The sequence below is a fragment of the Balaenoptera borealis genome (assembly GCF_965194805.1).
Source record: "Balaenoptera borealis genome assembly, chromosome: 1".
Taxonomy (NCBI): domain Eukaryota; kingdom Metazoa; phylum Chordata; class Mammalia; order Artiodactyla; family Balaenopteridae; genus Balaenoptera; species Balaenoptera borealis.
The window spans coordinates 104,535,035-104,823,392 of NC_138860.1; the positions used below are offsets into that span (position 1 = coordinate 104,535,035).

General features: G+C 35.8%; 1 protein-coding gene across 2 annotated transcripts; it reads left to right on the forward strand.

Moving 5' to 3' along the window:
• Positions 1 to 11,373: 11,373 nt before the first annotated feature.
• OLFM3 (olfactomedin 3) lies at positions 11,374 to 232,560 on the forward strand. 2 transcript variants are annotated; one of them, XM_082385714.1, is made up of 6 exons: positions 11,374 to 14,073; positions 164,445 to 164,591; positions 170,698 to 170,853; positions 175,992 to 176,211; positions 206,528 to 206,634; positions 207,757 to 232,560. In XM_082385714.1, exons 1-6 carry the CDS (start codon positions 14,005 to 14,007, stop codon positions 208,432 to 208,434), a joined length of 1,377 nt encoding a protein of 458 aa, XP_082241840.1. In that variant the 5' UTR covers positions 11,374 to 14,004; the 3' UTR covers positions 208,435 to 232,560. The 2 variants fall into 2 exon arrangements, with proteins under 2 accessions (XP_082241840.1, XP_082241841.1); XM_082385715.1 differs by lacking the exon at positions 11,374 to 14,073 and adding an exon at positions 141,131 to 154,957.
• Positions 232,561 to 288,358: the final 55,798 nt, after the last annotated feature.

The window sequence follows — 288,358 nt, forward strand, 5'->3', positions numbered from 1 at the left end:
TTGCTTCTCAAGAGAAAATTTGAACTTAATTTAAATTTTCATTGAGTGTGGTAAAGTACTAAGGAATAACATTTTGTCATGTAAGATTGAGCTTTGGAGGGCCAAAATATATTGTAATATCTAAATTATTTTCTTTCCCACAAAGCCAAGTTTTACCCCCTTGTGGGCAATATCACCTCCACTGAGAATGCATGCTATATATGTTTTTCAAGGTTGCTGGAAGTTGTAATTTCAGGAAATGACTTAAACTTTTTAAAAAAGTGGAGCGTTTATGGGGACACAAACCTTTATCATATGACTGAAATTTGACACATTATTATGCTAACAAAGCCCTCTCCTTTTATGTTATTTCTCAAAGACCCTCACCCCAATTTGATAGAGGTGAGGGTGAGGGAGAAAGCAGGTAAAGAGGAAAAAGTATTGTCCTTTAACACTGTCATTGTTATTATCTCACTATACATTTTAAACATTTATGTATTTAAACATTTCTAAATGAGTTATTTATTTATGAAGTTCCATTCTCAAGGAGCATGCATAGTACAGATAGTCCTATCTTTGCATGGTTCTATGTGCACAAATGTCAATTATCACGGTTTAGTTTAAAAAACATCAGTCACCCAAAAACATGGTTCTAATTTCATTTACCATACTGTACTAGCTCTAATTACATAAACTGCAATTTGATTCTGTCTCTTCAGACCACAAATCACTATGTAAATAATAGATGTACATCATGATTAGTGATCAGTCACATCACTTCTTTCAAAGTCTATCAATGACTGGTCACTGTGCATCTGTTATTTAGTTCACAGCAAAAGTGTAGCTGTGTTGCCTCCTTTTTCCCAGTGATAAACTCACAAGACATTTTACAAAATGATTAATCAAAAGAGAGCACTGGTCAGTAAAGATGAAAGAACAACAAAGAAATGAAAAGTGATAATGCTGGAAGTGAAACTGAGATCCAAAGTAAATGGAGTGACAGAAGAAACATCTGACTGCAGTATTGCTGACACCATCACAGTTCAAGAGATTCTAGAAAAGCAGCCAGGGAAACTTAGTGAAGGTGAACTTATGGGCATAATGGAAGAAAATGATTGTGACGAAAGGAAAGGACTTTGAGAGGAAGTGAGGTCAAAAAACTTCACATGAATGCAACTCAAAGAGATATTTCAGGACACTGAATGTGCAAAGCCTCCCAAAATTTTGGAAGTTGTTTCAAACTTAGAATGGAGTACGACAATCCTCCAAGGCAAAGAAAAAATACTCTATCATGTTATATCAGGAGAAGAAGCAAACACTGTTCAAAGTACTCTTGATAATTTTTTATAAACATAAAATCCTTTCTCATTTAAAAAAAAATTACAGTGCACTAAATACATACTAGTTTTACTATATTTTTTTTCCCCTATACATTTACAGCCAGCAGTAAGAAAGTTTTAATGTTTTGACAGGAATATTTAGAAGTTATAGAATAATGGTATTTTCCCCTATTAATTATTAGGATTTTTTAGCACAGATTTAGCTTTCATGTCATTTTCACCTTTATACACTACCCAAGAAAGCAAGACCTGCCAATTCTCAAACTTGACACCATTCATTCACCAAGTTCCAATGTCTGATCCCATAACTTATTTATATTATTTAATGTAAATAAGTCTCATTGATTGCACATGTTAGTGGATGCCAGATATTTTTTAAGCCATTGGTTAGGTACCATCATGCTGATCTCTGAACAGAGATGGAGTTACTAGAGGTGTTTTCTGAATTTTTGTTCCCAGTTACTTCCTTTGCATATGATTGGGCACTAAAATGTGGCTGGTAGCCACCTACAGTGGTAGGGGAATTTTTTTCTTTCCTTCTTTCTCTTGACCTACTAGTTGATAGTTGTTATGATTTCCCCCTCTCAAGACATCTCACCCCTTTTCCTGTACTGAGGCTGATCTGGGTGATAAGAACTTTTACAAGCAAAAATAGCTGCAAGTAAAGAAACAAAAGAGAGAGAGGTACTAGAAATGCCTAATAAGAATTGAATTTCAAAGTATCTCCTGTTCCATTAGCTCTTTTCCAAGTAAAGCTTCTGACCTATTCCTCACTTCAGCATTTGTCATAAAATATTTGGCATAATGTGGGGTTTTGTTTCTAAAGTATAGATGACTTTCACATATGGCTTTTGTGTAAAAAGGCAACCGATTAAAACGTACATGCATTTTTTTCTTTCCCTGCAGGATCAAACAGAAGGAGGAGAAATCTCTTAGTAGGAGTAAGAAATATTTTAGCTCTCAGTCTGTGTCCCCTTGGATAATATATAGTAAAATGACTTAAAAGACTTCAAAAGAACTTTGTGCCTATGTACCTGCACACATGGGGCTTATAAAAATGAAGATGACATCAGTTGCCTGAATTCAATTTCGTGATAGCACTATTCTGTTTAATTATACTTAAGCATAATCATTCTTCAAAATATTAATAATATGCATTAGGATTATTATAGTATCTTCATTAGCTATATTGGAATCTTTAATCAGAATTCAATTAAATGTTTTTCAGTTGTTAGTATGGATGAGAATATGTGGGGAATTTGCTAAAAACTAGAGATTCCACGTCAGAAGGACTTGAGTGGAACTGAGGAATCTGCCATTTAAAAAAATGTCTTGAATAATTCTGTTGCTGGTACACTGAGGACTAAACTTTAAGAAATATGGAAAAATAGACCTGCCATTATTCTACTGCAATGTGAATCAAAGACAGTCTCATGGGTGCTTCGCTGGTGGCACAGTGGTTAAGAATCCACCTGCCAATGCAGGGGACACAGGTTCGAGCCCTTGTCCGGGAAGATCCCACATGCCGCGGAGCAACTAAGCCCATGCACCACAACTACTGAGCCTGCGCTCTAGAGCCAGCGAGCCACAACTACTGAGCTCGCACACTTAGAGCCCGAGCTCCGCAACAAGAGAAGCCACCGCAGTGAGAAGCCCACACACCACAACGAAGAGTAGCCCCGCTCACCACAACTAGAGAAATCCCACGCACAGCAACAAAGACCCAACGCAGACAAAAAGAAATAAATAAGTTTTCAAGGACAGTCTAATGAAGGTGGAAATGTATAGTTTATGGAGTTATATTGCTTGACGTCAACATTAACTCCTTCACTTATTAAACGTGTGATCTTGGTTAAGCCATAAACTTTCTCTGTCCCAGATCCCTCACCTGTAAAATGGAAACTAGAACAGAACAAGTTTTGCAAGGATGATGTGAAATAATCCTTCTAAGGGTTTAACACAGTGACCAGCAAGTAGGAAGGGCTTAAAAACAGTTGATTCATATTGGTTTTCTTTTCTTTTCTCCACAGGTTCTACAGATCACCTTGTTGTCCCCTGAAATTCTAATTCCATGTGAGAATGCATTGTAAGATGTCCTTGTGTCATGGTTGTTAGAGATGATTTCAAATAATTTTCAATCTCTTTTATATTTAATCCATTTGAATTTTAAGAGTCAGAGACCTGGACTTTCTTCTAACACACCCTTTTAAACAGATATCCCTTATTGACTACTATATGTAGGAAAGTTGCCCTTATCTAATGGAATATCTGTGCATCTCCTTGTGGCTCTCACTGCTCCTTCTGTTCTGCCAATGATGTGGCTATGGGGTAGACTCTCAGTGGAGTCAGTGCTAAAAGTGTTTTCTCCATTAAACTAAGTCAACACTATTAAATGGTTCCATTACTGCAAAAAACTGCAATTATACTGGCACACTCTATCGGCAGATATATAGACTGCATATTGTTCCTCAATTGATCTTTTTGGTGCTTAAGTCTATATGTCAGGCATATCTCAAAGAAAAGGAGAGGAAAGGGTTTAAATGATTATGACCAGTGACATCTCCCAAATTCAGTAATCAGATACTTCACCCCTCCTCCCACAGAAATAAGTGAATAAGGGGAGGCAGAACGAGCAGACATGGTTCTCTGGCAAAGCCCTTCCTCATGGAAATGCAAGGAGATGGGAGTGAACAGGACTAATCAATATTCATCTTGGTAATGTGCAGCAAGTACACTGGCAAGGCCCATCAGGTGCTGAAATATTGACATAAAATGCAAATTTGAATGTAATGTATCTGGTCCTTTGCACACACACACACACACACACACACACACACACACACACACCCCACTACAGCAGGCTATACCTGCTACTTTCTAAACCTGGAATGATACAAACCTGCACCTTTGGCAATTGAAATTTTGGAGACTTTGTTGCAATATGGCTGGGTTTTCTATACTTTCCTACCAATTGGTCAATAGCTGACCAAGTGGTAGTATACAGTATATAAGGCATAATAATGGGGTAAGTAAAGTAATTAGTATTTAATAATGTAAATACTATGTATACAAAGCCAAAAGTAATCATTGTATATAATGCCAAAAATATCTGGATTTTCCTACAGCCACTCTACACATGGGGCTGCCTCAGTACCTTCACTTGGATCTCTGCCCTTCCCTCCAACCCCCAGGATATCTGCAACCAACAGGAATTAAATGTTCAGCAGGTGTGCACCATACATTTGCTACATATTTTGAATATTCCCTTTGAAAATCAGGGTTTTTTTCCTAATCAGTACCACTGAAAGGTGAACTCTTAACTAGATTCAAGAGTTCATTATAGTGAAATGCCACAAGCCAAATTCAAGGAGCTCACCAAAGAAACAGAAGTGATGACTGGGAAAATAACTAATGAACAATACATATCAAAAGAAGGGATCACTGCCATATTTTCTGCCACTTCAGTCTACTAGACCTCTAGCCCTTTTCCCTTCCTACCATTCCAACTAGTCCTTTGCCTAAAGGAGTCAACTGGTCCTAGATAAAGGAGCCACTTCCTAATACTTAAAGCTCATGGCTGAGGTGAAAAGTAGACGCAGCCCCTTTCACACTGCAGCATGAAAACAGGTCTTCAGAGCACAAAAAAATTTTTAAATGCCCTTTCCCTAAGGTATGCATTTGCATATGGTGGCTTATGATGTTATTACCACTGTACTGTCCTTCAGCAACCTTGGATGATCTGAGATTCTAACACAAAAAAATATTTCTAAATGGAAAACTGACATGTATGATGTTTGGAGATTCTAGTTATACGAAAGTTAGATGATTGTTATATATTTTTCCCATCGGTGGTTACAAAATTTTACAAAATTATTATTTAATAAGATGATGCACTGAGATTCTTGACACTTACCTTGACTTAATACATAAAAATTTAATTCTGTCTTATTCACACATTAATTTTGAAAATGTTAAAAAATACACAGAGAAGTCCATGTTAATGTATTATAATTGTTTATGGTTTGCATATATGTATAACATATCTAAAAGAAATCAATCATTACTAATCATGTTGAAATTTTTATTACTTCCCTCTATTCTCAGGTGTACCTACAATGATAAATATAGTTTGTTATTTTCCAAAACACATATTTTTCATAATTATTACTGTCTACAAACAATAGTAATATTATTTTGCATGTTTTATTCATATAAATTACATCATACTTGAGCTGTATTTTCAACTTTATCTTCATCCTCTTATTATGCTGATGTATTTAAATCAAGTTTATTTATTTTAGAAATGGATAACAATATTTCATTTCTTCTTTTCCTACTGAGAAACATTTAGACACTTTTTCTGATTTCCCTATTACTAGCAATTATGCAAAAGGTTCTTTTTATGCACGTATGTGACACATTCTCTAATGTAACTACAGAGTATGAGTTTTGTATCACAGGCTATGTACATTTTCAACTTTATTACTTAATTATTTTCCCATTGATTTTTTTCCCAGATTGCATTCCCATTAGCACTATATGAGTACCACATTTTCCCACATCCTAGTTAACATTTAATATTTTCAGACTTTTACATTTTTTCCAAATTTAGAAATATGAAATTGCATCTCATTTTTTAATTTTCATTTTCCTGTTTACTAGTGAAGTTGAACATTTTTTCATATATTTTCAATTTTTATTGTTTTGGCAGAGTATATAATCAAATGAAATGTTTCTGTTGTTCCATTTATTAAAAAGAAAAAAAGCTGTCTAATTGGAATTAAGTACTTTAGGGAAGAGATTTTAAATAACATAAATAGAAAACTATAATAAGAAGGTGAGATACTTTAAGCTGTATAATTTGGCTGTTATAAATCATGGACTACAGAATTTCTCTCTACATATATGTAACCCATAATTTTTTCCACGCTTAATTGTTACATTTTGAATTATAATGTAGATTTTTCTGATTCTATGTCCTTTCATTAACTCAAATTCAACTTAATTAAAACCAACAAATATTTCTCCCACTTTCCCCAAAAGAAGCACAACATATTTTCTTTATGATTTTTTTGTTACCGATACCTCTCTGAATGCCCAATATTAAAATTTCAATTATCCTATAATTATCCACTGACCAATCAGGCACAAAATTCTGCCAAGTCATTCTTAAAATAATTATACACAAAACTAAATATTTAGGTTTAGAATGAGAACCAAAAAAGATTATGTTTGTCAGGGATCTATTGTTATGAGTAATCCCATATCATCTTAATACAGTGTTAGAGATAGTGATGATCAGAAGCTATGCATAAAAGTATTCATGAAGACTTTTATTTGAGGTTGCCCCTTACTTATAGGTGTGTTAGTACTTAAATATCTCAACCCAAAATAAGGATAGGACAGGAGGAAGGGGAAAAAGGAGGGACTGCAGGGTGGTACCTTGGTGATAGAATCTGGAATTCCAGTTTGAGTTACCTTAGCCCTGTGAGGCTGTTAGAAGGTCTGCTAAGTTTCTCAGCCTCCACGTAGACTCTTCTGAAGGTGGCAGATGCTCTTAATGAAAATGTAGCCCTAAGTGCTAGGTATTCTTCTATTTCTTCACTCTTCCAGATCTTGGTCTCATACTTTGTCATTGTCATTATAATGCTCCAATGCCTTTAAGCAGTCGTATTTATATATCTCTGGCTCTTCCAGTCCCTCTCAGTGAAAGAGTTGGTCTAAATTATCTAGTCTTGCATTATTAGAAACAGAAGTCTTCTGTAATATTAGTGTTTATAAATATGAAATTCCTTCTTACTGGAATTTTTTCTTCACCCCTGCTAAATTATATCCAAATCAAAATCCATCTTCAAAAAAAAATGCTCAACATCACTAATTATTAGAGAAACGCAAATCAAAACTACAATGGGATATCACCTCACACCGGTCAGAATGGCCATCATAACAAAATCTACAAACAATAAATGCTGGAGAGAGTATGGAGAAAAGGGAACCCTCTTGCACTGTTGGTGGGAATGTAAACAGATAGAGCCACTATGGAGAACAGTATGGAGGTTCCTTAAAAAACTAAAAATAGAACTACCATGTGACCCAGCAATCCCACTACTGGACATATACCCAGAGAAAACCATAATTCAAAAAGACATATGCACCCCGATATTCATTGCAGCACTATTAACAATAGCCAGGACATGGAAATAACCTAAATGTCCATCAACAGAGGAATGGATAAAGAAGATGTGGTATGTATACAGAATATTATGCAGTCATAAAAAGGAAAGAAACTGGGTCATTTGTACAGATGTGGATGGACCTAGAGACTGTCATACAGAGTGAAGTAAGTCAGAAAGAGAAAAACAAGTATCATATATTAACACATATATGTGGAATCTGAAAAAATTGATATAGACAATCTTACTTACAAAGTAGAAACAGAGACACAGACGTAGAGAACAAACGAACAAACATATGGATACCAAGGGGGAAAGAAGGGGGAGGGATGAATTGGGAGATTGGGATTGACATATATACACGATTGATACTATGTATAAAATACATAACTAATGAGGACCTACTGAATAGTACAGGGAACTCTACTCAATGCTCTGTGGTGACCTAAATGGGAAGGAAATCCAAGAAAGAGGGGATATATGTATACGTATAACTGATTCTCTTTGCTGTACAGTAGAAGCTAACACAACATTGTAAAGCAACTGTACTCCAATACAAATTTTTTAAAAATCCTAGCTCAGATAGATTCGTGATTGGTAGGGGTACCATGAGAATTTTAAATGAGTGTGCAAAATGATCCCTTTTTGAATATATTTTCAAATACAGCATCTATGAATTTCTTCCCTCCCTGTATGCATATATTGTACTTTTACATTAAGAGCTGGAGCCTAGTTTACTTCCCTTTAAATCTGGGTTGGCTTTAGCTGCTTAAGCAAAAGATGTTGCAAATGTGACTGTTGTGCTTCTGAGTCTAGGTCACAAGAATCTTTGCAGTTCATGCCTAGGTCTTCAAGAATACTAGCTCTTGGGATGCTCCCTCAGAATTTAGCTACCATGCTGTAAGAAATGTAAGCCACATAAAGTGAAGACATGGAGGTGATCTAGTCAACAACCCCACCTGAGTAACCAGCTGACAGCCAGCATCAACTGCAACCATGTGAGTGAGCAATTTTGAATATCTAGCCAAGACTAGCTGTGATATGACCCTAGCCTCCATCTGACTGACACTGCACAAGAAACCTCAAGTGAGAATTATCATAGCACCATGAGAGTTAATGATATTTTTTGAACCACTAAATTTCAGAAGAGTTAGTTATACAGCAATTGATAACCTAAACATCCTTAGGAGCTTTACAATCAAGTGAAGAAGACACAAAAGTAGATTCTAATAATCAAGTGTAGTAAATACAATGACAAAAGTGTTCACACCAGATGTTACGGAAAAAAAAACTGAAAAGAGAAACCCTGAGAGAGGGTACTGCGGACCCAGGAAAAGATTTCTAGATGAGATAATATTCTTAAAGAAACTCAGAAGAAAAATAAGAGTGGTTCAAGCAAAAGAAATGTCACTAAAGATGTTTAATGTTCTTCTCTATCCTCTTTAAGAGAGAACAATGTTAAGGGAACTACAAGCATTAAAATTTTACCGGATTCAAATTATTGGGAGACAATGGGTAGAAAAGACTGGAGAAAAAGGCAAGAGACCATATTATGCAGGGCCCTGGATTAGTCATTTTAAGGAATCCTCACTTGATTGTCTAGAAGATAGGGAGACATTGAAGGCCTTTAATCTAAGAAACAACGAGGCAAAATTAGTCTTTAAATCAACCATCTCAAGTGCTGTGTGGATAATAAATTGCAGATTGAAAGTAGAAGAGACATAATGCCTGAGGCAGAGTTGAGTCCTTACAACAGGGATCATTTTGCAGATACAAGAAGATGCTCATCTGTGAACCAGGAAGGGGGTCCTCACCAGACACCAAATCTGCCAGCACGTTAATCCTGGACTTCCAACCTCCAGAACTAATTACAGAATGCCCAGTCTTTATTTGATTCATGGCTGCCCAGAAGGAAGATTAAAAATCCAGACTTCTTCAGAGCTAGATATGGCCAAGTGGCTAAATTCTGGCCAGTGGGACGAGAGAAGAAATGATGTGCCTTAAAAGAGAAAGGCTTGCCCCATCCTTTTCCTCTTCCACACAGGTACAGGTGACAAACTAAGGTCACAGAGCCACCAGGAGAAGGAGACTTGATTCCTAATGTGCAGAGGTGCTGGAAGAGAGAGAAATCAACCCTCTCAACCACAGCTGAATGGCAAAGGAAGGAAGGAAAAAAGGAAGGAAGGAAGGAAGGAAGGAAAGAAGGAAGGAAGGAAGGAATTAGAAGAGAAAGAAATACTGGTGGTAAGAAAGGGAAAGAAATCACTCTAATAATTCATATCATATAAAATAAGGTCCTGACCTAGGCATACATGGAGGAGTAGGAAGGATTTAGAGATATTATGCAGAAAATTTAACAGAATTTTTGATGGATTGAATGCAGGGATAAAGATGAGAGAGAAATCAAGTGTGATTTCCATGTTTCTTGCTTTGCAATGGAGAGAAAATTGTGCTACAAACTAATATGATTGAAGGAAAATATTGGTTTGATATACTGAGTTTGAAGTTCCTGTAAGAAATTAAATTAGTGACATCTAGCAAATCTTGGGTATATAAATATCATGCACGGAGGTACTAGGGTTAGAAATTCACTCATTCACTCATTCATTAAATGATTACTGATTAAGTGACTACCAGGTGCCAGGCACTACTCTAGGTGATTAAATTAGAGCAGAACAAACAATGACCCTTCCTTCTGAAGAATATATTCTAATAAAAGAGACAGTAAATAATAAAAATAATAATAAATAAATAATAAATAGAGAATGATTAAGGTACTATTTTGACAGACTAGTTAGGGGAGGTAGGGGATCTAGATAGAAATGACTTAAAAACAAGGGAAAAAGTCACCTCAAAAGAGAACAAAAGAGAAGAGAGCAAAAAATGAAAGTGTGGCAGTACTCTGACAGGTCAAGGACCTTAGGAAACGTTTCAAAGACTATTTTCATTTATATAATGAAAGGGGAAATTTTTCTCAAGCGTTTATATAACCTACTGGATAATCCTTTTTAAAAACGTTTATCTAAAATAACTAAGTTCATCAATATTAAATGATAGATAAAAATCAAAATAGGTAACAGCATTTTTTAACATAATGGAACATCTCTGGAATGCTGAAGCAGTATAACATATATGAAAGAAGTATATCATATAAGTTTTTTATCAAAAGAAGACTAACATACATAAACAGTTAACAATATAATCCATTATATACTATTAAGAACTTACTTTTGTAATATTGGGCATAAATGTTTAAAAAGTTTCATTCTTTGTTCTACGTGTTGTATATGTACAATTTCACATAAACTTATTTTTATGTATGCCTCTGTAGATAGTACTGGCTAAATATTTTTGTAGTACTTTATAAATTTCAAAGCTATTTTATACCCATTGTAGATACAGAAGATCAACTTTAATTAGATACATAAATATCAAATATTTTTCTCATGCATGTATTGAAAAATGCAATATTTCTAAACCTATGCTATGCATCACACTTTATCATTTTGTTCTAAGTTCCAGTTACCAATTTAAGTTACAGTAACCAATCTGAAGTGACTGAAAACAAACGTAGTTATACCATTTCCTCTCTATAATAAAATTATTTTGAATATCTAATGTAGGACACAAGATACAAAGAGTTTCATGGACTTTCTAAAAAGGAGGAATTGCTATGTACAGATAAGATATGATATGGCCTACAATACTGTCAAATTGATTGTATGGAAATGTATTATAAGAAAGTTTTACTACAAAACAAATTACTAATTAGAAACAATAGAATTATGTTTAAGAAAAACTATGCAGTTTTATTTTATTTTTTAAAGAGAGATAGAAGAAGTAGTAGGGTATGGTTGAATTTATGTATAGCTACAGCTTCTGCTTTTCAGTGGTATGGTCAATAGTTTTTGGTTTATTACTAAACTTGAGTGTTCTCTACAAATGAATAAGTTTCTCTTACAGCAAGTATGTTTTCTGTATGCTAAAATCATCTGTTTTCATCTGTAACATATTACCATCCACTGCTTACTTGATCTTTAAGTATTATCATCTGGTATCACATTTTCATAGAATTTGTCTTCTTATTAACTGCTTGTTACAAATGATCTCCAGTACCATGAAATATAGGGAAATGGAGAGTTACAGGGGAAAAAATGTGCTTATGTAGGAGTTTTGGTCCAATCATTAATATTGGACCATACATGTATGAGATCAGAATAATTTTTATTTCCAGAAAAAATATTCATATCGTTAAAAGAATAGCAGTTGACCTTGAGGCTTCATATGATTATGTTTTCATATTTTGTGTGTCTGTTAAATACAGCTTCCTGTACTCAAATAAGTATGTTGCCCTGCCTGCTGAGAGGTGGAGATGGAAAAAGATTGTAGAAGACATTCTGAGAAGAGTGAAAAGCATAAGTAAAAACAAATAATCAAACAATCATGTTGTATTAAGTATTAATGCACTATTATAACCACCCAGCTACTGTACCTCTATAAACTCATTTTCAAATTGTGCAATGATTTGAAAGGTTTGAAAATGGGTGCAGAATAAAATTCCCAACAATTTTTATGTATGGATCATTGAAAAATACTCTATGCTGATTTACCCTTGATGATAGATAGATAGATAGATAGATAGATAGATAGGGAAACAAATGTAAAAAGAGAAAGACAGAGTTAGCCTCAAACATGCTCTAGAAAGTTATCCCAAAGAGTGTCAGACATAACTCTGTAGTTTTATCTATTACCTCAATAGAAAAGTTCTGTTTTCTGTTTCTGCTAGGAGATAATGGAAATTTCAAACTGTGGTTATGATTGCTAGGGTTATCATTAAACTAAAAACCCTCAAATAATTCCACCTTCTTTCTGCTATTCTGCAATCTCTTTTTTATGCGTGATCCATCTCTTCAAAAGAAATTTTCAAATTTATTTTTCTTCTTGTTATTGATGTTTTATGGGAAAAAAAGCCTCAAGTAATCATACACACATGCACTCATATTCATCATATCAGGATAAAAACAGATGCAATATGATGCAAATCCTTGGGGATTATAACTTTCAAAAGTATTTGAATCCTAATTGAGATTTCTTGAATTTAAAATATACATTATATATACATGAAGAGTTTTCAGTAAAAGATTGTAGAGATTTATACACAGTATGTGTCTGATATCTCAAACAATTTATCCTCTTCTTAATGCAGAAGAAATGCCCATATCTCTAGTTCAGATACTGTAGTCCTTAAGAAATATAACTTCTAGAAAAATCAACAGAAGACAAAACTCAAGTTGTATTAGAGGTGTAATTGTATGAGAGGGTGGTTGACAACTCTTCCCCATCTTTTTATCTTATGGAAAACACATTTTCCAGCTACAAAAAAAAAAAAAAAAAAAGTTTCTTGAGTATAGTTAGGTGATGCAGGGTGTATGAGAAAGTTAATTTGTCATTTACTTTCTTTGCTCTTGTGAGGCAGCTACCTCTTTTCTTGAGCTCTAGAAAACAAGTATTTGGAAGCTTAGAAATAATGCTTTTCCCATCCCACTGTCCACCCATCACTGAATTCTACCTCAGGTTGACAGGGAAACTACATTTCTGGGTATGGCTGTGTGTGAGGAGGAGAGATTTCAGCTGTGTGGGGTCACTAGTGGAATATCCCATTTACAAGAAAAAAAAAAAAGAAAAGAAAGCCTCTTCATTTATTTATGCGTAGTATTTTAGGTGACCAAAAGCCCTAGATAGATAAAAACACATGAATATTTAACCAAATAGATTATTTCAATAGGCTAGTTATAAATGACAGTGCATATATGCATATATAATAGCTATAGACTGTGTACCTTGAACAGAAAATACACATTGATAGTCTGCATTGCAAACTTTCTTTAAAGCACTAAATACAATAACAAGTCCTCTGTCAATGACAGCAGACGATTCCAGGCACTATTTGTTTCGTAATCCTGTATCTAGCTGACTTTAATTCTCTGAAGATCAAGATACCAGCGAATGCTGAACTGGAGCAGGAGAGTCAATCCTTGTTTGGATAACAAATTTCCCACAAAATATCTCCCCAAGCCCCAAGGAGCTGTAGTGATGTCATATCCGTTGTCCAGGTCTCCACACCTCTCTCAGCTGTTACTCCCTTTATCTTTTTCTTGGGTGAAAACTTTTGAGGTAGTCTGGCTATATAGCCGCAGGAGAGAGAAGGTAAATTGGGGCGCGCGGTTTGGAGGAGCTTCAGCACCTCGGTCAGCGACCACTGCAGCTCTATCCACTTCTAGAGCTCGCGGACTCCCAGCCCTGAGAATGCCTGCGGAATGATCGCCCCCCAGGGCGGCTGCCGCTACTGCCGCTACTGCTATCGCTGCTGCTGCTACTACTGCCGCCGCCTCTGTCTCCACTCAGCTCTGACTGGCAGGCAGAAAGTGCAACTGACGAAGGGAAAGGTCTCCGCAGTGAGAGTGGAGTGGCTACATAAAAGAGAGTAAACAGGGGCAAAAACCCAGATCAGAATGCAGGCGGCATCCAACCTACTCAATCTCCTGCTGCTGTCTTTGCTTGCTGGATTAGACCCTTCCAAGGTATGGGCAATATTTTAACTCTTGTTTGAAATAAATGTGCAATATGTAACAGACCGACCAAAAATGCATTTAATTGTGCAAAAAAAAAAAAAAAAAAAAGCAGCATGAAAGACAGCTCTTCCAGCTACCTTGTGGTGTCTGGCGTATCCCCACTGCTTGGAAGATAACAAGGTGAACTACCCGAGGAATAGCTCCACAAGGTAGAGTCCCGGAGAGAGGGGGGAGGGACCAGGAGCGAATATAATGTGTATGGGCAGCGGGCAATGCGGCTCTTGGGAGAATTTAGCTTATTTGGTATCCAAGTGTTTACTGTTCTCTTCTGAAGTCGGACGGGTAATGCAAAGGACTTTGCAGTTAAAATAATGCAATTTGTAATCATGTATTAGGAGATGGTGAACCGTTTCTTTGTTGAAAGCAGAGAAGCGTTTTCCAGCTGATCCTGGTCAATAATCCTCCCATCGCAGACGTGCTGCGGTTTGTGTCCAAAACATTTGGGATGCTGCTTGTAACACACAGGGCAGAGCAGCAGAGCTCTACTCTCTGCCGTGGTTGAGAGGCATTGGTGAAAGGGGCTTGTGTTTGTTTCTCTCTTTTCATTAAGGAAATTACGGAGCACTGAGGAAGTTCTGATTACCAGTGTTAAGAAACAGGAAGTGAGAATCCTTTCAAACTAAGGAGGGCAATAGGAAGGATGAGTTGTCTCATATCTGCTGAACTCTGAAAATTATCCAGTACTGGCAATTAAAGTGAATGCTAACCTCTTCTGATAAAAAAATCAGAAAATATGGAGAAATATTTTCAGCAGTGTATGAGAAAAGTCTTGAGCATAAAGTGAGATAATTTGAGAGCTTCAGCATTCTAAGAAAATCATAACTATCTGGAATCAGATATAATGCATCTAGTAAAAAGAGTAAGGGAATACAATTTCAAAAATTATTTTACTTCTTTAACTGGTCAAGAGCAATTTGACACAATAGGAGAAATGATGTCATGTTCTAAAACCATTTAAAGTTGTATTTTGGAATATTGTAAAGTTATTTTAAAATAACTGTGTAGAGAAATTGTTTCTTTTCATACTTGAACTAAGATGTAACCAAGCATAGCCTAATACTGTGGTTGACTGAATATTTCTAGGCCTAATATAGTATATAGTGAAAATTTAGAATCATATCATCTATGCTTATAATTATTTCTGTGTACTTTTCATATTTAGAGAGACCTGATAAGAATAAGATCATTTCCTTTTAAAGCTATGGTTGTGATATTAAGACAAAATAATAATTTGGGGATCCTTAATGGGATATTTCATACACTAAGGTGTATCTTTAAAGCATTTTACATCTAGGTACAAAGTGTTGATTCTGCTTTCGTATTTTTCAATCTTTTTATTTCATTTTTTTCTCTGGATCTATAGTAACATATTCCATTGCCACTCTCAGTATATTATGTTCGTTACAACTTTGAACACATTCTACTATGTATCTCATTTGAAATATTCTTGGTTAAACATTTTTAAAAAGCAAAGCTAATTACTGAGTTACTGAATAGAAAGTCACTTGACTTAAAATGAGTTTTATCATTCTTTAAAATGAATTCAGAAATGCAGAGCTTTACTAACAACTGCATGTTTCATTTGATTGTTCTGATATCTTTAAATGCACAAATATCTTCACTTCTTGTATCCCATTCTTTCCCAAATAAAAAATATATCAACAAAGAGCTTCTGATAAATATTGAGATAAATTCTCCAAATAAATGACCTATTTTTAGTCGTGATCTTTTTCTAGTATTAATAAGTTTATTTCCATGTATTCAACAACAGAAAACTTTTCTCAGACTTAATTTTGGCTGTTTGGTACAACTGAGCTGAGAAATCCAGGAAAGGAAAGGCATACATTAACTTTTCAAACTGTCCTTTTCAGTTTCTAGATATTGCAATACAGTATGCAAAGAACAGCAGATGGTATTTGTTATATACTACATATGACAATACAGAGAATATTAAAATGTTCATAGCAAGTGATTTTAATGTTGTAAAAAGGTCTTTGGACTAGTAGACAAATTTTGCTTTAAAAAAGTGAATAAAACTACTTTTGTTATGTTTTATCAAACTATCGGGAATCACAAAACTATATCATCTCCCCTCCCCCAAATCACAAATGGCACCACTGAATTCTCTAAATGATTGTCAATTAGGTTATGAAATAGAAATTTTCTCAAATTTTATTTTTTTACTAACTACTTAAAGGTTTAGATAATAAAATTAACATCCATGATGCAAATTACATTTGGCAAAATTGAAATTAAATTCCAATAATACAGTAGCACAAAAGACCACAGTTTGTGGACAAATAATTATTAAGTGATGAAACTTAAATATACAAAAATTCTAAACAGCTAACAAGAAAATTTTTTATAACATGTTAGGACTGATATATTTCAAAATCATACTTTTAAATAAATTCATTTAAGTATTCTTCTGTGTTATTACATTTTATATTTATACTACACATAAATCATGCATGGATACACACAAACTGGCAATATAGTAGAGCTATTAAAATTGAATAGACTTTTTTAGGTATAGGATTGTCACATATATCAAATATTGGAAATCTAAATTTTAGAGCATGCTTATTATATATTAATTTATCTGAAACAAAAAGGCTTCTAACAACAGTACCAATTCCATTTCATGGAAGATTATATAATATTTATGTTTATGATCATTCTTCCTGAGACTGAAACTTACAGATCATATATGACGTTTTATAAAGTGCTTAGGTATCACCATCTTACGGCAGGATAAATGACTTGAAAGTCAATTTTATTTTTAAATTAAAAAAAAATGCCCAAACATTTATATTCACAGGATGAACTTACTTTCAGCATCCACTTACTTTCTTTTCTCTCATTTAATATACCAGAATATTGGTAAGATTAGTACTTTCTTTCAGTAAAGGAAGGCAATTCAATACTAATCAATTATTTATATTTTTATATAGACAGATTATCAATTTTCCTCTCAAGAAAATCATGAGAATTATGTTTTCTTAATTAAAATCGTATTAACAAATTTCCAGTTCCATTTACAAAAACTCATAGGTATATCACTTTGCCCTTTTTAAGAGATATTAATTTCATTTGTAATGGAGTATCTGAACTACAGGCAATATGCCAAATCATCATTCATCCAATAAGTAAATTAAGAAAAACCAAAAGCTTGTAAGAATTCAATTATTGCTCGGTTTTATAGAGAAAGGACTCTTTCTGTGTAGGAAATTCCTGAGGGCGGCTGCTAGATGGCATCTCTGTGCTTTTAAACAGAAGGCACAGAGTTTAGTAATGACCTTGATAGTAGGAGAGTGAACCTCTTTTTCTTTTACAAGAAGATTTTTAGCAGACCATTATTTGAACATTATAACAAAACAGTAATCCCTTGAACCAGAACTGTGAAGATCTCTGCTCTGCAATGCTGAATTATAAAGAAAGGAGGTATAAATGTGACTGTGCAGATTTCAAATAGAACATTTACACTGGAGTCAGACACTTGGGGAACAGTTAAAAAGAGATGACATGGGCATAGCCACACATTGCAGTGACTGTTATACTTTTAAGCAGTCATACTTGTGTAATAAATATATTGCAAAATGCCCTAGCCTGCTTAGATTGAAAAAGCATTCACTATCTCCTTACTTAGAAATATATTAAAGAACTTATCACCATGGTACTTGCTGACACTACAGACATAAAGTGAAACAATGATTCAGCAATAATCTTCAACACCAAACTGTTTTTTCTATCTAAAACAACTCAGCCAATTAGAACTCTTGCCTTAAATAAGACAGTTGCTTTAAGCCATATAAACACAATGGGAAGTAAGGGAATTTCAGTAATTATATTGTTATATGCTTCATAACATAATATACCATGTATAACTGCCTTTGTGTTTTGGTATTGCTAAAAACAAAATCATCAAAGACCTAAATTGGCTAGAGGTGGCTTTAGTACATAAATCTAGTCAAAGTTTATTTTCGTATAACTTTAAAATGAAATTGATAAAAGCAAAAACAGCAATAGAAATAAACTAAGATCAGTATGAACTTGCTTTAAAATTCATCTTAAAAATCTATCTTCTCGTGTATCTCCTGTATGCCAGAGACATCCTCTGTATAACAGGATGAACTCAAATTAGAACAGGAAATATGGATCGATGGCATCTGGCAAGGATCTGTAATTACATACCAATAAACCCGGATATGGTAAAAAATGAAAAGTTCAACACAGCCCACCTATGTTTTGAAAGTGCAAATGACTTTGCTACTCTCCTTTCATCCCATCCTTCTTAATCCAATTAAATATTTAGTTTGGAATGTAAATATTCTTTCTTAACTCTTTCTCTTGGCAACCTGAAAAGGTTAAAATGGTACTGCGCTCCTTTATTTTTTTAAAAAAATTCTTATTCCTTGTAATTTTGCAACAATTCTCTTTAGAAAATGACTATTGTGATGATCCATTCTCTGTTGGGAGGGAAAGCAGCACAAGAGTGAGAAACAAAAGGGTCAGGATTCAGACAAAAAATCCCTCATTTTTCATCCCTAATTTGCCACTGATATGTATATATGTGTGGTTTTATTATATATATATTATATAATAATTACTTGTGTATATTTATTATATATTATATTATATAACAAATACACACACATATATAACTTTGGGAAAGCTATGATCTCAGTGCTCTCACCTGTAAAATGAGGAACCTACATGCTCTTTTTTAAATTTTATATTGGAGCATAGTTGATTTACAATGTTGTGTTTCTGTTTTGTAAATAAGTTCATTTGTATAATTTTTTTAGATTCCACATATAAGTGATATCATATGATATTTGTCTCTGTCTGACTTACTTCACTCAGTATGACAATCTCTAGGTCCAACCATGTTGCTGCAAATGGCACTATTTCCTTTTTTTAATGGCTGAGTAATATTCCATTGTATTTATGTACCACATCTTCTTATCCATTCCCCTCTCGATGGATATTTAGGTTGTTTCCATATCTTGGCAATTGTAAATGGTGCTGCAATGAACACTGGGGTGCATGTATATTTTCAAATTACAGTTTTCTCTGGATATATGCCCAGGAGTGGGATTGCTGGATCATGTGGTAGTTCTGTTTTCAGTCTTTTAAGGAACCTCCATATTGTTCTCCATAGTAGCTGTACCAATTTACATTGCTGCCAACAGTGTAGGAGGGTTCCCTTTTCTCCACACCCTCTCCAGCATTTATTGTTTGTAGACTTTTTGATGATGGCCATTCTGAAGTTTGTTTTGTTGTTTTTTTTTTTTTTAAACTTTGGGTTTATTTATTTATTTATTTATTTATGGCTGTGTTGGGTCTTTGTTTCTGTGCGAGGGCTTTCTCTAGTTGCGGCAAGTGGGGGCCACTCTTCATCATGGTGCGCGGGCCTCTGTCGCGGCCTCTTTTGTTGCGGAGCACAGACTCCAGACGCGCAGGCTCAGTAATTGTGGCTCACGGGCCTAGTTGCTCCGTGGCATGTGGAATCTTCCCAGACCAGGGCTCGAACCCGTGTCCCCTGCATTGGCAGGCAGATTCTCAACCACTGCGCCACCAGGGAAGCCCCTCATTGTAGTTTTGATTTGCATTTCTCTAATACTTAGCAATTCTGAGCATCTTTTCATGTGCTTCTTGGCCATCTGTATGTATTCTTTGGAGAAATGTCTATTTAGATCTTCTGCCCATTTCTTTTGATTGGGTCGTTTATTTTTTGATATTAAGCTGCATGAGCTGTTTGCGTAGTTTGGAGCTTAATCCCTTGTTGGTCGCTTCGTTTGCAAATATTTTCTCCTATTCTGTATGTTGTCTTTTTGTTTTGTTTATGGTTTCCTTTGTTGTGCAAAAGCTCTTAAGTTTAATTAGACCCATTTGTTTATTTTTGTTTTTATTTTCATTACCCTAGGAGGTGGATCCATAAAGATATCACTGCATTTTATGTCAAAGAGTGTTCTGCCTATGTTTTCCTCTAAGAGTTTTATAGTATCCGGTCTCATATTTAGGTCTCAACCCATTTTGAGTTTATTTTTGTGTATGGTGTTACAGAATGTTCTAATTTCATTCTTTTACATGTAGCTGTCCAGTTTTCTCAGCACCACTTATTGAAGAGACTGTCTTTTCTCCACTGTATATCCTGCCTCCATTGTCATAGATTAATTGATCATAGGTGCGTGAGTTTATTTCTGGCTTTCTATCTTGTTCCATTAATCTGTAAGTCCATCTTTGTGCCAGTACCATACTTTTTTGATTACTGTAGCTTTATAGTATAGTCTGAAGTCAGGGAGCCTGCTTCCTCCAGCTCCATTTGTCTTTCTCAAGACTGCTTTGGCTATTTGATGTCTTTTGTGTTTCCATAGAAATATGATATTATACACAGAAAATACTAAAGATGCTACCAGAAAACTATCAGAGCTCAACAATGAATTCAGTAAAGTTGCAGGATACAAAATTAATACACAGAACTCTCTTGCATTTCTATATACTAACAATGAAAGATTAGAAGGAGAAATTAAGGAAACAATCCCATTTACCATCACATCAAAAAGAATAAAATACCTAGGAATAAACCTACCTAAGGAGGCAAAAGACTTGTACTCCGAAAACTATGAGATGCTGATGAAAGAAACTGAAGATGACACAAATGGAAAGATACACCATGTTCTTAGATTGGAAGAATCAGTACTGTCAAAATGACTATACTAACCAAGGCAATCTACAGATTCAATGCAATCCCTATCAAATTATCAATGGCATTTTTTGCAGAACCAGAACAAAAAATCTACATGTTCTTAAAACTTCTTTGTTAAACTCTAGGATGACTCTATGCTATAGTCAGTATGTGTGTGCCCCCTCCCCTTCCCACAAGTCATATGTTGAAACCTAATCCCAATGTGATGATATTAAGATATGGTGCCTTTGGGACGTGACTGAGTTTTGTGAATGGAGCCCTCATGAATGAGATTAGTGCTCTTATATAAGACCACAGAGAGACAGCTCACTCTTTTCACCATGTGAGAATATAAAGAGAAGTCTACAACCTGGAAGAAGGAGCTCACCTGACCATGCTGGTACCTTGACCTTGAACTTCCAGCCTTCAGAATTGTGAGAAATAAGTAACTGTTTATAAGCTGCCCAGTCTGGGGTATTTTGTTATACTAGTCCAAACAGACTAAGATATTCTGTTTAATACTATTTGATCATTCATTAAAAGTTAGCAGATTCTTTTGTAGAGTATAGCTTATAAGATCATAAATTTGTGAGACCTGAGGGCTTCACTCTCATGACATAATCACCTCCCAAAGGTCCCACCTCCTTATACCATCACCTTGGGCATCAGGATATCAACATATGAATTTGGGGGGAGACAAACGTTCAGACCATAGCAGTAATAGAGAAATGACCATTTCTATGAAAACAATTTCTTTGCTCTTTTCTCTTGGATTGCTTTTTCAGTCACTCTGTTTATACTGGTTTCCCTGCTTTTCTCAATAGAAACTTCTATAAAATCCTTGAAAAGACCTGACCCTTAATTAGACACAATAGCATTTCTCCTGATGCTGCTCATCCAAATGCAAGTCCACCTGAGTAACTCAAGAATTGATTCTCTCATACGAAGGGCAAAAATAGATGAGAGCAATTGTATAATATCTAGGATAGACCCTACCCATGAACAACTAATATTTAAGAAGAAATACACTATTTCAAGAATACCTGCACACCATACCTTAGTGAAGTTTAACTTTTAACTCACTTGTTACTTACTCAAGAGGTTGCAAACCATTTTGGGGAAAGAGGGGTCCAAGACACAAAAACAAAATAAGACCAACTCTATCAATAGTGCCAGTAATTTAAACGGTGCTAATAAAAATACTCAAAAATATTGTCAAAACAATAAATTTTTCTAAAAATACATCTTTTGTGCTTTAAAAACAGGTGTTGTAAAGCATAATCACAAAGCTATGACTTCTGTTATTCTCATACCAAGCCTTCAGCAGAATAAAAATAAATTCAGAGAAAAGGATCACAGATGCTGCTATGTTCATGCTTTTGCCTCTCCCTGGAAAGCTCTATCCTTCTTCTCCATATGTCAAGAACTTACCTATATTTTAAGATGCAACTCAAATATCATTTCTTCCATAAATCCTTTCCTGACATGCCCTGCACCCCAGGAGGAGATAATCCTAATAAACTAAGAACTCCTATAAGAAAAGAATGATGTTTTATTTATCTTTACATCTACAGCCACTGGCACTGTGTCTGACACAGAATAGGTGTTCAATGAACACAGACTGAATTGTATTTCTTCCCCTCCAAGATTTATAAAACACTCTATTTCCAATCACTCTTACTATACTTACCACTTTCTTTTTTTAAAAAACTGGGTATTTATTATACTGTGTCTCCCCTACTAAATTATAATGTAGTTGAGGGCAGGCTCTGTGTCTTGATCATGATCTTATCATTTCCTATCTATCAACTAGCACAGTGCCTATTCAGATATAATATTTATCAACATTTGTTGAATGAACAAATGAATAGATGAAGAAAAAACGTTAAAATCCTAGGCTAAATGACTTATGGATATAATCTGTGTTTTTGGCCCATGCTCTCATCAGACAATATATTAGGGGTAGGGAAGTAAGACTAATTTTAAGAACCTTGTTTTTAAGGGCTTGGAATTCATATCAGGTTATTTATCTTGAAGAATGCTGCAAGATGATGTCTTTTTAAATTTTTGATTAATTTCCTGTCTTACCTCACCAACCTTAGTGCTATTTTTGACTTTTGGTAACTCTCTGGGATGCTACAAATTCAATACTCTTGTGAATTACTTGCTGTGTTTCATGATGCTTGCTGGCAAAGTTAGCATATCCTCTTATTCCTTGGTGTATGTATAAGTGTCCATTTTATTTGCATAAGTTTATGAGTCTAAACATTTTATTAATGTGTGCTTATTGTTTTGACTATCTTTATTTTATGTAATGTCTTACCTTATTGGATAAATTAGTATATTACCTATATTTCTCCACCTCTTTTAGGGACTGAGTTATTTTTTTAAGGATCTAAAATATTCCTTTGAAATTATTATCTTACTATATATTCTTATAATATCACAATAGAAAGAGAAGTAGTATTGGCTCCATATTTGTACTGCATTACTAAATGAGCACAACACTCCCAAAGAGAATAAAGTTAAATGATTAAAAGCAAATAGAAGTAGAGTTAGATTTTTCTGAATTAAATATAATCAGAAATTCAAATTTTTATAATTAACTTTGTAAGTTAAAATGCTCTGAAAAGAAATATCAGTAATAAAATTGTTTCAACAGCACAAATAAACAGCTATCTAGATAACTCCATAGGAAGGGCATAAATTGAATAGAAGATCCTTTTCATTTTTCCAGCTAAATTGAATGTGATTAAGAAGCATTATCCCCTGATGATTTAAATAGCATTACTAGAGGGACCAGTTCCAAAAGGCAGGATTTCTTCAAATAGAGATCAGTACTGGATATGTTGATTCACTGGCACCAAAATGTCACTGATGAAATGTTGCCTTACAAAAGACGCCGTTGCTTCTGGGAATGATCTATGTCTATGGCTGCTTATGGAACTGTTTATCTGGTGAGTATTTTCACACCTACATGTGTTTTGGGGTATGATTACTACATCTTAGTGCATATTATTGTAGTACTAAACAAACTGAAATATTATCCAGCTCAAGACACACTAAAGACTTTTTACTATACTTGTTGTTTACTATTTATATTTTGCTAAAGATGTATTCTTCTTTAAAATAAGCTGAATGCTAGACCAAGTCAGGGAATAAAATGACTCTAGTTTGACTGCCATATACCTTAAAAGATTCCAGGGATAAGTAGGAGGAAATGTACAGAGTGCTATGAAGCTCATGCCAAAGAGGTAGTTAGTTATTGTAACATACAGTGACTCAAAACAGGGCATATGGGCTTCCCTGGTGGTGCAGTGGTTGAGAATCTGCCTGTCAATGCAGGGGACACGGGTTCGAGCCCCGGTCTGGGAGGATCCCACATGCCGCGAAGCAACTAGGCCCGTGAGCCACAACTACTGAGCCTGCGCGTCTGGAGCCTGTGCTCCGCAACAAGAGAGGCCGCAGTAGTGAGAGGTCCGCGCACCGCGATGAAGAGTGGCCCCCGCTTGCTGCAACTAGAGAAAGCCCTCGCACAGAAACGAAGACCCAACACAGCCAAAAAAAAAAAAAAATAAGTAAAATAAATAAATAAATGTAAAATTATTAAAAAAAAAAAACCAGGGCATATGATACTTGAGAGTAAGGAATCAAGTGGGTTGAAGGAGTCAATATTTACTAGTAGTGCCCCCATTGGTGCCAAAGCATGATGACTTCCCTGTCAGGCAAAGCAAGAAAAGACTCCAAATCTAAATATCTGTCCTAAAATAAAAATGGATATTAAGAAGTGATGAAATTATAAATGAGCTTACATGCAGCAGGAAGGTGAACACATTCAAATATAGTTAAAAGAAAAAGAAAAATTGAGGGGAGGTAAGCATTTATTTACACATCAAGATGCAGCTTTTATAGATGATGTATACAACACATCTGCCAATGCTTATTTAAGCATTTCAAGTGACGTTTATTGCCCCCTGCCAACACCACACACACACACACACACACATACACACACACACACACACACACACACAAACTCCTACACAATGACTGCATTCATTAATCTGAGACCTGGATGCCCTTCTATTACTAACTGTTTAAAATAGGGTCTCTAATTTAGTTCAACTGATCTTTAATATCTCTTGGTAAGAAGAAATAGAAGGAAGAAAAAGGCATGAAAGCGTTCTTAAATACCTTTTCCTTTCTTTATTTGCATCTAAACACGGCACATAGAAATAAAATAGAAACATACTTCATTTTGTCCATTTGTACATGGTCATTGCTTTTGGAAAAGATACCTCTCAAGGGACTCAACCTAATTAATATTAATTTAACATGTAAAATGAAGACAAAGGAAGAGAGAAACCATATCAAATTCCAAGCAAATTATATAATAATTAGGAAACTAGAAAGTTCATAGTGGAGTGAACAGAGTACTAAATTAGGAGTTAGAAAATCTGAGGCCTAATATCAGCTCTGCAACTATCTAGTTGTATAGCTTTGGGCAACTCACTAAACTTTTTTGGTTTCCATTTCCTCATGTAAAAATTAAGGATGCTGAACAAAATGCTCTTTTGTATTGGAAGGTCATCCTAAAATGGGGCACATTCATCTCTTCTAAATGTAGTTCATCACCCTTTCATCCTCCTTCCTTCTGCTCACAGACTCTCAGATTGTTAAAATTAAGGATACAATCTAGGCTTCTTCTACTTTACTGCTGAAAATCAAAGTTATGTCATTGAGCAGACTATAACCATTCAGTTGTACACATGTAGTAACACAAAAAAATACATGTCAAAACGTATAAGGTCATTCCATATCCCAAGCATTACAGCATATTTTACATTTATTTTGTATCATTCCCTTTCATTAGCTTTAGAAGATTTAATGAAAAATAAATGAGTGAACGACATTGTGTATCTACTGTCTTTATCTGACAATAGTTAAACTAAAGAGACTCTTAGAGTTACAGGAAATATAAAGGCCATCTATTTTAATTCTGCATAAAGGCAAAAATCTCCTCTATAACATAACTGATGGATGGTTAGCTAGCTTATGTCTATGTGTTTCTAATATTGGGGAGTAGGATAGTATTCAAGTAATTAGACTATTTTTAATCAAAAATAATTATTAGAAAGTTTTTTTATTGAGTTATGACTTCCAATGATATCTTCTAATACTGAGTTACAATTCTTTATGTGGCTAAATATAGAAAGAAAAAAAAGTATATGGACTGTAGTAGACAGAATAATGTCCTCCCAAAGATGTTCATATCCTAATCCACAGAATTTATGAATATGTTACCTTATATAGCCAAAGGCAATTTGTAGATTTGACTAAATTAAGAAACTTGAGATGGGAAGATTATCCTGGATTTTCTGATGGGATCATGTAATCAAAAAGGCCCTTTTTTGTACAGCAAAGGAAACCATAAACAAAATGAAAAGACAAGCTATAGAATGGGAGAAAATATTTGCAAATGAAGGCAACCAAGAGATTATCTCCAAAACTTACAAATAGCTCATGCAGCTCAATATCAAAAAACAAACAACCCAATCAAAAAATGGGCAGAAGACCTAAACAGACATTTCTCCAAAGAAGACATACAGATGGCCAAGAGGCACTTGAAGAGATGCTCAACACTGCTAAGTATTACAGAAATGCAAATCAAATCTACAATGAGATAGACCTCACACCAATCAGAATGGTGATCATTAAAAAGTCTACAAACAATAAACGCTGAAGAGGGTGTGGAGAAAAGGGAACCCTCCTACACTGTTGGTGGAAATGTAAATTGGTACAGCTACTACAGAGAACAGTATGGAGGTTCCCTAAAAAACATAAATAGAGCCCCATATAATCCAGCAATCCCATTCCTGGGCATATATCTGGAGAAAACATGGTTCGAAAGGATACATGGATCCCAATGTTCATTGCAGTGCTGCTTACAATAGCCAAGACATGGAAGCAACCTAAATGTCCATCAAGAGAGGAATGGATAAAGAAAATGTGTTACATATATACAGTGCAATATTACTCAGCCATTAAAAGGAATGAAATAAAGCCATTTGCAGCAACATGGATGGACCTGGATATTATCATACTAAGTGAAGTAAGTCAGACAGAGAAAGACAAATATCATATGATATCGCTTATATGAGGAATCAAAAATATGACACAAATGAACTTATTTACAAAACAGAAACAGACTCACAGACTTAGAAAAAAAAACTTATGGTTACCGAAGGGGAAAGGTAGGGGAGAAGGATAAATTGGGAGTTTGGGACTGACCTATATACACTACTATATTTAAAATAGGTAACCAACAAGGACCTACTCTTTAGCACAGGCAACTCTGGTCAATATTCTGTAATAACCTAAATGAGAAAATAATTTGAAAAAGAATAGATATATGTATATGTATAACTGAATCACTTTGCTGTATACCTGAACTAACACAACATTGTTAAACAGCTATACTCCAATATAAATCAAAAAATTTTTTTAAAACATACTTTTTTTTTTTTTTTTTTTTTACAAAAAACAGTCCTTATAAGAGGAAGGATTGATGCTCAGAGTCAGAAAAAGAAGAGAAGATGACAGAAGCAGAGATGAGAAAGAAGCACTTTAAAGATGCAGGAAGGGGCCAAAAGCCAAGCAATGCAAGCCACCTCTAGAAACTGAAAGGCCAAGAAAATGGATTTTTCTGTAGAGTTTCCATAAAGGAATACAGCCTTGCTGACATTTTGATTTTAACCTCATAATATTTATTTCAGACTTCTGCCCTCCAGAACCATAGGATACTAAATTTGTGTGTTTAAAATCACTAAGTTTATGGTAATTTGTTATAGCAGCAACAGGAAATTAATACATTAGTCTAGATGATAATAATTAATATGTAAATACAAAATGTAAGTAAGCCAAATAATGCTAGTCTGTACTGGTGAATATTAAGATTAGAAAGACCACAGATATGAAATTACAGTGAGGTCTAAAAATTATAAAGGTAGTATAGAAAGTAAAAATCGCTTACTAAAGAAGACTTACTAGATTACACATAACCCTAACTGAATTACATGATAGGTTACTGTGTCCCCTAGTTGATATTTATAAGACACAAAGTGATGTTGTTGTTGTTAGGTAAAATCTGCCTATAGAATCTCACCCTCAACCTAAGAATTGAGTGGATTTCATTTCATGTCTTTGCCAGCATAGGACTTTTTAAAAGCATTTGATTCCAGATTCTTTGTCCTGGATTTATAATCTATGGTGAAAATACTAACTCTCTACCAATAAATGATTCAGTAAAATGATGATGACAGCTCCTTCTTTTTCATCAGTAAAATTTGATTTACTAAAGACATTGGCATGTCTTCAGTGCTGATTTTGAAAGCAATTTTGTTTAGAGAACCAATGCATGTTACACAAATAAAGGCACAGTCAAACATGATGATTGCTTAGTAACATTCCACATACTATAAGCAGGATCCACCCTTTTTACATGCAGTCAAGAAAACGTTGTTGAATTTGCTAATTTAATTTTAAATAATTGAGATTTGTTTTTAGCTTTAAGAAAATTTGTAATATGAGAAAATAATTAGTCCAGAAATGAATGATTATCAATGATCTTAAATATCACACATGATAAAGTAGTTCATTGGCATTCATACTGTAATAATTTTTTCAACAAATACTCATACCTGACACTGTTCTAGGAGTTGGAGATAAAAGCAATTTTAAAAAGGCACGGTTACTATTCTCAAAAAGATCTTAATATTTTCTACTGGAGAACTCATATAGGTATACTAATAATTGTAGTACTGTAATATGTCCTATAACAGTGACTTGTATAGGATGCAAGTAGGGCATAGAGAATTGACATCTTCAGTAGACTGGGACATAAAAGAAAATTTCCTGAGGGAGGTGATGCTTAAAGGAAGATCAGCTGGGCAATGAAAGGAAAAAGATGGGTATTCCGTTAAAAGGCAACAGCCTGTATGAAGTCACAGAGATGTAAAAGAGCATGTGAGCACTAAAGAACGTTTTTATGTGACTTAGCTCTTTTGCTGCTAATCATATGGGAAGTAAGAGAAGCTGATGCAGATGAAAAACAAAGAGAACTATTGGTGGCATTAAATTCTTAGAAAAATGACTACCTAAAGGGTCTAAGACTTAACCTGAACAGATTTTTAAATATTTCTGGACTTTAATTACCTTAACCCAAAACAAAAAACAAAACAAAATGTAGTTACATTAGAGTCCTCCAGAGAAACAAAACCAATAGGATGTATGTGTGTGTATACACAAACATATTTATATAAAAAATATATGTGTACATAATACAGCATACATCATATGTAAAAATATTTATTTTAAGGAATTGATTTATGTGATTATGGAGGCTGATAATTCCCAAGAGCTGTAGTCAAGAAGCTGGAGACTCAGGGGAGCTAATGGTGTAGCTCCAGTCAAAAAGACTACAGACTCAAGACATAGAAGGAGCCAATGTTTTAGTATGAGTCCAAAGGCAGGAAAAAAAATTGATGTCCCAGCTCAAAGGCAGTTAGGCAGAAGGAATTTTCTCTTACTCAGCCATTTTGTTCTATTTAAGACTTCAACTGATTGGACAAGGCCCACATACATCAGGGAGAGCAATCTGCTTTACTCAGTCTACCAATTCAATTGTTAGTGCCATCCAGAAACACCCTCACAGGCACAAACAAAGTAATGTTTGGTGAAATATAGGTGCACCCCATGGCCTAGTCAAGTTGATACTTAAAATTAGTCATCACAGTAATAAAATTTAAAACAATCTTTATAGCTATATATCCAAGTGTCTCTGTATTATATCTATCTATCTAATCCCATCTCTATCTACCAGGCTAGTTCTGTAACCATCTACCTATCTTAATTATCAAAACAGAAATTACTGAGAATCCCAACACATACCTTACCCCAAGATCTCTACAATTTTATTTTGATTATCTGTCCCTGCCTTGTCCATTTCACGCTGATTGGGCTCCCATGAAAGTCGTGACTGAAGATTCTTTGAATCATGGATTGCATCACCACCACCATGCGTGAAAATTATTATTACTCAATTATTAAAATTATTGTAAATCCTTTGGTCACAAGTCTTGTCAGGATAGTTTCCCCTAAGTAAATGATGTATTATATTTTCATCTGGTTACTAGATGATTTTGGCTTAGTTAAACCAGTCTGCGATTTAGCATCACCTTAAATTTTTAGTCAAGTTGCACATTGATTTCAAATTCTATTGACCAAGGACTTCCCTGGTAGCACAGTGGTTAAGAATCCACCTGCCAATGCAGGGGACTTGGGTCCGAGCCCTGGTCCGGGAAGATCCCACATGCCACGGAACAACTAAGCCTGTGCGCCACAACTACTGAGGCTGCACTCTAGAGCCCACGAACCACAACTACTGAGCCCGAGTTCCACAATTACTGAAGTCCGCACACCTAGAGCCTGTGCTCCACAGTAAGAGAAGCCACCACAAGGAGAAGCACGCACACTGCAACAAAGAGTAGCCCCCGCTTGCCTCAACTAGAGAAAGCCCGTGCGCAGTAATGAAGACCCAACACAGCTAAAAATAAATAAATAAATAAATAGATTTATTTAAAAAAAAAAAAACCTCTTCATTAAAAAAAAAAATTCTATTGACCAGTTTTTTTTTTCATGATTCAAAGCTTATTCATCTTGGACTAAGAGGAATTTCTTTCTTCTGTCTTTCTTGTTTTTCCTTTTCCCCCTCCTTTCTTCCTTCCTTCCTTTTTCACTTAATTTCTTTCTTCTTTTCGTCTATTCATTCCCAAAATACAATAAAACCCCATCATAATGTTAAAATTGAAGCCCCAAAGTTCAAAACATGTAAAATGGGTTGCCATGTTGCAACAAAGGCAACAAAATGACTAAGGTAAGCCTGTTATAGAGGTTTGGAGCCAGTCACTGATTGCATGACATGTGCATCACTAGGGACTTGTGAAAGATTTTCAATGTAGTTTTAGAATGTCTGCCATGTACCTAGAACTATCTGGAATCTAAAGATATAGCAGTGATCAACAAGACAAAATCTCTGCCCTCATAACACCACAGACTAATAAAAAATAATAAACAAATAAATAAGCAAATATATGTCACAAAGTAATACATTATGTGGAAGAAAAACAAAACAAAGAAGAGTGAGAAGCAGTGGCATGTTGCGGGGTAGCGACAAATAGGTTCCACAGTAAATGTGCTACTTGAGCAAAAACATGAAGAAGGTGAGGGAGTGAACTACACAGATATCTGGGAGAAGAGAATTCCAAGCAGAGAAAATTTTAAGTACATATTTAGAAAAGCAAGAGCATACATGGCAATTTTAGGAAAGGGCAAGGAGACTAGGAACAAGGAAATTGAGCAAGGAGAAGACTAACAGAAAATGAGGCCTGATCACGTGGATCCCTGTAAGTGGTTTGTTGGATTCTGAGTGGGATGGGAAGATTTTAGTGGGTTTTAAGCATAGATGGGCATGAAATACATTTGTCTTTATAGGACCACTTTGGCTGCTGTGTGAAGAATTTACTTCTAGTGTTAAGGGAAAAAGTAGAGAGACCAGGTGGTATAAAAAACTAAGTTAATGTTGATGGTGGCCAATAGAATGTGTGAATGCACTAGAAATTGGTTATGAAAGGTTGTTGACTTAAGCCACTGGAAAGAAATATGCTTCCTGAGAGGCAAAAAAAAAACACTGGGAGAGGAGATCAGGAATTTGATTTTGGACATGATAAGTTTGATATGTCTATTAGACATCCAAGTAGAGTTGCTGAGTAGGCAGTTGGTATTTGGAGTCCAGTAGAGAGGTCTGGACTGAATAGATCATTTTGGGAATCATCAATATCTAGACAGTATTTGAGTCGGTGAAACTGGAGGGGATCACCAAGAGAAGTAGCCGGACCACTAAGCCTCAAATATTTAGAGCTAAAAAACTGAGGGACAACCAGTAATATAGACTGAGAAGTAGTTCATGAGACAGGAAGAAAACTAGAAGAAGATATTGTCCTGAAAACAATGTGAAGAAAATGTCTCAAGGAGAAAGATTTATTAAATTACTAAATTATCATATGCTTCGTATGGGCTAAGTAATATGAAAATTGAAAATTATTCATAGTCTTTAGAAATGGAAATCATTGATGACATTGATAAGTGGTTTCAGTAGACAGATGGTGGCAAAATCCTCATCCTAATGGACTCAATAAAGTATGGAAGAAGAGCAATTTGAGACAACAGATATAAACAAGACTTCCTAGGAGTTTTGCTATGAAGAGAAGAGAAATTGGGTATACCTAGAGGAGGATATGGCATCAGACATGTTTGTTTTTGCTGATATCTAAAATTAGATATAGCACCATGTTATAATGCTGATTGGAATAATCTATGAGAGGTTAGTTTTAAATAGGAACACAGAGAATTCTATGGAAACAAGTAGAAAGACAAAGTATATGTGTACAAATGCTGTTGGTAGTTTAGATAAGGAAGTGCAAGAACGTGGAAGCTCTCTTGTAATTGCTTTTCTCTTCTCAAGGAAGAAGAAAGCATGGGCATCAGCTGAAAGTGAGAATGAGTTATTGGTAGACAAAAAGAATGTCCTGAAAATTAGGAGCAACGAGGGCTTTTCCACTGCCAGACTTAGTGGTAGAGGAGTGTGGCAAAGGGCTTGAGATTACTTTAGAAGCAGCTGCGTACTCAGAGGAAAACCTGAGATTTCAATAAAAGTGAAAAGGTGAAAGAAATTTTCAGGGAAGTGAGTAGACATGAGGGAATGTCACTGTTGATTGATTGTGAGTTTCTCATATGTTGCTGTCTGCAGTAAATCAATAATGACTCTTTCATGTACACTGAAAGACAAGTCTGAGTTTTCCCCAGGAACTAGTTATTTTTTCACTGACTTTATGAAAAGGTTTATCAAGTTCAAATATCTCCAGATGTGGAAAATGTGCAAAGCCATAAACTAGTTGGAGGGCATTCAACAAAGATTATAGTAGAAAGTAGAAAGATGTGTCACTCCCTTCCCCCTCACTCTGGGCCAGATTTATCTTAGATGTCACATCGTACTTGAGGGAAGACTCATCCACTGAGCCTTAGAAGTTGATATGGTACAACCAGGAAAGAATGGCAAAGCTAACAGCAAACAGGGTTAAATATTTTAACTGTAATGGGTCAAAACTCTATCCTGAAAATTACCTTGGAATATTTTTAAAGCGCTACAAGAAAGTTGTCTCACTGACTGATATGGGGGCTATCAGTTCTAAAGGGCAATTTTCCAGTGTCCAAGTGACATGTTATTTCAGCCTCAAACACATAGGAAATCTGGGTTCACTTTTGTTTTTTCCATAAATCCTGAAACCAAAATAAAGTCTTATTTCAGTGTACTACATTAATGGAAAGAAATTTGTAGTTTGTTATATTTAGCAATTTACTTCTGCTCTAGCATATGCTTATAAAGACGCAGCTCACATATGGCTCTTAATCAATTATACGATGTCTTTCTAATTATCCAACAAACATAAAAGAAGAAAAATGTTAAGTTTAGTTTTATGTGACTAAAGCAAAACAAAAACCAAAAACCAAAAAAAAAAACCTCTGTGACATTCTTCTCATTTCCCTTGCTATTGGATGACAGTACAATAGAGTAAAAAGAATGTGTAAGGTAATGTAATGATGTTGAACTAAGAAATGGGAAATGGAAAATGAAAGCATGTGCCTGTGTATGTGTGCATGTGTATTTGTGTATGAAAAAGGAAAAGCTTCATCTGGTAACTACTAGAGTAAAACCTCAACAATTGAAACTAATTACACCAACTATGGAAGTAAGTGAACAGCATGAATTACAAAATATTTATAAATGCAGTTTATTTCCAAATCACATAATAATCTAAGTTAGTCCTACAAATTTTACTTGAATCTTGCCTAAGAAAGCTCTTTAGAATCTATTACAAAAATAGATGAAATGACTTTCAAATTATCCTATCAATTGAATAAACAGGAGTGATTTAAATTTCCCATCAAAATTCCGTTTACATTAAAAAAAAAGCTTGTTTCCTGCCTTCCTTACTCCTCTTCTTCCTTTTATCATCTTTAAAATGATAAAATGTCATCTTTAACCTGTCACAATTATTACATGGTCCAAATGACAGGGAATTGCAAAAAATAATGTTTATTGATTGAAATTGTAATAAATTACTTGTCTGGCTTGAAGCATGTTACTTCTCTCTAGATCATACATTTCTCAGTAATACAGTGGGGAAAATAATACCACCCTCATGGGACTAAGTGAAGGTTAAATAAGATAATCTTTTGAAGCACCAAGTCCAAGGCCTGGCATTTAGTAAGTGCTAAATAAATAGCTGCTTATTTTTCAGTAAATCAGTGTTCAAAAAATATTGCTTGTGCTATATGTCCTACTTCTTAATTAAATGTGCTAAATTTGTTACCTGACATTACTCATCCAGTTTCTCTTACCCAATTTTACATTATTCCCAGTATATCTTAGGAAAACAGAAAATACATATTCCTTTCAGAAACTCTCTTCCTGCCCCTGCCCTCATCCTCATAAAGTTTAGATTATTTTTTGAAACAGTCGTGTGGAAGTGTTTATATTTAGGGGACCAAAAGAGAAAAGAGAAAGTAACATTCTTCAAAACAGAAAAGGCTATGCCTTTAGGAATAAATCAAGAGCACAGTTATTTTAAAAACTAACAACCAATGATTTGCCATAAGGGTTGACAAAAGAGGGGTGGAAGGAGGGGATTTTATATGTTCTATCTTTACTCACTTACAGATCGTCTCTGATCTCTTGAACACTGCTTGTTGGTATTAAAAATCATTTGCATAAAGTAGGATAGAATTGGATTAACAAATGGCCCCTAAAGTCCCTTCCAATTCTGAGATGTATTTCAATTCAACAAATCTTTGCTAAGCACACGTTCAGTTCATGCCCCCTAGATGCTGTGATTTTAGTTTGTTCCAATCTTCTATGCACTTTTTGTACTCATGGATTTATCCAGAATCATAGTAAGTGCTCAAGGAAAAGAAAAATACAAACGGATCTAAATTTCAGTTGATTGTGGTTCAGCTCTTTAGCAAAATCGAATATATCAAAGAACTCAAAGATTAATTAGATGCCAAATAAAGTATCAGTTATTTAACCAAAAAAAATAAAATAAAATAAAGACGCCAGAATAGAATAAAATTGGTTAGGTTACTAATTATGCAAGCCTTCTCCAATTGTGCTTTTTTACAAGGTGGAAACGGTGTGGGTGCAGCTAGAAATCAGCAATAATCTGTCCAGTCATGGGCATCCATCCAGTGATCAGATGGTCACTACAATCCACCTGGATACATATGATTCTCCTACATATAATATCAGGTCACAGTTCCCTAAGTGGAATTTAACCACAAAACAGAGTAATTTGAAATTATCTAATTATATATTAGGTAAATTTATTTTAAAAGCCTAATGAAAAAGTTAAAAAAAACCCCACAAACTGCTAATTACATATTGACTGCATTGTGTCCTAGCATTTTGCGGACTCTATCTCTTAATCTTGTATTCTTTTCTGTCCTCCCCTTATTAATTTTTCAAAGAACTTAAAATGTCCCTTTGGAACTTAATAATGTCCACTAGACTACAACTATGACTATGCTTTTGGTAACTTGTAGCAAATCCTTAAATCCTGCTTCCCATTCCTCCTGTACTTTCCTTCCTTCATTTCCTTTTTTTTTTTAGCTCTTTCTGTCATTTTTATATATTATTTTTACCCTCCTTTTTCAACTCTCTGTATATGTATATTCCAATGCTCCTGGTGTTCTCCTAAATATTTTTTTCTGAAAGACTATACCTTCTATGCAATAACATTCTGCTGCCTTCCTCTTCCTTTTGCTGTCTCTTTTTATTAACTTCCATCTGTATGGAAAAAGCAATCTCTTATGAAATCATTGTGTTACTTGTTGTGTTGCAAGCATTAATAAGTGGTTTATGTTTTCTGTGGTAATGGTCACTTGCAGTTCCAAATGACATTTCTGTTGGCTGAAATGAGACTATTTTTGTCCTCAAGAAACCTTGATATTCTGGCAAAAAAGACTGGCTGTAAGTCAGAAAGCCACCAGAAAAATGGTTACTTTAGGAAACAAAGCAAATTATTTCAGATATTTTGTGAATCCCTCTACCTACAGGAAAAGAATGACATATTTCAAAAACACAAAACCTTTCAAAAATGTTTTACTATTAATTCTTTAATGTCCAAAGGATATTGCTTATGGTTCCTTACAGGTAAAAGCATCAGTGCATAGATAATAAGTTTAAATTCATTTTAAAAACTAAAAGCATGTGTGTGATTTAGCTGATAATTACTTTCTAGCCATGGGACTATGTAGGTATGTTGCTGTGCCACTTTAAATGTTAATCTAAATGTTATCCGACAATATCCACACCACTGTCCCCAAATAACAACTATCTGCCTGGGAGAAACCTGGATATGTTGTTAATTTAGATAACTGAAATAATTTGCTTTCTGTTGAGCAGGGATGCTTTACTTTCATCTGTAAAGCACAACCCTCCATGGAGCATATAATGATAACCTCATACTGGCTTCTCATTGGTTGAGGTAAAGTCACAATCAACTCACTAGACAAGTTCCATGGTAAGGGGGATTGAGCCAGAGCTTTTCTCATGTCATCAACAGTGGCATCAACCACATGAACAACAACAAAAACACGATGTTCTATTATTGAATTTCCTCCTTTGTGAAAGTGAGAATGAGGGACCTGAAGAACAAATAGAGTTGTTTCTCATTCCCTATTTATCCTACATCTTATTCCAGGGAACATGCTTCAAGAGCATGTTAGGACAGTCCCTGTTTCATGGGGCTTACAATCTAGTTGTGGACAGAGACTGAATCAAAAAGTAGATAAATAAATAGCACGACAATGTAGCATTTGCAAATTGTCAAGAGACTAACTCAGGGCACAAGCATGAGGAGATGGTAGGGTTATGTAGCATTAGTGGACACAGGATTAGATTAATCCTGCACCTTGCATCAAAAATCCCAACAGAAACATAATAATAAATTGACAGGATGTTATAGGTCCTTATCACCTAAATAAAAGGAAATTTAAAACATCTCCACAGTGGCATAAAGGTAAAATTATGAAAGGAGAACCACTGTTGCAACATCCAAAACTAAAGAAAGTGAGGGTACCACTGGTGCAACTGAAGCGTCTGAACCCTGAGGCGCTACCTCTGTAATTCTGAAATTACAGAGCTGGGAGATGATACCAAAATATTTAGAGCTCCTAAAAATAGTTAGTTATGAGCAAGCTGATTTTAAACAATGTATTTGTATGGAAATATTCAAAACCCTAGAAGACCTATTTATCCACTTATTAAATCATGCATTTGTGCACAAATTTATTTCACAAAACCATTAACGAGTACAATAGTAAAATGCTAGTCATTGGAAAAGCAGCATGAAACACTGACACTGCAACGAGTAAAAATAATCTGAGCAACAACTTCTAATTTTGACATATACTTTCCGAGCAACTATCATGTGCCAGGTACTAAATTATTTGTTAGTGGTATAGAACCTTTACAAGTTATAGAAATGAGAAGAGCTGACTCTCAGAGGGTCAAGAAAAACATCGAATACATGCAACATAAACTGGGTCTTGAATCTGAGTAGAAGAGGATTTGGCAAGTGAACAAAAAATCTGGGACTGTAGTGATCTTTTGTAAACGTGGGTAGTTTAGGCTGTATGATTTCAAAAACCCTGGGAAAACATTTAAATCAAAGCAAGTTGATTTTTCATCTGCTTTTCTTATCAAAACCTTCAATAATCCCCAATTTTCTTCAGAATAAAATGTAGCATTCCATGTAAAATTCTTCACACTGTCACCTCATTTCTCCTTCTAGTCCCTGGACACTCTTTGCCAAAGCCCTACCAAAAATGTGCTATTTCAAAAACATCTATGCCTTTTGGAGTCTCTACTCCTTTGCTTCACAATATTTATTTTCCTTAGAAGACCAATATTTCTACTCTTTAACTCTCAAGACCTACTGATCTTTCATGGTCTCACTCTGCCCAGACAGAATTAGCTTTTTCTTCCATGGGCCTATAGCACTGTTTTTAATTTTTGCCATAACATTTAGACAACCTATTCTTTTGGAGTCATTTGTATTTGTGTCAGATTCCCTCATGAACAGTTCAAAACCAGAAACTCAATCTTCTTTATTTTTACAACTGCCCCAGAGGAGGCACACAGTAGCTTCTCAGTAAGTGGCTGCTGAAGGAACTGAGACTGATAGATCTGTAAACTCACTTTTGTGGTACACATAGTAAATTCAGTAAACCATGCAGCTTGCTCTCCAAGCCTAGAAATCACTTTAGCAAATAATTAAGTTCATAAAACAGAATGTAGACCTTCCAATTTCCAACAGTTGTAGATGTTTTATATCAACGATCCAACCTGGCAAAAGTACTGGATTGTGCTCCAGAGTACTGAAGTTCTAGCTCTGGGTCAACAATGTTGTCTAAGAAATAATGCCTCACTGAGCACTCTGGACCCCAATGATTTCATCTGAATGTCAAGAGGTTGAACTCAGTCATCTCTACAATGTTTTCTAGACCAACATCCTAAAGTCTAATCTCAAAAATTAGACAATGAATGATAATAAACATTTCAACCAGAAGAGATAATCCATTGGAAAATATCATTAAGTAGCAAAAGGAATGCATTTTTAAGGTCAATATCAATGCACTAATTTTCCATTTTTGTCACTAAAATGCATGAAGAATAGCAGAGCCTACAGCATTATCATAAAGATATTTGGTATTCAAAAAGGCACAATTTCCAACATAAACTAATGTTTTAAATAGCCTCTTGGAAATACCACAGGACTGTCCTCTAATGAGACAGAAACACTTGATCTGCCCAAGGAACAGTAGGTGCCATATAACCATTACCTTCTCAGAGGAAAAGAACAGTAGTAAAGTTAAATGTCAGGGACGTGAAACAAACTGAACAATAACTTAAAAAAATACTAGTTATGCCACACTATTATAGATCTGCAAAGAGAGAAAAGTCCAGTTAAAAAAAAATACCTGTGGGCTTCCCTGGTGGCGCAATGGTTGAGAATCTGCTTGCCAATGCAGGGGACATGGGTTCGAGCCCTGGTCTGGGAAGATCTCACATGCCGTGGAGCAACTAGGCCCGTGAGCCACAACTACTGAGCCTGCGCTTCTGGAGCCTGTGCTCCGCAACAAGAGAGGCCGCGATAGTGAGAGGCCCGCGCACCGTGATGAAGAGTGGCCCCCACTTGCCACAACTAGAGAAAGCCCTCACACGGAAACGAAGACCCAACACAGCCATAAATAAATAAATTAAAAAAAAAAAAATACTTGCTAAACCATAAACTCAAAAGTTGACTTTTAAAAAATTATCTTAAAATCAAATTTAGGAATACACACACACACAGGCATGCACGCACCCACACACAAACTCTGAAATCCTTAAAGCAAAACTAAATTAGATTATCAATCCTCTGTCATTAAACTACATAAAAGAAAGATATTCCTTTATTTCTTCTTTGGAATATTCTTCATACTCCTAACAACATGCTTTATAATAAGTGAAAAAATATAAATAAAAAATGATTTGACCAAATTGAGATTTTCTGTCAGCTCTAGTTCTTGAACTGTACTACCACCTTGGACAGCTCCAGGTCACACTAAAGGCTGGTCTGCTTGGGCCTCAAATATAACTTTAATATTGAAAACAATATCATACACTTCCCGTGAATTACTTATTCAATTCAACTTAATAAGCATTTAAATTGAATGCAGAAGTTTTGCTTAACTTCAACCAAGTTTTCAAAACTTCACTTCAGAATATGTGTGTCTTTGTGAACTATTAAGAATGCAGTCTGATCATAAAAGTTCTGTTGACAGGTGTGGCTGTTCTCCAATTAACAATAAGGAAATGGTTTTACCAAAAGCAGACAACAAAAGACTGGAATATGGGGTTCCAGCATTCTGAAGTCTTTGCAACTGCTTTCTTTATAAATTGCCTCTTCACAGTTGGCAGAAAACAGCTGAAAAAAAGCCTATGCCATCCTAAATCCTAATGGAGGGGTTATCCCAAATCCCCTCTCTATTTAATTCCACATTCAAGTGATTACCAATCCCTGTGATATCTGAACCCTTACTCTGACTTAAAATCTGCCCTTCCACTCTAATTCTTATGTGACTGCAATTACTCAGGACCTCAATTTTCTCTCACCTGGACCAGAACGAGGGATGCCTACTTGTCTCCCATACTCTATTTTCATAGTACATCCTCAACACTGCTTTAGGCATAAACTTTTCAATAATAGCTGAAGGGGGCACCTTCAAGAGGGCGGAAGAGTAAGATGTGGAGATCACCTTCCTCCCCACAAATACATCAAAACTACACCTACATGTGGAACAACTCCTACAGAACACCTATTGAACACTGGCAGAAGACCTCAGATTCCCAAAAGCCTCAGAAGCAGAGGATTAAATCTCCACAATCAACTTGATACACCCTGTATCTGCAGAATACCTAAATAGACAATGAATCATCCCAAAATTGAGGCAGTGGACTTGGGGAGCAATTGTAGACTTGGGGTTTGCTTTCTGCATCTAATTTGTTTCTGGTTTTATGTTTATCTTAGTTTAGTATTTAGAGCTTATTATCATTGGTAGATTTGTTTATTGATTTGCTTGCTCTCTTCTTTTTAAAATTTTTATATATATATATTTTTTCATTTTCCTCTTTTTCTGAGTGTGTATGTGTAGGCTTCCTTGTGTGATTTTGTCTGTATAGTTTGCTTTTCCCATTTGTCCTAGGGTTCTCACTGTCCATTTTGTTTTTTTCTTTGTTCTTTGTTTTTTAGTATAGTTTTTAGCACTTGTATTCATTGGTGGACTTGTTTTTTGGTTTGGTTGCTCTCTTCTTTCTTTCTCTCCTTTTTTACTTTTTCATTTTTTTTAAAAAAAAATTTTTCTATGTTAATAACTTTATTTTATTTATTTCTTTTTTCTTTCTTTCTCTCCCTTTTCTTCTGAGCTGTGTGGCTGACAGGGTCTTGGTGCTCTGGCTGGGTATCAGGCCTGAGCCTCTGAAATGGGAGAGCCGAGTTCAAGATGTTGGTCCACCAGAGACCTCCCAGCCCCATGTAATATCAAATGGCGAAAACTCTCCCAGAGATCTCCATCTCAACTCTAAGACCCAGCTCCACTCAACAACCAGCAAGCTACAGTGCTGGACACCCTATGCCAAACAACTAGCAAGACAGGAACACAACCCCACCCATTAGCAGACAGGCTGCCTAAAATCATAATAAGATCACAGACACCCCAAAACACACCACCAGACATGGTCCTGCCTCAAGAAACAAGAAACGACTCAAATAAACAACCTAACCTTACAACTAAAGCAACTAGAGAAAGAAGAAAAAAGAAAACCCAAAGTTAGCAAAAGCAAAGATATCATAAAGAACAGATCAGATATAGATGAAAAAGAAATGAAGGAAACAATAGCAAAGATCAATAAAACTAAAAGCTGGTTCTTTGAGAAGATAAACAAAATTGATAAACCATTAGCCAGACTCATCAAGAAAAAAAGGGAGAAGACTCAAATCAATAGAATTAGAAATGAAAAAGAAGGAACAACTGACACTGCAGAAATACAAAGGATCATGAGAGATTACTATAAGCAACTATATGACAATAAAATGGACAACCTGGGAGAAATGGACAAATTCTTAGAAAAGCACAACCTTCCGAGACTGAACCAGGAAGAAACAGAAAATATAAACAGACCAATCACAAGCACTGAAATTGAAACAGTGATTAAAAATCTTCCAACAAACAAAGGCCCAGGACCAGATGGCTTCACAGGGGAATTCTATCAAACATTTACAGAAGAGCTAACACCTATCCTTCTCAAACTCTTCCAAAATATAGCAGAGGGAGGAACACTCCCAAACTCATTCTACGAGGCCACCATCACCCTGATACCAAAACCAGACAAAGATGTCACAAAGAAAGAAAACTACAGGCCAGTAACACTGATGAACATATGTGCAAAAATCCTCAACAAAATACTAGCAAACAGAATCCAACAGCACATTAAAAGGATCATACACCATGATCAAGTGGGGTTTATCCCAGGAATGCAAGGATTCTTCAATATATGCAAATCAATCAATGTGATACACCATACTAACAAATTGAAGAAGAAAAACCATATGATCATCTCAATACATGCAGAAAAAGCTTCTGACAAAATTCAACACTGATTTATGATAAAAATCCTCCAGAAAGTAGGCACAGAGGGAACTTACCTCAACATAATAAAGGCCATATAGGACAAACCCACAGCCAACATCATTCTCAATGGTGAGAAACTGAAACCATTTCCACTAAGATCAGGAACAAGACAAGGTTGCCCACACTCACCACTATTATTCAACACAGTTTTGGAAGTTTTAGCCACAGCAATCAGAGAAGAAAAAGGAATAAAAGGAATCCAAATCGGAAAAGACGTAGTAAAACTGTCGCTGTTTGCAGATGACATGATACTATACATAGAGAATCTTAAAGATGCTACCACAAAACTACTAGAGCTAATCAATGAATTTGGTAAAGTAGCAGGATACAAAATTAATGCACAGAATTCTCTTGCATTCCTATACACTAATGATGAAAATTCTGAAAGAGAAATTAAGGAAACACTCCCATTTACTACTGCAACAAAAAGAATAAAATAGCTAGGAATAAACCTACCTAAGGAGACAAACGACCTGTATGCAGAAAATTATAAGACACTGATGAAAGAAATTAAAGATGATACAAACAGATGGAGAGATGTACCATGTTCTTGCATTGGAAGAATCAACATTGTGAAAATGACTATACTACCCAAAGCAATCTACAGATTCAGTGCAATCTCTATCAAACTACCAATGGCATTTTTCACAGAACTAGAACAAAAAATTTCACAATTTGTATGGAAACACAAAAGACTCCAAATAGCCAAAGCAACTTGAGAAAGAAAAATGGAGCTGGAGGAATCGGGCTCCCGGACTTCAGACTTTACTGCAAAGCTACAGTAATCAAGACAGTATGGTACTGGCACAAAAACAGAAATATAGATCAATGGAACAGGATAGAAAACCCAGATATAAACCACTCACATATGGCCACCTTATATTTGATAAAGGAGGCAAGAATATACAATGAAGAAAAGACAGCCTCTACAATAAGTGGTGCTGGGAAAACTGGACAGCTACATGTAAAAGAATGAAATTAGAACACTCCCTAACACCATACACAAAAATAAACTCAAAATGGATTAAAGACCTAAATGTAAGGTCAGACACTATCAAACTCTTAGAGGAAAACATAGGCAGATCACTCTATCACATAAATCACAGCAAGATCCTTTTTGACCCACCTCCTAGAGAAATAGAAATAAAAACAAAAATAAACAAATGGGACCTAATGAAACCTAAAAGTTTTTGCACTTCAAAGGAAACCATAAACAGGACGAAAAGACAGACCCTCAGAATGGGAGAAAATATTTGTAAACGAAGCAACTGACAAATGATTAATCTCCAAAATATACAAGCAGTTCATGCAGCTCAATAGCAAAAAAACAAACAGCCCAATCCAAAAATGGGAAGAAGACCTAAACAGACATTTCTCCAAAGAAGATATGCAGATTGCCAACAAACACATGAAAGAATGCTCAACATCACTAATCATTAGAGAAATGCAAATCAAAACTACAATGAGGTATCACCTCACACCAGTCGGAATGGCCATCATCAAAAAATCTACAAAAAATAAATGCTGGTGAGGGTGTGGAGAAAAGGGAACCCTCTTGCACTGTTGGTGGGAATGTAAATTGTTACAGCCACTATGGAGAACAGTATGGAGGTTCCTTAAAAAACTAAAAATAGAACTACCATACGACCCAGCAATCCCACTACTGGGCATATACCCTGAGAAAACCATAATTCAAAAAGAGACATGTACCACAATGTTCATTGCAGCTCTATTTACAATAGCCAGGACATGGAAGCAACCTAAGTGTCCATCAACAGATGAATGGCTAAAGAAGATGTGCACTTCCTTATTTTAAGCAAGAATTTCTTTTTTTTTCTAAAACTGAAGGTCAGAAAATTATAACTCCTTGATAATGGTGAAGCTCCATTCAAAGCTGTACAAATGTAACCAGGAGAAACACAAATCTTTGATTTGATGATGAGTGTTTCAAAATATACTGTACTTGAAATTACTGAATTTTCTTCTTTAAGTCCTTCATTTATAAACTGATGAAAACATATTTTACTCCCAATTAACATGTTTTCCACTTATAATCTTTCAAAAGCCCCCCATTATCCTAAAGATAAATGCAAACTCTTCAATGTGGCATATAAAACCCCCACAGTGTTGTCCGATCTGACCCCCTGCTTTCTCATTCTGCCACACACTCCAGCACTATCCAAGGGCCCCAACGTGTTCTTCCCCATGTTTTGGCACTTGCTGATCTCTTGGCCTGAAATGCACACCATGCTTCTTCCAAACCTGCTTCCACATATATTTACCACCACCACCCACAATCTGCTTCAAGACTAACTTAGGAATCCCTTCTATAAAGCCTTGCTCAGAGTTAGCTGAACTGAGAAGAAAAAACAATCACTGATCAGACCATATCAAAGTGAAAGCCATGAAATGTGGGCAGAAATTTTGTTTTTACTATTATTTTTGAATATTCATACATTCCAGGCACTGTACTAGCTACTGGCAATATAACCGTGAGTAATAAGAACGCATGTCCTCTAGAACATGGTCATCCTTGGTTGAATCAACTCATTTGTAAATCAATATTTACAACAACACATTTAATAACTGCTATGCTTGCAGTGTTAAAAAATACCAGAATGAATCTCTTCCTTTCCTCAGTTTCAACAGAGAAACCAGTAAGAGAGATGACAAGGTATACCTCCAACCCCATATGAGAAATTAACAGAAGGGGTGAATTAAAATCTCTTCCCATCTCTTGGTCCCCTCATCAAAACCAAGGATATTAAAAAGACATGAAAAACTGATGAACTGGATGAAAAGAAAGTTGCTTACATCTCTTGGATCCTTCATTATGCTCAAGGGTGTAAAAGGTATCTGAGAGAGGAAATGAAAAAACAACAACAAAACCTAAAACTAGTGGACAGATTTCTTCTGAGTTATGTCTCCCTCTCCAGATACATATGATGCAACCTTCTAACACAAATCCTGGTAAAGGGGGCTTCAAAAGGACCACCTACAGAGCTGAGATAAATTTTCTGCAATTAGACACATAAAACTGGCATCAGACCCTTTCGAGGCTGATTGTGGACTGGGGTTGGCCTACCTGAAAAGAATCTAGAGGACAAGAGAAAAGCTAACTACCTGCTTTGGAAGCAGGCCAAGGAGATTGATAATGGGATTTGATTGTACTCCTAGAGTTTGTCGGGAAAAGGGATATACGGAAATTTTCCACATACTGTTTGGCAATGGGGAAAACATGCATTATGAGTCTTCTGGGTTCTGCGCAATGGGGTGGCCCAGAAATATGAGGAGACTTCAACAGGAAGGGTATGAAGTTGTACTGCCAGCTGTCCAGGACAGAGAAAGGAACTCCACTCTGCACATGGTGCATTCACTAACGTCAACTAAATTGCAAGAAAAAGAGCCCACCAGGGAACTTGTAAAAATCCCAAGTCACACAATGAGACATTCAGCTTTAATCACTTGCATCCCCACAGAGTGGTACCAAATTTAACTAGCAGTCCAATGAGCACAAAGACACCTAGCTAAGAAAAAAACTGGCTACTCCTGCTCCCTCTCTATGCACCACCCTCAAACTTCGACTTTGGGAAAGAGTTAACCATTTCTGAAGGGTGGAGACAAACAAATTGGAAGGATAAAGAAGAGCTACTAACCATGTTATCTATAGACTTCCTGTTTGAAGCCAGTGGAGAAGCAGGAGGGAAGAATATTTAACACAGAGAAGCTTCAGTTCTTTGATCATTACAAAGTTCATGCTAATTTCTGAATCAGGATTGTGTTACTGAAGCAATTTTAGAGCTGTATGTTATTTTTGTCAAAACGTAAAAACTCTAGGACCTACTGAAACTTTTCATTCTGGGACAGAGAAGTTCACCCTCATTGAAAAAAAGGATTGAGGATCAATAAAAATTCAAGAAGAAATTGCATTTTGATGATAATTTACAAGTCATTTATGTTCAACAAACCAGTTAGAGAATGAAGTATAATTTATTCTCCAAAAATCATTATAGGCATTTTTTTTCATTTATTTGGTATTTCTGTATTTTAAAAAAGGAAAGAAAACAACACAGCTGACTTTACCAATCATCACTTACAATAATTAATTATTTGTCAAAGTCCCTACTAGAAGAAAAGTGTTTTGCTAGGTACTGCAGATCAAAAAAATGTGAGGGGACAGTTGTATAATATCTAGTCAAAATTCCGTATGTGTTTATGGCATTGAATTGTGAATCTCTGCAAACTTTGCAATCCCTGTAGTTCTAACCATCACCCCTTCCCCTTCCAACACTGACCCCTCAAAAATAAGAATATGCTGGTAACGATGAGAAGTGACTAACATTAAACTTTTAATTTAACTTTAGAAAATACTTCTATACTTCTAGAAGGTGCTAAAAAAAAAGTGAGTAATTTGACAATCTGGAGAATAAATGAAAAAGTCGACAGGGGTATTAACAGATAAAAGTGAGCTTATTATGAGTGTTAGAAAAGAAGCCAAGAAGAGGTGGAAGGAAGCTAAGCAGTTGAATCTTGAGGTCTTCACAGAACTTCCCACATTCCTCAATGTGTATATTGCTATATAGTTTTCTTTCTTTTAGAATTTTTTAACATATTAGCTCTAAAGCCAAACTCTTGTGTGAAGGTTTATGCCCAGTTGCCTGCATCACTTTATAAGTTATATCTTTCAGTCATGAAAATATATTGGTTATTTAGCTTCCAACCCATGATGGGAATTTGCTTTTTACTAAGGCATGGTCTCCCCTCACTGTCTGCAGTAAATCTTTATCTACTCTTCTGTGAAACACTGCAAGATTATAAATCACAACAACAATATTAATGGCTTTTTATTACATAGTCCATTTGTCAGGGACCAGGGTCATTAGGAAAATTACTTCTGTAGGTGTTTTCTTCTATCTCTAACTTTATTTTATTTACTAGACTCAAATATTTTAAAATGATTTCTTTTTCAGTAAAAATATTTTCTAACATTAAAAATTATTACTTACGGCTCTGCTCTTTTTGACTAACAAAGAAGACTTGACACATGGTATTTAAGAGGGTCAAGGAATCAAGTTATTGAAAGCAAAGTTAAATATTGGTTTGGCCAAAACGTTCATCCAGGTTTTTCCATAACATCTTACGTAAAGTAGATTACAAAATACAGTATCCATCTTAAATATGTTACTATAATTTACAAAAGACTTAAATCATAAGGTTTAGTCAACTTAAATTTCTCTATGTACAAATTAGATGTAAAATTACATCTAATAAAAATTAGCTTATTTTTAAGATTCTTCATAAAACAATTACCACTAACTGCTTGACAAGTTTACAAGTCATTAATTTTGTAAAAATACACTTCAGTGAAATTTTCATTGCCCCCATCATCCTCCTTCACCAGTTCTGTAGATGAGCCTTCCTTATGATAAACTGACATATCCAAAAAGATGTCTCCGAGGGCCACTGACCATTCTACATATAATATCCAAATAAATCTCATCACAGTATCTCAATATTTAGAATCAGAAATTTCTTTCTATTCAATTTATTCTTAAGCTAAAGACTCATTTAAATATATTATGTCTTCTCCAAACACTCAAAAGTTTAGAAATGTCATGAGCATATGTGGTTTTTATAAGTAGATGAAAGGATAGACCATTTAAGGTCTCCATCCCTATAAGAGTTCAAGCAAAGACTGGTTAACATGGGCTATGGATGTTGTGATAGGATTTTCTCAGTGGGACTGGCAGAGTTCTAGGGTTCTAGGTAACTTCATTTCTCTTCCATCTAAAGAGGGTGACAATGAGGTACACGGATACGCATTAAGATACTACATAGCTTAAGAACGTATCAATTAAAATGAAGAACTGGCCAGTAGTCAGGTATAAATATAAAAGGAGAATCACTGAGGCAATTTAATATACCCAACCCAAGAACTTCCCAGGGGGAAGGGTACAAACACAGGCAGACCATCCTGCTACGACACATCCTCTATAACACCAAGCAGCTCTTATGTGAGTGGCAAATACAGGAATAATGTTAACGTAACAGAAATGTGATGTTTTACAAATGCTTTTTTTCTAGGCATGTGGAGCTGGAATTATGAGACTAGAATGATAATGAGCCCCTGTACCCAGGTCACCTTGCCCAGTAAAATGTACCGCCACCCTTGGTCTAGGCTTGTGGCAGGTTGTACTCCCCGTTGTGGCAAACATAGTGACTCTGAGTTATGCTTCCATCTGCATTGTCCCAGGCCCATAAGTCACAATTTACACTCAGTTGCTCCTGGCATTTATAGTATCTCATGGTGCAAACTGAAGCTATTGTGAGCTGCCTTCCCAAGTTATCCAAGTAATCTCTCAAGGTACCAATTATTGTTTTTGTTAGTGTTCTGGATACACAATTACATAGGTTTTGGGTGATCTGTCCCAACCCCATTTTGCCCATAATACTATAATTTTTAGTACACAGTTTTTCAGGATACAGAGTTTTTCCAGAATCCAAGTATCATTTTACAACAGAAACATGTGTATATGTTACCGTCTGTAGAGAGACTTAAGGGTATCCGACACTGGTATTATTTGAATTATATGACTAAGTCATCTTATTTTGATTTCCTTTGCTTGAAGCAACTTCTGATGATTACTGGTCACTCCAATGCAAATATCCAATCCCCCTGTCATATTTCACATGGGAAATTATAAATTTGCATTTTTATTACATATGTCAATCTCTTGTCAATTTGGTTAACATGTATCAGCAGACAACTGCTCAGTCAAGTCTAAGCACTAACAAAACTGAGTTTTTGACCTTAAAAAGCTGAAGACCAGACTGAACTCCTAGGAACTAACAGAGATTAATGCTACCCTCTAAGGTCTTGACTCAGTAGCCATCTACCCTCATCCAAGATTGATCTGTCATTCTATCTTGCTGTGCAACCTTTTAAAATGTCTAATTTCTGTACTGCAACACAATGGATACTGACCTTGATTCAAACACCCAACTCTGAATAAATCAGTTAGCCTCACTAAGCCTAATTCTCTACATTAAGAAATGATGATATTTATATACCCATTGAATAGGGTTGCTGTGAATGTTTCACAAGTATAGCACAGTGCTTGAAATGTAGAAGTAGTTCTTAAAGTATATCTATTATTATTATAGTTCCTGGTGAGCAGTACATCCCATTTGTGCCAGTCCTTTTCCATCATTATGTCTCTAAATTTAACAAACCTTTAAAAAGTAAAAGGGGAAAAAAAGCATGGGCGGAGGAAAAGAAGAATGCATTGAGAAGTTAGAAATATGTGGTTTTGAGAACTGAGACCTATCTAGTTCAGCTTTATACTTCTAACCACTGGCATATTTAACAGTAAGGAAAATTTATTTCTGTAGTACTTCTGAAAAGGAAAGTAGTATAAATTATGTCTATAATATACTGTAGCCTCAGATAGATGCAGTTCTTAGAGGGTCCAGAGCACCTCCTGGGGCCATATTATTGATAGAAAGCTCTACAGCTATCTTACCCAAAATTGCATTCTCAAGTCAGTTAAAAGACTAGGCGTGTTCTATTTGAGGAAAAAATAATGTTACTCAAGAATCCACTCTCATGCTCACACAGTTTAGCCAGGAAATTCTTCCTATGTCTTCTCCAAATCCAATATTCATTGCCTGCTCAGAGAGAGCAAATATGGCCACATTCTAAAATTCTGATGAAAAAAAACCTTACATGTCCTGAAGAAAACTTAAAATGCATCTAATTTTTATGCTCTTCTGACTCCAAAATCTATAATGCAGTCCTGTAAAAAGGACTCTGAATTAGTGAATAATCTTGACTTTTACTAATAAATTGTCTGAGATAGGAAAACCATTAGACCTACCTGAGCCTATTTCTTCTGAGGGGATCAATAATGTCAGTCATGCCTACCACTTCACAGTGTAGTAAAAACCACTATAAAAAATTTAATCCATTACAGTGGGCTACATAAATGAAAGAGTATATCACCATAGTAAACTTGCAAAGATTTTAAAATATGGAATTCAATAAAAAATTCCAAGCTAGTAAAAACAGTAGATACAATTAACATGTATTTCAAATTGTCAGTGTTAAGTAAAGCATAAAGTCTGTTTTTCCCAACATACTTTTAAAAGTTTCAGTGTTTTAACGGAATTGGGTTGGCTAATACAGGCACAAAAACTAGAGAGAGTACAAGTCACCTAAACCATTCACCCACCTATGCCATCTCCTGAATGCTATAGCACCTCTAAGGTTCATTCATTTAGCTACATAAATCATTGCTTAATCTCAACAGTTGCTGCATCCCTTTCTGCTGTGCATTTACATTTTTCTCTGGTTGTAAGTTAAATTCAAGCATTTTGTTACCATCTTTTTTCTCCCCTGGTATATTTCCTGAATTAAACACACTTAAGAGGAAAGTGTTGTCTGAAGTTTTTCTAATTTCCACTCTCACTTCCTTACCATTCCTTGATGTATGATGCTTGGAACTGGTGATATGTCAATTTTAATAGTCTTTAGCCTTTTAAGAGCCCACAATGTTATCCTTTCACTTCCTAATTATTCAGCTTCTTCCCAGAGAGATCTCATTTATGTAACATCTAGTCTTTATAATTTTCTTAAATTTCAAAGGCAGAAAGAGAAAGTACATCTAACTTAAGCATTAACTATTATTTAATCTCTGTACCATTCTTTGGTGCAATAGCTAATTATACATTTTATTATTTCATCCATATTTGGCAATAAAATTAGTAACAATTAGATGTTTAGGTTATGCTTTAACAAAGATTCAGTTGGATTTTTAAATTTTTAATATATGAATTCCTCTGTGTAGTTTACTGTGAAGGTGAAGATTTTCATTTGTATTCACCAGAGTTTCCTATGTGGCTTTCATACTGTCCCTTTGGTGTTTCTTAATCTACTTGCCTTCTGATCTTCATTGTCTCTGGCACTCTGATGGAATACATTACATGAGCATTCAGTCTAAGTGTTCTTTAAACATATCTCATTTTCAACAATCAAAACACCAAGGTTGAATCTCCAAGTCTGACACAACAGCTGTAAAATTACCTTGTTCTTATTGGGCAGTAATTATTTCTGGAACTGTCCTTTGAATGCACACCTATATTTTTTTATTATCAGGAGTACATGATTCTCCTACTGGAAATCATGCACTGTGATAACAAGCCTCCTGAAGCACTACATGGGCATTTTATATCAGATACTGCCTAAAACTACAGAATATTTACACAGACATAGTGCAGGCACAAGAGGAAAGAATTGAGTATAGATGTTTATTAACCTAATTTTGTTGAAATGAAAGAATTGGTTGAATTACAAAATGTAAGATTATCAGAAAGAGAAAAATTGATGAGTAGTGCTTTCAATGGTTCCTCTTTGCAGCAATTAGAGATGCAGGAAAAGTATATCTCTCCTGATTATATCCTTCCCAGAAGGACTGTTTGCTGGTCCTCAAGTATGCCACGAGCTTAATGCCTCTGAGAATGTACTATTGAGGCAGTTAAGAAGGACACTGTTCAATGTTCTATCAAGACCCAGCTAAAATTTCATGATTTCTATTACATTTTCTCATCTTTATACTCCAGACTCACCACTCAGCAGAATTATTTGCTTCCTTCTATATGGCCTCATGATGTTTGGTTTATTCCTCTATTACAATACTTATGGTATGGCTAAGTAACTACTTGTATATTTTGCACATATATGCCTGTCTCTCTGAAGATTGTGAGCTCTTACCAATAATGGTAAGGTCTCAAAAATTATCAATATCAACCATTTATCAATAAATTAATTCAAATGCCATAATGTTATTTTTAATTAACTAGCTAGCTAGCTAATTAATTACTTACATTTACTGACCCTACTCTGAGCTCTATGCCAACATTTACAACAGCTATTTGACATCTCCTTGCAGGTATGTCAGAAGTACCTCAAATTTAATATATCCAAAAATAAATTCATGGACTTCCAGTCCCTAACATGAACTTGGCTTAATATCTTCTGCCCCAGTGAGTATTACCATCCACCCAGTTGTGTGAGCTGGGAACCTAGAAGTCACTCTTGACACTGCCTCCTTTATCACCTCCATTTTTCTTGATTTTGTCTGCTAAATATTGATATCTTTGAGTCATTCCAGTTTTTGCCATTTCCACCACCCCACCCTAATCCAAACAACAGCACCACAAGTGGGTTTAGGAGAGGTAAGCTAAAGATAATAATTTAAAAGTAACATATGAATAGAGTTATAGGGTTTGCTGATGAAAAATGAATTTTAAAAAAATACAGGATGTTAATCACAGAATACCCACCCATTATGATTAATCAATAAAGATAAGAGATTGGCCTCCAAAAGTGCATCCCTCATGACAGCCCCTCCCAAAGAATGTCTTTAGAAGGATAGCTGTGCAATTGGCTTTATTTGGCCTATTAACACTGAATTCCAATTGTGGGATGGACTATTGTTTAGAGGGAGAGAGGGAATCCTATACGCCTCATAACAGGAGAGGTTTTGTGAGAAGAAAAGAAAGATTGAGACTTTAGCATTCCTGTGTTTTTCCTCTAATGAGTCTTCTTTAAGATTATCGAATTCTCTTACCTGCAGTTTGAACTGTAGCCACATTTTCCTTTGTTAGCCAGAGGTCCCAGGATGAGGAATAATCTGTCTTGCAGGAGCTCACCATCCAATGGGGAAGAGAGATGTATAAAGCATTTGCTGTAATAGGATATGATAAGATTACGTATAGGCAATGGCTTAAGATAGTCAAAGACCAAAAGGATGCAAACTATGCCTTCTCTTTTCCCTTTATTTCATATAAACTATATTAACTGTGTTTGAATAAATCTGTCCACTTTCAATTACATGCTCTTTTCACTAAATGACCAAAATAGACATTCGAAGAACTACAAATGGCCATTCAAAATATCAGAGCCTTTCACTGATATTAGTTGTTCTAGGTTAAATAAATAAGCTACCACCTGCAGACTCAAACTTTCCAAACCTAATTTATATTTAATGTTGAATGGCTTCACTAGCTAAAGAAGACAGAGCCCTGGCAGGGGTTCCAAAGGGAAAAAAAGAATATTTGAATATTGAAAGGCAAATAGATGTTTCCCAAGAATGGAAGGCAAGGGTGAAGTATTACCAGTAGGAGAATAGTTCTATGAATTGGAGTGATAAGTGATGAGATGGACTAATTCTGTAGGTCGAGACCAAATTGTATAGCTTTATATGACACATTAGAGAGTTTTAATTTCATCTTATAATCAAAGAGCTAAAAGGGGATTTAAAAAAGATTTTTGTTTTAGTAAGATACCATGGTAGCACTGTGAAGTTTAGACTGGAATGGAAAAAGGATGATAACAAAAAATTCCAAGAAAAATCCTGAAAAGGTTTTATGTAAAACTGGGATTGTGCTGAATCGAGAGATGGCAGATTAAAGAAAGAACCATGAAGTAAAATGGACAGAATTTGGTGAGTGGTATGAGAAATATAGAAGTTTAATAACTGTGATTTATAGCTTGATGGTAGACAGTGATACCCTTAACTGAGATAAAGAGTACAAGAACAGGAACAGACTTTGGAGGTGGTGGTAATGAGAAATCATGAGTTCAATTTGGTACCTGTAGCATTTGAGGAAACTGAGGTATATTCAAGAAGCAATTAGATGTTAAGTATACAAAGATTTCAAGACTGAAGACAGATTTGCGAGACATCAATACATGGAAGATAGTTAAGAGCACTGGGTAAAATGAGGTTCTCCTGATATATATATATATATATATATATATAAATGACCAAAACGTTTGGAACGCCAATGGGTAAGAAGCCTCCAGCAAGATGAACAGAGCACTAATGGTTAGACATCTAGGAAAAAAAGTCAGCAGGGGGAACTGTCTTAGAAACCAAGAGTGAAAAAAATTTTAATACACAGGGAATGGGTAATAGCAGTAAAAAGTGTACATGGAAGTCAAGTAGTGCTGAAGACAAGTTATCAAAGATGGTAATCATGAGTTTATTAAAAACTTTAGTGTTTCCATAAAGCAGCTTATTTAGGCAGGTTAAATAAAAAAAACAGATGTCAAGTAGGTGTAACAATTCAACAGAATCTTACTTGTACAAGGAATAAGAGATATAGGGTCATAACTTGATAAGAAATAACCCAGGGTAATAGTGTTTTGGATGAGAGATTATTTTTTATAAATTGGGTTAATCTCCATTTCCTAATTCCAGAATAGCTGAGGTGGTATCATGATAATATTCAGCAAACCTATCGATGTGTGAATTCTGCCTTGATCTAACCATTTCTTTTTCCCTTTGAATTCCCAATGGAGATATAGGGACCACAGCAGCAAAAGAATTTAACATTCTTCTTATAAACTAAGATTTCAATCTTAGATTCTTAGAATTTTAGCATGCCAAAATGACCCATATGGAAAATTTATTTTATATATTATTTGGTCTAAATGAAACAGCCTCATAATGAAGCAGACTAAATGGTCAGCTCATTCTTCCTTACCTCTCCCCCATCTCCAGCAATCAAACTGAGTTTGGTATGCAGTAAGGTCACACATCCCCACAACACAGTGCATTCTGATCCAAAACGTAACCGGGAGACGGCAACTTCCATAAAGGAACAACCTTGAAAATAGTCACACTTAGCTATCTTACATCATCTGAAAATAACACTTATTAGCATGGTACCCAATAAAATGTTTTAAATTTTGACTAATCTATATTATGCACTCTTCCTCCTTTAGGGTGGAATAAAGAGGGTGGGCTCACTCTTCGAGAAGGAGTCAATTGTTATCTATTAACTAAACTTCAGAAACATTGTTATTTACCTTTTATTTAGTTTACCTTTATGTTAGGACACATTTAGTTTGAAATATTTAAAGTAGAGTTGTTGCTTTTAGGTAAAAGTCATTATTGACCCTCAAGGTAAGAACTCATCTTAGGAAAGCTATAAAATTATTAAGGGAAGTTTTAAACCTAAATTAAAACATTTTAGTGTGCGTGTTCTTTACAAGGAAGGAAAATTATTACATGTCTTTAGAAATGGAATGAAATTCACTTTGATTTCACAATAATCATATATACCCATCTATACTATCAAATTTTACACATTTACCGATGTTACTTCTAAAATAAAAACCATACCAGGATATTATACATTCCTACATCTAAATTTGAAGTAAATCTTTTTACAATGAAAGTGGACAGGTTTATTTAATTCTGTCATATTCGATAGAAAAGCAATTTGCTTTTTGGCTACAATTCTATTCAAATGGGTAGGCAATTTGGTCAGTTTTTTTTTTTTTTAACATCTTTATTGGAGTATAATTGCTTTACAATGGTGTGTTAGTTTCTGCTTTAAAACAAAGTGAATCTTCTTAATTACAAAAGAAATAGTGTTATAATTAAAATAATTTTAAATGGAAACCCAAAGTCATTTTTAAATTTTATGCTAGAATATATATTTTAATAGTTATACTTAAATATGAATGTATCCTAGGAATAAACCTCATTTTAAAGAAAAGAACACTGTAATTCATGAAGATCAAAGTAGGAAGAAGCCAGAAAGCTGAACAATTTCCCCTACTTTCTTAAGTCTCAACTAATCCTTCATCTGCTCCAAAAGGCTGCTCTTAAAGACTCTCCCTAGAACCTAGAATCTGAACTGGTTGTTTCCTACTATCTGTATATGCATTTGTCACTCTCTTACTTACCTTTCTTACCCAGGGACTAAAATAGGGCTAAATGTGTTGGACACACAGATCACAGTGCCTGCTGGGCCCAGCATCCTCTCTGCCTGCTCACAGATGTCTGTGAAGGGTAAAAATATTAGGCTGTGTTTTTGCCCAGGGTTAGCCACATAATGGATTGAAATGAGTATCTGATCTATAGGTTGGATGAAACAGCCTGGCCAAAAATGCTCTGACCACATAGGATAAATTGAAATTTGATAAACAAAATTTTTGTTTTCTTCCAGAATTTAGACTAGAGATTACAAAGGAGTTTGACTAATTCATAGCAGGAAGAGGCAGAAGGGACACACAGGGAGAAGCAGAGATATCATGGAAGAGCAGTCTTCTAGAACAGAGATCTGCAATTTTTTTTTTTGTATAGGGACAGATAGTAAATATTTTAGGCATTGCAGGACATATGGTATCTGTTGCAACTAGTCAACTCTGCCATTGCAGCAAGAATGCAGACATGAACAAATATGTAAGCAAATGAATGTGGCTGTGTTCCAATAAAAATTTATTTACAAAAACAGGTGATGCACCAAATTTGGCCAACAAGCCATAGTTTGCCAATTCCTGTCCTAGACTACTGTTGTCCAGTAGAAATATCATATGAGCCATGTATCTTACTTGACATTTTCTATTAGCCACATTAAAAAGTTAACATAGGTGAAATTAATTTTATTAATATATTTTATTTAACCTAATGTGTCCAAAATGCTGCCATTTTAACATGTCATTAATTTTAAAAATTATTGAGGCATTTTTCATGTTTTAATACTAAGTCTTGGAAACCCAGTATGCATTTTACCCTTAAAGCACCTCTCAGTTTAGACTAGGCATTTCAACTAAACATAACTTTTCAATTTAGACTCGACATGTTTCAAGTGCTGAAAAGCCACCACTTACTAGTGGCTATCATATTGAACTATGTAGCTGTAGACCATAAAAGAGATTGTGAGAGTAGCCAGTCTCCTGTGAAGCCCAGAGTCCTTATGGATTTCAGTTGCAGCATTCTTAAAAAATATTGTCTGGGGGGCTTCCCTGGTGGCGCAGTGGTTGAGAATCTGCCCGCCAATGCAGGGGACACGGGTTCGAGCCCTGGTCTGGGAAGATCCCACATGCCACGGGGCAACTGGGCCCGTGAGCCACAACTACTGAGCCTGCGCGTCTGGAGCCTGTGCTCCGCAACAAGAGAGGCCGCGATAGTGAGAGGCCCGCGCACCGCGATGAAGAGTGGTCCCCGCTCGTCGCAACTAGAGAAAGCCCTCGCACAGAAACGAAGACCCAACACAGCCAAAAATAAATAAATAAAATAAATAAAAAAATATATTGTCTGGGAAGATCTTATACTTGGCAGCCCAAAGAGCCTCACCTAAAGTGTGAATAGATAAATGAATGAACGAGCAATGGGACAAATGCTGTTAAGTGCATAGATCATCCCAACCTATATATATTTTATGCAACTTAGTGCTTTCATTATTTTTTAAAGTGAAAATTTTGTGAGAAAGGGGGTTTTGTCCTGCATATGTTTGTGATTCAGTAGCTCTCCTATACTCTTTTTCTTATTTCATTCCATGGAGATGTTCAATAACTGTTTTTTGAATAAGCATTGAATGTTATAGTCATTATATTTATCATCTACTCACAAAAATGTGTGTTGCTTTAAAATAAATTATTGAGCCATAATACAGAACTGTATTAAATAGTAGGTAACTAAAACAAGAAAAATGAAATAACTCAAGTATTCGATAAATTAGCCAAGAAGTACCTATATGTAAACAAGTCAGTCCAGTATAGGAGCAAGGAAGGAATCAGAGAGGCAGTCTTTCTTGAGCTGTCCTAAAAGCTAGGTAGGTGTTTCTTAGGCAGATTAGCTGTTTATGGTGGTAAATAATGCAGCCCAGGTACTGTTTAAGCAACGCTTTATAATCAAGGGAACCAGGGAGAAAGTTAATTTTTTTTTTTAAAAAGACAGATATCTATTAATTAGATAAATGTTGGGTATTTTTTTAAAGACCCACCAATCATTTATTTAACAAATATTTACTAGGTGCCTGTTTTTTTTTTTAATTAATTTTTATTGGAGTATAGTTGCTTTACAATGTTGTGTTAGTTTCTACTGTACAGCAAAATGAATCAACCATACATATATGGATATCCCCTCCCTTTTGGACTTCCTTCCCATTCAGGTCACTGCAGTGAATTAAGTAGAGCTCCTGTGCTATACATAGTTATTGATATATAGTATCAATAGTGTATGTATGTCAATCCCAATGTCCCAATTCCTCCTACCCCCCGCCCTTTTCCCCTTGGTATCCCTACATTTGTTCTCTATGTCTGTGTCTCTATTTCTGCTTTGCAAATAGGATCATCTAAACCATTTTTCTAGACTCCACATATATGAGTAAAATATTTTTGTGATTTGAAGAAATTTAATATCTACATATTTTAGCTTTACTTCAAAGAAACAATTATTCCAATTAATACCCCTAATTTTAACTTCTATACAAGGATAGAAAAATGGAAAACTATTGTCCCCATAAAACTTAGATATCTGTTTCAGCAAAGAATCCTTTCACTATTTGGGACAAAGAAAGTTGACTTTGAATGGTTTTGCTGACACAAGCTCAAAACATACCCTTATTTTAAAGATTGGAAAATCTCATAATTTATCATTCGGAATGAACCCTTTATAGATGCAGAATATTTCAAATTCTATCAAGAAGAGAGCATGTTTGCTAAGGAAATGGCACCTTTGAAGTCTTGAATCTGGCTGACCTTTCCTTCTTTTGGATTATTCAAGATAAATGGCTTCAGAGAATGACTAACTGTGGAGAAAAGAAAAGCAGCAGCAGCAGCAGCTAAGAACCTCCAGAATTCTGAGGCACTTGTGAACAGCAGACCATTTCCTTTCACTACAGGAACCCCTGCCAACATCTGATCGTTCTGATGATTATTCAAACTAATCATGAATGATGCATTAAGTCACTCTCTAGCTTATTATGAGGTCTAAGCTGCATGTACCTGGAATATTGAGAAAGAAACCATTGTATTTCATTTAAAATAATATTTTCCCCAAAAATGTAGACTAATACTTCAGTTTTCCTTGAATATTCTACTGCATAGAAAACAAACTTAAGTTAAAAATAAGTTATAAATTCTCAATAGAGCATTTACAATTGCTAATTCAAAATTTATTCACTTGTCTCATTTGCTCTTCCAAAATATATGTTTGTGGTGGTTGTTATTGATTTTTATTAGAGGAAATTGACTGAAGCAATTTAGAATAGGAAAATTAAGTTGCTAAAAAGCTATGCTTCCAAACAGTTTCTGGCCAAACTGTCAATGTAATATAATCCATTTATTAAGGCTTACTATATGTTAAAGTATCCCCATAGCACATACTGTCATTTAGCCTAAGACTCTGCAGATTAGATTTTCTAGCTTCTTGCTGGGTAAATTAAGAAGCTAGAACATAGAGCTTTTACATAACATTCCTGAGTTGCAGTAACTGGCATATCTGGAATTCATTTATGTATTCAATCAATAAATATTTATTGAGTTCCTTTTCTGAGTTTGGCTCTATTCTAAGGGATATAGCAACGAACAAACCAGAGAAAGCCCCTTGTTCTTAGAGGACACTCTGGTAGACAGAAGTTGTCAATTAAAAAGAAATACAATGAAATATCATCACTAGCAATAGGGGTTGGTAAGGTGAGAAATCTATCCAGGTGGAGATAATGGTAAAAATCATAAATGGTTTGTGATTTTTATACACTGAGGTTATGTTGTGCCTCTCTGTTAAAATGATGTTTGAGCAGACATGTGAAGCAAGCAAGAGAGTACATGTACCAAGACAAAGAAAGCAAGGTGCTTAGTGGTGAATCTTGTTGGCGTATTCAAGGAACACCAAAAGGACAAGTCTGCTTGAAGAGGACAGGAGAGTAATCAGAGGTGATATTAGAAAGGTCATTGGAACAAGATCCCAAATAGTCTTAAACACAGTAAGCAGATTTTAGATCAAATCCTCAGTAAAACTGCAGCCATCAAAGGCTTTTAACAGAGTGACTGGATCTAAACTATTATTCTAAAAAGATTGCTCTTTATACTTTGTAGAGAATAGAGTATAACGGGAAATGTAGGGGTCAAGAAAATAGAAATCTGTGTTAATATGAATTTGTCTAGAGGGATGGCAGTCAAAGTACGAGAAAGGTTCTGATTTTGAAAATATTTTGAAAATATGGCCAACATCATAACTAAGAATACATAATTAATTGAATCGTTATTGCCACTTATAATCTTTGTAACTTTGCCTTTCAAATGAGAGCTACTCTAAAAATATAAAAGTTGAATGAATCAAGTAATTTCTAAAGAATTTTTTTATTTATTTACTTATTTGCTTACTGGCTTGACTGACTGTTTATTTAAAGGTATGAAACCAAATGAAGTCCTAACATTACTGACTTGCTTGACACCCTTGCAAACTGCCTCTGTTGTGCAAGTTACATCCCTTTGTCTCAGGATTTTCATTAAAAAAAATGTATCTCCCTACCTCCCTTACATTCATCACATTCACCAAATTCCCTCTCTGTAACACAAATTTATTTCAAGAAGGAAACACATCCTCTCATCCTATTTTTCTTTTTATTTTTCTGCTTTTTTCTTTTTTTTTTTTTTTTAGGAAGTCTGTTGGCTGCTCAAAATAACAATACCAAATTAATTAACTTGTATGCACCAGAAAACAAAAACTTGGTAATTAAGAACAATGAATATGATTGGGATTGACATATATACACTAGTATGTATAAAATAGAGAACTAATAAGAACCTGTTGTATAAAAAAATAAATAAAATAAAATTCAAAAAGAAAACCAAAAGAACAATGAATATGGATGTGGAATGCCTAAATTCAATTCCCAGCCCTTACTGGCTTTGAGACCATGAAACAAGTTACCATATCTTTTCTACCCCTCAGTTTCCTCATCTGGAAAATTGAGATGACATTAGTAGTGTTTATCTCAAAAGAGTGTTGTGAGAATCAAATAACTTAATATATGTTAAGCAGTTAAAATTGTGTCCAACACAATAGTATTGTTTGTGTCATGGTCATCTTCACAGTTGCAGAGGGAATTAATTCATTGCTTTTCAAATGATAGGCATTTGATAAATATCAGATCAAATTGGATTCTTGTTGACACTGCTTCATTGCTTTTCACTGCAATACTTGGGTGGTTTGTAAGGTTTGAGAATGATGCTGACCAAGTTACTAAATTGAGACCAGATGATAGTACCAAGAATACACAGCAGGCATTTTCTGAAAGAAGAAGAGTATCAGAAGTGTCACTCCTACAATACTAAATTTTTGGAAGATTCCATTTTTAATAATTCCAGACTCTTGCCTTGTCCCTGACTCAAGACTATCAACAGGAAGCACATTGCATTACAATCCATTCCATTATAACCGCAATCTTCCTTTATGCTAGTATTTTTGTTTTTTTAAATTTTCTTTGTTGCTGTTGTATTTGTTTTTGTTTTTAAAATCATTTTATTGGGATAAAATCAATATACAATAATACATATTTTAAGTGTACAGTTTTATAAGTTGTATAAGTTTTGACATGTGTATTCCCTGATAAAACTATCACCACAATCAAGATAAAGAATACATCTATCACCTTGCAAAATTTCCTCAGACCCCTTGGTAATCCCTTTTTCCTATCCCTTCCAGACCTTCCCCTGAGAAACCACTGACCTGCTTCCTATAACTATAGATTACTTTGTATTTTCAAGAATTGTATATAAATAGAATCATATATAAATATGATTTATATATATATAAATAGAATATATATATAAATAGAATACATAAATAGAATCATATCGTATATACTCTTTTGTCTGGCTTTTTTCACTCAGCATTATTATTTTTAGATTCATTCACAGTGTTGTGTTTATCAACAGTTAATTCCTTCTTTTTCTAAGTAGTACACCATTGCAAGGAAGTACTATAATTTATCCATTCACCTCTTGATGAAAATTTGGTTTTCCAGTTATTGGCTATTTCAAATAAATCTGTTATGAATATTCATGTACAAGTCTCTGAACTGGACACATGCTTTCATTTCTCTTGCATAAATACCTAGTAGTAGAATGACTAGATAATATAGTATGTGTATGTTTATTTTTTTCTTCAAAGTGGTTTTGCCATTTTAGATTTTCACCAGCCATGTATGAGTGTTCCAATTCTTCCACATTCTTGCCAATATTTGACATGGTCAATCTTTATAATTTTAGACATTCTACTAGGTATGTCGTGATATCTCATTGTGGTTCTAATTTACATTTCTCAATGACTAATGATGTTGAGCATCTTCTCTGGCCTCTGATAGTTCCTCACGTACATTGATGCAAGTGCTGATCAATATGGGCCAAATACTTGAGCGGCACCTTTACAAATCTATACGTTTCTCTCTGTGTGCAACTCTCTCTTCTACAGAACTCAACTTAGCAAGCTCTAATCTTCCAAGATTCTCAGTTTCCTCTACTCAGCTCAAGGAGTCCACTGGACTCCTCCTGGGTTTCCCCTTCTCTACAATCTGGAAACTCTGACAACAATAAACTGGTGTAATTTTAGTCTTCGTTCTGTTTCTTCCCTGTCTCTCTGAGATCATTATTCTTTGTTACCTGGTATCCAATGTTGTTAAAATCATTGCTTCACATATTTTGTCCAACTTTAAAATTTATCAGAAGATTTATCAAATCTGTTCCATGCGACTCCAACTTAGTCAGAAACTGAAGTTCCCTTTTCTGCTCTTATGGTCTACTGTTATATATCTATTAGATCTTATATCACAACTAGACTTGCATTATTGTGTGTTTCTGTGTTTTTTCATTATGAGCACTGGATTCACATAAAGGTATAATACCAGGTAATCTATCAGTTATGTGATCTTAGGCAAGTAACTTTACTTCTATGAATCTCTTATTTTTAATTATAAAATTAAGATAACCATATTTTACATGATATATAATATCATAGTATTAAGATAGTCATTCTTATGATAGAGTGAGCTTTTAAATTGTATAATGCATATATGTGTTCTGCATAGTAACTGGAACATAGTTAATATTTAATTATCATATATTTTAATACATGATCATCAACAGCATATACCCCAGGTACTACTAATGGTATGTTGGCATGTCTCAGAATGAGGAATGGAGGAAGATGGACAGATGAACATGTAAAATCAAAATAGAAGAGTTAGATTCATTCACTCTTGCTTAGAAATGATTTTCTCAACGAGCCAGCCTGCTTCTTTAAAGAGTGCTTGAGCAGGCACTACTTAAGTTTATCTCTCATTCTTTCCTTATTTCTTCTGACCAACCTCCATCACCTGCTCCTTTCAATTTCTGTATCTTTTTTTAGATTATTAATACAATAAAGTTATAAGCAATTCTTACAGAATTAAGAACTTTTACGTATAAATTTCTATGTGTATGTTCTGATCCATAATAAGTTGATATTATTTCATTCTCAGAGCTTATTTTCCTAGGTATTGGCAGATATTATATATAATTCATGTGCAATAATGAAATATAAAATAGAAGTAGCCATAGATTCTTTAAAGACATTGACATCAGAAATCTAGCCACTCTTATTACTAAGAATAGTAGGAACATAACTTTCAATGAAATATTGTGTTGGGGTTACTTTACCATAAGTTATTAGGCAATGCTGCAAGGGGCAAAACTTTTATCTTAATTATAAGCTTAGGGTAGTAATATGATGCAAATAAATTTTATTTCTAGAGTTTTATGAATTTAACCAGATATGGTGTTGTTAAATATACCAATACACAATATCACTGATTCTTCTGTGGCTATCCCTATGCAAATACATGTTGAGGGGTATTAGATATATACATAGATATACAATAGAGGATATATAGATATACAGATGTAGATACATATATCTATGTACTTTTTACTTAAGAAAATATTATAATTAAGACTGATAAACAATATATTTGCAAATTAAGTGAGGATAATAAGAAAGAGTGTATCTACAATAGCAGTTCTCTGATCCAGACCTGTTTAATGTTTTGAAAACTACAAGGGAATCATCATGTTTCTCTCTAACTCAGGGTCACTCTTTACATTGAGTTTGTATATTTTCTGAAGACTTAAATAGATATCTGAAGTTACTGCTCTATATCAGTTGATACTTGTATATGTGTTTCAGTGTGTTCAACCAGAGATGCAGAACGAATAGGAGGTAAATAAGAGATTTATTGCAACAAATTCTCTATACACAATCATGGGATGTCTAGGCAAGCCCAGAATCTGTCAGACAGGCTATCAAGAAGAGTAGGCTGAAACTCACAGCATAGGCTGAAGCTACTATCCACAGGTGGAATTTCTTCTCTCAGGTAAGCCTCAGCTCTATTTTTAAGGTCTTTCAACTGATTGATTTAGGCCCACCCAGATTATCAGGGATAACCTCCCATATTTAAAGTCAATTGATTATGAGCTATAATCACATATACTTTCACATATATTGATACTTTCACAGTAATACCTAGATTTCTGTCTGATTGAATAACTGGGGACTGTAGCCTAGCTGAGCTGACACATTCAAAAGACCATCACAATGTTCCAGTGTCCTATTAGGGGACATGGGACTAAAAAGCTGAGGGTTTGCCAATCCTGCATGTTTCTGAGCTCAGACATCCATAGATAATTTCCATCCTAAGGTGCTGTAAGTGTCCAAGTTCTAAGCAGTTGCTTTCATCAGTCACTGTTATTAACCAAAGAGGAAAATATGGTCTAATTGCTAAAAGACTAAAGGTCATTCTTAATTTTTTCCCTCTTTTTTCTAAGAACAAAGCAAGAATGGAAGTGCGGCTTCTTCTAATGCAATGCTATTATTCAAAGATCTCTCTCCAGTAATTTATTCATTAACTGTGGGAGGAAAATAATTTCAGAGCCCTCATACTGTACCACACGCATCAAAGAACAGTTCACCCTATGGCTACCAATTATGACAGGCAATTGTCTAGTAGTAATTGGAAAAACCATAGAAGGTTCATAAAACAATGGATCTGCAAATGTTCCATACAGTGATCATGTGGATTACTGCTATAGGAACAGAGAAAGATGAAAGATGTGTCATGGGGATACACAGAAGGAAATAACAACTATAGAAAACCCTTTGCCCCAGTGTGAATATATAAATACATTAGGAGGAAACACTTAGTAACATCTCCCTGGAACTCAAGATGTGACATCAATTACAAAAAACTCAATTCTTAAATTTCAGTGATGTGGGGTAGGGGCAGGGGTGGCGAAGGCTTTAAACTGTTTTTGTTGTTGTCTTATTTTGTTTTTGTTTTTACATAAACTCTCCACTTATTAAACTGAAATGTTATAGAACCACAATATACCACTAACCCTGGGCCTGACTTTCTTATCCTGGAGTCTTTAGATACATAGGGTATCCCTGAATATGTCTCAGAAGTGTTTATGTAAGAACATTCTAATTTTGTATGCGTGCATGTCTGTGTTGTTTCCTGGGGAGAAAACTACCACTTTCTTTAGCTTTCCAAATATTCTATTACCCTAAATTATTAAGACACACTCTGAGTATAAATCAATACTCATAGCTAGGCAGCTGTAACTGTAATCCAAAATACTTAAGTTTAAAATCCCTGTGACCTAGGGTGTGATTTCATCTCTCTTAACTTTGATTTTCACACCTACAAAATTGGGATGAAAATATTTTCTTGAAAGGGCTATTGTGAAAAATAAATAAGATGATGGATATGAATGTGGTAAATTAGAAAGTGTTTTATTCAACACATGAGTTAGTTTTACTGCTATCTTTTTAAGGGTAAGGGAGTATAGCTCTTGTCTTCTACTTAGCTCTTTCTAACAGCCTAGAAGTATTACTCAGGCTGACACAAGTGCTCTAATTTGAACCAAAGCTGTACTTCAGTTTTAACAAATGTTGCTCATACTTTAACTTAGGTATTTTTTTACCCCTTGGTAGATTATAACTTCTGAAATATCATATACTTCCTAAAAGTTTTTAATATGTTCCTAGGATTTTAACTTTTCACTGTTTTTGGAATTTTCCTTTTTTTATAACCTTGCCTTCATGAACTTACACTAAAGTTTGTAAATAAAGTGCTTAAAAAAGAGTGTGATTTAGATCTACAGTGTTTTCTTTTTTTAAGGATTTTTTTTTTTTCTTGTCTGTGCCGGGTCTCCGGTATGTGGGTCCTCCCCAGCAGCGGCGAGCAGGGGCCACTCCTTGCCGTGGTACGTGGGCCTCTCACCGCGGTGGCCTCTCTTGCCGCGGAGCACGGGCTCCAGGCGCACGGGCTTCAGTAGTTGTGGCACACGGACTTCGACAGCTGTAGCTCATGGGCCCCAGAGCACAGGCTCGGTAGCTGTGGCACACGGGCTCAGCTGCTCCGCGGCATGTGGGATCTTCCCGGACAAGGGCCCGAACCTACGTCCCCTGCGCTGGCAGGCGGACTCCCAACCACTGTGCCACCAGGGAAGCAGGACTTGGATCATGTATAACCATCTCTGTAGGCACAACATATCTGACCATTAATGAGCAATGAACACATTTGTTGGATGAACAAATGAATGCAAGAAGCTACTTTCAAAATATCCTGCTAATATAAATTACATTTACTTCCCTATATAATTTCTTTATCCAATTTTAGTTCCCAAAGAAGTCTGTAAGCAAACAAATAAACAAAAAAGCAACTGAATTAGTTTCTTGGGAATAAAAATGTTAAGCGATTTAGTATATGAACTGCGATCTTTCTCTTTACCTGGCCATAGTACTGGATGGTGTTTGTGCCAGTTTTGAACTGCCTTACTTTCTAAAGAAGCTTTTTTTAAAGCATGGCAGGAATTTTACGAGATGAGGCCTACCTTGGCATTATAATTTATAAAAGAAATACTAAAATTAGGACAATATAACAAAACAAGGACAGAAAGAAACAACTCTCTCTCTGGTACCAGTCTCTCAACAAGGACTCCAGGCAATTTACCCTAGATAGAAAGAGACAAAACATCTGGGATTTATCCAGGCAAATACACTGATTCTCAGCATGGGAGAATGATTTGGATGAATACTTGATAGAGACACTAGAATTCTCTCTAGCCTCAGGGGAACTTGTTACAAATACCCTGAGAGAGGCAGCTGTAAGAAACTGAGAAAGTAAGCCCAATAAGAGTTTCCTCTAATACATTCTAGGGAGCAATATAAGAAACTGAGTGAATGGGAAAACTCAGCAGCGACTCCAAGAACTTGTGTTAAACACAGTGGGCCGAAGCTTCCCTCTCTCTTTAGCAAAAGCAGCATGTGCTGTTATGTGCATAACACAAGGAATGTTTGTGTTGATGATCTGGATGAGACTAGCAACAGTCAAGTCACCACTTAGTGGCCAAGTAAAGGCTGAGTCACAAAACAGGACACCAGGAAATAGAGCAAAGACAACCAAAATGAAAATAGGTGTGTGAAACAGGTGTGTGAAAATAAGTTTATGAAATTATAAATACGGAGTTCCAGAATCAGGTATACTAAGTTCAAATCATCTACTACTTACTAGCTGGGTAATACGGGATAAGATCTTAACCACTCTGCTGTTCACTTTCCTCATGTGTAAATTAGGTTAATAATAGCATATATATCATAGTTTTGTTGTGAGTACTACATAAGTTCATTTAAAGTGTCTGCATATAGTAGGCATGCAATAAACATTACCTATTACTAATATTATTATCATAATGTAAAAACAACCCAAATCTTCCACTACAGGGGCTAAGCTGAGTAAAAACGGCAAAATAATCGATTGTAATAATAAGTAGCCATTAAAATTATACATATAATAGAAAAGAGTAAAACATCCATTCATCCACTCACTCATGCATCTATTCTCTCATTTTTTACATTTGAATAGCTGTTATACATCAAATACTGTTTAAAAATTTCTTTCATAGCTTTCCTTAAATAAAAGAAACCTTGATTTCTCTCAACTCTCCCATCTTCCTAGACTAGGGCATGACTTAGCATGGAATAAAACAAAGACAAAGATACATTTCTCTATATAGAAAGATGACATGTATTTGAGAATTGTCACCTGAATCCCAGTAGCATGAGAGACAGGTTTGAGAAACTAGAAGTATGAGGAGTGATGTTCTACACAGCAAGGTCCAAGAAGATAATAGTAAGCTGAAACTAAAGGAAGAACATGGAAAATAAGAAATTTCCCCCAGGAGAGGATACAGTTGATGGGAATTTAGACAATAATATTTAGTTAATTACCTAATATTCAGTTCCATTTCTTGGTTTGTGTTTTGCAGGGTGCATAGTACACAACCTTTATTCCTGCCTCTAATCAACATGGCTTTGTCTTAGTGTTGCTTAGGGTAATTGAAGGAGATAGGAATATGTTCAATGTTTGATCAATATGGCACAGAGAGGAGAATGCAGTGATGGAGACAAAATATAAGGAGCTTCAGATCTGAGGAGTGCTGGAAAACTGGAGTCAATACCACACATGCCAGATAATTTGCAGAACGTATGAAAAGCTACTGGAATTGCAACTTTCTGAGTAGTGCAATTGAGCCATTTTATTAATAATTAAAGGACAGGATATTCCCATATAGCTGGATGACTAGGGGACTTTTATAAGCATCCACCAAAGTGAGTTTGGTGGACATTTCTGTAAGTTCTTATGTGAAGGTGAGCATACAGAGGAAGTGTTCCTAACTTTGCAGGAGGGACTGTGAGTCTCAGGGAAGGTGTCCAAAGACACAGTGATATTTGAAATATTTTGGGAGATAGGTAGGAATTACTTTGGGGAAAAGTAGTGTAAATAAAATGAACAAAGACTCAGAAACATGAGAAAGCATAAAGGATTTTTTTAGATTATGTTTTATAAAAACAGCTTATTATAATACATGATTCCTATTTGTTTTATGGGAAAAATTAGAATACAGGTATAATATTATTAGAACTTTATAGATATGTGTTACATATAGAAAAATATTTGAAAAAAATGTGCCTGGGCACATAAGATTATGTTATTTCTAAATTATTTCCACGCCAGATTGAAAGGGAGTTTCTTTTACGCTATGCCACATGAGTTAAAGAGCCTTCAGATGATTCCATTTCCCAGTCTTTGAGTCTTCTAGCTGAGAGCCCAGACATTATGGAGCAGAAACAATCCATCCTCCTAGTAACCTGTCTTAATGCCTGACCTGTAACAATCATGAAAGATAATACACAGTGTGACTGTTTTAAGCCATTAAGTTCTACGGTAATTTGTCATGTAATCAGAGTGACCAGAAAAATATACTCAAACATTAACAATTAGGACGAATCAAGAAATCCAGGTACATGAGGTTACCATATTTGCAAACTATATATCACAGTTATTATATTTATATTAAAATAGAGTTTACAATAGTCACATCTATTTTTTCAATAAAAGAATATAATACACTAAACACAAATGCCAGTTCTGAAGTCTGACTATCTGGGTATGGAATCTAGCTTGCCACATCTAGTTGTATGACTTCAGAAGAATTAATTGTCTTATGTTTGTCTTTTCATCTATACAACGGGGATAATAATAGTGCCAGCCTCAGAGGATTATGATGAAGGTAAAGAAGATAAATATTAAGTCCTCAAAAGTTGACCGGAACACAGTAAGCACATATTAACTCACTGAATGTTAGCTCCTATTATTACATTATTCTTTGATTTGTTCAACAATACTGTAAATTAAGTATGAATATTATTCCAACTTTATAGGTAAGGAATTGAAGCTCAAGGATGTTGAATGTTTTGCCCAGGGACATGCAGCTAATAGGCAGCAAAGCTAGACATCAAATCTGAGTTTTTTAACTCCAAATCCTATTTTAAAATGCATACTCCTGTATCTCACAATAGCCGTACTGAATGAGAATGCAAGGTGGGTCCACCAATCTAATTTGAATACCATTCTAGGAAGTTCTAATGCACAGGAAGGTTTGAAAACCACTGCACCTAGTCAATATAGAGAATATATGATTTCCACAAAATTTAAAAATCAGTTTTTTCTTTCTGAAATCTTTACAGCATGGAAATAACACTCTCTGCACTTTTCATATAAGTAAAATAATCCATGCTAGGCAGATTTTGCCATTAGATTCCCAAGTACATTAACACATTCATGCCCTGTGAAAAACAACAGTTCCATTATTGTGAGTTGCCTTAGTGACCATGTGAGAACAAGAAAATGAGGAGATAGGCTGCCTTGTTGCTTTTTGGCAAGGATAAACTGCGATGGGTATTTTGAATTTGTTTACTGGCTGCTCACAGAGTTACAAAAAGTTTCTTATGCCTGCTTTCCTGAAATATCCCAAACTCACATAACCCAGTGGATTGCCAATTATTATTAGGATAAGATATTAATTAACCCCCCCAAAGCCATATCAGGGGCACAAGTCAAAACACCTACTTCAGGTTTGATGCACATTTAGTGGCCTACACAGCTGTTCTCAAGAAATGTAGCCCATTTTGACATACTTCCTCTGCCTTGCTCCAGCTCTCCAGTATCTTCCAGAAAGGAGCTTATACACTCATCTGGAACACCAATTTCTACAACTGGCTATCAGGGGACACCTCCAGATCACCTGCCTCTGATGGCCAGCAGGGCTCATGCTTGTGGCCCTGAGGACTGTTACTATTTGGCTTTAAAAAAACTGCTGCCAGTGTGTCTGGTTTCCACTCAGCCTAAAACTAGGTGCTGAAATCATTCCCATTGGGACACTGATAGGTCTTGGCACATTCTCAACTACTGGAAGCTCTTAAAAATATAATAGGCTGCGTGGACAAGCACAGATGTTTGAGAGATAATGAAAAGCTGGGGCAGGGCTAAACAAAAAGTTTCATCTCCTACACAAGGCCACTCCTTTAAGACTAGAAGACGTGGTTGTCTCACCTATTGGATATAAGAAAGCAACGTAGAGTCAAGCAAAATGAAGAAACAAAGGAATATGTCCCAAATAAGAATAAGATAAAATCTCAGGAAAAAAACTAATGAAGCTGAGATAATTTATCTGATAAGAGTTCAAAGTAGAGCTCATAAGGATACTAATAAAACTGGGGAGAAGAATGGATGAACACAGTGAGAACATCAACAAAGACATGGAAAATATAAGAAAGTACCAAATAGACATCACAGAGCTAAAGAATACAATAACTGAACTAAAAAATACACTAGATGGTTTCAACAGCAGACTGTGTGAAGCAGAAGAATCAGTCAACTCAAAGCCAAGGCAGTAGAACTCACCCAATGAGAGCAGCAAAAAGAAAAAAAAAAGAATTAAAAAAAGTGAAGATAGCCTGAAAGGCTTATGGGACAACATCAAATGAACTAACATTTGTATTATAGGTCTCCCAGAAGGAGAAGGGAAAGAGAAAGGGGCAGAAATCTTATTTGAAGAGATAATGGCTGAAAAATTCCCTGGTTAGGGAAAAAAACAGACATCAAGATGCAGGAAGCCCAGAAAAGTTGAAAACAAGATGAATCCAAAGACACCCACTCTGGGCTTCCCTGATGGCTCAGTGGTTAAGAATCCACCTGCAAATTCAGGGGACACAGGTTCGAGCCCTGGTCCAGGAAGATCCCACATGCCATGGAGCAACTAAGCCCATGTGCCACAACTACTGAGCCTGCGCACTGGAGCCCGCAATCCACAAGTACCGAAGCCCGTGCATCTAGAGCCTGTGCTCTGCAACAAGAGAAGCCACTGCAACGAGAAGCCCACACACCACAACGAAGAGTAGCCCCTGCTCACTGAAACTAGAGAAAGCCTACGTGAAGCAATGAAGACCCAATGCAGCCAAAACTAAATAAATAAAATAAATAAATTCATAAAAAAAAAGACACCCACACCAAGACACATTATAAATTAAAGACAAGGAAAGACTATTAAAAGCAACAAGAGAAAAACAACTTGTTACATACATGGGAACCCTCATAAAGCTATCAGCAGATTTTTCAACACAAGCCCTGCAGGCCAAAGGAATTGGCAGGATATGTTCAAAGGGCTGACAGAAAAAAAAAAAAAAATCCAAACAAGAATACCCTACCCAGCAAAGTTATCATTCAGAATTGAAGGAAGGAGACACAGTTTTCCAGACAAGCAAAAGCTAAAGGAGCTTACTACCACTAAACCAACCTTACATAAATATTAAAGGGACTTCTTTAAACTAAAAAGAAAGGATGCTAATTAGTAACAAGAACACATATGAAAGAATAAATCTCATTGGAAAAGTAAACATATAGTAGAGGTAGTGGACTACTTATAGAGCTAGTATAAAGGTTAAAAGACAAAAGTAGTAAAAATAACTATGATTACAATGATTGTTTAAGGGATACACAGAATAAAAAGATATAAAACATAACATAAAAACATAAAACATAGGGAGGAGTAAAATTGTTGAGCTTAGGAATAGAATCAAACTTAAGTTGTTATCAACCTAAAATAGATTGTTATAGATATAAGTTGTTTATATGTAAGCCTCATGTTAACCACAAAGCAAAAACCTATAGCAAATGCACAAATGATATAAAGAAAGTAATATAAACATACCACTAAGGAAAGTCATCAAATCACAAAGGAAGAGAGCAAGAGAAAAAGAAAGAAACAGAGAGGAACTACAAAAATAGCTAAAAACAATGAACATAATGGCAATAAACCGCACCTATTAATAATTACTTGAAAAGTAAATGGGGTATATTCTCCAACCAAAAGACATAAGGTGGCTGAATGGATTAAAAAATGACCCATATGTATACTGCCTACAAATGAAACACTTTAGATGTAAGGACACACACAGACTGAAAGTGAAGGGATAAAAAAGGTATCCCACACAAAGGGAAACCAAAAGAAAGGTGGAGTAGCTAAACTTACATCAGACAGACTTTAAAACAAGGACTGTAATAAGAGACAAAGAAGGACATTACATAATAATAAAGGGGACAATCCAGCAAGAGAATATAACATTTGTAAATATTTATGCATCTAGCATAGGTGTACCTAAATATATAACGCACATATTAACAGACCGAAAGGGAGAAATAGCAATATAATAATTGTAGGGGGCTTTAATACCCTACTTACATCAGTGGATAGATCACCTAGACAGAAAATCAATAAGAAAACATCAGCCTTAAATGACATGTTAGGTCAAACGGACAGATATTTACAGAACATTCCATCCAAAAAGCAACAGAATTCACATTCTTTTCAAGTGCACAGAGAAAAGTTTCCAAGGTAGATTATATGTTAGGCCACAAAGCAAGTCTTGATCAACTTAAGAGGACAGAAATCATATCAAGCAACTTTTCTGACCACAATGGTGTAACACTAGAAATTAATTACAAGAACAAAACTGGAAAATTCACAAATATGGGGAGATTAAACAACACATTACAGAACAATCGAGGGGTCAAAGAAGAAATCAAAAGAAAAATTAAAAAGAAAATCTTGAGACAAGCAAAATGGAAATGTAACATACCAAAATTTATGGGATGCAGCAAAAGCAGTTCTAAGGAGGGAATTTCATAGCAATAAATGCCTACCTTAAGGAACAAGAGAAGTCTCAAATAAACAAACTAACTTTACCTCAAGGAACATAAAAAAGAAAAGCAAATGAATAAATGAAGCCCAAAATTAGAAGAAAGGAAATAACAAAGATTAGAGAGGAAATAAATAAAATAGAGACTAAAAAGACAATAGAAAGGATAGAAAGGATCAATAAAACTAAGAGCTATTTCTTTGAAAGATAAATAATATTGACAAACCTTTAACTAGACTCACAAAGAACAAAAGAGAGAAGACTCAAATATATAAAATACGAAAGAGGAGTTGTTACAACTGATACCACAGAAATACAAAGGAGACTATTATGAACAGTTATATGCCAACAAATTGGACAACCTAGAAGAAATGAATAAATTCCTAGAAACATGCAACCTACCAAGACTGAATCATGATGCAATAAGAAATCTGAACAGACTGATTACTAGTAAGAACACTGAAACAGTAATCAATAGCTTTCCAACAGACAAAAGTCCAGGATCAGATGGTTTCACTGGTGAGTTCTACCAAACATCCAAAGAACTAATATTAGTGCTTCTAAAATTATTTCAAAAGCTGAAGAGGGGAGAACTCTTCCAAAAACATTTTATAAGGCCAGTATTACCCTGCTACTCAGACAAGAACACTACAAGAAAAGAAAATTATAGGTCAATATCCTTGATAAACATAATTGCAAAAATCCTCAACAAAATATTAGCAAATTCAAGTCAACAATACATTAAAAGGATCATACACCATGATCAAGTGTTATTTATTCCAGGGATGCAAGGATGGCTCGGCATCCTCAAATCAGTCAGTGTAATATACCACATTAACAAAATGAAGGATAAAAATCATATGATCTTCTCGATAAATGCAAAAAAGCATTTGACAAAATTCAACATTAATTTATGATAAAAACTCTCTACAAAGTGGGTATAGAGGGAACATACCTCAACATAATAAAGGCCATATATGACAAACCCATGCTAACACCATACTCAATGGTGAAATACTGAAAGCTTTTCCTCTAAGATGAAGAACAAGACAAGTATGTCCACTCTTGCCACTTTTATTCAACATAGTATTGGAAGTCCTATCCAGAGCAATTAGACAAGAAAAATAAATAAAAGGCATCCACATTGGAAAGGAAGAAGTAATACTGTCAACATTTGCAGATAACATGATACTATATAGAGAAAACCCTGAAGGCTCCCTCAAAAAACTGTTAGAACTTATAAACAAATTCAGTAAAGTTGCAGGATACAAAATAAATACATAAAAATGTGTTGTGTTCCTTCACACTAATAACAAACTATCAGAAATAGAAATTAAGAAAACAATCCCATCTACAATTATATCAGAAAGAATAAAATACCTAGGAATAAATTTAAACAAGGGGGTGAAAGACTTATATATTGAAAACTACAAGATATTAACTTAAAAAATTGAAGAAGACACAAATAAATGAAAAGATATTTCATGCTCATGAAATGGAGGAATTAATATTGTTAAAATGTCCACACTAATGAAAGTGATATATAAATTCAAAGCAATCCGTATCAAAATTCCAATGATATTTTTCACAGAAATAGAGCAAACAATCCTAAAATTTGTATGAAACCTCAAAAGACCCTGAATAGCCATAACAATCTTCAGAAAGAAGAACAAAGCTGGAGATAGCATACTTCCTGATTTCAAACTATATTACAAAGCTGTAGTAATCAAAATAGTATGGTATTGGCATAAAAACAGAGATGTAGATCAATGGAAAAAACAGAGAGCCTAGAAATAAACTCACATGTATATTGTCTATTAATTTATAACAAAGGAGCCAAGAAAATACAATGGGGAAAGAACAGCCTCTTCAATAAATGGGGTTGGGAAAACTGGGCAGCCACATGCAAAGCAATGAAACTGAACCACTATCTCACACCATACACAAAAATAAACTCAAAGTAGATTAAAGATTTGAACATAAGACCTGAAACCATAAAACTCCTAGAAGAAAACACAGGCTGTAAGCTCCTTGACATGATTCTTGGCAATGATTTTTTTAAATCGGACAACAAAAGTAAAATAAACAAATGGGACTACATCAAACTGAAAAGCTTCTGCACAGTGAAGGAAACCAAGAAAATGAAAAGGCAACCTCCTGAATGGGAGACAATTATTTGCAATTCATATACCTGATAAGGGTCTAATATCTAAAATACATAAAGAACACATACAACTCAATAGCAAATAATAATAATAATAACAACAATAATAATAAATTCTTAAATGGGCAGATTTGAATAGACACTTTTCCAAAGAAGATATCTGGATAGCCAACAGGTACAACAGGCTCAACATCACTAATCACCAGGGAAATGCAAATCAAATCCACAATGAGATATCACCTCACATTTGTTAAAATGACTACCACCAAAAAAACCCAAAAAAATAACAAATGTTGGTGAGAATGCAGAGAAAAGGGAACCCTTGTGCACTGTTGGTGGGAATGTAAATTGGTGCAACTGCTATAGAAAACAGTATGGAAGTTCCTCAAAAATTAAAAATAGAACTACCATACAATCCAGCAACTCCACTACTGAGCTCATAAGATATTGTAAATAATGCTGCAATGAACATGGGGGTGCAGGTATTTTTCCAGTTAGTGTTTTCATTATCTTCTATCTGAAGATATTAAAACAACCTAAGTGTCCATCAGTGGATGAATGGATAAAGTAGATGTAAATACACACACACACACATAATGTGATATTATTCAGCTGCTATAAAAAAGAATGAAATCTTGCCATTTGTGAAAACATGGATGGACCTCAAGGGCATTATGCTAAGTCAATAAGTCAGAGAAACACTAAGTAAATAAGAAAGACAAACACTGATAACATATGATCATATGAAACATATGATCTCTCTTATATGTGGAATCTAAAACAACAAAAACAACACAACAAGCTCATAGATACAGAGAACAGACTAGTGGTGAACTGTATTGTTTTGTTTTTAGCTTAAATAAATTGAATAAAAATTTTAAAATATTTTTGGTGTGAAAAAAAAACGCCTGTGGATTCTCAGCAGGCTTCAGTCTTTCCCCATTTCTCATTAAGAACTAGTCATCTGTACAATATGCCTATGGTCACCTTTATCTCATTTTCTCTGTGAACCCTAACTTAAACTCTATTGTGTAATATATTTATGATAGCTAGTGCACTACTACATGAAACATTATTACACTGACAATGCATGCAGGGGGAGGGAAAGAAGGATGGAGGTGCTCACTGAGGGATACTTTTCAAGACTGTGTAAGAGCTATGGAAAAGGGAAGAGACAGAGGAAAGTACAGTAGAGTAGGTCTCTCCCCACTGGGAGCTGATTTATATAAAGGTCCTACACAATACAGGAAAAAAAACCGGTTTTTTTTTTTTTTTGGTCTTATGAATCTTTATGAGCTCAGTGCCTTAGCATGGGATAAAAATGTGACTTTGCTGGGGGTCATGAAGAGCTCATTATTGAAATACAGAGACAGCTGATTCCATTTGTGTTGGCTTAGAGACAAAAACTCCTTGAAAGTAACCTGAAATATTACTTTAAAGTAACCTCTTAAATATTTCCATATTCTATTTAAAAGCCTGCTTTGCATGGCAATTATTTGAGTTAGTAAGATATACCATTAATTATAAAAAGTAATTACAAAACAAAGTATCGATGTATCTGAAGTCCTCTGAGATATTGCAAAAAGCACATTCCCATTGATATAAATGATTCCTTTAGGTCTCATTGCGTGGGTAATCGCTTTCAAAGGAAACAGAATTGATTGCTTTATGTGAAAATGCAGAAGCACTGGATCCTAGCTCAGCCGTTTACTAAATATATACACTTTGGACAATTATTCAAATGTCCTAAACTTTCATTATCTCATCTGTGTAGCAAGGATTATGGGAGCCTCCTCTATGAAGAGATTCTGGATCTTCCTTTTATGGAATTGACCACACTTTTCTTTAAAGTCTTGCTGTAACCTACAAATACTTTCTATCAAACCACCTACTAATCTTTTTGCATCCCCACCCATGCTATACACCGTACAGCTGTACAACCAGGCCAACAGTGAACACTAGGTGCATACTTGTGTATGGATGAATAAATGAATAAGTGAGAAAAATCTTATGTAAAACACTTATGAAGTATATTCTACTAGTACCATTTTACAGAAAACAAAGCTAAAGCTCCAAAAGGTTAAACAGTTTGCCTAGGATCCAGAACTAGAAGGTGGAAAAGCCAGAATTTAAACCTCAGTCTTATATCTTCTCATTCTGCCTTGCAGACTTCAACATGATGTGGTTTCCCTTCAGAAAGCTCACAGAGCATTTTATGTTTGCCTGTGGCCACTACTATATTCTTCCTTGCATTGTGAGGTGCCAGTACTTGCCTTATCTATTAACTAAATTCAAGATTCCTTAAGGACAAAAGAGCATACTACTGATCTTTGTACTTGAATTCATAATGCCTAGTTCAATAAATATTTGTGAAATTGAGAAATTTAGCTTTTTAAAGAGATCCCAGCAATCTCTCTGGATTGGTTTGACTGTGGCTCTATCTGTGGCACAGGAAAGGATTAAATGATTTTTCAACAGTAATATTATTATACCTCTTTTACAGCAAATTCAAGATCCCTCCCATTCTCTTACATCTATCATAGAATTTTATTTGGTTTCTGAACAAATATCACCTTTTTTCCTTCCACAGTCTATATATTCTAGTTTATCTCATAATTTTTGCAGAATTATGAGGAACTATGAAATAGTTTCTCATAAGTTTATCCTCTGCTGAAAATCTTTTCTACATGTACCTTATAATTTGTAAGCAATCTTGAAATACAAGCTTAGAACATCTGGAAGAAACTGAGCAAGAAAGCATTACTGGGATTACTTACTTTTCAGAAGACATGTAAAAACTTTATTCTCTCCAACTGTCTGATAATATTTGTATATTTCAGATGAACTTCAAATAAACTTAATGTTTTTTGTGTGGTAGAAAAGTTGAACTGTACTATTATGACCTCTGCATATAGCATTTTAAATTTGATTTTATAGAGCCCTAAATGGTTTCCTAAGTTATTTTTAATTCATGTAAATTACCTGAATTGGAGGTCTATTAACTTTCATTAGGCTGTCTCAGGAGCTAACTGCTGGCAAAGTGCCAAGCTCCTGGAGCCTGAGGGGTAGAGATAGATGTGGGGACTGCCAGAACGGAGATACCAGAAATAAAGGTAAGAGCCCAGCACACTTACTCTTCTGTATTCAAATGAACAAGACTGCAATTTAACTAGTACTTCTGGCATTAAACAATCAAGATTCAAGAAAGTTTAGTGGAATGCAAGAGGTGGGTTTCCCAACATGCCTCTATATTTAGACTATACTTTTGGTAGGACTTGGTATTACTCTAATGCTTCCTGGTCTTGCTCATCCAAATGTAGCAAAGAAACAAAAAGATGATTACACTGAGAGCGCTTATGACATTTTACAGTGCCAGGATGATGTACTATCTGCTTAGTTAAGAAGATTTACCTGCACAGTTGCTGCCTCTAGGAATCCATCACTAATGAGTTCAGGCCCATATATCATAGCTAGAAAGCATGTGACAGTTCGAGTACAATCCAAGTCCTGGCATTTCAGGATTGTACTCTAATTTCCATGAGAATGTTTCAGGGTGTGCAAGATCTTTACAACGAAGACATAAGGACAATGGATTCTAATCAAAACAAAACAACACAAGCAATCATGCTTCGATCCACACCTACCAGAAATCTAATCTCAGGTCAGTCATTTCCACAGGGGCCTTCTATGAGTAAATTTTATATCTCTGAGCCTTGGTTTTACCATCTAAAAATGGATGCGATAATGCCCACCTTTAGGGCTTTTTTTAGAAGGACTAAATTAGAAAATGAATATAGTGACAAGCATAAAATAGGCCTTCAGAATATGGTATTTTTTGTTGCCTCTGTAGTTGTAAATATATCTGTACAAAGAGTTATCCATTATCACACCCTTAGAATCCCTGTGCCAGAAGAAAACATCAGAATGACGGTGAAATTATAAAATTCAATAGATTTTTGTCAAGTTTTCTCTGTTAGAAAGTAGAAAAGTGCTTATGAATTTAAGTAAAAGGAAACACATACTCTGTGCAAATGTTACTGGCTAAATTTGCCAGTAAAACATTCTCCCAAAAAAGGAAGACACAAGTAGATGAGGAGGAGTCAGGATCTATTCCGCTCATTCTGTAGATCTTCCCAAATGCAATGTGTGTTGAGTCATGCACAATAAACCTCTATAACCCTGCAAAAAGAACCATTCTAGCAAACAAAATGAACGTGCTTTTTGTTGGTTTGTTTTTCTCCACTGAATGACTATATTTCCCAAAGCTTGCCCCTGTAAGTATTTTAGAAATGTTTATTTCCCATGGCAATGACCAAAGATGTGTTATTCAAGTCTAACAATGCTAATGTTCCCATAAGAGAAAAGATTTCACGTGGTCTCTAAAGACAACCTTGAAATTAGTTGTGGCAGCTTTCTTTAATGTTTTCATTCACTCCTTCAAGAAATATTTATTAAGTGGTCTCTGTGAGGTAGACAATGTGAAACACAATAGTGAACAAGATAGAAACAGGGCCTGCTTTGATGAAGTTTATTCCTTTTCCTTCACATCTCACACTCTTCTTATGATGGCCTCCTACTAATTTTTTAATGATATAATTTTCTAATTCCTGAAGACATTTATATTCTTAAAATTCAAAAGACATAGCATAGCACGAAAATTTATCATGCCATTCTCTGCAAAATCACTACCACAAATAGCCTGGCATGCGTTTTTTTCACTTTTTCTAAACTCTTTCTCTCCTTCTTTCTCTCTCTCTCTCTATACATAAATTATATTGTATGTAATATCTTTTTCAAAAATGGCATTATATTATAAATTTTTAAAATTTAGCATAATGACTAAGTCATAGTAGTAACTCAATATATTTCCTTTTAATAAAGTTTGCAGGCTCTGAATTAACTTGAATTTAAAACAAAAGGCAATGGGGAACAAGACTTTAGGCTTTAAAAAAGCCAAAGAGTCCTCGTAGAGTCATGAAAGGAAATTTTCCACAGAGCTGCCAGCCTTAACCTGATTATCCTCTTACCATAGGTCCTTATACCACAAATCTTAAAAGATGGACTGACTTTATCAGACAATGCTTCTTTCTTTCTTTTTCTTTCCTTCTTTCTTTCTTTCTTTAACATCTTTATTGGAGTATAATTGCTTTACAATGGTGTGTTAGTTTCTGCTTTATAACAAAGTGAATCAGCTATACATATACATATATCCCTATATCTCCTCCCTCTTGCGTCTCCCTCCCACTCTCCCTACCCCACCCCTCTAGGTGGTCATAAAGCACAGAGCTGATCTCCCTATGCTACCTGGCTGCTTCCCACTAGCTATCTATTTTACATTTGGTAGTATATATATGTCCATGCCTCTCTCTCACTTCGTCCCAGCTTACCCTTCCCCCTCCCCATGTCCTCAAGTCCATTCTCTACTTCTGCGTCTTTATTCCTGTCCTGCCCCTAGGTTCTTCAGAACCATTTTTATTTTATTTTTTTTAGATTCCATATATATGTGTTAGCATATACTATTTGTTTTACTCTTTCTGACTTAATTCACTCTGTATGACAGACTCTAGGTCCATCCACCTCACTACAAATAACTCAATTTCAAATCTTTGTATGGCTGAGTAATATTCCAATGTATATATGTGCCACATCTTCTTTATCCATTCATCTGTCGATGGACACTTAGGTTGCTTCCTTTTTAGTTTTTTAAGGAACCTCCATACTGTTCTCCATAGTGGCTGTATCAATTTACATTCCCACCAACAGTGCAAGAGGGTTCCCTTTGCTCCACACCCTCGCCAGCATTTGTTGTTCATAGATTTTTTGATGATGGCCATTCTGACTGGTGTGAAGTGATACCTCATTGTAGTTTTGATTTGCATTTCTCTGATGATTAATGATGTTGAGCATCCTTTCATGTGTTGTTGCCAATCTGTATATCTTCTTCGGAGAAATGTCTGTTTAGGTCTTCTGCCCATTTTTGGATTGGGTTGTTTGCTTTTTGATATAGAGCTGCATGAGCTGCTTGTATATTTTGGAGATTAATCCTTTGTCAGTTTCTTCATTTGCAAATATTTTCTCCCATTCTGAGGGTTGTCTCTTCGTCTTATTTATGGCTTCCTTTGCTGTGCAAAAGCTTTTAAGTTTCATTACGTCCCATTTGTTTATTTTTGTTTTTATTTCCATTTTTCTAGGAAAAAAAGGTCAAAAAAGGATCTTGCTGTGATTTATGTCATAATGTCATAGAGTGTTCTGCCTATGTTTTCCTCTAAGAATTTGAGAGTGTCTGGCCTTACATTTAGGTCTTTAATCCATTTTGAGCTTATTTTTGTGTATGGTGGTAGGGAGTGTTCTAATTTCATTCTTTTACATGTAGCTGTCCAGTTTTCCCAGCACCACTTATTGAAGAGGCTGTCTTTTCTCCCCTGTATATTCTTGTCTCCTTTATCAAAGACAAGGTGATCATATGTGTGTGGGTTTATCTCTGGGCTTTCTATCCTGTTCCATGGATCTATATTTCTGTTTTTGTGCCAGTACCATACTGTCTTGATTACTGTAGCTTTGTAGTATAGTCTGAAGTCCAGGAGCTTGATTCCTCAAGCTCTGTTTTTCTTTCTCAAGATTGCTTTGGCTATTCGGGGTCTTTTGTGTTTCCATACAAATTGTGAAATTTTTTGTTCTAGTTCTGTGAAAAATGCCATTGGTAGTTTGACAGGGATTGCATTGAATCTGTAGATTGCTTTGGGTAGTAGAGTCATTTTCACAATGTTGATTCTTCCAATCCAAGAACATGGTATATCTCTTCATCTGTTTGTATCATCTTTAATTTCTTTCATCAGTGTCTTATAGTTTTCTGCATACAGGTCTTTTGTCTCCTTAGGTAGGTTTATTCCTAGATATTTTATTATTTTTGTTGCAGTGGTAAATGGGAGTGTTTTCTTAATTTCACTTTCAGATTTTCATCATTAGTGTATAGGAATGCAAGAGATTTCTGTGCATTAATTTTGTATCCTGCTACTTTACCAAATTCATTGATTAGCTCTAGTAGTTTTCTGGTAGCATTTTTAGGATTCTCTATGTATTGTATCATGTCATCTGCAAACAGTGACAGCTTTACTTCTTCTTTTCTGATTTGGATTCCTTTAATTTCTTTTTCTTCTCTGATTGCTATGGCTAGGACTTCCAAAACTATGTTGAATAATAGTGGTGAGAGTGGGCAACCTTGTCTTCTTCCTGAGCTTAGTGGAAATGGTTTCAGTTTTTCACCATTGAGAATGATGTTGGCTGTGGGTTTGTCATATATGGCCTTTATTATGTTGAGGTAAGTTCCTTCTACGCCTACTTTCTGGAGGGTTTTTATCATAAATGGGTGTTGAATTTAGACAATGCTTCTTAAAGAAAATTTCTAGTGATGTGATAAATCTTCCTCCATATTGCCAAGAAATGTTTAAATGGATTATTTTTCAAAGAAGGATTTTTTAAAAACCCCTTCTAGATTAATAGGAAGCTGGTTCCTTTCTGTTTCATTAAAAAAAAAAAAAAAAAAAAAAACTCGAAAGACAAGTCAAAGCCCAGTTTCGAAAAAAATGCCATTTTATATCAAACCATTTCTGGTAGTTTTTACTTCTTTTCTCACAATTCCTCTCTAGGCCTTTACAGCGTAGGGTTATAGAGGACTGTCATTTTCAGTGCTTCTGTCTATTTTTATAAAAAATGAAAGTGGTTATATGTAAAGAATGAAAGCCATCCTTCCTTTGAAATAAGGCTAAATCATTTTTAAAAGATTTCAAGCTAAGCGTGGCTCTCAAATGCTTTTCAATCCCAAGAAATGCTCTGGCCTTCACTCATCAATAGGCAAAGTGATTACATTATTTTTCCAATTCTCTTGTTATTGCTGTATCTGTTTTTCAGAAGGCAATGCTAGAATTAAAGAACTTCCTTTTAAAAATGCAATAAAATAGTAAGTTTTCTTTTAAACCAAAGTTAGAAAACTTTGTTCAGTTTCTATTTTTTATGTCCTACCATGTTGAGAGACAATTATCTACCATATGTGAAATGTAAACAGCTAGTTTTAAAATGCATCGTACAAACTTACAGACTCATAAAGACATCAGAAATGGTTGCAGCTAATCCTCCTATTTAAATAAGTGAAGAAACTCAGGGAGGAGACTAATATCTCCAATATGCCAGTTACTCTACTCAGTTTTTAATCTATTTTACCTCATTTAAGACTTACATCCAACTTGCAATCAGAGTCGTAAGTCCTAGTTTATGACTAGTCCAAAGTCACAAAGTGATTTAACTGCAGAACTGAGACTTTTGCTGGAGACTTTTGTCTTAATACATAGCTCTTTCTGCTATACCAAGCCATCTTGTACCACCGATTGATCAAAGGCTTACATGAATATAGTGACAGGCTGAAGAGAAATTATTTGGGGGACTGAACCTTATTGTCAAAGATAAGAGATTTAAGACTAGATAGTATAAATGTGATTTTTTCTGTGATAGAGACTACCTTGTTAGATATAGATTAGATAACATCCCTATTTTAGTACCATCTCAATTGCCATAGAGAAAAGGTCTGTGACCAAACAGCTAAATGTAGCTGAATATGATGCAGCTTAACTGGCTTAAGCCTACAGCTATAAATTTCTAATTTTTTATGCTCTAGCTCAATTAAGCTCACCTAAGACTTTAAATATTCAGCAATTTATTGTGAGCAAGAGTATAGCATATTCACTACCTTAAAATAATCATCCAGGTTCAAACCTAGACTTTGCCACTTCTTTGACTACTCTCTTACCTCACTTCTCTGCATCCTTGACACTTGGGTCAGAATTACTATCCTAAAGCATGTGATTAAATATATTCACCAAATATTTACTGTCAAGCCATTATAAGTAGAGAAGATCCAGATAATTAAGTTAAACAGTTTTAGACTCTTAGGTCTTTCTGATAATTGACTCCATTTTTCTTCTTACTTTTTGTGAATAATTTTAAAATATAGAAATTTCATTTGTTAGATTTAAATAGGACTTTTCCCCCAAGCTTTGCTAATTACATAAACTTTAAACAGATTTTACCCACACTTTAATTACTTCACTCATAGGATGAGCTAAGAATATATTTCAGACATTCCTATTTCCAGGTTGTTCAGAATTCAGAAGTGCTGAAGTGTTTTGAAATTCCCCAGTAGAATTTAGTGCAAAAATACAAGTTAAAAATAAGTAATTGGATTGAGATTATAAATACACAGATTTAAAACGACATGGCCACAGGAGAATTTAAAAATATTTATAAATTCTACCAAACCTGCTTATTCTATTCAGGAGCAAATATTCAAAAGCAAAGGAATAGTTACACAGGAAGGAATATATCCTTGTGTAAATTTTAAAATTAGCATTCATTGGGGCAATCAGGTTAAAGTCAGTCATTCTACAGAAATATGTCTAAGAAATAAAGGGCACTGTCTGATGCATAAGACTACCTGGCATCCAGAAAATGCCTGGACAGAATCCTCTGAGATTCATGGTTAAGCCGAGCATCTACAAAAATAGAGTTGCCATTTACTGAGATGGGGAAGGTCACTCGAGCAATTTTGCATTGTTTCTGTGACAGGAGGGGACAGAGATAAGAAATGCAGTTCAGAATAAGCTGATCATATGCCGCCTGTGGAGATCCAACTGGAGATATTAAGTAGGGAGTTTAGGTAAATGAATTTGGAGCTAAAGGAATAGATCCAGGCTGGAAATAAAATTATAGGGGTTCACAGCATGTAGATAATAGTTAAATCTCTAAGACTGGATAATCTCACTTAGGGATGAGTAGAGGAGATACAGAAGAGCAAAAATCCAAAGACTGATTCCTGGGACAATCTACCATCAGAGATCAGGGAGCTGAATAGTAAAAGCAAAGGAAGTTAAGAAGGGCAGGATGGTGAGAGAGTAGGAAAAGCAAGAAAGCCAGAGTGCTGGATGTCAAGTGAATAAAATATTGACATTTCAAGGAAAAGAGAATGATCATCTGCGTCAAATGTTGCTGAGAGATCACAAAAGATGAGGACTGAGATTTGACTTCTGATTTAGCACTGTGGTGATCGCTGGTGACTAACTAGAACAATGTCTATGAAGCAGTGGGGACAGAACATGACTGGAACAGGTTAAGAGTAGAATAGGAAGACAGGAACCGGAGATCAAAAGTTCAGAAAACTCTTTCAAGGCATTTTACTTTTTTTTTCTAAAAACCAACCTTTAATAAGCTCTGCCCCTGAGTGGTCAAAGTGAAAACTGGGGAGACTTTGGAGTCCACCTACTTCCTAGTTTATGTGACCTTGGGAAATTACTTAACTTCCTTGGGTTCAATTTTCTGTAAAATGAGAAAAATGATGCAGATGAGATCAATTTATAAAGCAGTGGGACAACATCAAGGCATTTTACTTTAAAGAAGAGCAGAGGCGCAGTGGTTGAGAATCTGCCTGCTAATGCAGGGGACACGGGTTCGAGTCCTGGTCTTGGAGGATTCCACATGCCGCAGAGCGACTGGGCCCGTGAGCCACAAGTACTGAGCCTGCGCGTCTGGAGCCTGTGCTCCACAACAAGAGAGGCCGCGATAGTGAGAGGCCCGCACAGCGCGATGAGGAGTGGCCCCCGCTTGCCACAACTAGAGAAAGCCCTCACACAGAAACGAAGACCCAACACAGCCACAAATAAATAAATAAATATATAATTTAAAAAAAAAAAAAAGAAGAAGAAGAGCAGAGAAATGGTCTGGTAAAGGAATATGTTGAGTTAAAAGATCTTTATAGTTATTTAAAGATTTATATCAGATAATATATTAAATTTTCTTTCAAATCTACTATTTCATTGTTTTACAATTCATCACAAGGAGCTAAATAAGGATCAAATTAAGCTCTAATATCTGGCATTGTTTGATCTCTGATAATAACACTTTTCAAATAAAATTAAGGTAAGTTTAGGTAGTTGGCATGTAACAGTGAACTGACAGTTCATTATGTAAGTCCATTAACTAAATCTACACATTATCAACAAATTTCCTTCCTCCTTTTGAAACCTAAGATTGGAAATATTCTTCACCTATTTAATTGAATATGTTAAATCTGTGGCCTTATAATCTTCCCTATTTTTTTTTTTTTAAACATCTTTATTGAAGTATAATTGCCTTACAATAGTGTGTTAGCTTCTGCCTTATAACAAAGTGAATCAGTTATACATATACAATATGTTCCCATTTCTCTTCCCTCTTGCATCTCCCTCCCTCCCACCCTAATCTTCCCTATTAATATTTAAATGTTTTTCCATGAATAGATTAAGACAACCTAAATACTGAATTTTTGAGTGTGTCAATATCCACACCTAAGATATAAAATATAAGATATAATCTATTTACCATGTTTAGTCATATGTAGTAGGCAGATGTCCACATCCTAACCCCCAGAACCTATAAGTATGTTACCTCACACAGATAAAGCGCCTTTGCAAATGTGTTAAGTTTAAGGTTTTGAGCTGGAAAGAGTACCCTGGATTACACAGGTGGGCTTCATTTAATCACAAGCGTCCTTATAAATGAAAAAAAAGGCAGGAGAGTTAGAGTCAGAGAAGAAGATGTGATGATGGAAGTAGATGCTAGAGTGATATGATTGCTGGCTTTGAAGATGGAAAGGAGCCACAGCCGAGGAACTCAGACAACTTCTTGAAGAGGGAAAAGGCAGGAAGCAGTCTCTTTCCTAGAGCCTCTAGAAGGAACACTGCCCTGTTAAGACTTTAATCTTAGCTCTATGAGATCCATTTCAGACCTCTGACCTATAGAACTGTAAGATAATGAATTCTATTATCGTAAGTCACTAAGTTGGTGGTAATTTGTTCTAGTTGCAATAGAAAACTAATACACCGTTAGGGATCTATATTTGTCTAGATCCCTCAATAAACTGTGAACTCCTTAAAGTCAGGCTCTGGTTTTGATCAGCCCTGTATTTCTTACAGATCTCTATAGTACCTTGCCTATAACACTTGCTCAATAAATGCTGAATTTCTTTGGAAAATTAGTTAATATATAAGCACTGTATCAAAACTAGACCAGTAACTACAAAAATGTTTGTGCAGAAGGAAGCCCTAAAGGGGAAAATGATAAAATGTGGTATTTATCCTCATTGTTCTTTCAAAAAATGAGTTTACCAACATAAATGAGAGACACATTGGAGAATTATAAATTATGTGACCTTTTCTTACTCAGGATGCTACTATAATTCCTGAATATTAGAAGAAATATGCTCTTAGATTTCCACAAGTTTTTAATATAAGTGCATTCTAGGATTTGCATATTTTTAATCATAGAAGAAGTAATAAGGTTAACTCAGCATTTTTTAAAGCAATTTCAGCAACAGTTACTGCAATTTGTAAAATACGTTTATTGATTTTATTTTTATTTTTGGCATGATATCCAAAAAAAGAAGTTTAATAACAATTTACCTTTTTAAAAAAAGTGTTTTCTGAAAATAACTTTCCGATTATACAAAACAAAGTTTGTGACTATCTTCATAAACAATGCTGTATCCCATTTCAATCCTTCATTGCTATATTGGTCACTATAATAAATGATACTGCGATTTAGACAAAGTATTAAAAATCACTGAGATCTTAACTTTTGATTTAACTCTGAAACATACTAACCTCTCCTCCCAGTGTACATAATATTGTATTATCAAATTATAAAAAAAATAAATAGCTGAAAAATCATCTGGATGATTTTATATTTAACAAAGAATGTAAATATATTGTACTGCTTTCCTGTTTGTGATTCCTTTAGACATGTTATTCAATGTTAAATCATTCTTAGCTCAGTGAAGCATTTTTCCTCAAACTAAACCTAAAATGTATTAAAGTTTTCACTTGATCTTTTTTATAATTCTTTGATGCCCCGATATGGTACTATCTAGTTTACATATTTAGTTTTTTCACATGTCTTTTTTGCTATAGGAATAGTTAGTATACACTCCGTATAGGTATACTCAGTATATAGCTATGTATACTCAGTATACAGCTTAATATCTAGCTCAGAGTAGGTGCTTTATAATAAATCAATTACTCAGATCTCTCAGTCATAGAAACTCTTCAATGATTTATTTTTTATGACAACATTCAGTCAGATCTGACAGTCAGTACAGATTTGAGCCAATTTGGTGCCTTGAATATCTATAAAAAATAATACAAAATATGAAAATAATAATAGTCCTTAGGAATTGAAAGGTAATCTTCATCAACAAAAACTTCAATTGCTCTCAATATATTATATTTAGTAAGGCAGGAAATTTAACTATGTATATATTTCAAAAGTATTGTCAACAATCATGAAAATTGAAAATTCAGCCAGCCAGAATGCCAATTCCTCAACTAATCTCTCCTTGTGATACTAACTCTCTGAGATCATCTCCAGAATTATAAAAAGTAAGGGACACTATACTTACCTCAGAGGGATTGAGTGAGAATTAAATGAAGTAATATCTCAGACAGAGGAGCTTGAACTTGGAAGTCAGATAGACCTAAATTTAAAATCCATTTATGTCACACCTCTCAAAGTCTCTGCATCCTCACTTGGAAGAGGAGGATGGCAATATCTATCTTTGAAGGTCTGTTTGGACTTTTAAAGATAAGGTATGTCAAAGTATCTGATATAAAGTAAACATTCAATGCATAGTAACTATTATTGGAAAAGTAATGACCCAGAATAAATGTTTAAAAAATATTTCCACTATTTTTTTAAATTAGAAATATTTTTGATCTATGAATCACTGTCCCCAGTTGTGTAACTGCCTAAAAGTCAATTCAGCCTTTATGTCTGTTTCCCACATATACAATAAGAATGATAATAACCAGTCCTTTGTACCTCTCAGAGTTGCTGAAAGAATCAAATGAGGCAATACAAATGAAAGCTCTTTGAAAAGTGGTGTTATTAATAGCTGTGTTAATACTCATAATAATTTAATAACACAGATAAATCTGGCATTAATTCACAACAATGGGTCATCTTACTGAGGACATTACAATGATCTATTTTCAGGATAGAAAGTTCCCAATGAATTGGCAAGTATACAGAAGTAGACTTCTGAAAGGATGCCAAAGCTGGAACATCCTCAATTCTGTGTGTTTCCAGCTATAGGAAGTGAAACTATTCTACCTTGCAAAGATAATTATTACTTTATTTTAATATTCATCAATTTCTCCATGTTTTGAATATTTGCCAACTTCTTTTCTAGGAAGGGTTTTGAGCTATTTCTAAGAGAGGAGGGTTATTGTATTTTTAGCTCTATCAAATGATTATGATCATTATCTTTAAGTTTTTCAAGAGTAGAGAATCAAGCTTTAAAAAATAAGCACAAATTTTAAGATAAAGTGTTTCATTGTTTAATGGCATACTTCATCATTTACCTTAAGACAACAGAAACTTCTTTATCAGTGCCTTTTACTTGGTTTAAAGATGATTTCTTTCAGACAGTTCAGATCTTAAGAGAATTACAGTGTAAAAATTATTCAAAGCAAATTTTCAAAAATACATCATTTTAAAAGTAATAATTCCAGCTGGTTAAATGAAGGACACCAAAAAAATTTGAGTATTTTCTGTACCCTGATAGCATACTGGCCCAATTGTACATAAAATATTGATATTTACTTCTATTCCTTGCCACTTAAAAATCAAATTGACTTTCTTTTATACAACTTTGTATTTTAACACATTCTATTAATTATCAACAAGTATTGTGTACATAGAATGCACACAGCGTACCATGTACAGTGAACCTACTTTATGTAATGTTTCTATGTGCATAATTTTTGGAATTCTTAAAATTGTTAATGTTTGCTGACTTTAGTCGGCCAAGTGAGTAATAAAATCAAGATTAAAAAGTAGTGTCCTTATTGAGTACATAGTGATGAATAATCCAAACATTAGCCAAACTGTCAAGCATTTAAATTACTATTGTAAAAAGAAATCTCCCAATCTCTCTTCTTTTTAACTGTATAAATGTTGTATTAGTTTGCCAGGGCTACTATAACAAAATAAGAAAATGGGTGGCTTAAACAACAGATATTTATTTTCTCAAAGTTCTGGAGGCTAGAAGTCCAAGATCAAGGTGTCAGTAGGTTTGGTTTCTTGTGAGGCCTTTCTCCTTAGCTTGCGGATGGCTGCCTTCCTGCTGTGTCCTCACATCGTCTTTCCTCTATACATGCACATACCTGTGTCCATCCATATGCCCTCTTCTTAGTAAAAAAAAAAAAAAAACAGTCATACTGGATATGGGCCCACCCAAATGACCTCATTTTACCTTAACTACTTCTTGCATTTCCAAATACACTCACATTCTGACATACTGAGGGTTAGGACTCCAGCATGTTAATGTATATAAAGGATAGAGTAAAGGATCATTTAGTAACTTTGTTTTGGATAATTTTTGGAAAATTGGAATAAGGTTTAATTATAACCATCTTCCCCCAAATGTTGAACAGTCAAAAATGTTCAATGGTTTTGTAAAAATCCCACAAGGAAAATCCTGTAGGAATATTTATCAAATTCCCACAAAAGGAGACAAAGCAGGAGCTCCTAAGATTAAATGTAAAAGGTGGGGATGACGGAAAATCACACAGAAAACAGTAAATGGTTTAACTACACACAATAAAAATTTTTCATATGCAAGAATTTGAGAAGCAAAATGGTGGACAATATTGGTTATAATGGACCATTATTTGTTGCAAAAACTTATACAGATAATAAAAATCCTTATCTTCAGAGTTGAAAGAAGTAATGATAGGACTGAATAAAGAAAACTAAACAAAATTAAAGACAATCTACAGAATGGGAGAAAATATTTGCAAATGATGTGACCAAGAAGGGATTAATCTCCAAAAAATACAAACAGCTCATACACCTCAGTATCAAAAAAACAAACAACCCAATCAAAAAAATGGACAGAAGATCTAAATAGACACTTCTCTAAAGAAGACACACAGATGGCCAATAGGCACACAAAAAGATGCTCAACATTGCTAATTATTAGACAAATGCAAATCAAAACAACAATGAGTAGTTTTAACTGGTCAGAATGGTGATGGTTTTAACCATCATCAAAACGTCTACGAATAATAAATGCTGGAGAGGATGTAGAGAAAAGGGAATCCTCCTACACTGTTGGTGGGAATGTAAATTGGTACAGCCACTATGGAGAACAGTATTGAGGTTCTTTAAAAAATTAAAAACAGAGCTACCATATGATCCTGCAATCCCACTCCTGGGCATATATCTGGAGAAAACTATGATTCAAAAAGATACGTGCACCCCAATGTTCATTGCAGCACCATTTACAATAGCCAAGACATGGAAGCAACCTAAACGTCTGTCAACATATGAATGGATAAAGAAGATGTGGTATGTACATACAATGGAATGTTACTCAGCCATAAAAAAGAATGAAATAATGCCATTTGCAGCAACATGGATAGACCTAGAGATGATCATACTAAGTGAAGTAAGTCAGACAGAGAAAGACAAATATCATATGATATCGCTTATATGTGAAATCTTAAAAAAAAAAAAAGTGATACAAATGAATTTATATACAAAACAGAAAGAGTCTCACAGACATAGAAAACAAATTTGCATTACCAAAGGAGAAAGTGGGAGGGATAAATTAGGAGTTTGGGATTAACAGATACACACTACTACATATAAAATAGATAACCAACAGGGACCTACTGTATAGCACAGGGAACTATAACCTATAAGGAAAAGAATCTGAAAAAGAATATATATATATTATATATATTCTATTACATATATTATATATATAATATACATATAACTGAATCACTTTGCTATACACCTGAAACTAATACAACATTGTAAATCAACTATACTCCAATAAAATTTTTTTTAATTTAAAAAAAATAAGAAAAATGTAAAAAAGCATTTAACAAACATGTGAAGCAAAGCAGAATAACATTCAATATCACTTGCGATCAAAGATTTGTGTATATGTGTGTTTAAAAGTCTTGCAAATGGCTCGAATCCATTACTGCTAACTGGTAAAGAAACTGCGTGAGTTGAATCAACTCCAACTTTGTGTCTGAAGCCACAGAATTCTTGGTAATCTTTCCTCCAAGAATTCTGCTTCCTGAAAGTGGAAGCAACAAGGGGTTGGGACTATTTTGCAAAGATTGGTCATACCATTGTAATGGGTAATGGAAAACCAGCCCAGCCTATGCAGGACACCTGTTTGGGGAGGGGCAGGGTGGGGGTGGGGACAGTGGGCTAGAAGGACACCTTCCAATGCACAAGCTGCCCAGGACCCTGGCTCCTTCTGGTAAGTCACAGCACCAGCAGAATGAATGCTGATCACCTCTCTTTGCTTGCATGTTGGAATGCCTACCCATGTGCGAGGTGGGAAGCTCCACTCCAAGAAAATGCACAGGCACACTCCTTGCTACTCAGGGGGCAAACTACCAGCTTAAAAGTGAGAGCCTCGGAAGAGAAGTGTGGCATTACCTAAGAGCTTGTTAGAAATGCAAATTCATGGGCCCAATGTACTGAATCAGAATCAGTGGAGAAGGGGCCTAAGAAATTGTGTTTTAGCAAGTTCTCAAAGTGATTCTTACACACATTAAAGTTTGAGAACAAATGATGCAAAAGAAACGCAAAGCTGATTGACCCTGCATTTCTGCCCCCTGTGCATGAGGGCCTGACTCTCACCATCAAAGCAAAAGTGTTAGCAGTTTCAAAATGGTAGAAACTGAGGGAAAAACAAAAATAAATCCACCACCTATCAGCCATTTAGCCACCTCTCACATCAAGACATGAATAAATAGTCCATCTTTTATAAATTTGCTTAGTTTTGAGTGAGCAAATATCTTTATGCCATTGGAGAAAATAAGGAATTCATTTATTTAGTAGAATGGCACTACAAACTCACGTTTGCATCAAAATAATCAAACCACTATCCATCAAGATACAGAAAAAAAAAAAAAGTGCAGAGATTTAAGGATATTTGCTTCCCTTTAACTTTAGTAGCAGAAGCAGGATTATTCTCATGCTCTTGACAATACTTATGCAACAGGATGCTGGGGGGTCTGGGGATCTGATGCATGGACCTTCCAGAACTCCTCAAGTTGTACCATCTTCTCAGCTAGGTAAGAAAAAAATGCTCGCTGTTTCAAACTACTCCTTCATTCATGAGGGTTGGGGAGGGCGGGAGAGGGGTAGGTTGGAGTGGTGTCGGCAATATCAGTTCTTAGGGTGGAAGCTCTGAACCTAGGATCTGGAAATAGTGGCGTAACCAAGCTGAGGCTGGCATGAGCAGTGATGGGCCTGAATGCATCACATCTCCGCCTACTTTTCCAAGGTCCTACTTAGACTCCTCTCACAAAGGGATGCCCAGGGTCTACATGCAGCATACTGGAGTTAGGAAACTGCAAAAAGTTGTGGAAAGATGAGAGGTTGGAAGGAAGCCAGGTACGACCAGGTATTTTCCCCGTGGCTCCCTCCACGTGCACATTTTACAAGACCTTCACCTCGGGCACGATGCTCCCGGTGCCTCGACGCCAGGCTCAGGAGCCTACTCTTCGCCAGATGTTGTACATCCGGCCATCCGAAGATGGTGATTTCGACTAAGTTCCGGGCCTTAACTGTGTCCACCGTCAACGGGGCCAGGCTCATCCACTCCATTTTCGGAACTATGACTCGGTCTGGGCCGAAGAGCAAGTCAGCCAGCCATGCCTCCAGGTAAAACAACACTGGGTTTCTCAGTTCCTGCACAGGAAACCACCGTGGCCGGGTGCGAATCCATGGTGGCAGAAGTGGTAACCCCAGCAGCCCATCTCCTCTGGTGGGCATCGTCCTTCCGTACCCGCGGGCCCCAGTGGCACCTGCGTCCATCGTCAGGCTCCAACCAGCAGCCCGGGAGAGAGGTCATGATGAGCAGCCTCGTGGGACTTGGGGAAGTGCGTAGCCCGGGCCTTTTAAGGTTTCCGGCTGGGCCTGCCCCTCTCCGAATCTCTTCTTATGGTCAAATGTGGTTTTGTATCTACACTCCTTGAGTATATGTGTATATAACGTCCATGCTTTTGCTTTAGACCATTTGAAAACTTTTTTGTTGTTTGACCACTAAAGGCTAAAAGGAGTCCCACGTAGGCTTTCACCCTTCAGCTATTAAACGCTGTCAGCATTAAATCCTGTCACTTGATCCCTGCTTCAGCCTATTCTCACCCCTGAGCGATTTCTGGCATCACAGTATTATCGGAAGTGATACCTGTGGTGGTACAGGTGACTGGAATATCACTCCAAAGTAATGAGCTAACTCAATTCTATCGAAATAGTATTCTAAAAACCGTGACTCAGTCCAGTTTAACAATTATTTTTGGATGCCAGACACTGCCATCCAACAAGCAATACTGAGATAGCAGTGTTGTTATCAAATATATAGAACATGGTCATTATTCTCAATCATGCACCCCAGTGTATTTGGAGGAGTCTTACATTTAAATAGACAATTTCAAAAATAGTGGGATAATACTAAGAAGATGGGTATGGCAGCATGCTGTGGGAGCAAGTGATAGAAAACCCAGTTCAGACAAAGGCATCAAGAATGACTTCATGATGATGAATCAGTGGGGCAGACCTGAAGGATAACTAAGAGCTATTAGATGTCAGTTCACTACAATATGTAATAAGCAATTTATTTAATTATGTATATCTTTTTTTTCTGAAAAGGAAATATTGGTAATGTACAGCTTACTTGGAAAATATTGACAAAAAATAATGGGAATTCTTTATGAGGGTATCACTGTAAATATTTAGTTTCATATGTTTGATTTTCAGTTTTTTACCTCTAGTCTTAACTCAATATACAAGGAATATATTTGGATATATATTCACTGTGCGTCCTGTGAGCAATGTCTAGATTTAGTAATGTTTTGGTCTTTCCTAGTCCCCTTTTTTAATATTTATTCATCCACTTCGTTTCTTCTCCTGAAGCATTTAAATCATTTTATTCAGCTGCTAAATTTTCAGATGATCTCCAATGCTAACAGTGATGGAGGTATTGCTTTCTATTACTACTTAATGGTCTTGGGGCATCAGTATTTTTGACAGTTAACTATTGGGTATTGATGTGTGTGTGTGTGTGTGTGTGTGTGTGTGTGTGTGTGTGTGTGTGTGTGTGTGTGTATAAGATTTTTAGGATTAAGAATTGAACTTGTAACCTCTTGATGCCAATAGTTACTACATGATGGTCCTGACATCATTTCCTTCACCTGAGTACTCCAAATGTCAATGTCAATTGTCAATGAAAAACAATATTAGCTGTAAAGTGGCAGTTGGGTCTTTTATAGTCTCTATCACAATCAGCAAAAGTAAATAATGCTAAACATCCCATTCATAAACTAGGGTTATATAAAGTTCATGTCTTTTATTTCAATCCAGGCTTTAAATATCTTCTGCTGATTGGCAATAGTAATACTCCTTTTCCAAGAAATGAAATTGTTCTTTAAAATTCTTGGCTTCTTGTCTGTTGAGGGAGTTTAAGTCCCAAATTATTTAATGCAGAATTAGTAACCTCAAACTTTGCTGATCCAGCTTCCTCTTAACCTTTCCATTAAACTGTCTGATGTGGAAAATCAATAGCTGCAGTTACATAATCTGTAGCCTTTCATGAGAGGGAAGATGATGCAATTATGACTAAGCCAGATATATAATTATTTCTTTATATCCTAACTAAAGTTAGAAAGCTAAACTTGGAATATTGCTTTAAAAATTGCATTGCTCCTAAAACACTTTCAAGACTTTCAAATCAGAAGGCCTTCCCACTAATTAATCTTCAGATTGCCATTATAATGTGTTAGCAGGGAGAAGGTAGCACTTTCAGTGGAATCTTTGCTTTGAAATTTCATACCTTTTATAGTTAGTGATAGGAGAAACCCTGAAGAGAATAAATGAAAGTGAAATTTTACTTTGTAGCTCCTTCACTTTTAGTTTCAGCTCCTTTCCTGTTTTTGGTACGCTACTCTCTCAAAGTTATTGCTCTCAGACAGCTTACAACTAACCCCTTTTAAAGTTTAATTTACAATGACTTTCTAAAAGGTACTTGCATTTTAGCAGATCTTGAAGATCTAATAAATATTTAATGGAGGAAATCTGAATTATCACGGAAGGTAGCAGGTAAGAGATTGTGGGTAGAGGGTAGCATCTGGATTTACTTTAAATTATACCACATCTGAAAATACAAGGTTTGATGTACCTCAACTGTATAGTTATTTCTTTTTCACTGTAGGCATCCCCATGGCTTTCTCAACCTCTGCCCTAAATTCCTTTAGCCAACAGATTCATCTCTGCTGCATTGCTTCAGTAACTAAGAGTGTAGACCATGAAATCTGATAGATATGAGTTCAAACCCCCAAGTCCTCCATTAAGAAACTCTGCCTTTGGGCATCTTGTTTTACATCTCTAAACCTCAACTTCCTCATCTTTGAAGCAAGGATAATTGTAAAACTTACTTTCTAGGGTTGTTGTAAAGATTAAATGAGTGGTACCTGGGGCTCAGACATGCTGAAGACCCTCTGAGAAGCCATGCTGAATGCGCCTCAATCTGCTTACACAAGGGATGGAGACAGGAGTATTTATCCCTTGGCTTAGGTCTCCCATTAGTTAAGATTTGCAGTGTTAAACTCCTTGCATTTCCAGATTTGCATATATATAAGTCCAAATGTCAGAGTGGGTTCCCGTAGACATTCCAAAGGAGTAGAGAAGCCCCAAGGCAGGAAAACCATAAAAGTCATGTGATCCAGCCTAGAAAACGTGCTGTCAGGTTATATGTGCACAGTCCATTACCAGAGCAATAACTAGAGTAAATATATGGGCCAAGAGAATATCAAGCAGAACCAAGGGGCGTTCAGTAAATCCCCTTTCTCTTCTGGCTGAGGGCCCTGTCATGCCTCATTGCCAAAGCTTCACTACTGGTGATATTTTTAATATTAATAACATACATTCAATATGAAAATAACAATACAACGTGAACTTTTAAATAAAACATCTTTTGAAATTATCTAGATAAGGTTAGAGATTCAAAATATGGAAGAGAGTTCAAGGAAGCAACCTGAAATTGTACAGTTCAGTGTAGTGTGAAGACTCAAATCTCTAGAGACTCAAATTAAAATCTTCCCTTGGCAACTCACAGACTGCTGCTTTCGCGTTGGCTCCTTAATCTGATTTAGCCTGGATTTACTGTTAAGAATTGGGCAATTACAGTCTTCTTCTTTTTTTTTTTTTTTACATTAGCTACTCAAAACAGTAACTGTCTGTATCTCATCACTCACTGTCTTTTTACAATAAGTGCTCAATTAGTATTTGGTACCCACTTGACAACCTTGGAGGACTATTGTGAGGTTAAAATTGGGTAACTAGTGTAAAAATAAACCTCACAGCGTATTAATTTCACTTTTCCTTCCATTGTATTATAGTTAAGTAGGTAGACATATCAACAGAGTCCTTAAAGTAAATCATTTTTCTCACTACCAACGGCTAATGACACATCCACATAATTCCAGTCATTTATCTGTTTCACCACAGAGCCTGAATTTGCCAGGAGGTCTCAACTCATAGTTCCAGATTTGAGTGCTGGTCTTCTGGTATTGATGCTCCTGCGTTATTTTTTTCTCCATTTAAATTAAAAATCCCATTCTAATACGTTTCTACCCTTTCCTCCTATAATATATTCTATTGCTATTTACCAAATATAACTCTATGTATTTCAAGTTGCAGTAGATTATGCCTTCGGCCTGCTTATATAATAAGTTCTATTGCTATTTACCAAATATAACTTTACATATTTTAAGTTGCAGGAGATTTATGCCTTCACCCTGCCAGATATTTGCTTCTGTTTCGTTCAAAGAATACCCACTGAGCTCCTGAGTAAATCATTGACTAGATTTATAATGCCTCTACTCACAGGGCAGCTATGCATGAAGTAATAACGAGATTCATAAAATATTACCATTATGAGTTGCTATGCCATTGTATTGTTTTCCTTTCAAATGTTTTGACACCACAATGTCAATAGCTCTATAGTGTGAACATCCTTTCTGGATTGTGCCTGAAAAAAATTGCTCACTGGAATTCTAAGTTCCCCCAAAGCATCACTGAATCTTAGTTTTGACTAAATGCTCTGTATCAGAAGCTTTAAATATATCAGTTATGTAATTTGGAAATAGGGGTGATTTCTATCAGGGATTTAGACACAACTTTGCTCCCTCATCAAAAAGAATTTTAAAGTACTAATTTTGCATTGTGCTATTTCAGGGTTTGTACAAAGAGAATTATTTAAATATGGTCCCAAACCCTCAGAACTTTACAATCTAAGAAAACACTGGCAAGAAAAAAACATATAAAGACATGTAAAATGCTAACCAGAGAAGAAAGGCAAGAAAGTGACCCAGCTGACCATGATTTTAAGTTTAGTTCATATATATACGTTTTGTAATTTATATTGTTGATAAATTTTTAAGGACAAAATGCTGAAATTCATACTGTTTACAGTCCATTCAGAATGTATTTTTACATTATAGGTACTCAATCAACTGTAGAGTTGAAGCTTCTTTGGGACAAGGGATAGAAAAAACATTATGCAACAAGATCAGATATGGTCTTCCTCAAAAATGCTATTCTCTCATGATGCAAAGGACCTCACTGGATGATTCTATATTTTACCTGGACATCAGGTCTGTCTTTAAAGACATCTATCTAGCTCAGAGGATCGTAACAGTTTCCAAACTAATATATATCCTTTTTATTATAAATCTTTTAATGACCCCAAAGCAATTTTTTGAGAAAAATAACCTATCAATCTACACACAAAGTAACAATCTACCAATACTTGAATTTAAAAACTTATGACTTCGTGCAGCCACTATGGAGAACAGTATGGAGGTTCCTTAAAAAACTAAAAATAGAGTTACCATATGATACAACAGTCTCATTCCTGGGCATATATCCAGAAAAAATGAAAACTCCAATTTGAACAGATACATGCACCCCAATGTTCACAGCAGCTCTCTTTACAACAGCCAGGACATGGAAGCAACCTAAATGTCCATTGACAGAGGAATGGATAAAAGAAGATGTGGCGTGTATATATATATATATTTTTTCGTGTCCTAAACCCTAGAACCTGTTAATGCTGCCTTATTTAGAAAAAGGATATTTGCAGATATAATTAAGTTAAGGATCTTAGATGATATAGATATATAGATATATGATGGAATATTACTCAGCCATTAGAAAGAAAGAAATAATGCCATTTGCAGCAACATGGATGGACCTAAAGATTGTCATACTAAATGAAGTCAGACAGAGAAAGACAAATATCATATGATATCACTTATATGTGGAATCTAAAAAAATGATACAAATGAACTTATTTACAAAACAGAAATAGACTCACAGACATAGAAAACAAACTTATGGTTACCAAAGGGGAAAGAGGGGGGAGGGATAAATTAGGAGTCTGGGATTAACAGACACACACTACTACAGATAAAGCAGATAAATAACAAGGACATACTGTATAGTACAGAGCACTATATATTCAATATCTTGTAATAACGTATAATGGAAAGGAATCTGAAGGTGTTGCTATACACTTGTGTTGATTTACACAACACTGTAAATCAACTATACTTCAATTAAAAAATTAAAACTAAAAGTATAACAAAATTAAAAAAAACATAACTGTAATATAATTGAGACATATAAGACAACAGTAATGAAATGATGCCTTTCAATATTAAAAGACATAGTTAAGTAACCAGATGCTTTAACCTACATATGTAATGATCATAAGTGTTGAGAGTTACAAATGAAGGTTAATCAAGAGTGTAGTATGGACAACTCACATATCGTTATCAACAAAACACACTGGATTAACTAGCAGGCAATTTAAAAAATGGTGAAAAATCTTGGTAAAGTTCCAAACCAAACAAAATACATTCTTCTTTCAATTTACATGGTGAATATATTACTGGAAAACTTAGTTTATATTAAAAGCATGCCAAAACATTTTCCAGTTATACAAAAATAATGCTATTTCTAGGATCACATAATTACAACCAGCATTTTTGCCTATATTAATACCTATTAAACATTTGGAATGTCTTGAGGGCTCCAGAATTTTTTTTTTTAAATCAAGGAGTGTCCTTCGATCTGAAAGACCTGTGGCCTATTGTTGGCTAGCCACTTAAAGCCATCAGAATTTCTGAGTGGGTTCCCACAGATGTCCCACAGGTGAAAGCAAAGAAGCCCCGGGGCAGGAAGTGAGAGACACCTTGTACAGCTGAATGGAGGCAGCAGATCCACAGCAATGGCTGAAGAAAAAAGTAGGCAGAGCAGAAAGAGGGCACAAAATTTGTCTGATACACTCCTATTTTAGTTCCCAGTGCTGCTGTAACAAATTACCACAAACTTGGTGGCTCAAAATAACAAAAATGTATTCTCTCACAGTTCCGGAAGCCAAAAGTCTGAAATCAAGGTATGAACAATCCTCTGAAACCTCTAGAGGAAACCCAATTTCTTGGCTTTTCCAGCTTCAAGTGGCTCCAGGCAGTCCTTGGCTTGTTGCTGCATCACTCAGATCTCTGCTTCTGTGGTCACACTGCCTCCTCTTCTCTGTCTGTTTGTCTCCTTATTAGGACACTTGTCATTGGATTTAAGGCCCACCTGGATAATCCAGGATGATCTCATCTAAGATCCTTAACTTAATTAAATCTGCAAATATCCTTTTTCCAAATAAGGCAGCATTAACAGGTTCTAGGATTTAGGACATGAACATATCTTGGGTATATTCATTCAACTCGCTACAACCTTTTTCCATTCCAGGCTGCTGTTCTGTCATGCCTCATTGTGTCAACCAAAAACACTTCTACAGATATCCAAAACACATTCATGTGTGCAGTATTACGCCACTGAGAACCACCTAGGCTGGCTAGTTTTCCCGTGTATGACTTCTTCTAACAAAAGGAGGAAAGCTATTCAAGAGCACATTTCATTACTTTCTCCCACTATTTACTGATGTAGACTGGACTGCTTTTCATAATGTCAGCCTTGACTGTTTTAGTTACAGATGTTCTTCTAGTGCTAATACATGGCACAATCAAGAAAAACAAGGCAGTTGAGAAAGGATTGGATTTTGCCTCTTGAGTCCTGGTCAAATCACTTAAACTAAGACTCATTTTTCTGCATCTGTAAAATGAGGATTAAAGTTTTTCCCTCACAGTCATGTGCAATGATTAAATTAAATTATGCAGACAAATCCATTTTTAACATGTAGAAGACAATGTAAAAATAAATGAATTTGAGTGTTAGATTTTGAATCATATCTCCATATTTGGTGGGGAAAGCAAATTCTAAGTAGACTGATTTTGCAAATATTAAATACTATATTTCCATCTAACATTTTTTCACAATTAATATATTCTAGGACTGCATATAGATAAAGCAACAATACGTCAGTGGAGGTTGATAGGTATATAGAAAATTTCCTTTGACATGGACAAAAACTATGAATTGTTTAGTACAACTTCTAAGTGTTTCCTAAGAAAATGGAACTTTCAAAAGATCCTAAGGATCTTCTTTTTACAAAAATAAGCTTCTGAGCTTAAAACAGGTAACCACAAAATGTCCCAGATTTAACAGGGACTTTTGCCCCTTTTCATTAGAAGTTAGCCTTAGGGTAGACAATGGTACAAGTTCCAAAAAAGCTTTGACACTGCAGTAATGTAAATGATATGTAAGAAAAACTATAAAATGAATATTTAGAAATGTGTTATTTGGAACCCACCTGGAGACCCACCTTTGCTAGCCCTACTGGGTAGGCTAGGTCACTTACTGCAATTCTGCTCATTAAAACCACAGGAACTACTATCAAAGTCAGAGTGACCTAGGTTATTTCCTTCTATAGTCCTCACAGGTAAGATCAAGTAATGTCAAGCAGTCAGCAGGAGTAAGGCAAATTCTGAAACCAGAATTTCACTGTCTGCATTTAATACCACCTGGTCAGAGAATGGCATTTGTCATCACAATGATTTTGCATTTAGGACATATAGAAATAGTGCTAATAATTGACCCTAATAACTGATGTGTGATTGGTACACGTGATTGTGGGCAGATGTATTTTAACTATATTATCTGCAGAGATTAAAAAAAACTCTTAAAATTCTTCTGACATTTCCCCTTTCACTGTATTTAAGTGATTGTCTAAACATCTCAATCAGCTTATGATTTTATCTGTATCCCATGGCAAAATAAAAAAAAAAAAAACACTAAAAGCTTCAACTGCTTTTATAAAAAATACTAAAAGCTTCAATTGCTATTATAATGGAAACCTAGTTCAAACTCACATGTCAGATAGTCACATTTATCTTTTAGCTCAATTTTAATTCTTTTTTATTTGTCAAAGATAATTGTTAGAAAAGTGAACATTTTTATTCAAAATGAAGAGCTTAAAATATAAGAAATGTAAAATGTGAATATGAAAAATAATGAATATTCCACTAAAAGACCTCTACTAGTTTAGTTTAAAAACAACATATACATATTTATGCATGCATGTCTGCATATGTGTGTATACATGTATCATATATGTCATATTCTAAATCTATGTGTATATATGGTTCATATGTATATGTATGTCATATTCAAAATCTGGTCACTGATGGTGGTGAAGATCATTGTAAGTCAAGTGAGTGAGTCTAGCTGTCAGATTTCCAAATGACTGAAGTAGATTTCCATTTCTTCCGTCAAAAGCTTAGTTTTTGTCAAGAGTACTGGGTAATCTCCACCTACAAGTTGCCGTTGCTTAGGGTAAGAGATTCATTCCTGCTCTAGTTTTGTGGGACCTGGAAAATGTGAGGTTTTTCCATGGTTTTATTGTTTTCTTTTAAAATATGGCAGGAATCACTTATAATCATTGGAAGATTATTAGACTAGAATCAAAGGATTCTACGTCCTAGACCGAGCTTTCCATTTAGTATTATCTTTTTCATTACGGAAAACTATTTTAGCTCATTGGGCCTCAGTTTTCTTACATGTATAATGAAGGCACTAAAATAGATTATCTCTAAGATGATGTACTTGGTAATATAAGACACATGAGATAAAATATGAGAACACTTACTAAGCAATGCACAGTTGGAAATATTGAAACCTATCACTTGTATTCAGATATTTGAATTTTCTCATGATTGCTAGGCCTTTAATTAAAATTGGGTCCATGTCATTTATTAACGTATGTTTGTTTCAATTAAATAATTTAGCAATGATGTAAGAAATAAGAGATATTTTACAAGTGTATTTAACACACAAGTGTTAAGAGGAACTGTGGCTATAAAAGTCATTTCTCTAAGAGAGCCTAGACCCTGTTTTCTGTGGAATAAATTTACCAGTCAAGGAGACACCTCCAATTTACGGGGGAGAAGAGAGCTATTCCTCCCCTGGCTCCTCAAGAAGAAGGCATTCTAAATCCATTCTTATTCCCACTCTACTTAGAAAATGGAAGAGAGGTGGAAGTATTCGTTTTCCCTTGATCCTTACTGATTACTATTGATTTAAACAGATAGTAAAGGGAAAAGAAGCCCATACACAGTTAATATTTATGATGAGAATAGATCATTCCCTGGTTGTAATGCTAAGAATTGTGTTCTTCTGCTCCAAGTCAGGGGCAGATTATATTTCGTTCTGAATTATTCATTAAATCTTAAAGGTAACTTTTAGCCAATTGTTGAGTGTTCTCACAGATCCTGGCTGCTGCCAGTAACTATCTTCAAAACATTGACTGCAGCTGTGATTTCAGGCAATAATGGCCAATCACAATTCTGAAAGCAGGTGATCACAGCTTCTACAGTGCCTCCTCCTTGTGACACAGTCAATGCCATTTCCAGAGGCTTTATTTACTCCCTAGAAACAGGCTATTAGCTTGATGATCACTCCCCACTGAGAAATTTACTTTACAACTTTCTTAAGTCTGCAGGGGAACCCTTACAGAGCAAATTGTAGGCTTCCCCCAAGAAGTAAATAGATCTAAAATAAAATAACTCTTTTAGCAATACAACACCTGCAGGAGTTAACAGTTTCCCATACCCAGTCTGGTTACATTTGGCCTGAGTCCATCACTGCGTGTATCTTAAGTGATATTCTTATTTAATGGCTGCTTTAATGAGATTTTGATGTTCTGGGAAGTTTAGCTGGAATCATTTGCAGTCAATCGCAATCCAGTGAATGTCTGGCTACCTTCAGACTACTCTCAATGTTTAAAAACCAGGGGAGATTTTGCTCCTTGGTTGCATTAGAGTGTTACAATCTGGAAGGAGACTTGCACCATGAGTGGAAGAATGTGCTCAGAGAGTAACAGTAGCTGAATGAAGTCTTACTAGTGAAAAATAAAAACTCTCAAATATGCAAAATACGTGATATGACGCATGAACACTCATCCAATCCCTTGTCGCCATAACCTGACGACAAAAACTTTTTTTGGAAATCATTGGAAAGGTTCCTTTTACCTTATCATAGCACAAGAATTGTTAACAAATACCTCCTCAGGCCTCCTCACTTTTTACATTTTTTTATGTCTAAAATCTACACGTTTGTCTGTGTCCACACACTGACAGTGAGTTATTGGAGACATTGACTGGATGGTGGTAGTGGTGGTTGGGGAGATTGTGAAGAGTAGAGTTAAACAGGTGGGAGGAGAATTGATATCAGCAGTTTTATTTTTCCTGGATGGCTGATTTCTAAGAGTAAGTTATTTTCAGGAATAGGGAGAAAGTTACTTTCCTTGACTTGTTTGCCGTCAAATTTCAATTTTCCAAAAACGAAATATCTCTGAAAAAGAGTCATTTGTCACCATTGACTTGCATTGCTGGCCAATAGCTTTTAGCAATTCTGTTCACAGCTTAGTGTAATGCAGTTTTCATGTATGTATCAACCATTTATTCAAGTACTAAAACAGATTTACCTTTCCTCCACATATTAAAGGATGAACAATATATTCCAAGTTACTTAAAAATTAGATATTGGAAATTCAGTCTCATCCCCTTTCTAGAGAATTGTAGACCACATGATAGGCTAGGACTTGTAGCCAGCAGCTGCATCTTTAGAAATGAAGAATGGAATGTCCCTTTCTTCTTTCATCCTGCTAAATGTTACAAATAACTTCTGACTGGTTCCTAAAATAAAGTCAAAATTCTTTTTCTCCTGCTTGACATGATTAGTTTTGATGCTCTGTTCCAATCTACTCTGACCATATCCTCTCCCATCTTGAATCACTCAAGAATATTTTCTTAACTTCTTCCATTTATATTTTGATGATCCTAAATAGTTCCTTCAGGTAAATGTGTGATGGCGGACTATACAACATAAAGAACTATAGCTTCACAACTATAATGATGACTGAATCAACAGAAAAAAATACTCAACAGTTGCTCATATTCTCTAGTGAATAAAAGTTGTTATAGAAAACGAAAGGTTTGAAAAATGTTGATTTTATTGTAATAAAGGAAATATCTTGTTCATGTATCCAGAGCCCTCTGAATAATGAAGGAATTTAAATCCAGAAAAATACAGTTAAGTGTAGCTATGTCTACAGCACATTGATAAATAAAATACAATCATATTTGTTTACTGTAATCAGAGAATCATTAAAAATAACTAGAAATAATTTATTGTGATACATAAGAATTACTATTGTGAAAATCCTTTTATCTACTTAAAATATTATTATATTTTGTTTCAAAGAGGTTTTCAAGTACTAAATTCCTTTAGGAAAGGCATGTATCAAAATATACAAAAGTATAAATTTGCAAAATAGTTTCAAGAATTGTTTTTCTTTGATAAGAAATGAGAGAATTCATAGATTTTAACAGAAGCTGTAAGCAAGAAGTTCTTAAGCATCGCTAATAATAAAGCATAAAACAGCAAAAGTAAGAAAACTATATTTTGTTTAGCCTTTGTAAAGTCAATATTATCAGCCTCATCAACTCAACAGTTAACATCATGCACTGACCACAATCCCTGCCTATTTTTGGCCTCACGTTCTTTAGCTCCATGACTACAGCAACCCCCATTTCCAATCTATTTCAGCCATATTAAACCTATTATCTCAGGCAGAACGATATCTAATTAACCTTTGTACATCCAAGAGCTTATCACAGTGGCATCTATTTGGCACTTAAATATTTCTGAAGGAATGAAATCCCTCTCTTAACACAGTGTTTCATCCTCTCATACCAATTAACTCTGTCTTTGTCCTTCTTGTGAAGTCCAGACCCTTGATTATTCCCTGTGCTTCCAACTAGCTATTTTCTTGAAGGCTTCTCTTCTTTTCCACCCCACACTAGACTCCGACGTCAGTCATTTCAAATATATGTCAATGCTCGCCTTAGAATTATCTTCCCCTCTATTCTTTTGCAATATTTTCCTTGCAATTCCTGAAATTCTCTACTATCTTCTTTCTACTAAGGCTTCCAAATTCTTCTGGTAAAAGTCACAAAACCAGACTAAATACAATACCTTAGAGCCACGCTGTCTTAGTGAATCACCACAGCTGCTGGGAAATCTCTTGCATCCTTAAGTTCTCAACCTACCCACCTAGCAAGGTAGTCAGGGATTCACTGACCTACCTCTCAGTAAGAGCCTTGACAAGTTGTATTCTCTAAATATTCTGTTTTCTGTATTTAAAATGAGAGTATTTATGGTACATACTCCACAGACCTGTTGAAAGGATCAAATAAGTTACTGCACATAAACCATTAACTACAGTTCTTAGCAAACAGCAACCCCTAAATAAATATTAATTTTTTTCATTGATTACTGCAATTAGTATGAACCAAGTGCAGTTTCCTTAACATATCAATTATTTCTGGCATTTCTACTTCTCTTTTTGTATAACTGGTAACTGTAACCTTCTTTCGTGGAACAATTTCTCTTTTTACCTGCACTCTTGACCTCTGTCTAGTCTAAATTCCCTAGTTCCTTTTAGTTTCATTTCCATCTTCACGCTTTTCCTCTGTACTATGCAGTTCCTTCCTCTCTGGATGGCAAACATGTTCAATTTCTTCATTTCCTCTTTGTGATGCTACTATTTCAAATTTCTAGACCATCTGTCTCCTTACTTTGCTGCCAAAATTACGGAAATAGAGCACATCTTGATACTTCCACTTTCTCAGAATTTATTTACTCCTCAAATTTATCCCTTGTGATCATGATTCACCGTGGACCTGTACTATTTAACAGGTCTACTAAGTATTGAAATTATTCTCTCCAAACTACTACTGACCTCCTAATCACCTATCATGCCCTCCCTTCTTGAAATCTCTCCCCATTTGTCTTCTAGGTCATAATACCACCATTTTTCACCTCTTCTTTCCAAACCATCAGAGACACACTTAAGTCCAAACTCTTATTCCTGCAGCCTGCTTCTCTACCTCTCTTACCTTTCCAGCTCTATGTCTCTATACCCCATATACTGAAGAGCATCCCATCTCCATCTTTTCCTTCCCAAACATCTCTCACATTTATCTCTACTGTCTTCTCTCAGAGTTTGTCTCCTCCTGAAATTCTACCTCATCCTATATGATTGATGAAATTCTATGTATTCTTTAAGATGCCACTCAAATATAATTTTCCTGAAGTCCTCCCCGGTTCTCCCAACTGGTGTGACAGCTGTTTATTTTGCATGTCCAAAATAATGTAAACCTCTTATAATGTTGTTTGACTGCGTTAACTAGTATTACTTTTAACTAGTTTATTAAAAGAAGAGATTTTATATTTATTTTTGTATCTCTTATGCCACATAATAGGCTCTGAGAAATAGTAATATATTGAATTGCTAAAGTAGACATATACAGGAATATGGTAAAAGATATTTAGAAGTAAAGGACATAGAGAATCCAAAAATCCCATGAACACCTCTTGCATTTTTGAAATCTTATTTTTGAAACACGTTTAATGATTTCTTTAAATACAGGCATCTACTTCTGAAAGGAATTTTGAAATTTTCACTAAATCTATAAAGTTAATACTTTAGAATGTCCTCAAAATAGATTCCATTAACCTTCAAACCCAACCCACTGTAGGTACCCAAATCCATGACCCACTCTGACTTTGTCATCACAAACATGTTCCATATCTCAATCATAATCTCCAAAATTCAAATCTGTCTTACTTGTCTTTGACCTCATTGAGCTTTTTAATTCACTAATGCTTCCATTTTCTTCCATGTTATAAGCCTCTTCCCTGGCTTCACTTCCTTCACTATCTATCTTTCACCCCCTGATTTCCCCACACCAAGTACTTTCTTGCTTTAACATTCAATTTGCTTGCTTCACCATCTTTATCCCCACAGCCAAACTGCAACCCACTGAATGCCTTCTCCACATGACCCACATCATGAGCTTCTAGGTAAGATCAAACATATGCACAGACTGGTATCAATATCAATTTAGGACCTTCACCTTCCTTTCCTCTAAAGCCAGTATGTTTTAGCTCAAGCACTGTTTCCTCTGGGAAAACTTTTCTGATCAAACATGCCATGGACTTGCAGGCTGGCTAGGTACCTTTTTTTTCTATGTTCCCTAGCAATCTGTATATCCATTACATTCATTTCTTCAGTGAATATTTCTTAAGTCTGTGTCCATGGACTTGTCTAAATAATAGCTACTCAGGAATGAACAAAGCAGACAAACTTCCTGTCATCCTGAAACTTACATTCTAGTGAAGGAAACATCAAAAACATAAGGAAATTCATGGGTAATATAATGTCAGGCTATTATAAGCAATAGGAAAAAAATAAAACAGAGTAAGGGAATATCCTATTTCAAATGAGGATTTTAAAATTTCTTGTGACGATTCAACTTCTATACCGCAACCTAAGATTCTAGGGCCAATATGTGGTAGAGAAGTCCTCTCTAAAAAGCTAACTTTTAAAACAAAGACTGAAATGCAGTTTAATACATAAAAAAATGTACATATTAAGTGTTAAGTAAAATATGTATATAAATACATTTCCAAGTTTAAATTATTTATTTACATATTGAACATACATAAATGTATTTTATTCAATCCAATTTTATTGAAAATTCAAATTGTTTACATATATTTTTTTACAATTAAAAATTATCCTTGGATAAGAATTATCTCCTTTGGTGAACTCCTATAGATTAAACTCATGAGGTCAAAGTTTTGGTAATTCATAAGACTCTAAATTCATATGCCAAATGTTAACCAGAAATTAACAAGTATTGATTGCTTTGGTAGGAGGCTTCCACATTGTCCCCAAAGATTCCAATCTGGTATTCATGCCCTTATGTAATCCCATCTACTTGAGTATGGGCCTCATCTAGTGACTCTCTTCTAATGAACAGAATTTGCAAAAGTGATAGGATTACACTTTCAATATGAGGTTACAAAGAGACTTACCTCATATTCTAACTAACTTAGTGGTATTCTAACTTCTTCTGCTTATATACCCCCTAAAAGAATGTTTAAAAAATTATGTACCCCCTCAATGAAGTAAATTTTTTAGTTGATCCTTTTTTTCACCTATTCTTACTCTCTGCCTCACTATTATCTCCTTCTTCTTCTGTCATGCTGTGAGCTGCCCTAGGGATAATCTTACATAGCAAGGAACTGAGGGCAGTCTCAGGCCAATAGCCAGTGAGGAAATGATACCATCAGCTGGATGACCTGTGAGGAGTTGAATCCTGCCAATACCCACGAGTGAGCTCAGATGCAGATCTTCCCCCAGTGAGCCTTCAGATGTGATCACAATTCCAAACGTGACTGTGGCCTCGTGAGAGACCTTGAGGCTGAGGCACCCGGTTGAGGTGTACCCAGGTTCCTGACACACAGAAACTGTGAGATAGTAAATGTTCATTTTTTAAAAGCAACTGTTTTGGGGTACTTTATTACACAGCAATAGATACCAAATATAACTGCCTTTTCCCTTTGTACACTCTGTGGTACCCATATAAATGCTTGTTGAATGAATTAATTAAATATATGTTGAGGATTTTCTACTTTTATCATCCAATTCTGTTCTTTTTTTCTTTTATGGGAAATGTATACTTGCTGATGTAAGTTAGTTCCCCAAATCACTCAGTATTAAATATAATCACTTAAACATCCAGAAGTCTGAATACCATTTAGAATTACATTTAATCACTCACTATAATTGCAAAACTTTGAATCACTTCACAAGTAAAGCTGCTGTTATTGTATGTGTTTAGAATCAGTCAAAAATCAAATCCTGGGGCTTCCCTGGTGGCGCAGTGGTTGAGAATCCGCCTGCCAATGCAGGGGACACGGGTTCGATATCTGGTCCGGGAAGATCCCACATGCCGCAGAGCAAATAAGACCGTGAGCCACAACTACTGAGCCCACGTGCCGCTACTACTGAAGCCCGCGTGCCTAGAGCCCGTGTTCCACAGCAAGAGAAGCCACCGCAATGAGAAGCCCGCGCACCGCAACGAAGAGTAGCCCCCACTCACCACAACTAGAGAAAGCCCGTGCGCAGCAACAAAGACCCAACACAGCCAAAAATAAGTAAATAAAATAAATAAATTTATAAAAAATAAAAAAAATAAAAAAATAAAAATCAAATCCTGAATCTGTCACTTAACCAGTTACATAACCTTGGGTGAGCAGTTTAACCTTACTAAGCTTCCTTAGCTTCCTAATCTGTCAAAAGGAGATTATATAATCCACCTCAGAAGGTTTTTATGAAGAGTAAATTCAATAATGTGTTTAACCAATAGTAAGCAAAAATGTAGCTATTATAATTAGACTCCAACAAGACATCCTGAAAAACATTCTTTTTTAAACCCCTGAAAGCTGAACTGAATATTCCAGTTTATCCTGCACTCTGAAGTATATTTGACTCAGGTCATATTAAGTCCACTTGAAAAAAATTGTATATATATACGACCTAAGAATTCCTAACTTGGGTTAGAATTTAGAGGTTGAATCATCTTTAAACACTTCTAAATCATTCACTTTTAAGTATGTTATTGCTTGTTTACGGTCCTTGAAGCTTTAAGAAATGGTAAAAGCAAATTTGTTTTTGTCCAGCACGTGCAAATGCCAAAACACACAGAATTGCTATTAACTTTTCCCAACTGGAATATCCTTATCCATGAAATTCTTTCCTTAAAGTGTCATTTTAAAATTATGATGTAATTTGAAAATGCCAAGCAACTATATTGTAACTTTTCTGTTATTTTTCCCTATATCCTGGCATAGTCTGAAAATGTATTTCACAGTTAAGAAACATTTTTCTTTCGGAATTAGGGTCCTTTACTTCTAAACTATAAGCTTGAGGGAAAATTCCTACTTGTGAAGTAAATATGCTCTTTTCCAAGAAAAATCACAGTTAGGAAGCAATGAAATGTGGCTCGATATTAAAATCTTTGACAAAGAAGGAAATGAGATCTTCTATTTGTTATTATCTCCTATAATACTTGCTCAAAAAAATTAAATATTTAAAAATCATCCTTCTAAAATGGAAAATATGGAATAACCCCTCTAAAACTCTTTTTTTTTAGTAAGCTAAGGATATTTCTGATAAATATTAAGGGAGGATGACTCATTTCCTTTGAAAATATTTTCCTGTCTAAAAACTAACAGGTAAATGAATGACCAGAAGCAAAAAACAAAAACAACTGTTTTTTGCTTTCAGATATGTATGGTTTCTTCAAGCTAAATAGACACTCAACTGAAATATATTGTTAATAAGATTTATCTCAAAAGGAATTTCAAAAATTTGCCACAGAATCAGGAGAGGAGTTTTTTCTTTAATGATCTTACAAACTATAACTGCTAATCATAATCTTAAAAGTTGTATTTACTTTAGAAATAATGAATTCCTGTTTGCCTCAGATGGGTTGCCTGAATTATATTCATTTCTTTCTTAGCTTTACATTCCAGAACTAATTGGCTATAGGTCAATTTTATGTTTTAATGTAGAACAATCTTTTTTTTTTTTAACCTCTCTAAAGTTTGGTAAATTTATAGCTATTTCTAATACTATATTTAAACTTTTAGTGTAGTGTTTCCTAATGTATTGTTCACCATCCACATGGACTCTTATGGCTCAAACTGATTTTTAAAAATACACCCTTTAGTTTCATACACTTTCCATTGGTGTTCATTTTCTTGCTCACTTGAGGGCTATACTAGCAAGGTACTAAAAGAATTAATAGAGGTTTGGCATTCACAAACTAAACTTAGGGAGTAGAGTATACTTAGCATTGTAATTTAGTGTTCTCCATATAATACTTAACCATTTTACAACATTCATTGTGTACATATGTTAATACAAATTATTGGAATTCTAATACATTTTACAAAGAACATTTTGTTACAAGTCCATCATAATTGCTATCTTGTGCTGGTAGTGGTATCTATTTTTTAATGTTTTTATAGTGATATATATTTTAGGACAGTTGATGGTGTTGTTAATTTTAAACATATAAATCCATGCATTGTTATCATTTTGTTTCTTTCAATATTTTTTCATCACAGATTATTTTTCTACAGACAATTGGGACACATGAGATGGATGCGTGCACGCACACACACACACACACACACACCCCACACATATCCATCTGCAGTCAAAAAAGTTGGAGAAATCCTCCAGGGAAAGTTTTCCACATTGGGGTCTAAGGAATTCCTGAGCTCCATGAATATACTCCGGAAAGTTCAATGATAGATTTTAACTTTTGTGTTTTTTCTTCAAAGATAAACTGAAAAGGAGTGAAATTAAATCATGTTTTAGATCATCTTGTGACCATCTTTCATCCTAATTTTGACCCAGGATTTATTGCTTGCATTTACCTTTGTTTTTTTTTTGTTTGTTTTTTGTTTTTGGCTTTTACTGCATTTGCTCTGAGGGAGGCTCAAACAAAGTCAAGGAATGATATAAAACATGTTTTTTTTCAAGAGTTCTAATAGAAAAAAGTGATCAGAGAATGGAGATACCTTATAGATACAGAGTGCATAAGCATGCTAAACACGAATAAAAAGACCTGCACAACTGCAATAAGTACCATGTGCAAACTGTGAGTGTACAAAGTGCAGCTGCTCTTTCTAGAACATACCAGCTACAGCAGTTCATCAGTAGTGTCATGGTAACTGTGCAAAATAACTACAATGACCTGGACAGTGATTCGGGGATGATAAAACATTCTGAAAATTAAAAGATAGAATCAATAGCAAATGAAAATTAAAAGATGCCACTATATCTTTATGTTATTAAACCTCATCTGGTCAGTTTAAAGTCAAGAAAGCAGTTATATTAATAACATTAACATTATTAATCTAAATTTTATTTTAGTTTTAAAATTTTACTTTTTTGGCTTTTAGTTATATAAGAGTAAAATGAATAATAAATCTATTCCTAATCTTTATACATATTTGCTGCATACATTTGTACATATGTTATATTACAAAAGTCAATCTAAGTAAACAGTGCTATCCACAGTATTAGCAGTAATAGTAGTAGTATCATTACTATCATCATTATCATCTACCTTTTAAATGGGTCCATTTGATGACTCTAGCCTGAGAAACTCTGCTCTAGGCTTTAATGCTTTTCAAACACAAACCAGAGTAAGTAATACATTTCCACAAGCACACACACACACACAAACACACAACGAAAATTTCAGAGTTCTTACACCTACACTGGAAATGTAAGAATTATCAAATTCAATCTGATATCCTATTCTATTCCATTTTAATTTCAAAAGCTATTCATGACCCATTAAATTAATTTAATAACCTAATAATAGCGAAACCATACAATTTGTAAACCACTGCCCCAAGGACCCTGTCAAACAGTTCAACACCCTTCAGGAGGTGCCATGATATGGATCAGAGGTCCAGAATTGGGCCCAATAGGAGGGGATGGAGCTTTCAATGGAAGGAAAAAAAAGTTAAAAGTTGTCATTAATACATGGGGTGACTATAAGACTCTTGGAAAATGATGAATAAACCCTGGAATTTATGTCTACTTTAATATAAGCAAAAAAAAAAAAAAAAAATCTTCTTGAGGTCTACCAAAGTAGAACAGCACATGTTTAAGGTCAAAATCCCAACCTGAATAAAGAATAATTTGGTCAGCATGTACTGATAATGCATAATTTATCTCTACCAACTGAACTGGAGGTTTGGGGTTGTAGCAGAACCCACCAGAAACAAGACAACAGATTGCAAGCAAATAAGCAAATAAAGGAACTTAGTCCAGGGCTAGGGTAAAACTCATGAAGAAATAAATCCCATTAACTGAGGTTAGAAATAAAAGGTTAGCAGCATGTACAAGGGCATAATGACTCCCAGAAAAGGGTTTGCAGATAAACATGTTAAAACCCTGTGCTCATTCATCTTATTTAGTCACTCTACCCCCTACTGACCTGAGAGTAATCAGAGTGTTTACATCTACTGGTATTCATATTTATTCTCTCTGTGAAAGGTAAACAGCTCAATGCTGGGATCGTGTTCTCTGTATCCTGAGAGTTCCAAATAAAAGAAATCTCTCATGTGCTTCTACACCAGATATATTTCCAGCTCCATTGGGGAAAACATTTCCAAATACGCTAATGACAAGCTTAAGAAGGCTTTTTTTAATACATGTGACTCCTGTTAAAGATGCCTGAAGTTACACTGTTATGGAACAAATAGTTTAAGTTGTTGAATAACAGTTACAATTTGTATTATTGTTACATTCACTGGACTGCAAAACATATTTAAAATGAATTTTAAAAAGACAATTCAAATATGACACAAAGGCAAATATTAAAATAGGCATTTATTATGCTATAAACTCTATTTTTCTTTAAAATGGAAAGTAGCAAAGTGGCACATTCTGAGAAAGTGCAATTCTCTTTGAGTTTACATAGAGTAAAGTGAATAAAAGTCAATCCACCTGAAACATTATTCTAAGGATCTAAATTATCTGGACTAAACATCAGCACCGATTTAATAAACCAGATAATTTATATGCTTACCATTTTATAAGTCACAGTATATACTGTTAATATCGCAAGAGATTGTTTTACAAATATCAAATAGTAATTGCGAATGATCATTTCCCTTTGGACATCTCATTAGTAGAGCACTTAGCTTATATTTCTGGTTCTCTGTGATATATCTCCCATTAAGCGACTCTGAAAATCAAATTTAAAACTATGTGTTGCAAAAATGAAGGGATCTTTGTTGGTCGTGCTCATTCTTGTCAGTTTGACTGCTTCTTCAGTGACCAAAAGTTGGCTCACAGGAATCTGTAAAGATCCTTTTCACTATAGGAGGGATCAAGCATTCAGGAATTGAGGTTCATTAGTAGTATGAATGAATGAATGAATGAATGAACAAATGCACACACACACACACACACAAGCTAGCATTCAATCTATTTGAAAAAACTCAAGTCCTATTTCTCTGTTACACTTCACTAAAAATATTGAGTGAAAATGATAGCAAATTATGAAAACGACTACCTTCAATTTGTTAAATAATTATAGGTTGAATAGGGAGGACAAATATTTGCCTCTAAACAGATTCCTTCTTCTGTAGGGTTTTATCAGGTTCTGTGGTTTCTTTACTGAGGACATGATAATGCTCAGAGCAACTCATGGCTGTTAAAAATGGTTTGGACATCAGTCAAATTTTTACTGCATTTTGTATGCAATATAAATGTCACTGGCTTTAAAATATGAGTAAGCAAAATTATTGGGTTTCTTTCAACATTTTAATGTCTTGGACATTAAAATGAAAAGAAGAGAGAGAGAAGGGGAAAGGAAGGGAGGAGAAAATATGTGAACATGCTGTAAAGCAAATTGTCCAAGTAAAATTTTTCAAATTTCTAGAGTAAAAAGTGACTACTTTTGTTCTACAAAGGTTGTATTTTGGAAAAAATAATCAGGGAAAGGGTGGATTGTTAGATAAATGTGCAACTTTCAACTTAAAGTCAGCTGTTCACTGGTTGCTATTTTATAAGCCTCTGTGGATGAAGTCTTTGAAAGAACAATAAATTTGACCAGTTATCTGCTATGGGTCTCTTATATTTACCAGCCTGTTATTAGAATAGTTGGGGGGAATACAAAAACTCTTATCATTTCCCCAGACTTCTCCAGACATTCTGGTGTAGAACTGAGGTCAGACCCAGTACATCTCTAGCTTGGCACACCTGTATAGTTTAGGTGGGAAAAATAAATTGCAGAATCATTTATCATAAAAAATAATAGTCTCATCCAAGGTAGAATCTCATTCTTATCCAGCAGGAACATAGAATATATGAAGCTTGTGCTAATGAGGACTGTGAGCTTTATATAATTAAATTAGTCCCTCATTAGAAAAAATTAAAAGTATTGTCCTGAATGTGCCTAACTTTACCATCCATGGTGCATGTAAAGGCAAATTTGAGATTTTGTGAGAAATAAGGATTAAGTGAAACCATGTAAAACTGACCATATTCAACATTTATATCTTTTTAAAAATGGCAATTTCATATGATTCTAATACACAGTGAAATATCACTACATATCATGATTTTCATAGTAAATAATGTCCATGCCAAACTTGAAATTGTAAACACTAGTAATGAATATTAAATGTAGATAGCTTTGCATACACTCATCAGAAATTTTGCTACTAACATGTATTTTCTTTAATAGCTAAGCACCATGCTTGGCTTTACAAAAATGAAATTGGCATTAACGTAGATGATCTAATGCATATAAATACTGGTCTTTGTTATTTATCACACCATGAAAGCATTGAATCAACTTGTGAATCTAAGTGAAAAAAAGGAAAATCCATTTAAAATGAGAATACTCTATAAGAAACTGACCCAAAAATAAAAAACTGCTTTCTATGAGTAACAGTGGTCAGTAGATCATCAATATTTTTGTTCTTTTCTTCTGGTGCTTACATTTTATTTTTATTGCTTTTAGTTTAATATATTCATCTAGTAATAACTAGCATGTTATTCATATATTATCTATCTTCCTTATATGGAACACTTAATAAGGTATGTTATTATTTCTTTCAAACTTAATGGCCATTTAAAAATTTCCTCTTTGAATCTCAGCAAAAGATTTCAATTGCCCTAACTCAAAGAAGAAGGCATTACATACTTTACACACTAAGTTACTGACTCATGGGGCAGATTATGTACAAGTTTAAAATCTCTAGCTACATCCTTCTAAACTCTGAGATCTGGGTAGAAGTAATACACTCACCTACCAAAAACTTATCTGCAGGGTTCTGACATTAGTTCAACCAGAATAAACCAAGGTTAAACATTTATCTGACAATCACTCTTTTTCTCTAATTTTTTTTCCCAAAATACAAGCTTTGTAGAAAAAAGTGGTCATTTTTTACTCTAAAAACTTGAAAAATTTTACTTGGAAAAATTTGGTTTATAGTATGTTCACATATCTTTTCTCCTCCCTTCCTTTTCTTCACTCCCTTCCTCCCTTCCTTCCTTCTTCTTTTTCTGTCTTTTCTCTTCCTCTCTCTCTCTCCCTCTCTCTGTCTCCTGGGCTCCACATTGCCCCTCCTTCCCTCTACCCCTCCCCCTTCCCCTCCCCTCCCTCCTTTTCATTTTAATGTCCAAGGCTGCTTGAACAGCCTTGGTTTTGAATGTCCAGAGGAAGATACATTTATTATATCACTATGAAAACTAAGCTAATACTAATAAACTCCTGGAAGAAAAACTTTTATTAAATCAAATTTTCAGATTACTCAAATATTTGGCTAAGTTAAAATTATGCTATATGTATTAAATAAGGTCTGAAGGACTCATGCCTTTATCTGGAAAGTGGAAATATTTGCTGCTTGAAGATTAATTTATTTCAACAATGATAATCTGTTCTGTTGTCTTGAATTTGCTGAACCACTACCTCTTTTCATTAGTATAGAAATTCTATCTGCCCAAATTTTTTCTTGAGTATGTTTTTATAATGATTTAAGCAGTGACTCAAATAGTTCTTTCTTCACTGAGTTTTAGAATTCAGGATTTTCTCTATACTCAGCACATTGAAAACAAATCTTATGAGGTTTTGTTTGTGTGATTAATTTTGTTTTCTTCATGATGAGCATGGTGTATAAGTGTGCGATATAATTAACTCCTTTATATAGATATCAGAAACAAAGTTTTACATTGATTGGAAGGATAATCAACTAACTCTCATTTACAATTTTAAAAATTCACAAAATTCCTGATTCATTCTGGTGTGTTCGTGTTGGTTATGATATTTTCTTTTGAGAAATTATAAAATCACTAGACACTTATTATAAAACTTTCAGAAATTACAGTAAAGTTTAAAAAGTGAAAGGAAAATAATGTCACTTCTAATCCTAGCAAAGTATTTGATCACAATAGTTTTCTTCCAGATTGTTTTCCATTCCGTGTGTGTATGTATGTGTTTGTGTATGTACATAACTGTGTAAGAATATGTGTTCTAAGCATTAAGATTATTACTTGTGTGCAATGTTTATCCTCCTTTTTCCACTCAATATTATAACCATTTTACAAGATCAGTAAAAGTTTTTTAAAAGGTACAATTTTAATATCCATGAATATCATATTTAGGACTACAACATGATTTACTTAATCAGTCCCCTTTGATTAGATTTTTGGGATGTTTCCAATTTAGTAGTTATTTGTTATACAGATGAAGGTATTTTCTCTACACTTTTTCCCGGAATTTTCAATTATTTTCTTAGGATGGCTTCTGAGAAGTGCAATTGTTGGTTCAAATGATATGAAAAAGTATTCAAAAATACAAAAATAAGACACTTAAATATTACACGTATACAGGGAAAAAAGTAAGCATCTTTCTACTCCCTATAATCTTTACCCTTTAGTTAATTAATGCTATGAATTATATTTATATTTGTACTTAAGTTTCCTGTGCTAGATCAGTATAACCAAATATTTGTACAAATTTATTACATATACATTTTCTTATTTCTCTTTATTTTTTAACCACTGAAAATGAATGATACCATAATTACCCTGCAATTTGATTTTTCCCATTTAAAAATATAACAAGAATTTTGGATAAAACACATTCATATGAAGGGCTAAATGCTGCTATACAGTACTGATGTATGATAATTTACTTAACTACTATCTTGTTAATTGACATTCATGTTGTTTGAAAAAAAAAACAGCAGTAACCATAGTACATATATCCTTCTTTACGGATTTTTTTCCTCAGAACTGTCTGAACTGTGGGACTGGTAGAGTTTTAATAGACACCACTGAATTTACAAAAGACTTTAGCAATTCACATGCCTTCCCTTCTCTACCCCTGAAAAACAAGCTGTGTAAGAGACTGCCAGTATCTTAACGTTAAACTAACTTCAGAGTTGTTTTCTATTAGTGAGTTTAAATATATTATTCTATGTTTATTTATTTTCCATTTTTTATTCCATGAATTGCATTTCCATATCTCTTGCCTATTTTTATACTGGATTATTTGACTTTGATTATAAAAATCTAGGAGCTATTTAAATATTTTTAACATTTTCTCTGTCATATATATGGTATCTTTTGTCACAATAAAGTTTTTTTTATTTTATGGAGTCAAATACTTAAATATTTTGACTTACGGTTCATAGTTTTGCATCTTGATTATTAAAGCCTTTCCTACCAGGAGGTTATGCAAAGATTCAATCTACTATATGTATATTTTCCTACTGCATTATAGTTTGTTTTTAAAAATTATCTATAAATAATTTGAAAAAAGAGGTCTAAATTAATTTATTGCAGAAGAATAGCTTATTGTGCCAATAACAAGTACTAAAATATGTATTAATTTCTCTCTTAATGTTTCTTAAGAGAAGGAATTATATAATTGAGGTTGCATCATGTGTAATCCGCTGGAGGAATATGACATGATATTTTATTTACCTTATTATACCAAGAGGCTGTCATAGTATATGGCATTTAATAAATGTTTGCTGAATGAATTGGAAATAATTAAAGAGAAAATATGGTTTCATAAGTAAACTGGTAAAGGAGTGAGCTACAAATATCTATTGCTGTATAACAAATTATCCCAAAAATTTAGTGTCTAATAAATTTAGTGTCTAAAAAAATTGACACAATTTACTATGGTCTCTCACAGCTCTGTGAGTTGATGGGCTTCATCTGTGTGGCTTTTAATCAGGGCCTCTCATGCAGCTGCAGTCAGATGGCTAAAGTCATCTCAGATGGCTTCTCCACAGCACTTGCAACCTTTTTTATTTATTTCATGGAAATAGCTCAGTTTCAATTTGGTAGGAGAATATACAAGAATGTTAACATTAGGATGTATGTTCGTTGAGGGAAAAGGTCCACTCTTGAAAATTCATTATCACAACTATCTGCTGGGATCTTCCTCTACTGTAAGATCCAGAAAATACTGTCCTAACTCATTCCAAGCCCTTGATCCTACTTCTTCCTTCTCCAGTCTAATTTTTTTTTTTTTTTTTTTTTTTTTTTTGCCTTGGGACTGAACCAGATGTAAAACACCAATTTACCTGACGTACACAAGTACATCCACCATCCAGCCTCACCCCTTCCCAAGACTTTATGTTTCTATACATAATCTTTGAGCCAAAAAGTGTGATTCAATACTATAAAACAATCAATTTAAATTTGATTATTATTTATTCTTAATTTTAAAAGTATTTGGGCTTTTCTTTTATATTTCTTTCTCATGCCTTTCATTTTTCTCCTCCCTTACCTCTCTTCTCTTCTCTGTCCCATTCCAAATCTCAGGGGAAAAAATAAACACAAAACCTTCCCATATTTATATGCAATCAAGGGAAAGTAACTTCCCATTTTGTACACACACTCTCTTGTTCACATCCCAAATTCAGCTGCAGACCTCACTCTGAATATTCAAAAATTCAACTGAAGCTTTTATAATACCTTTTATATGAAAAGAATTGAGTGTTTAGACAAGGGCTCAACCTCTTCCTTTGTCTCTGATGTCTATATACATATTAAGGGAAACTGATGTACTTCTTCAAATTATCCAAGAAAAAAAAAAAAAAAAGAACATTACTAACATACAGGCAGAGAAATATGAAAAAACAGATAACAAGTAAAGAGGGAAATTCCAAGGAGACCGGAAAAATGAGATGCTGGGAGAAGTTTGGGGCTCCAGAAAGTCCACAGATGAACCTAGAAAACAAAAGATTTAAGAAGAAGCCAAGGAGAGTGCAGATTCCCCTAGATCATTGACGGTGCTGTGAATGAATGTTAATAAATAAACCTAGGTTTCTGCTTATTTGGTAAGGCTCTTGATGGTAGTGGTTCCAAAGATAGGGAGAGGCAATAGAAACCAGGGGAAAAAAAGTGACAGCAAGAAGTAAGCCTAAATGGAACCTCTTCCCTTGCCCTTTTCTCTTTTGTTTCTTATTCTCAATATTATTGTCATGAGTGTATTAAATCCTGAATTGTTTGTCTCTCACACATTAATCTGTAACTCTAAAAGTACCCATTCTTAAGAATGCAGATATAATAAATATGTAAAAATATATAAAAGTAACATACAATATATGTAATTGAACACAACTTCTAAATCAGTGCACACTGTTATGGCCAAAAAAAAAAAAAAGAGGGGACAGGTATTTGTACTAAAACTGGTATTGGACCCAGGTGGAAAAGCCAAGTAACTAGAACATGACTTTAAAAGGTGACATAATTGGACATTATCAAAAGTATTAAGGGTATTTCACCTTCCACATAACAGTGAGGGAGGAAGGGATTCTGAAATATACAATAGGATATACTCCTCCTACCACTTAGATGTCAGGGAGCTTATATCACAGTGGAGTAAGGAACGGCTTGAAATTTTGTATGACTACATTATTTTAACTGGCAGTAGAAATCCGGAAAGAATTTCTATTCCTTTGACTTATATACATAGATTAAAAACAAAAATACAGCAGGTAAACAGGTTTGATCCCAGCCAGACTCCTCTCAGGTTAAGGTGGAAACATGACCTTTTTTTTTTTTTTTTAATTGAAATATAAGTTACATTTTCCTTCTATTTCCCTATATGCTAACGGCCTCTGGGACAGTTACTGCAAAGTAGGGCTGACTGCTAGGAATAACCTTAGACTCACTTAATCCCCATGTCTTATTTATTCCTTATCTTCATTCAAGCAAGATCTATGGTAAATTAACCACTACCAAAAGCCTTAAACTAAAAATCTGTGACAGAAGACATTTTGACTAGGTTCTTTGAGAGGAACAGATATAAAAGGCAGAATAGTCAAAACAGGAGAGAAATGAGACTGGGAGCTTCTACTCTCTCATCTGTAGCTCCAACTTGAGATTCTGACAGATGTCTATGTGACACATAAAGGGAGAGGCATGATAGGAATGGGGCAGTGGATAGAAAGAAATTTCTTGGTGTTAGTGGTCTTCCTGATCTCTTAACTTCCAGACTTCGTACTGACCAGCTACAGCTTCCACGGCTGTACCTAAAGTTACCTGGTTCCCCAGGAAACGCATGGGTGTGGTGTACTTCAAGTTCTTGTCTAATTCACAAACAATTGGAATACCAGTGGGTGCATTCAAATCCCACCCACCCCCATGATGGTTTTTTCAGAGAGATACTCAGATATTTGACAGTTTCCTGAAGACTTTTGTCATAATCTATGATCACAGTATCCACATCACCTTCTTGATTTATGAACTATTTATCTAAAAGCGTAAGACCAGGCCTTAGTACCATTTAGGCTTTCACCAAAGGGCAGCTGATCTTCAGTGTGATCTATATAGGGATGATCCTCACTGGTGTCGCTGTAGAGAGGATAATTGGACTCCTTCATGGGAGGTTGGACTTTACAAAGTCTCCAGCTATTTTCCTGGACTTCACCATCCTTGACAGCTACCCCTTCTTTGTTGAGATTGGTCAGACCTTCATAAGGTTGCTCACTACTGGTAACGATAATTGGTCAATGTCACCTAGCACTGTCCAGAGGGCCTAGATTGCTGTCTTCCGCACAGAGATGCATCAGATGTCAGTCATAGCTGGACTCTCATACTTTACCTCCTTCTGCCTTTCCAGGTTCACATAAGTGTTGTCCCTGCAACTAAAGCAGTTTTCTAGGTTCCAAAAGCTTTCATGTTGCCAGATCAGTATACTCTTATAGGCAGCCATGGCTGCGGGATTGGCAGACAGCACTGACATATACATGAATGGGAGTTTCACTGAAAGTTTGCATAGTATTTTTAGGGTTACCCTAATCCAGTATATACATGGACATAAAATATATGATTACATAACAATATCAGAACTGGTAGAGCTCCTCTACTCTTAAAAGAAAAAGCAATATATATGTACACCAATACTAAGAGTAGAAATAATTGTGCTACTTTTGTTGAGTCTAACATACATATATTTTTGGATATAACATTTCAGAAAATTGGATTATTTTACAATCGATATTTGTTCAATATAGTTTTCTTCAAAAACATTATTAATCTTAATGTTGCATCTTATACTCAATGGTATCTTAAAATCAAGTATGTGTATATATAATAAATATTTCATATGACTAAATTTCTATGTACAGTACATAAAAACTAATGAAACTATATTATATGGATTGAATTTTCTTGAGGCTCACAACTAAAGTAATCAGTGAAGAAATTGTTAATAATCCCTTCATGTTTTCACCAGAAAGCTGGACATAATGTTAAATATTTAGGCAAGAGTACAGAAAAACAGATGGGATTTCTGTCAGTAAAATGTCAGAATATTTGTTGTATCAACTGCTCTTTTTATAATCCCAGATTCTAGGGGATGGAGGACATTCTCTAAAATGGAGTTTTTTTCATCTACTATGTACTGTTTTCCTTACGGTAAGAATGTAATTTAGAAGAAACTTGATATTTAAGTAGTTTTCCTTCTTACAAATTCATGCTACCGCTGACTGTGAATATTTAAGAACTTTAGAAAATGCATTTACCAAATGGGCCTTGTATCAGTTTTCTATAAATTAAGATTTTCTGAACATGGAATAGAAGGTATCTGGCTATTTGCTATTCAGAACTACATTTATCAAAATGGCATTCAATTAATCCATAGCTAAATCTAGGCTTCTATATAAACTCTCTTTTCTTATGTGAATCAGTAATATCCCAGCCATGATGAAAGACAGGAGAAAAGGACTTTGGAACCAGACCCAATGTATTGCATCAAAAGGCAAAACAGCTCATTAAATCCAGGAAAGACATATAAAATATCTAACATATATCAAATGAAATCTTTTAGAAAGAGAAGATGAAATGATATAGAGCACGGCAATAAATAACTTAAAATATAGCAAAATAGCTAAAATACTGAGTTGAAAGATTATTATTTTAAGGAATAGTTTTTTTTCATTTTGTAAAATACTATCAAAAATAGGAAGAAATATGAACAAATTCATATTCAAATTCAAATTCATAGAAGGTCACCATTCAAACTCTGTTGTATAGTCAGCAACACACATAAATAATACCATGAAAATTGATATTGGAAAGAAAATATAGTGATTAATAAACAAACCTTAAGGCATGTTTTTCGTGTTTTAGACAAAAATGGATTCTCATTAGTCCTTGAAAAAAGAATGGTAGCACAGTCCACCAGGATCCCATGACATCCTCTGATGAAGTTTTTATAGCTCTCCTTTAATTTTGTTAGAACCTTAAGGCTAAAAAGATAATTCAGCTCATTCCAAATTACCCCTTCACATTTTTCTCCCTTGGTGACAGTCCTCAGAACTTTCACAATCATTGCTTGTCAATACGCCAACAAATATGATTAAACTATATTTATATATAGTTTATATATATACATATATATGCAGCTCATATGATTTCTCTGAGGAACAATAATTATTGATTAATAAAAGTTCACAATGAGGTTCATCTGAATGCTGTTTGCATAACTGCTCTCTGCTAATGAAACTACACCTGATCCTAAAAGCACAAACAAATATGTATGGAGGCTAATGGTGAATCAGTTTTCAGGGATTCTGGTTACCTTTGTTTTCTAAAGCTCTATAGTAAGATTTTCTGCTACCATCACGAGCTTGCTTCCTAGAACTCTCCTACCATTACTCAAAAGATCGACCCAGAAGATGCATAGCTACTAAGGATGTTGGTAGCTCACAGGTAATGGCTTCTGGCATGAGCCCAGGTTGACACTAGCATCTTGCCTCTCTATTATTTCCATCCGGGCTGCTACCTACAACCACCAATCTAAAGCCAATGTTAGAGTGTCAGTGCTACAAATGGCACCATTATTCAATTGTAGTTGGTGCAGGATACAAATTTATCAGATTTTGGCAGTCAATTTCTCTCTGCTATGATATTTTTAATGGGCTGACCAACATACATGAATGCCTATGTGCTTTGTGGGCTCTCCATGGTAACTGTATAATCTGTTCCTCTGACACTGACAAGATCCACAGCAGAACAGTCTCGGCAGAGGTTAGCTCAGGTATGCTGTACCATCATGGCATACCAGCCAATACCCCGAAATGAAGCATATGACCATTGAACCAATAATTTGAATAAATGACCCTCCATATTATCCCTTTAATTAACAATATTGTCTAGACCTCTCTTTCTAGGTAATATTACATTTTGTCTCTTTCTATATAAAATCTTGTTTTGGGTCTCTCCAAAGATTTGTCAATTTCTAGAAGCTCACACTCTTGCACTGAAATGGAAGGCTTAGTGTTCAGTTGTAGTTTCTCTGGGACACCCACTGAGGAAGACACTTAAACCTCACTATGCCTCCTGAGCATGAGATCCTGTGTGCTCATGAGATCCTCTCAATTCCTGAGCTGCAATTAAAGTGATGTCACCTGCCATACACATCCTAAACCAGTCATAACTATCAAACAGAGAAAACTTATCCAGCAAACTCTGAGGAAATCTGAACAGTCCTATGACTTCAAGACAATGATATTAAAGTCACAACTAAGCTTTAATGAAAAATGTGTTGTATAAATAAAATTTGAAAAAAGATGTATTTCATTAAAGTCTAAGTACTGAAGTGCCATGTAACCAACAAAGTTATCTTAAAATACTTAAACTAAGATCATGTTTTAGTAAGATTATTCATACATACAACAATTTGGGGGGTGGGGATTTAATTAAAAACAGGTTGATATTAAAAGTAGCACTGAAATCTACAAGCCAGAATAAGTTTCACCTATTTATCATTTTTTCATCCTTCTCATATTTCAAAATGATTATTCAACATTTTCTCACAAACATTAAGATATACAAAGGTAACATCTGATCATGTTTTTTGTTTTATTTATTAATGCCATTTTAGAAATACAGCTCTTTGTAAAACTAGTTTTTAAGATGTAATAATGGCATCAATAAAATCTGAACATCTTTAACCAGAACAAAATACATGTTCAGTATTCTGATCTCCACCTTATAAAATAGAGGTCAAGGTACCCTAACCAGAGTCAGGAAGTCTGTCAGGACTGAGGTGGAAGATGGATGAAAAGAGACTGATTTAGTTTTTCCCTACAGAGTTCTGATGGTGCCACCCTTGTGGGTTTATCTTAAACAAACAGGGGTTGACATTTTAAGGTTCTGGCTCAACTCTAGACTGTTTCAAATTATTAACAAATGAAAAATAACCATGGCTTGTGCCATTGATTACTTGTCAAATATTTTAATTATCTGCATATTTAATAACTATTCTTTGCCTGCTACTTTATTCTTCGCAAAGAACCATCACGTGTAAGCTCATTTGTTCTTTAAAATGGCTCAATGAAGGATCCGTTTAACAACGATTATGTTTCAGCTGTCATGTAAACAGTTTCTTGAGAAACAAGAATTTTAACCCAAATCTCACACATCAGAGGGTGGCAGAACTAGATACAGGATCCAGATATGGCGACTTTATCCCATGTTCATCCCACTATAGGATACTCCCTCTCACAAGGCAATTTAAAATCAATTATGTGATGCAGTGATTTGGTACAGCCTATGCTGAAACCCTTAGACAAACCATGCAGTCTCCGAAAAAATTTGATATACAGAATTAAGGTAGAATGATTATTATGAAAAAAAATGAAAACCTGAAATATAGAAAAGCTTAACAAACTAGATGAATGACAATACGCAATTTGGAATTTTCACATTAAAATTATCTCTCACTTTGCACTGGCTTAAACTCATTTTTATATTAAAACAAACAAATACAAACAAAACAACAGAGCCAGAGCTTTTTAACTGACTACCCTAAATTTCTGAAGCTAACATTTATTTTTTAGCCACTCTTCCTCCCAGAGGATATAGAAATACTTTAAAAAATATAAGTTTGTAAAAGCATCTGAGAGGGTATATATACCATTATGTAGTGGCCCAGAACCTATCATTTCTCTGTGTTCATTGTCCAGGTGACTTTGGAGTTGCTGCACGGAGGAGGGAGTTTGAGAAGGCATCCAGCACTTGGCGCCACTCCCTTCTGGCATATGCCAGTTTCTTCTAACATGCTTTGCACTCTGAGGCTCCTCAGAGTAGGTGGCTTCCACTATAGGAAGAGAGTTGGGGAAAGATATTCATGAAATGAATATTTATGAACAATCCCAATCTTCATTTTAAGTGTAAGGGAAAAATACATTTTAAACAGAGAGAACCTTAGGAATTGCTGATCTAAGGCTCCATCTTTTAAATATTTACAACCTCCTTGTGTTACTTCTGAAATCCTTTAATCTGAAGTACAGTAAATAAATTAGGAGAGCAACACTGAATCTGCCAGAGAATTCTGATAAATTCTCTTTAGCATGAGCAAACCAGTCATTTATGTAAGTAGTTTCCTCATTTTTGCGAAACTTGTTTTTCAAGCAAAGTTAAATTGTTTTGTTATTCAACTAAAATCTAGTTTGTGACACTCACTTAAATGATGCCACTGAAGTCTTTCCTTGTAGTTATTTCAAAGTTGACAAGGCCATTTTCACAAGATTATTGAAGTTAGGTATAAGGATTGATGATATTTTCCAATTCCCTTCCATACAAACATTTTTGGGGGTCTTGTTATAGCTTCGAAATGGGGACAAATGGTCTAATGACAGAAAAAAAACAGCATATTTGAAATAATACTGTTTTATAAAATTCAGTATAGGTATTATAAATTGCCACTTCTTGTATGCGATTTATGTTTGCTCATTTAAATCTTCCTGTGTCCTAGAATATGTACTTCAAATTTTTAGATTAATCGAATTTATTTTTTACAACAGTTTTAGGTTTACAGAAGAACTGAGCAGAAAGTAGACTGTTACCAAATACAACTTCCCAGCACACACACCTGCACAATTTCCCTTATTATTAACATCTTGCAATAATGCATGCAATGAACTGTATTGTGTGCTCCTCGAATTTCATGTTGAATCCCTAAACCTCAATGTGATGGTATTTGGAGATGGGACCTTTGGGAGATACGTAGGTTTAGATGAGGTCATGAGGGGTGGGACTCTCATGATGGCATTAGTGCCCTCAGAAGAGGAGGAAGAGGTACCAGAACTTTCTCTGCCATGTCAGGACCCAGTGAAAAGGCAGTCATCTGCAAGTCAGGAGAACTCTCACCAGAACTTAACTATGCTGGCACCCTGATCTCTGACTTACAGCTTCCAGAGCTGTGAGAAAATAAATCTCTGACACCAAGACACCCAGTATTTTGTTATGGCAGCCCAAGCTAATACAATGCGGTACATTTGTTAGAACTTATGAACTAATACTGATACATGATTATTAACTAAAGTCCAGAGTTTACATTATGGCTCACTATTTGTGTCGTACATTCTATGGGTTTTGACAAATTATAATGACGTGTCCACCATTACAATATCATACAGATTAGTTTCACTATCCTTAATCAATATGTATTTTAATTACTTTTTCAGATTGCTTACCAACTGACATCTTAGTACTTTCCCTCGCAATCTAAGGGAGATTACCTATTTAAAAATTCTGGTGTATACAGAGTCATTCCATTTTTCTTCATTAATACGAGATTTAATTACTTTGTTTCATAAACCAGTTTCTTTAAATGGATTTCATCAATAAGTATGAGGTCAGAAATAATTCTACTTAATGACATTGTTAGTCATGAGGGGATTCACAGTCATTGTGACTCAGAAAGTCTAATCCACAAACAAAAGAAGTTGGGATTTAAAGCTCTGAAATGACTTTCAGTATAATGTCTACTAATTACTTAAATCGGCTTGGAAGATTTTATAGGCTGGCCAGACAGTTAGAAGCTGTATAGGCAGCTGGGGAGGTAAGACCAGATCCCTGCCCCTTTCTCTTAAAGTCAGATTTTGGGAAAATCTGCCTACTCCTCTCTTTCCTACCTCATACAGTATCACAATGCAGTTAGAACAACAATTCTAACACTGGGGTGTGACCCTGGGTGAAGTATTTAATATTGCAGAGCCTCAAATTCCTTATTTGTAAAAGATCATAATGATACTTGCCTCAATTTCTGCAATAATTAAATTACTTAGTATATATCAAAATTCCGAATACAATCCCTGATATTTGACAGATGCTCAATGAATATTTGTCACTGTTGTTGTCATAATCATTATTATTATATTATTAGAATTATTATACAGTAGAGATCCAAGAAAGAAATTAACCATAGCAACAGCTACCTGCAGTACAGGCAAAAATGATCAAGAGTTGTATCAGACCTCCTATTTCAGATATGATAGCGTTAGCTCTACAGCCAACATAATATAGCATATAAGGAGTGGAGACAGTATTAAATTCAAGAAGTATTGATTGAAATTTCTCCTGGCTTCCTTCTGGGTTAGTCTGACATGTGTCTATTTACTAACAGTAATAGTTCAAAATATAATGTCTTTGAAAACCACATGGTCAACAGGCAGAAGAGTAGTCATTTTCCAGAACAACCATTGATAGTAAAAATATATTGAAAAAAATTCCAATTTTTTTCCAATTTATAGAATTAGAGGATTACAAAGGTATGGTGATTATCCCTGCTCTCAGGACAGCCTACACATAGTAATCAATGTAGGTAAGAGGAAGAAATGAAAAACTAAAGATTGGAGACGGCATATTATATTTCAAAAGTCAAGATACTTTCTCTTTGCTAGATCATGAATTTGGAGACAACTTATCTTAATAAATAAATGTAAATTATTTGGGAATAATAAAAATAATATTTAATATTACAGGTGTTTAACTGGTCTGCCAAAATTAAAATGCTGAACAAGTATTTTATCATTTAACCCAAACAGTCACTCTCTGAGTACCATTATTTTCTCCATTCTGCATTAAAGAAAACTGAAAAAGATCTACTAGTAACTTAACTAAGCTAGTAAATGGTGAAAACAGAATTTTAGCCAAGGGTATCTGGTTACAAAGATCCTGCATTCAACTATTCTTTAATATTAGGAAAGAAATACATTAGGAATCAGAAGAATTAATTTTAATATGAAGATCTTGCACCTTGTCATAACCATGGAAAAGTTGCAACCCTCCTAAAATACTTTTTTTCTTTAAAGTGGGGTCCTACTCTGAGTTAGTCTGAGGCTCGAATGAGAGGACTTTGAAACCTGCAAGAGAAAATATTAGGTACTTGCACATTATTTTTTTTTAACCAAGGGACCCCATGTGGTTATGTAGAACTTCTCCTGGTTTCTTTCTGGGCTAGTCTGAGATGTATCTATTTTTTAAAGTATAACAGGCTTGAAAATTATTTTGATTTGCATCTGTGCACATGTACACTGTGTGTGTGTGTACACAGTTACCTCTAGGAATTAATCCTTTTGAACATTTAAGTAGATAAAAAGCTAGGAAAGTTTCCAATTTGATATTCATCATTAAAATATCTTGTTGTGGTAACGGATAGAACTTACACAAATGATTTATATGATTATAATATTTGTATTTTTTATGTTATTTTTAATATATAAGCTTGTATTTTTATTAGCCTATCATTTTACAAGCCTGAACTTGATATATCAAAGACAATTTTCCCCATAGAAAATAAACTGTGATGTATAAAACAGCAGAAATTCAACGTTAAGTCACTTCAGGGATTTTCTTGAGGCTGATACTTCCACCTCTGGCCCTCATAAACGAATACACATTCGCAGAAGAGCAACTGAAGGGGAGCTTGCAGAAGATGCAAGAGGACACCGGACACTCTTCTTCTCCTCATATTTGTGTTATCACACTTGTATTATTCAGTCCTACTTTAAATTTATTCATACTGAAAGAATTCTATTTTACTGATATTCTGATAGACTTAACCTTGTTTTGGTTTGTGAAAATCTACAAACTTTCCAGTATTCACTGAAGCATAGTTTTCAGCTAGCAGCTTTTGAGTGTCCTATGACCATGTAACCCATACACTCATTCAGCTGTAGCACCTATAGCTCCGTGGTAATTAAAATTAGCCTATCTGGAAAAAAAAAAAAAAAAGATTCCGAAAATCACTGTTTTCCAAATTTTCTGGAATTTATTTTTCACAATGTACCCATTAAGATATAGAGTGAGAGATAATTATCAATAGAGTTGATACAAAAGCAAAAATGATATAACAGGCTTTTGAATTTTAAAAGTTACCAAAATGTTAATCATAATTACGAAAATAAATAAGATATAAGATTTATCTTATTACAAAACAATAAGATATAATATTTTTTATCCCTATCCTATGCTGCATAGCTTCTTGGTGCCCAGTTGAGGTTTCATTATGAATAATTATCATTCATCATCATTTAACTTGGAAAGTCTAACTTCTAAGGAAAGTGAGATTAAACTAGAACAAGTGAGATCTTTCCAGGGAAGAGAGATAAATACCTAGTGTCTGCAGACACTATTTTTAAAAGGTGAAAATCTATAATTTTCATTTTTAAAAACAAATCTACTCTAAGGAAAAGTATCGCACTTACTTCAAGCAGACATCTACTTATTACAGCTGAATGAACTACAGGGTAAGAAATTTTGTTGAAAAACCTCAAATTTCAGAATCACTCAGAACTACTTATCAAAAGAATATTCCCACATATAACTTAACTTCATCTGACTTTCCCCTTGAGTCCCTTCTTCTGAAAAACGGACCTGACATTGTTGTTTACATTCTGATCTCCCACTTGCTCCTCAGTCTGCACACTTCAGATGACTGGCTCTACTAATCCACTGTTCAGATGACTGGCTCTACTAATCCACTGAAGGCAATCAAACTAAAGTAGTGAGTGGCTTCTATACTGTATGATGGGATAACCATTTTTCTACTCCATTTCCCTGCAACATGTGACACTGTTGATGCAACACGTGACTCTCTCCATGGCACACAGGACAAAACTCTCTCCTATTCCTCTTTTAACCTTTCCCAACATTGCTTCTTTTGACATTGACTCACCCTATTTTCTCTGCTTATCTCTAAAGATATGCTATCTCAGAGTTCTGTCCATAATCTTCTTTTTTGTTTTCATTCTGTATGTTCTGTCTTGGTAGTATTCATCCATTCCCATGAGTGACAGTGATCTAATCTGAATCTCCCGATCCAACAAATTCCCAAATCTCCCATTCATATTTCTGCTTATAAAGCATTTCCACTTGGATGTCCCACTGGTATTTTATTCATGCTTAGCGCGTTCCAAGCTGCATGCATTTCCCTCTGCCCAAACCTATGCCTCATCTTCATTTCCCTCTCTCCAGTAAGGGGTTCCACACATCTCTTTTCTCTACTCCAATCAGCCCTAAAAACCTTTTTAATATATCATTCAGGTTTTCAAACCTTAAAAAAAAAAAAAAAAACTTTTCCTGAACTCTTGCCATGGTCACCTAACCAGTCATCCTACCAAATCCACTCTCCATTCATTCACTAGAGTTCTCTGACTAAAACAAACTGTCAAAATCCAGAAACTATCAAAAATCAAACCAGATTAATTAAAAAAAAAAACAGATTAGTAAGAATTTACTGAGCACAGAAGCACAGTTCATGAACTGGGAGTCTTCGAACCAACAGTGGAATGAAGCTCAGAGGCATGTCGTAATAGGACAACTTACACAGTGAAGATGCAGAGGCTGTTTATTCCTCACGAACATTGGTTATAGCACTGGAGTTTCTCCAAATGAAAGGCGGCTGGGTAAAAATGGTTATCTTATGCCATTTTTGGAAGACAATTTAGGTTTTATTTGTGATTTTCAGAGGCATTTACAAAAAATGACCCAAGTTTCACTTGCATTGCAGGATAAGCTAAATTAGGTTTCCTTAAGTGGTTTAACTGGTTTTATCTGCTCAGGGAGTTTTCAAATCTGGTCTCTATTTTGTATTTTATTTTAACAACAACAACAAAAATACCCAAATACATCTAATCGTACCACTACCTTGCTAAAAACCTTTGCTACCTCCCTGTTGTCTATAGTATTAATTCAGACCTCCTCAGGATGGCCTACAAGTCTTTCCATCTCTTTCAACTTCTCCCAACTCATCTCTAATCCTCACCTCTCTATAATTCAACAACACAGAACTTCTCAACTCCTCCAAGTACCTCAGGCTCTCCTTTGTACTTCTGATTTTACTCCTGTGAAATGCTACCCAGAAAGCCACCCATTCTTTAAACACCAGCTTATTCATCATCTCTCATGCATTTCTTAACTCTTCAACTCAAAGTGAGTAGCTCCCCTTTTGATCCCATAGAAATAATTCATTCTTCTATGGCAACATTTATCACATTATGTTATGCACACATTTACCTCACTTCTCTGTGTGTTACTTAAGTTCTAACACATAGCTAAAATATGTATTTTTTATCATTTTAACATAAATTCTACATTCAATGTACACATTTTGATGTACATTTAATATGTATCAATGCATATTCATGTACATTCTATTTTCAATTTATTATAATCAATTTAACATTTTAATACAACTTAGAATGATTATAAATATGCATTTGTTCTATTTTTGTTGCTCCTGAGTGACATATCTATGGAGATGTTTATTGTTAAATCAAAACGCCCCAAACTTTTCAGCTATTTTAGGTGTCTATTTTAGGATTTGTGTTATTGATAGCCTGTTTGACCATCAACTCTTGCGGCTAAATGGTGCATCCTTCTGCAGAAGATTCCAACCAAATCCATTCACTTTTCTTAAATCCAATTTACTAATTGGTAAGCTAGAACACCAGCAAGCTAACCTTATAATTCTGTATACAGTTAAAGTGGATGACGACCTGAGGGCTTTCTTATGAAAGGAAGTGTTTGCACTTTATGCATAGACTATTTTTTCTCTGTTTCGATCTAAAAACAAATTAATGTGACTTTCTTTATTCACTTGGAGGTGTCTAGTTAAGTGACAATAAAATAAGTAATATGGTACTAAAATATATTCATTCACATATCAAAACAAAAGCACCAATTAACTTCCATCAGGTACTTACACTATACTTTCTTGGGATTAAAATGGTGAAAAGTCCTTGAAAAGTTTGGTGGGGTAACAAATATAGAGATAAGCAATTATAAAACAATGTGACTATACCCTCACCAGGTAGTATGAGAGCCATAAAATCAAATCAAGAATCAGTTCTTCTCTTTGAGGCTACAGGAAGAAGCAGTGGATGCTTTATTAGAAATACCTGGGAAATGTTTTATATTACACATTCTAGTGCTCATTCCAACAAAATTTGTGGGAAGGAAAGCCCCCAGCATACAAATACTTAAAAAAAAAAACCAACTCCCTAGGTAATTCTGACTCTTTCTACCTCTACCCCCACTGAAAGCACTGCAAGAAAAGACCTCTCTGATCTCCCCTAAGTTTGCTGAAGGGCAGGAGTTGAGAAAACCTTCAGACAGAAAACAAACTTTGAGTTAAATTTTTATGGGTAAGAAGTCCATTAACATTCTAGAAGAAGGAAATAGTATCTAAGGACACAGAGGAACCAGAAACTTAGTAACTGGGGAGTCTTATACTGTGATGTGTGAGGACAAAGTAGAACAAGCAGCTGGAAAGCTAGGCAGGGACTACATATACTTTATGAAAAACTGGAAATCCCATACTTGTATGATGAGGCAACTGTGCTGTCTGCAGCCAAGTCAAGCAGGGATAATTTCACATTCACTACTCTCAGTGATACCAGTGGGGGGAAATGAGGTCATTGTTGTGCACTGTAGCTGAAACTCTGTGTCGGGGAAGACTGTTAGGGGCAAAGGTGAGCACAATGTTGTTGATGAATTATAGCGGATTTTTAAAACAGTGAGCAACATCCCTGGAGCTACTGATATCTCAGAGATCTTTTAAATGCCCAGGTACAAAGACATAATATCCACATGATGTGGGAAAGGTAAAGCAATTGTTTTTTTAATTGACCAAATAAAATTTCACAATTATTCACAGACTACATGCTATTTCTTAGGAATCTTAACATTGGTAATAGCTAATATTTTTAATATTAATATATTTTAGACACTACACTAAGCATTTTAGCTGGTCAATTATTCCATGGTAATCCTCACAATAACTTTATCAGCTAAGTAGTAGTATTTATTCCTAATATAAAGATAAGGTAACTGAGGTATCCATAAGTTAAATAACTTCCTTAGAGTACAGAACTGCTAGGTAGCAGAACCAGAATTCACACCCAGGTCTGGCTAAATCTAGACTACAAGCTCTTTATCATTGAGTTGTATTGACAGGGTGGGATAAATAATTATGGACCTCACTCTTCTTCAAGAAACAGAATACTGCCTAACATGAAAACAACCAGGTTGAGGAATAACATTCTAGTCTAGATTCTCTTTATAAACACTGTGTGGCCTCCAGGGTATAAAACTCCTTCAGTAGCACTCTTCATGGATATTAAGAACATTGCCACCTTTGTAATATAGAAACGGCAGTGTATCATTTTTAGGTCAGTGCTCAAGTTATGATAGCAAAAATGTCTTAGTTGTAGAAGATCACAAAGAATAAAATTACCGGTAACTATAATCTCCAGACTTGAAGAATCAGAGGTTTGAATTTTTTTTCTGCCTCCTTGCTGTGTGACAGTGTTTTTAACCTCTCTGGGCCTCCAACTGTTCATTATTAAAACAGGTTTAGCAATACAAACAAATCACAAAAGCCTGTTGTACAGTATTAGTAACACAACTGCTAGTAGGGGCTTGTAAATGAAAGTACTGCTTTCAAAGCATTGTCACACCGCTGTCCCATGACTGCACGAAGGGCAAACCAAAAAGTCACGACTGTTCATGTAAGCAAAGAGTCAAGTGCTTGAATTTTAAAGAATGGCATTGTCCTCTAGCATCATCAAAATGTAATATTCTTCCTTGGTTCCTCTCGGGCACAGCACACAGTAAAACCAAATAAATGTTTTAAATCACGCACACATATAAAACTTAAAATTAGTGAAGCCATATTCCAGTACTGTGCTTTGCTTATTATTTATAAAAAATTACTTCAAATATTTGACTAAATAAATGATCATTACATGTTGCATTTCAATGATTACCTAACTTGCAAAATTTTTATGTAGAATGCATATATAAAAACATTAATATGGATAGATGAATGTTTATTTACATAATTTACATTAAATACTATTAAATGCTCTTTAATTTCCCACATTCTTTTATAGCTATTTTTAAAATTAACATTAACCAGATTTCAAAATGCAGATTGCATTCCTAATAGACTATGACATTTAACAAAGTGCTTATGATTTTATGAAGCCAAGCATTTAGATTAAGGCACTAATAATCACTGTAAGCTAAGAGGTGGCGTTACATATTTTTAAAATTTTATTGTCTATTGATTCAACATGTAAATTACTGTAATTGAACAATGATACTGAAAGTATTTAATTTTGGTAAAAGAAATAATATATAGTCAAAGAAGTTTTATTCAACTTAAATCCAGCACAAAAATACATTTTAATGAAAATCAATGATTCTATTGATGAGACAAGAGTACTGAGCTTCTACTTCCAAAACAGCAATTACGTTTTTAAAGTAGAAATAATTGTATCTTATTTATATTTACCAAACATAAATAGTGTTTCCTTAAATATACTTGGCTGGTAAAACAGTTTTCTGAGAATCAGACACAATTTATTTCATCTGGCTATATTTTAAATATACAAATGAATGGTTGTTAGTGCTCTACATATTGATAGATCCCTTCTGTTGATGAAATACAATGGCTGTTTTCTCTTTCCCGTGCATTTAGAAATGCAAGCAGCTTTGTTACACATAATGACAAATCATTGGACTAGCTTTCTCTTTGAGAAAGATTCTAACGAAATACATAAACATTGAACCAACTAAAAGTGTTGTGTAAATTCTTAGAGACCTTAATAAAAACCTTTCATTTTCTTTTTAAAAGCAAATCTAGTAAAGTTAAATGTTTGAGTTTCATGTTTTGACCTAGTAGTCCTTGAACTTGCCAACTCTGAGTCAACTGGAGCATTACCAGCCCTGGACTGATGGCACCACAGCCAGTGTCTTCTAGGATTTGTCCAGGCTGTGATTTTATGGGGCTGTTAGATACGCTGGGATAAAGTCTAATGATTTTAGAGTAGGAAGTTGTTATATGGCACAAAACATTCCTGAATGACCTGCCACTGATCTGAAAGAATTAATGAGCCTTTACCTTCTATACTAATATCCCCCCACATGTAGAATAATGTTACATACTTGGAGAACTTACCAGAATAGAAAATAACATTAAAAAACATTATAAAAGAAGAACCAAAGACCTAGAAGTCTGCAGTATAAAGTGAATTCCACTTTGGGCTTGTGCTAATAAATAGATTGCTTTTGCAGATACAAAGATTGAAAAGGCATAGCCTTATTGGAGAGTAATGGTGACTTTGAAAGTAAGCTCACAGGATCAAAAATGTCATTATGTGCTCCCATGACAAAGTCTTTCTAAATCTAATTCCATATATATGTGTTAGCATAAGGTATTTGTTTTATCTTTCTGACTTACTTCACTCTGTATGACAGACTCTATGTCCATCCACCTCACTACAAATAACTCAATTTTGTTTCCTTTTATGGCTGAGTAATATTCCATTGTATATATTAGTTAGTCTTTCTAACTTCCTCTTAAGGATTGGCCAAGGTTGTTCCAACCAGAGACATTGCTGAAAAATCAGCCTGGTTGAGAAGGCTCCATTGTGCTTAGAACTGGAATAGAAAAGACAGAATAAACAAGAAACCACACAGGAAGTTCGTGGTGCAAACACCTGAGGAAAGCCAAAGTGAATTCCACATATGGAGGGCACAGAGATAATTATCAACTTTGGGGCCTGAGACAAGAAATTAAAGCCAAGGAGTAAAGATAAAGCAAAAATCATATTGGATAAGACTGAGTGGAATGGGATAGAGGCCACTGACATGGGACAGAAATGTGGGAATCCCGAGAATTTGTTTTTATGGGTCAGCCTCTGTGTGTAGTGGTACTGAGGTGGCTTACAATTCCTGAGAGGGAAAAGTGTCATCTATTCAGCCATTAGATTTTCACATTTAGTGAGGCATATTGGCACTGATGTTGAGGGTGACCCCAAATGTCTGTGTTAGAAGAGGCACAGGCATTGAGTTGGGTGAGGGTTAGAGGACCCCAGCCCCACAAAACCCTTCAAACCATACTGTCCCTCCACCAGTTCTGGCTGGGAAAGTCCTGAACACTCTGCAAATAAAATGCAAAATATGCATTCCTGAAGAAAATATCATGTTTCCAAAGTCATGCATTAAAAACAAGAAGGGTTACAGGATAATGGGTTATATCAGACCACTCAAACCTATATAATTTGATTAGAGAATTTACAAAACAATAACTGTACTAGCATACTAACACAGTTAAAAATGTATCTTAGTTTCTAATAAATAAGGAAAGACTTCAGTAAACATAGGATTTTAACTTTCAAGAAAATTTGAAGGCAACTTGATGGAAAGGGAGGTAAGGACCTACTGAGGCTGCTGAGCTATAAAGAGCAAAACGCACAATCTGGGAACACCACAGCAAGAGGGACAAAGTGAATGTCAACATCAAGTCAGGAAAAACGACATTAGGTAAAGTATCATCCTGTAAAGAACCACATAACTTCAGCTTGCTGTGTTCAGCTGTGCTACTATACTCTGCTTCTGTTACTTTTGGTGCAAAGTGTTAATAATTTGGAAAAACATGTATGAACCAACCTAAATTCACATTATATTGACATCATTCCTGAATTAACCAATTGTGTATCAGCTAATCCAATACATTTGAGTTTGCTAGGAGAGTAAGGAGAGGGGGGAGAGAGTTGAATTTTAACCTAAAGTTCAAAGCAATAAAACAGAAGAGAAAAGGCACTGGTGGCCTCTAAGCTGTTTTCCCCACTGAATTTCAGTCTACTTCTCAATCAGGAAGATGCTTAGAGATCTAAAGCCGAAATTTAAGACTCTGAAATTCTCTGTAGATCAGCTATTTGGGAAACCCTAGCATAGTGACTGCTTAAGGGGATTCAAAAATACAGTGTTATCTTAAATCATCCTGTGGACTGATGAGAAAATTTTAACTCGATTCATCACTGAGATATACATTATCATAGGTGCAAAATTACCATGTTCTCTCCAACTGGACTTGACTTTAACAAACATCAGTTATTAGAGTGGAAAATGTTTTATGTCAGTTATAATCATAATTCTTAAAGGAAAGCATAATATATTTAAATTGCAATAAATTTCATTAATCCTACAAAAGAAAAAAATGTATCATCATTTGTTATGAATAAGCCTTTTTACTCTTCTCTGATCTAGGCTGATCAGACCAACCTGGCATGTTTCAGAGAATTTCATTCTGTTCTGAGCATAATAATATTGACCAACAAGAATGTGTCCAGATGAGAATAACCAGGAAGGTGGAAGCCCTGCAAGCATAACATAAGAGGAAGAATCAAAAAGTCTGGGCATATTCTTCTTGGAAGAAGGCAAGTTTAGGGAGCTTGTTATTTTAAAGGGCTATAATGTAACAGAAAGAAGTAGACCTCTCAGTTGGTACAACACAAGGCAGAACTAGAACAGTGAATGGAATATGAGAGGCAAGAAGGACTTACTCATGATAGGAAACGTCCAATATCAAAGCATCTAGTAGCATAAGACTGATTTTACCAACACTGAAAGTATCCAGGTTGAAAAATCTAGGTATCAGGGACGTTGCATCATGCATTCCAATACTGAGCGAAATCTGGACTAGATGACCTTTAAGCCATATTCTTTGATGTTCTAAATCTTTACTCCTAACCATTTGGGAATAGTATATATTATACTGTGATGTTGCTTCCCCATGCTCTTTTGGTTATATAAATGTTTCTGAAATTTTGCCTGGATATCAAAACCAGGAGTTTTTGAAAAGTGCAAATACACGTTCCATTCCAAGCCCCTTGAGCAGCATTTCTGATCAAGTGGGAAATCTGTATTTTCAATGGCAACAGGTGACTATGCTGAATCCAGACATCTTTTCAAAGCATTGGGCTTCTAAGGTCAAAACAATGGACTCGGTTTGTGACCACCTAGAGGGGTGGGATAGGGAGGGTGGGAGGGAGACGCAAGAGGGAGGAGATATGGGGATATATGTATATGTATAGCTGATTCACTTTGTTATAAAGCAGAAACTAACACACCATTGTAAAGCAATTATACTCCAATAAAGATGTTAAAAAAAAAAAAGGACTCCATCCCTTTATTGACTGATTAGATTTTCAAAGTTGTGGTTTAGTGACTAAAGACTGGGCACTTTTAACTCAACAGCCAATTTTATTATGGGAAGGTTTATGTGTGAAAGGACAGCTAAGCAATCCTACTACTAATAATAATTGTAATAATTGCTTAGAGGACTGTGCCCAGCACTTCATATGCATTGTCTAATTTTATTAGTACAAGCTTATTAAGTCAACCTCTAAATACTGCTTTTGTTATTTTACTGGAGGATGTAGAGCCAAGACACTTTGATTGCTGAAATCATAGACTATCAGAAACTTAGCTATTTGAAATCAGATCAGTAAAAATGGAACAGTCCACTCTTTTTTTTTTATAAATTTATTTATTTTATTTATTTTATTTTTGGCTGCGTTGGGTCTTCGTTGCTGCACGCGGGCTTTCTCTAATTGCAGAGAACAGGGGCTACTCTTCGTTGTGGTGCACGGGCTTCTCACTGTGGTGGCTTCTCTTGTTGTGGAGCACGGGCTCTAGGCACGTGGGCTTCAGTAGGTGTGGCTCGCAGGCTCACTAGTTGTGGCTTGCGGGCTCTAGAGCACAGGCTCAGTAGTTGTGGCACATGGGCTTAGTTGCTCCACGGCATGTGGGATCTTCTGGGACCAGGGCTCGAACCTGTGTCCCCTGCATTGGCAGGCAGATTTTCAACTACTGCACCACCAGGGAAGTCCCTCAAGTCCTCTTTTTAACCCTGTGTCTTCCTTTGCTTGGTGAGATGCTCCATGGTTCCTCTGGTGTGCCACCTGTCTTGATGTGACAAGTTAATAAGCCTAACTCTGTTGGACTATAGGTATGTCCTTGATGTTCTTTATCAGATGGGGTCTATCAGTAGATATTAAAATCCTTAATTTAAAGACCAGTAAAATAAGGTTCAGAAAAGAACTTAGGATCACATAGTAAGTGACAGAACTGGGATTCCAACCCAGGTCTATATGATTTCAAAACCCATTCTCTTAACACTATGCACACAGAGTCAGAGAATGTTAGAGCTGAAAAGGAAACTAAGGTATGCCAGACTGCTAAATTTAAATGAAAAACTAGGATTAGAATCCAGGTGTCCCTACCTCCCAACCCCCATCACATGGGTAGTTCTGTTTTCATTCAGCTGCCAATCAGCAACTTTTCAGGCTTTTCCTTTAGCTTGCACCTTTTGTGGATCCAGTATGTTCCTGGGGTTTGGGGGATACCCTGAGCCTTCACTGAGACTCTAACACTGGTAACTTCAGGCAGTACCCAGAACTCCAGATATTTCCTGATTATTCCCTCCCTGATGGATGAGAATATAACCAAATCAAACTAACACATTTCAATTTTCATAGCTGCAGAAACACAATGCATCAAGCTTTCTAGATATAGTTAACAGACTACTGCCCTAAAATGAGTGAATTAAGTGAAAACATCATCCTCTTCCGTTTCCACTCATCCCAATATCAGAGTACATGGGTGACCAGCCGTGCTAAGTCTGTAGTCAACCCTGAGTTCGTGTTACCCAAGTCCTGCCATTGTGAAGCTGCGTAAGGCAGCAACAGCCATCAAAACTCAAATATTTACAAATTATGACCACTTTTTAAATGAAACCCCTCAGATTCCACTAAAATATCCCTCACTGCCTAACAGTGGCATCCATCTTAAGCCACTGATTTTTATATATGGCAACTATCCAATGTTATTCAATGTAAATATAATGGAAGGTAATCAAAATCATGCAAATGACACATGGTTTCGTGCAGTGATGGAAGTGTTATGAGAGAACTGTCTGATAAAATACAAGGGGATTATTAAACAGTGCCTGGCAGATTTATATCCTTTAACAATTGAAGAGAGAAATTATGGAATGGGCTCTTTAAAAGATAATGATTTGAATATCAAAGGCTCTGAAAAACTTAGGTAACTCCTTGAAGAGTTTTGCAAAAACAAATCTCTTTATGATTGTGCTGTGAAAACAGATGACAATATTTTTTAAAAATAATCTCTCACACACACACACACACACACAAAGACTTCATCTATTCTTAATTCATGCTAATATATCCCCACAATTGTAAGATAATTTATTTCATTTTGTGTTCATCTTTCTTTTTCAAGATAAAATTTTAACTATAACTTTACTTTCAAGAAATTTTAGGGCCCATTTAAACTGTATTAAATTTAAACGTCTGCTTTCTGCTAACAACCATCTCTGGATGGTGGGAACTCCTGAACCCTTTTCTTCAGTGAGACATATGTGTGTTTGGGAATCCTCACTCTCCCTTCTCTTGCAGAGCTTGACCTTTTTTCTTTCCTTGGTTGTACCTTCTTCATCACACAGGATGTGTGTCCACACACATCAGCCCTTCACTTAGATCTACCCTCTCTGAGTTAGCTTCCATGGCCCCTTCTCCTCAAAGTGTGGTCTGTAGACCAGCCACTCTGACCACCTGGGAGCTTGCTCAAACTGTAGAATCTCAGGCCCTGACCTCAACTTCTGTAGTAAAATTTACATTTTAACAAGACCCCCCAGTGATTCATATGTACCTTAATGTTTAGCACTGTTCTCTATGATTCCCCAGCACTTTTTCTGCAATACTGTATTTCATGAAATCCAGAGTTTATTCTTGTCGGCCTCCACATCTAATAATTCACAAAATTCTATGTAAATTGCCTAGCCCATGTGTTATCCTTCCTCTGTACATCTCAGTTCTTACCGGAGCATCCAAATAGCCCCCTAACTGCTCTCCCAGCTGTCAAACTCCTCCTTACCCCTCTCCCCAGTATTTATTGCATCTTTTCTGAGTAATCTTCCCCCAAATAACAAACAAGTTTGCTATCACTCTCCTTCCTGCAACTCTTGAAAGACTAGTTGTAGTAAGATCTAATCTCCTCGGAGAGCCACAAGCACCAGCTGGTCCCTGCTACCTCTCTAACCCTATCTCCTCCCTCCCCCCAACCCACCAGGCGCTTTTCACTGGCCCCAGTCCAAGCTACTTAGAGCTCCCTAAAGAACATGTGATCTCTGACACCTTGGTGGTACATTTTCACATGCTGTTCCTGGGGCAGAATGGCCTTTCCTTCCTGATCTACTTAGGAAATTCTACTGAATCCACCTAAACCCACAGTCTCCTGAAGCTTTTTCTATCCTACCCAAATTGAATTCATTGCTAACCTGTTTATGTCCTACTACATTTTGTACAAATTACATAGCACGTTATATTGAAATTATTTTATACGTGTTTTTCTCTCGTTTCTGAGATCCTAAATGAGTGAATTTTATTAATCTTTGATCTCTAGCATTTAGTGTTTAGCATATAAAGGATGATCAATAAATCCCTATTGAATGCATAAGTAATTCACCGTGAAACAAACGTTGCCCCTCAAATAATTCTAAATGCAATTTTTATAGAAAAATACTAACTTATACATGTATTTTGATAGATATTAATAAATATATTATTGAAAGGAAAACTATTTAAGAAAGGACACATTTTTTATCATGGGCATGTTTCTGAATCACTCTTAGAAGAAAAATGAGGTGCACATGAATGATGTATTACCATTATTGAACAGTAGTTATGAGCAGTCTCCAGTTTTAAGTTCAATAACCTCTTGAAAACCTTACGACCACAGTAAGGGGTAAACCACAGCCTAAGCATGCATGCTTGAATGTTTAGAAAAGGGAACTTTTGTTGTTTTGTTTTAAATAGTGTTGAATGAGTAGAAAGGTAAAACATAAAACTTCCAAATTTGAAGTGTAAAATACTAGAATTATTTGTGCTTAAATTGTAGCTATACAGCCTAGGCTGTTAAAAATTGGAAACACATCAGAATCACCTGGGGAGCCCTTGCAACCATACTAGTATCCTACTTCAGTGCAGGACACTTAGGTGAAAGTGAAAGAGAAAAAGAAAGAAAGGAAGGAGAATAAATGGAGGGAGAGGGAGAGAGAAGAAGGAAAGGAGGGTGGAAGATAAAAAGGAAAGAAGGTAGAGAGAGAAGGGAGAAGGAAAAGTAGGGAGGGAGGGGAAGGGAAGGAGAGAGAGAGAACGCACTGCAAAGACAGTCTACTTTCAATAATGGCAAATATTTCAGCACTCCTCATGCTATACCCTATCTGCATACATTTTACCAGACACTTGACAAGAAGCATCTATACTAGAATTAAATTTTCAGCCATATGCTTTATGACTCATATTATATGTAAATATTAGAATTCAAACTACTCCTTGTTGACATGTGCGTGTAATTTTAAATACTATTTTCTTGATAATGCAAGGTCCTTCAAGAGCTTTGATATTTCTATTTACCTCTCTTCCTTCTCAAGGAAAATGCTGTTTTCACAATAATGTTCATTTTTTCTATTCTCTTTTTTCACTCAATAGCCCTATATTATGGTTTAAGTAAATATCATGATTTTATTTTATTAATTGGAAGAGAGGTAAAAATGTACTAGGACAAATGATGCATATTGACAAAGGAAGGGCTGAAGAATATAATTCTCTACTCTTTGAAGCATAGCACAACATTCCTTATGACTTAAATTTTATTTTATTTTTGGGTCCATAGTAAACTACACTGTCCATTTCCCTGAGTTAAAAATAAAGAGAATTAAGAGCTAAACTTTGAAAACTAGCTCAAGCACTATCTTTTTCCTGACCATTTCACTAGAAGGTACCAATCGCCTTTTCTTTTAATCCTCCACTATATCTCTATAAGGTTGGAACTATTCAGTTCATCTGTACATATTTGTTCATAGTCTGTTACATTCCCAGATTGATAAATTACCCAAAATATGAGGCTGTACCATATTAATCTTGCATTTTTCAGTATTGTACTGTTCCTGGCCCAAAGAATGTACTTAATAAATGTTTAATAGATCAATGCCTTTAAAAGTCAATGAGAGAATAATGACATACTTCTGCTTATGTTTTTCTAACAACAGAAAATAATACATAATTAAGCTGGGAAATGTGGAGAGAACAAAAAATATTAGGAAGCAGAAAAACATCATCTATTTAACTTCAATAACAAGAGATAACCTTTGCCAACAGTTTTCCTTTACTTATCCATTGTCAAGTTCATATATATGTCATTGGACCCCTTTCAGATGAGTATTCACAAAGGGAGCTGTTTCTAAGTCAAGTTACTTCTGTCCTCCTAAAACTGTTTTTATAAGGTCAGTAGTTCTTAAATGTGTTGAAACAAAAAAGGACAAGCAAATGAGGTAATGAGCTTGTACAGCATCATCTGTGTGATGGTTATTTTAATGACCTGGCCTTAACTGTTTTTCTAACCCCCTTTTATAAAACTATGTAACTCTCACGACACTCTCAATGACAAAGCTTGCCTGACTTGTTTCAAGTCCAGATCTTTAGACATTTATGTTTAACTATGTTTGTCTGCTGGAGCTTTATTTCAAATCACAAAACAACTGTGACTGCACATACTGATGAGGGGACAATGCTGACAAATAAGTAGCTAATGCTGCTATGTACAAATTAACTCTGCAGAGCTCCTGATGTTTATGTGAATTTGTTAAAAAGCAAGCTACAAATGTAATCTTCTTTTATACTTTGACGTTTGGGGTTATTTACTACTACCAGAATTTTGGTTCCTGCTAAACATACATTTCAAGAGGGAGATAAGCTTTATGAAACAACTTACAACCACCTTTCAGAAAACTGCACATTTCAAGATCCAATTTTATTCTTTCACGCTACCACTGAAACAGTCTTCTTTCTGATCACCAGGCAATTTTCCAACCTCTTTGAGATTTCTTTCTAAACAATTTCCTCCAGAAAAGCTTTTGGCAATAATTTAACACTTGTCTGCCCTAGTGAGTTGGGTGAATTAGAAAAACCTGAAAATAGATTCCAATGAAAATGAAGCAGGGACTGAACACTTACCTGAGTCAGTGTCTCCCTGACCTGGCTCTGTCACATTCAAAGATAAACTCAATAAGTGAAGACACATTACTTTTAATTTTTGTGCTCAGCTTCAAGTATTCATTTAGTGAGAGCATGCAATGACTAAACTGCATTGCTTCCCCTAAATAATTCCAATTATTTAAAAAAGATTAAACTTGAAATAAATAGTTGCTATAATACTGTTATTGCATGTGTTTTGTGTGTGTGTGTATGTGCATATATGAGTGTGCATAATACTTAAGAGCATACTTAGAATGTGACAGTTGAGGTTCAAATACTGAACTTGCCCTTAATTAGCTGTGTGACCTAGGCTAGCTTACTTAACTTTTCAGTGCCTCATTTCCTCATCTATAAGCTGGTTATAGTAACAATACCAACCTCATAGGGTTTGTGTGAGAATTAAATGAATTCATACAAATAAAGTTCTAAGAACAGTGCCAGGCAGACAGGCTTAAATAAGTGGCTCCTCAAGGCTGGCCTGTGGGATGGGTATGCTTTAGACCCTTTCTAGGATACTGCTGGCAGCCAATCCCTATGAACCAAGCATACTGGAATCAAGAATATTTTACCCTTTTAAAACTCTTAAAGCTAAACCTTTACATTGGTAATTTATACAAAATTTGATGGTCTTCACTTCCTTATTGCTAACAATTTCTATCTCTATTCTCTCTTCTATAAATATGGAGAAAAGATACATAAACTTCTTTTGCACTAGAGTAATGATGACAAATATTGACTGAGAACTCCTTGTTTGCCAAATCTTGTGATAAGGGCTTTATATGTAGATGTTTATTTCATCCTCACAAATTCCTAAGGAATCAGGTTCTCTTGTTATCCCCGATTCACACATAGGGAAACCGAGGCTCTGGGAGGTCACACAGCCAGCTGTCTAGTAGTGTCAGAGCAGAAAGCGAGGAGGGGCTTGTGTAACTGTAAAGATCGAAGCTGAGCTCTTAAGTATGGCACTATATCATGGAAGGGACTATATAGGAAATTCCATTTAATCTCTTCATTTCCCAGTTGAACGACCCAGAGCAAGGCAATGACTAAGTGATGCAAAATTTAAGTCTTTTGCCTTACAGTCTGAGGGTCTCTCTGTCACACCACTTTGCATCCTCCTTTCCTCTAGCCTAATCCTGGATTTATATTTTTTTACTTCTTCAATTTTGAGTAGAAAGTCAGAGTAAAAAAAAAAAAAAAAATGTTTGCCCTGAATATATTCCTCCCCCACACATCCATTTTTTCTCCTTTGAAGTAGCAACAACAGCTGCCAACAGAGGATCCCCCGGGCTTATAGAGCATCAGTCGGCTTCTCAGATGAAGGCAAAGATGAGAAGACAGAAATCCCTCCTTTAGAGAACTTTGTTAATGTTTTTCACTCAATACATTCTTTCTTTAGTGAACACTTTTAAGACAACCCTGAAACCTCAAGGCAAGAATGGCAAAGCGCTGAATTCTAGGAGCTACAAGTGGTCCCTAATTGATTGCCAGGAGCCAAATGAAAGGAAGTTGAGTGAATGGACACTCAGATCTCCATCTTCTCCAATTCATTTTATTTAAACTCATCCTTTCCATAGCCTACAGTCCCTTCCATCCTCCCCTATGTTATTAGAGACAAACTTCATTAGCCAAAGGCAAGAGGAAGAGACGACTGCTTTCATATTTATTCAGGGTTCCAGTGACTTGAGGCTTACCAAGAGAAGTCAAAATAAGAGAGACAGTACTTCTTGGCTTAGACCAAAAGTGCTTGCATTCTAAATATCAAATTTGGAAGGAAGAAGCATTCTTAACTTTTAAGTTTACACTATCTTTTTACTCAGGTATACATTCATCATGTACATGTAAAAACACACATGCAAAATGCAATAATATTACACTGGCTCATTTTGCAACAAGGGGGGGGGCTCTATTTTAATTTTTGCATTTAAAATGGTCTCCATTTTACAACGGGGGAAGTTCAGGAACAAAACAGTAATATATTAATTTATGCATTAATTTAATACTTACTGATAACCTGCTATGTACTAGGTACTCTCCTAGGCATAGAGAATACCCCAGTGAACAAAATAGGCAATGTTCCTGCTTTCATGGAACTTTATTTCTAGTGGAGAAAACAAATAACAAGATGAATAATTAAAATATATAGGAGCCTAACCTGTGATAAGTTTTAAGGAGAAAAAATGTAAACCAGCAAAAGGCAACGTGAAATGATCAGATGAAAAGTGTAGAAATTTGAGATAGTGTGGTCAGCAAAGATCTTATGAGAAAGTGATCTTTGAATTAAAACAAAAAGGAAGTGAGAAGACATTTGAGAGACTGGAAGCCCTGAGGTGGAAAATTATCTTGCATTTCTGAAGAACCAGAGTGACTCCAGTGAAGGGAAGGGTTATAAGAAATGAGATCAGAGAAATAAGAGGAAGCCAGATCATGCAGAACCTTGTGGTTCATGCTAAATATTTTCACTTTTACCAGGAGTGAAATGGGAATCTATTAAAGAGTTTTAAGAAGAGGAATAACATAATCTGACTTACAATTTAACAGAATCACTCTGGTTGGGGGGTTAAAAAAGGACTGAAGTGGTACAAGGTCAATAATCGGTGGCTCTTGTAATAAACCAGATGAGAGGTGATGATGACTTTGGAGCAGCATGGTGGCAGTGAGAGTGGTGTAAAATGGTTGAATGCTGGGTATATTTTGAAAGTAGAGATGAAAAGACCTATTGATGAAACTGATAAGAGATGCGAAAAAGTTAAGGTTGAAATCTAACTTTTCAACCATGGAATTGAAATGAAGAAGACTACAGGAATGGTTGCATGTATATAATTTTTTGGTTTATTTCTTTTGTTTTCTTTTGTTTGCTGGAGATGGGAAAGGCATATCAGAAGCTCATCTTTTTTAACATGTTCAATTGAAGATGTCTATTAACCATCCAAGTGGAGATGTCAAGTAGATAATTGGATATACAGGTCTGAATTGATAGGAGAGGTCTGCGAGGAAGAAATGAATTTGGGAGTCACTGGCATATAGATGAGGAAGAATCGACAAAAGAGACTGAGAAAGATAGGTCAGAAAGTAGAAGGAAAACTAGGTGGATATGGTATCCTCGAAGACAAGTGAATAAATTATTTCAGGAAGGATAAAGTAAAAGTCTAATGAATGCTATTCATAGGTCAAGAAAGTTGAGGACTGAGAATTGACTGCTGGATTTAGCAACATGGTATCATTGGTAGCCTTGATAAAAGTGGTATCAGTGGAGTAGAGAAGTGTGAACAAAACCTTGATTAGGGAAAGAGAAACTGAAGATGGTGAGTATAGACAACTCTCAGGAAGGTATGCTGTGAAGGGATAGTGAGTGATAGGGGAAATAAATGGAGAGAAAATAGGATCAGGAAACTATTGTTTACCTGTTTGTATTTAAAATGAGTGATATAAGGGGGTGTTTATATCCTGCTGTGAATGGCCCATTAAAGTGGGAAGATTTATTGATGTCAGTAAGAGAGGAAAGGATTAAGAGAGCTGTCATTGAGTTAATGAGATGGATGTGATCTACTCAAGGGTGGTCCAAGAATGGCAGAATGAGCATCAGCTAGGAGACTGTCAGAAATGCAAATTATTTGGCCCTGTGCTAGAGCTAATAAGTCAGACTCTCAGGGTGGAACAAAGGAATCTGGGTCTTATCAAGCTCTCCTGGTAATTCCTATGCATGATAGTTTGAAAAGCACTGATCTAGTGCAGAGTGGGGGAATCAACCTTACCTAGGAACACAAACAATTTATCTGTGGAACAGGAGAAAGGGTAGAGTCATGTGGGCACAGGTGAGGTAGGTGGGTAGGTAGAGTACTGGGACCTTACGGAAGTTCTCTTGTAATTGCTTTGACTTCTCAGTGAAGGAAGAAGCAAGAACATCAGTCCTTTTTCTCTCTTTTGAGTTGGACTATTAGCTCCAGAGACCCAGAATGACTTTGTGTCACTCAGCAAAGTTGTATTATTCTCTTCATCCTCTGTGACTGAGTACGAAGTCAGCATAAACTTTAAGCCTCTTCCTCTACTTTATGCCACTCTTCCAATTTTTCCTCCTTGCTAGCAAGAGTCTACTTTGTTTTTTCTAGAGGTCACTTTGGTTCACCTATTCTTTTAGTCAAGCTAGGTTCCCCAGAAACCAACACACACACCTACCATACAGATAGTCCCCAGACTAGCAAGTGTACTGAGTACCAAAGTAATGTTAAACTTTTGTGCTCCAGATCAAAGAAAAATAAAATTCCAATGACAGCACATGCCAATATTACATAAGATTACCTATAAGTCTTTCTTGGTCATTAATTATTTGCTTCATAATTATTTACTATATAGGTTTATCATGAAATCACTCTGAATAATAAAAAGTCTACCATAAAATATCTAATGAATAAATATATTAATCAAGTAACTCCTCACATGTATTCAATCACTGAGTGCTATCGATTTCACCCTAATTCTTTACAGTATCCATCCTTTTGAGCTCCACTGACAGTTTCTTGTTCTAGGCCCTCATCATCTCTTGCCTAAACTATGAGAATATGCTCCTAAGTGACGTTCCTGTCTCTGATATGCTTTGCTGTTCCTACAACCCCCATCGGCCTATCCTGCATCATGAAAATGCCAATGTAATAATTTCAGACATGAAACTAATGACTTCACAGCCTTGCTTAAAATTCTTGAATTACATCCAAGATAATATCCAAACATCTTTGGCTGTGAAGCCCTGGGAGTTGGTAACTGCTAGTATTTCCAGCCTTGTCTCTTGCTACTTTACTCCATCAACATTCACACCATGCTTGTGGGACTTCTGTAACCACTGGGTTTCTGGCCCTGAACACAGGTTGCTACATCCACATAGAAAAATCAGCTTCCCCATCTGCAAACAAGAACCCAACTTATAAAATGAAAATTATAATCAATTTACTAGATTATGAGAGCAATGCAACCTATTTAACATTTTACAAATCATAGCTATTTTATTTCCCATAACTAACAATCATTATAATTTAAGCTTTTCTATTTCAATGTGTGCCATTTAAATGTTTTTTTTTTAAACCACACATTATAGCTTTTACATTGTTCATAAACATCATCAAATCATAAACTTTCACTGTTGTTCTCTTTCAGTTCTTCAGTGCAGGTATTTGAGTCTCTGGGAAATTGCAAGAAGCCTTCCATTTATATTGTATTTTTCTTTAAGTTCTTCATTTCTTTTTAATTTGCAAATAAGAGTACTGGTTTCCCCTGACATTCATGCTATATTCTTCTAAAGAAGCTATTATTTTGTTGATTGACAGCTCATTAATAAGTATAATTACCATCTGCCATGTTGCATCTTAAATTATCCAGTAATTGCATTTATATTAGTTTTCAATTTTGGAAATTAAGCTCTTAAAAGACACTCTTCTCCTTTATTAAAGTCAGGTAGAGTTCCTGGTAATTTTTTGAACAACTAGATTTATATATCCACTTTACTTTTTGTTACTGCCACATTGTAATAATAATGTAAAATTTAACAGTCCTTTCTATGAATGCTGTTATTTAATACTAAGTTTAATATATAAACTATGGTGCTTTTATGTTAAATTTTTCATATGATACGATTTTTGAAAAAGACAAAAATACGTAATATTTGGTTTTCTGGGCACTGTGGTTAAAAAATAAGGGTCAGCTGAAATCATCTGGATGTATTCTGAAGGAGAAAATGTAGCCTGGATTTCAAGGTAATATATGCAAGGAAGATTTGAGGAGTCTCAGTATTCACCCCAGTTTAAAGCTGTTTTGAAGAATAAAGGCACACACACCTTTATAAATATCTATGTCTTTCAATTTTATTAAAGATATTCTCTTTAATTCTCCTGCCAAAACTGTTTAAGAAAATACATATCTTTCCAGATACAAACAATTCCAGAATTCTCCTAAGGAATCAAAACAGTATTTTTTTCCTTTTCATATGATTCTTTTTCACTTAATTTTCATTCACCCATATTTCCCTTCATGTCTTCTCTCTGTATTTTTATTTTAAACCACATATATTATATAAGACAATGGTCTCTGATTTATTCCATTTGGGACCTGAGATTTGGATGTGGACAATTTTGCAGTATTTGTAAAAAGAATATAATAAAATTACCCATAAGCCGCAAATTCAATATACACATTTGCCGTCGGAACTCTAATAAACAGATCATTGAATTTTACAGCTGGAAGGGGCCTTGGAGAGCAGGGAGTCCACCCCCCACATATCGTAGGGAAAAAAAAAGTGAAGCCAAGGAGTTTTAATTCACTGGTCATTCACTCAACTAACTGCAAGAGAACAAGGAGCTAGACCTCAGACTCCCTGGGGAGTCACAGAAGCCAAGTCTTGTGCTTTTTTAATGTCACATGTTCTCTCATGACATAGACTTGCGGTACTGGTCTGTCATTCTTCACAAGGTGAAAATAGAGTTAACTGAGTTTGCTGTGTGCCTGAGAAACTGCTAAGCATTCATTCGTGAAAGCAAAACTGGGAACCTATGAAATTTCTTTATCAGGAGCTTTTCTCCAAGGCTGCCTTTTCTGTCTGTTCACATGTAAGGTGCCTAGGGCAATGTCCTCCACAGGCAGTAGCTATTAATCTCTGACATTTTTTTTAAGAGGCAACAGTGCTAATTTTAGGTTACTATATAAAAAATAATAATTTCTTACTCAATATCTAATCATCTTGGATATTCTCTGCAGACTTTGTTTTCATGTTTTGTCTAAAAGCACTTTTTTCCATGCTCAGAGAAATCTGTGGATATTAAATTTGGTGTTTGAAATGGGTGCTTTGACAGACCTCAATTTAAGGGTGCTATGTTTTTTTATGAAGGATAAAGAGCAGCTGATTATACTGACAGAAATCCCAGAGGCAGTAAACTCTGTTGATGGTAACTGACTATATAGTGGAGCAGGAAAAGCTCAAATTTCCTCCTTCCTTCAAGCTCTGCTCTAACAATTACCAGCGAAGCCAGAATATTTTGTTTGATGATCCAGCAGAGTATCTGGTAAAGGAGGAAAAGGAAGAGCAGGGCACTTCCTGTGAGGGTGAGGGAAAGAGGTTCTGTGAGCTTTCCCTGCATGATTAGAGCTTGGGAAGTTGATCTCTTTTCATGCTGTACATGTGGCGTGCTGCAGTCACGCCTCCCGCTGCCAGCCCAGAACCGGGATCTTAATCAGTCACTATGAAAACTCATTAGCTCCACAGCAATGAGTCTTCCACTGCTGAAGCTTGGCGCTGTGCTTAGCACCATGGCAATGATATCAAACTGGATGTCCCAAACTCTCCCATCCTTGGTAGGACTGAACACCACGAGGCTATCAACGCCAGATACCTTAGTAAGTCACTCCGGTGGGTTTGGCCGTCTTGGGAAGTAAGTGCATTAAACCAGTGGGCTTTATTTTGTAAATTGCAAAGGCTGAGATTTTGCTTCTCTATTTACAGGTCTTCTTCAACAATACAATATTTATGTGGTAACTTTAGTCATGGATGTTCCTTTAGGAACACTTTAAAGTTACATCAAAGAATAAACGAACTGCCTGAGAAATTAGCTGTGAAAGGAAATACTAGATTCATTAAATTCTTAATGAAAAGCTTTAATTTATATTGTTCTGAGGTTTTGAAGAATTCTTTCTTTTAAAATGTTTTGTTTCTTATTATTTTACTTCTTTTAACATCTGTAAAATCCCCATAATTTTTCCTACAGAATATGCTATTGGGTATATTCTAGCTAATCTAGTTTTACTATAGCAGGTTCTTCTTTGGAATTCAATTCCTGTGACTGAAATGCATTCAGTCAGAGAAACCAACCTCTTTTAAACATAAATGAATAAAAACAAAAAACCTCAGCAATTTAAAGCATGACCAAAAAAACCTTTAAGAGAGCTAAGAATCATGAACAGAAAACTTACTTGATAAAATCATCTCCCTGTATTGTTTAATTTTTTCATAAAGTCTTCTCCTGTCACAAGTCTAACTCTTGTAGTCTTCATTAGTCTACAATTAGTGGCTTTTTAACCCTTCCCACATTATAACAAATGTCTTTTCTCACGGTTTATTTAGCAATACTCTAAAACATTTCAAATAAAAATGAAAACTATTGGTTTTTCAAATAGAAGCTTACAAATTGAAATAGAAGGAATATCCTGGAAAAACAATTTCCCTGCTAGCAAATAAAAAGTACAGAAACAATTAGTATTCAGAGCCCTTTACCTTTTTATCTTTATCTGTCTTTTACCATTGGACTGCTCCCACAGATCAGAAAAAGTCAGATACTTAAAAAAAAAAAAAGCAACTCTCCATTTTGAAGATATGTTTGCAGTTACTAATAATAATTACTCTATCAATCAACGTGTAACTAACTGAGTCAGATCAAATTAATTACATAATTTACCAGATTCACCTGGTGCTCAGGGCAACAGCAGAGCACATGTGAGGCACACTCTGACCTGCTTTTATATTTTTACCTCCCTTGAATCACTTATGGTACCTCAGTGCCTCCATTATTGAGATTCCCCTCCTTCCCTGTATGACGTGTGTGGCAGGAGGCATGTAAAAGACATTTGTAGTTATAAAGAAACCATGACATGGCATCAATAAGCAATCACAAAACAAAGAAATTTACATTATTTAATATTTACTGAGCCAAATTTCCTCAATGTTCAAGTACCTGGTGACTTTTAACAACTTAGTTGTTGAATTAACTCTTTCAAGAAATGAACCTAAGCTAAGCAATTCATGAATAAGCTATGTTTCAAACTTGGTACCTTGGTTCTGATATGTATATTTTCTGTGTCTACAGATATTGGTTTGGTTATTTCCTGTTTCTTGTTGATGGAGGAGAATCAACTTTCCAAAAGTATGCATGATTCTTTTAGAACTTCTTGCTCTCTTATGAGTTTAAAGTAAATCCATTTTCTTTACCTTCTGATTAGTAATCTGTTGGTTGAAAAATATAAAATATTGGTATGGTCTACAAATGTTCTGCCACAACTGAATCACCCTTTGAGTGACAAAAAATAAATAAAGTTCAGAAAAGTTTACACTATGTTATTCACTGGAATGGAGAAATCATGTTGCAAAAGTGTGTGAGTATGAGTGAATGAGTGTGAGTGTGTGTGCATGCATGTTTTACAGAAGTGCCAAATATTACAGAAGTAATTTCCCCACCTTAACTATTCAAGATAATTGCTCATATCTTAGGATTCCCATGGTGAGAAATGAATGAATCTATTTCCGAGATTAAGATCATTAAATGTTAATGCTGGAAAGGATCTTAGAAACTATCCAGGCCAGTTATTTTTACACTATTTTTTGGCAGCAGTGCCTTTTTTTTCCGAATTAAATCTTATGTAATACATGCAGAATAAATATTTGTTGAATGAATCTTGAGGTGGAAATCCAATATATAAAACAGGTCATGGGTCAAATAATAAATTATGGGGGGGAGGCATTTACTGTGTCTCTGTCATCTGTTCCCTCCCCACATAATCAACCCCTTTCCCTGGTTAAAATGCCTCCATAGAAACCTTAGAACTCTCAGGAGCTTAGCTGGAAATAAGACTGATCTAATCCAACCTCCTCATTCTGCAAGTGGGAAGAATGATCCCAAATGTTTAAGTGACTAAAGAGATTTCCCCCAGCTGGTTAATGACAGAATCAAGGGTAGAAGCAAGTCACCTGACTGCAGTCCTGACCAGGGAAGTCGTCTCACCCACCTTTGCTCTCCTTGCCCCTCCTGGTCCCTGGTGCCACACTAGGTTCTCTCTGTCCATCTCAGGTGGTTTCCTATGACCCTGGACTCCACTTTCCTAGATGGAAGGGTTGACAGTTCCCTTCCCAGTAAGTAGAGCTATGATGTCCAGCCCTTCTCAACTCTCTCACTCTACATTCTCACTTTAGACAGTACGAATGGTATAAGCTTGCAAGTCTGTATACACCCCCCAAAAAATGAATGAATGAATAAATACATAATGTAGGTCTTAAAATTTGTTTTATGAGTGTTTGTGGGATGTGCAGATGGCAAAAAGTACAGATTTACACAAATATGAATGTGGTCTTTCTTTAAAATGGTAGTTTCAAATGACCTTGAAAAAACAAAAATAAGAAATATAGGGCTTTAATCATTAAAGGCAGTTAAATCTGTTTATGGCAGGTACCTCTGAAATAGGCAGTGTATGTTTGATTGTCTTAAAAGCTGAAACAGGTTTTTAAATTTCCAGGATATTTTTGTCAGTAAGTAGTTAAACACAGCTCCTTATTAGGGGAATAAGCTCCCTCTGGCTTCTCTTAGAATCTTGAAACATCCCTTTATCCTCCTCTTTGGCCCTGTTTCCTTTCTTTCTTTCTTTCTTTCTTTCCTTCCCCTCCTAATCTATAACTGGGCCCATCTGCCTTCGGAGGAGCTGGTGTCTGCAGAGACCAAAGCCTGGGCTCTGAGAAAGCTCAGGCTCCCTCTGGCATGTCTCTCTGATGCAGAGTAACTTCCCCCTGAGGCTGAGCTTCTGAGAAATCACTCACACTGTGGATTCCACACCAGTAAGAACCTGGAAAAGAATAATTAAATAAGCAGAGGACATTTAGCAGACACCAGCTGTTCTCAATCAGCCCCTCCGCTATGGTGGGAAGAGGCCTCCCAGGGACCTGTGGGCATCAGTGATTTGTTTTGCTACATTTTGAAATGTCTAGCCAGCTTCTCCTCATAAATAACTACTCCAATGAGTTAGTCAGTTTTAAGTTCTGGAAAATGAGTAGAATACTCTGATACAAACTCTCAATACTCTCTAAGTTTCTTAACTCACCAATTTTTTTTTTTTTTTTTAGTCCTGGATGAAGACATCTGACTTCTCTGTTTTGTACCACTGTTTTTCTTCCCCAAATCCTTAGGCAATGTTTATTTTGTGAAAGACCAACTAAACAAATTAAGGAAATGGATGAGAGAACAGAACGGTAAATCTTGAAAGTCACAGAGAATGTGACAATTGCCTTTTTAGAGTAGAACTGTGGCATAGGTAAGAGGGTAGATTTATTCTTAAGTCCTTAAAGCAGAAGGAGGGCAAAAGGGGGAACATTACAAAGAGAGAAGTTCAGAGCCAGTCCTTTAGCTTTCCACCGATGGAAGGGGCTGCCTATGAAGCAGGGAAATCCCTATCATGTAGAGTTCAAGCGGAAACACAAGGAGAATACATAGGAGAAGTGTCACTGAGTGGAAAGACATAGGACCAGATATGACTTCTAAGTCCTTCCCAACTCTGAGTCATTACGATTTCCAGGATATGAGAAGAAGTGATCAACCAACCTGAATTTGAGGATGTCTTCGGTTTTGTGTTTAACTGTTTTTTGTCATTGTTTTTACAGTTGTTTTTTTTAGAGCCTTGAGGTTGCCTTGAGTGAAGAATATACATTTCTTATTTCAGTTCCAACTAGTCTCATAAGAAATAGGAAAACTGCTATGCAGTGACATCTTTATTAATACATCCTCCAGAACACAGCTTCTTTTAGTGTGGTCTGTCAACATCTCTATTATTCCTGTCCTCACATTTCTTCTCTTCACAACTAAAGTCATTAGCATGCTAAACCACATTTCATTCTCTGAGACGAAACCTATCTTCAGACAGAAAATTTATAAGGACTTTTCATCAGGTATCTCCTCTAAATCATCAGGTATCTCCTATTCTAAATTGAATAGGTTTTAGTAAATGGATTTTTTTCTGCTTTATTTTCCCCTACCTTGTACCCCCCTTTCATTAGCTAGATCCCTTATTCTTTTTTGCCTCAGTCTGTACTTTCATGAAATTCCCAGACATTCAGCATAAACATAAGACCTAGCAATGTTCAACCAGTTGATTCTGTCCTCTTCAAAGAATCAGAATGCTGTCCCTTTGCCTGTCCCTCCACTTGTGTCTTGCCAAGCCTTTACTGCTAATTATTCCTTTGGAGTCCCAACTGCTACTTGTTTCCACATTGTTTGGATAATGCCCTCCACCTCGCTGGGTGCATCTCCTCTAAAGCGAAGTTTTTTCAGCTATTGGTGAATGGACATAGGCGATCTATCTGCAATTTATCTGCAGAGGATGAACATAAAGAGCTCTGATCTGAAAATGGGAGAAAACTGGTATAAGTCCCATATATAGCATATATGCTATATATATATTTATATATATATAAATATATATATCATATATATTTGATTATATTATATATGTTATATATAATATATGTATATATATTATATATACATATATTATATATATGATATATATGTATATCATATATATAACATATATAATATATTACTAAACGGGTGACTTCGGAAAACACTGCTTCAGTTCTTTGCGTTTGTTTCCTCATAAATAAGATAATGTCTATTTCTAAGGGTATTGGTTCAAAAGAAGTGAGACTAATATAAGAGAAGGGGTTTTATAAAAAGAAAAACATGCTGAAATGCAAGATATTTTTATTTTTATTTTTACCTCAGTCTTCAGGATCTTTCTTTCCTGTTCAAAGCCCCTGAAGTTCTCAGAGACTTCTCACAAAGTAACTTTGTATTTATAAAGCATAGCTCTGTAATTAAATTGTAAGTAAAAAATCCAAACTTGAAATCCAATTGTTAAAATTATCATTTTAATTCTATTTAGAGCATGCCTAAATATTTCATGAGTTTTGTAATATTAAAAACTGCTAAATAGTTCATTTAGTTCTTCTAATTAACACAAAAGGTTCAAAGAGAATTGCATCAGTAATCACAGTGATTAGCAATGCTTTGGATAGCAATAAACCGTATGCACCCTCCAGGTCCAAGTAGTCAGCTTCACGGTAGTTCAGAAAATGCTATCAGAATTATCGTCATCATATATAAAAGGGAATTTCAGATAACTGGTGGTGCAGTATGGGGGTTAAACTTTCAAGCTCTGATATCAGACTGTGCAAGTGCAAATCTCAGCTCTGCTGATTACCTCCTACATGACCTTGAGCAAGTTCCTTACTGTCTCTAAGTCTCAGTTTCCTAACCTATAAAATGGGCAGAATAACATCACCTGGTTCATAGAGTTACTGTGATATTCAAAGGCAGTAATGTATGTGAACTGCCAACTAATGGCTAGAGCACCATAAATGTTTGCTATTACTATTATATGAGTTTTATTGACACCTAAGTAACTGCTCTTTTAAGTTAAAATGAGAGCAGATCTTTTCTCATTGGTATCCAAAATCCATCTAAATATTTCTTTCCACCTGAGGTCTTAGCTGGTTTTATTTTTATCCTCTTTTCAATGCCAATATGGGTGTCATAAAAGAGAACACTAGACACGCTCATAAAGCTTCCTTTATCACTAAACCTGACACAGAAGTCTCTGTCAAACCCACACAACTGTCAAGCACTCATCTTTTATACTAGCTTTTTTCTCTTTTGAGTTACCTTTTTCTTGCCAGAGAGGTAACTTGCTATAGTTGAGATCATTCAGACTAACTCTGTAGCAGATAAAGCCATGGCTCTTTTCAATAATTCTTACAAGAAGACAATTGAAAGTACAAACAAAACTGGAGTCTACTTTTATTAAGCTGACACTTCAGGAAGAATACTAAATGAACATCAAACCCTATTCACCTTTTCTGCTTCCCTCATTCCAGAGAGCAACTGACACCTTGCCCTGACATTATAAGCTCTTTACTAGTTAGCCAAACACCTGGCAAGAGAACATCAATATTAATGATGCCAGGTTTAATAATCAGTATTTGCACTGCTGTTAAAGATATTTTAATATTATAATTGGGTGGTCCCTGCTCCTTTATACAAAAGCTAAATTTATTCTAGTGAGAAGCCTTAATTTTCTGACATATTTGAGATTTGTGTCCAACGTCAGGAGAAGCCTAGTTGAAACTGTAGAAACTATGTCGAGATATATTCGTTCCATACTGTTACTCAGCTTAAACCTTTAATTACATCATTGAAACTACTCTGCTAAGCTGTACCTATCTCCGTTCTGTAGATAATCTCTTTGCATTTTTTCTTCTTTAGTATGAAAAGATTATCTTTACGATCTTATCTGATTCTAATAATATATAATTCTAAGTACATCTTTCTGTCCCAATCATAGTCAGGCATAAATGCTAGAAAGAAGGAGTAAGGGGAATCAAAAGAAAGAAATGATAATGAATCCAATACCTCAGAAATAAAAGGCAGCACAGGACACTTCTATGAGCTATCTGAAAAAGGAGACTAAAAGACAGGTTTGGCACCATTTCCTTTTCATTACAGACCAAGGACAAGGACTATGACATCTTTTTGAATTTCACGAGTTTATAATTTATAGCTTCCCCATGATTGTTGTTGGAATGCCTATAAGCACCCTATAGTGATTTTCTCTAAAGCCCTTGAAAGGAAAAAATCTGTGTGTTGGTTGATGGTATGTGACGAGCTAGGGCCTGGGAGAGAATAAGTAGGAGATTATATCTCTTCTGCTGCAAATTACAAGACAGAAGATGCCACAGACTATGGCAGCTCTGTGGAGAGAGGTCAGGCTGGTTTAGTCCTTTTAAGAATCTGCTTCCTACCAGGCAAAGCGCTCCAGTCTAAAGGCAAACAGACCAGCCCAGTAACACTGGGCATTGTGCAAAATAGTTCTCTGCTGGGCACCATTCACCTCCATGTTCCTAGCCCCATCTCAGCCTCTCTTTCATCCTTCCTTGTTCCAGCCCCTCCAGCCTGAGTCATTAAATACTTTCTTTTCTAGACAAAATTCATCTCCCTCTTCTCCTGATAATATAAGAAATATCTCCTTATCTGCTGATTCCCTGGAAACCATAGAGGGAAGGACAAAGACTGAAGAATTTCAGATCCCAGCTGTAGAAGTTAGTCAGAGCTTAGCTAGAAGGAGGCCCACTGGTTTATCTGACATTTCCACAGGCAAAAGAAACTCAGATGCAAACTGGATGGTTTGTCTATGTAACACCTGTCAGGTAGGTTTTTCAATATCCATATGATTGACCTTTAAGAACGATTATCTGGATGTTCAGCATCATAGTAATATGGCCATAGCAGTGGAATTAAAAGCAAGATTCTAGCTATACAGTCCAATAAGGAGGCCACTGTGGCTACTGGGCACTTGGGATGTGGCTGGTCCGAGCTGGGGTGTGCTATAAGTGTAAAATGCACACTCAATTTCAAAGAGTGTACAAAAAAGGAGAAAAAAACAATGTAAAGTATTTCATGAGTAATTTTTATATTGAGTACATGTTGAAATGATAATATTTTGGATATACTGGGTTAAATAAAATATTAAAAGTAATTTCACTTGTTTCTTTTTACTGTTTTAAACCTGCCTACTAGAAAATTTAAAATTATACACGTGGCTCTCATTCTATTGGACAGTACTGCTCTGGCTTCATACATAGCTCTACTATATACAAGCTGTGCATTCTTAGGCAAGTTAACTAATTTTCTCTTCTGTGAAATGGGAATAATAATTATTCCTGCTTCTTAGCATCCTTCTTTGTACCCCTGCATCAGCAAGTCAATGGATGTGAGCTATCCCGTGTAATAGGGTCTGACCTTGAGCAGGCAGCATTCTTCAGCCTCAGCAAACCCCAGAGAGAACTCAGCTGAGAGTCAAGCCACTGACACTCTCAGCACCTGGAATAATGAATGAGTGTCTCTCTGGGCAGTGCATTAAGACATCCACAACAGCTTCTGATTGCATAGTGGAGAATGTATGCTCAAAGCAGAGTTCTTCTGAAAAATAACTAGACAAAAAATGAGTTACTGATTTTTGTACTTGATAGAATGTACTTGATATGGCAGATAGGAAGTAGCCAATATATCCTGTAGCTGGATATAGACTAATTATTGAAAAAGACATATGAAAGACAGATAACAATACTAGAAAATACACATTAAGTGCCTAATGAATAACACAGACAATCCTTCAGAAGAGGTTGAAACCATGAGGACTGAGTAAATTGAAGGTTTGTAAGAGGTATTCCAAGTAGGAGAACAAAATGAGTAACATACAAAGATGTGAATCAAGGTTGCACGCTTTCAGGGCACAAAAAGACCAATTTGGTTGGAAAGAAGTTTCTTATAGGAAGATACAGAAAAACTAGAAACAATAGGAGGCAGACTGCAGTAGAACAGGAATGTCACTTTAAGATAGGGTTCTAGTGAGTTTGGGTGACAAGTGCACAAAAGTAATTTGGGAAGGTCAGTTTCAGCGGCCTATGCCAAAATACTATCTTTAACTCTTCTGAGACTCTATATCCTTTGCAAAACAATGCTGGTCTAATTATTTTTACCCTATATTCTCATGTGATACCTTTCCAGCTTTATTAATAATTGACCCTTCAATACATGAGAAGCTCTCTGGGAGAGGACTTTGCTTCAGAATATCACACATGAGTAATAATCAGAAAAATACATACTACTACTAATTACCATTTACTGTTGAGGAAGACAAGCTAACAGACCCTGTGTAGAAAGATTGGTGATATGTGACTAAGTATTGAATATTTAGTAGATACTTCTAAAGTTGCATTAAATTGTCCAAATATGACAGAAAGCATTAGGAAGTGGTGTAGGATCAATAAATAGTTAATAATATGGAATCAAAAGAAAAAGAAAGATTCTCCTTCTGAGCACTGAAAAGGAAGGTATAACTGAATGAAGCTGTGCTGCCTATGCGAATTATTTAATCTCTTTCTTTTTAACTTTAGAGAATAAAATCACAAACTTTAAATATCAAAAAAAAACATGCTTTGCTTACAATTATACAAACCCACACTCTTTCTCTCTTTGTCTGTGTTTTCTGTGTTTTGTGCTATTGATCTCCTCAGACTCAGATTAGCCCCAAAGAAGGATGGCAGGTATACAGCTCAGCACAGGATCCTGATGGACGATGCATTTGCACAGTGGTTGCTCCAGAACAAAACCTGTGCTCCCGGGATGCCAAAAGCAGGCAGCTTCGCCAGCTGCTGGAAAAGGTAGGTGTCCTTTGTCCCCTGTGAATATTTTTATTGAAATCTACCATTCTTTGAAAAGGAAATTATGGGAAGGCAGGTAATGGTGAGGAGGGTTCTTCCAATTTTTGTCCCCCTTCTCAAATAAATGCTTTCCCCTTCCTTGAAAGTAGTACCTCAAGATTCCTGCTCTGTTGTTCTATTTATCTGACTTTTACTTGTCCCAATCTTGCCTTAAGACTGGCTTTCTGTCATATTTCTTAATATCTAGTCTATCTCTCCTTAAGAAGAAAATAGTATGAAGTCTTATTCCAGTGACAGAAATTTAGCCTCAACTTTCAGGATCACACTAGGCTCTTTGAGCTCATACTTTTCGATCTCATCAACAATCTTGCAGGGAAGTTAAAATAATGGCATACAATATGCAAGCTATCTGGACAGATAATGAATAATTCCAAGCATTTAACATCATTTTCTAAGTCATTCCTTTGAACATTAAGTTCTTCAATTTCATTCAATAGCATTCTCTCCATATAATTTACTTAAGCTGGATCCATAACAATCAAATGCAGAATGCCCTTGATTTATTCTCTTTCACAGATGAAAGTCATCTCATGAAAGGTTATTTATGTTTAGTTTAGGGAGAAAAAAAACAATGAATGGTTCTTTCAGTTTTCCTCATTCACACTTTCACTGTGTTGGCCTCTGAATATGGTTGGACAGCTGGGGTGGCCAGAGTGATGGAAGGATGACAACATATTTGAATTTTAAATATCTTCAGGGATAATAAGATATATTAGGTAGTATGTGTTTTTAGAGGATATCATGCTCAACAATCCACTCTGTGAAATATCCTTTCCATGATCATTTACACAATTATAGCACTGAATAGGAAGCTTTAACAGAAAATTAAGAGAAGCTAGAAAAATGAAAGCACTGAATTTGTTAATACAGACATCCCTAGTTTATGCAATTTTAAGTCTAGCTACAGTAACTCTCTTCCACTGCCATATAATTAAAATAACTTTCCTCAGTGTACATTACTTGGAAGTATATTGATGCCCTAAGATTTTAAGAAGACTTATTTTCACATTTTCATACAGAGATTAGTCTGTTTTTTCTGCCCTTATCCTTGGAGTCATCATCACCTATTTGCTTTCTCTTCTTAAGTCTCTTTTTTAAAAAGATCCAGTCTTCCCTGCTCCTTCAATATCTGTCCCCTAAACAAGAGCAAATGTAACTGTCATTCAAGTTAATGACCCCAGCTAACGTGCCTCTCAACTGTTAAAACTGTTCATGACATATGAACTATGATTATTCTTCTCTTCATAGATTTTCTTTATATCTATGAAAAAGTTCAAACATATAGTTTAATATTATTTGGTTACTAGGGAAATTAATTATTTTGGTAAAAAGATTTAATCTTTTAAATCCAATTTTGCTTTTCTATTAACTTGTATTTCCTCTCAGATTACTAACTTTCTACTCCATCTTCTTTTCTACGCAAAAATATCTTCTTTCTACATCAACTATGATGAGAAACATTTTCTTAGACTCGATAATCTTATTTCTGTTACTATTTTCAGTACAGCATTGCATACACACACCCACACATAGACTTGGACATTTCTTCAAAAATCAGCTGAAAAATTCAAATAAACTATGAATGTCAGGAAGTGGATAATACTCTCTTCATGTCCAGAGGGAAATGTATTCCAGAGCTATGATAAAACCAGGAATTAGTAAAGGATGAATAAGGTCTGAAAAGTACAACTAAGGGGATTGATTGAAGCAATCATTGAAGTTTATATGACCATACCATCCAATAGGCAATTTGTTTACCATTTTAACGAAATTCGAGAAAATCACACCTTTAAAAATGCAGCGGCATAGCACAGGGAGATCAGCTCGGTGCATTGTGACCACCTAGAGGGGTGGGATAGGGAGGGTGGGAGGGAGACGCAAGAGGGAGGGATATGGGGATATATGCATACGTATAGCTGACTCACTTTGTTATACAGCAGCAACTAACACAACAATGTAAAGCAGTTATACTCCAATAAAGATGTTTAAAAAAATGCATCAATACCTAAATGACAAAAAACAAAATTTATTAACAAAATCAAGGTCACCACAGGTTAGATTAAGCAAATTCACCATTTGGTAGTGTTATGGAAACAGAGGAATAATAAATTGTGTGTACTATTTAGAGTGGCCTGAAGGAAGTAAGTAGCACTGGTTTGCTGCACTGACCCAAAGAAAAAACATCTGAAAGCAGCATTCCTTATGCAGACTGAGCCAGTCCCTTGCTGGCTTCTCTATAGTTTTACAAATATCCAAGGTACCAGATGGCAAATAGGAGCCTGACCGTTAAGCAGCCCATGTCATTATTAACCAAAGGATTGATTTAGTTTACAATAAGGGAATATTCTTATTGAGAATAATATTAATAACAATAGTTCCCATCTATTATATTTGTATCTGCTCCATTCAAACCTTATAGCAGAGGTTGTTGCCCTTCTAAGTTTACATAAAAGGAAACTGGTGTTTTTTGAGGCTAAAAAACTTATCAATGTCACTCAACCAGTAGACTGTGGAGCCATACCAGATCAACTTTGCATTTTCTCAACACCATGCCAGTGTCATTCAAAATGCCACTGGTGGTACCCACACTTATTTAACTGATGCTCTGTCAAATATTTTGAATAAGTATTTATACTACTGAATATTAGAAAAATTACAATTGGTTTCACAATACATCAGGTCTTAGTGTATACAAACTAAAAATTTTCACTTAAAAAAAAATGCTTGTCTGTTAGCTATGCAGCATCTCTGTACAGGCCCGCATTGTCTAGGTCAATATTTCCTAAACTGTGATTTTTGGAATAGGATGCTGATGACATCCTCCAATAAAATAATTTTAAGAAACACGGTACATGATACTTCACTCTTGAAGATTTCCGTCATACGGTTTAATACTAAAGGTTCTGTGAAGACCTACAATAAAGAAATCCCTGTTTATTTTTGTTAATCCCAACCCTATCCAAGCATACTGAACTGTAGGGCTTCTTTTTTTCAAGTAGCCTCCACACTAATTATAAATGAGAGTGAAAATCTAAGTTAGTTTGTGTTTAAGTTCAGAAAGGCCTCAGACGTTTTATTTATACAAAGAACCAAGGTAAATAAAGAGTTCAAAACATTATCAGCGAAGAGTAACAATGAGCTTGCCACACTATGTAGACAGTCTACCCAGGGGCATGTGTAGACAGCTGAATAGCAGAACATCAGAGATAAGCAGACTAAAAGAGGAATGAGTCTCCTTCCCACAAGTGTAATCATGGGGATCCAATCTCAAGTATCACCAGGAAACTGATTCTCAGTGGGTCTCCATAACCAGTGGGAAACTAAACAGTCCTAGGTACAGCCAGCAGGAAAAGCAAAAGGCAGCCCAGAACCATCCTCCCCAGTTAGACAGCTCCATCTCTAGCTATCACCCCAAATGTAGCTCTTATAATTTTACATGATTCTGCTTGAAGGTCACAATCAAGTCTCAGCAAAAATTCTCTCAGTGCATTTTCGCATAACACAAATAAAGTTGAAAATTAAATTGATAGGGTAAGTTAGAGGCAAAATAAGAGAGGCTGTTTTAACTTTATCCAGGATATCTCACTTGCCTATCGTTTTCTAATTGTATGGATTCTGCCTAAGTACACAGAATTCCTAGGAAAATATTGGACATGCCAGAGATGTGTGTTTTCATAGACAAATGCCATATTTAAATGTGTAAATAGTTTCTTTAACACAAATGGCTTTTCTTTATTCATGCTTAACCATAATGGAGTTGAAAATTATTTTGAAAGCATTGCATTCATCCAAGATGCAGTTACCATGCTTTCAATGTTGCCTCAGTAATTCTGTGCTGCAGTAATTCTGTGTTTTTTTTAAATGAAGCTTTCTGAATGTATGAATGACAGTAAATTAAGAAATATTTGAGGGTCATGTAATACTATAGACAAACCAGTGACAGGAGAAAGATATTTTTGTTAAAATATTAAAATACTTGTTACATATTACTACTGTTGGAAGCCTAAGATAATTTTACCCAATAAATATTTGAGCAATTATTCTGCGCCTAGTTCTGTGTAAGGTCATGGGAATACAAGGTATGAATAAGACACAGATTCTAACCTCAATGAGTTTACAGAAGGGCAGCCACTTTTCTGTTTCCCATTCACACACATTACACAATTAGATTTAATATAAGCTAGACTGTAGTATGTCCCGAAAAGACAGGGTTTATAAAGGACAGGACTATGGATCAAGACAGCAGAAAAAGAAACAGAAAAATATGACCTTCTCTGACAAAAAAAAAAAAAAAAAAAACAAGTGGAGGAACTGAGGCAAGCCAAGGCAGCAGAATTCACTGCCTTTTCTGAATGTTCCATTGCTGAGGAATATATTGACAACGGGCTCTTTAAAGCCAGCTGGTCCACTAAGCTTTGTGACTTACCTGATGACAGAAATTGTCTCTGAACAAATCCCTTCCTTATTTGTAACTCACAAGGTTTTACAATGAAAATAACTTTTTTATGTGTTACGTAAATAATACTTGTTTATTTTAAAATATATGGAATAACGCATAAAAATATATGAAATGAGGTCAAACTCATCTGAAATCCCATTTTTTGAGCCCATGCTTTCATGTATTCATTTATGAATATAAAATATAATTCTATGCAAATGAATTTATATACAATATTTACCAGGGACCTCTTTCTACAATATTTATTTTGTTACTTCTTCTCTCACCCACACCTTACCACCCCCCACCAGAAAACTAATTTTAATCACCTAATATGTATTCTTCTAATCCTTCCATATCTTTCTCCATGTTTTTTGCTTATATACTGCTTTCTTTTACATATGTGTGCTCAAGTGTGTGTGTGTGTGTGTGTGTGTGTGTGTGTGTGTGTGTGTGTGTACATGTGAGACATAGTGAGAGAAAGAGAGAGGGCGGGAGAGAGGTGAATTTTATTTAGAATAAAAGGATTCAAATTATATTAAGATCTTTACATTTGCTTTTCTCACTTACTTTTCTCATGGATATTCCTCCATGTTAAGCAATGTTTCTTAAAATGTATAAACATAAGAATCACTTAGGGAATCTTGATAAAATGAAGAGTCTGCCTCAGTAGCTCTGGGTTGGGCCCCAAGATTCTGCATTTCTGACAGGCTCACAGGTGATGCCAAGTTGTTGCTCTGTAGACAATACTGTGAGTACCAAAGTATAGAGCTCTATTGTATCCTTTAAATTAGTTTAGTCATATTCTACTCCTCAACTCATTTAATAGCTCTCCTCCTATTAGAGGCTTTCACTTTGTTTTCCAGATTCTGCTGCCATAAGAATTAGAGTAGTCTTTCTTTCCTCATTTCTACATGCTTTATAGGTCACCTATTTCCCACTTCTAAATAGCCTGGGGCTCAATGAACTTCGGATGGTGCCATCACCTTAACATATATTTATTGCCTATCTACCAAACACTTAATGCAGTGGCCAATTTCCAAGTCTCTTAAACAGTATGGTCTCTGAGTTAGGAGGTGTCCCAACGCTACCACCACTCATCTTGCTCAGTTCAGCCTCACCCCTGGGAGTACTTCAGATGCAGCTTGAAGTAACTGTACTGGAATGAATGCACGCTAGATCTGTTAGACACTTCACCACCATCCACGATTGCTAAGCATCCCAGACCCTGAGGAAGTCAGAGTCAGTACTTAAAGAAACAACTTATCTTAACATTTAACAGATTGAGCCATGATAAGCTTACTAAGCCCTGGAATGAATATTCTATTTTTTAAATTTATTTTTCTGATATATCAAAATCTTATTAATATTTAGTCATTTCTAATGCTAGAATGTCCATTTTATTATTTCCTGCCTAGGTACAGTTTTCTTTTGCTAAATTATTTGAATGTTTATCATGAAGAATTAGTCTTCTGAAAGTATGTCCTGTGGAAATGCAATTATGGATTTGGCACTTCCAGTTTTTAATGTTAATGTCATTTTTGCTACTTCAGTAGTGACTGTATATACCTGTAAAAAGACAATAATGCCAATGTTCTTGTTTAACAGGTTCAAAACATGTCTCAGTCTATTGAAGTCTTAAACTTGAGAACTCAGAGAGATTTCCAATATGTTCTAAAAATGGAAACCCAAATGAAAGGGCTGAAGGCCAAGTTTCGGCAGATTGAAGATGACCGGAAGACACTAATGACCAAGCATTTTCAAGTAAGTTTAACTTCAGCAATCTTGTCAGTCCAAATGAGACACTGAGTATGATGGACAGCCACCATGGCACTCAGCTAGAAATAACTGTACATCAGCCCATATATGCAAGGTTCAAAATTCACTGGGGACATCAATCATCTCTCCACTGAAACTGACCATTACCTGGTAGGAATGCATAGAAGACTTGCTATAAAAAGAGCTTTACCCTCCTAGAGCTAGGCAGAGATTCTGGATAGATTTAAAGGCATTTCAATATGTATAACAATGGTCAATCTAGGAAAATTAATAATTAAATTTATCAAAGATTTTCTGATGATTTTATGCCTTGCTAATATGAGGAGAAATACAGAGAATATGAATTATTAAAAGAGGCAATAATACCATTTTTAACAGCACATAAACAAGGGTTGTTTCACAATTTGATACAAAAAGTATTTATTTATTTTATTTTGTTTATTTTTTTATTTATTTTTTTGGCTGCGTTGGGTCTTCGTGGCTGCGCGTGGCTCTCTCTAGTTGCAGCGAGCGGGGGCTACTCTTCGTTGCGGTGCGCGGGCTTCTCTTGTTGTGGAGCACAGGCTCTAGGAGCACAGGCTTCAGTAGTTGTGGCACATGGGCTCAGTAGTTGTGGTGCACGGGCTTAGTTGCTCCGCGGCATGCGGGATTTTCCGAGACCACGGCTCAAACCCGTGTCACCTGCATTGGCAGGCGGATTCTTAACCACTGTGCAACCAGGGAAGTCCCACAAAAAAGTATTTTTTTAGACTTTAAGCTGTTTATTGGTAATTATCTAGAAACACTGAAAATGGAGAAACAATGCTTTTAAGCATGCTATGTGGATTTTTATTAACTATGTATGACACTGTCATAGATTAAAATAAAATCTATGATAATGCTATTTGAGCTTCTATTAAAAAGAAATAGTCTGCCTTACAAAGGCATAGCACATAGTTTATAAAACATACTGTGATTTTACAAGCATAATAGCCTCTGCTTTCCCTGCCAGTTAGGAAGTGAGATACACTGCTAATGGTGAGGGAGTGGGCCTGAATCCAAGTTCTTGGTCAAACATTAGAAGTGCTTTTCATACAAAATTATGATTGGCAGGGAGCTAGTCAGGGACATGAAACAGGGTCTCTGCATGACACAGTTTAATATGGCAGAAATTAGCATGGTTTTGTAATTTTCTTCAGTGGTGCTCAGGAGCCTGAGTAGAAAGGTATAAAAAACAATCTTGGGCTTCCCTGGTGGCGCAGTGGTTGAGAGTCTGTCTGCCAATGCAGGGGACACGGGTTCGAGCCCTGGTCTGGGAAGATCCCACATGCCACGGAGCAACTGGGCCAGTGAGCCACAATTACTGAGCCTGCGCGTCTGGAGCCTGTGCTCCGCAACAAGAGAGGCCGCGATGGTGAGAGGCCCGCGCACCGCGATGAAGAGTGGCCCCGCTTGACGCAACTAGAGAAAGCCCTCGCACAGAAACGAAGACCCAACACAGCCATAAATAAATAAATAAATAAATAAATAAATAAATAAATAAATAAATAAATAAATAAAATAACGTGAATATCTTAAAAAAAAAAAAAAAAAAAATCTTGCACTGAACCAGTTTTAAAGTTTTCCCAGAAAGGTAAAACAGAAGGACAAGAGGGTAAGAAAGTTTAGGGTATTGACAAGAGAGGGGGCTAAAGTGATGAATCATGAGATTAAATTGAAGAGAGAAGTAAGCAAAGCCAGAAGGTTAAGAAATGATAACAAATTAGAGCAAGGCCTAGAAGATAAAAATAAATTTAAAGATTATTGGAAATAAGAGAATGAGTAAACTAGCAGAATAGAGAAATTATGGGGGAATGGTAAACACAGAAGAGTATAAGGCTGAAAAGCAAATAAATTAATTTTAACCAATATTTATTGAGCACATACTGTGTACAAGGCAGTGTTGGGCCCTCTGCTGGGTATATAATACATAATCTCTCTTCTATGAAAGACAACTAACAAACAGGCAGGTAAAATTTGACAGTAAAAAGAGGCATAAACATCAAAATGGCACAAAGGGAAGAATTATTAACTTTTCTTAATTTTGTTTAGAGAAGTTCAGGGGAAGAGCTACAAGACTTGGCAATATTCAAGAAAACGGTTTTGGACTTAGTGCCCACTTTCCTCCCCAGAAAATACTAAATTACAGAGGAGATTAAGAAAACCAAAAGATGTTCAATGTCAATTTTCAATATTCAGTGTTAGGGTGTAGACGATAGACCAATACCGTGAGCCTGATGCGATGCTAAGGCTATCAACAAAGCAGGAATGATCAGCCGGTACTTACGGCACATAGGGAGCATTCCCAGAAAGGAAGGGGGACAGAAGGAGAGAAGCTCGGGGTTTCCGGCTCAGAGTGAAAATCATTCAAGCTCAGATGGACAATACAGAACTCTGTGACGCCAAGGGACAACTTGCAAGTAGCAGGGCTGGCAGAGTTGGTGACAAATGATGACACGTGTGCATCTATGGGAACTTATGGGAGAAGAGAGGAGACAAAGAAACAGAAAGATACAAGTTTGCCTAGCAGAAGCCAAGCCACCAATAAGAAAACTTAATTTTTAGGCAGCTCCATAGAACATGATGATTTTGATTTTCCTAGTTCATGTAATCCACGTGGATACTGAACTTGTATGTCAAACTCCAAATAGCAATAATGATAATAACATCATTTTCTTGAAGGATTACACATATTCAACACATAGTTCCAAGCACTTTAAATATACTATATATTAACTAATCTAATCCTCACAACAATCCTATAAGGTAGACACTGTGTTTATTCCCATCATTCACATGAAGAAACTGATGTACAAAGAAATTACGCAATTCGTCCAGGATCGTATATCTAATATGTATCAGAACTACAAAGTCCAGCTCCCGAGTTAAGCCTCCTAATACCAATGCTATATTACCTCTCCAAGCAGACTATAGCTCTCTGAATTAAATTTAATAATAATAATTAAATGCTCAAGATATGCTTGTTAAATGTATTTATTCACCAAGTCCTATCATGAGTCAGATTTTGCTCTAGCTGCTGAGGTGCCATATATGAGAAGAAGAAATGGAACATTCCAAAAGTAAGTTTAACATTGAAGAATACTTTTAAATTGGAAGAAAATCCTCCTCTGGCACACCCTTTTCAGCTTATCAAAAAATCTAAGTAGGTTGTGTCTTCTATATTCTTTATGATAAAAAAGCTTGTTCTAGTTATACTTGAGACTATCATTCTTATATGAAGAAATCTTGGTTGGGTAAGATAGTCTAGGTATACACTTTGCTATAAGAGCAACATAGTAGAAAATGAAATTCTAGAAAGGATAAGTAAGCACAGATCTGTGTTATTCTACTTTAATCTTTTAAGTATTTGATATGTACATCAGTTGGACTTTCTATTGCTCTCTGACAAGTGTCCAGAGTTAGAATCGACTGCCAATAATTGAATTATAAATTTTTGAAAAGACCCCAAAATTCATATATATACACACACACACACACACACACACATATATATAATTTTTAGCTCAGGGGAAATAAAATGCCACCAAAATTGTGACACTGAATTACTCTCTTTTCAATATTCCCATACTAGAATATAAAACTCTTCATTGTAACAGTTGCTATAATACGCAGCAAATGGTACCATCAGAACTCTTCTCATTAAAATCCTAATGAAGCAACTGTGTCTTCCTTTAGGGATAGCAAAAAATGCTCAAACTAATAAGAAGTTTATTTCAAAAGGAGCCACTAAAATGAGCAAAGCTGTGCAATTCTGCCTTTTGACTGTGATATTTATCAATCTTTCTCATTATTAAGACTCTCTGTCCCCTCCCACTCAATATGGACATACAGACAAATTCTAAGTATTCCAATCTTACAGAACAAGTGGAAATTCCCCCCAAGATACACAAGCCCATAAATCAGGGTGGCAATGGGAGCTCCTGCTATCTTAATGCATTGATAGTGATAACATGTTCTAAATGTAATTGTAAAATGCAGTTTTCAGCTCCTTAAATTCGTTAGCATACAGCGCGGTTTCTGCTATGATCATAGCAGTGACAGCTCTTCAGCGAATGCGATAGACTGCAATAAGCTCACAACTGAATCAAACTCATAAAATGTTTTCACTGACCACCACCACCAAGTTAAAAGAAAGGAAAAAAAGGTGACACGTTCAGAAACTGAAAGCGAAACTGCAGGTTTGGCTCAGTCCCAAGATAGGAGTGAGGGAAACAGTGTTGGCAAAGTATACTTCTTGTTCTCTAGACCAAAATCAACGTTTCAGTTTCAAACAACTCTGTGCTCTTTTATCACATAAATTATGAGCACCTTAGCCCCTGAAAGAGTTAATTTCACTACATTGGTAAGCAACTCTGCCTTACATAAAGAGCTCTAAATTATCTTTGCTAAGGCAAATGAAGTCGGAGAATGGGTAATAATTCAAAATAGTAAACAGCAACATACATTTCTTTGAGCTTTGAAAAGCTTTGCATGATTTACTATACTTGCTGAACTTACCTTCCTAATGATGCTGTGCTAAGAAGGATATTAAAAAGGAGGAGGAGTAGAAGGACAGAGTGGTGGAAGCCCAAAGTTGGAAAAATTCTGTTAGGCAAAAGCTGTTCCAGGATCCAAAATTTCCTGTAAGTACCCCTATATTATTAATAATTAGTTAATGGGTAAATAGACTAAAACAGGATATTTGACCTATTTCTAATAATTCGTAACTAGAAGATGGACCCTGCTTCTATTTCCTAACTAAATAATGCATTGTTCACTTTTTAAAATGCCACCAGAAAGCAAGATAGTACATAAACCCAGAACTGCTACCATAGGAAGTTTTGTAATTATGATAAGGATCAATCTGTTTCATAAGCAAGTAACCATTTAAAGAGGTGTTCTTGTATTGAAAAGCTGAGATAAGTGGATTTACTATTAATGATCATGTAGCCACTTACATTCTCATGAAATACACAATTTCAATCAAAAATCAATAAGCAATTGTGAATCTGTCTTAAAAATCTCCCTTAAGTATCATGTGAAAAAGAATGTTGCTGTTTGATCTGTTTAAATGACTCTCATGAATAACTGGCTGCTTTTCACAGGAGTTGAAAGAGAAGATGGACGAGCTCCTGCCCTTGATTCCTGTGCTGGAACAGTACAAAACAGATGCCAAGTTAATCACCCAGTTCAAGGAGGAAATCCGGAATCTGTCTGCCGTCCTCACTGGAATTCAGGAGGAAATTGGAGCCTATGACTATGAGGAACTACATCAAAGGGTGCTTAGCTTGGAAACCAGACTTCGTGACTGCATGAAAAAGCTAAGTGAGTAGAACAATTCCATCTGTCCAGGTTGTGTTTTTAAGTAGTTTCAATGACAACTGCATTCTTACATTTTGGAAATAGTCATGAATTCCTAATTCTAGGGAAACTAGTACCTGCTTTCTAAGTGTAAAATAAGTGTTCCTTGATGGCTTAAGCAGACCTGGTTATTCAAGGTTATCTGATTAACAGTTGCCTGATTTTCAGAGCACCCTGTTAACCGCAGTGGCTTGAAATAAGAGGTCTGGCAAATACAGCAATGCTATTGGCCACACTAATGGAAATAGGCTTTATTCCAAACAGATTATCGGTGATGGTCAATCACTGTGTGGCCACGGAAGAGGAAAGCCATTTCTGGCAGTAGAGAAAGTTAGAGACTGGGGAAAAGGCCATTGCCCTGGGACCAAACGTGAAACAGCAATGATAAGGAAATGAATACAATTTCTCTACTATGCAGAGCTGCCATCTGCTGCTCTGATCCACTCCAGAAATAAAAAGGAGGTACCTACTCAAATACATATTCACTACTCTACAAGGGGCCAAGCATGTGACATGGGGAATGAACTTTAATTTTTGACTCCTAAAATGTGTGGTTCCACCTGGTCTGAATTTACAGACTTTTCCATTGCCAATCAGTTGAAGTCATCATGGGACTAGTTTGTAACAATGTGAAATAAATAAGTGTTCATGAATTGACTAAGAGGGATTGTAAATCCATTTAGGAATAGTATTTTAGTTGTTGACATGCTGTGATATGATGGTGTTAGGTGAGGGGGACTCAACAACCATAGAAAGTGTTCTCTCAAGGTAAGAAGAACTTTTCTGGAATAGGAAATAAACTGGGAAGAGGAGTAAAGAATTTCTAGTAAAGAAACATTCAGAGCATAAATGTAAACACAAAATAAAATTTGGATGACTTACAAAAATAGTTTAAAGACTATTTATTTTACAGATTCAATCCAAGTGATAAAAAAAAGATAGCTAAAATACAATATGTTGCATTCAGTAATCACAGCCTCAAACAAAGTGGGGAATCGCCACATCGGAGGCCCCACTGCAGTCATCTAAGGATTTCCAAGAGAATCCAACAGAATTTATCAGAAGGCAGTAACATAAACTCTTAAGGCTAAACACACGTGCAGCAATCCTCAGCTCCTTATTTCTCATCATGCAAGGCCCATACTTTTTCACCTATAACTGGTCTCCTCATAATCATGACTCCAATAGATTCCATGACTTGCTCTTCTCTACCCACTGTCCACATTATTGCCAAAGGGATTTTTTTTAAGTACAACGTCTGAAATTATTTTCCTCTATTTAAAATTTCCTATGAATCCCTTATGCCCTAGGATACAGCCCATGGCTTAGGAGGCCCTTCATTGTGGCACTCCCTACAACTCCCATCTTAGGTCCTGCCATTTCTCTCCTCATACACTATGTCCCAGTCACATGTGCTCTAACACTCTAACCATGGGGCCACATTGAGAAGCTGTTTGTTCCTTCTCCTGAAACACTCTTTCCCCTGTTTATCCTTGCTTTATCAGTAAACATACTTTCACCTGCCACATGTGACAGACTCCTATTCATTTTGCAGGTCTCAGTTTAAATGTAATGTCTCACCTGAATCTTCACTGCTCTCCCCATGTATCCTCTGCATCCCTGCTAGGTGCTCTCAAATCTTGAAATGATTGGATTTTTCATGTTTCATTATCATTTTGTGTGTTATTGGATGTCTCTTTTGCTAGACTTCTGTTCCATAAGAATAAGTACGTCTATGATATTCACTCTAAATACTGTATCTCCCAATGCCTAGAAAACTAAGAAAAGTTACTCAGTAAATATTTGCTGAATAAATTAATTCTATAAGCAGTCATAGTAACAATTTCTAAACTTTCAACAGAGTAAATATTAGGTATTTCAACAAGTAGCAGAGAACAATCCCCTTTACTTGCAAAACAATGATCTCTTTTAGCCACATATTTGTGTCAAGATGGCATAGGACTGATTAAGATTAAGCAAGGGAAAAGTCATTTATTTAATACAGCACTTAAAAACTCCCTTACATGGTGTGCTTTTATAATTCAAGTTGTGGAGTTTATTGCTAACAGAAAATAGGTAAATATTACTGCATAAAGAAATTCTGCTGTCATATTTTATTCTTTTTTAATCAAGAAATACTTTTAGTTCAATGCACAGATTCATTTTATAGCTTGCCAGATGATGTCTGCACCAAACAAGAAGAAAATCCCAAACCAAGAATTGTTTTAGTGCTCTCAATACCTAAAAGTTACTTTAGGGGTTCAAAGGAGTATTCAAATGCATATTTATTAGCCCATAACATATCTGGGTAAAGATATTCTGTAAATGACAGTACATAGGACTAATCTGTGTAGGGCTTTGATTTGATTTGGAAGAGGTCCATTTGTTGTTGATGAACCATTGAAGACCTTGAGAATCTATTCACTCTGTCATTCCTAGTATCTCACAATAAACCCAAGCCATTGGCTTTGTATGCTAAGTCCAGGCACCTACTTAGCACAAATGGACTCAACTAATAAACAAGGACAGGCAACAGAAAGGTTCTATACCTAGTAATCACCTTGAACCTGAAAGTGTGCCAGTTATGTTTCTGAAGGATTAACATGGAAAACTCTTGGGATTCGCTCTACTTTACAAATGAACTTCACTTCTAACATACACTCTGTCTGAGTTTACTTAGCTAGAAATAATGTCCACCACAGTCAGGAAATTCTACATTCCTCTCAGCTCTTTCATAACTCTCAATTTGTTTTTACTAACCCACATATAACTCCCAACACAGAATCTCCTCCAATATTAGAAATGATATTTGGAACAAAGAGGGTTAATCTAAGTAGACACAGATTCTTCCTATTCCTTCTTACTGAACCATGGATAATGTCTCTATGGTGTCCTTAGGCCTCAGGACTGTGATCTGTAATATATGTCACAGACTTGTTTTATTAATTTTCCCCCATGGACCACAAAGTCTGAAAGACTGTGACTGTCAAATAAATTATATTAATTAGTTAACATTTATTTTTATTTTAACTAATCAAAAATATAAAATCTAGCAACCAATATAGATATCAAACAGCAATAAAACTAGCATTTAATTTTCTTGTTTAATGAAATGATTGCTATTTGAGTTAACTGATATGACCTTATAAAATATTGAAAACAGTTCTCACATCATAATGCTTTAGATTATTAGTGGCCCTCAGATCCCTATTCACTTAGTACAGAGGCCAGTGCCACAAGCAATGACTCTAACTCATTTATGCTTTTGTCCCAAGAACTGGGTACTTTTCTCCATCATACCATGCTTATGTCAATTAATCAAAACCACTTACTGAGACTCTCTTGAGCAGAGAGGATGTCTATCAACTGGACCACAATGCTTAATTGCAATGTAGAAAACATGTCCAGGTAGAGACAGACAGCCCTAACACTGTGAAATCTAAAGCCACATGGTTCCTGAAAAAATACATAAGTGAATCTTCATATTTTTCATTAAAAAAAGAATTACGCCAGTTTCAAAGGAAGTACCTGATAAGGCACATATATTTACAGAAGAAAACACAAACAATTTTGTGTGGCACGAAGTTATAATTTGATTAACACTTTACTTAGTTTTTACAATTCCTGAAAATTGGTATAGACGGGACCAAGTTATCTCTGTGAACTCTTTTAATTCCATGCCTGGCAGTATCTCATAAATAAGGGCCTGAATATCAAAATATCAGAGCACACAGACTCAGAAAACAGATGTTAAATAACATCAGGACCATTCACAGGAAATGTAGAGAAAAAAACATATCAGGGGTTCAATGTTCCAAAAAGGTCTAAAATCCAGTTGCTATGCTGCTCAGATCTAGAGTGGGATATTGGATAATTATGACATCAGCAATATAGTAACAGGAGCAATAAGGCTCATCCATCAATGGCATCTTTATTCTTCACAAAAGCCTCTAAACACACACAGCCAATTAGCAGAGGGTAAAAATGGGCTGGGGAAAGAAAATAAAATTGCAGCCGTGATGAATACATTTCCACTCACCTTTTCAGTGGATTTGCTTTTAGGGAAGATGTCACAGTGCACATCACATAAATTTTAAGAAACTAAAAAACAAACTAGTGTCATTGCCTGCAAAATTTAACTTAATAAGGTGCTGAAGGAATCACAAGTCATTGAGACCACTAGGGCACCATTCAGCTTATTTCTACTAGGGAATTAAAGTTTTAGAGAAGATAGAAATTAGAAAAAATGCTTCAACAGCAATGCATCCTAGTGGCCTGAATGAGGTACAGTAATGTACTTTCCTAAAAGTGCTTAATTTTCTCTATGAGGAACTGAGTAAAGTCCCCTGTGCTTAATTAACACATATCACATTCCTAGACATGCAAAATATAATTGTATGCATGTGAGAATTTGACTGGAAAAGCACAGCTGAAGCTCTTGCACACCCCCTGGGATCACCAATAGCTATTTAATGTAGATTATAATCAGGCTTTCCAGGTTTCCAGCCCTCCACCCCCAACCCACCCCCCACCCCTCCGCAACACTTCCTCGGGTTAGTTCTATTTTAGGGCAATAGTTTGGTGCCATCTAGTGAAGTACAGGATGCATCCTTCTATTAACAGAATCAGTTTTGAGCCTTCATGTTTAACAGAAGTAACAGTAGCATTCAAAATTTGAGATTACAAGTAATCTCAACTTGGGTTACTATTTTTATCATGTTTATGCCAAATTAGTTTTAAAAGAGAAACCAAATTGTCTACGTGGTAGTAGTCTTATTTGTACATTCAACAAATATTTATTGACTCCCCAGTGTGCACTGGCACTTAACCAGGTATTTGGGGCTACAAAGATGAGTAGCAGGCGGTGTCCTCCTACTGTCAGGAAGCTTGCATTATAGTGGGGACAGTAAGCACATAAGTAGGTAACTACAGCAGTGCTGAGAGCCTACTGCTTGACAGACACTATGCCAGCTTTTTTATGTGTGTTAGTCCTAATTGCTCTAAGAACTCAGGGTCAGGTATTATTATTAGCAATTTATGGAAAATAGATACTCAGACAGCTTAAATTAATTTGCCAAAGGTACATGTTGGAGGCAACAACTTTAAACCCAAGTCCTTCTGAGTTCAAAGACTGAGATTTCTTTCCCACACAGGATGTGTTTTGCTGGGTACCTAATAATAGAGAAACGCCCTGGACACCTCAGTAAGTTTAACTCAGTAAATAGAACCCAACTGCTGTAGAAAGAAAGAAGTCAGAGTCACTTTTGATTCTTCCTTGAACTTCACTCACATGCAATCACCACATCTCCCCTCTCCCTCACGATTTCTCAAAACCACCTCTTTTCTGCATTCACACTTCCACCACCCTAGTCCACAGCACCACTGATCACCTCTCAAATGGATTACCGCAATGGCCTCCTAACCACTCCCCTTACCTGAAGTCATTCCCTCTCTACCACACTAGGAATTTAGAGTAATCTTTTTGACATGCAAATCGAATTATATTATACCTTGTTTAAGTGATTTTCCTTTAAAATTCATTCTAAATAGCTTTGCCTCGTTTGTCTTGATGACGTGGATTCTGCCTAACTCTAGCCCTTCTCTCTCAAATTCTCACCAGGCACTCACTCTAAGCGTTAGTCATTTTAATCCTTTCAGTTCCTCAATCGTGCATGCTTCTTCACCTCCTGGACACTGAACTTTCTCTCCCCTTTCATGGAACACTCTTCCTCCCTACCTTACCTACCCAAATTGTAAGCTTGCTTTTTCATTTTACAGACCAGATACCAGCTTTTCTGTGGAGCCTTCTCTGATTGCTCCTTAACATGGTTGAATGCCCCTGGCACAGTCTCCCACATGCCCCCACCGCACCCCCGTGACACTTCAGATATTTTACAGAAAATTCCCATTTCCTTTTCTTTAATCTTCACTACCTTATAGACGAGTTGTCCTTGCTCTGAGAAGTCAGGGATCATCTGTGTCTTGTTCCAGTTGAATCTCTATAGACTGTGATAAAACATCTGAAACATAACAGGTAAAAATTGGTATCTACAGAGTTTCTGAGAGCAAATATTATTTTTAAAATAAAAAGCTTTATGTTGCTTTCAAGAAATAAATCAGTGTATGTCAAAGATAAAACATCTATATTTTTTACAAAACAAAAAATCTTTTGGGAAAAAAGACAACAAAAGCACAGTCTCTTTTTAATCCTTGTTTTTGTTGCCATCTGTTCTTTCTTCAATGGCAATGCAGTATTTCATTCCCCAAACACCTGATATTTGGCTGTACTTAGTACTTAAAGCAAGAGACAGTGAAAATCTCAGTGAAAGAAAGAATTAACAGGAAAGTCAAACTGTGTGCCTGGGATGAAGAAGAGTGAGATTTAACTTGGAAATATAATGGGAGAAATTTATAAGAATACCTCCTCAAATTAAATTGAGGAGATCTTCAAATAAGTCATTTACCAAAGAGTCCTATTCTTCCTAAAATTCCAGATTATAATATGGAATGCAATTTCTCTGGTATCCATGCACTTGATGACGATTCATTCTTCTGGAACCCTGAGACCCTAGTGATTTTAGCACATTTTTGGGGTAACTGGTATATCCTGTTTTACCATAAATTGATTTATTGTTTATCTTTCTTTTTATGTCCTAAATTTTCCTAGATTACAACTAAATTATAAGCCTTTTAACAATATAAAGCCTGTGTTTTCAGAGGCAAGCCAAATTATTCAGTTTTCATAATGCAATTCAGCTCCATTTAGTCTGGATGTTAGATAGGCTTCTCCTTAAAGATATGTTCATAATATAAGCTTTATTTCAGAAAAAGTTCAGGCAGTTTTTAAAATAATTTAAGAGTAAAATTGTGTTAACTTTGGAAAGTGGAGGTATTTAGACACATATTATTCTTGATCGCATTTACCAGACACCCACTGAAAACTCATTCCATGCCATGCAATATGGCGTCTGTTATGTTCATTCTTATCCCCACGTTTCCTTCAGCAGTATAGTTGGTAAGATTAGACATACAAATAAAAGGTTAAATAATATAAATAGATTTCAGTATCAAACATATGGTAGAGAAAAACTTACTTTAAGTAGCTTTAATAGATAGACTTTAAAGATCAAATCATATCTACTTTTTGCTACATGAGTTCTCCAATGGCCTTAAGTAAAAAGAAGTAACATTCTTTCATAAACATATTTGCCACTCCATTAAGTTTATTTATATGGGCATGGCCTTAGGATTCAAATCCAGAGCTATTAGTATACAATATTACAAAGTACAATTATATATTAAAGAAATAAACAAAAAGATGGTTTTTATGCTTCATTGATCCAAACAACTGATCTTCCTGCTGAATCCCAAATGATACCTTTTCCTGAGCTACTTATTGATAAATATGGATTGTAACTGATAATAAAAAAGTTAATGTCTCAAAATCATCAGAGTATTAAAATGGTTACTTTTCTCAACTACCCATTCAGTATATTTTCTGAACATACAGAACCGTGCACATGTAATATATTATAAAATGCTAATATTTTCATGTGTCTCACTGCAGACAGAAGAGCATAGCAGGAAAAAAATCAATGAAGCAAGACTCTCAACTTCCTTTTTGCCATCCACTTTTGCAGGCACATTTGTCTTCCACGCATTTGGGGAAATTATCCTTTCTGTCTGGCTTCCTTTGTCCTCATAGAAAGTGAGAGTAAAGTGAGAAAAATAATGTTTATTTGAACAAAAGCTAGTTTGGGGGAACCAATAAATGGAAATGACTTTCACTGTTTACTTTATAATTTCTGTGCTCTGTTAGAATGAGAATACCTGTGTTTACTTAATACTACCACAAATTATAAATAAAAAAGTGGCCAGTTTTTATAAATTCCTACAACTTTAATTTTACTAATATCATTTGACCAGATGAATTTTAGTTTAGGACTCTAATAACTATTTTTAAGAGAAACTCCTACTGGGAAGAAATCAACATCAAGAGTCCTTTCTGTGTTTTGCTTCCCAAGAGTAAGGGTAGATGATGATGATGTCCATGATCATGATCACCCTGATGACATGTGTGTGTTTTACAACCACCACAAATAATACCACCTTCTCCCCATCAGCATAAATGTCTACTGATCCCATATCCATTCCATGTTCCCTTAGAGTAACAAAATGTCAAGCTTCAGAACTTCCATCTTAGAGATGAGGAAACTCCACCCTGGAGAATATTGTGGCTCAGATTAGAAACCAGACCTCCTAACACCCACCTCAGGATTCTAACCTGGATGAAATATACTACACAAAGAACATTTCCTGGAAAACTGTGGAAGTCAGAACAGAGAGACAAACAACAACAACAAAACCGTTAAAAGATAGAGGCATAGTTAATAAATAGATTAAACTACCATTTGCTTATGAAATTCATTTATTTAATTATTCTCTTTCATAAGTTTCTCCCTCTCTACTAGATTATTTATAAAGGCAAACAAATCTTTACTAAGCAACAATAGTAACATCAGCACAAGAATAAAATTTCCCCACAACCTTATATTTCTTCATCCTCTTTTCTCTGCTTCTTCTTCTTCAAAATAATCTTTTATAGCTGCTGCTTTGGTGTGCAGTCTTTTCTAAACCAACTCCAATTCAGCTTCTCATCTCAACATTCTCTTCATTTCATTTTTGTAATCACCAATGACTCCTTGCTGCCAAATTCCATGTCATTTCTTTGATTTTCTAGACACCTCTGTATTTCCCAGAGGTCAGTACATCATCCTTCTTAAAACATTTTCTTCTTTAGGATTTCTTAACACTGCACTATTTTTCCTATTCCATGTATAGCTTCTTATTGGGCTCCTTTGCTGGGTGCTAGAAATATTGTGATATCCCAGAACTCTGTTCTAAATGCCTTCCTCTTCTTTGTGTATGTCCTCTCACCAAGGCTCTGGCTTTCACTATCTTCAGTGTGCTGAAGACTGTCAAAACTGTGTCTCAGAAGAGTGTCTCCTACCTACATTTACATACTATCTTCTCTACATCTCTACTGGCATGGATAATAGTCATGAACAACTTTAAATAATCCATAGTGAATTCTTGATTTTTCTTTCTAAACCCATTCCTTCCTTAGCATTTCATCTGAATAAATGACAGTACAATCTGACCATCTGAACAAACCAAATATCTCTAAATTATTTTTCAGTTTGAGATTTTAATTTCTCTTTTTAATTTTCATCCTAATGTCTAATCCAAAGCCTGGTCCTATTGACTTTATCCAAAAAAGAAAAGAAAAGAAACCAAAACAAAACCATAACCCAAATCCATCTACTTTTCTCCATCTTCATCACCACTTTCATTATTTCCCACCTGACCAATGTGATGACATTCAATGCGTCTCTCTGCCTACACTCTATCTCCTCTACAATTAACTTTCCACATGTAGTTAGAGTGATCTTTTTTTTAAAATGTAGCTCACATTCTGTCACTTTCCCATCTTCTTAAAATCCTGCAATAGCTTTCCATCATACCTAGAATAAAATCCAAATACTCTGATTTTACAAAGCTTTATTCTGTTCAACTCTCCAACCTCATCTTCTACTTTTCCAAGTTTGCTCTGGACACACTGGCCTTCTGCATTTTTATTTCAATTTCTCTTAACTCACCAAGCATATCCAAATCCACAAGAACAATAATAGTAGCTAACATTTATTAGACAATTAACTGTGTACCAAATACTGATCAAAACACTTAGCATTTATTTTTTACTTAATCTTCCCAATAACCCTTTGAGTTAGATATTATTACCGCTGTTATCCACGAGACACTGACAGGTTAAAATTTGTTCAAGTCCTCCAGAGAGTGAGTGATAAAATCAGGATTCAAATCCAGGCAGATTTCTTAAACCATGCCTCCAATTACTTTAAAAATCCTACCTTTTTCTGGTTGATTCAATGCCTAAAGATCTTTCTCTTCAAGGATCCATGGCTGCCTGCTTGTCAATTAGATCCCAAATTAAATATCACCTTCTTTGAAAGGTCTTCCCTACTCACCAGTCTAAAGCAGCTCCCTTGTCGCTCTTTATCAAATTGCCCTATTTAAATATCTGTATTACATTTATTCCTACCTGATATATTAGCTTGTTTGCTCATTTGTTCATTTGTTTTCTCTCTCTCCCTATCAAAACGTAAGCTTCACCAGAACAGAGGTGTTATGTCTTTCTCATTATTGTAATTCTAGTACCAAGAACAATGTTTGATGCTCATTAAATCTTGGATGAATGAATAAATGAGGGAATGAAACACACCTAACTGAAGACCACATCCAAAGGCCCTTCTTTCAGGGTGTGCTTTCTGAGGCAGAATTGACTACAATAAGAATCAATTACTCCCACCAAACAAGGTAGATGGTAAAAGAATTGATTAATCAATAGGCCACCCCACCATGATCACCCAAAGTGGAAGAACTTTATGCAAAGCACTTTATCCATGACACAGTGTAGAGTAAAGGACATTTCCATACATAATTATCATAGACCTATTTTGGGTTTTAAGCAAGTTTATTGCCATGGAGTCCAAAATTTTCAATGTAGTCACTTTTTCAGACTAAGAAACTAAAGGACTCATTTAAGATAAACATAGACATTATTTTTAAATTGTTAATACTTTGGGTCATTAATTCTTCACTTCAAGTGTATTTTTTACACTAATACTACAAAACTTGGTTTACTCAAAGGCTACAACTTTGGGATGAAAAGTTGTGGTGGACTGAGTTCAAATTCCGAGTGGTGCCAGGAAGACAAACGTTAGCTTTGCACATTGTGAGTCACTAGGCAGAGGGGAGATAGCTAATGGAGAAAGAAATACACAAAGAATCAAAGCAGGAAAAACACAACAATCATAAATGTTCATAGAATCTTCCCTGGCCAGAGACTAGACATGAAATATCTTTATTTGAAACTAGAGCTAACATAGTTTCACATGCATATTTTGAAAATGGTTTTTATCTAACTTAAAAACCCATTCACTGAAATCTCCCAGAGTTAAAAGTTTGCAAATTTATATTGATTTACTAGATAACAGAGATAAGTTAACTTTCACAAAGACAAGACAACTACCATTAAGACACATATGCAGGACCAAATCAGTGAGACCTAATAAGTAATATAACTGTAGTAAACTTATCCTTTCTAGACTCTCACCTTCATTTTTTTACAGAAAACGAACATGGGACATTAGTTGAATTTGCTTGTTTCTTTCTATGTTTCACAGTTTAAGGGTATGTTTTGTAGAACAGTAGAGGTAAATGTGTTTTAAAATGAGATAAATTTCAAGTTATCTAAGAAGGTTGTCTTAATGAAAGAAGTGCTATTATATATTTTAGTACCCAGGGCTGAATTTCTACAATTTTTATTTATTTTCAAGATATTCAGTGCACTCAATGCTACATCCTTTTTTTCTCAACATAGATTTGGCCTGAAATAACTTCTTAACTTTCCTTGCCAGTTAATTCAAAAAAAGAAAAAGAAGAAAAGAAGTAGAAAGGATAGCATATAAGCAATGGTACTTTGAGAAGCTACAACCTATGGACCTATTTTGTCTCCCTGTTCACCTTATATCCCCAGTATCTAGCACAGTCCTGATACATAATAACTTCTTCGTGAATGGTTGTTTAAAAAATAATTATTTTACATTTAAATCATAACTATTTATTTTATCCTCTACCATATTTCAGAGAAAAACCCACTGCTACAAAAAGAAAGCAAAGTCATTTTTAGTTGAGATGTCAGAAGCCTTTAACCTCTGGTATAATTTCTGTCTTAATTCCTGGCCTAAACATTACAAAGCTTAGCAGTATCTCTTTGCCATATGGATACAATACTGGGTTAGAGCCAAATACCCCAGAAGCCAAGATACCCCAAGCCACCAATGCATTATCAGTATCTGGAAATGTTGATTCATGAGATTCATGGCGTGAATCCTAGTCCCAGAGATTGTTCTTATTCAGATTTTACTAACCAATCCAACTCAATTCATACTAAAGTTATGTTGACATAAACTGAATCCAGAGGATCATTTAAACCCAGAAAACAAATCAACATCTAAAATATGCATATGCCTGAGAGAAATATGAGCTCTGTGTCTTCTTGCTTCGTCCAAACTATGCTTTAGCCTTCAGGCAATAGAGGCCACCTATGGCAAAGGGGCCAATTTTGCTGATAAGGTAGGTTAAAAACCACAGTTTGAGGTTTAATTTTACAGTTTGTCCCTCTAAAATGTTATATAAAACTTTGTAACTACAAAATCTCTATTCACTTTTAGTATCAGAACAACCTAACATCATCATAATTTCTTACTGATTGTGTTACCACTTGGTCATTTCCTCTGGGTATAAAGTTTTCTGGGGATGAACATTCCATTATGTTTACATTTCATATTTGGGATATTATATTGACTATATCCAGAACAAATTTAAACTGGCACCTGAGATTCTTTGTATTTTTTTTTCAAATGACCATGAAATATTATTCATCTTTAAAGGATATTTTTCAAGACATTTTAGACTAATTTTTCCTCTTACAGAAAGTAGGTATTCAACAGGAGCATATTTTTCCAAGGTCATAATCACTTACTATTTTGAAATAAAATGTACATTTCTACTTGAATCACATGATTAGTATCTTTTAGTACAGCTCCTCCAAATGTACTAACCAATGTTATCACTTACTAGCTTTTTTTAACATCTATATGAAGTAACTGATGAATGTTAAAATTCATAGTATGGATTCTAATTTTTTTTAAGATTAAAAGAACTAGAGAGAGATTACATTACCAATTGTAAGACAGAGCTAGAAGTTTAAAGAACACAATTTCAAACTAGTGCTTACGGTACTGAAACCAAATTAAAATGCAATAGTATTCACAGCTTCCAATTCTGGAGACTTACTTACATCTTCAATTTCCACCTACTTCCTAAATCTGCAAGGAAGCATGGCAAATAAAAATCTGGAAACGAGGGGCTTCCTTGGTGGCGCAGTGGTTGGGAGTCCGCCTGCCAATGCGGGGAACGCAGGTTCGAGCCCTGGTCGGGGAGGATCCCACATGCCACGGAGCAGCTGGGCCCGTGCGCCACAACTACTGAGGCTGCGCTCTGGAGCCCGCGATCCACAAGTACTGAATCCCGCATGCCAGAAATGCTGAGGCCCGTGCGCCCGGAGCCCGTGCTCCACAATGAGTGGACACCGCAGTGAGAGGCCCGTGCACCACAACGGAGAGTAGCCCCCACTCCCTGCAACTAGAGAAAAGCCTGCGTGCAGCAACGAAGGCCCAATGCAGCCAAAAATAAAATAAAAAATAAATTAATTTAAAAAAAAATCTGGAAACACTCTTTCAATAGGCAGTATATAAATGTGACTTTTGCTTTTTAAATTTAATGTCTGCTTTTAAGTTTTTGCAACTATTTTAACTTTTTAAATTATAATTAAATATTGTATGTTCATGGCTAGAAAATTATATGCTTAAATAAAAAAGACCTGGAATAAGAAGCAACAGTCTCCTCCTGCAGCTCTGCTTTCCAGAGGCAATCACACTTAATTTTAGGGCTTCAGGTGGTGAAATTTATGGCTTCAGGTGGTTAATATGCTTTTTTCCACTTTTTTTTGGTTTATCAGTTTTGGATGTTGTTTACTGACTTTCTGCTCTGCAATGTGAGCATATAGATAGCCCAACCAAAGCCACTTTCTTTCTTGTTTCCTGATAATATGCTTTCATAACTATTCAGAGTCTAATCCTTATCAACTTTGTAACTTCAAGCCTTATATTTAAATATTTATTATTTTTTCCTCAACTCTAGGAAAACTCTCTAAACACCATATTTTTAAATACAAAGACAGTTATACTCCCATCTTTCTATCATTTCTTCTTTCAATTTTTACTTTTCTCACAGTGTGAACTTTACCTATGCTTTTATGTTATCATGGTTGGAAACATTTTGTCTTTTCGATAATCACAGAACAGATGAAATGTCTGTTAAATATTCTGTAATTAGTTCACAGCCTGATTCTACAAGTTAAACATGAGTGCTTGCATTATTATCACAATGCTTATGTTGTTCTTTGGAAGCTAAGTGGTGGACTTCAATGTCTCTAAGTCAAATGTCACATCAGTGCTATTCAAATGAGACTGTTACTAGAGTTAAGTTCAAATGAATTCTCCTCTTATGTACTCCAATAACTGCCTTCACCATAACCAGTTTCTTCCTAGAAGGTCTCATACAGTATTTCTATAGATTAATTCCTCTTATTTCTGAGACCACCCTCCTAGAGATTCTGTCCATTCTGGACTAACTGTTCTCAAGGCCTTCTGCACAGCTGTCATTCTGAAACAAGAAATCATATTTTCCTGATTTTCCACTGTCTGTATATTTGCTTATTGTGCTGCAATATAACCTCAAGTAACTTCTTAAAAAAGAGTGCATTGTAGGTAAACTTTGAAGTTTGCAAGTCAGAAAATATCCTTATTCTCTCTTCCCCTGATTTTTCTTCCTAAATACAAAGGCACTGATTATTATCTTCAAGCATCCAGGATTCATGAAAAGCCAATATCAGTCTAGTTCTTATTTGTCTGCATGTGTCCAGGTCACACATTTTCTGTGAAAAGATCCAATTTCTTCACTTCATTCAGTATCTTCTAAAATTTCACAGTAATTTTTTTAGGAGTAAATATTTTTTCATTTATTATGGTATAGGCTTTTATTCCAAATATTTAGGTTTTGTATCTGGGGAAATTCCCTGAATAATTTCTTTGATAATTTTCTTTACTCTTTTTCTCTCTCCTCTCATTCTAGAAAATTGCTTTTCAGATGTTGGAGCTTCTGGATCAATCCTATATGCATCCATATATTTTGTCTTATTTTCATTTTTATCTTTTTCTTTTAATTTTGGGGAAAACTCTTTTTATCTTCCAACCCATTATTTTTTAAAATGAAATCTGTAAGCATTGTACTAATGTATACTGTCAAGAGTGCCTTTTCCCCACAGTTTTGCCAACAGAATTTGTTATCAAATTTTTGGAATTTTGTCAATCTGATAGGTGATGTGTATCTCAGTATGGTTTTTAAATCTTCTTTATTGAACTAAATTTTCATACAGTAAAATGGACTCATTTTAATTGTATACTTCAAAGAGTTTTGACAAATGTATATACCTGAGGAACCAACACCCCCAATTAAGATATAGAACATTTTCATTGCTCCAAAAAAAATTAAAAAAATTAAAAAATGAAATCATATCTTTAATTTCCAGTAGATCTTTTGTGTTTTCCTTTCACAGTATATAGTCTACAATATACAAATCTCTTTAAAGACACTAGGATTTCTTCTGCTCTCTGAATTATCTCTCTTTTTATGGTGGTCTGGTTTTTCTGCACATTTACGTTGGTCATTCTTATTGTAAGCTTTTCAAAAACATATGCTAATCCTTGTTTAACCACTGATTGTTTTAAAGATTTGAACAATAAATCTGCTTGGAAACTCTGTATTTAGGTAGGACTGAACACTTCATTCCATGGTGAGTAGGCAAGGAAACTACCAATGTCAGAATGCAAGAACCTTTGTTCTGGAGCTCCAATGCTTTCATAAGTTGGCCTAAGTCTCATCAGGCAATTAACACAGTTTTGTAGATTTTTTAAACTGCCTTCTGGGGTCCCACATCAAGGATGAATATGGTATCAATTGCTCTTAAGCAATTCTTTCAGTGATGTTCTTGTTTTCCGGGTCCTATCTCACCTGCGACATCCTTTATACCCATGTTTCTGAATCCCTAACTTTTTAAACAATTTTTTGTTATACAAGTTTCAGGGGTACAGCATTATAATTCAACATCTTTATATACTACAAAGTGATCATCACCACAAGTCTAGTTATCATCTATCACCAAACAGCTGACCCCCTTCACTTATTTCTCCCACACCTCAAACCCTTCCCCTCTGGGAGACACTATCTGATCTCTGTATCTATCAGTTTGCTTTTGTGTTATTTTGTTTGTTCGTTTGTTTTGTTTTTTAGATTCCACATATGAGTGAAATCATAAGGTATTCGTCATTCTCTGTCTGAATTTTTCACGTGGCATAATACCTTCAAGGTCCATCCACATTGTCATAAATGACAGGGTTTCTTTTTTATGGCTATGTAGTATTCCACTGTGCATACTTCTTTATCCGTTCATCCATTGATGGACAATTAGGTTGTTTTCATATAATGGATATTGTAAATAATACTGCAATGAACACAGGGGTGCATATATCTTTTCAAATTAGTGTTTTCATGCTCTTTGGATAAACACCCAGATGTAGAATAGCTTAGTCATATGGTAATACTCTTCTTATTTTTTTTGAGAAATCACTATACTATTTTCCATAGTGACTGCACAAATTTAGTCCCACCAACAGTGTAAAAATGTTCCCTTATCTTCATATTCTCTCCAATATCAGTTATTTCTTATCTTTTCAATAATAGTCATTCTAACAGGCATAAGTTGATATCTCATTGTGGCTCTGATTTGCATTTCCCTAATAATTAATGATGTTGAACATCTTTCATATTCCTATCGGCCATCTGTATATTTTCTTTGGCAAACTGTCTATTCAGATCCTCTGCCCATTTTTAATCAGCTTGTTTTTTTTTGTTGTTGAGCTGTATGAATTTTTATATGTTTTAGATATTTTTTATATGTTTTGGATATTAACTCCTTATCAGATAGATGATTTGCAAATATCTTCTCCCATTCAGCAGGTTGCCTTCTGGTTTTGATGATGGTTTCCATGCTGTGCAGAAGCTTTTTAGTTTGATGCAGTCTCATTAGCTTATTTTTGCTTTTGTTTCCCTTGCCTTTGGAGTCAGAGTCACAAAAACACGGCTAAGACCAATAGCAATGAGGTTACCACCTACAGTTTTTCCTAGAAATTTAATGGTTTCAGGTCTCACATTTAAGTCTTTAAACCATTTTGAGTTCATTTTTGTGTGTGATGTAAGATAGTGGTCTAGTTTCATTTTTTGCATACGGCTGGCCAGTTTTCCCAACACCATTTATTGAAGACTATTCTTTCTCCACTGTATGTTCTTTGCTCCTATGCTATAAATTAATTTTCCATATATGTGTGAATTTATTTCTGGGCTCTCAACTCTGTTCCATTGATCTGTGTGTGTGTGTTTCATGCCAATACCATAATGTTTTGATTATAACAGCTTTGTAGTATAGTTTAAAATCAGTGAGCGTGATACCTCCATCTTTATTCTTCTTTCTCAAAATTGTTTTGGCTATTGAGGATCTCTTTGGTTCTGTACACATTTTAGAATTATTTGTTCTAGTTCTATGAAATATGCCATTGGAGTTTTGATAGGGATTTGCACTGAATCTGTAGATTGCTTTGGGTAGTATGGACATTTTAATAACAATATTAACTCTTCCAATCCTTGATCATGGAATATCTTTCCAGTTATTTGTGTCTTCTTCAATTTCTTTCATCAGTGTCTTACGGTTTTCAGTGTGCAGCTTGTTCACCTCTTTGGTTAAATTTATTTCTAGGTATTTTATTCTTTCTAACACAAATGTAAAAGGGATTTAAAAAAATTTTTTTTTTCTGATAGTTCTCTATTAGCATAAGGAAATGCCACAAATTTCTGTATATTGATTTTGTATCCTGCAACATTACTGAACTTATTTATCCATTCTAACAGTTTTTCTCTTTTTTTGGGGTGGAGTCTTTAGGATTTACTCATACAGTACTGTGTCATCTGAAAACAGTGACAGTTTTACTTCTTTCTTATTGATTTAGCTGTCTTTTAATATATTTTTTCTTCCTAATTGCTGGGGCTAGGACTTCCAATACTATGTTGAATAGAAGTGGTAATAGTGGGCATCCTTGTCTTGTTCCTGATCTGAGAGGAAAAGCTTTAAGATTCTTACCATTGAGTATGGTGTTAGCTGTGGGTTTGTCATATATGACCTTTATTATGTGGAGGTATGTTCCTTCTATAATCACTTTATTGAGAGTTTTTATCATAAATGGATGTTGGATTTTGTCAAAAGATTTTTCTGCATCTATTAAGATGATCATACAATTTTTATGCTTCATTTTGTTAATGTGATGTATCACATTGATTTGTGGATGTTGATCCATCCTTGCATCCCGGAAATAAATCTTGCTTAACCATCGTGTATAATCCTTTTAATGTATTATTGGATTCAGTTTGCTAATACTGTGTTGGGGATTTTTACATCTATGTTCATCAAGGATATTGGCCTGTAATCTTCTTTTTTGTGTTGTCCCTGTCTGCCTTTGGTATCAGACATACTGGCTTTGTAAAACGTGTTTGGAAGATTTCTCTCCTCCTCACTTTTTTGGAAGAGTTTGACAAGGATAGGTATTAAATCTTCTTTTAATGTTTTGTAGAATTTTCGAGTGAAGCTGTCTGGTCCTTGGCTTTTGTTTGTTGAGAGCTTTTTTATTATAGTTTCAACCTCCTTAGTAGTAATCTTTGATTCAGATTTTCTATTTCTTCATGACTCAGTCTTGAAAAATTGTATGTTTCCAGGGATGTATCCATTTCCTCCAGGTTATCCAATTTGTTGGCATATAACTGTTTGTAGTAGTCTCTTACGATCCTTTGTATTTCTATGGTATCAGTTGTAATTTCTTCTCTTTTATTGCTGATTTTATTTATTTGAGCCCTCTCTTTTTCTCTTGGTTAGTCTAGCTAAAGGTTTGCTGGTTCTGTCTTTTCAAAGAACTGGCTCTTAGTTTCATTGATCTTTTCTATTATTTTTTTAGACTCCATTTATTTCTACTTTGATCTTTATTATTTCTACTTTGATCTTTATTATTTCCTTCATTCTACTAATTTTGGGCTTCATTTGTTCTTCTTTTTCTAGTTCCTTTAGGTGTCAAATCAGATTGCTTATTTGGGATTTTTCTTGTTCCTTGAGGTAGGCTTCATTGCTATGAAATTTCCCCTTAGAACCAGTTTTGCTGCATCCCATAGATTTTGGTGTGTCATATTTTTATTTTCATTTGTCTCTAGATATTTTCTGATTTCGCCATTAATTTCCTCAATAACAAACTGGTTATTCAGAAGTATGTTGTTGTTACTTCATGATTATTTCCCCTTTTTATCTTCTGATTGATTTCTAGCTTCACACTATTGTGGTCAGAGAAGATGTTTGACATGATTTCACTCTTCTTGAATTGACTGACACTTGTTTTGTGACCTAACATGTGATCTATCCTGGAGAATGTCCCACATGCACTAGAGAAGAAGGTGTATTCTGATGCTTTTGAATAGAATGTTTGGATATTTCTATTAAACCCATCTGGTCTAATGTGTCATTTCAGTCCAACATTTCGTTATTGATTTTTGTGTCTGTAATGGATTTTTGTATCCATTACTGTAAATGGGGTTTAAAGTTCCCTACTATTATTGTATTGCTTTCAATTTTTCCCTTTAAGCCCATTAATATTTGTTTTATATATCTAGGAGCTCCTCTGTTGGGTGGCTATACATTTATAAATGTTACATTTTCTTGTTGGATTTACCGTTATCATTATGTACTGCCCTTCTTTGTCTTCTATTACAGTTTTTGGTTTAAAGTCTATTTTGCCTGATATGAGTATGACTACTACGGCATTCTTTTCATTTCCATTTGAACAAAATATTTTTTCCATCCCTTCACCTTGTTTGTGTGTGCCCTTACTTCTGAAGTGAGCCTCTTGTAGACAGCGTATAGATGGGTCTTGCTTTTTTATCCATTCAGCCACTCTATGTCTTTTGATTGGCGAATTTAGTCTATTTACATTTAAAGTAATTATTGACAGGTGTGTACTTACTGACATTTTTGTACACTGTTTCTGGCTTTTCTTGTGGTTCCTCTCTGTTCCTTTCTCTCCTTCTCTCTTTCCTTCTGTTTTGGCAATTTTCTTTAGCGTTATGTTTAAATTCCTTTCTCATTTTCCTTTTTGTATTTACTGTAAGTTTTTTCTTTGTGATTACCTTGTGGTCCTCATAAAAACATAGTATGTTAATAGCTGTCTTTTTTCAGGTGGCAGCAACTTAAATTTGAACATATTCCAAATCTTTATTTTTTCACACTCACCCTCCCTCATATTTTATACCTCTGATGACACATTTTACTCCTTTAACGTCTGCTTATCTAAGAAATTCTTGATCTCTCCTTTAAATTTGAATGATAACCTTGTTGGTTAGAGAATTCTTGGTTGAAAGGTTTCTTTCCTTTTAGTACTTTGAATATGTAATGCCCCTCCCTTCTGGCATGTACAGTTTCTGCTGAAAAATCTTCTCATAGACTTAAGGGATTTCCCTTGTATGCAACAAGTTGTTTTTCTCTTGCTGCTTTTAGAATTCTCTCTTATGCTTAACTTTTACCATTTTAATTATGTGTTTTGGTGTATCTTTGGGTTCATCTTATTTGGAACTCTCCAGGCTTCCTGGACCTGGATGCCTGTTTCATTCCCCAGATTAGGAAATTTTCAGCCACTCTTTCTTCAAATAATTTTTCTGGCCCTTTCTCTTGCTTCCTCTTCTGAGATGCCTATAATGGAAATGTTATTCCACTTGATATTGTCCCAAAGGCCCCTTACGGTAACTACACTTTTTTAAATGCTTTATTCATTTTGCTGCTCTGTCTGGGTGAGTTTCATTGTTTTGTCTTCCAGTTCCTTGATTCCTTCTTATTCCTTAACTGGTTTGCTGTTGAACCCTTCTAGGTTATTTTTCTATTTCCGTTATAACTTCTGTTTGGTACTTTTCTTATGCTTCCTCTCTCTTTGATGAAGCTCTGTGTTCACCTATTCTTCTCCCAAGTTCAGTAAGCATTTTTATGACTATTAATTTGCACTTTTTATCAGGTAGATTGCTTACGTTCATTTCATTTAGTTCTTTTCCTGAGACTTTGTCTTGTTCTTTCTAGTAGAACATGTTCCTCTATCTCATTTTGCCCAATTCTCTGTATGTGTTTCTATGTATTAGGTAAATAAGATATTTCTCCTAGTCTTGAAGGAGTGACCCTATTTAGGACATGTCCTCAGGGGTTCAGAGGCACAATCCTGCCTGGCCACCAGGCACTTCAGTCGTGTCCCCTATTTGGGCTGCATGCACCCCACCATTATTGTGGGTGCGACCTGCTAGTGGACAGTTCTACTCCTTGAAACAGCTGTGGGACCTGGCCATAGCTGCTTCTATGTACTGGTTGGTGGGGCTAGGACTCAGACCACCTATGGACCCAGCCGCAGCTGCTGCAAGGCACAGGTTGGCAGGGATATTGCTTGGTCAGCCGTGAGGCCTAGCCAAGGCACAGGGGTGGGTGGGGGTTTCAGAGGGATGCATCCACTGGCACTAACAGGTTAGAGGAAGAACTGCAAAATGGCAACCACCAGCACTGGCATTAGCAAGGTAGCCTGAGACTGCAAAATTGCTCCCACCAGTGTCTCAGTCTCCAAGTAGTATCCCAACTGCTTTCTACCTCTCCAGAAGATGCTTAAAAATTAGGAAGTGGGTCCCCTTCACCTTTGGTTCACAAGCTTTTCAAGGTGGTGCTTGATTTTTCCCTCAGCAAGAGGCCCCATCTGCCTTGTCTACCCATCTCAATGCTGTCCTTTTACCATTGGTTGTGGAGGCTCTGTTCATCCAGCTTTCAGGTCCCTTTCCAAGGGAATTATTCCATATGTAGTTGTACATTTGCTGTATCCATGGGAGAAGGTGAGTTCAGGATCTCCCTACATTGCTATCTTGAACCCTCTTAGATGCTAAGTCCCTTATTTTTTTTATTTTTTTTATTCTTGTTAGTCATCCATTTTATACACATCAGTGTATACATTTCAATCCCAATCTCCCAAATTATCACAACACCACCTCCACCCACCGCCACTTTCCCCCCTTACTGTCCATACATTTGTTCTCTACATCTGTGTCTCAATTTCTGCGCTGCAAACCAGTTCATCTGTACCATTTTTCTAGGTTACACATATATGTGTTAATATACGGTATTTGTTTATCTCTTTCTGACTTACTTCACTCTGTATGACAGTCTCTAGATCCATCCACATCTCTAAAAATGACCCAGTTTCATTCTTTTTTCTGGCTGAGTAATATTCCATTGTATATATGTACCACATCTTCTTTATCCATTTGTCTGTCGATGGGCATTTAGGTGGCTTCCATGACCTGGCTATTGTAAATAGCACTGCAATGAACATTGAGGTGCATGTGTCTTTTTGAATTATGGTTTTCTCTGGGTATACGCCCAGTAGTGGGACTGCTGGGTCATATGATAATTCTATTTTTAGTTTTTTAAGGAACCTCCATACTGTTCTCCATAGTGGCTGAATCAATTTACATTCCCACCAACAATGCAAGAGGGTTCCCTTTTCTCCACACCCTCTCCAGCATTTGTTGTTTGTAGATTTTCTGATGATGCCCATTCTAACTGGTGTGAGGTGATACCTCATTGTAGTTCTGATTTGCATTTCTCTAATAATTAGTGATGTTGAGCATCTTTTCATGTGCTTCTTGGTCATCTGTATGTCTTCTTTAGAGAAATGTCTATTTAGGTCTTCTGCCCATTTTTTGATTGGGTTGCTTGTTTTTTTAATATTGAGCTGCATGAGCTGTTTACATATTTTGGAGATTAATCTTTTGTCCGTTGATTCACTGGGAAATGTTTTCTCCCATTCTGAGGGGTGTCTTTTCATCTTCTTTATGGTTTCCTTTGCTGTGCAAAAGCTTTTAAGTTTCATTAGGTCCCATTTGTTTATTTTTGTTTTTATTTCCATTACTCTAGGAAGTGGATCAAAAAAGATCTTGCTGTGATTTATGTCAAAGAGTGTTCTTCCTATGTTCTCCTCAAAGAGTTTTATAGTGTCCGGTCTTACATTTAGGTCTCTAATCCATTTTGAGTTTTGTTTTGTTTTGTTTTTAATTTTATTTATTTATTTATTTATTTATGGCTGTGTTGGGTCTTCGTTTCTGTGCTAGGGCTTTCTCTAGTTGCGGCAAGTGGGGGCCACTCTTCATCGCGGTGCACGGGACTCTATCGCTGCCTCTCTTGTTGCAGAGCACAGGCTCCAGACGTGCAGGCTCAGCAGTTGTGGCTCACGGGCCTAGTTGCTCCGCGGCATCTGGGATCTTCCCAGACTATGGCTTGAACCCGTGTCCCCTGCATTGGCAGGCAGATTCTCAACCACTGCGCCACCAGGGAAGCCCTGAGTTTATTTTTGATTATGGTGTTAGGGAGTGTTCTAATTTCATTCTTTTACATGTAGCTGTCCAGTTTTCCCAGCACCATTTACTGAAAACACTGTCTTTTCTCCATTGTATATCCTTGCCTCCTTTGTCATAGATTAGTTGACCATAGGGGTGTGGGTTTATCTCTGGGCTTTCTATTTTGTTCCACTGATCTATATTTCTGTTTTTGTGCCAGTACCATATGTCTTCATTACTGTATCTTTGTAGTATAGTCTGAAGTCAGGGAGTGTGATTCCTCCAGCTCCGCTTTTTTCACTCAAGACTGCATTGACTATTCAGGGTCTTTTGTGTCTCCATACAAATTTTAAGATTTTTTTTCTAGTTCTGTAAAAAATGCCATTGGTAATTTGATAGGGATTGCACTGAATCTGTAGATTGCTTTGGGTAGTATAGTCATTTTCACAATATTGATTCTTCCAATCCAAGAACATGGTATATCTCTCCATCTGTTGGTATCATATTTAATTTTTTTTCATCAGTGTCTTATAGTTTTCTGCATACAGGTCTTTTGTCTCCCTAGATAGGTTTATTCCTAGGTATTTTATTCTTTTTGTTGCAATGGTAAATGGGAGTGTTTCTGTAGTCTCTCTTTCAGATTTTTCATCATTAGTATATAGGAATGCAAGAGATTTCTGTGCATTAATTTTGTACCCTGCAACTTTACCAAATTCACTGACTAGCTCTAGTAGTTTTCTGGTGGCATCTTTAGGATTCTCTAGGCATAGTATCATGTCATCTGCAAACAGTGACAGTTTTACTTCTTCTTTTCCAATTTGTATTCCTTTTATTTCTTTTTCTTCTCTGATTGCCATGGCTAGGACTTCCAAATCTATGTTGAATAATAGTGGTGAGAGTGGACATCCTTGTCTCGTTCCTGATCTTAGAGGAAATGCTTTCAGTTTTTCACCATTGAGAATGATGTTTGCTGTGGGTTTGTCGTATATGGCCTTTATTATGTTGAGGTAGGTTTCCTCTATGCCCACTTTCTGGAGAGCTTTTATCATAAATCGGTGTTGAATTTTGTCAAAAGTTTTTTCTGCATCATTGAGATGATCGTATGGTTTTTATTCTTCAATTTGTTAATATGGTGTATCACATTGATTGATTTGCGTATATTGAAGAATCCTTGCATCCCTGGGATAAATCCCTCTTGATCATGGTGTATGATCCTTTTAATGTGTTGTTGGATTCTGTTTGTTAGTATTTTGTTGAGGATTTTTGAATCTATATTCATCAGTGATATTGGTCTGTAGTTTTTTTGTAGTATCTTTGTCTGGTTTTGGTATCAGGGTGATGGTGGCCTCATAGAATGAGTTTGGGAGTCTTCCTTCCTCTGCAATTTTTTGGAAGAGTTTGAGAAGGATGGGTGTTAGCTCTTCTCTAAATGTTTGATAGAATTCACCTGTGAAGCCATCTGGTCCTGTACTTTTGTTTGTTGGAAGATTTTTTTTTTTTTTGTGGCTATTTTTTTCTTATTTTTTGGGCCATGCGGCATGTGGGATCTTAATTCCCCAACCAGGGTTCATACCTGTGCCCCCTGCATTGGAAGTGCAGCATCTTAACCACTGGACCACCAGGGAAGTCCCTGTTGGAAGATTTTTAATCACAGTTTCAAGTTCATTACTTGTGATTGGTCTGTTTATACTTTCTATTTCTTCCTGGTTCAGTCTTGGAAGGTTATACCTTTCTAAGAATTTGTCCATTTCTTCCAGGTTGTCCATTTTATTGGCATAGAGTTGCTTGTAGTAGTCTCTTAGGATGCTTTGTATTTCTGCGGTATCTGTTGTAACGTCTCCTTTTTCATGTCTAATTTAATTGATTTGAGTCCTCTCCCTCTTTTTCTTGATGAGTCTGGCTAATGGTTTATCAAGTTTGTTTATGTTCTCAAAGAACCAGCTTTTAGTTTTATTGATCTTTGCTACTGCTTTGTTTCTTTTTCATTTATTTCTGCTCTGATCTTTATGATTTCTTTCCTTCTGCTAACTTTGGGTTTTGTTTGTTTTCTTTCTCTAGGTCCTTTAGGTGTAAGGTTAGATTGTTTATTTGAGATTTTTCTTGTTTCTTGAGGTAGGCTTGTATAGCTATAAACTTCCCTCTTAGAACTGCTTTTGCTGCCTCCCATAGGTTTTGGATCGTCGTGTTTTCATTGTCATTTGTCTCTAGGTATTTATTTATTACCTCTTTGATTTCTTCAGTGATCTCTTGGTTATTTAGTAATGTATTGTTTAGCCTCCATGTGTTTGTGTTTTTTATGTTTTTTTCCCTGTAATTGATTTCTAATCTCATAGCGTAGTGGTCAGAAAAGATGCTTGGTATGATTTCAATTTTCTTATATTTACTGAGGCTTGATTTGTGACCCAAGATGTGATCTATCCTGGAGAATGTTCTGTGAGCAGTTGAGAAGAAAGTGTAATCTGCTGTTTTTGGATGGAGTGTCCTATAAATATCAATTAAATCTATCTGGTCTATTGTGTCATTTAAACCTTCTGTTTCCTTATTAATTTTCTCTTTGGATGATCTGTCCATTGGTGTATGTGAGGTGTTAAAAGTCCCCCACTATGATTGTGTTACTGGCAATTTCCTCTTTCATAGCTGTTAGCAGCTGCCTTATGTATTGAGGTGCTCCTATGTTGGGTGCATATATATTCATAATTGTTATATCTTCTTCTTGGATTGATCCCTTGATCATTATGTAGTGTCCTTCATTGTCTCTTGTAACATTCTTTATTTTAAAGTCTATTTTACCTGATATGAGTATTGCTACTCCAGCTTTCTTTTGATTTCCATTTGCATGGAATATCTTTTTCCATCCCCTCACTTTCAGTCTGTATGTGTCCCTAGGTCTGAAGTGGGTCTCCTGTAGACAGCATATACACGGGTCTTGTTTTTGTATTCAACAAGCCTGTGTCTTTTGGTTGGAGCATTTAATCCATTCACGTTTAAGGTAATTTTGTATGTGCCTATGACCATTTTCTTAATTGTTTTGGGTTTGGTTTTGTAGGTCCTTTTCTTCTCTTGTGTTTTCCACTTAGAGAAGTTCCTTTAGCATTTGTTGTAGAGTTGTTTTTTTGGTGCTGAATTCTCTTAGCTTTTGCTTGTCTGTAAAGCTTTTGATTTCTCCATTGAATCTGAATGAGATCCTTGCTGAGTAGAGTAATCTTGGTTGTAGGTTCTTCCCTTTCATCACTTTAAGTATATCATGCCACTCCCTTCTGGCTTGTAGAGTTTCTGCTGAGAAATCAGCTGTTAACCTTATGGGAGTTTCCTTGTATGTTATTTGTCATTTTACCCTTGCTGCTTTCAATAATTTTTCTGTTTAATTTTTGCCAATTTGATTACTATGTGTCTCGGCGTGTTTCTCCTTGAGTTTATCCTGTATGGGACTCTCTGTGTTTCCTGGACTTGGGTGGCTATTTCCTTTCCCATGTTAGGGAAGTTTTCGACTATAATCTCTTCAAATATTTTCTCTGGCCCTTTCTCTCTCTCTTGTCCTTCTGGTACCCTTATAATGCAAATGTTGTTGCGTTTAATGTTGTCCCAGAGGTCTCTTAGGCTGTCTTCATTTCTTTTCATTCTTTTTTCTCTATTCTGTTCCACAGCAGTGAATTCCACCATTCTGTCTTCCAGGTCACTTACCTGTTCTTCTGCCTCAGGTATTCTGCTATTGATTCCTTCTAGTGTAGTTTTCATTTCAGTTATTTTATTGTTCATCTCTGTTTGTTTGTTCTTTAATTCTTCTATGTCTTTGTTAAACATTTCTTGCATCTTCTTGATCTTTGCCTCCATTCTTTTTCGAAGGTCCTGGATCATCTTCACTATCACTATTCTGAATTCTTTTTCTGCAATCAAATCCCGCTGCCTTCAAAGTCTGATTCTCTAGGAATTCCTCCTCCCATTGCGGGACCCCCAGGTTGGGAATCCTGACGTGGGGCTCAGAACCTTCACTCTAGTGGGTGGACTTCTGTGGTATAATTGTTCTCCAGTTTGTGAGTCACCCACCCAGCAGTTATGGGATTTGATTTTATTGTGAATGCGCCCCTCCTACAGTCTCATTGTGGCTTCTCCTTTGTCTTTGGATGTGGGGTATCTTTTTTAGTGAGTTCCAGTGTCTTCCCATCGACGACTGTTCAGCAGTTAGTTGTGATTCTGGTGTTCTCGCAAGAGGGAGTGAGGTCACGTCCTTCTACTCCACCATCTTCGAAGACAATTTTAATAAAAATGACCTAGGACAACTTTAAGCAGTGTAGTATATCAGTAACCCTTGCAACTGCTACAGGCTTCTTTCCTCCACACTGTTTCCAAGACAAGGCTGCGTGTCCTCTAAGAGCCGCTTCCTAAAATAGTCCTCAGGTATATTATGTTAAAAGACAAAGGTTCCTCCCATTTGGTTAAAAAATCCACCTATGAAATCCAACTATGCTCCACTTATAGGAAACATATCTATCTCCCAAGGCTCCAGTAAAGAGTCATAATATGTATGGTAAATCCTTTTAATTTAATCAGTTCTCCTACCACGTGCACATCACGGCAAGGTGTCCCTTACTTTCCTTCAAGGCAGAGCAGCTCCATCCTCAGCTCTTATCTCCTCTGCTTAGACACTAGTGCATCTTATTTCATCCTACACCTTTAAGTACCACTCTCCATCACTTTCTGCCTTCCAGAAATTTGTTAAAAATTTCTTCTCCGGGCTTCCCTTGTGGGGCAGTGGGGTTTCCCTGGTGGCGCAGTGGTTAAGAATCCACCTGCCAATGCAGGGGACATGGATTCGAGCCCTGGTGCAGGAAGATCCCACATGTCGCAGAGCAACTAAGCCTATGCACCACAACTACTGAGCCTGCGTGTTACAACTACTGAAGCCCGCACGCCTAGAGCCCATGCTCCACAACGAGGAGCCACCACAATGAGAAGCCCACATGCCACAACAAAAAATAGCCCCCGCTCACTGCAACTAAAGAAAACCTGCACACAGCAACGAGGACCCAACGCAGCCAAATATAAATAAATAAATAAATTTATTTTAAAAAGAAAAGTTTATTCTCCACTAATGGCTCTGTACCATTCTCTTTGCTTTGGGTTTTTTCCCCCATGTTTTACTCCTTTACTATCATTTTAATGAGATTTTGCAAAATAAAGGAGATAAAAGCACCATCATCTTAGCCAGTTACTTTTCATATTTTACCTATTTTTGCTATTTGTATTCTGTTCAACAAAAGTATTTATTATTCATGCATAAGGAAAAAGTCACATATTTTATTTGTGGTGTTTTTTAGGGGGAGCGATATCTTTCTATTTATTTCAGTATACTTATAGTTTAAATTTTCATGCACTTACCATTGTGAATTTAGAAATATTTATGTAGGCCATCATTAAAGATCATATTACTTTCACTTATTTAGTGCATTCAGAGAATATACGCAACTTATATTCTTTCAGGATACATTTACTTTTTTCTAGTTCAAACTGATACTATTTTATTCACATATTGTTCATGTGTTTATACCAAGTTGAGCTAATATATTCTAAACAGGTTTAACTGAAGATCTTGCTATTCAATATAGATAATGCCATAAAGACTTCTGATTTGCTCAGTTTATCAGGTCTTAGGAAGTTATAAAGTAATTCCTTTATATAAAATATATAAAGATGCTATCACATCTAGTTTCTTCAAAAAAGAAGAAAAAATATATTCGGTTTAGGTTTCATGAAAAGCTGGAGATTACTAAATGTGTAGTTATCACTGAAGTAATAGCACAAAATATGTTATCGTTCATCCTCTTTCTAACTGCATGGCTTAGTATTCTGCCAGTTACAAATTATTCTTATGAGGAACACACATAGAGAAAAATGAGGCAAAATAAGCCCTAAGTTACAATTAGTTTTGTCCTTTATTTGCTTTGGGGATCTGTTATTTCCCTTCCAAACACACAGGAACTGACAGGCACTAAGTAGAAATTTATCAGTTCTAAGGATAGGCAGAGGAGGATCTAAGAAACACGAGCCATATAGAACAATTTTTTTTAAGTAAAAAAAGAACACAAAGAAAAAAGGAGTATAAATGGATAGGAAAATTTCTTTGTTTAGACCAAAAGTCAACATTTACAGGCACTCATACTGCCTTTCACAATGTGTACAATAAATCACTTTTAAATTATTCTGTTGTAAAAATCTCACAAAATCCCTGGGTTTCTTTTTGGTTTAGACTTTGGCATTTATGAAGTCCAAGCTTTTCCTAAGATTTTATTCATAGATAGAGTGATAAAAAATATAATTTTTTAAGAAAGTCACTAATTTTTTATCATGTATTACATCAATTGATACTACATCTTTCACTGCATGGGACTACAGGGTATGAGGGCTTGAGTTTTGTGGGATTTTTTCCCTGTACCTTTAGGGCTGCTCTATCAGGCTTGCACAAGGCATTTACCTTTCAAAACTCTACGTCTTTCAGGTAGATTGTGATTACATTTTTATTATTATATTCTATAAATGTAACTTTCACAGGAGCTGCTCATTTACCAATACAAACTGAAAATCGACTTAACAGAGTTCTTTCTGGCTTGCATAAGTAGTCCAAAGTCTCAAAGCATGAGCAGAGAGGGTCAGGTGAAGGGAAGCTGATGATCAGGTAAACAGCGTCATGGAAAATTTAATTTTGCTGACTTCTTTACTTAGAAGAAGCAGCTGAACTGGTATAATGATAATGACGTTCCTCATTTATTTCTTTCCAGATTGTATAAATAATTTCCCATTTTAAAATTCCACACTTTAGATTTAGAGCACTGAAAAAGCAACTACTCATGGTTCAAATTATAGTTAAATGTATAGCATCCAACATGAATGATCATTTATTCAGAATGTGATATTAATTCTATTTGCTTTGTTTTAGGACTCCTTTCTTTGCTCTTGGTGTAAGTATGTGTGTTGGAATCATTGGCCATGTTCACCCAACATGTTCATGTTACTCTAATTTCAGCATGTGGCAAATTGATGAAAATCACAGGCCCAGTTACAATCAAGACATCTGGAACCCGATTTGGCGCTTGGATGACAGATCCCTTAGCATCTGAAAAAAATAACAGAGTATGTTGCTTCCTCAAATGCCTTTGCTTAGAATTATGTTTTATTTAAGCTTTATGCCTACTAGACTATCCATTTTTTTTTCAGGGATATTAGTTTCATCTTGAAAAGTGTTACACTGTTTGCAAATATTTTCAGTTTGATAATATTAACATATCTACAGATACATGGCAAACTTATTTTAGTAAAATGTTCTATCCTATAATTCATCAGTATAGTGAGTCTAATTTTTTATTGGTTGGTCCTGTTTTATGCTTGAAAAGGGGTAGTTACAAGTATACAAAATTTTCTGTATATTCCTTCTAAAATTTGCTCCTTAGTGTGAAAAAAAACACTAAATAAGTAAAAAAGCTCAAGAGCTAACCAATTCACTAAACAAGCTAAAATATACCTAGAATCTAGGGGTAATTTTAAAGAAAACAGCATAGAGGGTATTTGGCAATGCCTGTATTATGCAAATCAATATACTAGAGACTTACCATAGCTCCATTTATGTTCTATTACAGAACTCAGTATACATTAGGATTCTCACGGGTTACATCCAAGCAAGTTTAGTAGCTAAATTAGTAAAATTATTTCATTAAAAGGTGGTTGTACCTATAAGCTGGTCCAATGAACAAGTATTACTAGAAGGTTCTGTGGTATACATAAAGGAAAAATAAGTTGAATGTGCAAAATTAAGCCATATATTTTTCAGAGCAAGGGATGGACTAAATAAATTTTCTGAACGTGATGTTTTTTGCAGTTAATCAAATTGATCAGGTAAATGAACTAATCAAATTGATCAGGTAAATGAACAAAGTGATGTGATTTGCATTGATATATGTTTGATTCACTCAGTGATATGCACTGAATGGTAAAAAATTTTTAAAACAACAAAAAATGAAAGGACAAAAAGCAAATCAACTTCAAGGCAGTACATTTAGTTGTTTGCTTTCCACACAGACCATGTCACTATTTTTGCCAAAGCCTGCAGTACTATCACACTGCAGCAGGTTAAGTGGTAAGAGAATCTTCCAGAGCCTGAGAATGACAATATTAATATGCGCTGATTCTCACTGTCCTTATTTTGGAATTCTCAAAAAAGTACAGAATTTAATTACTCCATTTTTTCCTTCTTTCCAGGTTTGGTACATGGACAGTTATACTAACAATAAAATTGTCCGTGAGTACAAATCAATTGCAGACTTTGTCAGCGGGGCCGAATCGAGGACATACAACCTCCCTTTCAAATGGGCAGGAACTAACCACGTTGTCTACAATGGCTCACTCTATTTTAACAAGTATCAGAGTAACATCATCATCAAATACAGCTTTGATATGGGGAGAGTGCTTGCCCAAAGAAGCCTGGAGTATGCTGGTTTTCACAACGTTTACCCTTACACATGGGGTGGGTTCTCTGACATCGACTTAATGGCTGATGAAATCGGGCTGTGGGCTGTGTATGCAACTAACCAGAATGCAGGCAATATTGTCATCAGCCAACTTAACAAAGATACCTTGGAGGTAATGAAGAGCTGGAGCACTGGCTATCCCAAGAGAAGTGCGGGGGAATCCTTCATGATCTGTGGGACACTGTATGTCACCAACTCCCACTTAACTGGAGCCAAGGTGTATTATTCCTATTCCACCAAAACCTCCACATATGAGTACACGGACATTCCCTTTCATAACCAATACTTTCACATATCCATGCTTGACTACAATGCAAGAGATAGAGCTCTTTATGCCTGGAACAATGGTCACCAGGTCCTATTCAATGTCACCCTTTTCCACATCATTAAGACTGAGGATGACACATAAGCAAACGTAATTTGTGTTCATTGATCTAAACTGTGTCATCTGTGATAAACTCTATAGGACCCCTTCTGGTTTTTCTTTATAATAACTTTCATCATTTCTCCAAAGCATTTTTTGTTATAAAGTTGGTGTTTCAAAAAACATCTGAGCCTGTATAAACTAACCTGTTGGAAACATCTTAACTCCTAAATTTACAAGGCCTGTCATGTTCTTGTCATGAAAAGCACTAAAATGAGGTTAAATGGCTAAAGTCATAGTTTTACAAAAGATTAATGATCTGCCTTATATTAGAGTCAGAGATTAATGGTGGCTTAAATGCATGAATTTTTTTTTTTTTAACTCTGTCATTTTTTTACTGTCTTTTGCTCCACATCAGAAAATATTTTGGTAGGAAGTAGGAAAAAAAAAAAAGCACTTTCCCCCCATTTATTTCTAAAAAAGATTTAAGGATCTTATTTATATGAGAAAATATTATTAATCATTTTGCTGTTATACAGTTCTCTGATGCGGTGCTGTACAGTCATTTTTAAATCTCTTGCTAACATTTTATTGGCAATAGGTATTTCTACCATTGTAACCACCATTGTGCAACTGTATCTCTTCACTTCTGTGAAAGTAAGTAATATTTTTTATAAAATACACTGAAGTTTAATCTCAGTAATCATTATGGGTCACTTTTCAAGAGTGGTCAAAAAGGAAGTATCTTCTCAGCTTACCCCTTTGCATAAGCATTATAAACTAAAAAGAAAATCAAACCAGATTCCTTACATAGAGTCTTTATTTTACCCCAAGTTTACAGGACCACTGACATGGAATCCTAAAATTGATTCAGTAAGGATGAGTTATTCTGATCACTCCACTGAAAGCAACCCATATAGTTGCTTGCAAAGATGCAGTTGAGTCACAACTGACTTGAGTTGACTCTACTCATTTATTACACATTCAAATTCTGTTCTTTATAATTAAATATATTAATGTTTTAAATTAAATTTTACACACAACTGGCAATAATGTAATTTCTTGTGTCAGGACTCTAAAAGTACAGGAAGCACATGTGAAAACTCTTAAATATAAAATTTCTGTAATGTCATCTAGACTTATAAATTCTGGAGAGCTACTGGCAAGATTTGTGCAACAGAAAATTGTGGGAAAACTTGGGAGTTGTCTGTGTGGTTTATTGTATAAATAACCAATTTAGAAAACAAGATGGGACAGCAACCCCCTGTTACCCTGATTCATTGTGTGCAGAAATACTGTAACCAAAAAATAAAGCTTTAATAATATTTTATGTTAATAACATCAAAAACATATAATCAATATATATAAAACATGTCACTGAGTTTGGAGGTACTTTCCACATACTTACCTAAGGCAGTTTTATGGAAACTAGTGTGGGTTGGTTTTACAATTTAAAAAGCATATTCTATAATAAATAATATATAACTTAAACTGTTGTGAATGTTTAGTTTCACACATACATAATATCATCATTTCCTTTGTAAAGTAAGGATATAATAAATCAGATAAGGCATTGTATAAAGAAATAATACTTAAGAGTAATTCACTTCAAATGTCACAAGTAAAACATCATTCTCAAATATCTCACTGTCAAAACTATAGTATGAAAAATTCAATCTCAAAATTGTTAAAATTTAACAAAGATTTCTTTTTTTGCCTACAAAAAGTTAGCATGATTTAATGACCACTCTGGGTTCTTCTGCAATGCTGTCTTCTCTTTTAAACATTTATATATGTTCTCCTCTGCTTTTGAAAGTTAGAAAATTTATGGGACTCACTTGTCATTGTACACACACCACAAAAATAATCAGCCAATACTTTGTACATCAAGAGTTTGTATGAAGAAAGAAAGTCAATTTCAGAAATGAATGAGTTTTTAGTAGATGGCCTCTAGCAGATATCTGGGTCTTCATTACTTGTTTTTTAAAAAAATAATGTAACATGATATCACGTAAATTCAAAACCTCAATGATCACAGCTTTTTTGTGAGATGTATGGCTTGTAAAGCACTTTATTGTTTTCTATGTAAGGGTTCATCACCACATCCAGGTTATAGTGTATGTGCTGCTAGAGCAGGCACAGATTTTATTATTGTCACTAGAAGTGGGGTTGACATGGGTTTAAAAATGTAATTTGCATTAAACACTTAGTTTAAAAGCATTTTTCTTAATAAATTATTATCAGTTTGTGTCTGAAATAAATAAGAACTTACTCTAATCAGTTTTTTTTTTAATCTCCAACAAATAAAATAAATTTTATGAGGGAAATAATGACTATTTTAAAATCATACATGTAATCCAATCCATAAAGAAATCCAAGCTCAGAAAGTTTTAATTCTAAGTGAACTGTGTAATTGGAATTTTCTGAATTAACCAGATCATTAACAAACTTCCATGTCATTTAAATAATAATATGATCATGGTCTGATTGTGTTTGTGTGACATTTGTATTTGTAGCACTTGAGTCATAATATTTATTACTTGCACCTGCACTTACATCTATGCGTTCAGAAAATGACAGTGTGTTAGTGCATTACCAATATGTAGAGATAAAAGAGAAAATAATGACAAGTACCTATATGCCACATTCCATATAGTGATAAGGTTGTGATAAGATTTACCATGAACTCAGAATCTCTGGTTCCTATCACCATACTCATAGAGTCATTTCATCGTTATAATCTATAGTATTCTCTGATGAAATCTTACCTTCATAAAATTGATTCTTAGTCCTAACAAGAAAATGGTGATTATAACTGAAAATTACTACCAAACTTAAAATTACAACTTTTTCAAACAGAATTATTTTAAAAGTGTTAATATAAAATTGTACTTATGTTCATCAACAAATGAAACCAGTTATTTTTCTACTAAGGTAAATTATATATACATATAATTATACATATTATAATCTATAATATGTATAATTATACATATTATATATATATATATATATATATATATATATATATATATATACACACACACACACATATATAATAATCCCTTAGCTTTATTCTCCTTAAAAAGATTTTTTAAAAACCCTATCTGAGCACTCAGGATTACCAAATTGTTTCTTTCTACAAATGCTAAATTTGAATGCAACTGATAGCAAAATTCAAAGTATCCCTTCAAGTTAGAGCAAATATGAAAAATTATTGACATTACAGAGTTTCTAAAAGCCAAGCCTTCTAGAAATATGGGTATTTTTGAAAAAGAATAAAAAATGGCATCTTGCTGACTTGACAAGGTAGGTATGATTATATCCTTTACTAAACATACAATTTGAGTTCCTATGACAATATAAAAGAAATGTGAATTTATAGACAAAGCATACTTTTCCTCTCCATCATCACATGATTAGTGGACCATGAGAAAAGCTACTAAAAGTGGTCTACCTAGCACAACAGGCAGGGAGCATTAATTAAAATTTAGATGCTATAGGATGATACAAAGCCTTAATCTCTGACTGCTCATAGCTAGAAACAGTCATTTCTAGAAAGGCTCAGAGGCACTAAATATCATTCAGTTCAGTAGGCTGTATCCATATTGAAATCAAGATCATGGAATGATTTCTGTTTCTAAAATTAAGTAAGCTCAGCATAAATCTCTTAGCTGATAGTTTGTCATAATCAGTGACTCTTCATAAAAGGTCTTGAGCTTAATAAAATGTGTTCTTTTGAATTGCTGAACTCGAACTAGAAAAAACACTGTGAAAACATTAGCTGATGGAAGAAAAACCAACTTCACCAAACTCTTTTAGTTATTTTTCTATCAAATAATGAATTCAATTGATGGCAATCTCTTGAATAAAGAAAAGCATTTACTCTATTATTTAACCGGTCAGAAAGAAATCCTCCCCAAACTGACTTTACTAGGCTGATTTTTCTGAATCATACCTTAATATTATGTGATATAGTTTATCCCTCTTCATCAGGGTTAGAGGCACTTTAATCGTGTTTGGAGTCTGCCTTGTCTCCAAAGCGTCAAACTAATTGGCAGAAAACGTATCCTCTTTGAAGCTCAGTCCATTGATCGCCAAATAAGTTTTACAAGTATAAATTATTATTAAACATGACTTGAAAATAATATAAAAAAGGACATAAAGTTGTATCTTGTCAAGAGTACACAGTACTTTTCATAACTATAACCATCTTAAAACATTATTCATAGTTAGAGATATGAAGCAAAATGGTGAATATGAAAGAGATCTCAGGAATAGAGCTGCAAGAAATCTGCTGGTAAACCATACACACATACGCAGTTCAGTACAAAGTTACATCCCCACCAAAGCTATAGTCTTCCCAGAAGAGACTGCACACATTTTTAAAAAAATAATTAAAATATTGCCATAAAATATCATTCTTATCACAGTTAGACTTGGAAATATTGCATATCATTCAGACATTATCAGAAAGTAAATACTATATGACAAAAGTCTTGAAAATGGAGCAAAAAATGAGCTGATGAAAAGAAGCATTAGCCATTTTAAAGGTCTTCATGGGCTTACATTCTAGTAAGAACAAGCAGCAACAAAAATATTAATGAAAAATAAGTTTTGATTGTACTAACTGCTATAAAGGAAGTAATTCTATCTCATAAAGAGTGACTGGGTGTTTACTAGGGGCAGGGTGGGATAGGAGATCTTTGGGTAGGATAGTCAAGGTAAATTCAGTCAAGGAATGAAATGTCACCATCTGAACCACACAAAAAATTTTACCTCTTCCTTTCCATTCCTAGAAATCCATGGATCAAATATTTCTTAATATTTCTCTATTCAGAAGTTTGTTTTGTTTTGTTTTGTTCATTTTTTGTTTTTTTAACTTGGGAGTTCAAGGATACACTTCTGATGATGACTGAACTCCCTGAAAATATATGCTAAATTTAGTGTGTGCTTGCACATTCTTTTATGTAGGGGACTTATGGCTTTCATCACATTCTCACAGAAAGCCATGACCCAAAAGATCACCACTATGTCAATGAAATTTTAATACCAAATTTATTAAGCATCTTTATGACAAGCACTGAATGTCCGTCATCTGTCTTGCAATCCTCAAGAATTTAGCTTGTTTCAGAGAGGAAAGAAATTAACATCCTAGTATTACCCGTATTTTTTTTCTTCAGAAGAACGCAAGATTAAGTTGTTCCCAACTAAAAACAAAACAAAACAAAACCTCTAAAGGGACTTTTTTTATATTTGGACCAAATCCCATTATTTTTTTGTGATCCAGCTTTAGAGCATATTCTTGCCACATTTAGTGGCCAAGAGTCTCTATTATGAGGTCTGTCCTACATCTATTGGAGTCTGGAGAACATTCTCTTATAGTTCTAACGCAGCCTTTTAGCAGCACCATTAGAATCTGACTGGAATTGAGGAGATGTAGTGTGCTCCATCAAATTTAACTGCAAACTCCTCTTCTGAAATTAGCTACCGCAGCAACGCATAAACAGCAAAAGAAAAGACTGTAACACTTGCCTTGGTTTAGAAGCTATTGTGGTTGATATGCATGTAATCAACAGCTACAGAAAATAAAAATAATTTTTATTTAAAAAAATAACTCTAGTCATGTTTATACAGATAAAATCATGCTGAGTAGATAACTGAGGCTGCTTCCATCAGTGATATTTTGATTGATTTCTTTTTGTTCCCCAAGGTACTTAAGAAGACATTCATTAACTTCCACTCTGATATGAACCAAAAATAATAAAAATAAATATCTGCAATGTCTTTATTAAACTCCATTAGAAACTATTCTTGGAAGATGTAGTACACATTGAAAAAGAAGTTGAACATGTCTTTGTACAGGTAATGAGTTCTTATACTCAAATGACATTCTTGTCCTTCAGGTAAAGTCTGGCTCAGAAAAGTGGTTAAAATGTATAATTAATTTATTATTAGCTTTTTTTTTTTTGCCATTCTTCCTTAGAAAATGTACACTAAACAAATATAAAGAACCCTTTCCATTTCATTGTTTTCCATTTTTCAAGGCTATTTCATTTCTATTCTTTCATGTAAGGCCTTACAACATCCTTATGGAATAGGGAGGGCAAAACATATCATTCTGATTTCACAAATGAGTAAACGGAACATTTATGTTTCCATGTTTATATTTCTCCATAGATAGTTCACAGGCACCTCACACTCAGTATGTTTCAAACCAAAATCCTTATCTCTCCTTCACCTGCCCCCCAATCTATTTTTCCTTCCTACCCCAGTTAACAAAAATACCATCCCATCCACAACCTTGTTTTCTACCACACCTTTGGCTCTTGAAACACACCTGTCCCTTCTATTATCAGATTACTATGATAAATAAATAAATCTAATCATATCTAAAATCTAAATCAATGCTATTCCAGATATTTGTTCTCAACCATTATCTTCCAATTTGTTTGGTTCACTCACTGTTTCCTGCTCTATTCAATCAACCCTCTAATCTTCATCTCCATGCCCAGAGAAACAGATGCCCTCTTTGGAAACACCTCTTATGTTTACTGACCTCTGATTCCTCTCCTATATAATCAGCTTTACTTTTTGCTTTGGCCAAGGGCCACTTCCATCAGCTATGGCTTTATAGAATACTTCCTGATCAAGCAAGCTCCCTACTTTCCAAGTCAGATTAAATGGTGGGCTTTATACCTTTACTCATAATTCACATTTAAGACTGACCTCTTACTCTCTAAATTTGTATTTATCATTCAAAATTCACTTAAAATACCACCTTATTTCTGAAGCTTAGAAAACATCATTCTCTCAAAGTACTGATCTTATATTATCAAAATTATTACATCACATTTTAATTATTTGTTTCTTCCAAGTTAGTGTGGACTCCTCAAGCATAGGGACAATGAGTTATATTCCTTATATTTCCTGGCACAGTGTCTGATACAGAATAATCTCACAGTAAACATTAATAACCAAAGAAGTATAAGACTGAATGACAAGGTGACCACCTTCCCATATCTAAAAACATTGTTCCATTCTGAGAACATCGTAAGAAATTAACTTTTCCAAATTTACTGTATTGAAAATAAATTTCCATTTCTTACTAAGGTCAGATTCTAAATATAAGAAGCATAAAGACAAAACGGAGCTTAATTTACTCTTTGGTTAAACTGATCTCTCCAAATAAATTTTATTTCAAAAGTAAATTTTATTTCTATAGCTACCATAGTCATTTGCATTCTCACCTTAAAACTCATTTTTTTAAAAGGAAAAAGCATTTAAATTTTCACCCACTCAGTTTCTGGTTCCCTATTTTGCCTTCTTTTCTCCTGTAAGTAAAGACATCTCTTAGAAATATATGTCTTGGCAGAACAAACAGGGTTTTATCAAAGAGGCATGTGCTACCAGGTCAGGGAAAAGTGAAAGAGTCATCATTCTCCTCTCACGTGTTACCCCTTCTTCCTTATTCTGTGTTTTCAGAGGGTGCACGAACAAGAAATCTGATGTTCATTAATCTGTCAATGGTTCTAAGTAAATGCACCTTCTAAGTAACATTAGTGAAGATCAGTTCTTCCTACAGTGCAAGAAACTCTTCCAGAAGGCAGAATATTTGTTCTAAAATTAGATCTAACTGCATGTCTTTGAGCAAGTTTGTTGGTTTCTGTAAATGAAAGCACTGGGCTCTCAGTAGTTTTCAAAAGCTGCCCTTTAGAGCTTGAGGTTTCCATAGGGATCCCTCAGAGTCTACCACAAGGGATAGAGGAACTTAACTGAGGTGGGACAATGAACTACAAACTCCCCACCACCTCACCACCTCCAATAAAAGCAAACTCATTTTATCTACTTTTAAAAATGCTTCTAATTTTAAGCTTTTATTGCCAGAAAACATTTTTGTTGTTTTTTTAAAAAGTATAAAAGCCACTTACCTAGATGGTCCCCAAGTTTTCTTTCAACTCTAACCTTCTCCTAATCTGTTATTCTAAAAGATCAATAAAGGCTGTGCATGAACTGGGGCTTGGATGCTTGTAGATCTCAGACTCAAAGGGAAAACACCAAGAGGAAAGGAGAGATAAAAGTGAAAGTTTACTAATTCAGTTTCCAAAAGTTTCCAAGTAGTTTCTACAGAGTCACCTATGTTATGTTAAAACTAAGACAAACATTTCATATTGTTCTCTATTACTTGACTAAAACTTTGTTCCTAACTAGGAATGTCTGCTCCCCCAATAAATCAGTTCAAAATCCATGGTTCTTTTTTCTTTGCACTCCTTTTAAGAACTTATCCTCTCACATGGCTTCAACTACTACTTAATGACTTCCAAATCTGCGTCATGTCTCCAAGTTCAGAATTTTTATCTATTTAAGTGGTACCTACAATGCAAATGCTCCACCAATATAAAGGTGGCATTTCCATAAATGAACTTATCTTTCTTACACAAGTGTCCCTAGGGAATAAAGTCTAATCTCCTTAACACAATACACACAACCCTCCATCATCCTCAACAAATAAATACTTCGATTTCACTCCTCACCATTTCCCCCCTGCTATTCCTTCTCACTATAGCACTATCTGTAGTATCTTTCTTATCTGGTTAATTCTTGCCCATGTTTCAAAGATGAGCTTAGATTGTGCTTCTTCTAGGAAGCTTTCCTAACTATTCCCTCAGCTGTGCTATTTGCTCCCTTTTTGTTCTGTCATATTACCTGGTAACTGCCTCAATCACAGCACTTTTACTACAAGTGAGCATCTGTTTACTTGTCTGCCTCCCATTCTGGACTATGAGTCTCCTGGGATCATTTATCAGCATAGTATTCCCTGGCAAACTGTAAGTTCTCTATGTTGCTCACCTGACCAGCCAAATCATTGTATTTCTTCAATAATATCACTAATATCTTCTAGACATATTGAACTCTTCCATCACCCTGATTTCCTATGTCCAAACTCTCACTAAAATACAAAAAATACGTTGTTTTTTCTTTCAAAGGATTTTTCTTCCACCTTAATGACTCACCCCAATGTCACAGGTAAATAATACAAGGTCTTACCATCTTCTACCTACAAAATGCCAAATGTTGCTGGCAGATATCTCTGTCTCCAATCTCTCCTCACAAAATCTAACCTGCATTCTTCCATCAGTTTCACCTCAATAAAGCATTATGACACTCCCTGTTCATTAGGAAATCATAGCTTTCTGTTTCCCATTAAATCAATTTCAGGCTGCTCTGACTGAATCCACCTGTCATTTACAAATGTGCTTTCCATTATTACCCAATATACTTCCTCTGGCCCAGTCATAAAGTCTACATGCATAATATAAGCCTTCTTTCCTCTTAGCTTATATCCACATTCTGAATGTTTTCACTCCTCTCTTGTTATCAGAATCTTTGCTAATGCCTCTTGGCCAAATGTAAAGCTCACTTAGTCCAAATAATTCCACACAGAGCATCAATATTAAAATGTAAAGAAAAACAGGAGTCAGACAAATTCACAAGGAAATGTGTGGCTTTTGTTTCTGCAGGAATATATACTGATGTGGTGAAATGATTGTCAGGGAAGGACTAGGTCACATTTATAAAATGAACAGACATAAAACCTTGTCCTTGACCTTACAGTCTAATTAATTACTTTCCCAACTATATGTGAGCTGTTTTGTTAGACCAACCTTTGTCAGAAGCTGACTAATGATGCTATAAAATCTCCTCAAATAAACCCCATATTTGAACCAACATATCACTGCAACTCACATTGTTTATTTTGCTCTGGAGGAATGATACAATTTCTAGTGGTTCTAAGAAATAGAACCTCCTCTAGGGACTTCCCTGGTGGTCCAGTGGTTAAGACTCCGTGCTTCCAATGTAGGGGGCACAGGTTCCATCCCTGGTTTGGGGAATTAAGATCCCACATGCCATGCGGAACAGCCGGAAAAAAAAAAACAAAACAAAACTCTTAACTTCAAATGTCAAATAACAATAAAGAGAAAAAAGAAAAAAATAGAATCTCCTCTAATGAATCCCCAAAGGAAACTGGACTATTTGTTAAAGAATAAACAGCTCTGGACTACAATGAAATTCCTCCTTGTGGCCCTTAACCTTCCTGGGGCTTTCTTTAGGCTGATTTTGAAATGTATTATGTCTAAGCTTGAAACCCCAATATTTCAGTTCCACCAAAACAAGGGAGGACAGTTAGGATCAGAATGCGTAATAAAAAAAGGAAGGAAAGAAATCAGACAATGGGAGAAACTAAAATAAAGCTCAGTAAGAAAACAGTAAGTTTAGGTTGTACACAAGCTGATTCTAAATTGAGACAATCCATCCCCTCAGTCAGGGGAAATATTTATGGTCTATCTACGAAATTCCAGGTGTACCTATTAAATAAGCTAGGTACTAATTACTGTGGACACTGAAGATAATTAAAGGCAGACTTAGGGACTGCTTTTATGAATGCTGCAGTCCATAGTACTTGACTAGGTGTGCCATGAATTTCATAAAAGTAGAAGGCAGATATGGACCACTTTGTTAAATGCTTCTTGATCAAACGCAGATGCAAGATTCAATTTCATGTCACTGAATCTGCTTATTTTCTCTACTTTTCATAGAATGCCAAACAACAAGTAAGCTCCATCATGGTAGGGATCACGCACGGTTGCTTTAATCATGTTTTTATCTGCAGTGCCTAAATTAGTGCCAAGAATATAGTAGTATCCCAATAAATAACATTTGAATGAATGAATGAATCAATCAGTCATTGAAAATCAACAATTATCTCAGTCAGAACTCCAGACTGTGCATCTTAATGTTTGATATAGTTTAGTTGCTTATTTCCTAATTAGCTTTTGAATTGCTTTGAATTTTTTATATTTATAGTCATAATAGAATTAAATACTTGTTTGTTTAAACACAAATGATTAAGTAGCTGATTAAGAGAAATTCCAAGTCTTGAGTCTACAATAACACAAGCCAAATACCTCAGTTTTTTACCTGTCAAGCAGTAACAGTGGAACAATATGCTTATTACAAGACTTTCTATAGCTATTATCACTACTACTACTAATAATCATGCTAGACCAACAATGGTAGGAAAGATTGATAGTATCTGTTTGCACTTCTGTGGTCAGCCTTTTTTAAAAAAATCAAATAACAAAGACAAGTATTTTGAAATTTGGGGTTGGATTTCTTATCGCTTCCTTTATTCATACTCATGGAGTGATGAACTATTGAGAGAGAAATTTGCTTTCTAATAAGAACTGAGATATATTCATTAGATTTTTCTTTGTCAGAATTTTATTGTTCCACTTTTATAGCGAGGTTGTTTAGCCCTTCTTATAGCTAGCAAGCAATTGGAAATTCCTTACTTTTCCCTAAGAGAGATAGAGATTCACAATATAAAGTCAGCATTTCCCTAAAAATCATCAACATCTGTTGCAGTCATAAGTAACCTGCCTTTAGAGTCTCCCCAAAACATCCTGCAGAGCTTTGCCTACACCCACTGCTTCAGCCAGAAAAATAAAATAAATGCCTTGTGAGAGTGATGTAATGGTCTAAGGGAACAGAATACAGTTGAGTAAAGAAGGCATAAAGTTTGAAGTGCTATATATGACATAGGCACTGATTTTGATTAAATTAGGTGTACTGGACAATTTGCTGATGTTCCAGTTCTGTGTAAGTTCTGATTCCCCTAAATGCCACAGAAGTACTATAGTATAAAAAGAGGATAAGGAAAAAGAAGTTAAGTTCCAAAAAGTTATCCTTTACATATATATGCTATGTTCACTTTATTGACGTACCAAATTCTTAAACCATATAGGGTCTTCAGTTCATGTTGACACTGTAGATTTTTCTTTTCTATAACCTAGACCCTCATAGACACAGGAGTTGTAAAGTCTTATCTTACCAGCAACTTACAGATATTCAAATGGCTAGAGTGCAGAATTTAATCCCCAGAAGATTCATGCTGAGCTTTAATCCCTAGCAGAGAGAACTGCTCCTGCCTTTCATGTCATCATCAGGAAGGCTGTGTCAATATAATTCCACTTTTACTGAATGCCATCTATAAACTACAAGCTAATACTGAATCCTCCTTCGGTAAAAGAGGATTTTTACTACCTAACGTGTTCATCTATGTGAGATATAGGTTTCCTAAGATACACCTGTTCAACCTGAGATACAGTTTCCCTAAGCATAAGAGATGACCATGAAACAAGACTTCACAATTCTTTATAAAGTATCTTAGTCAATGCTGTTTTTAAAAAAACAGAAATATTCAACAAGGTTGACATTTTGGTTATCTATCCAAAAAAGTGAGAAATAAAGCAAACAAAAAAAAATGTAATCTGGATTGTGTATTAACTCATCACTACTCCCATTGGCAGGGGTCAAAACGGGGTCTTGATTACTAAGAATAAACTTTTTCCCTCCCCTATCCTCCTGGTGTCTAATGCGGAAGAGTGAAAGGGAAGGCAGAGAACTCTGTGTGCCCCTGGCAAAAACTCTCTGCCTCCCCAATCCCCACGGTCCAACGATCACAGCCTGTGGTCAAGTCTGACATCTTTATTGTCCAAGAAACCTAGGACTGTACGTCACTCCAACCTGCTATGGCATTGCACATCCACTTTCAGACTTCTGACTCCCACTCAGAGCGTCCTCTAGAACTCAAAATCTGTCATAAGCAAAATCCCCTACCTTTCTAACCTCCACTCTCAATGTTCCCTTCACCTTGATCAAACTGAAACATGGCTATGGTACTAGTTTCTGAACCTTGCTCAATTTCTTGGAGAGATGTTTGTTGGGTTTTTGTTTGATTTTTCATTCTGTTCTTTGGGATCTACCCTCAGAGATCCTGAGTTAGTTGGTCTGAAATGGGGCTCAGCAACAGTATTGCTTTTAAAGTTTCTCAGGAGATCCTGGTACACAATCAGTGCTGAAAACCTCTGCACAATAAATAACAGAACCTGGTCTAATAGAAACCTGGTTCTCCCTGAAGAACATGACTTCCCCTCTCAAAAGAGGGCTATTTCTTCTCCCAGCAGTCCTCAAACACCTGTGTGTGAAGGTCAGTTTGGGTACTCTCTGCTCTTCGTTGCTACTTATTGTCCCTTCATGCTAATGGTGCCACAACTCAATTTTGAACCTCTTGTCACCAGGTTTCACCACGTGTTACAACTCTTTGTAGAATCATCTACAGACCCTCAGGTCTCACTCTTATTTTTCATAATTCTGCATTTTACCATCACTCTCTTTAACACTACTACTGTAGATGATCTTCTAGTACTGAAGCCCCTCAATTCCTTGACCTCCTCTCTGCCAGTGACCTTATCCTGAGCCACTTGCTCACACGATCATACCCCAGACAAGAGTGTATATACACAAATTGTTTTTCACATGGAAACTTCCTCTCTTCAGAAGGTTGGCATCTTCCTTACTTAAACAGCACTGCTTTTTTTTTTTTTTTAACCAAAAAGCAAAAAGTAATCAATTTACCAGAAAAAGAACTGGGGAACTGAATCAACCCTATAAATTGTAGTGTGGGAGTCATCACATTTCTGGACCAGACTATAAGCCAGATTCCACTGCTATTACCTCAAGGTATTAGAATTTTTACATATTGAATAATTCTTGAAATAACTAAGTCTTTTGCCACAGATTACATTTTTTGTCATTAAATTAAGAATTAGACTATGCACTCTTTGACACAAATCACAGCAATATATTTTTGGATCTCTCTCCTAAAGAAAATAAAAGCAAAAATAAATAAATGGGACCTAATTAAACTTGAAAGCTTTTGCACAGCAAAGGAAATCACTGACAAAATGAGAAGACAAACTACTGAATGGGAGAAGATATTTGCAAATGACAGGACCGATAAGGGGTTAATATCCAACATATAAACAGCTCATACAACTCAGCATCAAAAAAACAACTCAATTAAAAAATGGGCAGAACATAAAAAGAAACGAAATTGAATTATCTGTAGTGAGGTGAATGGACCTAGAGACTGTCACACAGAGTAAAGTAAGTCAGAAAGAGAAAAACAAATACCGTATGCTAACCCATATATATGGAATCTAAAAAAAAAAAAAAAAAAAGGTTCTGATGAACCTAGGGGCAGGACAGGAATAAAGACACAGACATAGAGAATGGACTTGAGGACACGGGGAGGGGGAAGGGTAAGCTGGGACGAAGTGAGAGAGTGGCATGGACATATATACACTACCAAATGTAAAATAGATAGCTAGTGGGAAGCAGCCACATAGCACAGGGAGATCAGCTCGGTGCTTTGTGTCCACCTAGAGGGGTGGGATAGGGAGGGTGGGAGGGAGATGCAAGAGGGAGGAGATATGGGAATATATGTTTATGTATAGCTGATTCACTTTGTTATACAGCAGAAACGAACACACCGTTATAAAGCAATTATACTCCAATAAAGATGTTAAAAAAATAATAATAATATCCTTAAAAAAAAAAAAAAGGTGAGAAGAACCGAATAGACATTTTTCCAAAGAGGAAATGCAGATGGCCACCAGGCACATGAAAAAATGCTCAACATTGCTAATCATAAGGGAAATGGAAATCAAAACCACAAAGAGATACCTCATACTTGTCAATATGGCTATCATCAAAAAGAACATAAATAACAAATGTCAGGGAGGATGTGGAGAAAAGAGAACCCTTGTACATTGTTGATGGGAAACAGTATGGAGGAGCCACTGTGGAAAACAGTATGGAGGTTTCTCAAAAAACTAAATATAGAATTACCATATGGCTCAGCAATTCCACTCCTGGGTATATATCCAAAAAAACCAAAAACACTAATTCAAAAAACATACATGAACCCCAATGTTCATAGCAGCATTATTTACAATTGCCAAGATATGGAAGCAACTTAAGTGTCCATCAACAGATGAATAAATAAAGAAGATGTGGCATATATATACAGTGGAATACTACTCGACCCTAAAAAGAATGAAATTTTGCCATTTGTAGCAACGTGGATGGACTTGGAGGGCATTATGCTAAGTGAAATAAGTGTCAGAGAAAGACAAATACTGTATGATATCACTTATATGAGGAATCTAAAATATACAACAAATTAGTGAATATAACCAAAAAAAGAAGCAGACTCACAGATATAGGGAACAAACTAGTGGTTACCCATGGGGAAAAGGGGGAGGGGCAATATAGGATGGGAGAGTGGGAGGTACAAACTAATGGGTGTAAGGTAGGCTCAAGGATGTATTGGACAACACAAGGAATATAAACAATATTTTGTAATAACTATAAATGGAAAATAACCTTTAAAATTGTACAAATTTTTTTTTAATTTTTTAAAGAATTAGATTATGATCCAGTTCATTATAAAGAGGTTTGACCTATAGTTACATGTATCACTTGCCATAAGGAAACATTTCTTTAGACAATTAGTCAATTTTCCAATTAAAATAAATGTGTTTCAATCATCATGTTTCACACAGGAAAAGGAAAAATGACTTCAATAATTGCACTTTGCATTTCTATAGCAACATTCATCTAAGAAGCTCAAAGCACTAATTTAATTAAACCTCCAAATATTCCCATGAAGAGGTGTTATTATTTCTATTTGACAAAGGCATAAATGAAGTCACAGGAAGATTAACTCACTTGCCTGTGGTTAGGCAGTGAATTAGCAGTGGAAGTCAGAATAAACCCTGAAATTTGGCCAAGTTGTTCTCTATAGTCTGGATCAACGATCTCTCAGTATCTGTAATTTTTCCCAAAGTCTCATCAGCTCAACTCCTGCCTTTCACTGGAGCATTAGCCACTTTTATTCTTCATGAGTTGGGGGAATCTGAAGAATAGATTATTCAAAAATGCTTCTGATTTTAATTCTTGTATTCCACTTTCTGGGATGGCATTCATTTAGGGCAAACTCTGGTGGTATTTTCTTCCCTTTTTTCTCAAATACTCTTTATCAACACATTCTCTCTCTTTTTATACATAATTAGGTGGCCTAATCCCAGAAAGCAGGGCTGTTTGCTTTTAATTAAGGAATGAATTGTACATCAAAATTTCATGGGGAATTTACAGCATCTCCATCTAATCTCTTAATGAAATGGATCTGATAGCTGCTCTGTTTGCATTAGTCACAGCACATGCTGTATATGAATTTAAGAAGTGTATTGAGCAAACAAAGTTAAAATACACCAGGAAGTACTTATTATCCAGGGAATAAATATTTAGATATTTTCAAGGGCAAAAAGTCCATCATCATGCTTAATTATTACAGAGAATCATCCCATCTTTTTCACAAGGCAGTTTCTTACAATTGCTTTCTAACCTTTCAACCAAGGAGCCTATAAGTCCTTTTTAAAAATGTTTTTAGAAAAATCCATTTAGAAAAAAAGTAAGTTTTAATCTCATCTAGTCACATAATATATAGATGTTGAGACCAATAAAGTCAAATGGATAGAATTAAGATATGTTATTTCTTACTATTAAGTAATACATTAATCAGCTCAGGCTGACATAATAGAATATCACAAACTAGACAGCTTAAATAACAGAAATTTACTTTCTCACAGTTCTAGAGGCTAGAAGTCCAAGATCAAGATGCCAGAGGGCTGGATTCTGATGATGCCTCTCTCCTTGGCTTGTCCTCACCTGGCCTTTTCTCTGTGCACACACACAGGGAGAGAGATCTCTGGTGCCTCTTCTTCTAATAAAGACACCAGTCTTATCAGATTAGGGTCCCACCCTTATAACCTCATTTAACTTTTAAGACCCCATTTCCAAGTACAGTCACATTGGAGGTTAAGACTTGAGCATATGAATTTTGAGGGGATACAATTCAGTCTATAACAAGTAACTTCCATCTTAGTCAACGAAGAAGAAAAGACCCACTGCTATGTTCAGGAAACCACACACACAGGGATAACCCTAATCAAAAGGACATAATTTAACATTCCAAAAATATATTTAAAAATTTAAAAGTCTTTATTTCCTTAAAAGGAGGGTAATTCCATGGTTCACTGCTAAACTTTAATTCAAATTCCACTTTCAAACAATTTACTCTCCGACCCAGATCCATTCACCAACACAACTGCTACTCCAGGCCTAGGAAACTCCTCATCTGAAGCCCACTCCTCTTTGAGTATGTTCAAAACACAACTCCATTTCAGTCTTCAAAAGGAAGCAATATCACATGGCAGAAATTCCATTCATATTATAAATCAAAAGATCTTAAATTTGGTTTTAGTTCTAATATTCAACAACACTATATAGTCTCAAGAACTAAATTTAACATCTTTGCCCTCCAGCTTCAACTTTTACTATTAAATCCAGATTCAAAAATATCTACGATTGAGAGGTTGTGAGCACTTTATGTATTTAAGGAATAATGGTAAATTACAATGGTCATATATTTCAAATACATTGAACCATTTAGACCCATTTAGAAGGAGGGAAGGATAGATGGAAAGACATGGTACTCAAAATATAAGTATCCTTATTTAATCCTCAATAATATGCAAAACAAAAATCCCTTAGAAATTTCTGGCAGTTTCTTATTTCTGCTGCTTAGCCCCACCAAAGCTAATAGTCTGTATGAATTTGAATAGCCTATATAATTTAAAATGCTTATTTGGTAATTTATGAGGTATTTCTTTCTAGAAATGATTTCACATTTATACTCTATTTTTATACCCGTTTATCTGTTCTCATGCATTTTGCACATATTCCCATTGACGATTTCACATTGTATCATACATAATTAGTTACTTGTGTCTTCTTCATCTATCGTAAGCTTCTTAAAAACTCGGATCAATCTTTCATTTAAATGTGTTTCCTCAGCAACTGGTATAGTGCCTAGAACATAGTGTGACTCAAAACGTGTTTAAACATGTAGAATATTCCTCCAGTATTGCAAATAATAATCTGATTTCCCCAGATGTCTAAAGTGTTTATTCTTGAATATATATCTATATAGAGAACTGAGAATTAGATTATAATATATTCAAATTCCCACTATTTTTAAATTAATAACATTTTTGTCCTTTAGAACTTCATATAATCTCTAAATCAGGAGTCTCCATAGGTCACGTGTAAAGTCTTCAGGCCTATAAATTTGTGTACTAGTAAAAAACATAACACTATTTGGAGGGGTAGTACCTGTTAGTGATCTGGAATTGAGAAGTTGAAAAATGGATTATCAATGATCTGTGGAAGTATTATTTTCAAAATTAACCTAATGCAAGAGTATTTTCCACTCTCCTAACTGTCAAAAGCTATCAGAAAGCTAGAGGAAGGCATAGCCATAGACAGACCATCTTAAAAGACGTGAGAGCCAATATTCTGCCTCCTCAAAAAAACAAAATAATAAAATTTATGTCCATTTTTGATAATACAAAATGTCCAAGAGGACACTGGAATTTACCACTGACAGTCTTGGTGTACTAGAATAATCTGATTATGTTCCCAATAAAGTAGGCCAAATCAATGAAATAGTCTTAGATGTAGATGAAAGAAATATTTTAAGAAAATATATACATTTAAAAGATTTCGCACACATAAATACTATAGTGGTAGACAGTCTTCTGTCACATTCTCTGCCTGAGGAAAAGGAGGCTCATGTAGGTCCCAATGATGAGCTAAGCCAATGGTTCACAAAGTATGGCCTCCCGTCAATCAGCATCACATGGGCACTTGTCATAAAGGTAAACTCTTGCGCCCTCTCTCTAGACCTACTGAATCAGAAATTCTGGGTTGAAGCCTAGTAATTTGTGTTTTTAGAAGTCCCCCATATGATTCAGTTTAGGCTTAAACCTGAGAACCACTGGTCTAAGCTCATAGCTTTAGCTGATGGTAAAGCCTTGGTTTCAATGCTTTAGTCCCATCTTTGCTTCAAGTACAATACCTTGATTTTGGCCTTGATGCAGTAAACGAAGGCTTACTGTTGACGTTAACAATAACTTCAGGAAATAATGCTAAACCTCAGCATCTACTTTCTTAGCTAAAATCTATCTTGAATACATTTTTGTTCACTGTGATTCATATAAAGAGATCTGATTTAAAATCGTGAGTTCTCATCTCTCTTTTTTCAACCAAATTCTTCATATAAATCATTCTCATGCGTTTATTTTCATATTGTCCCCTAACTCTCTCCAGCTTTCTCATTCTGTTTCTGTTGTTTCCATTTTATCTCCTCTTCTCTGTCCTCTTTATATTAACCATGATCATTGCTTACACCTGCTCTAGCCCAACTTACCTTAGTGAATGAATTTTAACGCCAAGGTATATATATAGAACTTGAAACTGCAAAGGAGATTTATAGTTCGGGGAACATCATCTGGAGAAGGCCCTAATTTATTTTCTCAGATATGCAAAATTTAGATCTCCTATGCCTGTAAAACCGCCTGGAAGCAGCAGCAATTGTAGTTCACAGGCTAGTCTGCACGAAACATTTAGACCAGACTCTAAGACAACAGGCACTCTTTCCCTCACCGTTTTCCCCCAGGGAAGATTTGAATATTTTGCTTTCTAACAGAGAGAAAAGGAAATTAAATTAGACTATCACAAATATAAACAAAACCAGAATGTCCTTCTATATTAGGAAGCTGTGTCCATCACCAGGAAAACTGAAGCAAGCTTCTCTTTCCATCTCTGTAAGTAAGATAGACACTTTGTTGCCCTATAATATAAGTAAAGTAGACAGCATGTTCCCTTTGGGAATATCCCTAGAAACTATCACTGTGGCAATTTTTAAAAATTCTTTTCAAAGATAACCCTGAGAACAGAAACATAGCTGAGGAGTTGCTGTGTGCTCATGACTCCAGCAAGCCCAGCTGAATCAGCCAGGCTGCCCTTGCACACTACTGAGCTATGTCAATCCTGCCCACTTCTATCACATTTACCTTTATGCCACATACAGTCATGCAAGTCAGAGGGCATAGGATTCAGTCAAAAGCCCTGCCAAATTCAAGTATTAGTTCTACCAGTCACTAGACAGAGCACACTGCATAAGACACATAAACACAAAAATTTAGTTCTCTCAGCTGTAAACGAGAAGCCTGATATGGCCATTCCTCCCACAAGGAAGTGTGAGGATAAAATGAGTATCAATGGTTCTCAAACAAAGCTAAATACGATCCCCGACATATGTTCCACAGTGTCTGGAAACGTTTTTGGTTATCACAACTGGGACGGAAGACAGGATCGTGGATCTAGTAGATAGAGACCAGGGATGCTGCTAAACATCTTACATGCACAGGACAGTCCTCCCCAACAAAAAACTACCTGGCCAAAATAGTCAACAGTGCTAAGCTTGAGAAATTCTGGATGAGATGCTTTGTAAATTAGAAGAACAGTTATTTAACAAATATTCACTGTGTGTCAGGCCCTGTCTTAGAAACCAGATAGTGTTCTTGTGTTAAACCTAAATGCACAGAGATGAGATACTAAGGTCCAACATGCTTCCATCAACCCAAAAGGACTTAATTTATTTCTTTGACCTTCCAATGCTGTGCTCAGTGCCTTCAATATAGCATTATGTGCTACACATGTTTTGCTTGCTTACTTAACTGATGCAGTCAAAACAAATTGCAAAGATCCCTTAAAAACTGCCAATGTTTATTTTGTGTCACAAGTATCCCTATGTCAGACACCACCATAGATATTCAAGAGCTAATAATCTGGTTTACTATCTTCAACAGCACTTATCACAATGATATGGACATAACATATGTAGTCAATAAACATTCCAGAATCATTGTGTGATGATATCATTAATTTTTCTGGATCAGCAAAAAAGGATTGAATGATGTATCAAAGTTTAATCATAATCAATAATGAAAATCTTAATAATAATTTACACTGATGGACTCCTTACAATATGCCAGTCACTTATGTTTATTTGATCTTCACAACCAACCTCTGCCCCCATTTTACATGTAAGGAAACTGAGGCACCGAGAGATTAGGTAAGTTTCCCGAAGTCAAACAGCTAATTAGTGTTAGAACTGGGATTTGAACCTCAAGATAATATGGCTCCAGAGTCCACGTGCTTTATCTACCACACTATTTATCACTGAAGCCTAGAAGCAGCTAAATCCATATAGCAAAGCACAGCTATGGAAGACATTCAGCACAGGTAGAATTAGTAAATCAGCTCAATTCAGGAAAATATTAAAATGAAATAGTGCCCACCTGATTGACAGCTGCCCGCATTAAAAAGGTGCTGAAGTATTTGGGCCAAGTCATAATTGAAGTTGTAGCCCTTAAAAAACTGGGGCCCTTGGTTTTGATCAAACTGTTTAAATGGCCAAGTATATGACCTTGTTGTTGCCAAACATATGTTCACTGCAGGTGATATCTCAGTAGATTTCTGAAGGAGAAATTGCTACTTTCACTTTGCTCCTATATATTGTGCAAAATGGTCCATTACCTCTGGTCCCGGCAATAGGGAACTTCAAAGGCAAACAGAGAAGGAGAAACACTCATCCGAATGGCAAGCAGTCAGTAAGCAGACAAGGTAAACAGGCACACCGTGCAGGCTTGGGGGCATCAAGAGCAATCTCAGCAATTGCTTCATCAGCTTTCCTGTTTTCCCTCTTACTTCTGCCAAATGCGACTGGATGTGATGCAAGTCCTCCACGATGAAGCAGGTTCTCTTCCACAGAAACACGCCCACATTTCTCTCCTTTGGCCCAGAATGCACAGGAGCTCAGTCTAGTGTCCAGAACTTTGAAAGTAACAAAGCCAAAGAGAATAGCCTCCTGGTAAAGAAACACTGGACTTCACTAAATCAGATGTTTTGTCTGTTGAAATTATTTAAAGTCAACTGTTTTACTCTGGTCATCAAATTCATTTAAAACAAGTCTGTCTTTTTTTAAAAATTGCTGAGTATAGAAAATAGCTTGATTTATTCACACACAAAAATCTCATTATAACAGTGTTTACGATATGGCTCGCTGACCAATCCAACAAAACATGAAGCTATGAACAACAACAAAAAAACTTTTCTACACATCACATAATTAGCCCATAAAACAGATGTTCATTTTTTCACACAATGTGAACATTCTTAAAAAACATCACTTTATTGCATTTAACTCTAACATACTCAGAAGTGCACTTTATAATATCAAAATAAAACTGTGCCCAAAATGTTAGCCAAAACTTGAAAGCATATAGTGTAGTGACTGCTACAAATGTTTTAATCTTTGAAAGAAGAGGCACAGCTTAATTTGCCAAAGTCACTAGAGATTAAATTAAAATTTATCTAGTCCTCAAGTCATAATCATAGGTAAGAAATAAATGTGCATTATGGTGACTTGAAACTTTTGAACATTTTTATGTAAACTAGCCTACCTTTCTCCTCATAAAGAGCATATAGGGTACCTATGCAGAAATCATTTACTCCAGTTAAAACCTGAGGGGGCACCGATGCAGAGAACTTAAGTAACTCCTTGAGAATCACCAATACTAACTGGTAGAAGTGAGACTTACACCCTTGTCTCGAGTCTCAGTTCCATTACTATTCTATTAGACCCACTGCTCCTCAGTGCCCTGTGATATGCTTTTAACTTGCTTGCCAAGAAATGAGAACATTAAGAGCAATAATTTTATTAAATTATTTCTATCTTAAAGAATTGTCTTAAAAGACAATAAATTCTTCCTATCTTTTGTGAAAATGTTTTTTTAATTAAATTACAGTGATAAAAAATGGTAGCTGTTTGTATTTCTGAAAGGTCTTTCCTGGTATCAGTCTGAACTCCCTCTGTTGCACATATCTAAAACCTAACTCAAATTGGTTTAAGCTAAAAAGAGAATTTACTGGCTCATGGGATACTAAAAAAAATCCATGGTTGTAAAATCAGATATGGCTGATTCCAGGATTCAAATGATGTTTTCAGGACTTGGTCTCTCTTTATCTCTTGGCTCTGCTTTGTTTTGCTTTTGCTTTTGTTTTAAGCACAAAATTAGCTCTTTAATTTTTTTTCTAATTTACACTGTGCGGTGACAGATTTTTTTTCTAATTGAGGTAACTTTGGTTTATAACATTATATAAAATTCAGGTGTACAACATTATAATTCAACTTCTTTACACACGACAGCATGCTCACCACCCAAAGTCTATACAATTGACCCCCTTTACCCATTTTACCCACCCCCACCCCCACCCCCATTCTCCTCTGGTAACCCACCAATCTGTTCACTGTATCTATTTGCTTGTTTCTGTCTTGTTTGTTTATTTATTGGGATTTTTTATATTCCACATATGTGTAAATCATATGATATTTTTCTTTTTCCATATGATTTATTTCACTTAGCATAAAATCTGCTTTGTTTTTCAAAGACATTATTCTCAGATTTCAGATGCCCTTAGAAGATTCAAGCTTACATCATCCTGACTGCTAACTCTGCTAGTGGAGAGAAAAATGCTCTCTTCCTACTAGTTCCAGAAAAGTTTTATTGGGTGTGGTTAAGTCACATGACTAACCCTGAACCAATCATTTGAGCCAGAAGATGCAATAGTCTATTTGTCCATCCATAAACCCAGAGACAGAGTCAGATCCTTATGAACAACATGCAGTAATCATGAAGAAGATGTGATCCCCTAAGAAAATCAAGGTGCTATTACCAAATAGAAAGTGAATAACTTCAAGTTAAGCAAAAACATCAGCTATTCACTAGTCGTGCCAAAATAATACTTTGATATGTTTCCTAACTTCTGAAGAAAAGTTATAACTCCCTCAAAATTTAAAGGCTAGAAACTGCCATGTTAGACTACATGCCCTAATAATAAGCAAACTTTTATGATGCCTACCACGTAGTCACAAAGAATCTTTGGAAACTAAGCAAATAGTTCAATATTCCCTGCTTTTTTAATCAGCTGTTTAGACATCTCAAAATTCAACTTTTCTTCACTAATAGCCAAACATGTCAATTAAACTTCCCCTCCCCAAATTTTGAAATATAAAGACAACCCAGCTACCAAAAACATTGTTGTCTATGAGCTAAATTTTAATTTACTCCTACCAAAAATGAGAGAATAAAGAAGAGAGGAATATTCAGCCATCTGCCAGCTCTGCTCCTAAGTCATACTCTGCTTAAGGTGAACAAAGGGACTCCAATTAGAGACCTGGTACTTTTTGAAACCTGTAGGTTCTCTGTGTTTGGAAAGTAAAAAAAAAAAAAAAAAAAAGAAAGAAAGAAAAGTGTTAGAGTTACGATGCTCTTTGAGAATGGAGCAAGAGTACTCTTTTTTTAAAAAACTATAAAACTATGTTCATAACTGAAATTTAGTCCAAAGAATTTATTGGTATATTAACTCTTGAAAAAGAAGTCAGGTTTATCTTTCAAGTAACATCATTATTTCTTCTATGTTTTCTACAGACTGCTTCAAGCTCTTGCATATTCCTAAAGATAGCTGGCTTTGGATCATTAACCAAAATTTCAAAATCTTTTGAAAGGGCCCAGTAGGGTTTATTTTCTTCAAAATATACTCGATCTATTGACCATAGTGTCTTCACAATATCAAGACAAGAAAATTTTAAAATACAAATGTTTCATGTAGAAAGAATATCTAATATAAACAGAGCCTACTGATCTTCCTGTGGATAACATAAACTGATGGAGACTCTGAAAGTCTAGACACTGAAACCCTCTATTGCTCCTAAAGCTAATATTGAGCTAATTCCATTCACTGCAAGCTGTTTAAATGACTACTTCCTAGACCCTGCTCACTCATTTCCTCTGTAGTCACTAGAAATTTGGCTTCGATTACTACCAATCTACTAATCTGCAGAGAAAAGACAAAAAGGTCCTTTTCTCATTCCTCATTCTTCTTGACACTTTGCAATATTCTATTTTTTTACTACATTTTTATTCTGATAGTTCTCCTTTCTTTTATGCAAATACTCAATCCTAGCTTCCTCCTACATTTAGAATGGCTTCTCCATATGTACTTCTTTTTCCTTTCCCTAAATGTGAATAAGCTTAAAGAAGCTAATATCTTTCTAACATGTATTCTTCTACTCAATAGTACTTTGTAAAATGTTCAAGTCGTAAATGGGATCTAAGATTTGAATGGGGGGGATGAAAATATGGAATAAATATAGTTGATGATTAACTCGTAACTGATAAAAACATAGTAATTGATTAACAATTATTTTATAATTATTATTATAAAAAATTAATAAACAGAATCCTAAATTAAATAGAGTTGGGAGACCAGAAAGGGAGCTCTCACACCTTGTGACAATAGCAGAGCTCAACAACAAGACGAAAGACTCTTCTTCTCTCCTGGCAAGAACTCAGCCAAAGAAAAGCCAAAGGACTCCTTGTTTACTGTAGCCCTCCCAGCTTCCTTTTCCCTCTATAAAAGAATTCTCCTCCCCTTGCTGTGCAGGGACTTGCCTGAAACTCACCATGGTTGCAGACCCCAAATTGCAATTCTCTGCTGATCCTGAATAAATTCACCTTTCCTGAAGAAATATCTGGCAGTCTATTTGTTTCAGGTCAACATTTTGGTGGCCTGTACAGGGACTAAAGAAGACTCCCAGTGGCTCAGGGGCTAGTGAGAAAACAGGTGCAATAACCACAATTGAGCCCACTGTCCCTCACTGCTTTTCTTATTGACCCTGTAGTTTGAAGGCACAACTTTCTCTGAATCCATGCTCGCACCCTCTTTCCATTTGAAGCTCTCCAGGCTTTATTCAGGATATATTTATGCAAGTACTCTTTTGACAGTTCGGTTTGATTTTGAGATCAGACTGTTTCATTGAAACTGGCTAGCTTTCAGTCTATTTCCTTTGGAACAGGGGCTGCCTCTCCTGAAGCTGGCTAAGTCTTTCACCCATTCCTTTGGGAACAGAGGCTGCTTCTCTGAAACAGTACTGGGTTTTTCAGTCTTTAGCCTATTCCTCTGGAAGTGCTATCTTCTGGAGAATAGCTTTAAAAAAACACAAAAAAAGCCTTTGTTCTGGCTCCTCCTGGACCCAGCTGCCTCCTTAAGACTTGCTGGGATTGGCTTACATGCTGTTTGAATTAAGCCTTTAGTGCTGTAAGCTATTTGAAAATTGTTCTTTGCTCTAGAGAAAAAACTAGGAAATGGAACCCTAGTTATCTAAGTATTATGAGGGTGTCCCCCTTACTTACTCCAGAAAATTTTATGTTTAAATAACATAGTCCTTCCTATGCACATTTCTAACTAAATGGACTGAACTGACCAAAGGCAATTAAGAATATCAATGGCCATTATGGGTAACTTCTGAAGTCTCCAAATTTAATTTCCTTAAAAATGAACTGGACTGCAATAGCTCAAAAATTTCCAGAACTGAGTGGAATGCTTACTTTGATTGGTATTTTGAGGTGCCCCAACATTATCCAGAGTCTAAAATTGCCTCTCTGAAAAATAAGATTTTAACTAAGTCAAACAAGAGATCAAAGAAAGATAAAGTGGCTCCTGAAGCCTCAGGTTCTTCTTCTTTGGCTTCTTTGTCTCAGACTCCACCTCTGGCCCATTTTGTCTCTTCCCGGGCTCCTCAAGGCCAGACTCTACTTCCGACACCATCTTTTTCCTTCCTTTCTATGCTGCCTACACCTCCACTCTTCTCTCAAATCCCCCATACTAAGTCTGTCACCAAACTTCTCCTTTTCCTCTGAACTTGTCAAAACCAGTCCCTTTAAAATTAAGCCTTCTGAGGATCCAGAGGCTCAGCTCTCAATTTTTTATACTCCCTGGACTAAAACTGAACTACAAGCCATAGTCAAAGATTGTCCTAAAGTAACCAAAGATCCTTACAGATTTGTTGACAAATTTAACACAGTCATTCAAACTTATCAACCTGGTTTCTCTGACTTATACCAACTAGTTCATATGCTTGAGAGTCAAGGTCAGACCCGACACTGGATGAAAACCACTAATTGGGAAAGTCCTAAAAGGTCTCTAGAATTACAACCAGGAGACCAGCCCATGATCAGGCTTGGGCAACCACCAGGTAATTTTCTGGCAACACTGATTCTGGAAACACTGATCATTTGCCCTATTGAATCAGCTACCACTTTTCTTATGGGCAAAATCTCCAACTGATGTTGGCAAAATTCACAGTGCACCTCCTATCAAAATTCAAATAAACCCCTCAAAACCTCTTCCCAGAATTAATCAATAAATACCTTATAAGTAAAGAAGCCCTTCAAGGCATAAAGTCCATAATAGAAGATGACAAGAACCAAGGCCTCATTATCCCTTGTATAAGCCCCTGTGACACTCTCATTTTACCAGTGAGACACCTTAGGACCAAGGGCAGAGGTTTGTCTAGGACCTCTGAGCAATAAACATTGTTATCCCTCAACACCATTATTTCTAACCCTCATATGCTACTAACATTCATTCTCACTGGAAGCAAATTCTTTATTAGAATTGATTTATGCACTGCATTCTTTAGTATTCCAGTTGAGGAAGCTAGCCAATACCTTTTTGCCTTCACTTGAGAAGTAAAACCATCTACCTAGACAGTAATGCCTCAGAGTTATACTGAGAGTCCTTATTTCTTGCAAATCATGAAAGCGGATCTGGATGACATAAAGTTCCCTAGAGGTTCTATTCTGTTGCAATATGTGGATGATTTGCTTCTTTGCTCTCCCTCTCAAACCTCCTAACAGGAAGATAGCATCCACTTGCTAAACCTTTTAGCCTTAAAAGGTCATAAGGTATCCAAAGAAAAATTGCAGTTTGGCAAAACTCAGGTTCAAAATTTAGGGCATCTGATATCAGAACAAGGGCTACACCTAGATCCAGATAGACTTCATGGTGTTCTAAGTTTCCCAAAACCCAAAAGTAAGTGCCAACTGAAAGATTTTTCTCTGCTGAACTTGGCTTGTAAAATTCTCTCTTATTGCCAAACCTCTATGTTTTACTCAACAATATCAACCCTAATCCAATTTTATGGGCAGAACCTGACAACACAGCCTTCAAGGCCTTAAAGGAGAGCTTGATGAACCCACTGCCCTTGGGCATCCCAATTGTCAGATTTCCTTTTTCCTTTTCATATATAAAAAGGAAGAGAATGGACTTGGGGAACTCACCCAAAAACATGGAGACCACCACCGACCCATAGGTTATTATAGCCAGCAACTGAACTCTTGGCATGGGGATAACCCCCTCGCCTTAGAGCCACTATGACCACTGCCCTTTTGGTTAAGGCAATGGAGAAAATCATTGTGGGATTGCCTTTAACCATCTTTGTACCTCATGCAGTAGAAGCTCTCTGGAATTCTCATCACACTCAACATTTCTCAGCCAGCCACCTCACCTCCTATGAAATCCTTTTGTTAAGTGTTCCTCACATAATTCTTTTGCACTGTAATAACCTTAACCCAGCTACTCTTCTTCCCTCCAACCAATGAAAGTCCTTCATGACTGCTTAACGCTGATGCACCACCTCCTGACTCCTCCCGATGATCTACAGGATATTCCACTGGGTAATACTGATTTCTCATGGTTCACTGATGGTTCTTATTTAAAAGGTGACAATGGTAAGTATTGTGCTAAGTATGCTATTACAACTCCTTCTGGTGTTATTGAGGCAGTATCATTACCTATGGCTACTTCAGCCCAGCAGTCTGGATTATTCACTCTTACAGGGGCTTGTACTTTAACCAAGGACAAAACTGCCAATATTTATAATGATAGCAGATATACTTTTGGAGTAGCTCATGATTTTGGAATGTTGTGGAAGCAATATGGCTTCCTTACTTCCAGTGGAAATAAAATTTAAAATGGCCCCTATGTTCAGGAATTATTAAATGCAATACTTTTACCTGCAACTCCAGCTATTATTAAGATTGGTGCATTCTAAACTTGACTCTTTGGAAGCTAAGGGAAATCACCTTGCTGATACTTCTGCAAGGAATGCCATTCTTAAAGGGACGAAAAACAGTCAAACCGGTCTCATGGTTCAAAGGGTTATTTCCCCAAATTATAATTTAGGAAAACTGGATAAAGAGGATCCACAACTGGCCTCAGAAAAAGAAAAACAGGATTAGAAATTCAATAATTGTTGGTTTGATAAAAAGAGAAAGCTCTGGTTTGGACCAAATCAAGCCAGTTTTACCAAAGACTCTAAAATTCCCACTCTTCACCACTGAACATGCATTAAACCACTGGTCTACTCAACAAAATGAGAGCCTTCATGAATCAATATTGGTGGGAAAACATTAATAAGGCCGCAAAAAGCACCTATCTCACTTGTCCCACTTGTGCAAGGCACAAACCAGGGAAGCCTGTTTGTACTGCTCTTGGACATTTTAAACTGCTTAATGGACCATTCAAGGTCTGGCAGATGAATTTCATACAGCTTCTTCCATGTAATGGATGTAAATATGTTTTAATCATGGCCTGTTTTCACACTGGACTGAAGCCTTCCCTTACAGATAGGCTACTGCCTCTTCTACGGCTAAAGTCCTTGGGAAAAGAGTATCCCTACCTGGGGAACTCCTCTCAAACTTCATAGTGATCAAAGAATCCATTTTATTAGCCATGTGCTTTGACAAGTTTGTGCTGCTTGGCCAGTTTCACTGTGCCTACCACACTCAATCCTCTGGTTTAGTCAAACACACAGATGCATTATTAAGACTGAATTGGCAAAATTTGTAGAGACCCTCCAAATACCTTGGCCAAAAGTATTGCCGCTGGTCCTTCTAAATCTCAGATCCACCCTTTTGGAACTAATAAACTCTCACCCCTGAAGATAGTCACCAGACGCCCAATGCACTTGGCTCTTGTTTCTTTTGACCCACTACTGATAAAAGGGAAAATACTTCAATGTTGCAAAGGCCTAATTGCTTCTATTGAAAATAACCATGTTTTGGTATAGGAATCTTTTCACAGTATGCCCTCAAGAGACGAAGACCTTAAGCATCACACCCTGCAATCTGGAGATGTTGATAACCGGAAAAGATACCTCTGGAAGGACTCTGTTCAATCTCACTGGAAAGGCCCCTATCAAGTACTGCTAACCAACCCTGTGTAGCCAAATTCCAAGGAACAGACTCTTTGATTCACATGACACACCTAAAGAAAGTACCAAACCCTGACTGGACCGGCACATCATCTGGTGACCTGAAAGTAAAGATCTCCCAGAATTGAAGCAAACAACCTCCGATGATATCGCTTTCCCAAGATATCCAAACTAGGCCTGTTAAAAAGTTTGTTGCCAAACTTTTGATAATGACATAACACTTCAGATTACCTCCAATGTTTATGATCTTGATAACATATGGACTTCAGATAAAAAGTGCCTGAGAGTCTCCCTCCTACCCCTCTTTGTTACTCAAATGTGACCTTAATAGGATTCCAGTCTATGCACTTTCCCTCCAATGTGAGGCAATCCATCCAGGAAAGGCTTTTCCTGACACTGAAGGAAAAAAGCCGCTGAAATTAGAAAACCTGACTCTTGATCAGCAATGCTATCAGAGAAAGATCGTGATCAAAAGGGAAAAATGTAAAAAATTACTAAAGAGAAACCTCAATTAAATAGAGTTGGGAGAGCAGGAAGGGGCAGTTCTCATGCCCTGGAACAGTAGCAGAGCCCAAGAGGAAGAAGAAAGATGCCTCTTCTTTCTTGGCAAGGACTCAGCTAATGAAAAGCCATGGACTTTTTGTTTATGGTGGCCCTCCCAACTTCCCTTTCCTCTCTATAAAAGCATTCCCCTTCCCTTGCCCCATAGGGACTTGCATGTGGCTTGCCACAGTTGCAGACCCCAAATTGCAGTCCTCTGCTGATCCCAAATAAACCCATCTTTGCTGGAAAAAAATATCTGGCAATATATTCGTTTCAGGTCAATACTAGTTAACTATGTGAGAGTTTAATATAGGCCTTAGCAACATCCATTCCTTCCAATTGAGTTTACAAGGTCTAGAAATAGCTGAGAGACATTTCCCCAGCTAGACAATAAGCTCTTAAAAAGTAAAAAGTAGTTCCTGTTTTTTGTATTTGAAGCACCTAAGCAGTGTCTAGCCCAGAGGAGATAATAAAAAGCTTTTTAAAAATAGCAAGTAAACCAAATGTCTAGGGCATATGGCATATGCAGGAGAATAATAAAAGTACTAAAAATATATGTGGGGGAATACTGATCTGCATGTTAAGAATTTTGGATTTGTTTTGCACATAATAGAGAGCTTTGAGGGGTTTTGTACAGAACACAATATAAATGATTTAATACATATGAAAGTACTTAGAACTATATCTGCCATATAGTAAGCCCTCTATAACTGTTTATCATCACCATGTTGATCAGAGCCACGCTCACTCTTCTTTTTTTAAGAATTTCTATTTCCATGTTATACTGATTTATTTTCATATTCACATGTCCAAAATATTGAGTTTGCTTTTAGTATTTTCAAGGCATTTTCTTTGCAAAAACAGATTGCAAGAAAGTTGCTCCCACTTTTAGTCTCCTACTCTAAAATAAGTCTAGTTCCAAAGTCAACTGTCTGCTTTAATCTCCAGAACTCACTGCAAGTTAAAAATAGCTCAACTCCAGTCTATCACCAAACATGAAAAGTTTCAGCTTGAAAGGCGCTCCAACATCTGCCTCTGCACCACAGACCACAAAGCCTGAGTGAGCCGTGTGGCTACATGCTTGAATGAAAGGGGTGAGTCTGAGCATGTCTGCTGTGTGATCTTTTGCAAAAATGAAGAGACTATCACAGAGGAGACCCAGCTCAGGGAACTGAATAAATGAGCAGGCAGCTCTATGCAGACCACAAAAAATGAGGCTCCCTAAGGCCTGCCAAATATCTCCTTTGAATTAGCATATGTTTGCATATATTGACATACAGAAAAATGCACTACCAGACTACCAAAGGGTGTACCTCCACACTCTCAGGTAGGTCATTTTCCTCTGTGGCTGCCTAGGCAACCAAGGCATGCATGATGCATGAACAGTGACCTAAGGGACCAGAATTCTCCTTTTTCTATGACTGAGTACCTATGGTGCTCTAGGCAAGTCATTTCTTCTTTGCAGGCCTTAAAATGAATGAAGGAATGACAGAAAACCTCTAAAATTTCTTATGCTTCTAAAATTCCAATTTCTTTTTCTTTTTTTTATTGAAGTATAGTTGATTTACACTGCTGTGTTAGTTTCAGGTGTACAGCAAAGTGACTCAGATATACATACATATATATCTTTTCTTCAGATTCTTTTCCCTTACAGGTTATTACAAAATATTGAGTAGAGTTTCCTGTGCTATACAGTAGGTCTTTGTTGGTTACCTATTTTATATATAGTAGTGTGTATATATTAATCCCAAATCCTAATTTATCCTTTCCCCCGCTTCCCCTTTGGTAAACCTAAATTTGTTTTCTATGTCTGGGGATCTATTTCATATATTCATTTGTATCATTTTTTTTTTTAGATTCTTAACCATATCTTTTCAGTAGGTAGCATGCTGTTCTGTGTTAAGGATTGCCAAATTATAGTTCAGAGGCAAAATGCCTCCACCACCTGTTTCTGTAAATAAAGTTTTATTGAAACATAGCTACAACCATTCCTATATATTTTGTCTATGGCTGCCATCCCCCAATGGCAGAGTCCAGTGGTTGTGACAAAGGCCAACCTTGGGAAAGTTGAAAGTATCTACTAACTAGCCCTTTACAAGAAAAGGTTTGCTATTCCCTGATCTAAATGAAAGTAAACAGAAATTTTTATTTTCTCCTCTATTTCTTATGCTAATAGTGTCTCCAAATATGAGTAAATTGAGTTATGGCTCAATTTAATAAGTTATGGCTGAGGCAGTGTTCACAATTATTTGTTCTACACTTAAACAATAAGTATCAGAGCTGTTGGGGTCCAGGGCTGGCTGCCTCAAAATATGCCTCAATGGCATATTTATTACTTTGAGTTAAAGCTACTTAAGAAATGGTCAAAGCAAGAGGAACACTTTGACCCTCCTCTCTGTCCCCCTGAGAGCAGGAAACAAATCTCCCATGTGAAGAGTGCATTGCCTGCATCCAAAGGTAGGACACCCTTATCACCAGAGATACGGAATTCAGGACTGAGAAGCCTATATAAACAAACCTTGTTACTTTGCTACTAATTTACTACCCAAGTCCAAATTCTGGTTAAATTCCTTACTAATTAAGCACCCAAACCTAAGTTTCTTTGTCTTGTCAATTCCTCTTGAATTTGTTTCTTTGTCTATAAAAGTATAAAACCTGCCTGCTCTGGCCACTTCTTAGGTCCTATTTCTATGAGACCTCTGTGCACAGGAATTAAATATTTTTCCTCCAGTTAATTTGTATTGTGTCAATTTTCTTATGAGTCCATCACAAGAACTCAAGAGGACTAGAGAGAGAAATTTCCTCCTCCCCAAAAGAGCAAACAAATGACAAGTTTGTGGCAAATCATTCTGATATTCAAACCAACAGAAAGTACCATGTGAAATGCTATTGTCACACCCAAACCAGTTCTCAGGACTTGTGCGGGCATAGTTTGAATTGAAATACCAAACTGTCATTGTATTCAAATAATTTTATTGTACAACTCACTTGAAATAGGTCACTATTTGCTTTATGCGTCATTCTGATAGGCTTTACAAAATGAGAAATGATTCAGCATCAAAATCTCCCCATTCTCACTTGAATGACTTCTTAATAGCTGAAGGTGGTAGTTGTATGAGCTCCGTAGTGAATCCTAATTTAATTATATCAAAAGGGGCAAGGCTAAACCATGCAATAAGTAGGAAATGACTTAAAGAATGTTAGGTAGGCAATAGATATAAAACAATTAGAGGTTGATTCATATCTGACGTGACAATTGACTTTAAGTGTATCTCTTCTTAGAACATTAAGTAGAAAATAAAAGTAGCTATTCAAATTATTTGCAGTTTTAAAATGGTGCATAGCTGAAATGTACAATGTACGTCTGTGGTTCTTTACAGAATAATCCTCAATCTGAGACTGAAAGCATCTCAAGTGGCAAAAGCTTCCTGCTTCATGCTACCCTTGTGGAAGTTGTTCTTTGTTGTCTTCACTTTGATCTCCATCCCTTTTGTATTGGGTGGGCCAAAAGGTTTGTTCGGTTTTTTCCATAAGATGGCTCTGGTAGCCGTCTTACAGAAACTTTCCACAATTTTGTTAGATTGTATGTGACAGCTGTCGTATCAGCGTGCACTTAAAAAAGACTTATCAAAATTGGTGAATTTTTGTGTAGCCGTTTTAACACTGAAGATGGAAGACAAAAACCAATATTTTCAGCATATTCTGCTTTATTATTTCAAGAAAGGTAAAAACGCAACTGAAACGCACAAAAAGACTTGTGCAATATATGGGGAAGGTGTTATGACTGATAGAGTCAAAAGTGGCTTGAGAAGTTTCATGCTGGAGATTTCTTGCTGGACAATGCTCCATGGTCCAGTAGACCCGTTGAAGTTGATAGCAATCAAATCAAAACAATAATTGAGAACAATCAATGTTATACCACGCGGGAGATAGCTGACATACTCAAAACATCCAAATCAAGTGCTGAAAATCATTTCCACCAGCTTGGTTATGCGAATCGCTTTGATATTTGGGTTCCACATAAGTTAAGTAAAAAAAAAAACCTTCTTGACCGTATTTCTTCTTGCGATTCTCTACTGAAATGTAATGAAAACATTCCATTTCTAAAACAAATTGTGACAGGCGATGAAAAGTGAATACTGTACAATAATGTGGAACGGAAGAGATCGTGGGGCAAGCGAAATGAACCACCACCAACCACACCAAAGGCCGGTCTTCATCCAAAGAAGGTGATGTTGTGTATATGGTGGGATTGAAAGGGAGTCCTCTAGTATGATCTCCTTCTAGAAAACCAAACAATTCCAACAAGTACTGCACCCAATTAGACCAACTGAAAGCGGCACTCGACAAAAATCATCCAGAATTAGTCAACAGAAAATGCATAATCTTCCATCAGGATAACGCCAGACTGCATGTTTCTTTGATGACCAGGCAAAAACTGTTACAGCTGGGCTGGGAAGTTCTGATTCATCTGCTGTATTCACCAGACACTGTGCCTTCAGATTTCCATTTATTTTGGTCTTTACGAAATTCTCTTAATGGAAAAAATTTCAATTCCCTGGAAGACTGTAAAAGGCATCTGGAACAAACAGTTTCTTGCTCAAGAAGATAAATTTTGGGAAGATGGTATTATGAAGTTGCCTGAAAAATGGCAGAAAGTAATGGAACAAAAGGGTGAATACATTGTTCAATAAAGTTCTTGGTGAAAATGAAAAATGTGTCTTTTATTTTTACTTAAAAAACCAAAGGCACTTTTTGGCCCACCCAATACATTAAGTGACAATCTCTATTCTTTTTCACTCATTAAAATGTATTGCCTTGTTTTCCAAACAGTCTTGAGCTGAGCATCAATTTGGAGCTTCTCAGACCTGTATTTGATTTCCAGCATTGTGACTTTGGGGAAGTTATTTAACTTCACCAAGCAAGCCAAGGATTCTACAATTCAAATTTGAAAAATAATAGTTGCTATTTCATAGGTTGTTGGGAGAATTCTATCTGGCAAATGTAAATCCCTGGTATACAGCACATCTTTACAAACATCATTAGTCAACTCATTTTCCACAGAGAAGTAATGAGACGCTCTTTCTCCTCTCCTGCACCCATTGGTTTTCCACAACTGTAGCACCCTACCAATCATTCACTTCTTAGAGTTCAGTCACTTGTATTTCATCTCCCAAGTACTTAGCTGGTACCTGCCAATCAAATCCTATTTTGTTGAACTTTGTTCCTCTTGGGTAAAATTTGTAAGACATCATGTGTCCCTTTCAGAAAGTAGAAATAAGACTCATTCTCAAAGATGCTGTACTGGAGGTATTGCTGAAGAGATCCCAAAGAGTTAAAATGCTGTGAGACCAGCAGTCCATGAAAGGCTTGTGGATCTCTGTTATTTCATCATTCTTGACAGTAAACTAAGGAGTGGTTAATTCTTTTCTACTTTCCTGAATACATCAAGCGTAAATCCACAGAATATATTAACCAAAGTCAATAAGCAGAGATGAATAAAACACTTAAAAGCCTTAACATCTAGACAGGAAGGCCACTCTGATGATATGCACTTAATCATGTGTATTATTTTAAAGGTCAGCGTTACAGTTCAATTAGTAATTTTATTTATTAGATGCATTTTCCCTGGGAGAATTATTCATCACAGCTTTTAAAACATGTTCAAATCCCAATTAAATATATCTCTTGGAAGGAATTCCCACCAGATCTCTTGGTCTGACTTCAGACTTCTCATTGAAATTGACACTTAATACCATTAAATCCTCTTTTCTCTCAATCATCTCTAACTCTCTGCATAGACATATTGGACAGATAGATTTTCTGCATAAACAGATAGGTAAGACCAAAGGGACTGGATTTAAATAATACAAGGTAAGTAATCCATGTCCTTTGGTTTGTTCTGCTCCAAAAAAATGACTTCTGACTCTCCAGAAGTTAGTTCCAGATGAGTTTAATGTAGTATTGAAGAACTTACTTTAAAATGTCTCTTTCTAGAGAAAATAATTTTAACACTATATAGGCATATGAGATTTAGTGTACTACTATTATTATAATATCTTGTAACTTCAATAGAAGAACATGTAATAAATGAGAGTTATGGAAGAAGCATCTTAAGAAATAGTAGTGGAACGTTAAGATTTAAGGAATTAAGTAAACCAAATAAAGCGGAAAAGAGATGATAGAGGATAGGTGATAGAATTTGTCATCATTTTCTCCTTACATATATAAACAAACAAACAAAAGAAACAGAGGGCGTTAGTAGGAAAGTGTGTTCCTCTCAAATTCCATGTACAAAGGAATCAAGATCTAAAATTCTATTTTGTATTTATAAAATATCCAGTAAAGTGAAAAACTAATGCTAAAGTAATAAATTCTTTTCACTATTCAATAGTCTCCTGCCATACGTAAATGCTGAAGCAATACAAGGTATTTCTTTTCATAGCAAGAGAAAGTGGTTGTCTAATATAGTTTAAGAACTGTACTTCAGTCACTTGCATGATTAACTGTTGGTCTTAGGGAGGTTAGAACCGTGAAATAAGTAAGAGCTCTTCCACAAGCCATTGTCCTTAGAAGGTTCTACAACATGATTGCAACCTGATGCATGAAAGGCCATGCCCATATTTTTTATCTGGAGTTAAATTTAATCTGGAGTTAAATTTAGAAACCTATAAAGATTTCTATTGATTCAAAATTGATATGTTCTCCTGTGAAAAACAACTGGGAAACTGGGAATTGCACCACAGGCAATTGATAAGAAACTCTTGCTTCTATTTTTTTTTAAGGAAATAAAATTTTGTTTCAATTGTAAATATTATGTCAATAAAAGAAAACTAACATGTTTGAAACTTGGTTTGCCTGGACTAATATTTCTTTGATGATGCAGACAACATTATAAAATGAAAGTGTATTATGAGCATGTGAAATACATGTGTGCGGGGAGGTAACAGTCTATGGTACAGAATACCTTCTTAATCAGAGAGAAGATGAAAGTGTTCAAAGAGTAAGATAGCTTATCAACATCTGAAAATATTTTATTTTGTGAATTTTCAAAGACAAACCAACCCAACATTCAGACCTATTTTTAAAACTATGTCCATGTCCATGCATGCCCCTTGGAATTGTTATTCCTTCCTAATGTCTTTTTCTTTTTTGAACAAATTATCCTAGTTTGAGTAACAATTCTTGAGTAACCATTTTCATCAGTCCAGTTATCTGATAGGTTGGCAGTGATTTTCCTTGGCTAATTGGAAAGATTAGCGGTGCCATACTGAAAGAATTGGTGATAATGAAACCAAACTACCAGCCTAATGACACAATTTAGATCTCATTAGCAGACTGTAGAGCTCAAAGTATAAGGGCTGTTACAAGGAGATGAAGGGCTAGAATCTCATTTGAGACCTCCTCTTTCAAGCTTAAGCTTGCTATAGTCCAAATAGAGATGTAAGAAGTGCTCTGACCTTACTGAGTTGTAAGGCAGGAAATAAATTAAACAGGATACTAGCTAATTAATCATCAGCTAATATTATTAGAAACATGACAGGCACTTCCTCCTTGCAGCATTTAAACCTTGTATTCACATTCTACTATAGGCACCACTTTTTAAATCATATTCTCATTTAACAATACCTACCTGTCCTCCTGGCCACCAACAGGCAATGAGTTCCTTGAGAGTAGTAACTTTATTTCACTAGTCTTTGCATCTACTCCAAAAGTGTAGGCATTCATTAAAAGTTAATTGAAGGAATGACTGAATGAATAATTGAAACATGCTAACACACAAAAAGTACAATGGAGAAAAAAATAAGAACTAGGATAGATGACCAAGGTTAAATAGGCACACAAATTAAAGAGACATTTCCAAATTGTGTCCGTGGAAGAGAGGTCCTTGGAAGAGATGGATGGTCTTTGAGCCAAGCAGCCTTGAGATCTGTTGCCACCTGGTGGCCTTAGGGAGTAACTCAAGCTTCTAAGTACACCTTGGTTATCCAGTAAACTGTTGAAAATTACTGGATCCAGACGCAGATGTAGAGAATGGACTTGAGGACACGGGGAGGGGTAAGGGTAAGCTGGGATGAAGTGAGAGAGTGGCATGGACATATATACACTACCAAATGTAAAATAGATAGTGGGAAGCAGCCACATAGCACAGGGAGATCAGCTCGGTGCTTTGTGACCACCTAGAGGGGTGGGATAGGGAGGGTGGGAGGGAGATGCAAGAGGGAGGAGATATGGGGACATATGTATATGTATAGCTGATTCACTTTGTTATAAAGCAGAAACTAACACACCATCGTAAAGCAATTATACTCCAATAAAGATGTTAAAAAAAAAATTACTGGATCCAGAATTACAATAGCTCAGACATATTGGAAGTTTTTTTCCTGCTTACATGAACATTCCTATCAGGGATGCAACTTGTGGTTCCCCTATCCCCTTGAATATTGCTATCAGGGTGGTGGAGGCTGCTTACCATATTCAGGGTCAATTAGAGGAAGAGAAAAGGCATGTGCAGGAGGCACACCCATTCTCTGAAAAGCTCCAGGTCGCAGTGGTACACACTGCCTCTCTTACAAGACACTAAGGAGAATTATCTACACAGCCACCCCTCAATGCAAGAGAGTCAAAGAAATGTGGTCTAGCCATATGCCAGCTAGAATCTTATTTTTACGTACGGAGAGAAAAGATATGGAGGGTGGCTAGAAGTCTCTGCCATACTTACCTTCTTCATTTGTAAAAATAAGAATAATTACAGAATTACAGAATTATTAATAATTATTATTATTTTATTATTTAATATTAATTATTAATAATTACAGAATTATTAATTCTCTAGAATTAAATGATAAAAATCAACAAACATATTAGTTACCAAGGATAACAGAAAATTTTAAATGTAAAAATTTAGCTAGCATATCTAGGAGAACCCTTGATCCTAGAAGATATTTATAAGAGTTTCCATTCATCTAAGTAGGGTGGCCTGTATTATATTTTATTCTATCTTCTGGGGTAGAATTCTAGAGTTCTAGATGATTCATAGAGAAACTTTATGTACTCAATTACCAAATCTCATTGTGCACCCACTCTGTGCCAGGCACTGTGCTATAGCTACACAACATAGCAATGAACAAAATAGAAATCCTGCCTTCAAACAGATATTAAACAGGTTGATGGGGGAAATTTTAGAGCATAGTTATTTATGATCTTTTGCCATTTCATCTTTTGAAGGGAATCAATTTTTTTTTTACACTCCTCAGCTATGAGGATAGGATATAAGCAAAACAAAATGTCTGTATTTTATTTGAGTTACACAGATAATTTCTCCAATAACTGAAAACAATTCTGATACAGGCTATTAAAAAAGAAAAACACTGTGAGAGCAATTAACAGTGGGATCTGACCTAATGTAGGGGTAATCAAGGAATGCCCCTTTTACAAAGTGACATGTAAAGTGCAGCCTGAAGAACAAGCAGGTGTTATCCAAATGACAGGGTGGGAGTGACAGAGCATTCCAACCAGAAGACTTTCCATGCACAGGTTCCCAACACTGGAAGAAGCATGGGCACTGGCTAAACTGAAATAAGGCTATTATGACTAGAAGGCATAAAATAAGAGCAGAATAGTATGATATAAGGTAAACCAGATAACAGAGAGATTCAAAGTGTATGTCAAGCCTTTTTAACTTTATTTGAAGAACAGCTGGAATCCACAAACTATTTTAAGCAAAGATGTAGCTAGCATGATCTAATTTCCAGCATAAAAGATTAATCTAACTTAGAGAATTAATTAAAAGGAATAAAACATAGATTCAATGGGACCAGTTCAGAAATGTTTGCTGTATTATAGGCAAAAGACCATTCCAGTTTGGCCTACTGGGGTGGAAAGGAGATGGAGAGATGAAAACTGAATCAAGAAATAGGTACAAGGTAGAAGAGACAGTATATAATAATTGATTGCACGCAACAACGACAGGAAATAGGGATGAGGGAGAGAAAGATTATAGAATAATCCCAATAGTTGTAGTCTGAGTAACAGGGTAGATAAATGACAGTACATCCTGATTTAGGAAACGTATATAGAAAGAAAAGCCTAGGGGGAAGATGAGTGCTTAGAGGAAAAGTATAACATCTCTTACAGATTCCTCCTAAAAGTTTTTTTTTTTCTCTCCTAGTATAATGCTATGTGCTATTCTTAAGTAATTTGAATACTTTTTAAAAATCAGATAACATGTAAACACATTCAGAGTAATCTTACGTACTGTTCAGCTTAGAATAATACTTGGAAAAGTATGGGAAAAGTAAATAACTCACTGACTAGCAGGAACATACTCCTGCATTTTGGAGCTCTTTTCTCCTTTACAATGACTACTTTAAAAATCATAGTAAAATTAGTTTGGATGCTACAATTTGACAATAGTATAGAATAACTTTATCACTTAGTATCTGTAATCTTCAGCTTCCTTATGTGTAAGAGGATGGTTTTAATCATTTCTACTATATGGATCTGTGATTAGAATTAAATGAGGTAATCCACATGAGTCCCAGCACATTGTAAATATTCAATAAATCAACTAATATTATTGTAATAGTAGTACTGATAAATATTGATAGGTATTGATAAAACTTTTTATCAAATAAATTAGAAATGTTATCTATTTTACAGTAAGATATTTAATTTCATCCCTTCTGATCTTCATAGTGAAACTAATACATTTTGCCTAATCATAATACTTCACACTTTCACAGCAACTTATATATTTTGAAATACTTTCATGTACCTAGGTTCATTTGAGCCTCACCATATCTACGTGAGATAATCATGGCAGGTATTATCATCCATATTTGTGAATAAGAAAACTAAGCCTCAGAAGCAAATTTCATACATTATATAGCTAGCAAATAGAGAAGCCAGAACTACAAACCAGGTCTTCTGATTTTTTGAATAAACAGCAAAATAGAACCCTACATAGGATCTGCTGAGGGAAGAAAGTTGCTTTGTGTGGGGAGGAAATTACTCTCTCAGACAAAAATTCCTTTCAAGGACTCATCTTTCTCTTAGTTTAATAGTATGCTTTTGCATTTCAAAAGCACAGTCTGTGGTGGAATTTGTGAAATATATTATGTTAAGTTTGGAAAGCACATGATATTCTGTTTCAGAATTTATGATCTCATATAAATCCAGATCTTGTCAGTGAGCTGTTGACTAGAGCTTATCTGAGAAGGAAAGAAACATTAACAATACTTGTATAAGTAATATTTTTCTATTTGTAGGTCATGAGAACTATATTCATTCAGTAAACACTTCCTGAGTATCTATACAGCAATAACGGTACAATGATATTATTAGGCTAAACGCTAAAGATACAAATATTAATTAGACACAGTCCATGATGTCAGAAAGTTCACAATTCAAAGGGTAAAGAGACATATAAACAGATTACTGTAGCAGAATTTCTATCACCTTTCTCTATATTAAAATATTCTTTTATCTACCTGTCTCTCCTCCTGGACTGAGAGTTTCTTAAGTTATTATCATTTTCTAAGAGAGTTAGGTATCCAAAATGATGAGTAGGAGACATAAAGGGGCCCAGAAGGAGACTTGTATTTCAGGCAAAAGGAGTAGAGTGGTGAGGTATGAAGCTGTATGTCCTGTAGAAGGCACTGCAAGTAGGTCAGCATGGAGAGAAGGTAAGATCTTTGTTGGAGGTAGAAAGCAGAGAGGACTAGTAGGTGAGGCTGGGAGGAGTATATCCAGTTTTAAAATATTCATTCAGTATGAAAAGAGCAGAGTTTGGGGGAAAATAAGGAGTTCAAATTTAGATCCGTCATCTGTGGACCTTTCAAATGAAGATAGGTCATTGGATATACAGGACTGTAGTTTCAAAATTAAAGATTTTAAAACCATTCGTGACTCAATGGTAATGTGATTTCTCAAGAAGAAAATGGTTGCTACTAGCAATATACTACTTGTAGGAAAAAAGAAATCTCTTTAAACACCACCAATAGTGTTACTAGTCCTTGAAAAATTAAAATGTTGTACCAGGAAATAGAAATTTTGAAGTACTGAACTGAAAACTTAGATTCTCTCCATGTGCTGGAATTAGAGGAAAAGTGGCAGGCTTCATCTGTGCTGTGATGGTTAAAGGAGAGCCTGCAGTTTAAAAGAGTCAGGCTTCATCTGAGAATGCCCATCTCAAACACAGTAAGTGAAAATGAGACTCCTTATGTATTTTCCATTCAAAATTTTTAAGGAGGAAGAAAAAGGAGAAAGAAGTTGTTGAATGCGTGCTCTTCTAGATCTTTAGGGCTTCTAGAATTCTCATATGTCTTTTTTTCTTCCTTTATAATAATTCTCATCAGAAATGTATCTTACCACAAATTAACATCATTCTTGAAGCTTCACTTAGAGGCATTTAGCTTGAATAGCTTTTTTCATAATTGTTCATGGAGACAATTTCACTGAGTATTTTATGAGGGTTTGAAAACTATGCCAGAAGCAGAGAAATAAAACAGAACCCATACTCCTTATTCTCATATTTTCAAGCAAAGCAGTGAAATGCTATTATAAGGGTAATACAACAAGAAGCAAAAATGTTAAATTTTATAACTAGCCTAAACTTACCATGCTTAAAACTACACTTGTTTTACTGGGTCAGTCTGGGAAGTCAATAAAACATGCTACATCTATAAGAGCATCAAACTTAAAAGCTTTTGTACAGCAAAGGAAACTATCAACAAAAAAGAAAAAGCTCCCTCTGAATGGGAGAAGATATTTGCAAATGATATATTCAATAAGGGGTGAATAGTCAAAATATACATACAACTCAATATAAAGAAAAACCAACCTGATTTAAAAATGGGCAGAGGACTTGAACAGACATTTTTCAATAGAAGACACACAGATGGACAACAGACACATGAAAAGATGCTCAGTATCACAATGGGACTTCCCTGGAGGTCCAGTGGTTAACACTTTGCCTTCCAATTGGGGGGGTGGGGGATAAGGGTTCAATCCCTGGCCAGGGAGCTGGGACCCCACATTCCTTGTGGTCAAAGGGCCAAAACATAAAACAGAAGCAAGATTATAACAAATTCAATAAAGACTTTAAAAAATGGTCCACATCAAAAATTTTTTTAAAAAAAATCACTAATCATCAGGGAAATGCAAATCAAAGCCATGAGGTATCAGCTCACACCTGTCAGAATGGCTATTCTCAAAAAAATAACATAATAAGTACTGGTGAAGATGTGTAGAAAAGGGGCTATCGTGCACTATCAATGGGAATGTAAATTGGTGCCAGCCACTATGGAAAACACCATGGAGATTCCTCAAAAATTTAAAAATAGAACTACCATATGATCCAGCAATTCCACTTCTGGGTAAACAGAGAAACCTGTTTATGATACACCAGTAGCTCTGATTTTTAATCCTATGAACATATTTAAAATATAATTTTACAGGTCTCAAGGGTATAAAAATAATTCATTGATTCTCTGCAGTTATATGACACTATAAGAATGTAAAACAGTATTTTCCTCCGGCCATGCAGCATTAAAAAGTACTGAATACTAAATATGCAATGTCAAATATGCCAAAATTCTCACAAGTGAAAACTGAGTAGCAATGGATTACTGTAAAAGAGGGCATGAAAGAAAAACATTGTTAAGTAAGATTAAATGAAATAATATATTCACAATGCTTAAAAGAGTACTGAGCACATGGTACTATACTAACATTAAACACTTTTGTTTTATTTTTATATTGATATGAATCTCACCGGGATTTTGGGGATGAATTCAGATAATGCCTTTACATCATTTAGTCAGGTGTCTGGCACATATAATAAATTCTTCATAAAGGTCAGTTTTGCTACTGCCATTATTATTATTTCCAATTTAAAGACGACACAGAGGCAGAGTCTTGCTTAAAGTAACACAAGTATTAAACTGAAGATTCAGTGCCCAAACTTGTATCACTTAACATCTAGGCCAGTCATTATCTTCCTTTTAACACTTTCTTCCCACACTTTCATTCTTTCATGTGCTTCAGACATAAAGGGAAACTTGGAGGTGTCACTTACTATTCTAGAAACTGAAGAGTAGAATCTGAAAGGTGCTCATTTAATGCATTGTCACTCATTCAAAAAACAGTTTTTGCTGTCTACTTCATGCTAGACCCTGTGCTAGGTGCAGAAGTTGTTCAGTGAATGAACAAACAAACAAGGTTCCTGTTCTTCTGGGCCTTACAAACTAGCAGAGAGAAACTGTTACTCAAGGACACAAACTGCATAAGTGTTGGTGATGATGGTTTGCAACAGCCATCAGTGCTACAACAAAGATGTACATGGTACTGTCAGAATTTTTAATAGGAACAATTGACCTGGCCAAGAAGGTCAGGGACTACTTCTCTAAGGAAAAACTGAAGAAAGAAGTCAGCTAGGTTAAGGCAGAGTAGGGCAAGGGAAGTATGCTGGAAGGAACAACCTATGGAAAATTTTGCACTTAAAAAAATTTAAAAGATTTTTAAAGGCCAGTGTAGCTGTTCCAATTAGAATGGGAGGGTGTGGTACAGAATGGTCTGGAGAAGTTACTTACGTGATATACCACGCAAGGCTGTGTAAAAAATGTTAGTTCTTTTGTTCTTCATTCTAACAGCTATGGAAAGCTAATAAAGTGATTTAATGGGACAGGAGTCAGAAGAAATCAGATGTGCATTCAACATTCCTCTGGCTTCCATGTTTTGAATAGGAAAAAGGGCAAGAATAAGCATAGAGAGACCAATCCAAAACCTACTACATGAGCCATGTAAGAGTTCATGGTAACTTGGTGGGGTTGATATTGAAAAGAAGTGGACAAATTCATTGGTGAAGATAGGAACATGTCATATCAGCTGAGGAATAAGAGATTCATACTTGTAATTCTTCTGCCTACCTATCATAACTAAAGTCATACATATGAATGAGATTGCCCAGGGCAAGATTTAGTGTGAAAAGAGAAGAGAGACCTAGGATGTAATCTAGAAGAACTGTAATATTTCACAGTTGGCTAGAGGAGGATGAGCTTGCAAAGAAGACAGAAAATATCCAGAGAAGTAGAAAGAACTCTAGACCCAGAAATAGTGTTAAATAGAAGACATTTAACAATGCCAAATGTCCATTAGATTTAATGGTACAGAATTCACAGGAGGATCTCATTCAGTGATATGATGTGGAAAGAATGTGATGAGAGGTGGTGAATATGTGGAGACAAAGAGGACAGCACAGTTGATCATCATCGGAAGAAAACTTTCTTGAAAAACGTGCATAATTCAAGATGGCTATAACTCAAGATAAATTCTAACAAAGTAGGGTGGATATGTATATATACAGCAAAAGTGGTACTAAGATGAAACTATAGCATAGGAAGAGGGTTTTTTCCCAGTTTTACTGAGATATAATTGACATAAAACATATTAGTTTAAGGTGTACAATATAATGATTAATGCATATATTGCAAAATGACTTTCACAGTAAGTCTAGTTAACATCCATAAACTCACATAGTTACATTTTTTCTTGTGATAAGAACTTTTAAGATTTACCCTCACAGCAACAGAAGAGTTTACAACTTGCTCTGCCCACCAAATTTGGATTAAAGCAATTCTTGATCAATATTTCATTTACAGTGATTTGTATTACTTCAAATTCTATGCACATAGGTATATTAGTCATGAGCCATACCATACCACTTAACATTTTCATGTTTTGAATTTACATAGACTCCAACACAACTGTAGAGGCAACACTTTTGGAAAATTGGATACGAAGCGGATGAAGAAGAAGGCATGTTTTTAAAAAGTGAATGTGTATCAACATCATATGTATGTTACAGGCTCTACATCACTAATTAAACTAGACATTGGAGTTCATCTGTCTTCCTAATTCTCCCTTAGTTCAATGTTTATCAGCATGTAAAGTTGTCTATCTGATAAGAAGTCAGTAGTAACTTTTTATGTATGATTAATTCTGGGGACATTGTAAATGATAATTAAATGCTTAGTAACTAAGAGACTGCTGGGAAGGGGACTGTATATTTCTCTCTCCCCCACCCCTTTTTGTAATACAGGACAATTGAGAGAATTTAAGATTGCTTTGTAACAGCTTTAAAAAAATAAAACAAGTTGTGGTTTGGCTTACTCAAGGGTACCATATAAACCAACCAGAGATGCTTCCTCAAAAATTATAGCTAAAAAGAGAAAGAAAAAGAGGACTAAAGCAGGGTTAATTAGGCAAATGATTCTTGATTGAGATCATGTGGCCCACACCTTTAAATGTCATCTTTGTGGATTTGTTTTCTATAGTTATTAAATAAGCTGGTTTCAGTGTACATATAAGTTTTTACTGTTTTAATTTTTAATCCTATTTTAACACTAGTAACTACCATTTTTTGTTTACCTACAGTATGCCAGACACAATAGGTACACACACACATAATTTAAATTCTCATACAACACTGAAATATAGAAATTATTTCTATTACAAATAAAAAAACCTGAGGTCAACATAACAGAAAAAGTCTCAAAAGCCATGTAGTTTGTAAATGGCAAACCTAGCAGAGCTATAACTTGACCCAAACTCTGTCTCATCTTAAAGCCTCTTCCTACAGTGCCAGTCTAGTGCTCTGGGTTGTGGTACAGAACTAGATGAAGTAGGATGGAGGTAAGAGGTAAAGGAGGAACAGCAAAACAAAAAAGACATAAAATATAAGTAGAATCGACATTCTTTATGTGATACCCCACTCCCACTTCATGATGCCTGCATTCATTTCCAGCAGAATTTTCACAAACACAGCCCCAGGAAGCCACTGTATATGTGTGAAAACAAGCTCAGGTTTAAAATGATCTTTTCATTGGGTTTCCCAGGGGGCAAAGAATGAACCACCACACTCGAATCTATGAATCAAAACCAGGCATATCTTTGCAATATTAACATGTATAAAGACTTCCAAGGCAGAAGAAATTGTTGAGTACAAATAATGAGAAATGCAATGGAAAGTTATTCAAGAAACTTCAACTGATGTGTATAAAATGGATGACTAATAAGAAAATAAATAAATAAACATTAAAAAAAAAAAAAGAAACTTCAAAGTGGCTTTATCTCAAGAGAACAAGTTATTGAAATCTTCTACTTCCTGATCTAAGGTCCCAATATACAGAACAAGCATAAGAATTTTACAAGGATTAGAGATTAGGAAAATTACAATTGCTAAAACAGCCTAATAATATGGAAATAGGGAGAACTTCCTATTTTGGAAAGTGAATCATCCAAAATAAACTGAACAGATATGAACTGAAGATAAGTATTAAAGAAAAAGAGAAATTATCTATGTTCCCATATGACTATTAACTCTGAAGCATACATCATCTGAATTTGTGAAGTTAAAAAAAAAATTTCTATTTTGACAAATTAGGTTGATTCAACCCTGCAATAAGACAGGTAAAGTGTGAATTAAAATAAAGTGCCTCAAATTCTTTATCTAAACATTTAAAATTGTGTATTTACATTTGAGATAACTTTTAATCATTTTAACATAAGCAAAATAGAGTCAATTAATACATTTGGAGAACTATCACCCCAAAACTCCCACATACACTTTTATAACAAATTATATAAATTTACTGTTTGTTATGTGTCTCTTATGAGCCAGGCACTGCTTTAAGCTAGATCTAGGCTACTGAGAAGATATGAATAAAGAAAACAGTCAAATATCCCAATGCTCATGGAGCTTATATTTCTAACTGGGAGACAGACAATAAAAATCATTAAAGAAAGAAATTACATAGTATATTAGAGGTGATGAGTACTATGGACAAAAGAAAATGTAGAACAGAGTAGGAGAACATCCAGCGCATCTTCCCAACGCCAGGCTCACCATCATATCCTTACCTATGGACCCCAGAGGAAGTAGCCACATAGAGGCCAACACTTTCCATAGACCTTTCAATGAACAACCCTTCAGGCTCCCTCCAGTGGCTGGGTGTGATTACCTTCTCAGATTTAAGCTCCCTTTCCAGATCTTTCTGTCCCTGGTCATCCCATATTTGTGTAAGGCTCATTTCCTATAGTAAATCTCTAACCCCATAAAATCATCATAGCTCTGCTTCCTCAACTGAACTATGACCAATATACAAACCACTTCTCACAGTGCAATAAAAATGTTTTTTCCAAGGACAAGGTTTGATCATATTCTTTTTCTGTTTAAAGCTGTCAATGAGGTCCCCATTTCCTTCAGAATAAAGTCCTAATTTTCAAAAATGGACTTTACCAGGCCTTCGTGATCTGACCTCAACCTGTTTAAATAGCTGATCTCTCCCAGAACCAAAGGTAGAGAATTTCTACCCTTTCTTCAAACTCTCTCTCATCTCTGGGTCATCAAACATGTCTTCTTCCCTGGAGCATTCCCCTCATCTTTCATTTGATAAATTTCTAATTCTTCAGACCTATTCTTAGGTAAACCCTCTTAATGCCAATAATACCAGTCAGGTTTTTCTGCCACACAGACATATATTAGTTATCTATTTCTGTTTTAAAATTTACCGCAAACTTAGAGGATTAAAATGACACACATGACACATTTTTATCTCATAGCTTCTGTTGGTCAAGAAGGCATGGCTTCACTAGATCTGCTTCTTCAGGATCTCACTCTCTCACATACCTACAATCAAGGTGGCAGCCAGGGCTGCCATCTAATCTAAAAGCTTGACTGGGAATTATCTGTTTCTACAATCACATGGTTGTTGGCAAGATTCCACTCCTTACAGGTTTGGATTGACAGCCTCAGTTCTTTGCTGACTGGAAACTCTCCATATAGCTTGCTTCATCAAAGCCTATAAAGGAGTCTGCTACCAAGACAAAAGTGACAATCTTTTGAAATCTAGTGACAGAAGTGGCATCCCCACACCACTGAGGTATAGTGTTGGTTAGAAGCAAATTACTGAAGGGAAGGAAATTACAGAAGGCCATGGAGGTGGGGATTATTGGAGATTAACTTAGAGTCTGCCTACCATAACAAGAGTTGTGCTGGAACATCTATGATGAGTTTCTCCTGGTCATCAAGTATATGTTTGCGGGTGGCTCAGGCTATCCTAAAAGCTCAGTGACAAACTGGCTGGAAGACATAATTTATGAATTGAGGTTGCCTCACAGAGGTCTTAAGTTCATCTTGTCTAAATATATTGAAAACACCTGAGTGGTAATAAGTAGTAGTAGAGAGATTTTAGTGAATCCTAGTAATATTATGAAAAAATAGAGCAAAAAGTAAAACTTAAGGCATGAATCAAATGGTTTGCAATAACAAGTGTTTAGTAAGCATTCATAACACACGTAGATTGCAGGTCAGCTATGGCTCTAATTCAGGCTCTAGCTCTGCTCCATGTGCTTTTGTGACAGTACCCAGACAAGCAACTGCACTGACTTGGAACACTCCAACCTTGAGATAGTGGAATGGACCAAAAGCACTGCTGGAAGCTTAGGATGCCTGTTAAACCATCTGTCAAGTAATTAAGAGAGTGTAGTATGGGCATTCCAGGAAGGAAGGAAGGACAGCACATGCAAAAGCACAGAGGCAGTGACAAGCATGAGAATAGCTAAGAGTTTAAGAGTGCTTGGGAACACAGGGCAATGGAGTCAGTGGAGTATGAGGGGTCCCCACCGATGGCTCCTCATATTGCATATATTTATGCAAAGTTTTTCCTATCTCTGGCCTTTGAAGAATAGTAAGATTTCTGTTGACATTTTTAAAGTAAATATATGAGTAGAACCAAAAAGAAAAAAAAAAAGAGAGAGATGTTTAAAAAATGACAAACTCCATTTTAGTGATATAAGTTCAAACTCTGTTTTCTCTTCTTAGTTTAAGATTTCAATTATGTGCAAAAGTTGCCTCAAAGTCCATGATCAATAAAAGTATGGGGGGGAAATCCACAAATCTCAGAGATATAAATATATGACCAAATACCAAAGAGTCACAGAGATGTGTTTCTGTTTTCCATACCAGAAAAGTGCTATACTTTCAGACTTAGTGAGTCTAGTCCATTCCTGGAAATAAGAGGAGGATGGAAATGAGATAAAATGGTGTGGCTTGGCTGAAATGTGCCATATCTAATCCAGAGCTGCTCTATATACTTCATAAGGATTTGACATAGAGTTACCAGATTTACCACTTTGATGAAAATTTCAAGTTAAATCAGGAAAGCAGTAGGTCAGTTTAAGCAATAGTGGACTTATCCTACTGAGCTAACCAAACCAGTTAGCTGATGCTATGTATACAACTTCACTGGAGATAAAAAATGTTCACCTAATGTAACATCTCAAAGGCCACTGCTAGTGTATATTCAAGGACTGCAAAATAAGCCCTAAATAAAAGACTCCATTTCTCGTTCCAAATTTTAAGGGTTAGGAGAAGTCAGCATTACAGTGGAAATTTGGACTTATATGTTTTTTGTAAAAAAAGTAGTGCCTTACAGCTTCAAGGTTCAAAACACCTGTGAAAATGAAAAGATGCTGACATTTATTTAGTACTCTCTTTTTCAAGCCTTTTCTAAGTGTCAGCTCCTTTAATCCTGTGAAATAAACTTTATCATCCTCATTTTACAAATGTAAAAACTGAGGATCAGAAATGTTTTCTACATTGCCTAGTCATAAACATGGTAATTGATGACCTTTTGATTTTAAAAGCCATGCTCTCCCCATTCCACTGAGCTATGATAGCTACCATTGCTCTAAGCTGGAAGGAAAGGAGGGTTGGGCCCAAAGAAAATTTAGCTGCTTACTAACTAGAGTAGCCAACCATCCCAGCTTGCCTAGATTGTTCTGGTTTAGCACCCAAGTTTCCTGCATCCCAGGAAATTCCTCAGTACTGGACAAACTGAGACAGTGGGTCACCTTAGCAAGCTATTCTCTGAAATTCATGTTGATTTATGTAGAGAGAAGTGGCACAGAGAGGTCCAGAGCCCCTATAAGTACAAGCGGTATAAATGGGTGCCAAAGACATGAGGGGGAGATTTATTGGGAACTATAGTTGCTTTTTCTCCTGGGTCGTTTTCTGACAGAAAGATATCTTTGCAGGGAGTAGGAGGATGCAGTTTGTATCTCCTCACAACTAGGGCACCTACCAGGCACTGGGCGGGGTAGGGAGGGGGTGACCACGGACCACCTAAGGGGATGGGAGGAAACCCCAAGCAACCGGGTAGGATGTTGGGGGGGATGAAGGGGAGAGGAGGAGTGGAGGCAGGATGGGACTGGTGCCCCTGAGGGGCAGCTTGGGGAGGGAAGGGGTTCCCACTCCTGGAGGGGCCCACCCATGGTAAGGGGAGCAACGGGGGATGCGGAGAGACCCTCGGGAGATTGGAGGATCTCGGCCAGCATTTCCCCTGCTCACTTGGGCTCCAGGGAGCCTTCTGAGGTCCCAGGCCTGATCCTCTGCCCTCTGAGGCCTCCTCCAACTACATGGGTCCTGAGGGAATGGGGGCAGGGGAGAAAAAGTAGAGGCCAGATGGGACCAGTGCCCCTGAGGGAGGCTGGGGGAGGGGAGAGGTTCCCATGCTTGGGAGGGTCCCACCACAGTAAGGGGATCAGCAGGGACAGGGAGAGACCCTCAGGGGATCAGAGGATGGGAAGGGAACTCGGCCAACATTTCCCCTGCCCACTCAGGCCTCCAGTAGCCTGCTGAGGTGCCAGGCCTAACCCTGCACCCTCTGAGATGCGCTCTGGCCGAGCCAGGCCTAAACCCTGCCCCTGCACCCCCAGGGCCTTATTTCTGCACTCTGAGGCCCCCTCCAGCCCTGCTGCCTTTTCCAGTCAGGCAGATCCTGAATCTAGGCCCTGCCCCTGACTAAGCTCCACCTCCATAGTCAAGGCCTTTTCTGGCCCTTTTTTCTTTTTTTTTTTTTTTGAGGTTGTGGTTCTGTTTTACCTTGTTACTGTTTCATATATCTTTTTATTTCTTCTAATAAATTTTTTATTTTTCTAATTTTATTTTATTTTTTATTCTTTGTTATTGTTCTGCTCCTTTTGGTTTGTTCCCCCCCTTTTATCTACTTATTTATTTTTTGCTGTAATGGTTCTGTTTTACTTTGTTGTTGTTTTCACTTATATTTTGATTTTTCCTAATATATTTTTTATTTTTCTATTTTATTTTATTTTTTATTCATTGTCATTGTACTACTCCTTTCTTTTCTTTTGCTGCACCACACAGCTTCTAGGATCTTGGTTCCCAGGCTGGGAGTTGGGCCTGAGCTCCTGTGGTGAGAGCGCCAAGTCCAAACTGCTGGACTAACAGAAAATCTCAGACCCCAGGGAATATTAACTGGAGTGAGGTCTCCTGGAGGTCCTCATCTCGGCACCAAGACCCAGCTCTACCCAACTGCCTGAAAACTCCAGTGCTGGAAGCCTCAGGACAAACAATCAGTAAGACAGGAACAGAGCCCAAGACATCAAAAATAACGAGACAACAAAAAAATATGTTACAGACGAAGAAATGAGGTAAAAACCTACAAGACCAAATAAATGAAGAGCTAATAGGCAACCTACCTGAAAAAGAATTCAGAGTAATGATAGTAAAGATAATCCAAAATCTCGGAAACAGAATGGAGGCATGGATCGAGAAAATACAAGAAATGTTTAACAAGGAACTAGAAGAACTAAAGAACAAACAGTAATGAACAACATAATAACTGAAATTAAAAATACAGTGGAAGGAATCAATAGCAGAATAACTAAGGCAGAAGAACGGATAAGTGAACTGGAAGACAGAATGGTAGAAATAACTGCCATGGAACAGAATGAAGAAAAAAGAATGAAAAGAATTGAGGACAGTCTCAGAGACCTCTGGGACAACATTAAATGCACCAACATTCGAATTATAGGGATCCTAGGAGAAAAAGAGAAAGAGAAAGAGTCTGAGAAAATATGTGAAGAGATTATAGTTGAAAACTTCCCTAACATGGGAAAGGAAATAGCCACCCAAGTCCAGGAAGCGCAGAGAGTCCCATACCGGGTAAACCCTAGGAGAAAAACACCAAGACACATATTAATCAAACTAAAAAAAATTAAATTCAAAGAAAAAAATATTAAAAGCAGCAAGGGAAAAGCAACAAATAACATACAAGGGACTCCCCATAAAGTTATCAGCTGATTTTTCAGCAGAAACTCTGCAGGCCAGAAGGGAGTAGCAGGATATATTTAAAGTGATGAAAGGGAAAAACCTACAACCAAGATTACTCTACCCAGCAAGGATCTTATTCAGATTTGACAGAATAATCAAAAGCTTTACAGACAAGCAAAAGCTAAGAGAATTCAGCACCACCAAACCAGCTTTACAACAAATGCTAAAGAAACTTCTCTAGGCAGGAAACACAAGAGAAGAAAAAGACCCACAAACACAATTAAGAAAATGGTAATAGGAACACACATATTGATAATTACCTTGAATGTAAATGGATTAAATGCTCCAACCAAAAGACACAGACTGGCTGAATGGATACAAAAACAAGACCTGCATATATGTTGTCTACAAGAGACCCACTTCAGACCTAGGGCCACATATAGACTGAAACTGAGGGGATGGAAAAAGATATTCCACGCAAATGGAAATCACAAGAAAGCTGGAGTAGCAATACTCATATAAGATAAAATAGACTTTAAAATAAAGACTGTTATAAGAGATAAGGAAGGATACTACATAATGATCAAGGGATCAATCCAAGAAGAAAATATAACAATTATAAATAATTATGCACCCAACATAGGAGCACCTCAGTACCTAAGGCAAATGCTAACAGCCATAAAAGGGGAACTCAACAGTAACACAATAATAGTGGGGGACTTTAACACCCCACTTACACTAATGGACAGATCATCCAGACAGAAAATAAATAAGGAAACACAAGCTTTAAATGACACAATAGAGCAGATAGATTTAATTGATATTTATAGGACTTCTACCTGAAAACAGTAGAATACACTTGCTTCTCAAGTGCACACAGAACGTTCTCCAGAATAGATCACATCTCGGGTCACAAATCAAACCTCGGAAAATTTCAGAAAATTGAAATCATACCAAGCATCTTTTCCGACCACAAAGCTATAAGATTAGAAATAAATTACAGGGGAAAAAACTGTAAAAAACACAAACACATGGAAGCTAAACAGTGTGCTGCTAAATAACCAAGAGATCACTGAAGAAATCAAAGAGGAAATAAAAATCACCTAGAAACAAACGACAATGAAAACACGATGACCCAAAACCCATGGGAAGCAGAAAAAGTAGTTCTAAGAGGGAAGTTTATAGCAATTCAATCCCACCTCAACAAACAAGAAAAATCTCAAATAAACAATCTAAACATACACCTAAAGGAACTAGAGAAAGAAGAACAAAGAAAACCAAAAGTTAGTAGAAGGAAAGAAATCATAAAGATTGGAGCAGAAATAAATGAAATAGAAACAAAGAAAACAATAGCAAGGATCAATAAAACTAAAAGTTGGTTCTTTGAGAAGATAAAATTGATAAACCTTTAGCCAGACTCATCACGAAAAAAAGGGAGAGGACTTAAATCAATAAAATTAGAAATGAAAAATGAGAAATTACAACTGACACTGCAGAAATAAAAACGATCATAAGAGACTACTACAAGCAACTATATGCCAATAAAATGGACAACCTGGAAGAAATGGACAGATTCTTGGAAAGGTACAACTTTCTAAGACTGAACCAGGAAGAATTAGAAAATATAAACAGACCAATCACAAGTAAAGAAATTGAAACTGTAATTAAAAATCTTGCAACAAACAAAAGTCCACGACCAGATGGCTTCACAGGTGAATTCTATCAAACATTTAGAGAAAAGCTAACACCTATCCTTCTCAAACTCTTCCAAAAAATTGCAGAGGGAGGAACACTCCCAAACTCGTTCTACGAGGCCACCATCACCCTGATACCAAAACCAGACAAAGATACCACAAAAAAAGAAAATTACATACCAATACCACTGATGATCATAGACACAAAAATCCTCAACCAAATACTAGCAAACAGAATCCAACAGCACATTAAAAGGATCATACACCATGATCAAGTGGGATTTATCCCAGGGACGCAAGGATTCTTCAATGTATGCAAATCAATCAATGTGATACACCACATTAACAAATTGAAGAATAAAAACCATATGATCATCTCAATAGATGCAGAAAAAGCTTTTGACAAAATTCAACACCAATTTATGATAAAAACTCTCCAGAAAGTGGGCAAAGAGGGAACCTACCTCAATATAATAAAGGCCAATATAACATAATAAAGGAAACCATAAACAAAATGAAAAGACAACCCTCAGAATGGGAGAAAATATTTGCAAACAAAGCAATGGACAAAGGATTAATCTCCAAAATATTAATCTCCAAAAAAAAAAAAAAGACCCAATAAAAATATTGGTGGAAGACCTAAATAGACATTTCTTCAAAGAAGACATACAGATGGTCAAGAGGCACATGAAAAGATGCTCAACATCACTAATTATTAGAGAAATGCAAATCAAAACTTCAATGAGGTATCACCTCACACTGCTCAGAATGGCCATCATCAAAAAATCTCCAAAAAAGTAAATGCTGGAGAGGGTGTGGAGAAAAGGGAACCCTCTTGCACTGTTGGTGGGAACGTAAATCGATACAGCCACTGTGGAGAACAGTATGGAGGTTCCTTAGAAAACTAAAAATAGAACTACCATATGACCCAGCAATCCCACTACTGTGCATATACCCTGAGAAAACCATAATTCAAAAAGTCACATGAACCCCAATGTTCACTGCAGCACTATTTACAATAGCCAGGACATGGAAATAACCTAAATGTCCATTGACAGAAGAATGGATAAAGAGATGTGCTACATATATATACTGGAATATTACTCAGCCATAAAAAAGGAACATAACTGGGTCATTTAAAGAGATGTGGATGGACCTAGAGTTTGTCATACAGAGTGAAGTAAGTCAGAAAAAGAAAAACAAATATCGTATATTAATGCACATATGTGGAATCTAGAAAAATGGTACAGACGAACCTATTTGCAGGGCAGGAATAGAGACGCAGATGTAGAGAACAGATGTGTGGATATGTGGGGAGAAGGGAAGGGTGCGAAGAATTGGGAGATTAGGTTTGACACAAATACCCATGTGTAAAAAAAATAGCTAGTGGGAACGTGCTGTATAGCACAGGGAGCTCAGCTTAGTGCTCTGTGATGACCTAGATGGGTGGGATGGCAGGGGGAGGGAGGTCCAAGAGGGAGGGGATATATGTATACATATAGCTGATTCACTTCATTGTACAGCAGAAACTAACAAAACATTGTAAAGCAATTATACTCCAATTAAAAAAAAAGATATCTTTGTATTCCTTGGTTCTCCTTACCTCCTTTTACCATTCACATTCACCTGGCAGACCTGCTTATTTGACTAACAGAATGCATTTGGAACACCTTAAATATTTCATTAGTGCTTTAATATACTAAAGTGAACTAGCTATCATTAGGACAAGAATTATCTGAATGTGAAGGTTGCTGCTAAAATGATGCTATAGACAGTGGTCTGACCTTCCATTTAAAGTGATCTAGACAGCCCCTTGTTCAGGCCCACCTCCTGATAGACTGAAGAGATGTTGGCTTGTGCACTGTGATATTTGGAATACTGGTCAGGCCTTCAGCTCCCAAGTATCTCCATCCGTGCCTTATAATGTGCCTGAAATACTACCGTTAGTAGGGGTTTTAACAGGATGATCTAGGACAAGGTGCAGGGACTCTGGGAGGTGGGAGAGAAGCAGTTGTCCTTGCAGTAGGCAGAGAGCCAGCCCCACCCTTGTTGCAGATGCAACAAATGAGCTTTTTAAGCAGTTTCTGCAAAGGTGAACTACAAGCCAGTGAGTCAAAAGTATTACAAACTTATTTGTTTCGTGAGGTTTTTCGTCTAAGCTCATTTAAAATTTTAAGGCAGTATTTGGTAGGAAAGGTTATTCCAACCAGAAAAATGTTTTTATTTTAAAACAACTTTACTCAGTGGGTCAATTCTCTAGAGAAATTATAGTTATTTTCATTGTTTAAGTCAAAGGTCTCTGTTCCTATAGGAGCTATTGAATATTTACAAACTTCACATGATCTCTGTTGGGCTGACAAAATACTATAGCTATCTTGATCCTTGGCAATGTTTACTGTCTCTTTGTATAACTGAAAGGAACAGTTATATCCTAGCATAATGAGGACATTTTCCAAAGCTCAAGTTGAATATTTGGCCTTAAGAAATGAATGAAGCCAGCTGTAAGAGGGAATTACAAAGACAGCTTTGTACCAATATTTTGTACCACACAATTCATTATAAGAACATTCTTCAATATGGAAAATCTATTGCTAACACTGTAGTTTATAGTGCTTAACCACAGTTGCACAAACTTTGCTTTTGTCAATATGTGGGACCATGAATTCTTTATTTTCAATGCCTTGGAAATCTGTAGTTGAGAAAATGTGCTATGTATACAGCCACCCTCTTGCCCACATCAAAAAGTAGAAAAGAATATTTATAGATGAACTTCCCAAGTAAATGGATGATCTTAATTTAAAAATAAATAAAATTGAAAATAGAAGGCTATAGTCAAATAAGGCTTGGAAAATCACAATGCATATAAGCATAATAAAGCTCTGAGATTCCTGATGAAATATTCAAATATCCAACAACAACAAAATTATTTGACTTCAGAATCCTATTTAACATTACTTGGGAGCACATTTGGAAAATATAAGGATCAAATATTTGCAAGCATGCTTGTCTTGTAAAATCACAAATGTAGAGTCACTATGTTTATTAATATTAGGTTTATATCCACTCTTTGAGTGTGTTGGGTGTCCTTGGAAAGCTGTAAAATTAATCAAGACTTTACTTTTGCAAAGCAAAGGAAACCATAAACAAGACGAAAAGACAACCCTCAGAACGGGAGAAAATATTTGCAAACGAAGAAACTGACAAATGATTAATCTCCAAAATATACAAGCAGCTCGTGCAGCTCAATATCAAAAAAACAAACAACCCAATCCAAAAATGGGCAGAAGATCTAAACAGACATTTCTCTAAAGAAGATATACAGATTGCCAACAAACACATGAAAGGATGCTCAACATCACTAATCATTAGAGAAATGCAAATCAAAACTACAGTGAGGTATCACCTCACACAGGTCAGAATGGCCATCATCAACAAATCTACAAACAATAAATGCTGGAGAGGGTGTGGAGAAAAGGGAACCCTCTTGCACTGTTGGTGGGAATGTAAATTGATACAGCCACTATGGAGAACAGTATGGAGGTTCCTTAAAAAACTGAAAATAGAACTACCATATGACCCAGCAATCCCACTACTGGGCATATACCCTGAGAAAACCATAATTCAAAAAGAGTCATGTACCACAATGTTCATTGCAGCTCTATTTACAATAGCCAGGACACGGCAGCAACCTAAGTGTCCATCGACAGATGAATGGATAAAGAAGATGTGGCACATATATACAATGGACTATTACTCAGCCATAAAAAGAAATGAAATTGAGTTATTTGTAGTGAGGTGGATGGACCTAGAGACTGTCATAAAGAGTAAAGTAAGTCAAAAAGAGAAAAACAAATACCGTAAGCTAACATATATATATATATGGAATCTAAAAAAAAAAAAAAAGGTTCTGATGAACCTAGGGGCAGGACAGGAATAAAGACGTAGACGTGGAGAATGGACTTGAGGACATGGGGAGGGGAAGGGTAAGCTGGGATAAAGTGAGAGAGTGGCATGGACATATATACACTACCAAATGTAAAATAGATAGCTAGTGGGAAGCAGCCGCATAGCACAGGGAGATCAGCTCGGTGCTTTGTGACCACCTAGAGGGATGGGATAGGGAGAACGGGAGGGAGACGCAAGAGGGAGGGGATATGGGGATATACGTGTATGAATAGCTGATTAACTTTGTTATACAGCAGAACCTAACACAACACTGTAAACCAATTATAGTCCAATAAAGACGTTAAAAAAAAAGTGATTCAGCTTCCTTCAAAATATACATTCTGTGTACACTAGCACAGTCTTGAAAGAGACTACTGTGATAACTCTGATGTGATTCAATCAAACAGCTATAACACTGCACTATCAGTAAGAACCACTTGATGACATATATTCTAATTACAGTTCTAGGGTTGCTGATAAATAACTGTTTTAAAATAAGTATTTCAGTGCATTAGGGAAAAATGTGCCAAATAATTATTTGTGTGATTTAAACAAATCAACAGCTAATAATTTCCTAATGGATAATTTTTTAAGGTAAACCATCCAAGCAGTTTTTATTCATTACTATTCATAAATACACACAGCAGCTTCATTAGAGATTTCAATTTTCCTCTTCAGTTTGAATGTGGAGTATTAGCAGAGCCTTTTGCATGTAATAGGTAATTTAATTTGCAAATAATGTTCAAAAAAATTTTACTGTGGTGCTAATTTTAAATTTAACGTACGACTATATGTTTAAAGTCAGAAAGCTTTCAAATTTTTCCAGTTCAGTACAAATTATTGAGAACTTACTACATTGTTAGAAACATACTAGACAAGGCTTACTACAAGAATTAAAAAACAAGAGCCCTTAGGAGAGTACTTTCTAGTAACACAGTATACTATTTTAAATACAGTAAAATACCTTTAATGCATGAGGCATCTTTACAAATATTTGGTTTATAAAGAGAAAATGGGCATAATAATGATAAATATACTTACCTAACCCTACTAGCTTTTAACTGATACATTTTTCTATACTGCATAATACAGAACATACAAACTTATCATAAAACTAGTGTTGTGTTTTGAAATCCACAAAAGACAAAATTTTAGACTCATTTTGGATTTAATGTCAATTTTATGATTCTTTCTATGAGCTTTGTTTTCTGAGTTTGAAAAAAGCCACTTTATATTTCAATTCATTCAAACAACACAAGATATAAAATGGACTGTCAGTAGTTTTTAAAGCCAATAACCTTCTCTTTCTTTCTTTGAGGTTTTTCATGCATACAGCCCAATCTTATTTCAGCTTCCTTTTTTTAATTTTTATTTATTTATTTATTTATTTTTGGCTGCGTTGGGTCTTAGTTGCTGCACACGAGCTTTCTCTAGTTGCGGCGAGCGGGGTTACCCTTCGTTGCGGTGTGCGGGCTTCTCATTGTGGTGGCTCCTCTTTGTTGCACAGCACGGGTTCTAGGCCCACGAGCTTCAGTAGCTGTGGTAGGCGGGCTCAGTAGTGGCTCTTGGGCTCTAGAGCGCAGGCTTAGTAGTTGTGGTGCACGGGCTTAGCTGCTCCGTGGCATGTGGGATCTTCCCGGACCAGGGCTTGAACCCGTGTCCCCTGCACTGGCAGGCAGATTCTTAACCACTGTGCTACCAGGGAAGTCCCCATTTCAGCTTTCTTGAGCAGTCAAAAAAGCAATATGCTGGTGAGAACACTGCTGGGAACAGTAATTGAATGAATCAAGTCTGAATCATTACCCAGTTCAGGTCCAGCAAACAGATGACATTTAAGAATAATTGTTTCTCCTTTGTAGCTATACTAGTTGCAGTACTTTCTTTCAGCAATGTATAAAACTATTCTGAAGACAGTCTCCTGAATTTCAAGCAACATCTGGCTGAGAAACAGTTACTAAGGATGTATGTTTTGGTTTTTGGTGTTTCTTTTTTCTTTTTTAATCACAAACCCTACTTTTTTATATAGGAATTTGACCACTTCAATCAAGCCTATCTAAAGTATGGCAAGTAAATAAAACTTCAAATACGTCTTTATGTTGCTGTTCTTGTTAAAAATAACAATGGAATTGATTTTAGTTTAGAAAATTCATAACTAACTTAAACTCACAAACTACAACCTAACTTATTTCCACAGATCTTTCAGTTTAAAAACCCAATCTATTGGGTTGGCCAAAAGGTTCATTCATTTCTTCCTGTAAGATGACTCTAGTAGCACTTAGTTGTCTTTAACTTCATTCAAAACAATTTTGTTAGATTGTATGTGACAGCTATCACATCAGAGTGCATTTAAAAAAAGACATCAAAATTGGTGAATTTCTGGGTAGCCATTTTAATATTGAAGATGGAAGGAAAAAAGCAACATTTTTGGCATATTATGCTTTAGTATTTTAAGAAAGGTAAAAACGCAACTGAAATGCAAAAAAAAGATTTATGCAGTGTATAGAGAAGGTGCTGTGACTGATCGAAGGTGTCCAAAGAGGTTTGCGAAGTTTCGTGCTGGAGATTTCTCGCTGCATGATGCTCCACGGTCACGTAGGCCAGTTGAAGTTGACAGTGATCAAACTGAGACATGAACTTAGACCAATCAACATTATACCACGTGGGAGATACCAACATACTCAAAAATATCCAAATCAAATGCTGAAAATCATTTGCACCAGCTTGGTTATGTTAATCACTTTGGTGTTTGGGTTCCACATAAGTTAAGTGAAAAAAACCTTCTTGACCATATTTCCACATGTGATTCTCTACGTAAACATAATGAAAATACTCCATTTTTAAAACAAATTGTGACTGGCAATGAAAAGTGGATACTGCACAACAATGTGGAATGGAAGAGATTGTGGGGCAAGCAAAATGAACCACAACAAAGGCTGGTCTTCATCCAAAGAAGGTGACGTTGTGTATATGGTGGGATTGGAAAGGAGTCCTCTATTATGAGCTCCTTCCGGAAAACCAAACGATTAATTCCAACAAGTACTGCTCCCAGTTAGACCAACTGAAAGCAACATTCGACGAAATGTGTCCAGAATTAGTCAACAGAAAATGCATAATCTTCCATCAGGATAATGCAAGACTGCATGTTTCTTTGATGACCAGGCAAAAACTGTTACAGGTGGGCTGGGAAGCTCTGATTCATCTGCCGTATTCACCAGACATTGCACCTTCAGATTTCCATCTATTTCCATCCTTACAAAATTCTCTTAATGGAAAAAATTTCAATTCCCTGGAAGACTGTAAAAGGCACCTGGAACAGTTCTTTGCTCAAAAAGATAAAAAGTTTTAGGAAGATGGAATTATGAAGTTGCCTGAAAAACGGCAGAAGGTAGTGGAACAAAAGGGTGAATACGCTGTTCAATAAAGTTCTTGGTGAAAATGAAAAACGTGTCTTTTATTTTTACTTAAAAACCGAAGACCCTTTTTGGCCAACCCAATATATTCTCTAATACAGCAGTCCCCAGCCTTTTTGGCACCAGGGACCCGTTTCATGGAAGACAATTTTTCCACAGACGGGTTGGGGGTGGGCGGGGGGGATGGTTCAGGCGGTAATGCGAGCGATGGGGAGCAGCAGATGCAGCTTCACTTGCTCGCCCGCCACTCACCTCCTGCTTTGTGGTCCAGTTCCTAACAGGCCTCGGACCGGTATCAGTCCGTGGCCTGGGGGTTGGGGACCCCTGCTCTAACAGGATCTGGGGACTCAATCCCTATTAGGAACAAGAAGATATTGAAAATTTATAGAACATGTACAATAGGAAATGATGTTTCATTTCCTTTTATATCCCGTTCTAATTCATCTCCTTTATTAAAGTGCATCTAATATCTTACAAAAGGAAACCAAAGTAAATAAGTAGATATAAAGTTCTGACAAATTATACTTGCCATGAAAATCCAGTACATTTTTCTATACAGAACAAATTAATCTCAGTATTTTAGAGAACCAGGAAGAAGGAGGAACCTGTACATTTCTTCTGAACCATGGTGTAAGGTTTAAGTAGAGGGTGCACACCTCACTCTCCTCTGGGTTACACATATGAATGAGTGAGCTTGTCTAGGCATCAGATGAGGTAGAATAAAAACAGCTCTGCAAAAACACCTCCACAAAAGAAAGTTTAAACTTTTATTTTGGAAATTTCAAAAGTCAGTTGCTATCAGTTCATAAGATGTACTGAATCTGTAAAGGGCATTACCCTCCTGGTTTTTTTAATCCATTTTTTTAATTGAAGTATAGTTAATTTACAATGTTGTGTTAGCTTCAGGTGTAAAGTGATTCATATATATATGTGTGTATATATACATATTCTTTTTCAGATTCTTTTCCATTATAGGTTATTATAAGGCATTGAATATAGTTCCCTGTGCTATACAGTAGGTCCTTGTTGTTGATCTGTTTTATACATAGTAGTGTGTATATGTTAATCCCAGACTCCTAATTTATCTCCCCCTACCCCCTGCTATCCTCTCTATCAACCATAAGTTTGTTTTCTCCCTTCTGTTTCAATATAGACATATTTGCTAAAAAAAGAAAAACTCTGGTCCTACGAGAAGAACATTACTGTTCTTGTGTAAGAAGTCTTTCTAGGTTAGAGATGTAGTTAACAGTTCCTCTAATTAATGTGTACTTACATTCTTTATCACCTGATATATATTTCTTAGTTCATACACTCCATAGTTGATATTATTAAAATGTATAGTCACCCTGCACATCATCCTACGCATACTACTTAGCTTAGATAAGTAGTCTTAGATAAACAGTCTCCCATTATTTCTTTGCTGTTTTCTGTTATGGGTTTGGGGAGTCATTATAAAAGTTATGATCTTAAATAGCTGACATAGTGTAGGTGCTGGCAGTTAAGAGAGAGAAGATTCAGGCTAAGCAGAGAAGCCTTCTTCAGCGTTTGAGTCTTCAGAAGGACAAAACCCCTTCCTGCCGTGTACATGGGTATTTTAACAACACTACATATTCCAAGAAGTTTAGATCTTTATCTGCTACGTGGATGTGGCTTTATGTTTTTTGCTGAAAAAGATTTTTATTAAAAAACATGTAGTTGAGCGAAGACTGCCACTATGTCCTACCCACCGTGTGCTACACACACGGTGGGGTGTTGCTCCAGGATCCTGCTTTAGACTTGTAAGCTCCCCCATCCATTAAACCACTGATGCCTCTGTTGCTGACTCCGGGCTCTTTCTTCGGTCTTGAAGCTGGGCAAGCACAGGCCTTCCAGGCCTGGGGGGGTGCAGCCCAACAACTGGCGGTGCAGCCAGGAGACCGAGGAAACTCCTGTAAGCACGATGTCGGGAAATACAGGACAGGGAATGGAAAGTTGCCGGGGGCATCCACTAACGTGTGAGGCCTGAAAGTCACAGGTGTAATCCCAGGGTGGCCATCCACTAACACGTGGGGCCCAAAAGTTCCAGGGGTGATCCCAAAAGTTGCGGGTGGGAAATCCTAGGTTGGCTATCTACTAGTATATGGGGCCTTGTGGTGTCTGTCCTTGGTTAATGGGGGCTGCCAAGAGATCTGAAGAACAATGGAGCCTAATGGTTCTGTTACTGTATCAAAATGAGCCTTTTGTAATTGGTTAAGATAGCTTTCTAGAAGGAACTGGTATTTCTCTTGTGCCTTTGAGATGTAAATGATCTACCTGGCCTCTCTGTAACTTTAATCTTATGTAATCTCTAAGAGTAAAGGAGAAGAAAGAGCTTTTAGGTAAACTCTATAGAAATAATTATGTTTGGGGAATGTCAATCTAAAATAGTCTCTCCAGATTCTGGTAAATTGAAACTAAAGTTGAAAGAAGAGAATTCATGGGTTTGGAACATTAATTGCTGAGCGGGTCTTAGCTTATCTACCCATGCCTGCTTACGAGAGAAAGACTAAAGCATTGAGTTTTCCAATCAGGAAACGCACAGTTACTTGCTTCTTGGTTTTGCCAGAGATTAAGGATTTTAAGGGTTAAGATTATAATCAGTCATAATTCTAGTTATTGTAACCAAGTTTATTGATTACATTGTAATCAGGTGCTTAATCATGCCTTTTTAAGTCTTGTCTTTTATACAGAGTTACTATTTTACTCTGATACTTCTAAAAAAGTGCTTCATCTTCAAGAAATTCATAGGAAGGACCTTTTGACAATAACAGGTCTCTGATAAATTTCAGATTATACTGCTGAAATGGGTAAGAACTTAAAGAATCTTAATGGAAGACCTGATGGCTTCATAAAAAGTTAACAAAACTGAGTGAACTGGTGAATATGGTTATAATTTTTATGCGTTTTGTCTGATCTATGTTTTCTAGATATAGAGAAGCCCTTCCCCTCAAGTTTTATAGCAATTTGGTAAACTACATCTGTGGGTAGAATTGAAGCATTTTCATTTTTCTCTTTGCCTGGTCCCCCCAGAAATCAGAGACTCTTGGGTTCCAAGAAGCCTTACCAGGGGAATGGAAAAAGACTGTCTCCTGGCATGAGCAAGAATCTCAATATTTTGGGGACTTCTAGAAGAGAAAAATCCACCAAGACAGAGCCTGATAGCAGGGATTTGGCATGGCTTTCCTGGCCTTGAGAGGCCTTTTGGGAATTCAGTCTGAGACTCCTGAGGAGTTCCCCTTCAGCCAGTTTGGAGGAGCCTATTTGATCAATTGACCAGACTTATTTTGCAAACAAATTAGTCTTGATTTGGCTGTATTTGGTGGAGATGAGGGTAATTTTAGAGAGAACAATATTATGTTTCAGTGGATGCTAAATTCTAGTTCTGTTAATTGAGGTTTATATTTATGAAAGTTACTGTGTTAGCTATACTTTTGCCCTGATGCTCTGGATGGAAAGAGAATTATCTAGTGAAACTGTCACAGAGTATAACTACTCATGAAGTGTGACACTGCTTGTTTTAGGTCTGCTACTAAAAGCACATGTACAATGCTTGTGTGACAAGTGGGTATAAGTGATAAAATGTATAGCCAATAAAGTGTTTCCCCATTAACATACCTCTGAGCCTGTTCATGAGATATGACTAGTTTTCCCCCAATGTGAATGATTAGGACCGAGGGACATGATCTGAACCTGGGGTAGAAGACAGCACCCCAGCATCAAGGGATGGATATTTTGATCATCAATGCTTTCTATGGAAAGATTTGCAATCAAAAGGGCAAATGATGGAAAAATCTGCACAATATTGAGGTATGGGAAGTCAGAAGGCTTATACATGGTTGAATTTAAATTTTACTGACCAGAGCAGCCTGTTTTGTGGCCCTTCTGACACACACTGTACCTCTGCTTTGGCCACTGAGGAAGGGGATGCATTTGAAAGTCAAAATGGTATAGCTGTGGTTCAGATATCCAAGGTAAAATTAGGTGGTCATTATATACATGATTTTAGACACGTGCTTATATCACTGAAAACTTGAGTTTTCTGAACTGTATTGCAGACCAGGACCTAAACCACAGTGGGTGTGGTATTATCTCAGAACGTGGGTACTGCTTGTATTTTGCTTAATGGTCACGACACCGCCCCCCTCCCCGCCCCCCGTGTTGTGCCTGTTAGACGTCTTACGTTTCATCCCTAGTCTGAGGGAGGAAATGCATTCGAGTACTGAGCAGCAACACTGGCCTCACTGCGAAATGAGTCTAATTGCTGGGTCTACAGTGAGATGCCGCTGTCCTCCTCCTGGGACTTCCATGAAAAATCCACCTGGCTACTGTGACTATGTGGGGACTACTGACCATGGGGAGAAAAGACTCACCATCTTCTGCTCCCATATGCCAGTACATCAGAAGGACCCCCGTCAGTAAACATTAATGTACAACTGACTGCTCATGACCCCTCTGGGCTATGCTGTGTGGAGTGGAAGAGGCTGGCTTCTGGACACACAAGTCCAACTAGTGGGATTAAATGTTTTTTGTTTGCAAAGACCTAATGGGTCCACCCCTAACGGTACTCAACATAACATGGGGTGGCAGACCTGTACTGTGACTGCTGACTCCTGACTAGGCCAACAGGATGTTTCTTTTAGAGCCAGGGTCCACCTCTCCCCACGGGGGTGGCTCTGGGTTTATGAAAAACAGGTGTGGCCTGTCGGTACTGTATCTGTGGTGTCTGGTTGCAGTGCCTGCTGCATACCTGACCCCAGGGATATCGAGGAAGAGGGGTGGACCAAGGTGGTAAGGGTCATGCAGGGTGTGTAGGGGTGGAGCGTGTGGTCAGGCCGCTCCAGATGGCTGTTCCCTTGCTCTCTGCATGTCCCCTGCCTGACCAGGGCCTGTTTCACCTACACCCTACGCACATGACTGACCTTCCTACATACTTGCCCCAGGCCCCAGCTAATGATAGCTTATCAAAGGGGTGGTAAGCGGGGTGTCCCTCTGCCGGTTTCCCTGGACACTAATAAGCCCACCTGACATCAATTCCCCTGTAACTGGTAATCCCCCCTTCCCCACGGGAGCAAAGAATGCCGCCATGTCCTGCCATGCCATAGGCCACACATGGCGAGATGTTGCTCCCGGACCTTGCTTCAGATGTATAAGCTCCCCCATCCATTAAACCACTGATGTCTCTCATTGCTGACTCTAGGCTCTTTTTTCGGTCTTGAAGCTGGGCAAGCACAGGGCTTGTAGGCCTGTGGGGTGTAGCCCAACAACACTACTATATATAAAATAGATAACTAATAAGGACCTACTGTATAGCACAGGGAACTCTACTCAATACTCTGTAGTGACCTATATGGGAAAAGAATCTAAAAAAGAGTGGATATATATGTATATGATTCACTTTGCTGTACACCTGAAACTAACACAACATTGTAAATCAACTATACTCCAATAAAAACATTAAAGAAAAATGTGGTTACGCTTCTTTCTCCTGTTTTTTTTTTTTTTTTTTTTTTTTTTTGTCTTCTGGGTTTTGTATCTAGCTGAGAAAGTCTTTACTAAAATAGTAAATAGTCCTAAAATGTGTCCATCTTCATTGCCTCCACCTTCTTCACTAGTGGTCTAGGTGAGCACCCCAGCCCTCTAAGAATGCAGCCAGGACTTGCCCTTTATACCTCGGCAACACTGAAAGGCTCAGCGTTTCCTGCCTTTACCAGGCCGTACCTCACCTGCATGACTCTACTCTTGCTGCCTCCTCTTTAAGAACATCATTCCCTCCTCTCCCTCACTCCACTGGTTAACCCCACCTATCCATACAGATCCACTGAAGTGTCATTTCCTCCAGGAAGACTTTCTCACCCCCCAACATCTTCAGGTCTTACGCTGTATTCCATAATACTATATGCTCAGTAATCCATTTCATACCTGTCTCTGGCATATGACTGTGAATTGCTTGTCATAGAGAACTGTCCCTTGGTCAACCCTGTGTCTGAGCCCTTCACACAGTAACTGGAGCATAAAAGGAGATCAAGAGATATTTAACAACTAAATGAATAAATGAACAAAATGAAGAGTTCATAGAATTACCATAATAACAGCTTGAATAGAGGTTAGAATTTCACTGAAACCCATAACAGGTAAATAAGAAGGTTACCAGTTCCAACCCTATATGATTTTGAAAGCAAATCCCAGTTTCATATATCTATAGTGCTCATGTTTTCCCTTTATTGTAATTCTCTTCTGAAATACTGTGCAAGAATCGGAGCTTGAATCCATCAGGACTTCAGTGGATCTCTTATCATATTACTCCGAAAAAGATTGCTTTGGGCTTTACACTTACATATGAAAACTGCTTTTTTTCCTCCTCCTAACTCAAGTCCCAAAAGTGTTTCTAGAAAAACCTAGATAAACTTAATTTATCAAAGACACCAAAGGGGGTTTTAACATATTTTAAAAAGCACAATGAAAATTTCTGAACTACATACTTTGAAGGAATTATTATTGTATTAGAAATATAAGACATTTTAGAAAATAAAGCTCTATTCTAGAAATTCAGACTTTTATATGTTCAACATAATTTTTAAAACCCAAAAGAATATAGTATCTTTGAGTTCAGTGACCCTAATTATGACCTACATTATAGTGTTCAAACTTTTTTCCTGGCCTCAGTGTCTATATCTCTAGGTCTCTAAAAATAATTTCACTTTAAATGCACATGGCATAGCAATAATATTATTATTATTAGCAGACAGTTACCTAGGGATTGATACATAGAAAAACTGTTTTTGAATGATGTATATATACATATATTCACACATATACATATGATACACACATACATATTCATTTAAATTTCAAAAACCAACTTTATGGGGTAGGTGCCATTGTTTCTCCTTTTTTTAATCAAAGAGAAAATGAGGTAGAGAATGTTTAAGGATCTTGTTTCAGGACACACAACTGAAAACGAGCAGAGGTGTGATATGAATCAAGGCCCCCTGGTTCCAGGGTGTGTCCACTGACACCCCCATGCTCCTCAGTCTCTCATTACTGGAAGTGTGTGAATTATAGACACTGATATGTGGGGTCACATTTGGGCCTCACTACCTTAATCATTAAATTTTATTCACAATAAGAATTTGGCAATTTAATTCATGAAGCTGGACTACAGGCAGGTTAATTTTCTGTAAAATGAAATTACTAAATTTCATGATGCTATTGGGAGGATAAAATTAAACAATATGTAAAGCTTCCAGCACAGTGCCCAGTGCACAGTAAGTAGTTAATAAATGTTAATTCCCTTCCCTCTGGTTGTCCCTCAGAAACCTCAAATTTAAAATGTCGCAAGGCAAATCCCAAAATACTTGCTGCTCTTCCCACATGCCTTAATGCAGTGAGAAATTAACATGTAGCCAATAACCTCAGTATAATCTTCTGTTCTTTCTCTTTCTCTGTCCCTTACCATAGCAAAGCCATCATCTGATCTATCACCTAGCATCTCTCAAATCTCTCACCTTCCCTGTCCTCCAACCTCCATGACAAGACTATCTTAATGTGGGCTCTTAGAAACTCTCACCTAAGGTATCAAAATGTTCCCAAGCTGATATCTATTCTGTGGCCCCTCTACTTCCCAGCTCATCTGTGGCTGCCTCAGTTACTGAATCCCTAAAACACAAATCTGAACCAAGTCATTCTGGTGCTTAATGACCCCCACTGTTTCTACACTGACAATAGGTGAAGTGCAAACACTAGCTTAGCAAGTCTAGTTTCACCCTGCCTTAGCAAACTTAGCTCCCAACACTGTCCACACTTAAAGTATTGATAACATCAAACACCTAATCATTTTCCTAAGGTAATGTGATGGCTGGTTTCCCTGTCCTTTGCACACATTCTCCTCCTCAACTTAAAGGTCATTGAAACTTCTGATATCAGATGACAGATTGTTGGACAGATGATTGATAGATAAATTGAACAACAGTTTTGTTAACTACATACATCCAACCGTTCTCCAAACATTCTCTCACACTTTGTGTCTAATACCCTTTAGGAAGGAAGTGATCTAAATATACATATATAGAACCTAACTGGTAATAGAGTTGAGATGCCAGGTGTCCCAGTTTCACAGGGTATCTATCAGGTTAGAAATAAGGCATTGCACTCACCGTCCACAAAGGTACACGAAAGATTAAAGCTTGTAATGGCATCATAAATCAATACTTTAGAAATGCCATATTTTGCTCAAACCACATTTTTACTAATGGTAACATTCAGTGGACATTGGTTAGGAACCAAAGGCCTTGAACACATGCCACAAACCCCACTGGGATATAGAAGGCCTGAAAACTATTAGACAGAATATTCTGACTGACTCCCGCTACGTACCACTAGTTCTGGGACGCAGGGACTTCACTTACATAAAAAAGGGACCTGGCTCAACTGCGTTAGAATTATGTGCCACTCAACCCAGAACGCTGCCCTCCCCTCAGCTAAAACCCCATCAGATCCTTTGTTTTCAAAGCCACACAAAACAGAGTTCTCAATATACACTGCGATAGTACGGAGGGCTGTAGAGTTGTGTGTACTGCATAAGAAACAATATAAGGAAAAGTATCAGAAGCAGAGGGAGAAGCACCGGTAACTTACCTTTTTTCTTAGGAGGACGCCGCAAGCCACGGCCTAGTCTGCTGGATTGAGTTCAGGGTTTCCCAGGAAGATAATAGCGCACAGTTGGAGCCCACAGGGTGCGCTCTGTGGCTTCAGGTACGTGGCGGGAAGTGCAGGTTCAGATGGAGGGGCGGGGAGAGGATGAGTCGGGACACAACCGAGCCTGGGGCAGCGCATAGGCCAGGAGAGGCAGGCCGGAGGCTTTGCTGACTGCGACCACTCTTCCCAGAAGCAGCCCAATCTCGCGGGATTTCCGGACTTCCGCGGGAGCTCGCGGGGGAGTTCTGGGATGAGAAGCACCTGGATGCTCCAGGTGCCTGAAAACGAAAGGAGTCTGGCTCCCGGCACCAGTCCTCCACGATTCCTCCCTAAAGCCCTAGTCAGAGTCACAGTACTGTGGCACTTTGCCCCAGGGACCTGCCTCTTGTCCACAGTCCGTGCAGGGGCCCCATGCCCACCCTCGTGAACTGCGCCTGCGCAGACCAAGCGGGTCTATTGCCTTCCAAGAGGGAGGCAGTAGGCCCCGGGGCAGTGACGCGGAAATCTCGTGCAGGCTCCTAGGGCCCCAATCTGACCTCTGCCACAGTCCAAGCCAAAATATACTGTTTCCTTATCCTCAGGACCAAGTTGTTCCTTCCGGCAGTAGTGGTGCCTAGAATTCACCTTCGGAGTAACTCATTGCCGTTTTCCTGGAAACTTTTCCCTGAAGAACAGCTTCAGGGAGTTGCTCTCCTATTTCTGACCCGGCCCAACTGCCAGCACCTGCGATGAGGGAGCTGTCCTCTTCTCCAAGTCCCTCCATCAGAAAATGTTCTCCTCTGAACATTTCCATGATGAACACCATGGGGGACGCCTGTGAGGCCGTAGTCGGGGCCTAGTCCAGGTGCATAGAATGCAGAGTTTCCCAGGAAGGCAAACAGGCCACAGCTGGAGCAGGTGGCTTCAGGTGTGTTGGGGGGAATAAGTGCACGTCCAAATGGAGGGACAAGGAGAGGATGGGCTGGGATGCACTGAGCTTGAGGGGCGACTTTCACATCCCTCACTTACAATGAAGGACTGCCAATGGAATATGACCCACTTACCAAGGCAAAGATACCAACTACTGAAGCGAAAATAAGCTCTCCAGTACAGACTCAGTGGATGAGTATCCATGGTGCTCAACAAACAGAGTCTAAGGGCTGAGAACACAAAAGTGCCATTCAGGGCTAGATGCCTGCATGTAAGTGACCCTGAAAGAGGTTAGGGCACCTCATCCTTCACCTGTCCACCTGCTGAAAAACGAAAGATTTCTATTCAAGGATGAGAAAATGGGGTGGGCAAAGGTCATGAGATTTCTGAAAAGATATATACAACCAAAGAAAAGGAGCCATTGCTTTGAAGGCTTAGAAGAAAAACATGTCGCTGAAAATAGTTTTCTTCAAAAGAGAAGATGATTTTGGAAGATGCTCAAGAGTGCACAGTCTGTATATAACAAAAGGGAATGACTTGCTATGATAGCAGAGATACAAAAGGATCTGGCTGCATTAGAAAAATGCCTCAAAAAAATCTCAACCACAGTACATAATTAAAGCTCACTGAGATGGCTAAGAAAGCAGAAGAGTTGTCACAGATTGTCAAGTGAGTCCTGTGGAGGAAAATTTTGGAAAACCCTCTCAGAAAGTAAAGGCACGGACTTCCCTGGTGGCACAGTGGATAAAACTCCACACTACCAATGCAGGGGGCCCAGGTTCTATCCCTGGTCAGGGAACTAGATCCCATATGCATGCTGCAACTAAGAGTTCGAATACCACAACTAAGGAGCTGGCAAGCCATAACTAAGACCCCGTGCAACCAAATAAATATTAAAAAAGTAAATAAAAACTGCTATCAAAAACTTCCAAGTTAACAATAAAAAAATAAGTCCTTGAATTTGAAAAAAAAAAGTAAAGGCAAAGGATGAAGATATTAAAATGATAAGAATAGGAACTAATAAAGAGAGCTTGTCTAACAAATATAGAGGTTCTCAAGGAAAAAGTAAGAAAAATAGAAATAGAATGAAGAATCAAAGATATAATAAAATAACTTTTCTGGGCTTAAACATTCCTAAGACTACATTTCAAAACATCTCACCAAATCAAAGGCAAAAATAATGGAGAACACATACACACTTACACTCCTTTGCAATTAAACACACCAATTAAAAGGCAAAAGTCTAAAACTGTATTTTAAACAAAATAAAGCTATATGTTTTGTGAGAAAATTATTAAAACAAACTGACAGTAAATTGGGAAATTTAAAGGAACAATACACTTCAGGCAAAAGAATAACACAAAGAAAACTAGAATGACCATATTAAAGTAAGGATGATAATATTTTACAAAATGTTATCTTTTCCTTTGTAAATCATGTCCTCTAGCACCTCTAGCGTATCAAACCTATTTCCTCATGCAAGTAGAGGAAAGTTAAAAATAGGTCAGAGAAGTCACTGATCAGATTTGAAACCACATGACAAAACTGGTCTGAGAGGAGAGTTGCTACTACCTACCATTAACCTACCATCACCCACACAGGCAGAAAAGGAAATCCCACACAGAGTTCCTTTCTTTCTAGACATACTTCTGAAACAAAATCTCACATGGGGAAAACTCCCATTTACAATCTGATGCCACCTAAAGGAGGAGTTGGGCCAGGGAGAAAAATCTAAAACACTAGCTTTTAAGCAAGCCAAAAGACATTGAGATCTTAAAGACACTAATGAAAATGTAAGAGTGATTTTACTAGATTAGACTAAGTTTAGTTATTCATCTGTATTCAGCATGTGTGGGGGGAGGTGGGGGGGGAGAGAGAGAGACAGAGACGGAGAAGATTTCTTCAGTGTGTAAATTCTATCAAAGCAATCTACCTTCTTTTTGCATACTGCAAATTGGAGTACAGTCCAAGTGACTAGGGCATGTCAACCTGACATAACCTTTAAGAACATAGTTTCTGGAGCCAGACGGCCTGGTTTGGAATAAAGCTTAACTTCTCTGCGTCACAGAACCCTCATATATTAAATGAGGATAATAATAATACCTATTATGTAAGTTTGTGGAAATGATTAAAGGTTATATACATTGTGTAAAGTGCTTAATGTGTGGTTCTATTGGTCAATAATCATTTAAGATTTCTCTGACAATGCTGAGGTGCACTTTAAGAGCTGTTGTGAACAATTGTCCTCTCTTTGCTTATTCCTTTTGTCTATCACCTTTCTTACCATTAACACAATATATCTCCAAATGTAACTGGGCTTCAGTTATTTTAGGATCTATAAAAATGTCATTAACAAGTAAGAAACTAACTCATAGCACAGTGAAAGAGATAAGACTTAGGAACTAAATAATCCAGTCTACTATGTCTCTGCAAAGCTTCCTGAAATATCCCTTGAGATCTTCCCAAGAAGCCTGCTATGAGAATATTAAGAAAAATTTAATCAAATACATTTTTCTGCATTGCGTAAAACCAACAACAAATACACACAGTGCACTGACTAGGCAGACCAAATAATTCAATTCTGATCATCTTAACCTCTTTCTCTGACAGGTTGCCTTGCAATAGGCTGACTTTTTCTTTCAAATCTTTAAGATCTTTTTTGTAGTTATCAATTTCCTCTTTCTTCTCTTGTTCATCTCTGTCCCTCTGCTCCCTTAAGTGTTCAATTGTCTGCTCCTGATAAGAGAGAACATCAATACATTAGAAAATTCCTTTCATACTTACATCATATGACTGTAATTCAGCTCTTAGCTGATAAAATTTCACACTTCCATCCATCATTCAAAAGATAGTGATAAGTTGTTAATAATTTACTTTTTAGAGAATTCATCCTCCCTACCTATCTTATTATAACAAATGTCTAGGATTGTTCTTTTGATTCCCCTAGGTTTCTTTTCCAATAATCTCAGCTAGTGTTAGATGTCCCTAAAGTAGTCTTTTGGAATTATCCCATTTTTTTCAATTCCCAAGTAACCAAAACTTATATATATATACCCTAAGGACAATAAGTAACAAATATTTCATCTTTATACAGGCATACCATGGAGATATTGCAGGTTAGGTTCCAGACCACCACAATAAAGTGAATATTACAATAAAGCAGGCAACTTAAAAACAAAACAAAAACAAAATGTGTGGCTCTTTTACATTAATATCCAGGAAATAAATGTATTCCTCAAGACTCTTTGGTTTGACTCTTTGAAAAAAAACTCTCAATTAGAGTAGCACAGGCAAAAGGAGAATTTGTTTCACCTAACACAGCCCCAAGAAGAAGAATGTGAGCCACAGAAACACAGAGAATGCAACAAATCTAAACAACAGTTGGAACCAGGATTTTGAGCACCACAGAATGCTTCCTCTTCACCTCTTCTAGACAGTTTATCCTTTGATGTCAGCAACCACTTGAGCATACCCACTTAGCACAAGTGCCCATGCCCAGACTAATTACTATGATCCGTATAAAGATAGTAGCTCCCATTTGAAATCACATGGGTAGAAGGGATAAAAACAATTAACATTTATCCAGTGTTTATTTTCTGCCAGGCAGTCTTCTAAGTATTTTACATGTGTTAATTCACTTATTGCTCCCAATAACTCAATAAGATATTATTATTTCCATTGTACAGAAAAGAAACAGAGACCAGAATAATTTACAAACTCGCCCAAGGCCACACATCAAGTTATTGATAAAGCTAAGATTTAAAACAGTCAATCCACATGTCAACCTACCCTCAGAATCTGATCTCTGGCTTAACCCAGATGCCTTGAAATATATAGTGTAGAAATATAAGAGAAATACACAAATATTAACCATGATTATCCCTAGATTACAATATTATATGTAGATTTTAAAATTTTCTCCATATTCCAAGTTTACTTAAATGTACCTTACTGATTTTTTAATCAGATAAAAACAATAAAGTTTTTCAATAAATATCCAGCCTTCAATTCAAGATTGCAGACAAAGGAAATGTATTGACTTTGTTAAAACACAGAATTACAAAAAAAAAACCCTATTAGAGTGAAGAAAAGAAAATGGAGAGAAATCAAGAGATAGAAATATATTGACATCTGAAACAGGTTGGAGAAGTTGTAATTCAGAATGTGGAATGAAGCAACTGCAAATGGAAGAGGGAGCCATTCTACCCATCAGAGCCCAGAAAAATCTCTGATCTCAGAGTCTGCAGGAACAATGAAGGAACAGGTGAAAACAAGGGGAATTCCTCCAAAGTCTGCGCACAGAATAATTGTACTTGTCAACCCACTACCCACTTCCCCAGTCATGGAACATAGAAAACAGCTCAGCATTTACCCCAAAGAGAAAAATAATTATTTTTTTATTTTATTATTATTAGACTCCACTCCAAAAATAAAAAAGTGATCTTTCCTGGAGCTAAGAATTCTAATATAGATAGTGTTCAAATGTTGGTGCCTGGTCCCATCTTATCTTATCTTCCCTAAATAGAACAAATATGTTATCCTGGGAACAACTTCAAGAAAAGAAATGGATGGAGTCTCTAAATTGATCCAAGATGAAACAGAAAATCTGATTAGTCTTATAAACACTAAATGACTTGACTAAATAGCTGAAGTTATTTCTACAATTAGAAAAAAAATAGAATGAGGAGAATACAAAGAAAAAACTTTCATCGGTACAAATGAAGATACAAAATGAAATTTAAAATATATAGAGGAAAAATATAAGTAAAAATAAAGTGGGGAAAACAAAGTACAAAATAAGAGGGTAGAAATGAATCCAAATATTTAGCAATTACAATATAGGGAATAAAATTTCCAATTAAAGGACTGAGACTTTTTTTCCAGATTGTTATTTTAGAAAATTCAACCAAAAGCTATTTATAGAAGACAAATTTAAAACACAAGGACATAGAAAAGGTGAATATAAAAAAGATTGGCCTACATCAATTCAAGACAGCTGATACAGCATCATTAATATCAAATATAACAAACCCTAAGGCAAATAAACTTTAAGAAATAGTCACCCCTTATTTATAAAAAGTTAAATTCACTAGAAAGATATAACAATTCTAAACCCATATGAACATAACAATAGTTTCAAACAAAGTCAATCCTCATCATTCATGGAGTCTATATTTGAGAAATTGACAACTGGATAAAACCTATTTGTAATTCCAAAGCAACATTCACAGTGCTTTTGTGGTCATCCACAGACACATACAGACAAGAAAAATTTGAGTAGCCCAAAGTGTACTTTCCCAGCAGAAAGTGAACAAGGTGATGCTCTGCCTTTTTGTTTCAGTTTTCATACTGTAAAAAAGTATCTTTTTCCACTCCTATTTAGTGCCATGTTTTTCTCATTTTTGTGCTTTTTGTTGGTGATTTCACTGTCTTAAGATGGCCCCCAAGTGTAGTTGATAGTTCTGTAAAGTTTTCATAAGCACTAGAATGCTGTGATTTGCCTTGCAGAGAAAACACGTGTTAGATGAGTTTCACTGAGGCTTGAGTTATAGTACTATTGGCCATGAATTCAATCTAAATGAATCAACAACATGTATAAAATAAGGTGTCTTTAAAAGAAACACACATAAAACAATGAAGGCAGGGATCAGACTTGCCCTGATATTGGGAAATAATCAGAAAGTATAATGTATAAGAAGAGTCCAATAAGTTAAATAAAATTTAGCACATAGTTCAAGACATAGCTCAGGCTCAACATGGTGTGTGACATTGTTCCTCAGAATCATCCTCCCCCCTAATATGGTCTCTTATCACCATATGCACAATCCCAAGACACAGACTCAGAATATTTGCTACATTATATGGAAAACATCAGCATGTATATCTATCTCCTCGACTAGTTCATAGATTCTCTCAGGACAAGACTTATTTCTTGTTCATCTCTGCTTCCCAACATCTTACACAAAGGGGCACAGAATAAGTTCTAAATAAACGTCTGATGACTGAATGAATGAGTGAATGGATTTTAATTTAATAAAGATCAAAATGCATTGGTTATGGAAGAGCTGTTTTCTCTTTCTGACAGGATTCTTCACCTCCTTCCCTCACTGTAAAAGATATCACAAAATAGTTGAAATCCAAGAAACCATGTTTTTGGAAAAGATGAGAGGTCCTTTAGCAAGGAAGACTTCCTTAGTGGATTAATACTGAGCTCACAGTTGAATGCGTAATATAATTTCCCTTGATGTATATCCACAAATTGTTTACCACATTTGATATCTTGAATGTGACATAAGCAGTTATAATCCTTCCAGCTGAAATAAAACTTAGACCTAAACAGCTAAAAATTCAGAACTGAAATAAAGAAGTAAATATGGACAGAGTCTAAGATCTTACAGCTCAGCTTATTCCCTCTGGAAAGAACATTATCAGTTTTTTTATTCTAGCATTGTGTTCAAGATGTTTTCATCTGCAGAAGCCCTGAAATCTTTCCTATAGACCAAACATTCTAATTTGCTTCTCTTTACTTCTTTGCACTGATTTTAAAGACCAGTTGACATTATGAAGTACCCTGATTTTGAAGACAAGTTCCCAGAATGACCAGAATACAGAATACTTTGCCAATGCCAAATTTAAGGATCACAGTAGAATCGCAGTGATATAAGAACTGGAAGCATAAAGAAGTGCTTAATATGTATTCGTTCTATTTTCTATCGTTTAGTTTCTAATATGGAAGCCATTTCTTGCTGGGGAAACAAAAGGCTATCTCAAATGCTTCCATCCTCTTATGGAGAATCATGCAGTCTTACAGTTGGATATGATTTTTGAGCAATCTTCTTTCAATTCATGTGCCACAGCACCCCATGGTGCGTACTGTTCAGGTTAGAGGAAGGTGGAGATAGTGTTTCCCCACCAACAAGGATATGGTGAACTGAGTTCCAGCAAGTTGCCTCCAGCCATAAGCCATCTAATCAGTTCATCACACTGTGTGACACTAATACCATTGTCTTGATGTAGCAAAGGTGCCATGATGTAGTAAAGGTTAGGAACCACTACCTTGGAGATCACCTAGTCTAACTTACTCAAAACGTAATGCTCACTACAACCATGCTGGATTATTTGAGCTCTATTTGTGTGTTTTCTATGACTGATTTCTCAATATTTTGCAAAACAAGTCTTTCTGAAAGATCCTCCAGAGACAGAAGTTTAAAAAAATCTTCTAACTTCCGTGAATTGAAGCAAATCCTGACATTTGAAGCTACAGTGAATACAGCTTCACATGAGAGTTTGAATCTTAGAATCCAGATATTATCTTTTTTCAGTTATCAATCTCCAAGACATACATTTTCAATTCCCTCAAATGTTTCTAAAATGACAAGGCTCAAGAACCTCCCGCAATTTGGCAACAAACAATCAACAATCTCATTTACAAAAAAAAAAAAAAAGTTTCTTTTAAAGATACACAGTCTAGTACTTAATACTAAATGTAATTGAACCAAAGCTTATTAAAATGTGTCTATTATTTCCTCAATTTTTATTTAATCAGAAATAGAATAGGATGTTTCTTTTTTCCCCCTTAGTAACTTCACCATTTTTTTTTTTACATTGAATTTGTGATCAATGGAAA

Coding starts and splice junctions, on each gene's coding strand:
- OLFM3 (XM_082385715.1), top strand. CDS start 154,829: ATGAGTCTTCCACTGCTGAAGCTTGGCGCTGTGCTTAGCACCATGGCA. Junction 154,958..164,444: donor TATCAACGCCAGATACCTTA/GTAAGTCACTCC, acceptor TGATCTCCTCAG/ACTCAGATTAGCCCCAAAGA. Junction 206,635..207,756: donor CATCTGAAAAAAATAACAGA/GTATGTTGCTTC, acceptor CCTTCTTTCCAG/GTTTGGTACATGGACAGTTA.